The 261895-nt window shown below is 40.6% G+C and overlaps 2 protein-coding genes across 4 annotated transcripts; both read right to left on the bottom strand.

Moving 5' to 3' along the window:
- Window positions 1-20382: 20382 nt before the first annotated feature.
- ARL5A (ARF like GTPase 5A) lies at window positions 20383-46064 on the bottom strand. 2 transcript variants are annotated; one of them, XM_027131449.1, is made up of 6 exons: window positions 45731-46062; window positions 35658-35718; window positions 35053-35200; window positions 32863-32946; window positions 27794-27945; window positions 20383-24835 (listed from the first exon to the last, which is right to left on the bottom strand). In XM_027131449.1, the coding sequence occupies exons 1-6, from the start codon at window positions 45774-45776 to the stop codon at window positions 24787-24789; spliced, it is 540 nt and encodes a 179-aa protein (XP_026987250.1). In that variant the 5' UTR covers window positions 45777-46062; the 3' UTR covers window positions 20383-24786. The 2 variants fall into 2 exon arrangements, with proteins under 2 accessions (XP_026987250.1, XP_026987261.1); XM_027131460.1 differs by lacking the exon at window positions 32863-32946 and having other exon boundaries at window positions 45731-46064.
- Window positions 46065-50805: 4741 nt separating this feature from the next.
- CACNB4 (calcium voltage-gated channel auxiliary subunit beta 4) lies at window positions 50806-207479 on the bottom strand. Of its 2 annotated transcripts, XM_027131371.1 has the most exons (15): window positions 203309-207479; window positions 201957-202064; window positions 199863-200022; window positions 109411-109530; window positions 107190-107312; window positions 100253-100383; window positions 92105-92181; window positions 90575-90594; window positions 90271-90351; window positions 88866-88924; window positions 80609-80718; window positions 75157-75308; window positions 72799-72894; window positions 59178-59363; window positions 50806-56745 (listed from the first exon to the last, which is right to left on the bottom strand). In XM_027131371.1, exons 3-15 carry the CDS (start codon window positions 199866-199868, stop codon window positions 56485-56487), a joined length of 1422 nt encoding a protein of 473 aa, XP_026987172.1. In that variant the 5' UTR covers window positions 199869-200022; window positions 201957-202064; window positions 203309-207479; the 3' UTR covers window positions 50806-56484. The 2 variants fall into 2 exon arrangements, with proteins under 2 accessions (XP_026987172.1, XP_026987166.1); XM_027131365.1 differs by lacking the exons at window positions 90575-90594; window positions 100253-100383; window positions 107190-107312; ... (2 more) ...; window positions 201957-202064; window positions 203309-207479 and having other exon boundaries at window positions 92105-92175.
- Between the last annotated feature and the right edge of the window lie 54416 nt (window positions 207480-261895).

Raw genomic sequence — 261895 nt, 5'->3', positions numbered from 1 at the left:
CCACAACAGTGAGAGGCCGGCGTACCGCAAAAAAAAAAAAAAAAAACAAAAAAAACTAGGGAAATATTGTCCATTTCCATTGTGAACCTGCCGTGTGACCTTGGGAAAGTTACTAGCTTCTCCAAGACTCGGTTTCCTCATGTGAAATATAGAGATTACAACAGTACCTAGCATACAGAGTTACTGTTAGCACTAAATTAAATAATACATGTAATATACTTTTTGCAATACAGGACACATGGTAAAAAAAAAAAAGGTTAGCTACTATTATTATTCTTAACTTCATTGAACTTTATTAGAAATTACTATAAAGAAAGTGTGTATATATATATACACACACACACACACACACACATATATATATACATACACAATGAAACTACAACTCAGTCATAAAAAAGAATGAAATTTTGCCATTTGCAACAACACGGATTGACTTGGAGGTTATTACACTAAGTGAAATAAGTTAAATAGAGAAAGACAAATACTGTATGATATCACTTATGTGTGGAATCTAAAAAATAAAACAAACTAGTGAGTATAATAAAAAAGGAAATAGACTCACACATATAAAGAACAAACCAGTGGTTACCAGTGGGGAGAGGGAAAGGGGGAGGGACAAGATAGGGGTAGGGGATTAAGAGGTACAAACTACTATGCATAAAGTAAATAAGCTACAAGGGGGACTTCCCTGGTGGTCCAGTGGTTAAGTCTCTGAGCTTCCACTGCAGGGGGCCCGGGTTTGATCCCTGGTCCGGGAAATAAGATCCCACATGCTGCATGGTGCGGCCAAAAAAAAAAAATGCTACAAAGATATATTGTACAATACAGGTAATATAGCCAATATTTTATAATAACTAAAAATGGAGCATAACCTTTAAAAATTGTGAATCACTATAGTGTACACCTGTAACATGTAATATTATACATCAACTACACTTTAATAAAAAGTATTTTTTTAAAGAAAAATACTAAAGAATTATGCCCTAAAAATCTCTTTCATGTAAAACAAGTCTGAAGATAAGCAGTCTTGGTCTAGTATGCAGCTTCCAAGCATTATTAATGACCCAGTCTCCTCCTTTTTTCTCTAGAAATTTTAGCATGTGATACCCATTCTCAAATCACCTCCTGGTCCAAGATGGTTGCTAGAGCTCAAGCCACTTCATCTGCATTCCAAGTAGCAGGAAAAAAGGGGAAAGATAAACATGCATTTTCCTAGAGTCCCCCAGAACATTTCTGCTTGTATCAATATTTTATAGGCCGGAACTCATCCACATGTTCACACTTAACTGCAAACGAACTTGGAAAAAGTAATCTTTAATTCTGAGCAGTAAGAAGCTCAGCTAAAAATCAGGGTTAGATTACTAAGGAGGAGAGGAAAAGATATCAGAGTAAGTAACTAGCAGTTTCTGCCAAAACCTCCAAGCTCACTTCCAGCCGAATCTGCTGGCCACTCGCTTTGACTGGTCCTGTCTTTCAGAGGCTCACCTGCTCAGTGTCTCCCAAATATTGCTCTTGTGTGTCCTTGTGCATCATTCCTCCTGGCTTGCAGCACCTCCCAGCTTCACTTCGCTACTCTGAGGCCTCCTTTTTCAAGGCTTCTGTCAGGGCTCTCCCCATCCACAGAGCATCCTGATGCCATTTTCCACTGTAAGCCAGAAAATGCCACCCCTGTGTTTTACCTTGTTATCTGAAATTTACCTCTACAATGACCATGTGAGTCTGTCTGTCAGGCATAGGGCCGATTTTGTTTTCAATCAAGTTCCTGGCAAAGTAAGTTTCTTACTTACTGTAAATATTCAATATATATTTGTTTTCTGTTATCAATGAGAGTCATAGACAAGATCTGGACTCAGAGTTTAAAAGTTTGAGGAATTATTCCAGCTGGTCAAATTCCCTTTGCTCCTGTGAGTAGATTCATGAAACTAACCCTCCTTGGAGTTAGTTTCCAAAGAAAGATAGAGAAGATTTAGGGAGTGGCAAAATTTATATAAAATTCACAGGGGACAAGTTTAAAAGTCTTTATAAGCCCTTTTTATGGATAAAGTCAAGGCTTCCTGGATAGTTTCTGGTCTCTGTTTAACTTTGCAAAGGTTACTGAAGCTCTTAGAGTTTCATTAGACAATCTAATGAAGTCTGACCCTCCCATTACACAGATGGGCAAAGTGAGATAAACTAAGCCTAGAGATAAAATGTCTTGGCCCAGGTAGTGCCAGAACTAGGGGATTGTTTCCAGATACACTCCAGATCCCTTACCACTAAGCCATAGCACAATGACGGAAGATCTTCGTTTCCATTTCTAAAGAAATGAGATGATTAATCATTCTGCTCTACCCATCGCTCTCCCCTAGACTCTCTGTCAGCAGCCCAGATTCAGACTCTCCAATCAATTGAGGAATGCCAGTTCTAAGGAATTTACATGCTAAACAAATCCAGACTTCTGAAGGCCTTAATTTAGAAATGGGGATTCCAAATCTTATCCTAGCCTCCCTTTCCAGCCTTTTGGTCTCTATGGAGCATTCCCAATATCTAAGCAGACAAGTCATTTTATTGCCATGTCATATTTACAGTTTAGAACTTGCTGTTGTGCTGTGTTTTCTTTTCTCAGATCTAGTACGAAGACTAAATAGGAAGGTGACATCAAACAGTTGGGCAAACACAGCTGTCGGAAGCTGCCCCGAGCACTCTGGGAAAGCAGTTGGTCCCCCTCCAGTAACACGCAGGGGCAGGCTGGCACTGAAAGGTCATTGGCTACCGAATAGCAAGCTCACTCTGAGGCGCCTGAGATGTGATGGTTGTTTGGAATCCACTAATGCTGATTTTACTCAAGAGTTTGTTGTTTTTCAGGGCAACCATGGATTATTATGACTACTAACATTTGCTGTTTATTGAGTGTCTATGGTGTAAACAGAAAAGGGAATGTGTCCATCTTCAAGAAGAAGCTGGCAAACATGCTACATGTGGGCTGGGAAGGGGGTACATTTCGTTCTGGCTGATCAACAGATGGTCCCACAACAGCCCTTGGAGGCCTCACAGGTCACACAAACCCACTCCTCATTCCCCACCTGGGCCACGGAGGTGCTGGGACCTTCGAGGGCAGAGGAGGTGTGGAGTCGGGGAGGGGAGTGTTGGCCATAAGCCAGAGTCACACATTTCCAACCTCTTTTATTACCAGAGAGCCACATGGGCATAAATTGCAGCCAAGACAGTGAAGTCTCCTACAGTAAATTCAAGTAGCTACAGACAATAAGGAGAACTCAAAAATGCTCATTCTGAAAGACTCCAAGAAATGACTCCAAGCAGATTCTTCATAGCACCATGGGTTTTATTGAAAAGTGGAAGGAACTCTAATGTTTTCAAATCCAGTCTCCCTGTCCTCCACACAACAGTCCTGTCAGATAAATTTTAGTGCCTTTTTGAACCATTCCAAGGTCTGGGATTCCTCAATTTTGTGAGGCAGGTTTATTAGTAATGCCCCGCTTTGGTTCTGTAATTGTTCAATGGGAAATCTTTGAGTGGCAAGGACCCAGACTAGAGTAAGAAAGTAAGAAAGAATCAAATTCTGCAGAGTTCTGTAACTTAAACAATACCATAAACAAAGTCAAAAGAAAACTGGTAAAAAAAATTGCGATACATACGAGAATGGGTTGAATTTCCCTAATATAAAAAAGCGCTTGTATAGCAACTTGAAAAAGGAAATCAAATTTTAAAAGAGAAAAGGCTATGAATAGGCAATTCACAGGATAAAAAAGGACCAATAAGCAGATGAAAAGAGCTTTTATTGCACACATTAGAAAATTGCAAATTCAAGCAATAAAATGCCATTTTTCACCAGTGCTTGACTAATGTCAAATCATCTGACAATACCCAGAATAGGGGGAGACAAACACTCTCATACTTCTTGAAGAGCAATTTGGTTATGACTATTGAAATTTAAAATGAACACAGCCTTTGAAATTTAGTTCATAAGTATACTTTTGTAAGTACACAGAAACATTTTCTGCAATATTTGTAATAGAGGGATTTTTGCAATAGGAGAAAGTAAACAATTTAAATGCCCATTGATAAGAAATTGGGGTAATAAACTGAGGTACATCTAACATGGAATACTCAGAGCTGTTAAGTCAAATGAGGTAGCTCTGCATGGGTAAATATAAAAAGATATCTAAGACATATTAAGTGAAAAGCACAAGGTGTGGAAATGTGTATATGAGCTTATGTATGTAAAAAATTATATATGCTTGTATGGTCACAGAAATTTCTGCAAGAAGACACGAAGTATTAGCAGTAGTTACCATTTATTTGAAAATTAAAATATGCAAAGGCAATACTGTATTTTATCTCTGGATACATGCATATATAGCAAGTAGAAAATACACTGGAGCTCAGACATAATAATATAGTTTAAGAGGGAAAGAGAAATGAAACTGGCAAGGGCCCCTTAAGAACTTAAAAATATATTTTAATGTTTTGTTTCATTATAAGTATTTGAAGGGGAGAAAAAGAAATAAAAAAGATTCATTTGACTCAAAACACCCGTTAACCTTTATAAAATCTCTTAAAATAATCAGTGAGACAATGATGACTCATTTTTTATTTTTAATGTGAAAGCCTGTAGCCAGTATGGATTAACATTTCCTTGGAGAAATTGGATCTACTTGGTAGAACATTCTTGTGCTAATCTTCTTTGTTTACCAGATTTTTCTATTAATATAGTCTGAAATGAACAGTTGCGCTTTCATGGCGTGTTTCTGTTTGTTGTCAAACACAGCTGATATTGTATCAAATTAGCAGCTTTCTTTGTGCTGGGGAAAGTGTCTTACCTTCCTCACCCCACTATGGAAAGCTCTCACCAAAATTATTGGACCTTTTGTAAATCATGGATCTCCAACAAAATATTACTGGCAGATATTCTTTGAAACTTGCAAAGAATGGGTCTTCATTTTCGGAAGTCAACGTTAGAACTGTTCACTCTGGACTGTGGGCTGGGTTCTCAGATCTGGGCTGCGGAATTCTCAAATATCCATAAACGTGCTCCTGCTTCCAGATCTCCACTGACGCCTTTGGGAACTCTCTGTGCAAAACGATTCAGAATCCACTACCCAGATTGCTCTGTAAGAGCAAAGAGGTGGGCTCAGTGACTTGGCACTAATTGCCCTATTGTCCCTCTGATTCAGGAACTCACAGTGACAAGAGATGATAATGGCATTGAGCCATGAAATGTAATGTGGGTGGGAGACATTTCTTGCTTTGGATACCAGTAAGTGGCTTACCTCTTTACACTACACACATTTTACTCTCAGAGTATTACAACTGAGTTTTAAATATACATAATGGATTTTTCTCCCAAGCACTGTGCCATGGATGCAGTGGTGAATATTATCTAGTGAGACACTCTCATCTAAAAGTCACTTTTTTAGGAGACAATTTCCTACCCAGAAAACTGGTTAAAACTCTTCAGTAGACAGCCTAATTGGCTGGTTCTAACTTCCTAACTGGAAGCATGCTGGTCACAAATTAGCCAAAGGAAGTTTTAATCATAAGAAAAAAAATCACCAAAAAAAAATCAGCGTTACATACTCTGTTACCAACAAACCCCAGAAACAGTATGTTTCTGCAAGATCTCTGATGGTGTCTGGATGGATTCCATTCTGAGATACTCCGCTGGCAGAGAACTTTCCGGCAAAGCCTGCTGTCCACTGTCCTCCCACCCATACAGCAAGCCTGTTGTTCTTCTGCTGTCCTCTCTGCACTCGCTCTGCGGCATCTGGAAGGCAAGGGCTTTTGCACAGATGTCCATCTTGCTCCTCTTCCAGTGGCCTTACTCATCCATTAGGGCACGCTAGGTCTCCCTGTTGTTCCAGATGCTAGCGGGTGAATGAAGTCTCAGGTATACTGTTGACTTGGCCAGTAGGTACAGCTCCTCTCTGCAGCTCTCAAAATGAGCCTTTCTTCATCTGAAGCTTTGCATTACTTTTATCATGTAACAGCTACCACATATTAAGCCCTAGTATGCTCTAGACCTCACTGTCCAGTACAGACCTCACTGTCCAGTATGCTCTAGACCTCACTGTCCAAGAGTCACATGTGGCTACTGAGCACCTGAAATGTGGCTAGGTCAAAATGAGATGTGATGACAGTGTAAAATACACAATGGATCTTTAAGACTTAGTATAAAAAAATGTAAAATTTCTCATTAATAATTTTTATGTTGATTACGTGCTGGAATGATAAGATTTTAGATACACTGGGTAAATAAAATACACTATTAAAATTAATTTTACTGTTTCTTTTACATGTAGCCACTGAACAATTTAAAATTACATGTGGCCCACATTATATTTCTATTGAATGGTGTTACTCTGGACGCATGTTCATTCATCCAACCATCCTTCAAATATTTATTGAGTGCCTGTACTAGGGTTCAGGCACTAAGGCAGGTGCTAGAGGCATGGTGGGGTTTGTGAAGTACTCAAAGCCTTTGCCCTCATGGAGACAGATTGTAAATAAGCAAGCAAAAAGATGAATAATCACAAAACTGGGTAAGTAAGATGAAGAAACAGCCAGAGTATCACAATAGATAATAGCAAGGGTCAGAGGGCGAGACCTATTTACCTAGAGTGGCCAGGGAAGATCGCACCAAGAAGGTGACACTGGTGTTGAGACAGGAGTGGGATGAGCCAGACACGTGAAGAGGATGAGGAGGACTTCAGAAGACAGAAGGGTGTGTACGGACCCTGAGGGTCCTGGAGCACTGTCGGTAAAGGGCGCCATTGGACACCACACGAGGCGGCTCATGGAAACATGCAGGCCTATAGGTCAAGATAAGGAGTTTGGATTTTATCCAGTGGGAAGCCAAAGAAAAGATTTAAGTAGGGTGGTGGCTTGATCCATTTTATGCTTAAAATACCTTCTTTTGGCAATTGTGTGAAGAATGGATTGGAAGTGACAATGGAAGATGCTGTATGTGTAAGAGGCACTTGCAGTAGTCCAGGTTAGAGGGGGTGGTAGCTTATTCTAAGGTGGTGGCAGTACAAAGTACTCAGTGTATTTCACTTGTCCCCAAGTCCTGTTTTTGGGCTCAAAGGGATACAAAGCCTCCAAAATGCAAATAAATGGATAACTAGGAGAGTCCAGCTCCCTTCCTAATATTTCTGAGGAGCGCCAGAGAGGAAGTTACATTTTCCTGGTGGTTCTTCTCACCACTCGCTCCCAGTCCCTAGATGCAACTCTTGATTCCCTATCAACATCCTGTGGCCTGCCCCAGCCTGCTCTGAACATGACCTTCCACTGATTCCTTAAGGCAGTGTTAATACAAATCTAAGGAAGCTGCAAAGCTTCACTGAAGACACAGGAAAGGGTAACAAGAAACTGGAGCACCAAGGAAAAAGCAGCCATCACTTTATTATCTACTATGCCCGTTAGGAAGAGCACTCTGGGCTTATTTCCCCATTGCTTTTTCCTCTAGTTCCAGGGTCCAAACTGCTTTCCTTCGGTTTCAGGGAGAAAATTTGAAAGTCTCACTGCTTCTTTACTCAGAGCAAGCTACATTTATACCCAATATATCCCAACCTCTCTGATCCAGTTGGGTCTGTACTTTGCCTCTCAGAAGTAGGTGGCCCATCAGTATGCTTTCCTAATCAAAAGGATAAGTTTTCCTCTGTTGAGGATGCTTCATGTGGAAGCATCTGAAATTAGGTTTTTAAATTACATTTTCTTTCCTCCACACTTGTATGATCTCATTTAATTCTCATTACAAAGTAGTGATTTATTCCGATTTTCTGGAATATTATTCCGATTTTCCGAAGAAAAGTGAAGCTAAAAGAGGTGGCTCAGAGATTAATTTGCTCCAAATTATACAATCAGTAAGGGATGGAGAGACGATTCAAAACTGAATCCAGCTAAAACCCTGGCTGGCCACCACCAGCCTACACCGCCTCCCCTGCAGAGATAGGGCCCAAGGTCAAGGTCAGTTTTCTCCTCACAGCACCACCACCTGCTTCCCTCCCTTTTGGAAATCGTTTTTGCATAGATGTCTAGAAATTCAAGGACACATTTTGTAGAATCTGTGTCTTTCCTCAGTGAGTGGAGGAAACAAATTCCCAGAAATGGGCAGAGGGAGGTAAATATGTAGATAAGAGGGCAGGAAAACCAAGAAATTAACACCTCATAGCCTTGACTTTTTTTTTTTAATTATGAAGCAAGGTTGTCTGCTGAGCTTGGGGAAAGGAAAGTAAGGAAAATGGTAGAGGAGAGCTGAGCTGTCCACTGAAGTGTTGCAATACCTCATGTGGGCAAGAAGGGGCACCTGCTGTGGGTGGGGTTAGGTGCTTCAGGAGACACTCTACAAAATGGGATTCCTGTCTGTTACTCGGCTATTAATGCATCTGCCATATCAGGGTAAAGGCAATTCCACTGTACTCTAAGAGACAAAAATCTCACCCTGACCAATGGAATGACATTTTAATACCAAGTACTTTGGAAAGTTCCTGGGGTTAGCAAGGGGTCCGGGGATTAGCTATTCAAAATTATCTACATTGCTGTTTTGAATAGGAAATGCTCTCAGAAATGCCTCTCATATCATATCCTACAGGCAACTGTGTCAAAGTCTGCTCTTCAACTCTGAGACCTTCCCCTTTCCTAAAATTTTTCCTTGAGTCTCAAGAGGGCTCTTTTGAAAAGTGCATCTTCATATTATCAGGTCCCAGATTCTTATTTAGAAGTAGGAGTTTTCTAATATAAATTCTCTTGAACCTCTCTTGAACTCTTCCCCAAATCCTCTGCATGGAGTTGTTGGGCCGGTGCCTGTCACAGACACCACGAGAATCGGACCACAGCCTTTCGGGGAAATGGTACCATTATCTTAAATGAGAAGAAAACTTTCCTTTTGGAGACTACCCCCAACACTGAATCTTGGCTTGGCTTTTGTAAAACCATACCCCAAACGTTTCATTTTAGAAAAAAATTCACATTAGCATTGTTTGGCATTATTTTCATTCTCTCTCCTCTCTCTATACCTGTTGTCTTCATTTCTGTTGCACGTGAACTTGTTCTCACCATGAGACAGCTCAGCTGAGAACATTAATTCAAATAAACATGTCAATGTCACTCTAAAATAATGAGTCCCATGCTAGTACACTATGTTGACATGTACCACTTAGGAAATGTTGTATTCTGGGGAGTAGGGGCAGAATATGGTTGTTGTGATTGAATAAATACACGGTGTCCTTAGTTTAGCCTTATTTACAATAAAATCCAAAATTTCCCCCGTGGTTACAAGGCCATAGGTAGTATGACCTCTCACTATCTCAGACCTCATCTCCCATCCAAACCTTGTGGATTCTACATCCTACAAAATATTTTGAATACCCAAGTTTTCCTTTGAATCTAAAGCCTCTTTAGCCACGTCTTTTGGCTCACCTTATCACAGCTCTGCAATGCAACCCACTTATACTGCACTACTTTTGTTCTCCTAATCATACTTTTATACCTCCTTATCTTTCACATGTTTTCTCTGCCTAAAATCATTTCCTCTTCTTCACCTGGTTAACTTTCACTCTTCTTTTAAGACACAGCTCAAATGCCACTCTCTCCCCAAAGCCTTCCTTGACTTGTCCCCCAGTCCGAGTTAAACGTATTCTTTACTGCCATACTGTAATTATTTGTCAACTTGTCCAAATGCCCTACATGACAGAGAGAGTTGTCGTCTACCAAATCCCACTCATTGATTGTGATACAGTGGTGACCAGGAAGTGGCTCTCCAGGCAGGGACTGTATTTCCCAGCCTCCCTTGGATCTTGTGGTGGCCATGTGACCAGCTCTTGCCCATGGAATATGATCAGAAGTCAGGCATGCCACTTTTAGGGCTGAGGCCTTTAAGAAGCAGACAGATCTCCTCCATGCTCTGTCCCCTTCTTCAGCCTTGATGCAGTTAACAGCAAGGCCTTGGGGATGGTAGAGTCACAAGATGGAAGGACCTGGCCATCAAATTGGAACACCTGCCTTGGACAATTATGGGAGAAATAAACAACTTCAAGGAATCTCTGACTTATTTTGGTTTACAGGTAAATAGGTAAATCTGTAGAAAACCAGCCAGTTGAATTCAGCAGCATCTGATCATTTTATGGGATTTTTGGTTCAACAGACTTATTTAGGTGGTTCCAGTATTTGAAGGAGGAAAGGATAAACATCTGGACAACTAGAAAAATCTCTGAATACATGTTAAAGTTCAACTCAGAGCTGTTTCTATCCACTTACTTTTCAAACAATACCTTAGAATTAATTTTAATACCATTTTTGTTGAGTGGACTGAGAATTCAAGAAGTATATGCATACAAAACATTATTAATTTAAATGTATAATCACTAGCAAACATCTCTGAAATGTTGTCATTGTTCTGCTAAATCTATCTTTTAAAAATACTTGGTATACCAGTACTTTTGTGATAATGTAACTGATTAGTATTAAATAACTTGAGCAGTAATTTTGAAAGAACAGACTTGAGGAAGGAATAAAGTTTTGAGTTTAAACCAGGAGAACTTTTCAAGTGTTTGTTTGAAGTTGGAAATAAGGAAAGAAACACAGATACTGGCAACAAAGGTTGAAGGGAGAGAGGGAGGGGAAAAGGAGAGGCCATTCTATGTAAGGAGGTTGTTACTTGAAGGACCAAGAGAAGATCAATGGTAATGAAATTTGAGAAAATGGAAAAAGGAAGCAAGAGGTGGGTAGTAGGGAAGATGAATTTTTCTGACATACACATCACATTTCAGACATCTGAACAATCACACAGGCAACATATGTCTGTAGGCAACATGAGTCTCAATAAAAAGCAAATGGTCAGGGATGGAGAGGGAGGTTTGGTAATACCCTGAATGACTTGGAATAGCAGAGTGGTGGTGTGTCTTGAGGAATTCCCACAATATAGGGTGAAAGAGGAGTCAGTAGGCACAAATATGAAAAAAATACATCCCAAAGAGGAACCAAGCTATGTGACTGATACCTAATAAAAGAGAGAGATGCTCTGGCACAGATTTATTTCTCATGAGTCTTGGGCCAGAAATCTTACAACCAGAAGCAGAAATACTTACATGTCTAATGTTATGTTTCTAACACTGCCCAAGCTAACTGTTCATAAATCTTCCCCACGAGATTAAGCAACCTGGGAACATACGTGGTTTCATTCTCTACATCCCTGACCCCTAGCACCATCTCTAAGACATGGTAGGTATTCAGGTTATCTGTTGAATTTTATTTTGCTATTGTATATAGAAGCTGAAAGATACATTTTTGGACACTAGAGAAGAGGAGTGAGGAGATACACATGGTGTCAAAAAATCACCTGTAGCTAAAATATTGTCCTAGGAAAACTAGCTATGCACTTAATGGATTTTTGGTCAGGTTATTGGTCTACTGAATGCTACTCACTTGTGTTTCCTTTGAGCCAAGGAGGGTGGGAACTCTGACTCCTTGCTTTCATGCTGTTGGGACTCGTGCACTTATATGCTTGTCAGCCTTGCACTGCAAGGGAACAGATAACTAATAAATATCCCTGAAACACATTTCTTAAATGTCTTAGATGAAATTACCAATGTAGGTTTAAATTCCAGACATGTATATAATTTTTTCTTCCAAGGTCTCCCGCCAAAGAACTTTTCCAAAAAGCAAAATTCTTAACGCTGTCCACCCTTTCCTGAATTCCTAACGTGGGCTATGCAAGCTGGTATGGTTACACTTTGAAGACACAAAAACATTAAAAAGAAAAAACAGCACAAGGTTTAGTGAGTAGACTTCCAGCTCATTTCTTTTAAAACACTGCCCCTGAACTGCAAATTACTTCATGGTCTTTTTTTAAGTGCACTCTCCTCCTAGACTGACAGAGCCAGCTGCAGCATTGTACTGTCTATGGAAATGATATCATCAGCACTCTGTCCTTGAATAAGACCACAATCATTACATGTGGCTCCTTTTCACACAGCAGGAACGGAATATATGCTTGTTTACAGCAACGGTACCCAGAAAGTCATCACGTTGGCACTCTTGTCGGCAGCTTAAAGTCAAAAGAAAGTTTAGCCTGAATTACCTGAATCCTCTTTTAAAGTAAGAGTCATTTTACTTTTAATACATTACTAATGTTTAAAGTGTTAGCTTGTTTTCTAATATTCAAATTCAGCACATTAATTATAATTAATTTTGATAAGTCAGCTGAAAATTATAATTTATTTGCTTATAGTCATTATTCACTAGATATATTTATATTTCTTATATTTCTCTGTTCCAACTTTATATCAAAAGTATAACATATTAAAAAAAAAAGTATAACATATTGTTTAATTGTAATTATTTGATACTAATTACAAAAATTTAATCTAATAATTAAATTATTAAATAAAAATAAAAGAATAGTTACAACTAAGTCATTTTTATACCTTCCCACAATCCCATTCCTTACAGAGAGCCACTGTTACCCATTTGGTATAATTCCCTTATATATCAACTTTGCTTTTTCATGGATGGACTCTTAAATGCATTCATTTTAAGGGGTAGCAAATAATTTTGTCTGAATCAAATGAATTTGTTCTTTAATCAAATGATAATATAAGAATAAAACATTTGAGAGCCATACTCACCATGAAAAATGTTGTATAGACATCTTTTATTAAAGTAATGTTCTCACCTGGCAAATATTAGTGAAGCAATCCATTAAACTACAAATAATTTTAATTTGGCTCTCATTTATCAAGTACAAAAAACAAGCAGGCAACTTAATGTGAAAAAAATTTATATTTTCTTAAAAACTGACTACCATTCTCTCTCTCAAATACATCCTATTTTTATTAAAATGAAGCCAAAATGCTAACACTATTTATAGGTACACAAAGACCATTAAACATTTAAAATTTATTTCTATCTTTAGTAAATCCATCTTTCCCATTTTTTGTCAATTATTATTTTCCTATTTTCAAAAAGTGAACACATTTTAAAAAATTCTAAATAAATTAAAATTTTAATTAAATTGGATACTAATTAAATTTTAATTATACTGCTCCCCCTTTTTTTCACCCAGTAAATGTGGGAACTTACAGAAAATGGACAGAAATAAAACAACAATTTTATCTGTTTTTGGTTTACATGGGGTTTCACAGAGTATCACTTAAGAAAAAAGGGTTTTGCAAATGAGGAAGTTGAGGTCTTAAAGCACTGGAAGTGCGTACACGGCAGATCTAAGTTTATCACTCAGGTTGTCTCCCAGCCTAGTGTTTGGTATACTATACCAGCCTGCTTATATGGAGTTATTGAACCCCGCACAGGAAATAATACCTCTTTTTTCTAACTCTCACTGCATTTTGCTTGTATCTTTTGAAAAATAACCATTTGAATGGATCTTATCCATGGTCAACAATCCTTCAAAAGCAGTAAAATATCAACAACAAGCTAAAAGAGAAGTTCATATCTTTATATCCACAATGATTGATGGGAATTCTATCAAAATTAATCAACCTTGCAACTGGAGTTTGCAAATGGTATTGTATCAGTGAATTAATATTTACTAATCACCTTGATCTCTCTTCATAATGCCCCAAATGCAGTTAGACGAAGATAAAACAAACAAAAAAACAGAGCTGCATCTCATTTACTTATAAATTAGAAACATTTTTGTATTTTTCCTACCCCATTAAGATGATTCTTTAAAAACAAACAAAAATGATCCAACACTGGTTTCTAAGTATGAACGTAACGTGCTCAATACAGAATATCTGGCATGTACAAAAGCATAAAGAATCAGAAAAATATCAACCATAATGCTGTCATCTTACAACAACCTGTAATATATACTGTTAGGATACATTTTCTTCCTTTTTTCTATGCTTTTTTCCTAAACATAGTTGAGATCATACTAGATGTAAAAGTTTGTATCCTTTTTCCCCCACTTACCTGTCACATCAGTTATTTCCCCACACTGTTAAAATCTCCTTGTAAAGAAAATTTAATGGCAGCATGTTTCACCTTATAATTTAACAAATCCCTTAATATGTTGGACATTAATGGATGGACACTGAATATATATTTTGAATGAATTAACACAGGACTTTCAACACTTTTTACCTTTGAATTGTATTCAATGTATGGCTTAAGTAGGGTTCTACAAAAAAGGCAAAATCTTAAAAACAAAGAAAATGTAGGAAATATATTCCAGTAGATAAAAAGCCAATCATGTCCTCTTTATTGATCCTATCACATTAACTAGAAACAGTTTACTGGGGGAAAAAAGGAATAAATATAAAGTCATTATCATCTACTCAGCGTACAAAAAAAATATCCTACAACCATTAGGTATAGTTATTTTCCATCTTCGCCATCACAAAAGTTTTGAACAACAAACCATAAAGAAAGCTTAATATATCCAATTAAAATTTTTAATTCTTCTGAGACCAACTTAAGATACCATACACACACACACACACACACACACACACACACACACACACACACAAGGTAAAAAGATTAATGACACATGGCAAAAGATCATTGTACTTTAAAACAACTTTCACAAAGCAGGAGCAAAATGTACAAAGGAGGTAGAAAATTTATATAATACAAATGACCAAAAATCTATGAAGATGTTCAATCTCATACCTCAAACACACCCAGAGAGTAGCTAAGAATTTAAAAGGACGAAACAGTAAGTGTTTGAAATATACGAAGATGTGTTCCTGCAACTTAAAAACTTGTTCATCAAAAGCAATTTTCTTGCAAGAGATAACGGTAAGATGGGAGTTTCAGTCACACTGGGAAAGAGTACAATCTCTATTATTAAAATGAATGTAAACTTCCTCTAAGACAAAGAACCCTTAAAAGAAAAGTAAAAGGACTAGCATTAAAGGCTGCCAGTTGTACACTGACACACTTGCAGGAAAGCATCACCAAGGCAGAAGACCAGTCATCTCTATTAGATGATAAAGTGTTAGAGATTACTCTTCCCCCACATTAAAAAAACATGAGCTGAGAGTACCTTTTTAAGGTTTTTCCCTTCTGTTCTTCCAAAAAAAGTCTATGATTAGCACAGGATGGATACATTACAAGTGGATTAACAAATAAACTTTGTGCAATAATTAAAGGCTAAAGATCACAGAAAAGTCGAGGGTAGAGAGAAGCTCTGTGCTGCCCTTTGCTAAGTGAGGGAGAACTAGTCAATGTACAGCACAACCTGAAAATGCCTGGAGAGCAGTGATGGCCTGTGAGGAGCAATGAACAGGTCAACAAATCTTACTATAATATAAAATGTCTTGGGACTTCCCTGGTGGCACAGTGGTTAAGAATTCGCCTGCCATAGCAGGCGACACGGGTTCAAACCCTGGTCCGGGAAGATCCTACTTGCCGTGGAGCAACTAAGCCCATGCGCCACAACTACTGAGCCTGCACTCTAGAGGCTGCAAACCACAACTACTGAGCCCGCATGCCACAACTACTGAAGCCCACGTGCCTAGAGCCCGTGCTCCACAACAACAGAAGCCACCGCAACGAGAAGCCTGTGCACCGCAACAAAGAGTAGCAGCCAAAAATAAATAAATTAATTAATTTTTTTAAAAAAAATGTCTTAATATAGGGATGGTCATGTGCTTGAGTGAAGAATTGACCAGGATGTGGGTACTCTTTGGGTAAGACAATTATGCAACATGTCAATAACGCCTTTTAAAAATTCAAACACGTTTACACAGCAATTCAATTTGTAATTTGAATAAAAAATAAATTCAAGTATTAATTGTATTATTTTTAAAGGTGAGAACTAAGGAACAATTTAACAACAGAAGACTGGTTAGATAAATTATGATAATCCAAACAGGCAAACATAATACATCCAGTAAAATAATGTTTCATGTGTAAAAGATGTTTATAGTATATTGTGGAAAAATTACAGGGTTTTTTAGAATTCTGTATTCAAAATATTGACTCAAATATATACCCATTCCAAAGTGTTGATACCGGTTTTATTAGAATGATGAGACAGTGAATGATTTTTTTTTTTTTTTGCGGTACGTGGGCCTCTCACCGTTGTGGCCTCTCCTGTTGCGGAGCACAGGCTCCGGATGCGCAGGCTCAGCGGCCATGGCTCGTGGGCCTAGCTGCTCCGTGGCATGTGGGATCTTCCCAGACCAGGGCACGAACCCGTGTCCCCTGCATCAGCAGGCGGACTCTCAACCACTGCGCCACCAGGGAAGCCCTGAATGATTTTAATTTTCTTTTTGCTTATTATGTCTCTTTTCTGGTTTTCACACAAAGAAATCATGCATTTCTTATGTAATTTTTTTATATTCATAAACACTTTTATATGCTAAAAAGATAATTATAGGGACTTCCCTGGTGGCGCTGTGGATAAGAATCTGCCTGCCAATGCAGGGGACACAGGTTCGAGCCCTGGTCCGGGAAGATCCCACATGCCTCGGAGCAACTAAGCCCGTGTGCCACAACTACTGTGCCTGCACTCTAGAGCCCACAAGCCACAACTAATGAGCCAGCACACCTAGAGCCCATGCTCCGCAATAAGAGAAGCCACCACAATGAGAAGCGCACGCACCACAATGAAGAGTAGGCCCCGCTAGCCGCAACTAGAGAAAGCCCGCGTGCAGCAAGGAAGACCCAATGCAGCCAAAAATAAATAAAATTAAATCTTTAAAAAGAAAGAAAAGATAATTATTAAAATTAAAGGGACAAATGGGGAAGTTTAATGATCAAGGACTAATATATTTAGTATTTAAAGAACTTATTCCATTTACAAGAAAAACACTGATTCTAACAATAAATGAACAAAAGAATAATTAAGAGGACATTGAAGCATATAAGAAAAATAGTCTCAATAATCAAATATGTGCAAAGTAAGACAACATGCTTATTCTTTTATTAGAGTGGAAATTCCCCCACCCAAAATACACACTATTAATAAAATATGGAATAATAGGCATTCTCAAATCCCATCAAACCATTTTCTCTTCTGGGATTCTAGTCAAAAGAAATACTCCTAACTATGAAAACAACTTTCACTGGAAGATGTCAATCACGATGTTCCTTGTAAAATAAAATAATGGAAATACAGTAGAAGATTACTTGGGGATTTGAATACTAGAAGAATTCAAACACTGGATCTGTTTCAAAAAGATTTTATCCATTTTGATACAGAATGATTTGCTAGAATGTAAGCCATGTAGTGATGCGAATAACTGGTCACTTAGGCAGCCCAACTCATGGGATCCCCCAAAAGTTGGTTCCAGTCATTAGGAACACATTTAAAAGGACTGCCGGAGGCTATTTTGCATTGTGAAAATATTCTTTTCATGGGATAAAGTTTATTTAGCACCCAAAAGAGGATATTCCAGATGTGAAAACTAAAAAAAGAAGGGCATAAAAGATCAAGAAGATGATGACACAGATCTTTTCCCAAAAGAGCTGTTGTACCATTTACTATTTCAATGTCTACAGATGGTAAACCACAAACTCTGCTGCATTCCTGACATTCCTAGATGCCGATTCACACAGATCTCAAAGAAATAAAATTTGTATATATTTATTTGCACTGCATGATGCTTTTAGGCCATTTTTAAGGAAATATGTCTTATTTCTACTAGAAGAACTAGTCAGAAAAATAGTCACCCTGAATTCCTTTTGAAATAAGGCAGAATTAAATAAAAGTTGAGATAAAAATTGAAATAAGAATTAAATGAGGTAGTATGCTACAATCACAGGCATAAGAAAAACTCATTCATGGTGGGGGGCAGGACACAAAAATATTAATAGTTCATTAATTCGTCTGTCAACACGTATAAACTGAACACCTGTCACATACTAGGCACCGTATTTGGCGCTGAGAGATGTAAACTGGTAAACACAGCAATCGTGGTCACTGTGGTCCTGCAGCTTACATTGCAGAGGGGAGAAAGACCGCTACTCAACAAGCATGCGTGTGGAGGTGCCGTCCCCAGGCATCCGCAGTGTTTTTCCTCCGTTTTCTCCTGTTTACTGTCAACTATTCTCATGACGTTCACTTTAAAAAATATTCACTTTAAACGACTGGACCTTCCTCATATTTTAAGACAAATTAATCACACAAACTGGTCACACTGTTTATTAGGTTCATGTCCAATTCAAGTACCCAGAAGTAAAAGATAGAATGCTATTAGTTGACGGAGTTCCATAAAAAGGTTCCTAGAGAAGATGAGGACAATCGTTTTTTCATTTGCACAATGCAACCGTCATACCTTTTCAATTGCCCTGGCGATCCCAGCCCTGGATAGTTAATAGAGCTACCATCACCAAGTCTGCACACATTAAGACAATAAACCAGAATGAAAACACTGACAACATGGATGTGTGAATAGTAATTATAATTAACCTTTTCTAAAAGAAAAGGTATATGTAATAGTACATAATAGGGTAACAATTTAACTTGTCTTTTTTTTGCTGTTCTTTTTACTCAAAGCATAAAGCAGAGACAATACTTTTTACCAGGTTAACATGCAACTTAAAAAAAAGTTAATATACATATTAAAAAAGGAAATTCAGCAGTAAAATCATATTTGTTATTTCCCCTCAAACATACCTTAACATTATTCCTTTATTGCATTATAAACTAGGTCCTACTACTGGTCACCTGACCCAATGCCTTACATTTCTGGAACTTGACATTTCAGTCAGTTATGGACACAGGAATGATGTTACAAGTATAATGAAGTAACACACCTGCAAAGAAGCTGATTGCACTGCTTTACCAATGGAGAGGTCCCTATACCATCTGCCACTCCATCCCAACATGAGCACAAACATAAATATCCCCCAGCCACCCACGAAGTTGTCTTGTCAAGAAGGCCCTGAAGCATTATTTCCCTAGGTACCTAACATATCAGCACTGATGAAACAGAAAAGCACCCAAGTGCTCTAAGATTATCACTTTTTGGAATATTCCTTGAATGTACAATTTTCCTAGGATACAGAGAAATACAAGTTAATAAAATGATAAAGAGATAAGAAAAATTTTCCACCTCTTCTTGCATACAAAGCTTGAGTCAAAACCTTGTATCATATTAGAAATTCCAATACAACAAACCTAAAAATTTTCAAAATGTTTCTAATTAGTTGTATTAAATGCAGCTTCAATTATGTCAATATACATAGAGCACATATGTCAATATATAGAGACTAGTTGGAACACATTTTCATCTAGTTTCTCTAGGAAAATATAAGCAAGGAAGATTAATATCTACAAGATACATTTGTCATATTTAAAAATCAATATAGTTAGTAAAATATATTTTAAGCACAAATTAAAATTAGTATTCATTTTTCTCATCTCTAGCAGCCAAAAGAGCCCTCATTAGACATAATTATAGCTTCCTTTTCAATGTGTTATCTTGAACATTAACCCAGAAAATATCTTTAAAAGTGCTCTGCAGGTATCACTTCCTCTTAAGGAACCATAGAGGGACATAATGTAACAAAAGACTACTCTAATCTAAAGGACTATTTCAAGCAAAAATAATTAGAGGACTTCTTTACATCACCAATGTAAGAAGTTTTGGAAGAGAATAGTATATATTATAATAATTAAAATCATATATACATTTCACTTTTCATGCAAGATTGTTTAAAATATAAACAAAATGTAATTGTGAATCACTGAAAATACAGTCTTTGCCCCCAGAGTTTACAGTCAAAAAAGAAAGAAAGAAAGAAAGAGAAAGGAAGGAAGGAGGGGAGGAAGGGAGGGGAAAGGAAGAAAGAAGGAATGAAGGGAGGGAGGGAGGGAGGGAAGGAGGCAGGGGAAAGGAAGAAAGAAGGAAGGAATGAAGGGAGGGAGGGAGCGGAAAGGAAGAAGGAATGAAGGGAGGGAGGGAGGGAGGGAGGGAGGAAGGAAGGAAGGAAGGAAGGAAGAATGAACATGAGAAACATAGTAGAGTTCTATCAAATATTTCATTTTATAAGGAGAATCTAAAGAGGAAGGATTCTGGTGTGCACACACATGAAATGGCTCAAGATCTAAATGATACGACTTAAAATTACTAACCACTAAGTATGAGAATTAAGAGGCTACTCTTACACAAGCAACAAACTTTTACTAAGATTTTAAAACACAATATAATTTTCTGTGTGTTAAAACTATTTAAAAAGAACAGAAATAGAGTCTAGTTTTCTAGTCTCTGCATTAACTAACACCAGGGTCATGGAATATTTGTATTAGGAAAGAGAAAAAATGGTTTTGCTCGTGCTTCCTTAACCTATGGTTTATTCAGGGTTAGGATGGGTATTTTCAGTTTTGAGGCTTTTTAGTCAAACCAAGCAAAAATTATGACTTAAAAACCCTCAAGGCTGTATCATCAGTAAGCCAAGCACATATAATACCATAGAAAACATGTATAATTTATTAGATGGACTTAAAAATCAACACAAATCAGTTTTAGGCACTTGCTGAGTACAGACTATGGGAATTTTCTACCAAAGAACACAATATCTAGCAGGCAAGACCATAAAGATTCAAACTGTAGTTTTCAGAACAATACACAAGGGCTAGACATTCGGTAAGAAATATTGCATAATTAATCCAACTGTATCCTGTTACAATTTCTTCACAATCCCACACATGATTTTAGGATTTAATAGATTCACTTTTTAGCATCCAAGGTTTTTAAATTCTCTCTTTCTTTCCTTTACTCCACCATCCTGGTCTTAAAATTATCGTACATTCTTTGAGAGAGCATGATATAGAAGTTTTATTTTTTGTGTAAGTGGAACTTTAAAAAAGTATTGTCTATATTATGTCTGCATCTATAGTGTCAATACATGGTGATTGATAATTTTGATGTTTTTAAAGTCCATTTCAACAGGTTTATTTTGTAAAGATAGGCTTCTCATTACTAATTCCTTTAGACAGCTAATGTTTATCTTTGTTCTTTAAGTAAACATGAGGGGAAAAAATGGAATGTGGTCTATGGTTTTAAGGATGTGGGGATGTCTTCAGGTTAAAAACTACATATGAATTTGGTCTGGTGTCTTTTATTCCTCAAAACGTAACTCATTTTTGGTAATGGGAAGATAATACACATATAACTTAATCCCTTTCACGTCTACCCAGTAGCTCAAGGAGCTGGCAGTCTAGGTAGTTCTCTTATCTTTCTGAATCTACCTTTCAGTGTGAGAAGCTAAAATTAAGTAGTCTTATAATGTTAAATAGAGTATAATTTAAAGGACTCTACTGCTGGTATGTATTTATGTGCTGTACACACAGCAAGCCAGTCTTGTGATGTACTCAACAACTCTAATGATACTCTCTAATGAGCAAAGTGCAAATCAATGAATCAAGCCAGTGGAGGATAGCAAAGAACCAGAGAACCAACTTAGAAACTAGTAGTTTGGAGAACAGTGGATATGGGTAAAGTTTAGAATATCTCCAGGACCAAGATAATATATCTTCGTTGATGGGCAATGAAGATACCGGAGAGCAGGGGATGGCTGAGCTATGGGAAAGCCAATCCTAAAGCAAGAAGTTCCAGATTATATTTGGACAGTGGGAGTATTCAAAGTTAAGTCATGCGAAGAAACCTTGTCTCTACCCAGCCTTGAAAGATGGATTGATTCTAGGATATGACTGGGTAACTGAGAGAAGATGATTCCAAAGTCCACAGATAATCTGGGATGTGCTATTACACCCTATATACAAAGTAGAACACACTACAGATATATTCCCAAAAATGCCTGCAGAGAAAACTAGAAATCTGTCTACAGTTTTTCTATGTGCATTAATATAAACAAATGTTGAGGTTGTCTGTACTGTATGTGGTTGCTGCAGTCACAGCAAGAGATGTAAAGTGCCTGTGAGGGGGGACAACAGAATCCCATTTCTAGATATCTTAATACTATACACTCAGACAGAAAAGAAAAGAACATCTCAGGGACTTCCGGCCCTTCCTCAAGTGCCCTGCACTTCTCTGTGATCTCACTGTCACTACCTACTAGGCACTTCTTGAAGGCCAGAAAACAGAAACTCTTTTCTATTCCATGCCACGCTTCTAAAATCACTTTACCTGCATTAAAAATGCCAGACAGCAGTGCTGAAGCACTTTTTTATTCTTAAGGCAAAATGTCATATTCCCTACCCACTTTCCCCTGCCTCGCAAACTACCTGCCTTCAATGTATTCTTTGCCCATCCATGAGGGCCAAAGAAGATAGAACTGAAAAATTTCAAACAAGAATCCTTATTAGACTGTGTAAGATATACTTCCTAAATGCAGTATGACAAAATTAAACATATTTAAATGCGTATAGCAATATGGTTACTTTTACGAAGATATCAAGAGAAGTTACACAACTTTCAAAATTAGTATCAAACACAGGATATTTAAATCCAGCCACATGTACAGAGGTATGAAGCTTTGTTCTTTTCAAAGCTGAGCATAATAACCCTAAATAAAATGTTTGTTTATACCCAAAAGTAGCATATTAAAAAACCAAAAGCATTGCCCTTTGCTTAATTCCACTTAAAAACTACATATAAATCACCAATATGACTATTCATGAGGCTCTCCATGTTATTTGGAAGTAATACTGTTACAATGATTTCGATGTATTTTCGTACACAAATTTAAAAAGTTTTTTCCCATTGTAATTTTGGTTTTATGCACAAGTATAAAGGTACCACCTTTTTTCTAATGCTTGGCCTGGAGGGTAGAATATAACAAAAAAAGCATGTTTCATAAATGTGGTAAAAGATTTCATGCATGCTCATGATGCCATGTCAATTGCTAAACCAACTGTAACAATGTAGTACATGCTTTAAACATCCAATTAAGAATAAATTTTGAAAAAAAAAAAGAATAAATTTTGGCTAACACCTTGATGACAAGGGAATGTGCTGGTATATTGTTGAACTGATGTGGCAGCAATTCAAGGGACTAAACCATGGTTATTCAAATTAAAAGACAAAAAGGACAAAAGGTGTGGATTTGCTGGGCTACTTTACAGAATATTTGTCTGTGATGACACTGCAACATCAACAAAATAGATTTGGGGTTTTAATATACAAGCAATTTCTTACAGTGATTTGAAAAAGTATGAGGACATATGAACAAATAAAGCTTAGTAATTTAGGAGTTACTTTTGTAAAAGCAAGTTCACAAATATTAAAATGTTATACTTGCATTTTGAACATTGTAATATAAATATAAAACACAAAACATCTAATTTTAAATGCTGATTTCACATGCCTGACTTGGATTTATATAACGAGCATTTTATATTTTATAGAAAGGAACTTTCAAAGTTTTGTCAATACTTAGAGTATGTACTATTATTTCTCATCAAAATCTTTGAAATCTAAAAGGCTGGTATTAAAAGTAGTTTTTTTTTTTCTTGAATATTCTAAAACGTGCCAATTTGGGATTAGTCACCAGATTTTCAGGGCATGAAAGATATACCAACAGGGTGCCCAAGAATGTTTTAACACATTTAGGATAAGTTTGTTTACATTTATAACAGAAATACCTTAGACTTTCAGATGCTGGAAAAAAAAAAAAAAAAACACCTAGCAAACATAAAAGGTTTTGGGGCCAAGTTACTTCTTAGTAAAAATCATACATTATGTTGATCAATATTTAAACCAAATTCTTAAAAGCATTAAAAAGGATTCATATTTTGTAATTGTCAAACAATGCATTCATGTGGTTTAAGATGATAGAGGAAAACTTACAGACACACAAAAAAACCCTCAAACTATTCCAACTCCTAAGTTAAGAAATAAGAAACTTTCAAATTAAGAAATTATCTTTGTTGCTTAGAAAATATGCTTCACTTTTCATCTCAAATTGACTTTTAAATGCTTGACATACAATTTAATATCTAAGAAGACTGTAGCTAAATTATTTGATAATATTTATAGTGTGATACTTCTTCTTTGGGTAGACATATTTCATGCAACAGTTTCCAATTAATGCTGGAAAAAAATCACTTGATAATTTTAATCACAATTAATGATTAACTGAAAATAGATTAACAATTTACTCAGTAAATTTAGATGGCATAAGGTCCAGTAAAGGGAGCAATCTGGTGATTGCTCAATGTGCAATTCTGCCCGTAAGTAATACTAAGTCAAGAATATGACAGATATTTCACTCAGCTGGACTACATGTTTCCTTGTACATGATTTGGTCAACAAAATATTAGGTACACAATGTCAAGCTTTTTCCTTTCTTTTTTAAGAGCAGCTCAATGATTTGGGGATTGCTTAGTATGATACAGAGAACATAGGGGAAGTACAAAATGGCACTTACCACCAATGCCAGTACTCATCTCATTATGGTTATAACTAAGGATGTTATTAATTTTTGTGTTATTTCCTTTTTTTAAGAACATAAATCAAAGCCATTAACTTGAATTTGAGGTATATACATAATACCTACACAACCCTATGCAAAATACTTTTGATAATAAAGCTCTTAAAGTTAAAAATATCCTCCTCTCCCTTTGTACTTACCACAGGCTACACAATGTCCTGAGAGGATTCTTTATGAGAAAAATGTCCATCACAGCTTTAAGACCTTGCTTTGGAAGGAACTAATGAGAAAGCAGATGGAAAGGTGAGACTTCATCTTTGTTTTCAAACAAGTGGTCTTAACTGTTCTTCTTATAGAAAAAGTTTAACTGTTTAAATCAGTTTATTATAAATATATCTAAACCATTAATTTTTGCAGCTTTCAGGTAAAGTCCAGCACTTCATTTATACAAAGTCTATGAGAACAGGTCAGTAGAGATCATCTAATCTTAAGTCGTGACATCATCCATTCAAGTCCTTGGCATAATCTATAAAGAAAATAAAATATCTTGATTAACTAAGATATTTTAGCTATGAACTAAAAAGCTATGAACAGCAAACTAAAAGAAGATATCATTTTTCATCTACCTAAACAACAAAGATTAAAAAATCAGTAATATTCAATGTTGGTGCTATTGTGGTGAAGCCATACTTTCACAGAGTGCATCCGTATATTTTTGGTTCTGTTATGTCTCTAGTGCCTAGAATACTGCCTGACACATACAAGGAGCTCAATAATTACACAGTGAATGCCCACAGAAAGTAATTTAGCAAGAAGTATCAAAAATGTTTAAAATATCAATACTCTACCCCCTTTTTCTACTTTCAGAAATGTATCCTAAAAAATAATCAGAGATAAAGACAGGTTTATGTATTTTGACTGTTCATGAAAGCATTCTTAATAGGAAAAAGTAAAATTTATATGTCTGGCAACAGAGGAAAAATTTAACAAATTATGGAACATTCATATGATGAAATATTAAAAACTTCCTTTCAAAGACTATTTTACAATATGATAAAATGCTCATGATATAAATGAAGTAGAAATGACAGGATATGAAATATATAGTAGAGTTGTTAAAACAAAGTATGCACACAATATTCGTTACATCTATATATTTTAAAAATCTGAAAGAAATAAAATCTCACATCACTAACACCAGTTACCACTGAACAATGGGTAATTGAGCATAATCCAAAATACAGAAAGAGATATTCATTGTAGTAAAAGAATCTAAATGTTTAGTAAGAGAGAAATGGCTGTACACATAATTTTATAAGAAAATGAAGGACTGTTATGAAGCATTAACCGTTATCTACAAGGAGCTTTTATAGATATGAGAAACTATGCTACTATATTAATACTTAAAAAGCCAGAACTCAGATTTTTGTATAGCAGTCTAACAATGTAAAAGATGATAGAAATAGAAGGGAAAAAAGGGCAATGAGGTAAATAAGTGGTTGTTTTGGTGTTGGCCCATACTTTTCTGCCATTACTCGATTCCTTACTTTTAAACTACTCATAGAAAATGATACAAAATAATAAGAATAATAGGTGAGTAAATTATTCAATTCCAAACTGTTAAAGGTATAGTAGTTACTTAACAGCCAAGTAGAAATGCGCTAAGTGCTTAATATCCATTATCTTCATTAATCTTCACAACACTAAGACCAGAACCCTTCCCATATTACAGAGGGAGCCCAGGCTTAGAGAGGTTAGCAAATGGCAGAGATGGGAGTCAAAATGTCACCAATACTAAAACCAAGCATTTAGACCAAGGTGGTCAGACTGCACAGGGAAACAACAGTACCCCGCAAACCAAACATTTCCACTTGCCAACTGCTGCAAATGGAAGTCTACATAGACCCCAAACTGAAAAGATACCATCATCTGTTGTTGTCCCCTTTTAAAAATAAAACTGCCAGAGTTCATATGTATCCTAACTAATGATATATTTTCCACACAATTACTCAAAGTATATAAGTTGAATCTTTTATCAATCCTAGATGATTTGTCTTTGCTGTCAAATTTAGTATTATAATCAGTGCTTTTGCCTAAAGACCTTTGATAGACAAAGATAATATATAAAGATATACCTATATCTATATATGCATCTTGACATGTATTAAACTATTCGACAAAGAAATATGTAAAAGATATTTTTACTTAAATAAGTATGTGGACAATTGGTATTGTCTGATTTTTTTCTTTTACTGAACAGATTTGCTTCTTTGAGGATCTAATTATGCTCTTCCAAATATCTGTAATCAGGTAACAGTGGCTTCTATTACACTAAGATTCAGCTTCATCTCCAATTTAATTCTTTTTTTTTTTTTTTTTTTTTTGTGGTACGCAGGCCTCTCACTGTTGTGGCCTCTCCCGTTGTGGAGCACAGGTTCTGGACGCACAGGCTCAGGGGCCATGGCTCACGAGCCCAGCCGCTCCACGGCACGTGGGATCTTCCTGGACCAGGGCACGAACCTGCGTCCCCTGCATCAGCAGGCGGACTGTCAACCACTGTGCCATCAGGGAAGCCCCCCAATTTAATTCTTTTTTTTCTCTGCTTTTAAATATATACATGAAGGCTTCTAAATAAAGGTCTTAAATTTGGGGTTGAGGTTCTTCAGGTGTCAGGAAAGGGCAGAAGCTTGTGGCATAGATACATGAGTTTACCTGAAGTGGCAGAAATTCCCTTCCTTTTAAGACCACAGTGAAGAGTAAACCAAACATTGAATTACTGACACTATCTATCTATGCCACGTATAGATTATTTTATGTTATATATCTTACATATAACAATGCTAACAACCACTGTCTTCTTGAAATCCTTTCATCTCTAGGCACTAGACATGGGCAAAATTCTACTGCAGGCACCCCCTCATGCCACACTCTCTCCAATTCTAACTCTTTTATTTTTTTTAAGTGCAGCAACTCCCTCTTGACAGCACTGATGGCATATCCACACACTAGTCCCACATGCAAATCTTCTTCTATTTCAGCTTCTTTATGCATAAAATGTGAATTAAAAACAACTGGTCTACATGATTGTTAGGAATAAATGAAACATTCTATAGAAAGCACTCAAGGCAAGGACACGCTCAGCAAGTGTTAGTTCCTTTCTTAGACTATAAGTCAGCACCGCCAGTGCAGGAACTATTTCCTGACTTCTCCAGACTCATGACAAGCCCATTTCTCAGAACTCCTACAGCAACTCTATCATCCATATGCTCACATGCTTTAGTTCAGTATGTTTATGTGTATTCTATGTATGTTGTGTTTAATTCTTTACAGAACCAAGCTAAAAACTCTTTCACTGTAGACATGGACTATGTCTTACATCTCTCCCTTACAAAGTTCTGTACATGGTAACCTTAAATATTTGATTTTAAAAAGAAATACATGTTTCAAAGTTAAATACATGCTATTCATGAAGAAGACATCTTACCCCTCGCCAGTAAGAGCACAGCATGCCTGGACATGCCACTGGTGATCTTTAATAGAAGTTAGTTTCAAAAACTGGGAGATTTCTGCTACAGTCATGCATTCTTTAACATCTTGTTTATTAGCAAAGATTAGCAATCCAGCTTTCCTTAGGTCCTATAAAAGCAAACAAAACTGTAAGGGCCAGTTCATTTTTTTCATACATTTTCCAATTTAATTAACAGATTATATATGATAACCTTTGTAACCTAGAATTTCTCAACTACTTGACATAAAAGTATCTCATAGCTCTTATGATGGAAAGTAAATATCAAACTGAACACATTTAAATAAATCAATCTATACTTGTATGGATTTATATATTTCTTACATTCCTAGATTACATTTTTATGGTCCAAAGTGCTATATTTAACAAACAGTCACATCTTCCAATTTAATACATATCTAACCCTTTCCCCAACCCAAAACTTCTATGGCTACTAAGAACTACTCTTTAGCATGGGACTCAAGAGCTTTTCAAAATTCTACCCCAGTCTATACTTTAGGTATAGGTATCTATACCTAAAGTTACAACCTTCTTCCCAGTTTATTTAGGAAATAAACTAACTCATTATATACAATATACACCTTAGGCCTTAGGACTTTTCTCAGTTGGAAGGTGCTAACCTAAACCAATCTTATTCATCTTCTGAGATCTAGCTCTTCTATCTTTGTCCATGAAGATGTGTTAGATTTGAATATTTGATAGGGCATTCTTAGACTACCATTAAACTTATCAAATTTCCCAATTAGATAGTAAGTTCTACCACTTCTATGCTTCAACTCTGAGGTAAGTTCTTTTAACTTTTCTGAATCTGTTCCTCATAACTAACATTTATTGAGTATCTAATCTGAGCAAGTCACCCACGATACTAACCATTTCCCGAATAAAATCTCTTTAATCCTCACAAGACTGTTACAAGATACGCTTTACTATTCCCATTTTACAGATGAGGAAACTAAGACTCAGATGTAAGTAACTCATACAGAGTCACCTAACTACTCAATAATAGAGCCAGGTTTGAGCTGAGATCTGCCTACTATAGCTGTTGCCCCTCATCTGTAAAATGCTGAGACCACCACCTACCTCCTGGGGATGTAGTTTGAATGAACGAATTACTATATTTAAAGCACTCAGTTCAGTACCTGGGTTTGGCGACAGTTCAACAAATGTTAGTTCACTTATTGCTCTGCAAATGAGGATTAGCTTTACCCTTGTGCATGCCCCCAAATGACTGATGTAACACTCTACTCACAAAGCAGACCAAAGGTTCTACGTCTCCTTTTGCTGTACTCTACCTTCCCCTCTCTCAACCATTTTTACAGCCGGGAGCTTCCTTGATAACCTATAGAAAGTTATGAACCTTTCCCTCATAAAAATGTATATATGTTTATGTCAAAAAAAGTTTATGTATGATTTTAGGGTGTTAATAGATATCCTAAAGTCCATTCGTGGATCCTGGGCTAAGAAACTATGATGGATGCACTCAACAAGTGGATTAAACTCTCATAAAATTCTGCCTATATATTTTAAGAGATATTGAGGAAACTAAGGTTTTGGGCTATGTCTGCAAGTTTTCACAGCTGTGTTGAATGCCACCTTCTTCTTAGGGATCTTAGTGGAATATTTTGGTTTCAATCATGTGTATGTGTATTTGAAGCAAGAAAGTGTTCAGTAGGTTTAAACTGACATTGCTCCACATTATTTTACTCTTGTTAGAACAGAGTTTCCATGACTTCTTTGATTCTTTCTGATGAAAATAAAAAATATAAGTAGTAAATTTCTTATTTGGTTAAAAGGAGTTCTGCAATATGCTTTATATAACAAAGGAGGCTGGCTTAGTTACAGTGCCCTCTGCAGGATGGCAACTACACTACTACAGATAAGGACAGAGTTACTTGAATAGCTTGGTCAGAAAGGGATACTTTAGAACATTAAGTTTTAAGACCTCCTATTCAATTTGTTTCAGCTATAGTTCAGTTCATCTGTCTATTTATATAAGGCAAAAATTTGAAGGGATGAACTATAACTAGTACACATATACATTATCAAGTATATGGATATTTTTTCTCTTATCCTAATCAGAACATGGAACAGTTATCAATAGTTGATATATGGCTGAATCATTGAGTAGATGGACTTTCCATGGGATTTAATTCCTATCTTCCTATCGTCTAGGTTTCACTATCTCTTGCCAGTGTGTGTTGAAATCTTTTATATAGGTCAGGATTGCTAATGCTGGCATGTTCAGAGAACAAACACACTTTAGAAATATCTGACAACAGAAATACCTGGCACAAGTTAGGACACAAAGTTTATGCTATTTTATTTACAAGTAACCTATCTTCATCACTTTTAGTAACAAAATTATTTGGAGAAGCCCCTGGACTGAAAATTGGATAACATAAGAAATAAAAAGTCATTTACTGAAAGGTCTAAAAAAGAGAAAAGAAAAAAAATCCATATTGAATGTACTTTTTCTAGATTTCACAGGCTCAAACTTTTTTATTTAGGGTTCTTGATTTTTTTTAAGCTATATTACCCACTTTTAAATATTTAGGAAGAGAGGAAAGAAAATATTCGTTTACTTTTTATTAAATAACCTCACAACCAATTATGCATTATGATAATAGTAGAAAAGAGATACATTGGGTTAAGGCTGTTCAACTTGACTTAACACGAGGTCAAAGTACAAGGTAAACAGCGTCTTTTGTACAACACCCATTTTAAACACTTTGAAAAACTTCTGCTACATATCTCTGCTACATATCAACTTCTGTTCTTCAGAGTCTAAAAATATTTTTTAGTTTAGTCAAGAAAATGAATAACAGCACATGAAACATACTTATTTAGCATCTTCTATATGCCATATGTAGTTGTCAGTTTGTTTCGCAAAGCTTCCTTTGTGAAGATAATTCCTAGAAGTTGAGTCATTCTGAATAAAATTCATCTATCCTTTTGTCTTTGGAACTTTTTAAAAATTCATGAGCGTCTAAGTTTTATGCTTCATTTAAGATGAAGCTTTCAGAAATGAATTTACATGTTTTATAGCTTTGTATTTAGTAATACATAGAATCATTACTGGTGATGATAATACGACTCTGTTGGTTTTTGTGGTATGCAAGAAACATCTGACCAACCCATGTCAAAGTTTGTTTTTCACACATTCTCATCCTTGATCCGGATGTCCCTCCCTCTCCAGAACTCTGCCTATTTGGCTCTTCCTGACCCTATTAAGTGGCTTACTCTAGCTCCCAAGTTCATCTGTAATTCCCTTCTTCTCTGGTAATCTCATCCCTTCTCCTATCACTTTCCAGCTAGGCCCTATTTCTGGCTTTTACTTTTTTTCCCCAGCAAAGAGCCTGAATGACATGAATACCTAAATTCAAGTCCCATAAACTACTGGGCCTCAGCGTACTAATCCATAACAGATGAGGTTAATTGATCTATCCAAGTTAATGACCCAACTTATAAAATTCAATGACTTTGAGCCCTACTATTGGGCTTTTTATAATACTGATCCTCCTACATCCTGGCCAATTAGAGTAAGAATCAAATAGGGAGGCTACCTGTTTACAGAGTAAAAAATATAGTCAAGAGACAAATACATTTTGTGTCTTATTTTTCTTTTTCTAAAGTCTTCATAAAACAACAATAAAACAACCCTTTGGTATAAAATGAAAAATGATGTATTCTTGTAAAATGCAAAGGGGAAATTTTAAAAAATCCTTAGCCCCCTGCCTCTTTTATTGCTTACTGTTTCTCAAACTAGAACTGAAAGCTGTTAAATACATGTACAAAGGCAAGATGTGTTTTTTTGTAAAAACCCCAAAGGGTTTAGCACAACTGCTAGAATCAGTCCAAAACAGGGGAAGGTGCATCTTGGTGGGTATGATCACCACAAGCAAAACATAAACTTCAGTTTACATAACCACTTTACCAAGTTTCCTTACATCTGAAACATACCAAAATTCTTAATGAAAATCTCAGAAGCAAATCATTGAATCAATATTAAAATTAATATAAAACTTCATTACAAAGATATCCCAGTTTTCTTAAGCTTTATTAAAATTCCACTGAATATTAACTTTTCTATTTCCACCTTTGAGTTGAGAAAGTAACATCTGCAATAAAAGGCATGCAAAAATGATCAATTGCCATTACAGTCAGCCCTCCTTATCTGTGGGGTTCTGCATTCAGAGTCAACCAACCTCGGACTGAAAATATTCAGGAAAAAAAAGTTCCATAAAGTTCAAAAAAGCAAAACTTGAATTTGCTGCATGTTTTCATAGCATTTACATTGTATTAGGTATTATAAGTAATCTAGAGATGATTTAAAGTATACCGGAGGATGTGCATACCGGTTATATGCAAATACTACGCCATTTTATACAAGGGACTTGGACATCCTCAGATTTTGGTATCCGTGGGCATCCTAGAACCAAAACTCTGCTGATAGAGAGATATGACTGTATTATAAATATTATATGATTTTACAGTTATTATTATCATTACTGACTATATTATTCAGTTTATGTAATTTTCAAATTATGCTACCAGTAATATTTCTCAAGGACTAAGAAAATGTGGCTAGTTATAACAGTTTTGTTCAGGTAAAGAAACAATATCAGAGACCTATGAGCAACAAATTTAAATATTAGTCAGATAACTGAGTTACAATCAAGACTCGCTGTGTGTCCCTGACACTGTAAAATCTCATTTCTAATGATAATCATCTGTATAATTAATCTATTTAAAATGCAAAATGAAAGTCAACTTAGGTCTTTTTGGTCAGGAAAACTTCTAGACCAAATTTATCTAAGATGAATGGAATTAAAATACTACAATTGACTCCTCAATCTTTCTGCTGCTTCCAGATATGCTTCCAAGTTGGGAAGTGTCAAAATTATAAAGCAGGCATGGCCAGCAGATAAAGAATTTTTTTAAAAATTTGAAATAGTATGCTCATGAGAAAGTAGAAAGTACAAAGAAATATCCCACCCCCGTACATCTAATGCCAGAATCCTACTTACCTCATGGGCTAACATTTTATAGAGTTCTTCTCTAGTTACAGAAATCCTTTCTCTGTCTGTACTGTCCACAACAACTATTACAAACTAAAATTACAAAACAAAAAAATCATTAGTGATTACATAATTTGATATTTGTAAAATTTATCAAGTGTTTATTTGATTTACAGGCTAACAGCTGTCAAGAAATTAGAACCTTATGGTATGGTATTACTGGAAAACCAGATACCCGCTATACTTTGTGAAACCTAAAGGTCTGATACTGAATTCAGACATACTTACTAATTTTTAAGAGAAAGTAAAAGACAATATGATGTTATCATTCTTTTAGAATATTCTGCTAATATTCTAACCAATATGTAACATGTTTGTTTTCTAAATTAATATCTTGAATGCTAATGGGCCTATTTGCACCATAAGTCAGTAAGACAAAAATATGATCCTAAATTTAAGTTACTTCCAGACAGACATTATTTATTAATGTCAATTTAAAAATCTAAAAGAGGGCTTCCCCGGTGGCACAGTGGTTGGGAATCTGCCTGCCAATGCAGGGGACACGGGTTCCAGCCCTGGTCCGGTAAGATCCCACATGCCCTGGAGCAACTAAGCCCGGGCGCCACAACTACCGAGCCTGTGCTCTAGAGCCCACCAGCCACAACTACTGAGCCTATGTGCCACAACTACTGAAGCCCGCGCGCCTAGAGCCCGTGTTCCGCAACAAGAGAAGCCACGACAGTGAAAAGCCCACGCACCGCAACGAAGAGTAGCCCCCGCTCACCACAACTAGCAAAAGCCCATGCACAGCAACGACTAGAGAAAGCCCGTGCACAGCAACGAAGACACAACACAGCCAAATATAAAAACAAATAAATAAATTAATAAAAAAAATCTAAAAGGGTATGCGTATGAGAATAAAGTAATGTGACAGTTAAAGAAATCAATTTTTAAAAAAATCAACAAATTTAAAGAATAAATCTATATCGAAAACCATGCTCTCTTCCTTATATAAGTGGCATAACTCTTTCCTGAACTGATGATAAGACCAGATGCAATCAAAGACTCGAAAGGAGCTGTGCAGGACTGAGCTACAGTGTGCCTCTTCTTCAATTCCATGAACACCAAAAGGCACCAGGGAAACAGAAGCAGATATAGTTGCTTTATGATGGCATTTGTTATGCCCAAGTTAATTCTGACTGCCTATTATTAGTATGTGCTATTTATTGTTTAGAACTAGCTTTTCATTTCCAAATAAACCACAGTAATTTTCAGGATCTTTTCTATTCTTCAGATTTCATCAACCATAATGCAGAAGGATAATAGAACCGCTACTTTCCCTCTTCTCTCACTTGAGACCTTACTGATACGTGGTTTTATCACTATAACACCTGTTCTACTCCAAGCCTTCTTAACAAAGCTATTAATTTTCAAGGTGTTGCCATGAACTTGATACCTGCAGCGTTTTATATAGGAATACTAATTATATATACTCCTCCTTCTCCAAAAGACATAATCAAATGCTTAATGGAGTGTTGGGGATCAAGTCATTAGAGACACTTAATAGTGTCTTACTGACATAATATTCATCTGTATATACATTTGGAGATTTATTAACTTATAATCAGCACTACAAAAACAACTGTCACAGCCTTTCATCTTATAAGGTCTATATAGTGAAGCTCTCAAACGTCAGAAATTTTCTCTTGGCAAATAATATGTAAATAAAACACATGATTATGTCTAAATTGCTTTATAATCAAAAGAAAAAATTCTTTAATGTGCAATTGTATTGCATAAAAGAAAACACATAGTAAAATTCTGGCCAAGAATTCAAACCATCAGAGCCCTCGCATCTAACTAGGATTTCCTCTACGCAGACATAAATAAATAGTAAGAGAGAAATGGAATTACAAACTGTGAAATGGAATTCTTTATTAAAACAAGTACTTAAGGCAAGCTCTAGGATCAATATAAAATCAGATTAATCAATCACCAATTCTCCCTACAGAGGTTCAATGAGAATGGATATATATAACAATGACCCTGAAAGAGGGAATCAAAGATTCCACTACGTTTAAACTCTACTTATATTAACATACTGTGATATTTCAAAAAGATGAGCTATAAGAGTTCATATCTGGAAGGTGTTTCCCAGGCATTATATTCATAGAAGACTTAGTATATTAAGAAACATACCTCTGTGTTAGTATAGTAAGTGTTCCATGAAGAACGAAGAGATTCTTGGCCACCAATATCCCACATTAGAAAACGTGTATTATTAATCACTATCTCTTCTACATTACTTCCTATTGTTGGGGACGTATGTACAACTTCATTCATAGAACTGGGGAAAAAAGTTCAAATATATTACAGTTAGCAAGGAAGCTAGATTGTTTGAAAATTTTTCAATTAAGGGATAAGTCAGCATGACCTACTTTTATATTTTGTACCCAAATGTCCCCTTTCCACTAGCTCATAAGAGTGAATGAAGGGTTTAAACAGAGGTGGAGCTAGGTAGTGGACTATCTGGAATACTCTAGATTCATTCCAGGAAACTATAGAAACAAATATTTCTCTACTCTCCACAAGCAAAACAACTGAACAACATGCTCAATGTCATATAAATTTCTAGCTCTCTAGAAACAGTTGCTTAAATTTGGCTCCTGGTTCATGGCCAACCTGCCTTTTTACAGAGTAACTTGGATTCCATATAATTTTTTATTGCTTTCATTAATCAAATATCTCTCAGGCTGAAAAACTATAAACAATAAAATAAAAAATCTTAAGTAGTTAGTACTTACAATTGGTAAAGGATGGTAGTTTTTCCCGCATTATCCAGCCCAACAATGATAACTTTGTGCTCTGAAAAAAAGAAAAACACCAGTGATTTACTAATCAAAAACAAAAATTTTCCTATTTCACCCATTCTTTCCAGCTATGGTATAATTCAGTACATGGCACTTTATACCTTCTTGTAACTCAAAAGAACATCACAGCAAGACCAGAAGTACGCCATTGGTCTAACCTCCTATCCCCCTCACCTCATTCTACATAGAGAACTCTCATCTCATCTCTCTGAAGGAAGCCAGAAGCACTACATTCTTTCCACTCTATGGAAGCCTACTCTCAGTAAAGTATCCCAAATGTAATCACAACAATTTATGGATGACTTGAGGTATAAATGTTTCACATTGGAAACTTAAGTTCTTAAGTTTACCTAACTAAACTTAACTAAGTCACTTAAGTTCTAAATGTGAATTTTAGGCCTTAACTGGGTATGTATAGGTGAGATGGGATGAATGGGAAGGGAAAAAAAGGGCAGCCTTTTAAAGCTGCTGGCAAAAGGTAACTGTAAGCTATCTGAGTACATTTGAACCATAGGGTCTTTCTAACCAAATTTAAGGACCTATAGCTATGGTGGCAGCAGCTTCCTCTCCCCTTGGCTTCCAAAGCATCACTTTTTCCAAGTTTTCTTCCTCTGTCTCTTGATGTTTATTTTTTTCCACTGACTCCTCTTCCTTGGGTCTTCCTTCAAACATTCATGTTTCCCAGAGTTCTCTTCTTACACTCCTTTCACATTTTAACAAGGCATCTTGGGGCCTATCTATTGCCGTGCTGTCTAAAAACTATTCTGAAAGACAGCAGTGTGTGGAGAAAGCTAATCTCCAAAGATGGCCTCTGGATATTCATGCCCCTATATAGTTCCCCCCTTAAATCCTGGCTGGTCCTATGACTTGCTTTTAACCACAAGAATGCAGCAGAAGTGATGCTGTATGACTTCCACACCTAGATTATCACACACCTTGCAGCTGCTGCCTGGTTCTAGGACAACTCCCCCTGGGGTAAGCCAGACACCACGTAACAAGTCCGACTACCCCAAGACTGCTATGCATGAGTGAGGAAGCTCAGGCTAATCACGTGGCCTGATCTTGTGGAGAGAGACACACAGATGCCCCCAGCTGTTCTAGCCATTCCAGCTGAGACGCCAGATACACAAATAGAGAAACCACCTTGGATATGCAGCCAGGTGGAGCTGGAGATGACTCCAGTGCTAGCTGCCATCCAAATGTAATCAAATGAGCCCCAAGCCAGAACTTCCTAACTGAGCTCAGTGAACTCACAGAACCATGAGAGACAGTAATAAATTATCCCTTTAAGTCATAAAATTTATGATTGGCTTGTTACACAGTAATAGATAACAGAAGCAAGATGGAAAAATACATGTGGTTATGTGACCCTGAGCAAATGACTTATTTCTCTAACTCTTAGCTTCGTCACTGTAAAACAGGGGCAACACTACCTCTCTTTCTGGGTTTATGTCATGATTAAGACAGCACATGGGGTGTGCCTACCACCAAGAAAGACAATTCCTAATCCATGTTCCCAAATGTTTCCTAAGCTCCAATCTACCTAGTGGATAGACACAGTGCCACTCAACATAACCAAAAACCCAATATTCAAACCTGTTCCTAATTCTATCTTACTTAACTTGCTTAATGGTATTACCATTAATTCAGATGCCTTTGGAGTCCCTCAACCCGAACATCTAATTTGTCACCAAGTTCTATTCTACCTCAAAAATATATCCCAAACCTGCCTCCTCCCACTGTCCTAGTTGTAGTCCTCCTCATCTCTTACTGTACCTAAGCAGACTATCTCCAGTCCATCTTCCTAATGTTTCTAGAGTAATCTTTCTAGAAACAATAAAGCTCATAATGCCATTGTTATTTAAATGATGGCTCTCCAGTTTGACAGGAAAACAAGGTACAAGTTCTCAGCCTTGTAAATAAAGCCACTCCCAAATGAACAGGCTTCAGCTTTATTATCCCTCACCACTACCGCCAGGTATCTAAGCTGGAGTTCAAGCTGTTCTCCCTACACAAGCTGCCACGTATGTTCACGGCAAACATTTCTCTACCTCTATACTCATGGTTTTTACCTGTGCTGGAATTATCCTCTCCAATTCTCCATTTAAAGAATTCCTACTAATCTTTAAAGTTTAGCTTCCCAAGAAAAATCACTTTCTCCTGCTCTTCTGCCACACCTCGAAGACAGCACTTATAATAATTTACATGTACACTCACTAATCTTCTCAGCTTAATGAGGCACCCTTCAAGTATATAGATCACATGCTAATCATCTTCATATTCCTAGTAACTACAACTTTTTCTGGTGCAAGGCAGGTACTCAGTAAATGCTGAATTAATATTCATTCTATAAATAATAAATGCTAAGGATTATAACACCTAAGAGTAAGGAGATCTTTAAGAAAAAGCTTTTGCAGTCAGGTAGTAGATGTTTTCCAAATAGTTGACATTTACCATAGAGGGGAATTCCTAATGCTACATAGGCACCTCCTCTTATACAAAAATACGAAGATCAATAGAAAATTTTAATACAATCCATTTTATCCAATCACTTATTTCTTTGAAGAAAGAGCAGGCAGCTTAGAACCACCAGGGTCCTAAACTGACATCACCATGCTCCCCCCACACAGGTTCTTAAAAGTCATTTAAAAAATGCAGGCCCAGTCTATCATCTTTAGAGATGACTACAGGGAAGGAACTGAGAAAATGAAACTACCTGACAAGTGCAGTTTCTGCCTAAGAAAAAGTATGTAGGGTGACTGAATTAAAATCAGATTACTTGGGGAGCATGGAATCCCATCAAAGGGAGTGTTAAACGCTGTGGTGACTGACAAATCCATCTTCACAGGAGGGCCATACCTGCATCAGGGCCAGATTACTGAGTCCCTGGAGCAGGGTGCCTTTTTACCCGGGAAGTTTTTAAACGGCATGGCAATTTTGCCTGACTCTATATTTTTCTATGTCCCCAAATTAGGCATTCCCCTTTTGATGACAGATATCTTCTTCAGTTCTAGTAATACAAACAATGTAAACATTCTAATATAAGCAGAATTCATATTGGGCTATACTCTGACCGCTGACTTGGATGAAAGTTTTTTTAGTTTCTCACTTGAATACCAATTTTTAATAATATAATTCTTAAAACGTTAACTTATTTTTAAGTTTCAGGAACATCATTTTGTAAACCCCTGTGTATTAGCTGCAGGACTAAATTTAGATAGACTTGCCAGTACTCAGGAAGAAAATACAATTACTCTGACCAATGAGAGAAATGATACTCTAAAAACAGTACAAAATAGGGGCAAAAGCAAACAATACAAATTTAGGCAAGGATCTATGATAAATAACTACAGACTGACTAAAAAATGCATCTGTGTGTATGAATTATACACACAGAGATCACAAATACAAGAGCATTGTCTCTTACAAGGCCCTTAATCACTTAAGGAGGTTAAACACTTATTCTAACCATGCTACCATTTTTCAAAATATTTTGCTACTTTTCTCTTGCCATTGCTTTCAGAGCCTGAGATACACTGTTTTGAACACTCCCAATGGTGTTCTGAAGATGAATTTGATTTTAAGGGGGAGGGGAGCCACGTGGTATCATCTCAGTCGTAAGGTAAAAGGCAGCTAAGACGATTGTTATTTTGTTGTTAAATGAGGTGTGATTCCTAAATGATATTATTTTTAAATGTGTCTCTAAAGAAATTCTAAAAGGAGTTTCAAAAGGTATTTTGAGTAATAGTAAGATGTATCAGCAGAAAAACTATCTGGCCTCCTTTGCTTTTAAGGTGAAAACCCCATCTGGTTTTGTTTTTTAAAGTGGTCTCCTTAATTTAGCCATGCCCCATTGGACTTATTTCTTGATTTCAAACACAGTACTCTTCTACCACTTCTGTGAGGAAGGACTAACTAGGCAAAAAAAACAACAACAACTAAAGAAAGATTCTGTATCATACTTGACCACAAGATGAACATGATAAGGTGAAACTACCGTGAACAAACCACTGTGCAATAAACACACATACACTGAGATAAAGCAGATGGCAGAAGAGGCTCACAACGGGATTCAGGCTCCTCCTTACACAAGTTAGTTGCCAGCTAAGGACAGGATGGAGGGAACAGTTTCAAGACACACCTTTTACAGCCACTGAATGAATGAATGAACTAGAGAATAAGCTGAAATTAGACAACATAACCTGTGGTAGATAAAGATGTAAAGTCTTGTTAAGTCTTTCTTCACTAGTACCTAGAAATAAAGGAAGCACACTGGGGAGAGAAGGTTTGGTGGACAATACAGGGCGAGAATTCATGTCTGGCATGGTAGAGAGTAAACAGGAGAAAAGAGTGTCAGAGATGTTGACAGGGGTAGTAAAGCTACTCAAACCACTGTCCATACTGGAAACAACCTCCCGCTTCTGTCTATTTAATTTTACAAACACAATGAATTCCTGTCACCTACAAATGCCATAAATACGCAAACATTCCTCCAAACTCTTAAGACAGAAAGCAGATTTCTAAAGTCATTCAAGTGAATGCAAGCTAACATATTTGAACTCATGAGGGGTTTTTTTAGTGGTTAAAATATTTTAAAAAGAAAAAGAGGAAGAAAGAGTCTCACATCAAGCATGTGCAGAACGTAGAAAATCTCCAAGGAGCCACATGTTCTGTGGAGCAGTCTGAGATTTCTTTGGAGGGCATTCCAATGAGGCCATGATCCAGAGGTCCTTCACCTCTTCACCCCACCTAAACTCCTACAAGCCACATTCAATACCAACTTATATCTACTCCCTCCTAGACCTTGTCTCTATTTGAATATTTGTGTGTTTTTACAATAAAGCACCAATGACTATGTAACAGCTTCCTAAGTCTAAGGTATAGCACATGGGTCACAGTGAGAACTATAAAATTAAGACATAATTGTGCAATGGGCTCAAACATAAAGGTGCTGACTCAATGGTGAAGAGCCAGTTTATCCCCAACAATAGTGTTAGATTATTCACACTTTCTAATACTAAATCAACTTCCTTTGACTATCCTTAGGTTCTTTCACCACCCCAACTTGTGTCTCTCATTACCAGAACAATGTTCTATGAAAAACACAAATTTGTAGCTAAAAACTGTTATAATGCACTTCAAAACAAACATTCCATAGAATATATAATATGTATACAAAGAGATGTTATTACGGGAAAATGTAATAAAACTTTTGGTTATACCAACTCTTTGATGCATGTGATTCATGACAAGTTTACTGCTTAGTATGGTTCTTCTTCTAGAATATCTATGCCATAGCATTCTTGCAGTTTCTCAGATAAGCCAAAACAACTATACACTGTCACAGTGCCTGGATGGAATTTTGAGTTATCACTTAGGCTTTAGTTTCCCAATCAATACTTTACTGTTTTGTCATGAAAATGCTTGTTTCCCTTCTTCACTTCCTTTTGATATACGCAGGCAGCCTACCAGTTCTGTTTACTGCCAGGTTCTAAGAGTCTATATATATATATATATATATCCTACCAGCTACCAGTCAGTAAATTAAGCAAAAAGAAATGTCACTGTCATCCTGGAGGACTTCTATCTCTGTGAATCATACCAAAGCCAGAAAACACAAATACTACAAATACTAAGGCAGATAAACTGAGAGTCCTCCTGATTCTTCATTCTCACCTCATATCCAAACTATCACTAAGCCCCGTGGATTCTGTCTCACATGGAGCAAAAAATCCATTTCTGTCAGGTTTACTACAGTTCTCTCAGGCCTTAACACAGAGCCTAGAATAAAGCTTGTGCTTAATAAACTATGAGTGAATAAATAAATCAGATTTGGAAGACATAAAGGTTAGAAGGGAGATAACTAATCAAGTCTCTACATACTAAAAATTCAATTTGCAAAATCTAAAAGTATCATCAATAAAAACCAAAGTTGGAAAATAAACTTGCGATTTATAGCAATGGTAGTTAAGTTTCAGGCGGAAAAAACTTCGCTGAATGAAAGTAACAATTATACAGGGCAAAAGTAGAGATCCAATTAGGAAACATAAACCACATAGCAATTTGAACTTTCAAAGTTTAATTTAAAGAAAATAACTACTACAGAGGATTGGAGTAATGAGGGATTGGCTAACAAGAAGTAACTCTAAAGATTAAAGGAACGACAAATACACGGAGCATTCCCTATCTCTAGGGCTGAGAGCTTCCCCCAATTCCCCAGGACTGAGATGCAGACCTTGCTGAGGGCCGGGCCAGGGCTCACTGAATGTCAGAGAAGTAGCTAAGCAAACTTGCCAGTGGATCTTTCTGGAAATCCTCCCTCTAGGATGCTGGGGAAAACTGTTCATTGGGAGGTATTTCACTGGAGGGCCTCCATTCTGAGACCAACCTAAGTGGTTGCTAGAAGAAGCTGCTGCTGACCACTACACAGTGCAAGAGCCAGCCACTCGAGATGTCCACACTGCATGAGCAGGACAGACCCTGCTGAGCAGCACGCCATATCCAGGAAGAAAAATCCTCTCCTCCTTCAGGGTCCCTCCAATGCCGTCTACCGACAGCCTAACACCGTGCCAAAGGGCAAAAGAAAAATACTTAAAGGACCCAGTTCTGTATCCACAGAGCATGCAAAAAGGGTGAATTTGGAGCTAAAATTTTTAATAGCAGGCACAGTTCACCCCTTTGGCTACTCAGCTTCTATATGTACTCTTCTGCACTTCTGAATTCCCACACAATGAAAAAAAACAACACAAGCAGAGGTGGCTTTCCCAGCACCAGGTCTTGCAGCACAGGGAGCTTGTCCAGAACTCATTCACAACGTATCATTCCTTTCCTAAGAACCAATCGGAAGAATGAAACAAGGCTATCCATGAGGAAACTTCACAACTTCTTTCATAGTTCATAGTAGTGTCTGAAAGTTCTTCCTTTTATCTAACACGAATCCTTCTTATACAAAGGAAGTTTTGTTTTGTTTTGTTTCAAGAGCACTAACTCAGGCACTAGACTATCTTGGTTAAAATCTCTATCTAAAAGGTCTATCACTTTTAATTGTAGTGCCTGAAGCAAGGTACCTAATGTTTCTTTGCCCCTTTAAAATGGGGGAGAATATCTGCCTCACAGGGTTGTGGTTAAGAGTAAATCAATTAAGACTAAACTGCATGAAACATGTAGAACCTAACGTTGCATGCCAGTATTAACTGCTATTATTTTATCTATAAAGATGAAGTTAGCTTATTTTCTGTCTCCCCACATAAAGGCAGGGGGTCTTGTTTGTTTTGTTCCTTGTCTATCCCCACCATCTAGAACAGTCCTCCAGCACAAAATAGGTGTTCAAAATACGTGTTTAATAAACAAACCGAGTACTGATCGTAAGTCCTTCTATACTAAAAGATACTAATGGCAACTCTTCAAAGTCCTAAAGTTGTAAACACTTATAGTTTAGTAACTGAGAAACACCTTTAGGGGGGCAGGGGATTTCATACAAAAAAATGATGCCAGTCACTTCTTTAAGACCAGTGTCAGCAGCATATTTCTGCAGTATTTTAACTCTGGCATTTACCAGTTGCATCGTCTAGGAAAATCATTCCACTGGTACCTCAGTTTCCTCTTTTCAGGAGAAAAGAATAACTACTTCCAAGGACTGTAGAAACTTTTAAAAATGATATATACAACAGCATCTAGGACAAAGTTTGTACCCTACTGATTTAAATATCACCTAAATGGAACCTCTGGTTTTTCAAGTTTGAGCAATATGCAATTAGGTTTCACTGTGTACTCACATTTTAAGCTTAAACTGAAAGAGTTGTTTTAAAGGGAGCTCAAAAAAAATAAAGAGAGAGAGAGAGAGAGAGAGAGAGAGATGTTACAGTTTGTTTCATCAGCATAGCAAATTCTGTAATCCCCCAAAACTTCCTTCCAACAGTTTATGTGAAAAGAACATAGGACTGTGTTCTGTATCTTCTGAAGGTAAAATAAAGCATCCAAGATATATCTAACACACATATATATACCCAGTTTAATACAGAACTAAAAAGACCAACAAGTACCTGACATTAGATTTAATGCTGAATATTTTTTAAAGTGACCCTGCTGATAAGACAACCACATCATTTAACAGGAGAGAAATAGTTTATTCACATTTTCACAATATTGACATCTAAATTTTTAGAACTTAACTTCATTAATTTCTCTTACTATTAATTCCCAACACTGAAATAAATGTCCAGTCAAAAATTACCACAAAATACAGGTAATAAGAACACTACTCAGCGATTGCTAGTGGTAACAAAGCACACATCATTATTTACTTCTGGCAAGTAGCTGTTGGCAAAGTTCTAATTCATTCTTAAGTTACAGAGACAAATAGTTTTATCATTGACTCAAAATAGAAAGTGGAAATACCTAATTTTTCTTGCAGGACTAGAGCTCAATTAACAAGCAAAGCCTTTCTAAATTTCACAGCAGAGTTGAAATACTAGCTTTGCTAAAAATAATACAAAATTATGGATTTAAAAACTAGAATAGATCTTATCTACTATAAGCACCACCAGTATTACAGCAATGTTAAGCTTCAATTCTTAAGACCTACATATTAAGTTTTTAGGATTTGTGGGCTCCACAGTCACACAGTCAAGATCCCTGCTGTTCTAGGTGAGACGACTGGCTCCCACTCACCCTTCTCTCAACAGAAACAGCTAGCCAGAGACAGTGTAGATTAGAACTGGCTTTCTCCAGTTTATGAAAATTCTCCATATCATTTGAAAATCATTTGAAATACTGCTCTTCCATTCACTATCATGTGATCGACACTATCATCTTTATATTTTTAAAAGATACACTAGAGATCGATCACAAGTTCCAGTTCTGCTCCCTCCCAAGAGCCTTCTTACAGCAGCAGCTGGATAACGAAGGAGGAGGCGGAGATGCTTGTACATAATAGATGCCACCATTCATTTAAGTCTTTACTGGAAAACTTTGGGCTGTGACACCACCACCAGCTTACACAAGAGAAAAACACAAACTAAGTTACTGACAGCCAGGATGATGAATCACCCTACTTGAATTAAAAAGAACAAAAGTACACCAGTAACTATAGTGTATCTTACTGACTATGGACTCTTTTTGTTAAAATTGTATCTTCTTTCCCCAGTTTTACACTTATTTTGTAACAAATTTCAATAAATCTGATATGCATTTCAAGGCAATGTTTGAGTTTAGATGAACTTAAGCATCTCTTTATAATACACTCCATACCTGGTAACTTAGTCGTTATCTACAGTTAACAAACGTTTCATATGATATGATTTTTAAGTGCTTTCGGTGAAACACATTACCATTTTTTAATCCAGCCCCCCAAAACCTCTAAATAAGCAACACGAGTAGGAAACTGACCTTAAGCTTAACCTTAAACACAGATATCAATATGGCAAGAGGAGAGAGGACCATCACTCCTGAGGATGCAGAAGAATCTCCCCAAAACGGGGAAGGGCGGGGTGGAGGTGGAGGGCAGGCTCATAAACCTGAATGTACTGGTCAAGCCAAGAGCGATTCCTCAGGTTTTACCGCATTCTGCAATCCTCGGGGGCTCAGTGGTGCGGCTGGGGCCACAACCTGTAACCTTCATCCCAGAGAACCCCAGCATTTCTCAGTGCTGTGCAAACCCAACTGCTGAAGGAAAAAGGACTGAAACGTGGACCAAGCGGGCCACTCAGGCGCGTCGGACGTGAGGCAAGAAACCCTCTCCACTCCCAATCGAAATCGGAGCAATGGGTGTATTTGAGGCATGATTTCTTAGGAAGCTCTCCTAAGACAAAGGGCTGCGAGTCGGGAGTTTCCCGAGCTGGGAGTGGAAGCGAACAGCCCCAAGGCCCGCAGCCGCAGCAGCCCGCACCCAGCGCAGAGAGCGCGCGCCACCGCGCCGCCCACACTCCGGAAGTATTCGGAGACCCCCACCCACCCGGCCAGGGCTGACGCTCTCCCTAACCCGTACGCGCTCGGCCCGAGCCCCTCACCCTGGTGATTGAACAGTCTCCATATCCTGGTGAAGAGAATTCCCATTCTCGGGCAGCGGACCCCCCTCCAGCCACCCCGGCCGCCTGGCCTCCCCCGGCTCAGGCTCAAGGGGAGGAGAGAGACGCGCCGGAGCCTCCGTCTCTGCCGCTGCTGCTCCCGCGCTGGCCGTCGGCCCGCTTCCTAGGAACCGGAGGGAGGCCGAAGCCCAGGACGCCCTGTCGTGCGCGAGGACCCGCCGCTGCCGCCGCGGCTCCCGCCTGACTCGCGGACATCGCCGCCGCGTTGTCTGCGGCGAGCCTCGCAGGCCACCGTCCTCCCCCAGCTCCTCTCGGGCAGCTGAGGCGGCGACTACCGGGCGAGCGGGGGAGGCGAGGGGCGGGGCGGAGGCCACGGGAAGGCGCAGGCGCGCGGCCGGAGGGGCGGGGTCTGGGAACGGGCACTCGCCTGGCCCTAGCTGCTGTGCCAAGCCGGACGACCTTCAGGCGGCGGGACTGAGCCACGGGATCCAGGCAATGCGGGCTGCAGGTTGGGGCAGGTGGCTCTGGGCTGCTTGCTTTGGCGTCCCCGCCGAGTTTTGTTTTTTTTCTGCATTTCTTACACAGAGCCAAAATGTGAACATGTCACTGAGTGCCCAGTGCCCATCCCCAACCCTGCACGCACAGAACACCAAAAGTCCCACGTCTTGGCCTTCAAAGACATGGCATTCCATCAGGGGCTCTGAGGGAAGCTGAATACCTCTATCTCTCAAATCTCTCGACCTGGACGCCCTGAAGGGTGGCCTTACCTAAGCGGTCGCCTTATGGCCGTCCTGCACCTCAAGGCTGTTCCCGTTCCACTCCCTTCACTTTCAAATCAATCTTGCCCGAAACAACTATCTTGATCAGTTCACTCCCGTGTTTAAAAATTTTTAGTGGCCACTAAAGCTGTTTTGAGCAGCAGAGGCGTTTGTCTCTAAGGTCTTTCTTCGATTCCAGATCATCTGAGAACAATGATAATTAGTCTCTATTCTTGTTAGAGGCAAGAGTGGGAAAACAAACTGAGGTTGTTTACTTCGTCCCTTCCACAAAGAAACCAGAAACAGCTCCAACCCCTTCTATTCTCTTTAACTTTGGTAAAAAGAGAAAGAAAAAGGTGCGGGAGCTGTAAAAGACATTTTGAACTGCTCTGCCCCCCATGTGCAAGAGCTAAATGAAATGAAACAAAATCAGCAATAAACTCCACCTTTCCACACCACTTCTCCTAGTCATACACTATCTCATCTCAATACATAGAAAAATAACCCATTTAAGTAAGACCTCAAGACAGTCTACAGTTTTTCGTAGTTGTCTGTAAGCAAACTTGTACCTGTGAAACAAAGGGCAGCATTGAGGGCTGAAACATGTCTCTTTTTAAACAACTGTTAAAGAAAAAGTCCTTTGGTTTCTTTTGGGACTTATCATTATGAAACAAAGTTTAGAGGAAACATATGAAGGGAAAGAAAATTACTATATTAATCCATTTAAATTTATGGGTTGTTATGTTTATATTTACATAATAAAGTACTCTCGGACTTCCCTGGTGGCGCAGAGGTTAAGAATCTACCTGCCAATGTAGGGGACACGGGATCGAGCATTGGTCCGGGAAGATCCCACATGCTGCGGAGCAACTAAGCCCGTGCGCCACAACTACTGAGCATGGGCTCTAGAGGCCATGAGCCACAACTACTGAGCCCATGTGCCACAAGTGCTGAAGCCCACGCGCCTAGAGCCCATGCTCTGCATTGAGAAGCCACTGTGATAAGAAGTCCACACACCACAGCGAAGAGTAGCCCCCGCTCGCCGCAACTAGAGAAAGCCCACGCGCAGCAACGAAGACCCAACACAGCCAAAAATAAAAATAAATAAGTTCCTAAAGAAATAAGAAAATACTCTCTAGGCTATTTAGAAAAACAACTATTTCCATTCTTGCCCACTGTAGGTAATGCTTTTGGCAGCTCTAAAACTTTTTGCAAACTCCCCACACATCTCTGTCAACTTATTAAATGGGTGTCATATCCATATTAACTTGGGAAGTTAGGGCTTCATATTTTATAACCTGGGAGATGGTCTCCCAGCTTATCTTCTAAGTGTCTCAAAAAAGAAAAAAATAGGCGGGGGTGGGGGTGCGCGGGCAGGGGGAGAAGAAATTTTCCTAATACAATCTTGTCCAACTGTAGGATCCATGGGTGAAATACAAATTTGGAACTACTAAAGAAGTAATTGGGAATGTTTGTTGGGTGGTATGAAGCTATTTGTAAAAACAGACTCCTTATGAGACTTTTTAAAGACTCATTTATTCATGATTATAGTGATATGCAAAATGTCATTGGAGAGAATTTTGCTTCCATGTAAAGGAGAGTGGGATGGTCTGGAATTACCATCCTACCACTAATAAATAGAAAACTGTACAAAATATAGAAAACAGCTGTTTTCGGCCCACACCCAACAAAGGACTGTGATCCCTCATAAGAGACACAAATGGGACAAGTTTTATTATTATGTGGATTTTCTGCCTGGCGGCAATTCCAGCCAGCTACAGAGGGAGTGGAAACTCAAATAGAGTCTGGCAATTCCCTGGAGATGAAGACATAGATCAGCATTCCAAGAGATCAAGGCTACTAGAATTTGTAAAGCAGAGTGATTGAAAGAAGGAAGCTATCCAGAGAAAAGCTCCTGAAACCTACATAGGTTGAGGCATTGAGTCTTTGACTGCATATCAATCTGTACGTGTGTAGTATAAAACCAGTATGAAACCCCCTGAGGCTAGCCAGTAATGACTAAAGGAAATAAACAAGTACAGGGGAGCTGTAAAACAAGTAATTACCAGAGTTTACAAAGGGCCAGGAATCATTTGAGTTCCCTTCAGCCAGTGTGAAAAGAACACACAGAATATACAGGACATTCAGTAGACAACCCAGAGATCTTAAAAGAGGAGCTAAACTAGCCTAAGGATAACCCTTACTCTAGACCAGTCCTAAAGGAGCTTAAAAACAAACCTTGAAAGGATCAAACTAATTCACAGTTGTTTATCAAAACAAGGCCAAAGTTCTTTACAGATCAAGAAGACAAGATCAAGTCATTCACAGTGGAAAATTTGCAATATCTTGAATCCAATAAAAAAATCAGTGGACATTCGAAGAAATATGAAAACATGACCCATAACCAAAAGAAAAATCACTCTACCAAAATAGATACAGGCACAGGGAAGTTAAGTGATTGCCCCAAACTCCTAGCTAGTTACTGCTGGATCTAGGCTTTGAACCCAGGCAAGGGTTAGAGGCCACAGTCTAACCACTATGCATGTTGTATGACAGGACAAACAAGATGCTTCTCTCTATAACCTGTCTCATTAGCAGAGATACACTGATGATGCAAAAGGTGGCTTCAGGGCCAGGTTGATGGAGTGATTGCAGTGAGCTGCAGTTCTTCCAGTTGGGACTTGCAGATTGTGGGTTGAAATGCCTTGATAGTTGGGGTAGCCTTATATAGTACAGCTCCAATAACCCAGGTACCATTCATTCAGTCACTATTTACTGTATTCCAGGCCTTGTTTTGTATGCTTCAGATGACTATCAGCCTAAAAGCATTTAATATATGTATTTTTAGATAACAGTACTTTAGAGAGAAAGACTACAATGAGCTTTGGCATCTTCATTTTAGTTGTCTAATAACCTATGCCCTGCCTATTTCCCATCAGGGGGGTCAGATTGATCAAATGTGATAATGCTTGTGAAGTAATTTGGCTATAATAAATCACTGTATAATCCTAATACAGTGGTAATAGTCAACATAGTACACATTTCTTTTGAACTTCTTGTGCACTGCAATGAGAGAAAAGTCAAATACGGATCAAGTCATAGCACGGACACTTGACATTGAGCACATGAAATGTCAAGTCATAAGCTGTATGCCATCCATGGAATTCTTACAGGTACAAAATACCTTTGGAAACTTCTGATAATTGTTAAAATAATCATATAGGGATTTCTTGTGAACAATACGGTTTATCTAGTTTATTTTTCTATATTGTATTCAATCCTATTTCACACATACATTGTAATATATTCTATTTCATGCACACATGCGTGTATGTGTATGTATTTAACTACAAGCTCTTTCCTAATATTTGCAATCACTTGTAACACCTAGCAGAGTATTCAGGAAGTAGTCATTTAATTGAACCTGTGTTTTGAGGGTAAATGTTTAGACTTTTTTTTTGGATAAAAGGTACGGGAATATACCTACTGATTTCCGGTATATCTTCAGTATATCTCTAGAATAATATAAAGGAGAGGTATAACGCTGGTTTCAGTGTTTTTTTCATTTATTATATAAAAGAAAAAAAATTAATGCAGTTGGTTTGTACACATTTAAATTCCATAAAACAAATCCATAGAAATTAGGATACTATATGCATGCACTCTGCATTTTCTTTGTTAAATGTTTTGGTTCACAAAAATAACAACACTTTTTTTTTTCTTTAAAGCCACTAAAGCAGAGGGAGCACAAAACATGCAGCACTGTACACATTTGCATAGTATATTTTACCCAGCATGCCTTGTAGAATGCTACACATTTACCTATGTAAGAAAAATAAAAAGGGGGTAAATTATCAAAATAAATAACTAAAATTTAAAGAAAGGAAAAATACTGGATAAAAGCATTTTTTTCCCACTTTGTAGCTGGAGATATAGCAATAGTTTGGGATATCAACAGCTCTCAGAATAGTAGGGAAATCTTTTTACATCAATTTGCCATTTTTATTTTTAGTATTAATAAGTTTATGCTTTTCCCTCCCACCACCCTTTCAAAAAAAAACAGCTAATGGCTTTTACTTATGTTTCAAAATGGTATTCAGTACAAAACAAATTGAAGAATCCCTAAATATTTTGTTGTTGTTGGGACATCTTTATTTCTCATTCTGACTGTAGGCTGTGAAAAATATAAAACATTTCAAACATGTCCAAAATTCAGAGGAGCCCTATAAGCTCACTTGCTGTTACTTTTTGTAGTTGTTACTGAAGGAGAAGAAATAAGAACAGTAAATATAGTAGGAGTCTTATCACAAAATAAAATTTAATAAGTTTTATGGAAGGGGATAAAGTAAAATAAATTACATCCACAGATTGCAAGGCTATGAAGTAAATTGCTGGAAAAGTATCAAGCAGCAAGTTAAAAAGATGGTAGATGAAATAAATCTGATAAAACTTAGAACTAAATCTATATACTTTTAAAAAATACAACTGCCAAATTTAACAGTGGATTTTGTTGTAAGTTTGTGCTATAGCAAATGTGCTTCTTTCTCCTCAATCTATTTTTATATTATTGGCAAAATATATATCTTTTATAATTTTGTACTATACAATATATGTTTTTGCTACATTATTTTTCTACTGCTAATGCAGATTAGAAATAACAACATAGGTTTATTTTGGCAATAAAATGCTTTCATTTTAATAACATCCCAGAAAATATTGTAAGGCATATGAAAAATAAAAAATAGTATGCAACAATATAGCATTAATGATCCTGCATCTTAAAATACATCCCATATGCATACAGAATTCACACTGATCTCAGTTAAAGATGTGTGAAAGTGGCATGCAAGTAGAGCAAGAGTGGCCCCTACATAAATATAGACATAGCCATTTGTTGAGAAATTCAAATGTTCAAAACATAACCAAGAACACTTACAAAGTATTGTAAAGCTGGAGGCCTGCCAATTTTGGTTCCTAGATAGTCCTCATTTTAACTCTATAATTTTCAAAGAAGCAGCATCAGTGTATTCCCCAAACACTCTAAATTCATTAATAACATTTTCTACCATCTTTCTACAAACATTTTACATACATCAAAAGAAACAAAGGAAAATCTCATATGTAACTATGACTCCCCCAAACTCATGACTATTCACTCTTATTTATGTTTTCACGGTAAGTGGGAGTTACAGCCCTTAGTCAAGATTATCTGATGAAATATCTTCTAGTCCTCTCATAATGTCCCTTAATTACATGAAGCATTTGGTATGAAACCATCCACAAGTAGAGAGAGATACTTGCTACATGAGGATGAGTTTCATTTGAGAAAGTTCATTTTAACAAAAAAAGAAACCTTTAACAAGTAATTTTTGAATGCTGTAGCTCTGTCTGCTCATATAAACCAATTTTACTATTTTGGTAACTTGACTGCTTAAGTCAACAACAAAAAAGTTATCCTTGTTGTCTATCTGACAACTATTGTATTGAGTGGTTTGATCATGATTATCATCTAAAAGAAGAGGACTGTTCTCTGCCCTATAGACACAGCTTGAGTAAGTAACTTCATAACAGTTACAGCATTAACAATATTTAAAGTGTTGAGGAACTAATGTTTAAAGGTATGAGGAACTAATGAAACAAATTTTATTACATAAGTCCCTAAAATGTTTTCATTCATAAAGTTATTAAAAAATGAATTTTATATAATTAATAAAGAAAAGAACATGCAACAGTGTCATGAAAGACAGAAATACAGGCAGAAATATAAAAGAAATAAGGGGTACATTCTCATTTATTTGAAACATTGATATGAAGTTTGTTCCAATGACATGAGTGTCCAAGATGATCCTACTCAGTAAATGGCTAAGTGTCCATAGGAAAAGTCAAGGATCAACAAAATTGGAATTTGCAAGCCAACTTCACTTAAACATCAAATCTCTGAATCTACTCTCAGACTTGGAGCTAGATGTTATAACAAATTGCACACAAAAGCAATTTCCTTGCAGTTTGTCTTGTTCCCTATGATTACTGACATACTAAATGTTTACCTTGTCTCCTGATAAACTGTGAACTGATTCAAAGAAAAGTTCACTAACATGGAAGAAATGAAAGGGTGACAAGAGCATTTTGTCAACAGTTGAAAATCTAAGGGGAAAGTATATTTTAACAATTTATGCATTTAGCTTTGCAGCAAGGTTAGCAGTAAGAGTAATAAATTCCCTACTTATTGAAAAGTGTTTTCTCTTTAAAGACAGATTGTCTTCTCTAGAGAAGAGGTAGTACAAATATCAATATATAGGGCAATTTCTGTAGTGGTATTATTTTGTTTTTATTTTTTAGCAAATACCAAAATAAAATTGTATAATAAGAAAATACACTAGCATGCAAATTAAGGTTGCCTAGAAACATTCTTAACTGACATCCTGGGTCTCAACAACATTTTATGATATGTTCATTCAAGGAGTTTAAATTTGCAAACCGTCTTTTGGCATCATTTTCTTCTCTCCCTCCCTTTCACTGCTTTAGCTTCCTATTATGAATTTTAAGGCCCTCACACAAAAGACAAGTTCAAGTATGCAGGTATGTTAAAGAGGTTAACATTCCAAAAATACATTTTGCAAACAACAACAATAATAATTAAAGTAATTAACAAATTATTCAAAGGGAACACATAATTTTCTCAGAATTTGTTTTATATTTAAAAAAATCATTTCATTAAGAACTAAGCAATGTCACATTGTCACATAATTAAGACTCTTACTAGGAAAGACTATCAGTCTGAATTGTTAATTTCAATTTTCTTTCCAACAGAACTGTATAAAGATAAGCGAGAATCATCAGTCATTTATAAACATTTCTAAGTGTTGCTTTAAATGTTGGAGGAAACAAGATAACATGGTTGATTACAATACTGGAGTCACATTACAGCCTTGAGGAATTAACATCAGGATTGACAAATTGCATTCCTTTTTTTTCCAAGACTACACTTCCACATTGTCACATGTGTCAACATTGTTACATGTTCGCTGACTGAAATTACAGAATATGTAATTTACATATTCTGAAATTATATATGCTGAAATTACAGAATATGTGGTTTATACTACAAGTTAAAACAGCCTCAAAACATTATAAGACTTGCTTCTCCTGCTTATCATTTGCTAATCTTTAAATGAAATCAGTTAAAAACAAAGTATTTATGGAGTATGTATTTTCCAAAGGTGCTTGATGTGCTTGGTAAAAATAAAACTTTTCATTTAGTATATATCTGTATTTTAGTATCATTTACACATTAAACTCTAAGGCTTAAGAAAAAGAGAAAGGAAAATGCATATCCCTTATTCATTTGGAGAAGATAACGTATTATAAAAGGAAGGGGAAAGAATATGCCAAATCAAAGTAAAAATTTAAGTACATCCATCAAGAAAATATACATTATACCCTTTCCAAGATTGTTAGCTTTTGAATAAGAATGCAAAGCAAAACAGGTATGGACACTTGATGGTAAAGGAAAGATTGGTTTTGTGCACAGATATTGAATGGACCTCTCTATCAGCATGACATAGAGGACATAGAAACTAGGCTTTGAGAGGCCGTTAAAAACAAGAGATTTTTAAAAGTTGAAAGAATATGGTAATCTTGCTGACTAGGAAATATATGTAAATGCTGTTACAGCTACCTGCCATAAAATGTAAATATCTTAAAGTAGTTAAATGGCCAGATTGCTAATGCTACTACAGAAAAAGCTGAACAGCTGTCTAGTCTAAGTTTAACACCTTGGTGCACTCTTTGCAATTAAATACTTTAATGCGCACAAACAAGAAACCAGTAAAGCATATAGAAAAATGTTTTGGCTAGTGTTTTCTTTTTCATGCAAATATGTGCTGTACATGTAATAAATATATTTGTTTGCTGGAAAATGCTCTTCTGTGCTCTAACAAAGTATTCAGTAATGGCAGGTTGTATGTTTAGTAAAGTGCCTAATGGATATAGCTCTTTTAAATGTCTTAACTGAAAATTCTGTAAGCTTCACTAGATGACAAAAGAACCTCACAAGCCAGTATCACATGTTAACTTTTAGAATTCACTGAGCCCACATTTCTTAATTGTATCAAATATTTGCGATAACTTACATGATTATAGGCATCCTCATTATCAGCTAAACAGGTTCATAATGGGGTATGCACAGTGAATAACAGGAGGAGAGGGAATGCGGGGGGTTACAATGAGGCTCAAGATATATACATCACTAATTAACAATATGGAACCTATTTTCATGGTCAAGAAAATTATTTAACTGGTGCATGCTTTGAAGAGCCTAAACACTGAAAGGCTTGGATGGGGGGAAATAAGATAACAGAATATGAACTATTATTGTTTTCCAAAAAAAATAGGCTTCATGACATGTACTAGTAGAAAAGGACTTTTATGCCTGATCCTATGCGAGTTTTAGAAAAACGGACTCTTAGAAACAAGAGTCTTTTCCTAAAGACATTTGGGTATTGTATAAAAGGGTCAATTTCAATAGTTTCTTGGATCATAGTGAATCTAAGGCTTCCTTGATTATAGTAGACATAAGGTCACTGATTCTGTAATTATAGTCACTGGAAAAACTGTGAAGACTTAATAGGTAAAGAGGAGTGTTCATTAGAAATAAAGCAGTTCAATCTTCAAATGCTTTATAATTCTCTGCAATAAAAATGATACAATTTTAGTAAACAAATCTATTCTGAATCTACAAGTTTATTTTTTTACTGCAAGCTCTTAAATTCGTTTTCACAGTTTTTCAATTAATCATTTTGTATAAACGCAGCTTTCAATATCAAAATTCAATGTGTCCATGTAAAACAAAAAATCCTTAGCATGATTATAAAGAATTTGGTGAAGGGCTAGAACATTCAGATATTCAAAGACAGAGACTGAGTGAAGCAATGGAAAGATACTCAATTGTGCTGGCGGTAAACACGGAACCCGTAGTTGTGGTAAGTGGGATAGGTGAAATTCCATCTGGAGATGTTTAGCCTTGCACTCAGGAGGATCTGTGCCCCATTCTTACTGTCTGACTTCAGATTCCTGGATGTATGTAGTTGTGCTCAGATTGATTAAAGGGGAAACGACACCCCATTTTCCATCTCACATAACCAGCTATGATTGGGCTTCTCTTTACTATTCTCTCTCACTGCTAAAGAAATTTTGAGTTTTTTTTTTTTTGCCAACTTCAAACAAGCTAACAGTTGTGACTAAACAAAAAGCAAAACACTTTGAATACAACAGGTGTGCCAGAAAAGAAATAAAAATATTAAAATCTGAGGAGACTGTAGAATTTCTGCATTAATTTGAGATTTTTTTTTTTGGCACTATCAGTACATTTGGTAAGTTTGAAAAGCCATTCTGGCAACGTTAACATATATTAAAATGTTTATACATTCCAACTTTAAGTGTAAATTTAGTCTCCAGCAAATAAATACCATAGCTGGTTTTGGCTTCTATTGGTATTTTGATTTTATTAATTAGTTTCTTTTTTTTTTTTTTCAGATTTTTAAATTGATTACAACATGCTCAAGTAGACTTTCTAGTCGATTCACCCAAATTCCAACAGGAATTGGTTTATAAATTGGTTCCAACTGGAACTGGTCATTTGGAATTTCCAGCATGGGAAATTATTTTATATGTGCCTTGATAAGTACCTTAAATTACAAATTGATGTGTCTAAACCTAATGAAGAAAACAAAAGGTACTGTTATGTAAATGTTGCACTTAAAAATATCTCTATGATTGGGCATCTAATATCCATCTAGACTTAAGGGCATAATGTACACTTTTTTTTTTTTTTCTTGTTGCCCCTTCTTAGCATCAATGACAGCAGCCCATAAGCACAGTCAATACTGTGCTGTAGTTGCCGAGTTAAGATGATTGTTGTATCCTAGCAGTGCAATGGCAAATTGTCAACAGATGAATATTTTGCTTGTTTCTGCAGACTCAAAGCCTATGTCGAGAGTCATGGCTATATCCCCCAGGCGATCCTCGGTTCCTATGAGGTTTGTAAGTGTCCTGGTATGAGTCAGGGTAATCTTCTTCCACGAGAGGGTAATGATCTCGGCTATGCTGGGAACTGGAAGACAAGCGGTTCCTACTCTTCCGAGCCCTTTCATTGTGATAATTTTCATCAGAGGTCATTAGACTTCGCCTTTCAATTGGAGAGTTCTCTGTGGAGTGGTTGCTGTACCTCATACGCTGACTCTAAAAATATCAGATGGTTCACTGGTTAAATTACATCAGCTTCATTCTTCTAGAACATGCAAATGTATGTACAACGGTAGGATCTGGACAATAAGATGCTAAGTATCTGACTCAATAAAACATTCTGACATACAAATGGTCTGCTCGAAATACCTGGTCTTACGTATTTGGGACACAACATGCAACGATGCCAAAGTGCTGGTAGTTTATGAATTTAATTACATAATACTGCATAATTATGCTTCCTATTAAAAACACAGAATTTAAAGTTAGCTGCTGAATGGAATTTAATATATTTACGAAGGCCTAATAATTCCACTTCTATTGCAAAATGAGGATTATTTTACTGTTGGGAAATAAGTTAAAGTTCAGAATAGCATCTGTTATTTTATTCCTCTCTTGAACTGATAAAACCTTTCTCCTCCTAAAGTCACACAGTTCATCTTTATTAGCTGAATGTTCCTGATACCTTTAAAAAATATTTTAATAAAATTATGATTTGTGCTACCCATAAAATATTTGTTTCTACATCCTACATAGACTCAACAATATTCTCTCCAAAGAAGTACACAATAATTATGGAGCCAGTGAATTGATATATTTACAATTCTTGCTTCCTCAACTGAAATGTCCTGCAAAAATAATCTTCAGAATATAAACTAAATTCCTCTAATACCATTACTTGAAATTAATATCTTTAGACACTTATTTGCGCGCTCAGAAAAGGCTATTAACGTTTTGCTTCAAATCATGGGAAAACATGTATCATAGCTGTGTCTGCTGCTTAGGTAGGTCGCCTCAGTTAAGAAACAGGATGCTGATGAAACCAAAGACCCAGATGCATTTCCTCTAAAGGACACTCACCTGCACACAGCAGGAAGCTCATTCAACAGTCACAGCCTGTGCTGGGAGCCCCAACCAGGGGTCTCACGATTAAGTGCCCATGGTTACTAGGAGAAATAGGCCCCAGGATAAAGGGCACCACGGTAACTCAAGTGAAACTGGGAGAAGCACTCCACGTGGATATCTTGGAGGTGATAAGTCAGGAGTGTTATATTCATAAACAAAGTGCAACATTTCATTTCCACCTACTAGTGTAGGTGGAAGCATATCGCTTCATGAATCCGTTTCTCACCCTACAGTGTACAATTTGAAGCCAACCCAAACTAGTCAGTGGAACGCCACACTCGGATCAGCAGGCAGGCAGTGAAACAAGGAAAGAAAGAGTCCCCCCGCAAAAAAAAAAAAAGAAAGAGCCCCAGTGCGCACATATACACTGCATATTACAATAGCCCGTTTCCCAAGTTCATTTCCAGCCTCGAAAGCTATTCATTTACATGGCAGTTTTTTGCTTACAAAGATGCAATTCTGTAAAAGAGTAATACAGTTATAATAACATTTGAGAGAGTGCCATTTATCTCAGAGTTAACTCTGTAGGATCTACAATTATGACTATCATTATAACCCATTAATACAAAACTAGTCATGATGCAAGAGAGCTCAATTGACTACCTGTTCCTCAGTCAGCTGGGGGTTTGGCCACATTCCAGCAGTGCCTTGGTAGATGGTACATAATCATTGATGGAGGAAGGCAAGATCCACTTTGTATCATAATGCCTCTGGCTCCCCACCTCTAGCCCTGAGTGCAGCACCACAACAGCAGGAGAGCAAGCCTCCTGCTCCTACACTCGTCCCAGCTTCCCTAAAGGACACTGGCCATAGCCGATGACCGAGGTGGGCCCTGCCCACCCCTAAGAAAACTCAGGGATTCACGACTGTTTCCAAACAAGGCGACTCTACTTATGTGCATGTTTTGTTTGGGCAAGCTAGGGGACAGGCCCCGCAGCCTCGGGGGGAAGGGTTAGGTAAGGGTGGCCATAAGGTCCATCTGTCTCATATACCTTACTTAGCTAGCCCTGTGCCTGACAGTGCCACCACTGTATAATCCTTAAGAAGTGACACGGAGAGGTAATGGACAGTTGCATAGTAGGTAGAAAGTTTCTTAGCAGGGTTTAGACACAGGAGGGATGAATTTACCTAGGTAAAAGCCATTATAAATTAACAGAGGAGAACGTTCTAAGGAAAACGTCACTCTCAGGGTAATTTTGTCTAGGGCAGATCATAATTAGGTAACACGTTTTGAGTTTGTAAAATAGTCTGTATTTGTAAAAATGTAAAATAGTCTGTATCTGTTAGAATCAATATAGCCAAGAATGTGAATCTGAAGAATTTTGTTGCCAAGACTTCAGAGCAAGTATATGAACCAAAGTGATTTGAGTTTGTAAAAATGTAAAATAGTCTATATGATTAGGCAATACTTTAGATTTTTAATATAGTAACGCATGGCTCTCTAGGCCACTCCCAGCCTCCATCTCAGTCAAGTTTCCTATAGAACCTTAAATGTAAGGTTGTAAGAGCACAAGTGACACTACCTGTAACCCAGAAATTGCTGTGGGATATGGTGAGAGTGCTGTTGAGCCCAAATTCCTTCCAAGCAGTGGGGTCATGGGGGTGCTACTGGTCGTGTGAGTGGCACGCCAGTAGGCCTCAAGGTATTCTCCCAGATGTTCACACGCATCCTCCAGCTGGTTTTCATCCAGTATAACATCAAACATTTCCTATAGATGACAAGGAAAATCCATTTTATTTCTACTTCAGGTTTTAGGCAATGAAACCTAAAATTTCACTGCATGCGGATAATATTGTTTCTAATGTCCAGTAGCAAATATCAAACTTGAGGGGCTGTACTGGAAGCTGCTAAAGTTAAAGTCAAGTGAAGAACTGCACAGTTAACCATGTACAAATTTGGACATTCACATAAAAATGGGAAAGCTCATCAAATATTTGGATCTTTCATTTAGAAAAAAAAAAGATGAGGTACATGTAAAAGTGTTCTAAGGAGAATAGAGTGAAAACACATATGTATTCACATCTTTATCCATATATTCCTATAGATACTTACTAAATACATTCTTTTATATACTATATAAAAGTTTTGAATTATACTTCAGAATAAGAGAGAAGCAAGTTAATGGTACTGAAAGAGGAGTTCTAAAAATGTTTCGGTAACAAATGTATCACTGGAATAAACATTTCATCTCCCAAAGTAACTATGTTGGAGGAAATAACATTTACTTAGGTAATTTTTAGAATGTTGGTGAAAATGTTATCTGCTATCTGTCTCGTGGTAAAGCAATACGAAAGGTTTAGGATCAATAGTAGAAAACCACAGTATAGTGACTTCTGCTACCAGAGGATCACTGTGTGAAATGGTTAAAAAAGAACAAGAACGAATACTTGATTGCAGTGGTGGTAGGCAGGGAGTTGGGGGGTAGTTCGCCCAAGAAGTATCTGGGGTCCATGTTTCTGACAGTAAGGACTTTGTCCAACACCTGTTCTATAATCAGGAAGTTGTTCTTCAGCCCCAAAGGAGCAGAGTGGCCCCTCTGTCACTGCAGTGTGGTCAGGAACACAGAATATAACCGGGACACAGATTCCCTGGAGGGACAGTCAGATAACCGTGGCACCTCATAAAGAGAAAAGCCATTCCATGGGTAAGGGAAAGCACACCCCCGACTTTCAGCCTCTGAATCCACTTCTTCCCTCTTGCACCACTTCCACCTGCTTTTACAAGCTCATTTTACCCAAAGAAGGAGCTCCCAGTAATGAATCAAATACAGGGTTACTGCCATCAACGCTTGATGCGGCAGATGGACCATAGGTTTGTAACAACTGGATGACTCTGAGTTGGTGGTGGGTCAGCTGACTCACTCTCATCAGCACGAGGGCTCCCTGGAGCAGAACTCACCATGGAAACAATCTCTCTCCCAACATTAACTCTTTGAATGTTTTTTTCATCACATTGATCTTTACTGAATATTTTGACCCTAATTTGCAAAGCAGTTTCAAAGTCCTTGGAGCAGTGAGATACATTTAGCAACTAGGAAAGAAATAAGGTGGCTTCAGCCTAAACCGACTGGTGTTTGAGAAGACTCAGCCAGTTGAAGTCACGTAGAAACCATTCCCCCACAAGAACACTTATTAGTGGATTTCAGATGGGTTTTTGCATATTTTATTCATTCATAAAGTGTTTACTCAGTACCTATTCTGTGCTAAGCATTGTGGGTATACTGTGGCAAAGAAAACAGACTTCATCCCTATGCTCAAGAAGCATCCAGTCTCGGGGGAGAGACAAGTATTAAAATCCATAATATCCTACATCAGACCAGGACTTTAATTCAGAACAACAGAGACTGAGCCAGTGAATGTTCAGAGCTGCAGCTTAAAGTTCTGGATTTAGAAGGAGGCCCAGAGAGATATGTGAAAGTTAAATTTATGAGGGAGAGAAAATTATAAGTCAAAGAATTGTATCTGTAGAGGGAAGAGAAAAAACAAAGAGGAGCAAAGACACAATGGAAGAGACGATAGAGCCCATGAGAGAACAGGAAAACAGCTAGTTCCTACAGTGTCAGTCAACATACATCCTTACAATAAATTCTCTTTCCACTAAAGCAAATCAAGGGAGTGTCTGTCTCCTGCAATCAAAAGCTCCCTCCCCCCATTAATCTAAGCCATCAACAGTTACAAACAGAGACTCTGAGAAATGTCCCTAATGCTCTGATACACACATTGCATCCTCTGATAGCACTGCAGTGCTAACTTGAGTGGAACGAGAACAGCCCCATCCCAAAGGGCGTGCACAGACTCAGACAGATGACACAGGAAGAAGAAAGAGGAAACCGCGCAGCAATGGAACAAGGGACCACTCTGTCGGCCAATCCAGGCTAAAATCGTCCACAAATTCTATTTGATCTGGAGTCTGCTGTTTACATAGTGTTATTTATGTTAACTGTATAATTCAGTTAGGTAGATCTCATTCTTTAATGTGGGATCTCAACAATGTGTAATCTCAACATGTCATTTCCTTGCTTTCATAAGGTCCCAAGTTAATGAACCCTCCAGGGACACTTGGACTGAGGGTTCTATTACAGCCAGGATTGCAAAGTCCAGAGAGGGTAAAACAAGGTAAGCAGCCCTCATTGCAGAGTGTTATTTGAAAGAGTTTTTTTTATCTCCCTGGCTGTTCCACATGTTACATGGTCAGGGCTTCAGACACAATTAAACATACGCTTAATTACAAGTAGTTTTAATAAAGTACTTCTCTTTGCCAATGGATCGAATTTGTATATATCAGCACATGGCTGTTTGCAGAAGCCTCAGTCATTTCTAGGAAACTAAGCTTTTGCACTGCTAAAAAGACAGCTATATGATAGAAGATGATCTGAAATTGCTTTTAGGCTTTCAAAAGCACAGAGCAAAGCAAATTTCAGCCTCTGAATGAATACTGACATATGCGGCTTATTTCCAACTAAGAGGAATCTCACAGCCTGGATATCTGTGACAATTTTTCTTTTCAACTCTTTAGGAAATAACACAGCTGATTAGACCAGAGTGTTAGGAAATGAGGATAAGGGAGAAAAAAAAATTTTTTTAATTATACAAAGAGAAATTCAACGAAAAGCAGCCAAATGAATTATGCAAACCAGCTGTGCCAATTTTTCATAAATTTAAAAGTTTGGGCTTCCCTGGTGGCACAGTGGTTAAGAATCTGACTGTCAATGCAGGGAACATGGGTTTGTGCCCTGGTCCGGGAAGATCCCACATGCCGCGGAGCAATTGAGCCCCTGCACCACAGCTACTGAGCCCACGCGCCACAACTACTGAGCCCGTGCGCCACAACTACTGAAGCCCATGCCCACAACTACTGAAGCCTGCGCGCCTAGAGCCCGTGCTCTGCAACAGAGAAGCCACCACAATGAGAAGCCCGAGTGCTCCAACGACGAGTAGACCCTGCTCGCCACAACTAGAGAAAGCCCCGGTGCAGCAACGAAGACCCAACGCAGCCAAAAATAAATAAATAAAATAAATAAATTTATTTTAAAAAAAAATGTTCAAGCCTAGCTAGCTCCTTACTGTGTAATACATGAAGCCTCCAGCATGGGATATGGATGCAGAGAGCTATCTAATCAGGAGAAGAGGGTGTGGGTAATGGGACAGTCACAGGCAGTGAACAATTACCCACTCAGTGATACCATGCTCTTGGGACTGCCGGAGATAAGGGTAACGCTGAGCTGTTTTCAAAGCACCGTACAGACACAGCACGCGCCTCTGACATTTTGTGATGGGGTATTTTCTTCAGCTGAGGTGGGCAGAAATAATGTGGCTTCCAAAGTAAATAAGGAGTGAACAGAGGAGTCAAAACAAATCACCAGAAAACCAGGCAGAGTAGGTCCCTTTTCTGGACAACCTCTTTCAGAAAAATGAAAAACTAAAGCATTAGAAATAACAAGAGTGAAAAAACATACCTCTAGCTTATCCAGTGGTCCAGAGAACAAATATGACAGGGAAGAAAGGGAAAGATTGAAGCTGAATAAAATGGGAATGAAGAAAATCTGCAATAGCTTTTAAAAATTTTTTTAAGTATTTAAAGATCTGTCTAGTTCTTCATTCATAGAGTATCACAAACGTTCCTAAGGAAGGCACCTGAATTAGAGCAACCAACCATCCTGGTTTGCCGGGGACTGAGTGTTTCTGGGTACTTGGGACTATCAGTGCCAAAATCTGGAAAACTGGGGAGAAATGGAATGGTCAGTCACCCTAGTTTTTAGAAAAAATGGAGCACATTTCAGTTCCTACATTGACAACTGGAACAGGTTCCATTTATTTCTTTTACATTCTCTTGGGAGGGAAGATATAGAGAGAGTGGGCACGTCTTTCTTTATGACTGTGAAATATATACTTTCTAGCAAAGAGGGAGAATTTCATTAAAACAAACATAATTTCTTATATGTTTTATCTAGGAGTTGTTATTAAACATTTTTAAATAAAAAGTTTATAAAACTTAGAAATTAATTTTGCAGTTTAATCTTAACTTTTTAAAAAAGTTCGTGCATTACTGAATATTAGCTAGCCAGGGGATTAAATATATACAAACTCTCCCATGGTATATGCATTGCTTTACATTTATTTGTTGTGCAGAGATAAAACCTCATATGGGGCATCTTTCCTATTTCTAAGTGGAAAAAAGAAATAATAGGGGTGCGCACACTTTTACTTCTTTGTTATTGGAATACAGAGCTCCTAAATTTGCCACCATTAAAAAAAAAAAAAAAGACCGGCAAGTACTATTCAGTGAAATAATATGGCTGAATGGCAAATATGCAATGCTAATTATAAAATAACCAACCGGGCTTCCCTGGTGGCGCAGTGGTTGAGAGTCCGCCTGCCAATGCAGGGGACACGGGTTCGTGTCCCGGTCTGGGAAGATCCCACGTGCCGCGGAGCGGCTGGGCCCGTGAGCCATGGCCGCTGAGCCTGCGCGTCCGGAGCCTGTACTCCGCAATGGGAGAGGCCACAACAGTGAGAGGCCCGCGTACCGCAAAAAAAAAAAGAAATAATAAAATAAAATAAAATAACCAACCAATGTTTCTTTCATATTAAAATTGTATTCTTTATATTATTAAAGCTTTGAATTCCTGAGTACTCAACTCACTGGTCAACTAGTGATAGGAAACTAAGTTAAAGGGATTTTGAAAGATTTAGGAGATCTCATGGGGATAAAGGAAAGCCTACCAATATCATGGGGCTCTAGCAGTTAGTTTCAGGCACAGTTTCCACTTTAATGAGCCAAAAGGGAAAGACAATCAGAATTCCTGACACTGATGGGTGGGGAAAACATGAAGGCAAAGAATACAGTGACTTTGACCCCTTCTAGTTCCTCTCTTTTAATGATCCGTGACATTCATTCTGAAACCAACCACATTTTTTTTTTTTTTTTTGCGGTACGCGGGCCTCTCACTGCTGTGGCCTCTTCGTTGCGGAGCACAGGCTCCGGACGCGCAGGCTCAGTGGCCATGGCTCATGGGCCCAGCCGCTCCGTGGCATGTGGTATCTTCCCGGACCGGGGCACGAACCCGTGTCCCCTGCATCGGCAGGCGGACTCTCAGCCACTGTGCCACCAGGGAAGCCCCGTTCTTTTTTTTTTAAAGATGGTCCTGCTTTTTATTTATTTATTTATTTGACCATGCTGTGTGGCTTATGGGATCTTAGTTCCCTGACCAGGGATTAAATCTGGGGCCATGGCAGTGAAAGCTCTGAGTCCTAACCACTGGACCGCCAGGGAACTCCCATCCTGTCCACTCTTATTCTTCAAAGATTATAACAACATTTGCCCATGCTACTGTCTGCAGAAAAGGCACCCAGTGTTTTTGTTAGGTCCATATTAATCCAATGCTTTACATCACAGTACTGAAGTATCCCTAATTTGGTATATCTAAGTTGGGTGGCTGAAATTCCTGCAAGAGTAGTCGCCTTAGGACTGAGAGAAACTAGATCCCATGTGGCCTTGTTTCATGAATCTGAAATCAATTATTCTCTTTTTTCAAAAGTAATGTTGTGAATTAAACTATGCCATCCAGAGGCTCTGTAATAATGAATGCACCAATGGGGATGGCGTTTCAGGTAGGTGAATTCACACAATTCTAAATAAGTTAAATAAAATTACTGGAAAAGGGCGGTGGAAAATTACTACCATGATAGCAATACTATTGTGATAGGATACTGAGCACCGCCACTCACTTCGGAGTTCCGGTGTTTAATAAATCTGAGTCCATTCACCAATGGAAAATGAAGAGTGACAGAAGAGAATGACCATGGTTACTGTAACGTTAGAGGTTTGCAAGACTGTGGAGGAGACACACTCCCCTCTAGCAGACAGAGTGGTCAATGTCATTTTATACGCACAGAAAAATTACAGAGCTCAAAGAACCAGGGTCAGCTTTTGGTAACACAAACCAGCTTGTAGCTAAGTAGGATGAAAGGATTACATTTCATTTATATATTCAATTGTCTGCCTATCTGCTTTTCTCACCATGCATTACGTAGCTCTTGTGACCACAGTACTGGGGTAATTTGAACTTTGCCCTTCTTAAAATGTACTATTTTCAACTTCTCTGAAAAGGAAAAGGGCACCAATACCTGGTAGAAGCAAAATGAAATCCAACACTATAGTGTACAGAAGGCTATTCCAAATGCAAATTCAGGCTGGTCATATAAAACTACATATATGAAAAGGGCTTATGGGTTCTAGTCTCACAAACCCCTCTTCTTTCTGCATCCCAACTTTTTTTTTTTTTTAATATAAATTTCTTTATTTATTTTTGGCGGCGTTGGGTCTCTGCTGCTGCGTGTGGGCTTTCTCTAGTTGCAGCGAGCGGGGGCTACTCTTCATTGTGGTGTGCGGGCTTCTCACTTAGGTGGCTTCTCTTGTTGCGGAGCACGGGCTCTAGGCACACGGGCTCAGTAGCTGTGGCTCGTGGGCTCTAGAGCACAGGCTCAGTTGTTGTGGCGCACAGGCTTAGTTGCTCCGCGGCATGTGGGATCTTCCCAGACCAAGGATCGAACCCGTGTCCCCTGCATTGGCAGGCGGATTCTTAACCACTGCGACACCAGGGAAGCCCCATCCCAACTTTTCTTTTGTGAATCCAGAGCAGGCAATGAAGGAAAGTTCCTCCCTCTTCCAGAGTAGAACTATTCAGTAGCCCATTCTCCCAGCTCATCTTTCTGTCTGTGGCAGATTAAAAATGGCCACAAGTTCTTTGACATTCCCTGCATAGAGACGGAGGGTTTATGTCCCCTCTCCTTGAATCTGAGCAGCCTCTACGTTCCCTTGACTAGCAGAAGGCTGTGGAAGTGATACTGAGCCAATATCCAAGCCCAGTATCTAAGTTAAAGGGAGTGGAATACTTGCTCTCAGAGCCCAGGGAGCTGCCATGTAAGAAGCTCATATTCCTGTTGGAAAGATCTCATGGAAGAGCCCTGAGACCACGCGGAGAGGGAGAGGAGCTGGCTGAGCCCAGCCTTCCAACCATTCCTGCTAAGGGACAAGGTCAGCCACCAGCTGAGTACCACCAAGTGGTTGTCATTTGAAGTCACTAAGTTTTGGCGTAGTTCGGTGCACAGAAATAGGTAACCAGAACCTTGTCCTAGAACGAGGATGGCAACTTTGGTGGGCTACATTGGGCCTGCCTCCTGCTTCTATAAACAAAATTTGACTGGAACACTTGTATTTGTTTACATACTGTGTGTGGCTGCTTTCCTGCTACCAAGGCAGAGTTGTGTAGTTTTGTGAAGAAGACCACATGGTCCACAAAGCCTAAAATATTTACTATATGGCTCTTTACTGAAAAAGTTTGCTGACCCCACTCTTAGAAGAAGCCTCACCCATGAAACCCATGATTCTCTCTACAGGAGAATATATAATAGCCCGTCTGTTGCCATTCACTCTCTAAAGTCTTGCTAGATGAGGAGACAGAGATCTTACCCTGGCTTTGCCCAAGGTGCATGACCTTTGGAAAGCCAGTTCACCTCTCTTGGTTTCAGTCCCCTCATTTGTAACATGAGACTTTCCTTAGAACTGTGCCATGAAACACTAAAATGGTTCTATAGTCAAAATTCAGGGGAAGCACTGTACACGACCTATCTTAATGGAGATATAAAATGCTCATTAGCACATTAAGGCTCTTGTTGTAAAGAAACCAGTCTACGTTTGTTTACTTAGGTGTTTTCTCAAACATTTTTGGTACCAAAGTGCTTTCCACCTGTTGACATTGCATATGGAACCTGTAGTGGGAAGAACGCACTCCAGGAAATACTACACAGGGTGCTTTCCAAGTTCCCTTTTTGCTTCAATAGTCCCTGAGTTCTTTTTTCTGGCTATAGAGTCAACTTTTTTCAGTACTCTTTTAGACTTCCCTTTCTAAAGACTGTCGTCTTTAATTTCTTAGCAATGTGAGATTCCACCAGTGTAATTTGCTGACTTTTCAGATTGGAGACGCAGTGGCCAATTTAGCAAGTTGCAAATTCTCCTAGAGGAACTAAAATGACACAGTGATCACCCGTCTTTGGATGAAAATGATAATTATGGTCTTGAAGTAGGGTAGGGACAAATGCAGATACATTTTGAGACTACTACTGGTTTTCATAATCCAAAGATTTTTTTCGTGAATGCCAAAATAGAGTGTACAATTCCTTCTTAGCATTACAAATGCTATTCAAGCAATATTAAATGAACATGTTTAATAATGTAAAGTGTTTAGAAAATATTAAATACAAGGTAACCTTGCTTATCCAGACTGCTTGTTTAGAATTCCAGGTTATCGAACCAATTATATAAAACAAGGAAGTGTTTACCCTGCTGAAATAATGACAGGGTAAAGCTGCCTTCGCAGTGCATGAGGCTGTTGGAGATTCCTGACACGAGGACACATCCTAAGGCAGCTCACAGTATTATGTGCATTTAAGTGCACGTATCTTTTCTTGGTTCCAGCTATTTCAGATATAACAGGTACTGTATACATACTCAACTATCAACTGTCTCAGCAGCTATAATACATCAATTTTAATAAGACACAAGTTATTTTCTCTACTAATTATTAGGAATAAATGTTAATAAACTCATTCTCATAAAAAGATCAAATTAAAAAGGAACAAGTTCAATTCACCTGAAATGCATCTCAAGGAATCACTTACTGAGACTTCTTATAACATTAGTAACCAAAACTTGTGCAGATATTCATCTAAACCAGTGGTTCTCAACCAGGAGTGACGTTTTTCACTAAGGGGCATTTGACAACGTCTAAAGATATTTTTCGTTGCCACAACTTGGGGTTTGTTACTGGCCAGAGATGCTGCTAAAATCCTACAATGTACATACAGGACAGGTCCCTATAATAAAAAATTATTCAACCTACAGTGTCAATTGTGGAGAAACCCTGATCTAAATTTCTCTTTTAATCTAAAAAAGATTTATAAAGTAGTATCTGCAAGGATATTTATTTATTTATTTTTTTGCGGTACGCGGGCCTCTCACTGTTGTGGCCTCTCCCATTGCGGAGCACAGGCTCCAGACGCGCAGGCCCAGAGGCCATGGCTCACGGGCCCAGCCGCTCCGCGGCATGTGGGATCCTCCCGGACCGGGGCACGAACCCGTGTCCCCTGCATCGGCAGGCGGACTCCCAACCACTGCGCCAGCAGGGAAGCCCTGCAAGGATATTTATGACCTAACAAATTGTTTGCCAAGAGTTGACTCAACCAGTGGAACCTTTTTAGACTATCTGCTCCTTGAAGGCAGGAACGTGCCTTTGTCTCTCTAGCACCTAGCAAGGTAACAGGCCTAAAGCTTAAATAATGTTTGCTGAGTGTATTTTAGTTCTCGCCAAGAAGGTTGATTGTAGGTGAGCTACACAGAATTGAAATGACTAAATATTTGAGTTTGTCTGGTTTAACCATATGGAGACATGGATACCACGTCTTCAGACGTGCCCACATGTCATTCTGTGAAACATCTTAATCATGTTTTGAAACAATAAGCATACTACTTGACTTGATATATCTTCTGCTTATGCTTATACTCTCCTTTTCCCTGGGCTCTAAACGCTCATGATTTCAATAACATGTCTGTGCTGATCACTTCCAAAATCTAGATAGAATCAGAGTGTCAGAGTTGGGAAGGGATGTTAGCTACCATAGCTTTCAGCCTTCACCAGAGGAGATTCCTTCCATGACACCTGACATCAGGTCCTAGAGCCCACTCCACCCGCATCCCTGCCACCAACTGAAGGCAATTAGAGACAAGCTCTCTACTTAGAAAGCCGTCCCATTCTTCTCAGCATTTGCATTTGAGCAGATGTGTGAAATGCCTTCTTCCTGTTGGGTGAGTCTGATTGCTGTGTCAAATGAAATTACACAGGCCTAACTGCCCTCAAGTCCCCCCAGATCTGCTTCCCCATACTCCCACAGATCTTAGCGCCACGTCTGGGACCTCACAGAACCAGCGCTGCCCTCACAGTGTGGATCTCTACATAAGTGAACTCAGACACGGCCAATGAGATCTGAGCTATGAATCCGTGTTTTTCCTTTTGTACCTTCCCTCTTCATTTTCCGCCATTTAAGCAGGTGGCAGGGTCTGTGCTTCCTTGTCTGGTGGGGGAGGGAGGTGTCTGTGGCAGGAAATTGCCAGCTCTCCATTTCTCCTTCAGGATTTTGTGTCCCCAAAGCCTAAATTGGTTGGAAACATTTTGTGCTAACTGCCTCTGGAAACAAAAGAAGGTGAGGATACTTTTAGATACAACAAAAGCAGAGAGTTCCTTTAATAGTGACAAGAGGGGGGAAAAAGGAAGATACCTCCACTCTCTCAGACAGAGAAGAGAAGGGAGCTCTCTTGCCAATGTCCCAGAGAGGAGGGGCTATGAGTCTCCCAGCCTTGCCAAAGACCCCCTGTTCCCGATAAGGTCTGATGCAGCACAGCCTCCATCCTTAAGGACCACGTGGATTTGGTCAATGAATAGGTTGTCTGCATTGGAACTCTCCCCCTCACTCCCTCAACTTCCCGCCAGCCCCACCCTTTGTCTTTGTTCAGCCCGCCCTGGATTAGGGTAAAGGCAGCTGCAAGCCTGGTTAAACATCCTGCCTGCCCAGTGGGCTAAGGGGTCAAAGTAGAAAATGAGCCATTTCTTGCACATCGAAGTTGGGGGCCAGAGATCCATCTACACTACACAGCTATGTGTACCAGTGGAGCAGTACGGTGGACAGAGCTTTGCTGGAGTCAGACAAAGCAGTTGAATCTTGGGGCCCACTTATTTTTTTTTAATTTTTATATTGCAGCACAATTGATTAACAATTAATTGTGACCTCCAACAAATTTCTTAGTGGGGACTTAGCTTTCTCCTGTAGGAAGTAAGGATAGTATTATCTACTGTGGCGGTCATAGAGGTGCATGCCGAGACTTCCCCTGGAGTGAGAACCTGCTGTGCTGAGTGCAGTCAGCAGACAGCCTTGGGCTGCTGCGCCTTCGGGATCCACCAGGGCATTCAAGCAAGGACCTGCTCTCCCCAGGCTGCTCCCAGCCACCACCTGAGCACAGCACGTGGACTAGAGCCTAAATGTTTCTGCCCAACATGAGGCTCCTCTAGTGCTCTGGGAAGTCCCCAGCTCCAAGTGGGAGATTTTCTCAAGGCTACATCACAGTCTGAGGCTCCTCCTACCCACTTTTTCCTTCCCCTTTTCCTTTCACAGAGTCAGAACTACATCAGGTCTGAAGGCTGTCCCTGCCAGTTCTGTCCCTGTTCCCTTTTTCCTCTCATAGGCATTTTCCCTAATAAATCTGTACTTTGAATTCCACTTAAGTGTCTGCTTCCCAGAAGACCCAAACTGATATAACTATCCTTAGAAAACTGTTCTAAAAATTGGAAACAATAGCATAGTTCCTGTCTTTTGGTAGCTGCTAAAAAAAGGTTAGCTTCCTTCAACTGGGAGGCATTAGAGTCAGGGACTGGGTAATACATTCTCCTATATTCGCTCAGTGCTTTAATCATACATTCCATTGTGTAAGTGGACTTCAATAGTCAGCAATGCGTCTGTCTAACTACAATTAGACTTAAAATAGGACTCCAGACTCCGGGCTATCCAAATTATCTGCAAGCAGATAACCAGGGGTGTGTGTGTGTGTGTGTGTGTGTGTGTGTGTGTGCGTGTGTGTGTGTGTGTGTGTGTGTGTGTGTGTGTGTGAATAGGTGGGTTCGATTGGGGAGAAAATTGGCTTCGGAGCCAGACAGATCTAAATCTAATCCTAATTTGCTGTGTGACCTTAAGGAAATCCCTTAACCTCTCTGTCTTCAGTCACCTCAACTATATAATGGGGATAATACTGCCCTACCTTACTAAGTAACTGTGAGGGTTAGAGATAGTAACTGTGAGGGTTAGAGATAATCTATATAAAGCACCTAGCACAGTGTCTGGCCCATTGTAAGCATCTAATAAAAGAACGCATTGCCTGTACATCCTTATTCTTACCCTGTACTCTTATTGCCTGTACATCCTTTCATTCATTTGATATTTATCGTGGGCCTAGTATGATAGGAACTTGAGACACAACAGTGAACCAGACAGGCACAGATCCTTGCAGAGCCTGACAGGTAGGCATGGCACAGCACAAAGTACATCCAGTAATTATAACAGAAACACTTAGATGGTGCTTATTATGTGCTAGGTACTGTTCTAAGAGCTCTACTACACATTCACTCATTGACACTTTACACCAAACCAACGAGGTCGGTATTTGCTCAAGATTACATAACTAGGGATGTAATCCTTAGTGTAGATTAGTATGGATTTGAACCCAGGCAGTCTGGATCCAGAGTCTGTACTTTTAACAGCTATGCTGTGTTGCTTCTCTAAACACTTGAATTGAATTTTATGATTCCACAGAGCATGAATGATCCTTACATAAGCATGTAACAAAATCTAGTGAATTAAATCAGTAGGAAAAACAGTTATTTCCTTCAGAGAAACACAGGCACAGAAATAGTAAGTCAGCCGAGCAGGTGTAGACATTGGTGACCCACACGGTAGCAGTTACCACCCCTACCCCCCCACCTCCTCGCCATTTGCTCAGCTTTGAACTCAGCAGCTGTTTTCTGGTAATGGCATTAGAAGAAAAGTTGCTCTAATATGGTTTTTCATCTTAACCCTGATCTTTTCATCTGCTATAACCACAGGGCTCTTCTAGTTCTAATAAATTCTCAATTTTCAATGTCATAATCTATTATGCCTCTAGGAACTTTCTGTCAGAAAAGTTAAAGGAGTCAAATCAGTATGTTTTATTTGTTGTTTTCTTTTCATAAAAGTGTCCACATGACTGCATTAAATAGTTTGCTGACTGTTTGCAAGGCAATCAAGGTGGCAGTAAGGACATCAGACCCTGGACACCAACTTCATTTCTTATTACGTGGCAGACACCACACAGCTCTGGATGCCTGGGTAAGCCAACATGACAGCAGCAGTCTGTTCCAAGAAATCCTTTAGATATATGACAACATACCATCATTGTGACCATTCTAGAATAAAAATGACAATGCTAATATGATAAAAACAAAACCTACCAACCTCTCCTAACTAGTCAAGAATGATTAAGACAAAAAAAATGATTGTACTTACAGGGGGACATTGTGCAAGTTTATCAGCTGCCACCAGTTGAACATTTAAGTGTTTACTTTGGGACTTTCCTCTAGATTTAATCAACCGCTGTAAAACCTGATAGAAGAAGACATGAATCTGAGATACTGTCAATGAGCTGAAAGAAAACCAAATAAATCCAGACCTTTTTTCATAGTCTATTTAGCCTGAGTATTAATAGGGAGGAAATACAATATAACAAGTCATATATATATATATAAACTCTGTAATGACATCAGCCACTTACACTAGCTTTCAGTTATAGTGGATTTGACATGTTCATCCTATTCTCGCTCCATGTGAGGTCTTGGTGGGATCTGGAGTTCCCACCCTAGATTTTACCCAGAGATTTCAAAGAGAGCCCTGCAAAAGTGCAGGCACTGATCTGTACCAGGTCATTTATGTCCAAATTTAGTTCAGTAATATTTTGGTTCACTATCTCAATGTCAGATAAATATAAGAGTTACATATATTTGACCCTTTGTGTCACTGATAATTAAGGCATTCCAGTCTAATCTTACATTAAAGGACAATTTCATGATCGACATCTAGGCAGAACATCTGTACTGGTGTATTGCTACGTATAAACCAGGGATATACCTATGTCTTTTGGGCACTGCTGTAACTGCATTTTTCCATATACTCATCTTTCCCTTAATATTTTTTTTAGCAGAAGTAAGACCCTTCCCCCCAACTACTACTAATCTATGAGGCTCAATGATATCTCAGCACATATATCCACAGGAGTCCCCGTTCCTGCACTTATGGAGCCCACGGTGACTGGGGCGAGAGGGGTTGAAATCTATTCCACTGCAGTAAGGGTGCTTGAATCCCCTTCAGTTCTGGGTCAAAGAGACTCCAAGTGCTCAAGGCATTTTCAATCGATTTTAATGATTCCCCAAAGGTCCTGGTTTGGTCAGGATTCCCAAGCTCATCCTGCACAGAACCAGTGCCTGTAGAGATGGAAGGCTGAGAAGCTCAGAAGCATTGGGAAGGGCACATTCTCTACCTGTGAGAGGAGACCCCTGTTCTGGCTGGAAGTTGAATTGGCATTTAAGCAAGAAAATGCACTCCTAGGGCCACTGAAAAGAAGCTGATTGTTAAGGTAGTACCTCCCAAGGGTATCCATTTCATATTAACTTTTTAGAACATCATCACTTTTTAAAATCTAATTATTTATTGGCCACGCCACGTGGCATGAGGGATTTTAGTTCCCCGACCAGTGATTGAACCCATGCCCCCTGCAGTGGAAGCATGGAGTCCTAACCTCTGGACCACCAGGGAATTCCCCATCATCACTTTTTTTTTTTTTCAAATTTCGATATTTATTTTTAAAAGCAATCTCATTGTACTCTTAGTTTTTATAAATGCATAATCTATTTTTTAAAATTTATTTATTTTTAATTTTTATTGGAGTATAGTTGATTTACCATGTTCTGTTAGTTTCAGGTGTACAGCAAAGTGAATCTGTTATACATATACATATATCCACTCTTTTTTGGATTCTTTTCCCATATAGGCCATTACAGAGTATTGAGTAGAGTTCCCTATGCTATATAGTAGGTCCTTACTAGTTACCTATTTTATATATATAGTAGTGCGTATCTGTCAATCCCAATCTTCCAATTTATCTCTCCCCCCACTACCGCCCTGGCCCATCATCACTTTTTAAAATTAAAGAACACCCAAGTCAAAAGGGACCACTTTGAGGCTGTGTCACTTTTTTTTTTATCTCCCCCATTGGCATAAAGATACATGGCAGACATGACATTGTGCTCAACCACAGAACAACTATACTCCTTGAAGAACCCAACCTAAGCACAAATTAAGGGTCTATAAAGTTTCCATGAGAGATTTTATACAGTGATGTTTGACTTATATGATAAATATATATGTACTTTTTTTTAAACATCTTTATTGGAGTATAATTGCTTTACATATATATGTACTTCTTGAACTATGTACTTTCTCAACTGGGGCGAGAACATAGGTGATACAAGAATCAATATTACCTAAGAGATTTACCAAGAGAGAACCTAAAGTCTCTGAAAAGCCAGACTTTACTTTTCCTCACCTTAGTTCTTTTTGTTTTTATTATACTCTTGCATAACTGCCCAGTTTGGGAACCACAATAGACACTGAGCTTCTTGAAGGAATAAACAATTCTTTATGTGCTATCTCAAAATTTCTAGAACGTGTACAGAACAGGTGAATTAAAAACTGCTCATTAAAAGGGTCTCAACAAGACATTCTCCTTGCCCACTAACAAAAATGCACAGAGCAAAAAATATTTCAGAAGAAACAAGCTTCTAACCCTTAAGACAGAAATGAGCTGATTACCTTTGGAGATGAGACTTTTACATGAACAATAATTGGTGCTAAGGAAGTCTTTATAAGTTGTGCTGGGTGATTGATGGTGTCTGCATCAAGAACAACCAGTTGCAAAGATCTTGCCAACTCAAAGATTCTTTCAATTTCACTTTGTACTTCCGCTAAAAGGAGAAATATCAAATAACAGGTCATGGTATTTTTATTAATTAGTTCCTATATTTAAAAAATAGTACCTCTTTCAGATGCTAGCCTACATTGCAAAACAGAACATTTTGAATCTTCATAGTCCTATCTAACTTAAGATCTTTTCTAAAGAGAGATGGGTTGAGTTTTACATAAAACCAAAGAGTTGGTGGAAAAAATTGAGAAGGCTTTCTTGATTTGCTTCTTATGCTCACCCTAATATTTAGCTATTTACATAGCTATGTTGGTTTTGATTGTGCTTTTGTTCTAAAGAACTTTTATTTTAGCTATAGAAGCTGCAACTACATTTTAGGAAGCAATCGAAATACATGTGCAGAGCAACATCACATGGAAAGCAAATTATGCTGAAATACGCCTACCAATCAACAACTTCCATATTAATATTTTATGGATATGTTTTTTAACATCTCACAACTCATCTATTTTGACTGATATGCACATTTTTGTATCCCTGTTAAATGTTCTGGATCTACTCTTAACAACTAGCATATTGCTAAGTCTTCATTCAAGTGTTAGGGCCAGTGGACTTGTTCTAAGGCATAATTATCTTCAGTATTAAAATAAAAAAAACAAAAAACAACCTAAGATCAATTATATTAAAGTGCCACAATGCATTTAGATGCAAATCTACTTGGCTTGCTGTAATAGCCAACTGACCTGAATCTGTGCACGAATCTGGTCAAATGAAAAATCTAGTTATTTTCAATGTCAAAAGCAATCCAGCTATTTTTTAAGCAAAAATTAAGCAGATTATCTATAAAAATATAATATGGCTTTCTGAAATATAAAAAGCTTTTTAATATATATTTTTATAAATCACCTGATTTATTGATCATGTCCACAGTCTGAATTAGTCTATTTAATTTTAAGAGAGACGATCTTGTTTGCTTTTTGCTTATTTTCATTTTTGGCTATAGCATGACTTACCAATGTTGTAATCTTATCCAAATTACATAGAGTAGACAAAGCTACCTAATTTAAATTATTTCCAAGATGGCCTAGGAAAAAGTTGATGTTGCTCTAAATATCCTCATTGAAAAGAGTTTGTACCAGAATCCCGTGATTTGTTTTGCTTATTCAGTATAAATTCATGTTACCCACCAAAAATTCTCCCTTCCATAACCAGACAGATTGACAGGGTGTGTGGGATCATGAATGCTCAAAACTATCATGTAACTCTATTTTCTAGGGCTTTGCTAATAGCATAAAATTCTTATTTCCCACAAAACCACTGGTGTTTAATGCATGATCTGTATAAGAAGTATGAATTTAAAGAGTCATTAGAACCCAGTAGAGGCTGTTCAGTTCAACTTCTGACTCTCAACATGTTCTCTGATTTCCCTCCTATAATGGGTTGAATTGTATCGTCCCTAAATTCATATATTGAAGTCTTAACCCCTCAGTACCTCAGAATGTAACCTTATTTTTGAGACATTGTCTTTACAGAGATCATCAAGTTAAAATGAGGTCATTAGGGTGGGAATTACTCCTATATGACTGGTGTCTTTATAAAAAGGGGAAATTTGTAGACAGGCACACACACAGGAGAACACCACGTGAAGATGGAGGCAGAGACTGGGGTGATGCTTCTACAAGACAGGAATGCCAAAGATTGCCAGCAAACCAACTGAAACTAGCAGAGAGGCATGGAACACCTTCTTCCTCACAGCCCTCAGAAGAAAACAACCCTGTGGATACCTCGATCTTAGACTTCTAGCCTCCAGACTCTGAGAAAACAAATTTCTATGTTCAAGTAAAAAAAAAAGCAACATATCTATCATTTTTCATATTATCCAATACCAATATCCTGAAAGATTTCATGTTGCTCTGAAAGGTAACTAGTTTTCAATATATTAATGTAAAGAATCTGGACAATTTGGCTTATTTGCAAAATTCTGAAATACTTTCTACATTTATTAGTAAAAACAACCTACTTGTCCCTTTTTATTCATGTCAGAAACAGAAAGATTTTTTTAATGAGAGAAGTTTGGAAAGTTTATTTTTATTGTAGTAAGTTTCATTTTTTTTTTCTTTTTTCATTAAACTGCCACTGGTTTAAGGTAACTCCTGGCCAGGACTGTACTAGAACAAGGCTATCTTGCTTTAAACTTAAAATCTGAATACAATATTTTCTGAAGTAGCAAAAAGGCAGTGACGCAAAGTAGACTGCCCCGGTACAAAGAACCCATGAGGCACTCTGAGTCTCTGTGTAAATAATTCAGAGACACCTGGGACTTATTTACTTTGCACCAGCCATGAGGCAAGTGTGGTGTTTTTGGGGAGTTTTTTGGCCATGCCACACAGCCTGAGGGGTCTTAGTTCCTGGACCAGGGGTTGAACCTGGGCCTGGCAGTGAAAGCGCAGTGAAAGCACCAAGGGCAGGCACACCTACAGTTTAACCAAAACAAAACTTGGGCAATGGGTATCAACAGAGAGGTACTCGGGCAGAGCAGGCCAGGAGGCTGCAGAGGTCCACCCTATATACTGGAGTGGGTCCAATATTGGGATAATATGTATATGGAATACAATGAATAAATTATACGTGTGAGAAAGACATATTTACCTACACAGCTCAGTTCTTTTAAAGAAAAACTTTAACCAAACACAACAATCTTGACTACCCAGGCTGATTCCAATCAAAGCTTTATCATGATCTTATTCCAGACAAATGAACTCTGAGAAGTCATGGACCATGAACCTGGAGGGATCTCAGTGAACACTTCTATAACTTGACCACAACTGGTCTGGACCCACCTCTCCCCAGCATCTCTGTCACCTGTGCCCTTTCTCTTATATCCAAAGGCTTAAACTACTTCAATGGCTCCCTGTGGCCCAAAGCAACATTTTCCAAAGGCAGTACCCTGGATCACTAATCTCATGAGATAGCCTACGCAAAGAAGGGTTTTTTTTGCAAGGGAGGTATCACATGCTATAATAGTTTCTCTTGCAATTTCAAATGTACATCACCCTCTTTATCTTAATGCCTCTAAGAAGTGTTGCAGTGAAGAAATCTGACAGCTATTTAATCCATAAGTTTCAAATTTATTTGACTGCGGAAAACATACTATTAGTATCCTTTAAAATCAACATTTTTTGGAATCTATTTTGGGGTCTCTTTAGCAAGGCGTACTAAAGCCTTAACATACTGGCCTCGATCTATTTTTTCAGTCTCTTCTGTTGCTCTCAAATCATGCCCCCACTTCCTTTTTCTAAATATGCTCTGCACAAAACAACTTGTTTCTCAACCACACAGTGTTTATATGTCAATGCCTTTGTACATTCTTGACTGCCCTAAGAACCAGCTCAAAAAGAACTTCTGTGAAGTCTTCTCAGACGCCTCTTACTCCCTACCCTTCTTCCTTTATACTTTTAGTACTTTGCTCATAATTCCATTATCACACAGTATTTTAACCATCACTCCCTTTTTTCTGTTTGCCTGTGGCTAAGATACTTTGCCTTATTTATGTCTGTACTTCCTAAGTCTGGTACAATGCATGGCAGTAACAAGTGTTCAATAAACATTTGATGAAACAATCTACACATGTGCATTAACAAGCAGACAAATGGGCATAAGTGGCTCACATAGTGGTTATTATAATATGCTGCCATTAAATTATCTCCAATGGTTGTGGGAGTTATGACTTTACAGAGTAAAAAGGAAAACCAGTGAACTGATATCTACCTTGTTTCTTCCTCAATATTTACACCAACCCCACTGCACCCACTCCACTGACTCTGACAACAGGTGACTACAAAGGTGATATGGAATGACCTCACAGAATGCCCATCACACTCTAGGCTGGTGCAAGATGGCTGAAAAAGTCAGGCAACCTAGCTTATGTTTTTAAGTGTACTTTAGCCTCTCATTATACATCAGAGGAAGGAATGGTTAAGAGTCAAAGGCACTGTGAGGAGTGGAAAGGAGGGTGGAAGACAGGAGAACAGAGAACACATGCTTATTTGAGAAACCTTCAATCTAATTTGGTATCCTTGTCACCCATGATATACTACTTTAGTCAGTTACCTAATCTGATTTATCATCATCAACTCTGCCATCAACACCCCTGAAGGTCAAAATACTGTGCCTTTAAGAGTGTTTCACTCTGTCTGTGGAAGGCTCTAAATACAGAACTAAAGAAGGAACCACCGATGTCTGGGATCCTGCTCTCACAAACGCTGACAACTGTCCCATTTGGTAGGTTCAGCATTCTTTCAAAAAGCAGCCATCCAACAAACATTTATTGAGCAATTACCATGTGCCAATCCCAGGCCAGGAATAGAGATGACACTCGTCTCTTTCCACCTGCACAATTCTTGGCATAGCCTTCAATGGACACTTGATGGGATATTTGGGCATGCAATCTATCTTAGAAACCCTAATTTTAGAAAAAGTTTTCTATCACCTACAGAGCTCATTTAAGTAGTTTTTTTAAAAAATGTAGTGGCATAGAAAAACCCTGTCTTTCCTACTCTGTCCATGAGGAATAGGGCAGTAAACAAGTTGCCCTCAGAATGTGAATGCAAAAGAGAGTTATAAGTGGACTACACCACTCTGGGCCACCATAGAAACCACAAACAGGCTTTTGAGATGAGTGATATGATTCTCCTGCGGCCTGGACCCACTTCTGTGGTTGGTGAATCCATCCTCCACAGCCTCGCTCCTGCATGGCTTGACGGAACTAATCACATATAGTGCTTTTTCTTCTCCATTGTGGTGAATTTCAGGATGCTTTCTGATTGGTTCACCAGGAAAGACATGTTTAAACTCCCTGAACGGTATTAATGGTGGTTGCCATTTCCACTTAAGGATGTGACTACTCTGGGCACCAGCTGGCAGCAGAAACCACACTGAGAACATCATTATCTAGCTTCCTTCTAAGGATCTGGGAAAGGTGGACATCTCATTTCCTTTCATGTCGGCTGTGACTTGGGTATGACAGATATCATTAGCCTCATTGAGAAGCTCAGGCAAAGCAGGGATGAGTGGTTTCGCGTGTTGAGGCAGTAACAGAGGAGGACAACCTGTTGAGGATTCTTCCTACCAGACTACTAATTAGCTAAGTGACTGGAGCTGAGAAAGAGGAGTCTCAGGCTACTGCAGGACTCTGCTCCCTGCTTTTCCATGGCTAGCCTTCTTGTCAGTTAATCAGCGCTTCCCCCTTCAGAATGGGGAAAATGGGCAAATTGGAAAGACATTCACAAATGCAACATGTGTCACCCCGGTCTGAGAGCGCAGTACCACATTTGAACATCTTACCTAAGCTGGACCGAGTGTTTGAGCGTTCAATTATTGCTCTCTTGCTGGGATTATTTAGGACAGACCTCTTAGCAAGAGAAATGTCAGCTGTCACTCTTGTTATTGATATCCTATGAATAGGAACACAGAACAGAACAAGCCAGTAAAAATGTCGTGGGGCTCTCCAAGAGATTTATAACCACAGTACTTAATAACCGCCTCACATACTATACTGCAACCACAGTATAATAAACATTGGCCACAAGTATTTTTAAATAGGATTTCGCTAGCATTAAAATACAGGCAGAGCAGAATGGAGGAAGGTTTTGGCTATTTAACAAAAAAAGACTCCAGGAAAAATGCAGCTCTTCCTCCACTATTGTCTGCCTTGCCGAATTCTCCTTATAATACACACCATACCAGGAGGGAATCAAAACATACGAATAAACCATGCTCTTTCTAGGAAGCAGCAATACAATTTCCCCACAATTCACAGTTGATTTGCTCTTGAACAAGACTTTCAGGAACGGCAAATGCTCTGCCCAGGTGCATCAATGCTGCTGGTCAAAGGGGGAAATCCTCTTCATTCCAATCATCAAAGACAATCAGCTGTGTTGCATTCCTGATGCTCAACAGTTAACTCATGGTACATGAAGCATTTCGCCACAGGCCCAAAGGAATGTTTCATTTCTAAGAATATGAAAAATATGATTTCTCTTCGGCAGGCACAAGGATTCTTCAGCATATTTGCATATTGCTTTGAATGCATATTGTGGGCAGTAATAAGACACTATTGCTGAAGGCAATATAAGGATTGTTCCAGGATTTCCATAAGTTAGGAAGTATCTTGCAGTCATGCAAGACAAGAATAAAACCGAGACACTGCAAATGAATGGAGACAGGGGTCTATCTGTATATGATGAGAAGCTCTGGAATTTATAATTTTAAAATTCTTTATTTTAAGCTGGGATTGCACAACTTCAGATTATGATCTCCCTGCAGAATGCAAAGAATGCCTCTCTAAGCCAGCTACTGCCATCATGGGCCCTTCTTCATTCTTATCTCCAAAACTTGGCAGAGTTCCAGGAAGGAGACAAGAAGAGTCCCGCCCCTTCCCTTTTGTACTCACTGCACTTATTCTTCCCCACTTTCAAACGCCTCTAGCTGGTGGAGCAGGGAAGAGGGTAGAGTTAGCAACAATTATTGAGCCATATGTCATCTCCCATCTATTTGGGGACAACACTGTCAGCACTCTCAGGAGACTCTTCACCTGACTTCAGGGACCTGAATCCTTGGGGAGAGTTTAAAATAGTCCTTTTCATAAATGGTTGGAAATGATTTCTTTAAAGCAACAGGCTGTGCAAAAGTTCTGGTGCTCTTTTAAAGCAAAGTACTCCTTGTTTGCATTGTTGTATATATAAGCTATAGATGGTCAGGAAGTTTAAAATTTTTTAACTTCTTAGAATTTTTTAGGCTCTAATAAATTATTCGAGGCATCTTCAAATTGTCTTCTGAAGAAATCAAGAATTTTGTGAAATACATCTTGGGCTACTGAGAATGTTAAATGGGGGTTGAGTAGGCCAGGAGGGCCCCAGCTTTCTGACCCTCAAGGCCAGGCAAACACCCCTGCATTTACGTTTTCTACACAGAGGGCTAATCTATGATTTCGTTGTAAGAACTTGTTCAACTGCTAAAAGATATTGGAAAACACTGGTCTGTACAACTTCTTCATTTTTTAAAATTAATTAATTTATGTTTGGCTGCGTTGGGTCTTTGTTGCTGCACGTGGGCCTTCTCTAGTTGTGGCAAGCAGGGGCTACTCTTTGTTGTGGTGCACAGGCTTCTCATTGCGGTGGCTTCTCTTGTTGTGGAGCACGGGCTCTAGGTGTGCGGGCTTCAGTAGTTGTGTCTCGCGGGCTCTAAAGCACAGGCTCAGTAGTTGTGGCGCACAGGCTTAGTTGCTCCATGACATGTGGGATCTTCCATGACCAGGGTTCGAACCCGTGTCCCCTGAATTGGCAGGCGGATTCTTAACCACTGCACCAGCAGGGAAGTCCCACTTCTTCATTTTATCAAGAAGAAAAGTGAGACACAGAGAGGAAGTTACACATGGTTATTTAGAGTCTAAGAAGGTCTAAAGTACAGGTCCCCAAGCACCAGGCCAGTACTTAGTCACCTGACTCATAATTCTCTTACAGTTTCAGTTTTCTTCTCCAGCAATGCTGAATCTCCTGATACCAGCCACATCATCAAGTGCAGATCTTGGCCACATGCTGAGAGATGGTCAAGATCTAAATCAGGTTAAAGTCAGTGAAGCCCACATCTGAGTCTCCATTACTCAGTTGGCTGCTGCCCTTGAGGCATGAAATCTCATAGGGAGTCTTTGCGGTCATAGCTCCTTGTACCTACAGAAGAGGATTTGCTTATTTTTGAGTTTCTGGTTTTTTTGTTTATAGTTTTAAGAATGGGGTTGCTGGTTAGAAACATACAGTTAATTTCCAGAGCAATTCAAATATATGACTGGAGAGAAGTGGGTTGGTTTAGGGACAGAATTCAACCTTCTAGAATAATGATTTTTAGAGGGCCCAAAGAGTCTACTCTGCTTCAGTGAAAATCAAATTTGCTAGCTCTGTACTAGCCAAATAGTGACCTTTGGTTCTTAAAACTTGAAAGGATCATCAACAGATGTGCACTCTTATTTTTTTCTGGGTTTTAACACACTTTTACCAAGCCATTTTCAGACACATCCAAAGTTTTACCAAAACAACAAAACAATAACACACATACACAAAAATAGAAAAAAAAAAAAAACTGCTTCATGTATTCCCAAACCAGGAAAAGGTGTGGACAATAAAAGTTTCTTTTTCTTCTTTTCTTGGTCAATAAAATAGCAGCTAATTTGTTAATATAGGTTATTTCTTAATAAAAATACACATTATGAAACAGCTCAGGAGAAGACAGACACAGCTCCAGAAACTCTCTAATAAGACAAAGCAGGAGTTTTTATTTTCCATGCAAAGATGCTTACTATTATCAAACTCAGACACCAAATCCAAACTTTTTTTGTTTTTTAAAAGGCTCCCCAGCAATGTAATTACATTCATCATTAAATGCTAGTCTATTTACTTTTTTTTTTTACTTAAAGTTATACCCTTTCTATTTCTTTTCTTGCTATACTCATATCCTCTAGTTTCTTTCAGTACTTCTATGTATCTTATTTGATATACATCTCTAAAAAGTTCCCTTGGAAACTTTTTTGTGATGTAGTGTCAGTAATTACTAGCCCGGAGATAAAAGACTAACAGAAGTGCAGTTCCCCAGCAGACTATATATATCTCTAAATCTAGTAAATCTGAACCCTAATTGTTGCTTATTTCTGGTTTGGAATTCATTATTTCTGCAGTCCATCATGTGCTATGAGTATTAGTTTTCTGAGATTTTTCTATGGAAAGACATTACTCTTAGGTGAGACGCACATTCAACAATAATTAGTATTTCCATGTTGATAATGGAACAGCTAAAGATCCTTTTAAACTCTATCCTTGCCACATCTAATATGCAACCCTGTTAGTATATTAGTTTTTATTAAAACGCTTAGACTTCCTTCAGAAAGGGAAAACATTCCAAAGATCAGACAGCAAACTGTCAGGAGAACAGGAATGGAAGGCATATGTAGACCTTGGTACTCTTCCTGGGTCTTCCTCTTGGCTGGTTGTGTGACCATGGTCAAGTCATGCCATCTTTTGAGCATCAATATCATAATCAATAAAGTGGTGATAGTGGCTTTGTTGAATTATCTCACAGGATTGTCATTAGGAGCAAACCAGGTAATATATAAAAGTGCTTTCTTAAATAATTATTCATAGTGTCCTATGTTGATAGGCACATATATAATGTATACAAGGTAGCTGTTGGAGATTTGAGACTTGAAGGAGACAGTTTCTTTATATTCTATCCTCAAAAGTTAGCAGTCGGGCTTCCCTGGTGGCGCAGTGGTTGAGAGTCCGCCTGCTGATGCAGGGGACACGGGTTCGTGCCCCGGTCCGGGAAGATCCCACATGCCGCGGAGCGGCTGGGCCCGTGAGCCATGGCCGCTGAGCCTGCGCGTCCGGAGCCTGTGCTCCGCAACCTGTGCTCCGCAACGGGAGAGGCCACAACAGTGAGAGGCCCGCGTACCGCCGAAAAAAAAAAAAAAAAAAAAAAAGTTAGCAGTCTACCATGAACTCTCCCATTCTCGGAGTCTGTGAAATTTATATATACTTTGAGGATGGGAGAATAAGGTCAGACATGTTGCAATCAAAATCTGCTAATTTGAAAAATCATATTTGGCATTAAAGTTTTCAATTAATTATCTCTAGTGCTTGAGTGTCCACTGATGAGTCTGCATTTGAATAGAGAGTAGGAGGAGGAGATAATAAGAGGATGATATTGGTTATGAAACAGAAGGCACTCTATTGTTCTTTCCCATTTGTTGACTGCAAATCTTCCATGTCTTGGCTGCTTTGTGATAGCATCAGCTGTTGCCATTTCCTTTTATAAATAAATACTACTTCTTTGAGTCTCCCTAAATTATATTCTTAGCCTCCTTTCTTCAAATTATTTCTCAAACCTTTTTTTTTTTTTAAGCATTCCTTGGCTAATAGCTTCAGATCCTATTTGTATGTTCATTTATGATTTGGGGCCATAATCATGTCAGTTACAAAGTGTCCTATAACTGCCATAGAGCTGATCTGATCCAGTTGTCAAAAAGCCTAAAGTTACAACTTCGTTGGGATTTGAAATGATTAGCATAGGTCAACAAATTGCAATTGGTTTGACTGCTTGCTGTTCAGCCTATGAATGGTAGATTCAACAAGCTGAACAAACCTCATCTGAAAGGATGATCCCCGTTGAATGTTTGTGGAGAAAACATTGTTTGAGAGAAAAGCTCCATGCCACTGTGCATCCACTGTGTCCCTGCCAGGCTGGTGCCACTGTAGCAGCTCGTTAGGCTCACTTAGTTTATGATCTGTGCATAGGAACTGTCACTATGTGTGGAGATCCACATGTACAGGGGTTCCCTCAGGAAGTATTTAGTATTGTGCTTTCCATTTTTCTTACATAGATTGTAGTTAGGCCCTACAATAACAATAAAATTGTAAAATAAGTAAGTAGCTTTAAACTGATTCAAATAATTTCTAAGGTATCATAAAAAAAATAAGTATATGATTCTGTAATAGTCAATGTTGGATTTTAATCCAATTTGTTGAATTATTTTTTCGCCAAGATCTGAAAAACGGTATTGAAGAAGCAAGCCTTTTAGCCGTGTTTTTTTTTTTTGTTTTTTTTTTTTTGCTTTTTAGGCTCTTTCTGAAAAAGAAAAGACTTTATCCTATTTTGTCTGACCTACTGCATTCATAGCCAACAAAACACTGTGTAGGTTTCCACTAGAACATATTGTTTATGTTGTATTGCTGTGCAAAAGCCCACTGTGTAATTGTTCTCTTGGCTGGTTTCAATTAAAGACTATTTGTTGTTTTCTCTCCTTTTATTAATTGGTAAAACATAACACAGCAGATTGTCATGGCTCAGAATGTAAGGATATTCCCCACACAGCAGACATGTCAGAGTCATTGTGTATCCACATTGCACATTTCTTCTTCCTTACCAAAGTCTCTCTCTATATACTCAACCAACGAATTCATTATCATTTTTCTGCTACACTGGCCTCTTCTAATTTGAAAGCAAATCCACTCTCCTACTCCCACTTTTAATATCTAGCTTTCTCCAACTCTGCCATACATCAGATCTCTCTAGGGCTGAGTCTCTTTCTCCAGCTATTACTTTTGCTGCTGCTGTATTCTTCCTCATATCTCCAGACCCTCTGCTGTGCCATCAGACCCCATGGAACACTTGGCATTGAAATTTTAATTCTATTTCTACTAAAACCAACTTCAGTAGTGTGTACAAGTGCTTGGTGAATCAGGTAACTCTAGCTGGTAAATCTCTGCTCTTACAATTAAATGCTTTTCCTCTTTTTGGGTCTGAAGATTGAGGAAGAACCTCAGATTCTTCATTCTTGAAGGCAGTAATTAAGTCACTCACTTTCTCTTTGCTAAATTATAATAATTCCTTTCTTCTTTTCCATAGGTCCTACCTTTCAAACCTTTAATTATACTGCTGCTTACAGGGATGTTAAGTGGGGACCAAAACAATCTAACAGAAGCTGATTGCGTATAGGATGGCATTTGTTCAGCTCAAGGGCTATTATGGGGCCACAGGATGAGGCACTTCTCAGAACTTCCTTAAATAAAGGCACTGCAGGTTGGAACCATGTGACTCTAAGCACAGCTGAAGGAAGTGTGATTGACTGAGCCAGCCATGTCAGCTGCGGCCAACCCAAGGAGAGCTGCATGAGGGTAAGGGTGATGGCGTCTGTCATAGGAGGCAAGGACCAACACCGATATTATTAACTTAACGAGTCAGAGTTCAGCTGTTTCTTTGTAATGCTTTTTTAAGAAGTAATTTCCCAGTAGTCAAAAGTTTTCCAACAGAAGAAGGTTATCCACCTACTTATGGTTTGGGGACATAAGAGATTAGCCTAAAAGGACTTTTACATTTCCTTCCAATTCCAAGAGTCTAGTACTCAGTGCTTTTCACTTGTTTTCTCTGAAATTACTTCATTCTCTGCCTATTTGTTTAAAAAAAAAACAGAAACAAAAAAACAGAGAATAGGATACATCCATGACTTTCTTATTAAGCCGTTTGTGTCCACTAGATAAATGTGGCAGAATATTATTTGTTCAGCAAAATCCATTTACTCTTCCTCTTGGGCACACAGCTAGACTGTAATTCCCAGCCTCCTTTGCAATTAGATGTGGCCACATGACTAAGTTCTAGCCAATGAAATGTGAGAATGATGTGAAGTCACTTCCAGGCCAGCTTGCTCCTCTCTCTACAGCTAATTGGAGAGACCAACCCCAGGTCAAGGGTCCCAAATGACAGGCAGGACAAACATTTTGCCCAGTCCTTCCCTCCTCCACACTACCCACCTTCCCAGCTGAGGAATACCTGCCTCAGACTATTACATGAGCAACACTAAGCTTCCACTGTGTTTGATTCATTACACATTTTGGGCTCTACTTATTAAGGCAGCCTGGCCTGTACTAAGATACTTAGCAATTCATATAATGGCACTGAAGCATTCTGCTTTCTTGAACTAAAATCTCAATTATTGAAACTAAAATCTCAGTTTATTTTCTTTGTATATAGTCCCAGAAACTAACAAATATTTCAAACACAATTATCCAGAAGGTTTTTCTTTTGACAAATGCATACAATTTGTACTTAAAGCATTATCATGTTTGCTTTTTTCTTAAAATACCATATTTAAAAAAATCTATTTGTGGATATTTTAAAAATGTCTTCAAATACTTAAATATTTGGTAAGCTGGATGCATTTAACCATACTTAGCACACACTAAGTTTTCTTCATTTCTAATAAGTCTTCAGGTATTTGCACGTGGTTATTTTTACATGGAGTGCATTCTGAATTGTGAAAGAGCTTGGTACTTAGTATTGAGTCAGTATAGACTTTTTACCCTTTCTCTGCAAAATACAGAAACTCTTTCCAGATATTTTCCACAAAACTTAAACGATAAAATTTTCTGATGGTTAAAGACTGAGCCCTGTTGATAATGGGTCATAGGGGCATAGGATACATACAAAAGAAACCCATAAAATAGCAATGAAATTTCTAGTAAAACAAACCCAAAACTGAACATCCAAAGAAGTACTATTCCCTACAAAATAGTCATTTTTGGAAACTTATGATGAAAACATTTCTTGCGCTCTTCTTTTAAGGAAATTCAGTACTTTATACCTTCATATGATACACACGCATACAGGCATGCACACGTACAATTCCCAAATGATACTACCCATCTTGACCAGTGAGGCACCATATTTGTCAGAAATAGTCTATATTTTCATTATTTTTTATAAACATAAGCTTGGTATGAGTTCACTAACAAGTGAGAAAATAAAGACTAACACATACATATAAATAAAACAAATGGATAATTTTCCTTCTCAAGGTCCTTTTTCTTTAAGGGATCCAATGCTACACGTCATAACTTCATATTTTCAGAACACTTTCATTGTATTCTCCCCTGAACATTGAGTTAACTTTTAATTAGAGAACATCTGCAATCACCAGAAACATAGATCCACAAATCAATTTATTATTCATGTTTGGTTAAAGGAAAATAAAGAATACAAAAGCATCTGTATGCCTCACCTCCCATCAAACCTGTGCTTCAGGAAATCAAAGAGGGCTTTCTGCATCATGTCTGTGACCTTTGCAGAGGTGAAAAAAAAAAAGAATGAGGCAAACACACGCAGAGAGAGAGAGAAGTCAAAAGTGAGAGAGCTGAAAGGGAAGGCATTCTGATGGAGCCAAGATCTGATCACAGCCACTTGTTTGGTGGAGGTGGGACAGGGCAGGTGACCGTGGACAGAGTCTGTCATACTTAACCAGTTGCACTTACTCAACTTCCCCCCTTGGTTCTCCTCCAGGGTGTTGAGGCATGAACCAGCAGTGTTCACTAGATCCAAGGCAAACCCTCATCTCCTTTTAGGGGGTGGAACTGCCACCGAGAGTCCATGATAGGCTAGCTCTGTGCGCAGGTGCAGCCTATCCTTGGCGCACCTGAGTGGTGCCTGCCTTCAGTGAGGAGCAGCTAGAGCTCCTCAGGCCAGCCTGGGGCTCTGCCTCCTGCTAGTCTGTGCAAGTCGGTGGAAATTCTCCACGCCTAGGGCTGGATTTCTGTACCCCGCTCTCCTGCTCTTTCTCTGATGTTCCCCATTGAGAAGGGGAGAGAGGAGGAGAGGAAGGGGAAAAGGGAGGGTGGGGGAGAAGGAGATGGGATGCTTAAATCTGCCTCAAAGAGACTCATTAATTCACTCAACAAATGTGTACTGAATGCCTACTATGTGCCAGCCACTATGCTAACTCAGTGGGAAGGGTGCCTTGGAGGTTGCCCACCTTCAGATTTTAATGTCCTACCCACTTATTCTTATCCACGCTGGCATAAAGCCAAAATGGCAACATCTGAAATGTAGTGCTCTAAGTCTTTACTCTTTTCCTTTTTGCATGGTTTTGTTTAATTAATCTCTGAAGGAGTTCACTAATACTTTTAGTGGAGTGTTTTTTTTTTTTCTTTAATATGGTCTTTAAAGTAAAGAAGCAGAGAAATGTTTGGTGGAATATGCCATTGTCTTGAGCACGCAGCAAGGTGAGATCTGTTGGTGCTCTGAGGTGAGGTTTGCTGGCATATTGCCTATATGTTCCCTTGTGCTGTTCATACTCTATTATTTCTAATAGCAACGGGAACAGTTGAGACAGAAAAAATACTTTTCTTTGAATTGAATGCAGAGCAAATTTTTGACAAGAACTTCCCATTATAAATATTTTGAGGGAGCTATTTCTGAACACTGTAATACATGAAAGGCAAGAAGTGGGCCAGGGAGGGAAGAAAGAGTGAAGGGCCACGTAAGCCCCACGCTGCACCTCCTGCCTTCACAAGCTGAGGGCTGGCTTCTGTTAGGACCCGTGTGAAAGCAGACCCTGAGAAGCAAGCTCCAAATGGCTGTCACCTAGGTTCTTGATCAAGAACTGAAGCGTAACAGACTGATATTTGTACCTCATAACCCTTCAGTGACGGCCCCACTAACACCACCGGACGCATGGATGGCACAACATCGTAGGGAGGGATGTGCTCCGTCTGAAAAAGATGATTGGACACACGTGACAAGGGGAGGGTCAGCACACCTCCTCCACAGCCACAACATTCACAATCCTCAGGTCAAATGAGAAATGATGACCACAGGTCCCACCAAGGAGACTCCTCCCTTATTTTATAGCCATTTGGGTCACTGAAATGGAGCATTGCAGGCATGTATGGATAGAAACCTTCACAGCAGATTTAAAAAGGAAACACAACTTACCACTTTTTGCTTCTGTTTTGCTAAAAGACAACAATGAGAGCCATATCAAAATATGCAATCTCTGTCATTGTTAGCACATGCTTTTAAAAGAAGGAAGAATGTACCAATTTGTCCCTGTCATTTTCGTCATTTTCCAATTCACCCACTCTGCAAAGCACCACTCTACTGTTTCATATTGGTCGGGCCAATTTTGAAGACAAATGCAAAAACAGACAACTTCCTCTCCGTTAGAATGAACTTATATCCTGATTTCACGTGGGGTGGGGAGGGTGGATTTCATAATAACATTGGCTGGCCACTCACAGACCATGGGTTGTTCCTGTGCTGGACACACCATGCAGTGTGGCTGACAGCAACTTGGACAAATCAAATTTGATAAAAAGAAACTTAGAATAACAATTTGGATAGTAATGATCATTACCCCACTCACTAGTTATTTTTGGATTTGTAATTTTGGTGAATTATCAAAAAATTTTGTGGTTCTTTTTGTGTTCTTAAGTCTTTCTGCTCACTTTCCAGAATATAGACACATTTTTCCTACTATGTTGCTCTTAATTTCAAGTAAGTTTATAATCAGTTATTCCTGTTCTTTCTTGTTTGTAATAGTGAAAAGCTGCAATGACCTAAATGTCCAACAAATGGAGATGAGGCAAAATATACTCAATATCTGATTAAAGTGGCTTTGTGGCCACCCAGTCAGGTCCAGTCCATTTGCGGACAACCCAGAGACCCAGAGTTTGGCTCAGAGCCATGGAAATCAGGATTCACATGAACAAGGACCCAGATACTCAGATCTGTTCCAGAATCAATCCAGTTTCTTGCAGTTAGGATAGACCAGGATAGACCTTGGATCTGTCATTCTGAATTGGTAATCCTGGATGACTTAATGCAGCATCAATTCTGGGCAGAATGAAATGAGCTTATAGGAGTCAGGGAACGTGGTGAAAGAAAAATTCCTACTTGAATACCTCCACAGTTTCTAAATACACAACTCCTGATTGGGCCACCACTGTCTCTTCATTACCATTAATTCCAGGGCTCAGTTATCTGCTGTCCAAACAGAAGTGAGGTCATCTGGGCTCAACCTCATTCTCTGCTTCAACCCTCTCCACCTCCACAGCCCAGGCTGTACCAACACACCCTAAAGTTTTACATGGAGACTTAAATAGAGCATTTTCTTCAGACTTTACAACTTTGTAAAAACTTTTTAATTGGTTAGCCCTCACCATCTTAAAGTCTGCTGGGTTTCTGGGTGGAATAATGAACTTGCTTCTGAATGATTTATAAAATAGAGGGCAAATAAGATTTTACAAAATTATATTACCATGATCTGAATTTCTAGTACCACAAGTACCCTTTAAATCAAATCAAATGACCATAGAAAGCAAATGAGCAATGAAAAGTTAAGTAGAAAAATCCTTAAGTCAAGTCTTTAAATTGCTTCCAAATTAGTAAAAATACTTGCATGTACTTTCAAATTTTAAGAAAGGAATACATTCCATTAAAAAATGGTCTAACTGAAACCCTCACCTGTTGATGTGGGGGTTGCTCGAAATGTCCCTGATACCATTTCTCCAAGACTTGAAGAAGAATTTCCACTGGATTTCCTAAGATACAGAAAAGGAACTTAAGACTCATTCCCCAAAGATGGCAGAGTAGAAGGATGTGCGTTCACTCCCTCTTGCAAGAGCACTGGAATCACAACTAACTGCTGAACAATCATCAACAGGGAGACACTGGAACTCACCAAAAAAGATACCCCACATCCAAAGAGAAAGGAGAAGCCACAATGAGACGGTAGGAGGGGCGCAATCACAATAAAATCAAATCCCATAACTGCTGGATGGGTGACTCACAAACTGGAGAACACTTATACCACAAAGTCCACCCACTGGAGTGAAGCTTCTGAGCCCCACATCAGGCTTCCCAATCTGGGGGTCCGGCAACAGGAGGACGAATTCCTAGAGAATCAGACTTTGAAGGTTAGTAGGATTTGACTGCAGGACTTCGACAGGACTGGGGGAAACAGAGACTCCACTCTTCGAGGACACACACAAAGTAGTGTGCACATTGGGACCCAGGGGAAGGAGCAGTGACCCCATAGGAGACTGAACCAGACCTACCTGCTAGTGTTGGAGGGTCTACTGCAGAGGGGGGTGGCTGTGGCTCACCGTGGGGACAAGCCCACTGGCAGCAGAAGTTCTGGGAAGTACTCCTTGGTGTGAGCCCTCCCAGAGTCTGCCATTAGCCTCACCAAAGAGCCCAGTAGGCTCCAGTGTTGGGTCGCCTCAGGCCAAACAACCAACAGGGAGGGAACCCAGCCCCACCCATCATCAGTCAAGCAGATTAAAGTTTAACTGAGATCTGCCCACCCGAGCAACAGCCAGCTCTACCCACCACCAGTCCCTCCCATCAGGAAGCTTGCACAAGCCTCTTAGATAGCCTCATCCACCAAAGGGCAGACAGTAGAAGCAAGAAGAACAATTCTGCAGCCTGTGGAACGAAAACCACATTCACAGAAAGATAGACAAGATGAAAAGGCAGAGGACTATGTACCAGATGAAGGAACAAGATAAAACCCCAGAAAAACAACTAAATGGAGTGGAGATAGGCAACCTTCCAGAAAAATAATTCAGAATGATAGTGAAGATGATCCAGGACCTCGGAAAAAGAATGGAGGTAAAGATTGAGAAGATGCAAGAAATGTTTAACAAAGACCTAGAAGAATTAAAGAACAGCCACCTAGAAGAATTAAAGAACAAACAAACAGAAATGAACAATACAATAACTGAAGTGAAAAATACACTAGAAGGAATCAATAGCAGAATAACTGAGGCAGAAGAACAGATAACTGACCTGGAAGACAGAATGCTGGAATTCACTGCCGTGGAACAGAATAAAGAAAAAAGAATGAAAAAAAATGAAGACAGCCAAAGAAACCTCTGGGACAACATTAAACGCAACAAAATTCGCATCATAGGGGTCCCAGAAGCAGAAGAGAGAGAGAAAAGACCCAAGAAAATATTTGAAGAGATTATAGTCGAAAACTTCCCTAACATGGGAAAGGAAATAGCCACCCAAGTCCAGGAAGCACACAGTTCCAGGCAGGATAAACCCAAGGAGAAGCACACCAAGACACATAGTAATCAAACTGACAAAAATTAAAGACAAAGAAAAATTATTGAAAGGAACAAGGGGAAAACGACAAATAACATACAAGGGAACTCCAACAAGGTTAACAGCTGATTGCTCAGCAGAAACTCTACAAGCCAGAAGGGAGTGGTACGATATATTTAAAGTTATGAAAGGGAAGAACCTACAACTAAGATCACTCCGCCCGGCAAGGATCTCATTCAGATTCGATGGAGAAATCAAAAACTTTACAGACAAGCAAAAGCTAAGAGAATTCAGCATCACCAAACCAGCTCTACAACAAATGCTAAAGGAACTTCTCTAAGTGGGAAACAGAAGAGAAGAAAAGGACCGACAAAACCATACCCATAATAATTAAGAAAATGGTAATAGCAACATACATATCAGTAATTGCCTTAAACGTGAACGGATTAAATGCTCCAACCAAAAGACACAGGCTCACTGAATGGATGCAAAAACAAGACCCATCTATATGCTGTCTACAAGAGACCCACTTCAGACCTAGGGACACATACAGACTGAAAGTGAGGGGATGGAAAAAGATATTCCATGCAAATGGAAATCAAAAGAAAGCTGGAGTAGCAATACTCATATCAGATAAAATAGACTTTAAAATAAAGAATGTTACAAGAGACAAGGAAGGACACTACATAATGATCAAGGGATCAATTCAAGAAGAAGATATAACAATTATAAATATATATGCACCCAAGATAGGAACACCTCAACACATAAGGCAACTGCTAACAGCTATAAAAGAGGAAATTGACAGTAACACAGTAATAGTGGGGGACTTTAACACCTCACTTACTGGACAGATCATCCAAACAGATTATTACTAAGGAAACACAAGCTTTAAATGACACAATAGACCAGATAGATTTACTTGATATTTATAGGACATTCCATCCAAAAACAGCAGATTACACTTTCTTCTCAAGTGCACACAGAACATTCTCCAGTATAGATCACCTCTTGGGTCACAAATCAAGCCTCGGTAAATTAAAAAAAATTGAAATCATATCAACCATCTTTTCCAACCACAACGCTATGAGATTAGAAATAAATTACAGGGAAAAAAACGTAAAAAACACAAAACACATGGAGGCTAAACAAAATGTTACTAAATAACCAAGAGATCACTGAAGAAATCAAAGAGGAAATCAAAAAATACCTAGAGACAAATTACAACTAAAACATGATGTTCCAAAACCTATCGGATGCAGCAAAAGCAATTCTAAGAGGGAAGTTTATAGCAATACATGCCTACCTCTAGAAACAAGAAAAGTCTCAAAAAAACCAATCTAACCTTACACCTAAAGGAACTAGAGAAAGAAGAACAAACAAAACCCAAAGTTAGTAGAAGGAAAGAAATCATAAAAATCAGAGCAGAAATAAATGAAATAGATACAAAGAAAACAATAGCAAAGATCAATAAAACTAAAAGCTGGTTCTTTGAGAAGATAAACAAAATTGATAACCCTTTAGCCTAAGTCATCAAGAAAAAGAGGGAGAGGACTCAAATCAATAAAATTAGAAATGAAAAAGGAGAAGTTACAATGGACACCACAGAAACACAAAGCATCCTAAGGGACTACTGCAAGCAACTCTATGCCAATAAAATGGACAACCTGGAAGAAATGGACAAATTCTTGGAAAGGTATAACCTTCCAAGACTGAACTGGGAAGAAATAGAAAATATGAACAGACCAATCACAAGTAATGAAATTGAAACTGTGATTAAAAATCTTCCAACAAATAAAAGTCCAGGACCAGATGGCTTCACAGGTGAATTCTATCAAACATTTAGAGAAGAGCTAACACCCACCCTTCTCAAACTCTTTCAAAAAACTGCAGGCGAATGAACACTCCCAAACTCATTCTATGAGGCCACCATCACCCTGATACCAAAACCAGACAAAGGTGTCTCAAAAAAAGTAAATTACAGACCAATATCACTGATGAACATAGATGCAAAAATCCTCAACAAAATACTAGCAAACAGAATCCATCAACACATTAAAAGGATCATACACCATGATCAAGTGGGATATATCCCAGGAATGCAAGGATTCTTCAATATATGCAAATCAATGTAATACACCATATTAACAAATTGAAGAAGAAAAACTATATGATCATCTCAATAGATGCAGAAAAAGCTTTTGACAAAATTCAACACCATTTATGATATAAACTCTCCAGAAAGTAGGCATAGAAGGAACCTACCTCAACATAATAAAGGCCATATATGACAAACCCACAGCAAACGTCATTCTCAATGGTGAAAAACTGAAAGCATTTCCTCTAAGATCAGGAACAAGACAAGGATGTCCACTCTCACCACTACTATTCAACATAGTTTTGGAAGTCCTAGCCACGGCAATCAGAGAAGAAAAAGAAATAAAAGGAATACAAATTGGAAAAGAAGAAGTAAAAGTTTCACTGTTTGCAGATGACATGTTACTATACATAGAGAATCCTAAAGATGCCACCAGAAAACTACTAGAGCTAATCAATACATCTGGTAAAGTTGCAGGATACAAAATTAATGCACAGAAATCTCTTGCATTCCTATACACAAATGAAAGATCAGAAAGAGAAATTAAGGAAACAATCCCATTCACCATTGCAACAAAAAGAATAAAATACCTAGGAATAAACCTACCTAAGGAGGTAAAAGACCTGTACTCAGAAAACGGTAAGACACTGATGAAAGAAATCAAAGATGACACAAACAGATAGAGAGATATACCATGCTCTTGAATTGGAAGAATCAATATTGTGAAAATGACTTTACTACCCAAAGCAATCTATGGATTCAATGCAATCCCTATCAAATTACTAATGGCATTTTTTACAGAACTAGAACAAACAATCTAAAAATTTGTATGGAAACACAAAAGACCCCAAATAGCCAAAGCAATCTTGAGGGAAAAAAAACAGAGCTGGAGGAATCAGACTCCCTGACTTCAGATTATACCACAAAGCTACAGTAATCAAGACAGTATGGTACTGGTACAAAAACAGAAATATAGATCAATGGAACAGGATAGAAAGCCCAGAGATAAACCCATGCACCTATGGTCAACTAATCTATGACAAAGGAGGCAAGGGTATACAATGGAGAAAGACAGCCTCTTCAATAAGTGGTGCTGGGAAAACTGGACAGCTACATGTAAAAGAATGAAATTAGAACACTCCCTAACACCATACACAAAAATAAACTCAAAATGGATTAGAGACCTAAATGTAAGACCAGACACTATAAAACTCCTAGGGGAAAACGTAGGAAGAACACTCTTTGACATAAATCACAGCAAGATCTTTTTTGACCCACCTCCTAGAGTAATGGAAATAAAAACAAAAATAAACAAATGGGACCTAATGAAACTTAAAAGCTTTTGCAAAGCAAAGGAAACTACAACCATGATGAAAAGACAACCCTCAGAATGAGAGAAAATATTTGCAAACGAATCAACGGACAAAGGATTAATCTCCAAAATATATAAACAGCTCATGCAGATCAATATTAAAAATACAAACAACCCAATCCAAAAATGGGCAGAAGACCTAAATAGACATTTCTCCCAAGAAGACACACAGATGGCCAAGAAGCACATGAAAAGATGCTCAATATCACTAATTATTAGACTAATGCAAATTAAAACTACAATGAGTTATCACCCCACACCAGTTAGAATGGGGATCATCAGAAAATCTACAAACAACAAATGCTGGAGAGGGTGTGGAGGAAAGGGAACCCTCTTGCACTGTTGCTGAGAATGTAAATTGATACAGCCACTATGGAGAACAGTATGGAGGTTACTTAAAAACTAAAAATAGAATTACCACATGACTCAGCAATCCCACTACTGGGCATATACCCAGAGAAAACCATAGTTCAAAAAGATACATGCACCCCAATGTTCATTGCAGCACTATTTACAATAGCCAGGTCATGGAAGCAAACTAAATGCCTATTGACAGACAAATGGATATAGAAGATGTGGTACATATATACAATGGAATATTACTCAGCCATAAAAAGGAACGAAATTGGCTCATTTGTAGAGACATGGATGGATCTAGAGACTGTCATACAGAGTGAAGTAAGTCAGAAAGAGAAAAACAAATATTGTATATTAATGCATATATGTGGAACCTAGAAAAATGGTACAGATGAACCGGTTTGCAGGGCAGAAATAGAGACACAGATGTAGAGAACAAATGCATGGACACCAAGGGGGGGAAGTTGGTGGGGGGTGGTGGGATGAACTGGGAGATTGGGATTGACATATATACAGTAATATGTATAAAATAGATAACTAATAAGAACCTGCTGTATAAAAAAATAAATAAAATAAAATTCAAAGAAAAAAAAGACTCATTCCCCAGATTCCTTCAAAATAGAACTTGAGAGTACAAAGCTTTCTTTGGCCTTAATCCACTAAGTAATTCAAAACACACCAAGTCCTGCTACAGAGTACTTCAAGGATCTGCCCAAATGTTTTCTTTGACCTCCTTTCTCAGAGAAAGTGGGAAACTATCTCGGACCTGGAAATATTTTGCTAAAGTATGTCTCCTAATTATTCAATGCAGAAATGAGGCAAAAGAATCACTACTAGGAATGTTCTTGTGAACTGTCTTTTTAACCAACACTGGTCACCAGTACACTAGCTGGATGTCAAACACAGCTCAAAACAAGCAGTAAGATGTGGAAGAAGCACTTCTTATGTGGGGATCAGAATTAAGAACTGGCAGTAAGGATTTGGTCATGAATAATATTATGGAATGGAATGGAAGCTCATTCGTATTGGTTCCTGCATGTGGTTTGGGAAGCTTCCCTGGAGCCCACCAGGGCCCTCAGGAGCCCACCTTCCCACTTCTCCAGTGTCCCTTCCTTCAGTGCTTAAGTATGGTCCCTAGAGTTAGGACAATCTGATTTCTCCTCCCGGCTTTGCCCATTACTAGTCGTGGGACCTTGGCACACCATATCATATCTTTGTGCCTGAGTTTCCCCATCTCTAGAAGGAGAAACTATACTTCACAGTTGGTATAAAGATAAAAGAAGATCATGTCTTTGAGCTCTTGGTTTTACTCTTGTGCCTGTGGGCAAAGTAAGCCTTTAGTTCAGAAGTGTAAAGTAATTTTATGGAATAATAATAATAATAGTAGAATAACTTTGGAAATGGTGATAATAATTCATTTATTATTTCATTCAAATATCTATTGAGTATTCACTGTCCTAGAAACTAGGAATACAACAGTGGGGGGAAAAACAAAATTCCTTCCCTTATACAGACAAATTCTAACGGGAAATATCAGTATCAAACAGATGAATAGGTAAATACATAGTATTTCTGACAGTAATAAGTGCAACAGAGAAAACTGAGTCGGGAGAGAGATAGGAAGCAAGGGAAGAGAAGTGGATTCAACTTTAAATGTGGTGGCAGGAAAGGGGTCATTGAAAAGGTGATATTTAACTAAGATCTGAAGCAGATGGAGTGATCCAGTGGAAGAGTGAAGAAAAGCGTCCAGTAAAAGGAAACAGCAATTACAAAGGTCCTGAGACAGGAAAATGTGTTCCCACATGGAGCAGCATGAGAGACAAAAAGTCTAGAGAAGAAGTAATAAGAGGGATTAATCATTAATAATGTTATAGGCATGATAATTAAAAGTGGGCTAACACTCTACTTTTGTGATCTCCTATCACTGTTTAAGAGGTTCCCATTATGACAAAGGCAAAAGGGCCCCTGAAGAACAGAGGAGTTTTTGAAACAGAAAAGGATCTAATAGAAAAAGGAGGTTGAGAGTTAAGAGAAAGAACTGATTCTATTTTAGGACTTTCAAACAATGGTAACACATACCAAATCAGTACTTCAATGTAGGCTCACAATATATGCAGGCTCAGTATGATTCTGATTTCTCCTCTCAGGCTTTGCTTGTATCCCTGGGACCTTTAAATACCTGCACTCTGAGATCTTTGTGGCTACTTCATGAGTTCACTAGAGGTTAATTCATCTGAAGCTGGACAGAGTCTTACCCCAAGTACCAAGCGATGGCAGCAGCCACAGAAAACCCTGGACAAAGTGCTACTAGTCCCGGGATGGTATTGCATGTGCCATGGCATTCTGTGCCCACTTGAAAGAGAGTCTCTGAAAGTTAACCAAGAAGAGCCATGATGCCAGGTCAGGCCAGGCCCCCACTTACTGTACTGAGAAAGGATACCCTACACGACTCTCACAGAGGAAAGCTTAGGTTCCCAGGAGGGTTTGCTGAAGCCACAGAAAACAGTCTCCACTGTGGAATTCGTGTTGATTCCTGGGGTGTCCAGGCTTCAGCACACAATGGGGAGAGTGAACTATATGAAACCCTTTTCTGTCAATTTCAGAAACACCTTGCACATAGAGAAGTAGCTTTTACTTTGAAAGCATATATGTTTAACCTAATAAGCAAACTTGAAAATATCACCTAATTTTCCTACTTCCTCCAAAAAACTTTAGAGAAAGGAAGGAGCCTTACCCTCCGTGAAAACGTCCTCTTTTTTGTTCTTGCTGAATCCGTATGTTCTCCAATCTAAGTGGACTTGGGATGAAGCCAATCTCACAGCCTTCTTTCACCAGCCTTCCTATCCACCAATCATTGTTATATTTCTGGAATGCAGGAATAAAACTGCTATCAACAGTAATTCACTGATCTTCACATTTATAAATCTCAGGGGACCAAAAGAATGAAACACTATATTATATAACATTATACTATACTCTATTACATACACAAACACTATTTATAGTATATTATACTATATTATATATATCTGGGATGGAGCAGTCCATAGAAGAAACCAAACTTTTAATCTAAAGGCCCAGAGAGTAAACACTTGAGGGTTTGCAGGCCATATGGTCTCTGCTGCAACTACTGTAATCTGCTCTTATGGTGTGGAAGCAGCCACAGTCAATACGTAAACAAGTAAGCACGGCTGTGCTTCAACAAATGTTTTCTTTCCAAGAAAGGCAGCAGGCTGGTTTCAGCCTGTGAGCCACAGTTTGCCAATCCCTGGGCAAAAGTCAGGTCTTAACATCTGGATTCCTTTGGTCCTTGTCAAGAAGCTCTAGCCAATTCCTAAGGAATAGATTTTACATGGATAAATAGGCACCCATGTAACTGGAACTCTGGAAGACAGGATCGACAAGTCTAAGACAAAATACACTGAAGAGTCTGGTTTTTTGTCAAAAGCTCTGAGGTAAAAATTCCACCCTACTATCTGTATTCTACTCTCTCTGGGGAAAAATTATAATCTTCCAAATACAGGTTTGCAAATCAAGGTCCATCTTACTACCTGAAGAAAAACAAGCCTACTCTTACAAAGGCTAAGCGTGTTATACATACGTGGAATTTTTGAAATAATCTCCAAATGGCCTGAAGCCCAACAGGAATGAAGGAATTTCCATTTAAGTAAAGTTCCATGACACACTAACTTGGGAAACAAACCCACACAAAGGCTTCAGCCAATATGGGGTGAACATGGTCCTATGTGATGGGCCAGCAAAACTGCATTTGTAATGATAGATTTGCTGAATCCTAGGGCAGGAGGCATAGTTAATCCAAGCTACCTGCCTCAAGGGAAGGTTTCTGCTAGGTGATTTCTAGAAAGCAGATATTAGTCCTACTGTTTACATCCACCAGAGACAATTCCAAAAACTTCCTTTTGTGTCTTTAACAGTGTTGGGCAAGGTAACTCTCTCTCTTTGATCCAGAAACCATTTAGTTTTTTCGAAATGTAACTCTCTATGGTATATTGTGCTTAGCTCAGAGAACAGTAGAATTTATATGTATATGACATTGACACGCTGTGAAGGAGGAATGGATGATTCTGTTGAATCATCGCAGCATGAAATTCCAGGTAACTGAGTAATTCTGAGTAACAGCTTCACACTCAAAAGCAAAAAGATATGATTTAGAGATTTGGCCTTTGTTATGCACACAGCTCCTACACAAGGCCCGCATGGCATGCAGTCTGAGCCTGCACTGAAGAAAAGAGTTGACCTAATATAAAATCTTGAACAATCTAGGTCTCAGTTTCTTCCATCTTTCCATCGTTTATTTCAGGATAACAGGCCTGAAATACCAGGCCCGTTTATTTTGGAATTAACAAAAGGCAACGGGACCCTTTCAGAATGCTTGGTGCACAGACCTGGAATTTAAATTTTACTGTGGTAGGGACAAAACACACAATGAGTCATAGTTTCCTAGGGCTTAAGTTACTTCCGGAAATCAAGTTAGCCCACCGGAACACTAACTTACTAAGTCGTATCCAAATAACCTTAAGGGGTTTCCGAAGTAGTTAACACAACTTCCCAAGATGTTTTACCTTAGTTCTAAGAAACAGTGAGAATCTGACTTAACGTTAATGAAAGTTCTTTGAGCCAATTTGGGGAAAGCTGCGTTGTATGTTCAAAAGCTTATTAAATCGCCTGTCCTTTGGTATATGTGATAAGGAGAGCTGTAGCGTTTCTCTGCATTGAAGCTTTTCGTTACTGAGGCAGTACTTATAACAGAGCATATACCAAATGGCCTTCTAGGTGATGGATGAGAGGAAAGGCTACAACTCGATTACAGAAATATGTTCCTTTGTGTTGATATTCTGGGAGCACACGCCAGTTTTCTGGCAAGGTCACCTTAGTGTTCCAATTCTTCTCATTTCCCTAAAACGATGAGCACTTTCTCTTTCTGAGATGTTTCCTTATCTGCGACCTCGTGAAAACACGTGGCTCAAATCCACATAGGATTACCAACTCAATACTATACATCAAACTGCCAGACAAGAGAAAGTCACTGATGAAGGAGCACATACTTCAAAAAAGCAACCCACTGGACAAATGGAGAAGATTGATGGAATGGAGGAAAGCAATAAAACATAGCAAGGTGGGGATAAGGGTGTGAGTAGTGTGCATGGAATATGTGAAAACTTCTCTTACCATTTAAAGTGCTGCTTCTCCTTGGAAACGATGGGTATGAGCAGCTAATGAATACGGTTTGGTCATTTTTGATGGGAATGGTGAGACAAAGTCAATGTAACCATTCAGATGTCAGGGTACGTGTTTCAGGTAAAGAGTCCTTGTCTTCGAGGCAAATATGGATATCCCCACCACATACATGATTGAGAAAGCAGAAGCCATCAACTCAGTGCTTCCTCAGCTTCTTATAACCAAGGCTCTGAGCTGTGTGTGCCTGCACTCATCTTTTTCCTGCATGTTATAATGAATCAGTGTTCCCCTTCGTATCAGAGGTCTGTCTCTCCTCTCGGGGTCTGGATCCCACGCTTCCAGACTACCAAAAACTTGACTCCTTTGCCTATCTCTCCTTTCCCATCAATCTCTCCCTCTCTCTCTGGTGGTGAATAGCAGCATGTACTGGTCCTCTGATAGCTCCCATCTTGAAAGGAAAGCTCTTTGGACTTCATACACTCTTCAGTCTACTGCCCGGTCAGTGTCAACTCCCTTGAAAGCACTGTCTGTGCTTGCTAAATATACTTCCTAACTCCCCTTCTCTCCTCATTACACTCCATCCAGCTTCTGTCTCTCTGTCTCCACAACTCCAGACAATGGTCCCAGTGACTTCGTTGCTACTGACCACTTTGCCAACCCGACATCCATTCCTTTCTCCTCGTCTTAGGTGACATGTCGCAACACTGGCCACAGCTGGTTGCTGCCTCCTTTTGGATACGCTCTTCTCTCTTGATGTCCATGCCTTGCTCTGTCCTGATTTTCCTCCCAAATCTCATGTTTCTCCTTTTCCTTAATTGTTGAATCTTTTCATGCACCCCACTTTTGCAGGATGGAATTCCTTTGAGTTTGATCCAGGGCTGTTTTCTCTCCTCCCTCTCCTCTCTCTTTAGGTGACTTCTGTCATTACCTCAGCTTTAAATGCCACCGGGATAAACTAATGATCCAAACTTATTTCTTTGGCCCAACCCCGTCCTCTGAGCTCCAAATTCTTACATCTAACTTCCTCCTTCATATCTCCTTTGAGATGTCTACTCCCTAACCTCCCTTCCCATCTGTCCTCACTCCACCCTGGTCAACTCCATCCTAGTTGCTCAATTCATAAAGCTTGATTTCCTTGATCATCTTGGATTTCTCCCTCAATCTTAGTTCCTACATGTGCATCAGCAGCACAGATCACTGAACTTCCACAATATATGTCAAAGGTGTCTACTTCTTTCCATCTCACTGACACCAGGCCAGCTCAGTCCCATTATCTCTAATCTAAAATGGTTCTAACAGTCTCCCTGATTCCGTACTTACCCCACTCCAATCCACTGTCTCTACAACAATCAGAATAGCCTTCAAATAATAAATTCATCCCACTCCTCTGCTTTTAAAGTCTTCAGTGCCATCTTATTATACTTAGAATAAAATATGAAGTCTTGCCGTCACCTTAAGGTCCTACTTGACCTGTGCCCTGCTTACTTCTACAACTCTGTTTCCTGCTACGGGCTCACTGCGTTCCAGGCATATGACCTTCTTCCAGTTGATTGATTGTGCCAGCTTATTTTGTCCTACCACAGGGCCTTTACACATGCTGTTCCCTCTCCCTAGAAGGTTTCTTCTTTTTTTTTTAAGGCTGGCTACCCTGCGTAATGGTCACATACTCAGAAAGGCTTCTCTGATCACCCCTATATTTAAAAGTATATAACCTCCTCATCCCTATATTTTAAGATTCCCAGCATCCAGTTCATTTTTTCCACAAAGCATTCACAATTTGTAATGATTTATTTTTTCATTATCTGTCTCCCCACTAGAATTTAAGTCCATGAGGGAAGGTACTCTGTCTTTGTTTACAGCTGTCAGACAACATCTGTCAGACAACATCTGTCAGACAATATCTGCCAACATTAGCACACACTACATGCTCAAGAACTATATCTTGAATGGAACAAAGGAACAAATGTAGAATTTCACCCAGTTCACGTGGGCACAATGCAAAGACAGTGAGACATCTGTAGACATCCCAGTGTTTGACCTACTTGCTATCACATAGTTAAAAAATTTTAAATGTATATGTCTTGGTGTCATTAATGCTATTGTAGAATACAGAGTTTTGAAAGACAGTGATTTTCAAATTGTTACATATTAACTGTGCACATCTTGTTTTGGGCCAGAGGGTAAATGCTGGTGTCTCAGTGACATTAAGTGACAGGTTTATGTTGATCACATTCCTCAGGCTCCTCAGGGTCAGGTTTCACTTTATTGTTCCACCCTTACACTCTCCTTTTTCTTTTTTTAAAATGTTTTTTAATTAGTAAACTTTATTTTTAAGAGTAGTTCTAGGTTCATAGCAGAATTGTGGGAAAAGTACAGAGAGTTCCCATATACCCCTGCCTCCACACATGCATAACCTCCTCCACTATCAACATCCCACACTAGAGTGGTACATTTGTTACAATGATGAATCTACAATGACGCATCATTCTCACCCAGAGTCATGTTGTACCTTCTATGGGTTTTGACAAATGTGTAATGACATGTATCCACCATTATATCCACTCTCTGTTTTCTAAGATCCAATTTCTAACGGCTCCTTTCCAGCAGAGCCAATGGAGACTATCAAGTAGGAATGTCCTCCAATGTATGCCTCCAGCCCCACTGGAAAATCCTGTGCAGAACAGGGAAGTTCAAGGAAGGCAAGACTTTCCTCCTGACTCGGCCTACTTCTTGTGCCAATATTCCGGATCTCTCTCCTTCCCTCTACTCCAGCCCCTCATTCTATCAGTTAGGTCTTTTCCTTCCCATATATATCACTGGGTTCAACATCTCAGCATGGAAAACATATTAAAATCTTTCCCATCCTAAAAAAACAAAAAAAATCCAATAAACTTGTAAAAACACTCCCTCAACTCTATGCTGCCTTCTCCTGGCTAAAACCTGTCCTCCTTTTCAACTCAAAGCACTTAGGAAGAGCAAACTGCAATTCCTCTCCTCTGGCCTCCACATTATGTGGGGAAAGGCCCATTGAGTAACTCCATGGGAGGTTCCCAGTGCCCCAGACACAGTGCACCTAATAGCAAATTCATAATCACGTCACCCCTGTCACTAATCTTCTCCCCTCTCGGCCTTCTTTATTTTGATAGCTGACACCACCCTCTGCCCTTTCAGGTGAGCTAGAGAAACTGCCCTCCATCCTTCATTTCTCTTCATCTCACTTTCTCCACTAGCCCCCCGCCCCCACCATGTGAAATCTTCCAATCTGGTCTATTTGCCTCTTAACTCTCTCTCCAAGCTGCTCCCTCTTTCTATCATCTCTGCTTCAGCCACTGTCTAGACTTACCATGTCTCCCCAGCCTCTGCAATACTCCCTCGACCATCAGAGTCACCATGCTAAGATACGAGGCTGGTCACATCCATCCTTTATTTAAAATTCCTCTCCAGCCCACTGCCTGGTGATCGAGTCCAGCCTCCTTGCCATGGCCTACAAGGTCCTTTCTCATCTGGCCCCTGCCTCTCTGACGTGGCCCATCCCCTGTACCACTCCCCGCTTACCGCCCTCCAGCGGTGCTGTGCTCATTGCCCCTGGCTGTCCCTTCCACCTGAAACCGCCACTCCTCAACCCAGCCTGAATTCAGGCTTCACCACTTCTGTAGAGCTTTCCAGCCCCCCACCCTCCTCTTCCTGAGCCGGATGGTCCCTCCTGCTCTTTCTTTGGGCTCCCACAACACCCATTCAATTTTACTGTAACAGAACTTCTCAGCCCATGCAGAAACTATGCACTAGTTTGTCTCCCCCACCAGACTCTGAGCTCCCTGGCCGAGGGGACAGTGGACCTTCAGTTCTGATCCCCAAATGCCCAGCACGATGTCTGACATAAAGGAGGATTTCAATATACCCAGGTTGAGTAAATGAAAGTTTTTGATGTCACTATTCCATCTTTCAAGATGCGAGGCCTCAAGTACTCAATCCCTCAAGGTTTCTATTTCCCAAAGTCCTCTGCCCTTCTCTTAACTTTAACAATTTAATTATTATACTCTGTAGTGTTGGTTTGGCGGTCAAGGTCCACGGGATAATAATCCAGATGTTTATAATTACAACATCCCTTGTAAATGGTGCCTTCTGGGTAGGAGCCATGCCACCAAACTCACGTTTCCCTAAATTGGATCCATTGATCTATGTCAATGGATCTATCATGGTAGGTGATTAAAAGGTGACCAGAGGACCACAGGTTTATCCTACATCGATCCTCTGATGATTGTGATTCAATGTTTTAAATGTGTGATAATGTAAGCAATGATCTCAGGCTTCCAAATCTTGCTGAGAAGGAATGGATTTGGAAGGCTTAGCCAATTAAATGAGGTAACACATTGGCAGCTCCTCAGCGCTTCTCTCCATTTAGTTTGGCTCAGAGCTGATTCCTGGCCTTGGCCTTGTAGCAGGTTAGGGGATACAGAGTGCCCTACATTTACCTCTTTAATGTGTAGAAAGTCCTTGGCGTCAAAGGAGATGGCCGTGCTTGGAACAGGCACATCCTCATCCAAGGCACCACAGTAGCTCACATTCGTCTTCACAGCAAATGCTACAGGTTTCGACTGGGAACAGAACCATGGAATAAGGATGGAGGGAGGAAGACAGAAGAGGATTTTTCACACTGAAATGTAGAACCAGATAATGGATAGTACCAGGCAGTAAGGGAAATCACTTTCCAAAGAGGGATCTCAACTGGGTTCCACATTTCCAGGCAGCAGTGAGAAATCTGCAGAAAGGGCTCTGAAGAGGATTCAGTCCTATCAGCCCGACCATGTTCCCCCTCCTGTCGTACTTTCCAACATCCCAAAGAATCGTGCCCTAAAATTTGGGGGGAAGGGATGGAAAGGCGGGAGGGGCAGTCTGTTTTGGCCTCTAGTCATAAAACTCATGTTTATTATTTTAAATGGTAACACACGCCTCCACCTTGGCATACAGGAAATGTGTGCTGGGTCTTAAATAAAAAGGTGGTGGAGGGTTAAAATAAATATTTTTGAAATAGCCTTAGGCCTGAAAACCTGCAGGATCCCACTCAATAGAATACCTTGTCCTGCCAGGGAAAAGAAAGCCCCGTCCCAGTAGACAGGAAGGGCGGAGCTGCTCACTCATCACCTTCTCCCTAGCTAACAAAAGCTGCTTCTGAAACTTTTCTTAGACAGATTCCTCCGCAGCAAAGTGCTCTCGGGCTGGTGCAGCTTGGCAGAGGTTAAGTAAGCCACCAGCCTAAGCTAACAGCACTGTTGCTGACATTTGGGTGACCACAATAGCCACAAAATAAACTCTGAGAGAAACCTAAAACAAAATTTAGCCACAAATAAGAACATCAGTTTCCAGCAATCCCGGGCTGCTCTGTTATGGGCTCATTTATTCGTGCTGGGACCATGCCTGGGAGCAACAGCACTGAGGCAGGATCCGAGTTAGAGTCTCACTGATGTCCTTTCCCAGGTGCTGCTCCAACCCCCTTCCGCCAACCAGCACAGGTAGCACGGGTGTGGAAGCAAAGGAAGACACCTGGTGAACCTGCCTCATCCTCCTCTTCCCGCTCTTTTAAACATTTTACTGTAAAAACAGAAAAGGGGGGCTTCCCTGGTGGCGCAGTGGTTGAGAGTCCGCCTGCCGATGCAGGGGACACGGGTTCATGCCCCTGTCCGGGAAGATTCCACATGCCGCGGAGCGGTTGGGCCCGTGAGCCATGGCCGCTGGGCCTGCGCGTCCGGAGCCTGTGCTCCGCAACGGGAGAGGCCACAACAGTGAGAGGTCCACATACCGCAAAAAAATAAAAATAAAAATTTAAAAAAAGTAAGTTAATTAATTAAATAAAAATAGAAAACGGAAGGAGTTCACTTTATCTGAGCTTTTTTTTTTTTTCTCCTAAAAATTAGAAAGACTAGATCAATATGCTTTAGGAGTCTATCGTGAAGGGCAAAGGAGGAGAGGCTGACCAGGAACATGTTATATCTGTTACTGTGCATAAAATTTCATTTGACAAAAGGGGTCTGTGCTTAAAAAAAAAAAAAAAAGTCTGAAAGACATAGCATGGGAGATCTCTAGTGACTCAGTTCTAACATTCAAAAATGCAATTTGTTCTTTGTTGCCTCCTATGGGGCAGGGATTCCTATGGGGGCCCCTCCCTGTGGAATATCTGAAGGTCTCTTGCGGCAAAGCCTTTCATTGCTCATCTTTGCTGAAATGCTAATCGTTGTTCAAAGCTCTGAACGGTGAACTTGAGGTGGGAGATTGACACCAAGAGGGAAGAACAGAGACACCAACAGGGAGACCCACTGACCAGTTATGCACGTGTGGCCTGCAATGAAGGCTGCTGTCTTGGAGAACGGGGCAAGCACGCTGGTTCCTTGGGAGGCCCTCTAACGACAGTGGGAGGGGCAAGCTGGATATGGGGCACAATCGCTAAGTTAGAAGATGACCAAGAATTTTCACCAGCAAACCAAACACAAAAGGTAGGTGAAGGGGTCCGTGTCTCGGGATATGGCTCCCTGAGAATGTTACTATCAGGGGTGAACAGATCATGGAGCCTTGCAATCTGGTGCCTTATCAGAATGATCATAAAATGATTACTCCAGAGAAATCTGAGGCAGGGGAAGAGCAGCTGATACCTGCTGAGCAACATGCCACTTTGGAACCCAAGAGGGGCAAGAACGTCACCTTTGCTCTCTCAAGCTGGATGGCCGCCTGCTGCTCTCTCTCTTGCCGAATTGCTTCCCGATCCTCTTCCAGAGAGACATCGGAGTCAGACGGCCTGCTCGTGTAGGAATCCGCTGAACCCTGGAAAGGAAAACCCAGAGTAGCTTGAATGAGGTGATGTGGAGCTTCTTAAATCATCACATCTAACAGCATCCTGGAGTGGGTTCTTCTCATTTGCATAGAATTTGATAAATACGCTCTATGCCTTATTGCAGACATAAATTTAGATGGCAGAATATAGTTAAGCATCTGAGTAATTCGGAAGGTAGCAATGTTAGGAAGGGAAATATTTTGACTAGATTAAGTGCTAGAAAGTAAACTGCAATGAAAATTATGTGATGTTCAGCCCCAATTCTTCTTGTTTTGTGCTATCTTTATATTAAGCCCATATCAACTTGCGGAACTGAAATTTCTTTCCATTCTCTGTTTTATATACAGATTTTTAAAGGAGTAAGAGATTTAGCCTATTACAAGAGTAACTCCTACCCATATCTTGGATTACAGATGATCAAGTTAAGATTTCAACACAGCAAATCAGAAACCTGAATTAGTAAAATGATTTTCAGTTCCATTGTCAATGCCATTGAACAAGGATGTCCTCAACTGAAGCCCATTCCTAGAAGGACTATTTGAACAACAATGAAATCCAGCCTGACTCATGTGGCCAAGGAATTTCGGGCAGTGGACATCACTTGGTGCTCATGCCATAAGAAGAGATGAAAACCACAGCAGCTGAAAAGTTAAAAACAAAAACAAACACCCCAGAAACTTGCTTTCTGCTTGCTAAAAGAACATCACCCTTACAATTTCCTTAAGCTGGCATTAGAAGTTGATATTTGTGTAGATGATATTTCCACAGCAGACGTATTGATAAGACTGGTGTATTTGGCATGTTTCATAAACCAGGTACAGATTCTAAAAGGCATATGCTTATCCATATAGCTGAGAATTTGCTACCCACTGCAAAAAAATAACTCTAAGAATGGCTGACTGCTGAAACGGGCACTTTGAAAGTTTCTTCTAAACTTAGAAATATTAGGGTTTGTTTGTTTATACATTATTTGTGAATTTGCTGCCTGTATGGGTAGCTTTGTCTCAGTAGAGGGTATCATTTTAGCTGGGGTAGTCTTTCCCACCATAAAAAAAATCCCAGCACAGATTTTCCTGGCAGCCTAGAACAATAATTCCTGGTTAGAGTTTTATCAGAATGCCCAGTAGAACCCTGGTTCTAAATTCTAACTCTGCAACACACTTTTGAAGACTTTATACAAGTTCCTAGACCACTCTAAGACTCAGTCTCCTCTTCTGTAAAATGGGGATGTGGTTTACTTCACAGAATTAAATGGAATAGGATATAATGAATCCCTGATTATTGAGCCCTGGCTGTCACACCAGCGTGGGGCTAGATGCTTTGCACACCTTATCTCACTGAATCCTTAGAGCAGTGGGTAAGCTGGGATTCAAACACGGGTAATCCAACCGTAGAGCCAGCAGTTTCAAACCCTACATTGAGCTGGACTTGAAAAAATATTTACTCTAGGACCTGGCACATAGTAGGCACACAATAAATAGCCATTCGCATTTCTATTTCCTAGTGCTGGTATTTCTACCTTGATTTAAAAAAAAAAAAGAGTTAAGAGATTCTAATCATTTTTCAGCTTACTTACATATGCAAGTAAGTTGCCCATCTTGAACTGTACAGTATCCTTTTTTATTGTATTTGCTGCATAGAAAACACGATAAGTTTTTTTCCCCAGCTTTATTGAGATATAATTGACATATAACACTGTGCAAGTTTAAGGTGTACAATGTGTTGATTTGATACATTTATATATTGCAAAATGATTATACTGTAAGTTTCATAACTGCAGTGTGTCCAAATCCATGCACTTTATGCAGTGCTTTTGAAAGTGCCCTTTACAGAGGAAATGTATTTGCTAACCAAATTATAACCAAACTCATCTGTGCAAATCTACTGGGGAAAAATCTGGACCTACAAAATAAATAAGTACAGGGTGACTATTTTATAGATGCATTCATTGCTTAAAAAAGAGCTACCCTGGGCTTCCCTGGTGGTGCAGTGGTTGAGAGTCCGCCTGCCGATGCAGGGGACACGGGTTCATGCCCCGGTCTGGGAAGATCCCACATGCCGCGGAGCAGCTGGGCCCGTGAGCCATGGCTGCTGAGCCTGCACGTCCAGAGCCTGTGCTCCGCAACGGGAGAGGCCACGACAGTGAGAGGCCCGCGTACCGCAAAAAAAAAAAAAAGAGCTACCTTGAAGTCCTTTAAAACAAGAGAGTTCTATCAGCATAAATCTTTTGTCCAAATTTAGGTATATCTGCATAAAATCCAGAGGAAGAGAGAAAGGAAACAATGTTTCTAAAAAATATATGAAAACGGTTTTGTGTTAGTTCTAGGCAATGCTTTGCTGAAGTGTGATGTGTGTGTGGTAGACCATTTTAAGGTGTTAGATGTCTGCAAAAGTGTCTGGACTATAAAGTGATTACGATGCAGGAAGTCAGGAAGGAGGCACTTGTTTTGAAAACACGTGCTGGGGAAGGCTAACAACTGCAGTTCAAAAGAAAGCAGGCTGCCCAGTGGAGCAGTGAGTCAAACAGCTAAAATACACAATCCACTGTTGACACTAGGAGATGGCTAATTTCCTGAAAACTCCGTTAACGATTTTTCAAATCCTGGCATTCAATCCTCTGCGCACACAAGGAGTGACTCAAGGGCTCCTGCAAATAAACTTTATTTTTAAATGTGAACAAGACTGTTAAGAATTTCAAAATTACTTAATAAGTTCTACTATTGCCAAGTATGTAAAAGCACACAATATTCTAAGAATATTGGTAGAGGGAAAAATAAAGCACTGTGATATTTATTTTTATAATTACAGTGTGAGATTCACAGTATTTACTCTGTTTTTTTTTTTTCTTTCAATGACATCTACATTTCTCTGAATATGGAAATCATTGCTGCTGTCTCTCAAGGTCCTAGGGATAGCAGAGATCCAACATCAAGAGCCCAAATTTGGCCCATGGACATGTTCTGCTGGCTTGGCACAGAACTGGTTTCTTGTTTCTATTGATTTTTATTTGATTTGTTTCAACTGGTTGATAGAGAGTACAGACAGGAGAAAGAAAGGAAAAGAAAAAGAACCTAGGTTGTTTACAAAGACACAGAGAGCAGAAGAAGAGAGCCACAGAGAGGCAAGAGGAGACTGCCTGGGCCGGACTAGAGGGAGGATGGGGAAGGGAAGTGGGGCTGCAGCAGGCTTAGTAGGACTGGAGGGTCGGGGGGGACTGCCCAGAGGTCTGGTTAAACCTTTATGATCAGGAAGAGGGAAACTGCAAGAAGGGAATAATGCTAGATGCTAAGAGGACAGAACTAAAGATATAAAGGTTACTACCTCTGGCCAAAGGTAAAAACTGCAGCCCCATCAGCTTTTTGTTTTCCAAAATTCCACTTCATAAAATGGGCAAAGAGCAAGGCACCCAACTCATCAAGTGAGCCAAACCTGGGCTGTTAATCTACGTGTAAGATGCACGACAGAGGCTAGTCCCTCAAAAGTTCCTAAGCAGAAACCATTGCAAGTCACATCTTTGAGTCTCCAAAGAAACAACTAAATTGGGGGGAAAAAATGGAAACAATTGCTGCAAGTCTTTTTTTTTTTTTTGCGGTACACGGGCCTCTCACTGTTGTGGCCTCTCCCGTTGCGGTGCACAGGCTCCGGACGCGCAGGCTCAGCGGCCATGGCTCACGGGCCCAGCCGCTCCGCGGCATGTGGGATCTTCCCGGACCGGGGCACGAACCCGCATCCACTGCATCGGCAGGTGGACTCTCAACTACTGCGCCACCAGGGGAGCCCGCTGCAAGTCTTTATAAATATATATATATATAACATTACATATGTATGTATAAAATAATGCATCCTAGTGAATATCAAAAGAAACACATACATGTCTTTCTATTAACATGAGGCCCAGATTTTTTTCCCCCTTTTACTCAATATTGAAAACAGATTCCAGCCTCACACCTTTCATAAATCTTCTTGAGTATAAAATACAAACGTTATAGAAACATTGAAAAATCAGTTAGTTTACTGTTGTCCTAGAAGAAGGAAAGTGATCTCAAGTCAAACAATGGAAAAGTTTCTTTTCCTGCCCGGAGAGAGAAGCCATGACATGAATGGGAGAGTGGCCGTGGACTTTGGGGTCAGGAAGTATTGGGTTTGACACTGCTGCTAGTTCTTACTGGCTGTGTGTCTTGGGCAACTTATTTTAACTTTCTGAGTCTCAATTTCCTCCCCCTTTGAAATAGAGATAATAACACATACCTCACAGAGTTTCCCAGTGTTTGATTTGAGATGGAACATCATTTCGTTTACCATCATGAGGAAAATTGAGGAACTGCCAGCAAATAATATTTGACTCACTCATTACAGTTTTGGGCAGCTTTTCAGCATTCAATTTTTGGCTGCCCTAGAGTCTTAGGATTTACATCTTGTTCTTTTTTTTAAAACAGCTTTACTGAGGTATAATTTACATACCATAAAATTCACATAATTTAAATTATGATTCAATAAATTTTTAATAAATTTACAGGATACAATTCACACAACAATCTAATATTAGAATACTTCTACCATTTCAGGAAAAAAAAACCAAAAAACCCTTTTGCCTATTTGCAGCCACTCTCCAAACATACCACGAGATCCAGGGATCCACTTACTTATCTTGTCCTTCTAAAACTAAAATATACTTCCTCTTCTTATGAGTAGTTTTAGTATTTAGATATGTCATTAAATTACAGCAAGGAGAAGGGAGAGTTTATGAATGTTTGATTTTTAAATGCATTAATACTGGAACAGAACGTGGTTATTGTTGGAACTTTTGGGCTTTGTGGTCAGTCCTGTGCCTCTCACTTCCTACCTAGCTTAGCTGTCCATTCACTGGACACTGACCATCTGTCAGTGGCAACAATGTGAGAGGAGAGCTGCTTAACTTTTCTGAGATTCTATCCTCATCGGCAAAATAGGAATGAACCCTTCAGGGTTATTTTGGAGAATTACTAAGATGCCATAGTATAGCATAGCATACAAGCATAGTAATGGCACAAATAAAACCAGTGTTGTGCAAGAGAACTTTCTGCAATGATGGATATTCTGTATGGCTGCTGTCCAGTATGGTAGCCACTAGCCACATGTGGTTATGGAGCACTTGAAATGTGCCTGGCCAGACGGAAGAACTGAACTTATCATTTAATTTTTAAATGTTTAAAGTTTTATTTCACTTTAATTAATTTAAAGGCAGATACCCACATGTTAACTAGTGGCTACCACATGGGGCTGTGCAGTGGTTCGTACTCCAAATGTCAGCCCTTCCAGATCAGACAAGTGAATGTTAAACTTGATGTAAATCTGGTATTTTAATAGTTGCATTAAGTGGGCTAAGTGAAAGTGGAATGTCCAGAGACACATATCACTCCCAATGGATGTGAGCTTGTTTCTTTCCACTGAGTTTGCAATGACGTGACGATGCACTTTTCCACAATGTAGAAGGAACAAAGCTCTTTCTTGATTACTTTCCCAGAGTTCCCAGGGTGGATAGGTAAAGAGCCCCCTCGTGAGGCTGCCCTAGACAAAAAGGTCTTGTAGGCAACATGTATCTTTACAGGATAGCCCCTCACTTTCTTGCAGATGCTTTCTTCTCCTCCACCCCCTTCACCAAACATGTCCAGAGCTCTTAGCAAGGGCCCCCACCCAGCCTAGCAGGGTCCAGGCTATGTCTCCAAGTAGATACACCTGGGCAGTGCCTAGAACATAGCAGAACCTCAACTTCATTGAAAGAAAGACACTCTCGCTCCCATCAAAATCTATTCTTTGTTCCATGATTTCAAGTTCTTCTAGGGTGGTTGGTTAATTGATCAAGGTTTATGCTAACTGGGTGTGATGTTGTTAGCAGACCGCCCCCCCATAACATGAGATTTTTCTTTTTTTTAAGGATTATGGTTTTCAGTGCCCTAATCCAGAGCACTGGATAATGTGTACATTATCAGCACTTTGGCAGAACAAGGAACTTTTGAAATTATTCCTCGGAGATGACAGCTTAACTTTGCTCTAAGGTGCCTTGTACCGTGTCTTGTAAACAGAAGGTCTTCAAATATGTTGGTTGAAAGAATAAGGCAAGCTCTGCAGCCCACTTTTATTGGACAGAAGACCAGCAATTAATCCGACTAAGCTCCTATTTTAGGCTTCAAAGAGCAGTCAATGGCAGCAAAGGAATATGTTCAGAAAAGGCCATAAACGGAAAGGAAAGAGAATGAATGCTTACTCATCCCTTACTTTATGTGAGTCACTAACTTATGAACTCTAGATTATCACATCAACACTACAAAGTAGGTTACGATTATCCCCATTTTATAGATGAGGCATCTGAGGCTCAAACAGGCAATAAGAACTTCCCTCCATGTCACTATCATAGGGCACATTGCAGGGTGCAGGAGTATGGGCAGAATCTTTTTTTAAATTTCCTCTACAACATGTGGTGTAAACTTACATTAAAAAGTCAAACATTTTAGTCGCCTTCACTAAAAGAAAACAACATTCTGCAATATTTTGTTAGCACAGATCGTACACCAAAATCTCACTCGCTAGGAACGATGGATGCAAGTAAAGAAATGACATTCTTAGATCATGGAAAATAAACTGGAGACTTTTTCAAAAGACATGTTTGCTTTTCTAACTTCACATGGTAACTCTAGATTATCAAGGTTTTGGTTTGTGAATTTCATTGAGTTTCTGCTTTAATGACAGGATTTCTGCTCAGCATTTTAGTTATTGGTAGGAGATTTTAAGGCCCCCTTGAGTTTTCTTTTTCTCTTAAGTGATAACTCCTCCAGTTGTGTTAAACTACTTATTTACAGGTTACTTCTTATCTTATAACTAAATTATAATTATATATCAATATGTAGTTAAAAACAAAATGCAGGCTTTGTCTAAATTATCTGACTAGTGGAATCCAAATTAATGGGTTCTATTATAACTGTTTTACATAATTTATTTAAAAGGAAGTAATACTATTTAGAAAACTTAGCCAACCTATCCTTCTTGTTACGTTGACTAGTTTGGCAACTGCTGCAATTGCCTGGTTTCGGATAGGTATTTCTTTTCTTTTTTCCTTTGTTTTGCATTTTTTTCTTTGACTTTTACTGAGATATAATTGACATACAGCACTGTATAAATTTAAGGTGTACAGCATAATGATGTCACTTACATATACCACAGAATGATAGATAGGTATTTCTTTTCATTGGTAGTCCAAGGAGACCCATCAGTGGCGATACAACAACAGCAGAAAAGTTTCAATTGGCCTCATCAGTATAAAGAGGGAGGTGACAAAAAGGCCCAGATGGAGATGAAAAGGAAATCTGTGTCAGTCATGGCCATTTAGGAGCTTGTGGGAAAGGAGAAGTTGCAACGTGGGGCTAACAGCAGACCTGCAAGTTAAATCAGTGGTGATGTTGGTAACGGGGGCAGATTCCTCTTAGCTTGGGCTACTGTGAGGATTGCAGTTTCATATGGTTCAGTCTAATACACTGGGGGAAGAACAAAAGATAAAGATGACTTTATATGGATCCTATTTCACCAAACTGCTCTGATAATCAGTGCATGGGATCATACATGTATGTAAGAAGTGCTACATCAATGAACACAATTAGTAATCAATCAAAACCCCCTGTGAGACTAAAGGGCAACAGAAGTTGAAAAAAGTCATGATCACGTTTTGCATACAATAAGAATGTTATTTTCATGGTACAGATGATGAGATTATGGAGCTCACTCTCCTTCTGGGAAAGGGAAAGTGACTGCCTGCTGGGAGAAGGTGGCTTCAAGCAGTCAAGCTTTACTTTGTACGGGTCACAGAACAACATCATGGGACACTGAGCAGCCACCCCTGGAACCAGCGCTGCCTGCTCAGAACCGAGAGCTTCTGACCAACCCATGGGACACAGGTGAGTGTCTGGGCAGCTACACCTGGCCGATCCCAGCACCGGCACCTGCAAGCAGCAGCCACAGCACGCGGTCTTCATGCCAGGGCGGTGGCTCAAGCTGCACTAATCTAGTTTCAGCAGAGACGTTAAAAAGGAAATGAATATATTTGCTCAGAAAATCCTGAATGTGCTGCTGGTAGCTGCAGAACTGCATAGTGATAAGGCAACTAATGGTTTCTTGTAAATGTGGGCGTCTGTGATCCTTCTGGAAAAGGGATTGACTGACACTTCACATACCCCCAGAGTAGTTTACAAAGTAGCCCACAAAACACTACTTTTATGTTGTGGTCTATTTTCTTGACAGTCATATTAGAGACCTGATAACAGTAAATATGTTTCTCCCAAAAGTAGCTCCAAGCAATTACTTGTATTTAAAAAAAAATTTTTTTAAGACTTTTCCTTCTGTCATATAAAGGAAGGAATAATATAGGTTGCTTTAGAAGAAAGTAAGGGAAGGACTTGAACCTCTCCTGTATCATTTCTGTAGCCTCAGAAATGGTTTGATGAAAAATTATCCTTCACTCTTTGAAAATATTTTGTATTCATAACGTTTCTCATTAAAGCGATGCATACTGACTGCATCAAGAACAGACACCCTTCCCCAGAGATGGCTGCAGATGTGACGGAAGCCAAAATGAAGCATCTACTTCATTTCAGGCAGAGATCATGTCTTCCCCACTTTTGTTGTCCTCAGAGGCCCCAGCACAGAGCTTTGCACCTCAGAGGAGTTCAAAACTATTTACTGAATGAAAAAGTGAATAAGGAGGCTTCAAGGGGAGGAAGAGAAACACAAATGGACTGCCTGGTAATGCCCAGACTTCACCCAAAGGGAGTATACACTTTGGGCTTCCAGATGTTGCTGGAAACCATGTTGGAAGGAAGAGTGAACACCAATGTTAACTTGACAAAATGATATGAAAGTGATTTGGAAAACTTAATATTCAAAAATCTCAGAAAAAATGTTAAAAAAAAGAATAAAGAAGGAGAATTAACCTTTTTAAAATAGATATTAAAACATTATAAAACTGCAGAAATTAAAAATGTTTGGTTCTAGCACAGATCAAAGAAATAAGAGTCCACAAATCAACCTCTATATATTGATAATTAATATTTAACAGGGGGACTTCCCTGGTGGCACAGTGGTTAAGAATCCACCTGCCAATGCAGGGGACACGAGTTCAAGCCCTGGTCCGGGAAGATCCCACATGCCACGGAGCAACTAAGCCCATACGTCACAACTACTGAGCCTGTGCTCTAGAGCCCGTGAGCCACAACTACTGAGCCCATGTGCCACAACTACTGAGCCCACGTGCCACAACTACTGAAGCCCATGTGCCTAGAGCCTGTGCTCCACAACAAGAGAAGCCACCGCAATGAGAAGCCCGTGCACGGCAACAAAGAGTAGCCCCCGCTCGCCACAACTAGAGAAAGCCCACATGTATCAACAAAGACCCAATGCAGCCAAAAATAAATAAATAAATATAAATTTAAAAATATATATATCTATATATAACTGGAAACATTTCAAATCAATGGAAAAAGAGTGATTATTCAGTAAACCATGTTGGGAAACTTAGCTGGCCGATTGGGGGAAAAAGGTAGATCTCTATTTGATTTCTTATACAAAAAATAAATTGCAGATGAAGATATTTAAAGGCAAAATTATATAGATATATCCTTATGTATTTCTTACATATATACATATATTTATACTAGCACTAGCAGAAACTATGGCTATAGATTTTTTTTTTTTTTTAATGCAATACGCGGGCCTCTCACTGTTGTAGCCTCTCCCGTTGCGGAGCACAGGCTCCGGACGCGCAGGCTCAGCGGCCATGGCTCACGGGCCCAGCCACTCCGCGGCATGTGGGATCTTCCCGGACCAGGGGACGAACCCATGTCCCCTACATCGGCAGGCGGGCTCTCAACCACTGCGCCACCAGGGAAGCCCTGTACTTCTTTTTACAGAGTTATGTAGCTTGAAATTACCTGCCTTAATCTCAAATGATGATTTTGATAGGTGTGGTTAGTGTTAACCACTTTTATTAACTGTGGTCTTTGGAAAAGAATATTCCCTCTGAAAGGGCTAGGGGCCCCAACAAAGGCTAGGTTAGCGTGAGTTTTTCTCTTTGACCACTAATCTCCTAAATTTGTGAAGCTTGTAGGTCTTAAGTTAAAAACAAGATGATGCAACTTAATGTAGTAGTTTAAATTTAGGTATAAATGCTATTTTTGAATTGTAAGACAGTGACTGATTTGAGGGTATATGAGAGGTCTGGTGGGTCCCTTATGCACACGTAGTTACCTCCAGAAAAGGAATCCTCCAGCATCTCATTGTCACGAGACCTGTACTCCAGGCTGCTATATTCCTTACAAACTTGCTATCCCTCCTTTGCTCTTTGGGGCCTTGACAGCGACTACACAGTGCCCAGCCCTCCCCATCAGCGTCGATCAACTTTATATGGAATCTGGAGTGGTGAAAGCAATAACCTTCCCTGGGTAGTGTCCTTCCTCTGCAGTGGGTTCAGAAGTGGGGAATGAAAACAAGGCTTGCTTTTTGACTCCCATCTGATAATTGTATTGCAGCTTGTTAGATTAGAGGAAATTCTTAGTTCAACCTTTGGAACTAGGAAATGAGGCTTTAATCAGAATAAAACAGCACTTTACAGACGTTATCTAAATGTCACCATAAAAACATTAGACGTGGAGCTCATTATCCTCACTGAAGTAACCAAGATTCAGGAGAAACCAATAATCTGCCCAAGGTCATACAGCTGGCCAAGTATGGTGAACTCTGATCTCACTAACTCAAAAGCCCTTGCTAATAGCTAATAACTAAGCCCAGTTGAGGTGTTGGTAGATACTGCTGGATGAGCAGATCACTAAGGCTTCAGGCTTAAAAACACTAGAATCTCTCTCTCTCTCTGCTTTTAGAATGAACTAACAATTACTAACCATGCTATGTTTTTCCCAGTAAACGATCTTGCTTTCTCTCCAAAGCTCTTTTGAGCCCTCACAGACGGGTCAGGCTGCATGCCCTAAGTCACCCAACCATCAGCTAATGAAGCCAAGAATTGCATTTCAGGTCAGAGCATCTCTTGAATGATCTCTAAGATTCTTCTGAGATCTGTTCTTAAAGATGTCTTCATAGTGAGAGGAATTAGGTCTTCAAGTACATGGTGATAGAGTATTCATTTGATTTCACATCTAAATACATGCAATCAACTATTCCTAAGGATGGGACTATCAAACTTTCAGGTTTTCTCTTCCCTTCCTTCAGGCCTATCCATTAGCTCATTATTATATCCAAAGTGGTCAGAGAGGAAATCCACACCTGCTTTTTTGTTGTTGTTGGAAACTTTTGGACCAAACAAAAAAGAAAAAAGTTGAGATAAAATTATTGATTAGAACGAGTCTGGGAGAACTCATCAAGAAAAAGAGGGAAAGGACTCAAATCAATAAAATTAGAAATGAAAGAGAAGAAGTTACAACGGACACCACAGAAATACAAAGCATCATTAGACACTACTACAAGCAACTCCATGCCAATAAAATGGACAACCTGGAAGAAATGGATGAATTCTTAGAAAGGTATAACCTTCCAAGATTGAACCAGGAAGAAATAGAAAACATGAACAGACCAATCACAAGTAATGAAATTGAAACTGTGATAAAAAATCTTCCAATAAACAAAAGTCCAGGACCAGATGGCTTCACAGGTGAATTCTTTCAAACATTTAGAGAAGAGCTAACACCCATCCTTCTCAAACTCTTCCAAAAAATTTCAGAGGAAGGAACACTCCCAAACTCATTCTATGAGGCCACCATCACCCTGATACCAAAACCAGACAAACATACTACAAAAAAAGAAAATTCCAGACCAATATCACTGATGAATATAGATGCAAAATCCTCACCAAAATACTAGCAAACAGAATCCAACAACACATGAAAAGGATCATACACCATGATCAAGTGGGATTTATCCCAGGGATGCAAGGATTCTTCAATATACGCAAATCAATCAATGTGATACACCATGTTAACAAACTGAAGAATAAAAACCATATGATCATCTCAATAGGGGCAGAAAAAGCTTCTGACAAAATTCAACACCCATTTATGATAAACACTCTCCAGAAAGTGGGCATAGAAGGAACCTACCACAACATAATGAAGGCCATATATGACAAACCCACAGTAAACATCATTCTCAATGGTGAAAAACTGAAAGCATTTCCTCTAAGATCAGGAACAAGACAAGGATGTCCACTCTCACCACTACTATTCAACATAGTTTTGGAAGTCCTAGCCAAGGCAATCAGAGAAGAAAAAGAAATAAAAGGAATACAAATTGGAAAGAAGAAGTAAAAGTTTCACTGTTTGCAGATGACATGATACTATACATAGAGAATCCTAAAGATGCCACCAGAAAACTACTAGAGCTAATCAATGAATCTGGTAAAGTTAAGGATATAAAATAAATGCACAGAAATTTGTTGTATTCCTATACACTAATAACGAGAGATCAGAAAGAGAAATTAAGGAAACAATCCCATTCACCATTGCAGCAAAAAGAATAAAATACCTAGGAATAAACCTACCTAAGGAGGTAAAAGACCTGTACTCAGAAAACGGTAAGACACTGATGAAAGAAATCAAAGATGACACAAACAGATAGAGAGATATACCATGCTCTTGGATTGGAAGAATCAATATTGTGAAAATGACTATACTACACAAAGCAATTTACAGATTCAATGCAATCCCTATCAAATTACCAGTGGCATTTTTTACAGAACTAGAACAAAAAATCTTAAAATTTGTATGGAGACACAAAAGACCATGAATAGCCAAAGCAATCTTGAAGGAAAAAAACAGAGCTGGAGGAATCAGACTCCCTGACTTCAGACTATACAACAAAGCTACAGTAATCAAGTCAGTATGCTACTGGCACAAAAACAGAAATATAGATCAATGGAACAGGATAGAAAGCCCAGAGATAAACCCATGCACCTATGGTCACCTAATCTATGACAAAGGAGGCCAGAATATACAATGGAGCAAAGATAGCCTCTTCAATAAGTGGTGCTGGGAAAACAGGAAAGCTACACATAAAAGAATGGAATTAAAACACTCCCTAACACCATACACAAAAATAAACTCAAAATGGATTAAAGACCTAAATGTAAGGCCGGACACTATAAAATTCTTAGAGGAAAACATAGGAAGAACACTCTTTGACGTAAATCACAGCAAGATCTTTTTTGTGTGTGTGTGTGGTACGCGGGCCTCTCACTGTTGTGGCCTCTCCCATTGCGGAGCACAGGTTCCGGACGCGCAGGCTCAGCGGCCATGGCTCACGGGCCCAGCCGCTCTGCGGCAAGTGGGATCTTCCCAGACTGGGGCACGAACCCATGTCCCCTGCATTGGCAGGTGGACTCTCAACCACTGCGCCACCAGGGAAGCCCATCAAGATCTTTTTTGACCCACCTCCTAGAGTAATGGAAATAAAAACAAAAGTAAACAAATGGGACCTAATGAAACTTAAAAGCTTTTGCAAAGCAAAGGAAACTATAAACAAGACGAAAAGACAACCCTCAGAATGGGAGAAAATATTTGCAAATGAATCACCCGACAAAGGATTAATCTCCAAAATATATAAACAGCTCTTGCAGATCAATATTACAAAAGCAAACAACCCAATCCAAAAATGGGCAGAAGACCTAAATAGACATTTCTCCAAAGAAGACATATAGTTGGCCAAGAGGCATGAAAAGCTGCTCAACATCACTAATTATTAGAGAAATGCAAGTCAAAACTACAATGAGGTATCAACTTACACCAGTTAGAATGGGCATTATCAGAAAATCTATGAACAACAAATGCTGGAGATGGTGTGAAGAAAAGGGAACCCTCTTGCACTGTTGGTGGGGATGTAAATTGATAGAGCCACTATAGAGAACAGTATGGAGGTTACTTAAAAACTAAAAATAGAATTACCATATAACCCAGTAATCCCACTACCGGGCATATACACAGAGAAAACCAGAATTCAAAAAGACACATCCGGGCTTCTGTGGTGGTGCAGTGGTTGAGAGTTTGCCTGCCGACGCAGGGGACACGGGTTTGTGCCCTGGTCCGGGAAGATCCCACATGCCGCGGAGCCGCTGGGCCCATGAGCCATGGCTGCTGAGCCTGCGCGTCCGGAGCCTGTGCTCCACAACGGGAGAGGCTACAACAGTGAGAGGCCTGTGTACCGCAAAAAAAAAAAAAAAAAAAAGACACATGCACCCCAATGCTCATTGCAGCACTATGGAGGCAACCTAAATGCCCATTGACAGACAAATGGATAAAGAAGATGTGGTACATATATACAGTGGAATATTACTCAGCCTTAAAAAGGAACGAAATTAGGTCATTTGTAGAGACGTGGATGGACCTAGAGACCGTCATACAAAGTGAAGTAAGTCAGAAAGAGAAAAACAAGTATCGTATATTAATGCATATATGTGGAATCTAGAAAAGTGGTACAGATGAACTTGTTTGCAAGGCAGAAATAGAGACACAGACGTAGAGAACAACGATATGGACAGCAAGGGAGGAAAGGGGGATGGGGGTGGGATGAACTGGTAGGTTCAGATTGACATATACACTAATATGTATAAAATAGATAACTAATAAGAGCCTGCTGTATAAAAAATAAAATAAAACTCAAAAAAAAAGAATGAGTCTGGGAGAGATACTATGATTTAATTTACTTGAATCATCTTTATTTTTCATTAGGAAACATAAGAGGCAGTGATTATTTGTATGAGAGCTGGAAAAAATAAAGAGTTCAGAGATGGGCTTTGAAACTAGACTTATGTTGGAGTCCTAAGACTGCCATTTACTAGGTATTTGCTTTTGGACAAGAGATCTAATCTTTCTCTGCTCAGTCCCCTTTCTGAAGAGAAGCATATTAACCTAACCCATAGAAGTGCTGTGAAGATTGTGCACTCAGACGGTGTAAGCACTCAGCAGAGGTATCACTCCATACTGGTTAGCAAGCACACTTCCGTTAATGGATTTATCCTGGCCCTTTGCTTCTTGGGTGAGCCCATATTTGCTATTTTTAACCCCTCTCTTAAAAAAAAATGCATAGAGATGCAAAGCTTAAATTAATCAAAATGAGGAAGAATTAAAGGCTCTAGTAAGAACTTTGATTGGGACAATTAAAGGTATTGGCTAAAAGGAAATTGAGAAATCAGGTTGGCTTTAGCTCTCCATATTTTTTCTGCGTGCAAAAGCTGTGTTCACTTGGGAGGCATTCCCTCTTCGGGAATAATGTGAAGACAGTCAGTTTTGGGTTTTGGTCAGACAGCTGCATGAAGAAGACTGCTGTCCTTCTCATGTGGGGATGACGCCCTTGACCCACTCTCTACCCTGAATTGCATGGCAGCTCTAAGGGACTTGCCCGCCAACCAAGGCTGATGTGGTAGTCCTCCTCTCTAAGACTCCAGTGCCTTCATCAAGACAGCCGGGGCTAGGGGCAGTCACCAGTCACAGAGCGCAGGCATGTCCTTTACTAACCCACCCACGCCCTGGGTTTCACGGCCAGCCCCGTCAACAAAACGAGCCAATCCATCAGAGACTTTTAGAACCCTAAACAGGTTCAAAGAGACATGACACTCTTTTCCCTTCCAAAAGCAGAATATGGGCTCTCTGGTCACAGAGTGTGCCCTCCTGTCTTTTCAATGAGGAAAATAAGGCAGCAGTTGCTTTACTTAGCTATATTTTTTGGGTTTTTTTTTTAGTTTCTCGCTCTTTTTGCCTCCCTGAAATACATGCTTAAAAAACGAAAACACTCCCATTTTAAACCTCTAGTGAATTTAAAAATAGGTCTTTTGTTATCGCTCTTACTCTGCATCTGGATAGATCAAGAAAAAATTCATGAAACATACACATAGATAATTCAAATGGCGGGGGTTTGAAATAAACAAATATTTGAGTACCATAGTCTTATCATCTCTATTGTTAGGTGCTGAAACTGAGCAGGACCCTATGGGGCCCTCCTGGGTACAAAAGCCTTTCCCATGTGTCCCCTATGTCTTATTTGTAGGAAAAAGGTTTCAGCCTCCTAGACCTTCCCTGAGTTCCAAAGGGCTGATTCAAACAATTACTAATCAAGGAATGCATTACTAGTGAGGGAATGCAGAAGCAAAGGAAAGGCAGTCAAGAAACAGCAATGGGGCAAGGTCCTGGTTTCTGGTCAAGGGATACACATAACAATCTGATACGTATCTCTGAGTTCTTCTACAGCCTAAGGCTCCCACCCAGGTAGAGGACTGTAACTTCAGGCTGAGCATAAGCAGTGGACCCCAAACTGGCTGGAACCAAAAGGCTGATGATTGAGATTCCTGGCACACCACCCTGTTACTTCACCACCAACCAATCAGAGGAAGATCACATGCCTTTCAGTCCTCTCCGCAAATTTTGCCTATTAAAACTCTTCCTCGAAAACCATCAAGGAGTTTGGGCTTTTGGAGCATGAGCTGCTTGTTCTTCTTGCGTGGTCCTTGCAATAAGCCTTTCTCTGCTCCAAATTCTGACATTTGGGTTTGTTTGGCCTCACTGTATGTCAGGCACATGAACTTGGGTTCGACAACAGTGTGATGGTTATAGAGCGAAACCCAAGTCGGGGTGAAAAGCCTGAGAAGAGAAGTAGGCAATTCATACCAAAACACAAGACACACAACGTTCATTCAGGGGGAAAGCTTTTCTCTCATTGGGTGCATCCTAAAAGCTCTCCTCCTGCCCCCAGTATTTCAGAGTATATAAAACTCCTTCCACGTTGCCACAACGAAGCTCAGAGAGACCCACAGTGCAGAAGAGGATGACCCTGAGAACCACAGGCAGCACCGGGCAGGCTGAGGAGAAGGAGCTTCCATCTTCCCAGCACTGCGTGTACAGTGTACCTATGCACTAGGCAATTGGAACAGGGGAGACACTTGAGAAATTCAGTTCAGGGAGACTGAGTACCACAATGCAGAATCCAGGGCAAATGCACACACAACACTAAGAGTTGTCTGCCTAAAAAACAGGCAGAGGGCTTTCCTGGTGGCGCGGTGGTTGAGAGTCCGCCTGCTAATGCAGGGGACGCGGGTTCGTGCCCCGGTCCAGGAAGATCCCACATGCCGCGTATCGGCTGGGCCTGTGAGCCATGGCTGCTGAACCTGCACGTCCGGAGCCTGTGCTCCGCAACGGGAGAGGCCACAACAGTGAGAGGCCCACGTACAGCAAAAAAAAAAAACAGGCAGAGAAGAAAAAGGCTTTGGATAAGGAAGGTGGAGGTGGAGGTGGCCTAAGAAACAACAATACTGGGCCAGTGAACAGTGCTGCAGGAGGGCCCTGGAAAGAAAGGGCCAGAGACATTTTCCTTCTGTTCTCCAGGGGGAGGGCACTCCCAACACCCAGCGACAAAGGATTCAACAGCCTTGGCAGAGTCTGTACGGATTACTGCATGCACAGTAGTGAAATCATGCCTAACTGCTTGGTTAAATATATATGTGTCGGGCTTCCCTGGTGGCGCAGTGGTTGAGAATCTGCCTGCCAATGCAGGGGACACGGGTTCGAGCCCTGGTCTGGGAAGATCCCACATGCCGCGGAGCAACTGGGCCCGTGAGCCACAATTACTGAGCCTGCGCGTCTGGAGCCTGTGCTCCACAACAAGAGAGGCCACGATAGTGAGAGGCCCGCACACCGTGATGAAGAGTGGCCCCCACTTGCCGCAATTAGAGAAAGCCCTCACACAGAAACAAAAACCCAACACAGCCAAAAATAAATAAATAAATAAATTTAAATCATATGGGCTTCTAAGAAGACCTCTGCTTAAAAATATATATATAGATAGATAGATAGATATAGATATATATAGATATATATACTTTTATATTTGAACCAGGTGAATCTAACTGATAACTGTTCCCAGGGTCCAGGTATCCCAAGAGGACAGAGCAGGTAAGTGGTCCTCTGCACACCAACCACACTTGGAGGTGCCTAACAACGAATGACAGTTCATGTCTGGTTGTCTCCCATCAAGTATGGGATTCAAACTGACAAATACTTGTTGAAAAATTAGTATGGATGAGACCTGTGCTAAGTGCTGTGGTAGCATGAAGGTGAATAAGACGCGGTCCTTGCATAACAGGGGCTCATGATCTGCTAGGGCAGACAGGTCTGCAAACAACCACATTATGAAGGAGAGCGTGAGAAGTGCTCTAACAGAAATACAAATGCAACTATGAATAGGAGAGGATAGATTAATTCTGTCTGGGGGAATAGAAAATCTTTGGGAGAAGGTGAAGGGTGTTAAACAAGCAGGGCTGTCAGGAATAGGTTGTACAGCATGTCATCAAGACAGGGCATTCCAGGCAGGGAGGAAAGCAAAGAGCAGGAAAATAAAGGATATGTTTGGAGAAGGATGAATTTTGACAAGTCTGTTGTCAGTATTGGGGTGGGAGCTGTGGTGAATACCAAAGTATAAAAGGCATGTTTCATGCCTTTAAAGGGCTTACAATCAAATTGAGGAGATGAGATATGTGTTCATGAAACAAAGCAATTCAGTGCTAGAACTATGTTATTTAATAAAAGCAATGAGGAGTTTGGGATTAATCTATATAGCAGTGGGATTAATATATACACAGTACTATATACAAAATAGATAAACAACAAGGACCTACTGTATAGCACAGGGAACTCTACTCAATATTTTGTAATAATCTATTAGGGAAAAGAATCTGAAAAAGAATATACATATATATATATATAACTGAATCACTTTGCTGTACACCTGAAACTAATACAGCATTGTAAATCAACTATACTTGAATTAAAAAAATAAAAATAAAAGGGAGAAGTGAGAAGAAAAAAAGAAAAGCAATGAGGGCTACTAGCTTTAGAGTTGAAAGAAGGCAGAGTTCAGAAAACTGTAGCTGAGACATTTCAAAAAAAGGCAACGGCACCGGTTTGCAGGGCAGAAATAGAGACACAGGTGTAGAGAACAAACGTATGGACACCAAGGGGGGAAAGTGGCGGGGCTGGGGGTGATGGTGGTGTGACGAATTGGGAGATCGGAATTGGCATATATACACCAATATGTATAAAATAGATAACTAATAAGAACCTGCTGTATAAAAAATAAATAAAATAAAATTTAAAAATTAAAAAAAAAAAAGGCTACGGCAATGTGAACAAAGGCAGGAAGCAGTACCCTGAGAGGCTCATGCTGAGGAGAGGCTGGAAATAAAATTGTAGAGGGGAGTAAATGCAGAGAACGGCAAAGCGGGAAGCCGGGAGGAGGCGATCGCAGCCCTCTGCAGGGGAGTCGATGGCTGACGCTGCACGTGAGCAGGAGAGTATCAGACGGAAAGGGGACACTAGGAGACTCAGTCTGGAAGTGGGAAAGAGTGCAGTCAGAGAGACCGACGGGGAGATTGATAGGAAAATGGAGCACGAAGAGGGAGGAGGCAAAGGCAAACCCAAACACGTGTCAAAGGGCAGATTCTAAAAATGGTTGACAGGATATAGGGGATACCTACACTTTACTTACTGCTTAGTGTCTGCTGGGCACTGAATGGAATGGGATGCTGGCTAGGGGTGATCGGAGGTGGGAAAAAACCCACCTCCAATCACCGTAATTTAGTCATTTCAGAAAAAACCCCACCTTAATTTAGTCATTTCAACTTGAAGACCGATAGTTTTCACGGTTTGTTTGGTTTTTTAAAAGCTGTGCTAAATCCGTCAACAAACTATGAGCATTTTATCTATCTTCCGTTCAGCAGAGATGAGGAGAAACAAAAATCAGAGCTCATAAGAGAGAAAATGTAGTAAAGGTGGGAACGTTTTAAAATATGTCCTTTAACAAATCCAATAAATCCTCATTATTAACTTCATATTTTGGAAGAACATTCTTCACCCACTTGAGCTGTGTAGGTTCAAGGGAATACTATTTATAATGTTACAAAATTAAAATTAGTAGATAATTTTTCCTCCAAGAAAAGATCACAGAGGATTTAAAAAGGAATGCAGATTGAGTTTTGAAAGTTGCTGTTGAAACGTGGTCTGGTACTTGTTGCAGAAGTTATTTATAACCAAAGAGAGCGTAAAAACTGGCCATGAGTAACAAGCGAAATACGTGGAGGCTGAGGCTTACACTAATTCTGAGAATAAGAATTTGAGAAACAAGCCTCCCCTTTTAAGTAATCACTGCTTGACTGAACAAATTCCAGGGAAGCTTGGTTTGACTGCAAAATGTATTACTCCCTTACAAAACTGGAACTACCATAGAACCTATCACCGCCTAGTATGAAATGCTGTATACATGCTGCATATGGAGAAAAAATGAAGCTCACACTGGCAGAACATCCAAACTTTACCACAAAAGAAATCACTACACATATTGTCAAAAAGCAGTCCTCATGAGAACAAAGTGGCTGCAGCTGAAGTTGGCAATGTTCTTCTTGGTGGATAACACTATCACTTGTCTTTCAGTGAAACGCCAATTTAAATTCACATGAAAACTCTGCAGCAAAAATGCCCCCTGAATGCCCGGGCAAAGTCCCCAGTGAAAGCACTCCTCAAAACATGGAAGGCTGTTTACAATCACCTTCTACCTCAGATGACTACATGAAGAAGGGCTTTTCACAAATATTAGAACCTTGTGCTCTAGACAATAAAAACAAAGTCATCATCTGCCCTGAGATATGTTCTCCTATGGACAATGAGAAGACTATAATTGATTATATTTTGTTTTTTGCTTCAGCCACCAGGATACTCAGAGCTAAGTTCTAATTCTCCTCTTGGTGTACATCTTCTACCTGAATTTACATTTTCCATGACCCTAATCTGCTTGTTACTAATTTGGGAGGGGGACTTTATATGGTCTTTTAAGTCACCTCAAAATCTCTGCTAGATGAGGTGCAACCAGAAATTAAAAAAAACAAAAACCCTACAATAATTTTCACTGAATTTTAAACTACCATTTGTGATGGGTGAAATTTTCTTCCATTTTCTTTACAGAAGTATTCAGATAGTTTTTTTTTGAGCCCTTGGTTGCTGCTCTCCACTAACAATTGTCAAAATAACTGTTAATAGGGCTTCCCTGGTGGCGCAGTGGTTGGGAGTCCGCCTGCCGATGCAGGGTACGCGGGTTCGTGCCCCGGTCCGGGAGGATCCCACGTGCCGTGGAGCGGCTGGGCCCGTGAGCTATGGCCGCTGGGCCTGCACGTCTGGAGCCTGTGCTCCGCAGCGGGAGAGGCCACAACAGTCAGAGGCCCGCATACAGAAAAAAAAAAAAAAAAAAATACTGTTAATAGACTCTCTTTCCAGACAGGAGGTTTTTCAATCCCTCTCTTGCTGTCTGTCCAGGGTCCTGCTAGCCATTTGGAAGTTTCCAGATAAGGAATTCAGTAGTTTACTGTGCCACGAGTTGGCCTAGTTCTGCTCTTGAATGCTGAGTCTGTGATTCATTCAGTATGTTTCTTTGTATATCTACTAAGATTAGGTATAAACATGCATTGAATCAACTCAAAATCTTTGTCCCACTACTCTTTAATTCATCAACATCAAGCTAGAACAAAAATAAGACAGGCTCATCTTTCATCTTTCTCCTCCAACATGCTCCGGCCATAATATGCTTTCAAACCTGCTTCATTCACAGTGTGTGTCCCACAGTAGGCACGCAAAAAACACTTGTTGAATAAGGAGGGGGAATGCCCTAATGCCTCCCTGCCCTTGTACAGGCTGTTGACTCTTATTTGAAAAGTTCCTTTTCTCCTTGTTCATCTGGCAAACTCCATTTCATCCATCCACTGAGCTGTAACTGTATGTGGAGCTGTTTTCCTTTCTGACAATAACTTCTCAGGGCAGGTACTGCACTTTTTTCATCTTTGTGCCTCCAGCATGGGCTTGGCACACGGCAGATGTCTTATATCTGTAGGAAGGAAGGAAGGGAGGGAGGAACATTTCTTTGTACTGCTCTTCAAAAAGAACGTATGGCATTTTACTAGCTACTCAGAGTTGCATTCAATGGAGAAAAATGCTTGCCTCCAATTTTTCAAAACCACCCCTGCAGAAGCAGATTGAATTTTGTGTTTCACTGAATCCAACCATTCATGATTAATTGGGTAGTTAAGCACATCTAGTTAGATGTGCGCTGGGAATTCCTCCAGCTGTCATTAATTTTAATAAAGATTCAAATCCTCAGTATTTGTCTGCTGAAATGGAGCCACTGTTACCCTTAGCCAATCAAAATAGAGACAAACTGTCCATTATTGACAAACAACAGAATAATTTACAAAAACTATAAGTATGTGAACTCCATTTGCCCCTTTGGTTACTGCCATAATAAATGTGATACCATTCAATCTCCCGTTTTCTTCTACTAACTGGTAAAAAAAAAAAAAATCCAGCTATATTCCATAAATCAGGGAACCCTGAGACATTCAACATAAAGACAGTAACAATTAGCAACATGCTAACGACTGAAATTGAAATAAATACATCTCTTTGGCTTCCACGCTTATTAGCCGGGTGGGAAGAGAGGAACTACACCTAATTCCTATGTGGCATCTGGCAAGGAAACATTCTGAAAGGTAATGCGATCTTTTCCAAAAAGAACCAGAATGCTCTCATTTCCCCTCACAGTCTGCAATCAAATAATGAAGTGCGAACACGATCCAGCTCCTTTTGGCTGTCAGCCTCTCAGCCTGGTTCAAGTGTGTGCCAGGATCGTGTGCTATTAAATGTAACCGAGGTCTGCAGATGAACCTAAAATATCCAATCCATTCTCCAAAGGAGAACACGAAAAGCTCAGCCTCCATGCCTAGCCATTTCTTTCTCCCAAACCAGAGTTCTCACCAGCCAGTTGCCTGTCACCCACTGTCACTCCATTTGCTAATATACTGTATTATCAATTTACAGTTTCACACATGCTGCAGATAATGCAAAATGCATCTTACTTCCACCTAACACATCTTCCCTATGTACACTTGACTTTCAAGCTAAAAATCCAACTCTGCAGCAGAGAGGAACAATTCATAGGCTTAAGAAATGGATAATTTGATTGTCAAGGCCAAGTGTTCGCAGGTCTTGGGTAGATGACTTGTTCTCTTTAATTCAGAGTCCTAAAGAAAATAATACTATGACAGAATGGCCACAAATATGTATATTATACCTGACAATATAGAATGGGGATCAGGTTCCGCTTCCTCCTTCAAGTATCAGTTGCTTTATGTCAGGGCAGGGTCTTTAGATAATAAATGATTACTCTTCACATCCCAGGGAAACATCACTGACAGAAGCCTCAGCAAGGGAAAGAGAACCAAGTGGGATAGGGATCTGAAGAAACTAACCAGAAAGGCCACCCCTGCACTCAAGGAGGGCTAGACGTCAAGAAGCATTCACTGACTGGAAATGGGAATATATCATTTACTGTCTGAACTAATTTCCGAATGTAATCGTTTACAAACAAAGAATACTCAACTTCTTACATCAAGTTCATATTCAACTCAATGGGAGCAAACCCTGATATAGCCAGATCCCCTTAAGTAAAAAGGGTGTTTAGCCAAAACCCTACCTTGGTTTCCTTCTAGCTCTGAATAAACAGCACCTCACTACCTCATTCTATCTTTACACACACACACACACACACACACACACACACACACACACACACTCTCTAATCAACCTACTCAGTAGCCACCAGGAGTTGCAGCAGATCCAGAATATAAAAACTGGCTTTTTTCCCCAAATAGTTTAGGGACCCTGTATCAAAAAAGAACGATTCAGATGCATTTTTATCTTAGAAATCCTCAACTCAAGTGTGATCGACAGTGCAAGAACATTTTAAAAGAAGCAATTTATCAGCTTCTTTAAATCAGAACTTTTCATGTTTCATCACATGAGTTTTTAAAATGAGAAGTAATTGAAGACATTGGGTGAAATATTAATAAAGCCAAGAATAAAAGCAGATTTATTTTCACTCTTTTGCAGGGGTAAAAATAACTGTCTGATATTTTACTGTTTGTTTAAGTATTAATAGTAATCATAATTGGGCATCAGCACTTACATAAACATTACAAATAAACCACTGTTTCTAGCTACTAGGGCAGAGGGTAAGAGCCTAAGAGTAATCATTGCATCTATAAAGCCACCAATTCATTCACGGCAAGAACAGTTCCTTCAGTTTAGCCTTACTTTTAGGAAATACCTGAGCCATTGTCATGGATGGGGAATAAAGGGAAGAAGAAATTCTCTAGTCCCTAACTTTTGCTGTCTTACTATTTTCATCTGATTACGATTTAAAGGGTGAAAACTACAGTCTTGTTCAGCAACAGAAGGACCACTCCATGTCGATGGCCCTAAGACAGGCTCCGGTGTATTTCCCCAGCTTCATCTCTCACCCCTCCCTGTGGCCTCCTTCATGCTACGCTGAAAGCTTGTAGCTCCCCAGTTTCCTGAATGCGTCATGTAGACTCCTACCCTGATGTGTCTCTTCAATACTTCCATCCTAATTCCTACTCATCCTGAAAGAAGAGGTGTGTCTCGTTCAGGATGCTTTCTGGGATAACACCCTGTAGCCCTGCTTAGTGAAAACTACATTTGTTATCATTGCACTTAGATTATTTAATCATTATCCCCTTGTGTGTTCCTTCCTCACTGGCTTGTGCCCTCCATACAGGCAGGGACCATGCTTTATTCATCTCTTTTTTTTTCCCCCGTCAGGGTTAAACTCAGTGCCTGGTTTTATAAATGTTTATTGAATGAGGGAACATGTAAATAAGTAAATAATTATTATAGAGAAGCAGAGAACAGAAGGTAGGAAAAAGAGCACAAGCAAGGGCACTAACATATGACCAGATATATTCATTACAGATATAGATGAGCTATAGCCCTAACAATCCTCTCTTGTGTCCTAAAGCTGTACTTTGTTAATATTTTTTCCTTGAATTGGGTCCTTAATATACTGACCATCAAGGAAACAGAAGACACCCAAATTATTCTAGAGAAAAATATCCTATCTTTTAAAAGAAGCCTTTTTATACTCATCTTCCATTTCTTTATTTTTAATTTAAAATAGAAGTGGAGGGCTTCCCTGGTGGAGCAGTGGTTAAGAATCTGCCTGCCAATGCAGGAGACAAGGGTTCGAGCCCTGGTCTGGGAAGATCACACATGCCGTGGAGCAACGAAGCCCACGCACCACAACTACTGAGCCTGCGCTCTAGAGCCCACAAGCCACAACTACTAAGCCTGTGTGCCACAACTACTGAAGCCCACGCGCCTAGAGCCTGTGCTCCGCAACAAGAGAAGCCACCGCAATGAGAAGCCCGTGCACCGCAACAAAGAGTAGCCCCCGCTCTCTGCAACTAGAGAAAGCCTGCGCACAGCAACGAAGACCAACGCAGCCAAAAATTAATTAACTAATTAATTAAAAAATAAAATAAAATAGAAGTTGCCTTGGCAAGGAAGGAATGTCCAGAGGCCAAGGGAAACTGTTGCGATTCCAAGCACAGTGTGGCTATTCTCCTGCCTGTTTACCCAGCTCCATCCAGCATGTATGCAAATATCTATGTGGGTGTGAGTGGGGTCTGGGATTAAGCTGGGGCCCTCTAAAATAAACGTTTTATTTTGGAATAATTTTAGATTTATGGAAAAGTTGCAAAGATAGTACAGAGAGTTCTCACATACCCTTCATTCAGTTTCCTCTGATGTTAACATCTTACCCGGCCATGGTCATGTGTCAAAACTAAGAAACTAACATTGGTACATTACCATTAGTGAAACTCCAGATAGATCAGATTTTACCAGTCTTCTACTCCTACCCTTTTTTCTGTTCCAGTATTCAGTTCAGGATATCATATTACGTTTAGTATAAGTTTTTCTAAATCAAATATTGATTTGATTTCGAATAAGAAAAACTGCTTCAAAGACTGACTAAACCTCTCAACCATTCTTCCTGTTTCCTCCCTCTCAGGTGTGATGGACAGGACAGCAGCTTCCTTTCCTGGTCTCAGCCAGGAAGAGCACAGCAGGTGCCTTCCTGCTTCAATTGCCAGGCACATCTATCTGTTCGCTCATTTGGGCTAAGAATGTTTCAATCAGGTCAGCACACAGTTTCTAAATCAAAGACACTGAGATAGAGTAGAGATGATAGCAATGAAAACAACTGGTAATAAAGAGCCTCCTGAGTTGGTTTTTTCAAAGGGATCACACGTGGATCAAAAGTTCTCAAATATTCTTCAAGAGGCTTTTGTCCGGAAGCTTAGCTTGGTGCAACGGGTTAGAAAAAACAGCTGCAGGAGGAGAATACACGGATGGGATGGGCCTTTGCTGCTGTCAAAACCCAGGCAGGGAGGCTGGAGAGGAAGGGCACAGTGGGAGAAGGAACAAAGGCACCAGGGAGAGCCTGTCTTCAGTAAAGGGGCCTTTCAAGGTCTATAGGGCATTAACAGCAGAAAATAAGGAGCTCATTTGCTGCTAATTTCCATGTTCCCAGGCCTTAAAAGATATAGAGCAGTATATTTAGGTTGAGGTGGTGAACTTGAGCACTTTGGAAAGTTTGAAAGCAGAGACTATGCAGGGACTATTTTTAAGGTAAAAGGAAGCTGAACTTTTGCCTGATGATAAAGAGAGGATCCTATTCTAGTTAGAACAGTAGCTTAAGGTCAATCAGGATACCTTAACAGGCTCTCCGTGGTGCAATCCTGGCATCCTTAGCCCTCCCTGGTTTCAGGAATCTGCACACGAGGGAAAGTGAAGATCCTGAAGGAAGCATGTGGAGGGTTGCAGGTGATGATGACAAATCATGACAAAGAAATTTGGATCTACTACTCTGGAGTCAGAAAGCCAAAGGAAGATTTTAAATAACATGCTTTAAGAATCTGAATGGCTCAAACTCAAGGGCTGCTGGGAGAAAGTGACTTTGCAGGGAGGGCAGAGTGAAAGAAACATGCCTCACTGCAGCATGAGAGATTTAAGTCAGGAATAAGAATACATTTTTTTGACCAAGATGGTAAGAGGACTAGGTTTATGATTCATATTATGAAATCTCCTACCCTACTTTCTCAAGTTCCCTCATAACTCTGAGATTACTTAAAAGAGTATAAGCTGGCATTTTACTTAAGAGTAAAAATTGGTTATTAAACAAGTTTACTAAGTTGGTTATCGTTAAGTTCGTGTTAGATATTTTCTCATCTTCTTTAAGTAAAAAGCAAAAAAGCCAACATAAAGGATTTATGAATTTTGTTATGTATATTTTTAAAAAAAGCAAACAGGTATCATACTTGAAAAATGATAATTGGATAAATTTAGGAAGAAAGAAGACTTTAGGTAAGTTTCCACCCTTGACTTACTTATTCCTGGGTCGTTTTTTAAGGTTTTCAGGTCTCTTACTATGATTACATTTTCTTATCTACTTTCTAAAGCATAGAAGACCCCTTCTACGTGATTTCCTGATATAACCCCTGTCTTGTGCTATAGAAAAAAACAAATAGTTAGAAATACATAAGAGATCAAGACAGATATAAATTGAACCATTTTACTCTATATTTACATGAATACTTGGAAGAATAAAAGTGCTTAAAGCATAAAATTATTCACGCCTATTTTAAAAGCTTTCCATTAAAAAAGACCTATTGTGGAAAAAAACATTCAACATGAGAATCTATCACTAGTTTTAAAACAGTCAACTAAAAAAACTTAAATCTTATCTTGATTATAAATTGTCACAGGGAAGGAATTATCTAAGGACTATAAAGTACTTAATGATTGTTCATACCTAACAAAGAAAGTCAAAATATTGAAATTGCATACAACTTTCCTGGAGAGCCACAAGAGGAAATAGTAATTTCTGTTCTGGTGCAAGGTCAAGCTTTTTAAACTATGGGCTTAGACTAGCGATTCCCAACTGGCATAATTTTGCCTCCTAAGAGGGCTTTTAGCAATATCCACAGATAATTTTGATTGTCACACTGAGTGGGGGAAGGGAATGCTACTGACCTCTAGTGGGTAAAGGCCAGGGATGCTGCAAAACATCTTAAGATGCAAAGGACAAGCTCCCATGACAAAGAATTATCTGGTCCAAGGTGTCAATAGTGCTGAGGTTCAGAAACTCTGGCTTACACTATGGAAAACAGTATGGCTATTCTTCAAAAAATTAAAACTAGAACTATAATACCATATTATCCAGCAACCCCACTTCTGAGTATATATCCAAAAGAACTGAAATTGGGATCTCAAAGAGATATCTGCACTCCCATGTTCATTATAGCACTATTTCTTAACAGTCAAAATAAGGAAGCAACTCCAAAAGCAGCAGAATACATATTCTTTTCAAGTGCACATGGCACATTCTCCAGGAAAGATCACACATGAGGCCAAAAACAAGCCTTGGTAAATTTAAGAAAAGTGAAATCATATCAAGCATCTTTTCCAACCACAATGCTGTGAGACTAGAAATCAGCTATACAAAAAAAAAACTGTAAAAAACACAAACGTGGAGGCTAAACAATATGCTACTAAACAACCAATGGATTATTGAAATCAAAAAATACCTGGAGACAAACAAAAATGAAAACACAATGATCCAAAATCTATGGAATGTAGCAAAAGCAGTTAAGTTTATAGCAATACAAACTTACCTCAGGTAACAAGAAAAATCTCAAACAAACAACCTAATCTTACACATAAAAGAGCTAGAAAAAGAAGAATAAACAAAACCCAAAGTTAGTAGAAGGAAAGAAATAATAAAGATCAGAGCAGAAATAAATGAAATAGAAAAAAAAAAAGGAAAAGATGAGTGACACTAAGAGCTGGTTCTTTGAAAAGATAAACAGAATTGATAAACCTTTAGCCAGACTCATCAAGAAAAAAAGCAAGAGGCCCCGAATCAATGAAATTAGACAGGAAAAAAGAGAAGTCACAACTGACACCACAGAAATACAAAGGATCATAAGAGACTACTACAAACAACTATATGACAATAAAATGGACAACCTAGAAGAAATGGACAAATTCCTAGACATGTACAATCTCCCAAGACTGAACCAGGAAGAAATAGAAAATATGAACAGACGAATTACCAGTAATGAAATTGAATCAGTAATTTGAAAAACTCCCAACAAACAAAAGTCCAGATGGCTTCACATGTGAATTATACCAAATATTTAGAAAAGAGTTTACACCTATCTTACTCAAACTATTCCAAAAAATTGGAGAGAAAGGAATGCTTCTGAATTCATTCTACAAGGCCAGCATCATCCTGATACCAAAACCAAAGATATCACACAAAAAAGAAAATAACTGGCCAATATCATTGATGAACATAGATGCAAAAATCCTCAGCAAAATATTAGCAAACCAAATCCAACAAAACATCAAAAGGATCATATACCATGATTAAGTGGGATTTATATCAGGGATGCAAGGATTCTTCAATATACGCAAATCAATGTGATACACCACATTAACAAATTGAAGAATAAAAACTATACGATCATCTCAATAGATACTGAAAAAGCTTTTGACAAAATTCAACACCCATTTATGATAAAAACTCTCTAGAAAGTGGGCATAGAAGGAACATACCTCAACATAATAAAGGTCATGTATGACAAGCCCACAGCTAATATCATAGTCAATGATGAAAAGTTGAAAGCATTTCCTCTAAGATTGGGAACAAGACAAGGATGCCCACTCTGGACACTTTTATTCAACATAGTATTGGAAGTCCTAGCCACAGCAATCAGAGAAGAAAAAGAAATCAAAGGAATCCAAGTTGGAAAAGAAGGAGTAAAACTGTCACTATTTGCCAATGACATGATACCATACATAGAAAATCCTAAAGATGCCACCAAAAAACTTGTAGAGCTCATTGATTAACTCAGTAAAGTTGCAGGATACAAAATTAATATACAGAAATCTGTTGCATTTATTTTTTTAATTTATTTATTTATTTATTCATTTTTGGGTGCATTGGGTCTTCATTGCTGTGCATGGGCTTTCTCTAGTTGCAGAGAGAAGGGGCTACTCTTCACTGCGGTGCGTGGGCTTCTCCTTGTGGTGGCTTCTCTTGTTGCAGAGCACAGGCTCTAAGCACGCAAGCTTCAGTAGTTGCATTATGCGGGCTCAGTAGTTGTGGCACATGGGCTTAGTTGCTCCACGGCATGTGGGATCTTCCTGGACCAGGGCTCAAACCCATGTCCCCTGCATTGGCAAGCGATTCTTTTTTTTTTTTTTTTTGCAGTACGAGGGCCTCTCACTGTTGTGGCCTCTCCCGCTGTGGAGCACAGGCTCCAGACACACAGGTTCAGCAGCCATGGCTCACGGGCCCAGCTGCTCCGCGGCATGTGGGATCTTCCCAGACCAGGGCAAGAACTCGTGTCTCCTGAATCAGCAGGCGGACTCTCAACCATTGCACCACCAGGGAAGTCTCCTGTTGCATTTCCATACACTTACAACAAACTATCAGAAAGAGAAATTAAGAAAACAATCCCATTTACAACTGTATCAAAAAGAATAAAATACCTAGGAATAAACCTACCTAAGGAGCAAAAAGACTTTTATTCAGAAAACTATAAGACACTGATGAAAGAAATTGAAGACAACACACACAGATGGAAAGGTACACTGTGTTCATGGACTGGAAGAATACTGTTAAAATGACCATACTATCCAAAGTAAGCTACAGATTCAATGCAATCTCTGTCAAAATACCAATGACATTTTTCACAGAACTAGAACAAATAATTTTAAAATTGGTATGGAAACACAAAAGACCCTGAATACCCTTGAGGTATAATTGATGTACCATATTATGTAAGCTTCAGATGTACAATATAGTGACTCACAATGTTTAAAGGTTATATTAAACCTTTAAAGGTTATATTAAAAACCTTTAAAGGTTATATTAAACCGTGAGCTTGAGAAAGAAGAACAGAGCTGGAGGAATCACGCTCCCTGACTTCATACTATACTACAAAGCTACAGTAATCAAAATAGTATGGTACTGGCACAAAAACAGACACACAAATCAGTGAACAGGATAGAGAGCCCAGAAATAAACCCACACACTTACATCAATTAATCTATGATAAAGGAGGCAAGAATATACACTGGAGAAAAGACAGTCTCTTCAATAAGTGGTGCTGGGAAAACTGGACAGCTATATATAAAAGAATGAAATTAGAACATTTTCTCACATCACATACAAAAATAAATTCAAAATGGATTAAAGACCTAAATGTAAGACCGGAAACCATAAAACTCCTAGATGAAAACATAGGCAGAACACTCTTTGACATAAATCAAAGCAATATTCTTTTGTATCTGTCTCCTAAGGGAAAAAAAAAGTAAACAAACGGGACCTAATTAAACTTAAAAGCTTTTGCACAGAGAAGGAAACCACTGACAAAACAAAAAGACAACCTACTGAATGGGAGAAAATGTTTACAAATGGTATGACCAATAATTCAAAGTATATAAACAGCTCATACAACTCAACATAAAAAAAAACCACAAAAAACTCAATTTAAAAATGGGCAGAAGACCCAAATAAACATTTTTCCAAAAAAGACAGAGAGATGACCAACAGACACATGAAAAGATGCTCAGAATCATTAGTCACCAGAGAAATGCAAATTAAAACCACACTGAGATATCACCTCACACCTGTCAGAATGGCTATCATCAAAAAGACCACAAATAACAAATGTTAGCGAGAATGTAGAGGAAAAGGAACCCTTGTACACTGTTGACAGGAATATAATTGATGCAGCCACTGTGGAAAACAGTAGAGAGTTTCTCAAAAAACTAAAAACAGAACTACCCTATGACCCAGCAATTTAACTCCTGGGTATATATCTGAAAAACAAAACAAAACAAAACACTAATTTGAAAAAATGCATGCACGTCAATGTTCACAGCAGCATTGTTTACAATTGCCAAGATATGGAAGCAACCTAAGTGTCCATCAACAGATGAATATATAAAGAAGATGTGATACATATATATATATATATATATATATATATATATATATATAGAGAGAGAGAGAGAGAGAGAGAGAGAGAGAGAGAGAGAGGGAGAGAGAGAGAGAGAGAGAGAGAGAGAGAATGGAAAACTACTCAGCCATAAAAAAGAATGAAAGTTTACTTTTGCAACAACATGGATGGAATTGTAGGGTATTATGCTAAGTGAAATAAGTCAGACAGAGAAAGACAAATATTGTATGATACAACTTATATGTGGAATCTAAAAAATAAAATAGTGAAAATAACAAAAAAGAAGCAGGCTCCCAGATATAGAAAACAAACTAGTGGTCACCGGTAGGGAGAGGGGAGGGGGGAGAAGCAAGATAGGGGTAAGGGATTAATGTGTACAAACTACTATGTATAAAATAAATAAGCTACAGGATATATTATATAACACACAGAATATAGCCAGTAATTTATAATAACTGTAAGTGGAATATAACCTTTAAACATTGTGAGTCACTATATTGTACATCTGAAGCTTACATAATATGGTACATCAATTATACCTCAATTAAAAGAAAAAGATATGGAAATAACCCAAGTGTCCATCAACAGATTAATGGATAAAGAAAATGTGGTGTATGCATACAGTGGAATATCATTCATCCTTAAAAAAGAAGGAAATCCTACTTGCGACAACATGGATAAACCTGGAAGACATTTGTTAAGTGAAATAAGGAGGGCAAAAGCTGCATGATCCCACCGTTACGAGGTATCTAAAATAGTCAAACTCACAGAAGCAGAGACTTCCATGGTGGGTGTGGGGCTGGAGTGGAGGGGGACATGGGAGTTGTTGTTCAATGGGTGTAAAGTTTCACTTATGTGAGATGAGTAAGTTGTAGAGATCTGCTGAATTATGTAGTGCTTATAATTAAAAACAATACTGTAGTGTGCACTTAAAAATTTGTTAAGAGGGTAGATCTTGTGTTGTGTTTTTACCATGGGGGTGGGAGAGGGGCAACAAAGGGACATGGGAAACTTTTGGAGGTGATGGATATGTCTGTTGCTTTGATTTTGGTCATTGTTTCATGGGTACATGTTTATGTCCAAACTCAACAAACTGCATACATTAGGAAAAAAAAAAAAAAAAAGGCTTAGAATCATCAGCTCTCTTTAATGACCAGTATATCTTTTCTAATTAAGTGGATATATTTAGAAATATGTTTGTGTTTTTTCTGATTAACAGGAAAACAATTTATCAGTCAACCATAGCTTCACTTTAAATATTTCAATAAGAAGATATCTAGGATGTAGGGACCCTAATACGATGTTAGCCAATATTTATAAAGCTGGTGTTCTGATCACACAGCCCTTGAATAAGCAGAAGAGAATATATCTCCCTGCTAGGAAACCATCATGGATGAAAAGACAACTGCCAACTTGGAAGCCTTTGGGAAGACTCGGCAAAACTTGCTTGCCTGGATCCCTATACACGACAGCTGCTGGTGTATAAGGAATATAGCTATAAAACAAATACCTGGAAGGACTCCAAGGTGAACTCAGGTCTGGGAATGTGGTTAATAAACAGTGACTGCCCCAAGGGATTGAGGACTAAATGACATGAAGAGTTCAGTACACTGCAGAACAGAGTAAATGTCACTAGAATAAGGATGATGGTGATGACTGTCATTCTTATTATGAAAACCAAGTCTACACAAGAAGAATATTTCCAAAATGAGCACTATTTACCCAAACTTCTTCTCCCCTCCGTGTGCTTTGTCTGTGCACACCTAGAAAGGCATTAAAGAGAAACTGGCTGGAAACCTCCATGTACTGACAACTAAAGGGGGTCTTTTGTCTCAATTCCTCATCTCAATATGGCAGAGACAAATGTTTTGAAACAAAATTGAAAAGGACAAGGGGAGAAAGGGTGCTACCAATTTGCACATTAAGAACATACAACAGAAAAAAAAATAGCATTTTTCTTCTTTGTTGAAACAAAAACCCAAAACCATACAGCAGTCACCCTCAGCCATATGTACTGGTTTGTTCCCCACCAAAATATGTGGTTTGCCATTATGGAGGCATAGCCCATATTTCAAGTTGCCATGAAAGTATGTACTTACGTTTTTTAATACAGCACTCATTCAGCACTGATTGAGGTCTATTGCATTTCATTCATTCCCTCACCAAGTATGTACTAAGCACTCAACCACAGGCAGGGTACCACGGGAGTTGCAAAGACTCATATGACTTTGTCTTTCTTCTCCAATTGCTCCCAATCAGGCAAAGAGAACAGTAAACCTGTGGTTAGCAAGACACAAATATGGACGGCTCCGGAGACTCGGTTTCCTTCCCTCTTTTGCCAGTTGAGAAGAAAGCTGGCTCAGCTCAACGGAAAATAAGCTGATACCAACCGCTAGGCTCCAGAGGCTTTCCCTTTCTGATAAGGCCACTCCCTGACCAGGGAGCTTCCATTGTTGAACAATCACATAGATGTGCCCTGGCTACTGACCCTATAAATGCATCGAGCATTCTCTCCCCAAGCTGTGGCTACAGTGCAAGCAGACCTTCACGCCTGGTCTAAGCTGTGGGAGGAGAGTTCGAAGGATTGTGTACATGCTGCTCTGTGCCTGCTTATTAATTGTTCCCTGGCAAAACTCATGTTATAACTGCACTGTATAGCATTAGCATTCCATACAAGTGATCCCTTGCATAAAAGGCAGAATCAGCAACGAAAGCATGCCCAGAGATGGAAATACCATGTTAACTACATCTATAGTTTACCATTCTGACTTCGTACAAAATAGATTTGTTTCTATTTGTACAAAATAGATTCAAATAATCATTGACTAGAAAGAGTTTCCTGAAATCAAAATGCATATAGGAGAGTTGAAAGGATCTGTTCCCTGAAGTTCTGTAGCACATGGAAGGTGTGTTTTAAACCAGAGCCAACGGTAGGGTCAAGCTCTCTTCAGTGGTGAGCGTAGAGCCTTGACAAGCGTAGCCTCAGAGGTATGGTTTGAAGGAGGGATCATGCTCAATTCTGGATTGATCCGGGGCCATACTAAGGGAGGCCTTCTAGTTTTTTTTTTTTTTTTTGCCAAAGGGGGTGGTCTGTGATGCATGAGGAGTCCCACAGCAACACCTGACTTCCCGAGCTAGAGACAGGCTTACAGCCATCATCACAGCCATCGGTGACCACACCCTCATCTCTAGGGCAAGACCACTGAGGCAAGTGAGGTGCCTTGGGTGTAAAATGTTAAAAAGGCACTCACTGTCACGGTGGTACAAGTGCCAACTCGGCACGTGCGTGACCCTGAAAGTGAGTGCCCGGTTGCCTCTCTCCTGACGAGGCACCACCACCAGGGTCATGCAAGTGTAGACTGGCATGTGCATAGTCCAGAGAGTGAGCACCTCGGTAAATTCTGTACCCGAGGCTTCTCACTTGCTCACTTCCCCCCCTTCTCCTTCACTCCCATTTGGTGCCCCCTTAATCGGTACGTCAGTCCTCAACGCACACTTTGTTTTATCTATCTATCTATCTATCTATCTATCTATCTATCTATCTATTGCCACCAGGGAAGCCCCTCAATGCACCCTTTGAAGACTCAGGATCTCGCAATGCCAAAGGAAACATGAAGGCGAGATCCACCATCAAAGAGGCACATCTTAAGTGAAAGTCTGAAAAAAACTACCCAGACTGAATTTTTTCCTCATGCGACTAAAAACCAGGATAGGGGCTTCCCTGGTGGCGCAGTGGTTAGGGATCTGTCTGCCAGTGCAGGGACACGGGTTTGAGCCCTGGTCTGGGAAGATCCCATGTGCCGCAGAGCAGCTAGGCCCGTGCGCCACAACTACTGAGCCTGCGCTCTAAAACCTGCTCACCACAACTACTGAAGCCCGCACGCCTAGAGCCCATGTTCCGCAGCGGGAGGGGCCCCCGCAATGAGAAGCCCACGCACCGCAACAGAGTGGCCCCTGCTCGCCACAACTAGAGAAAGCCCGTGCGCAGCAACAAAGACCCAACGCAGCCAAAAATACAAAATAAATAAAATAAATAAATTTAAAAACCAGGATATACCTTGGAAAGTTCAGACAAGACAGGACTGAATTCCGGACTCATTTTTATTCCTGCCATGACAAACACCCAAAAAAATCAAGCTATAGAGCTATTTTGCAGTGGTTGTGATTTCCAAATTAAATGCCTTGTAATTAGCTCCTGGTCTATGCTTGGTAATCTTATTATGGCATCCCACTAAGTGTCACACCAATTTAGAAATTATTAGGTGTCAGAATGTGTCTTTCCTTTGTGAATATTAATAGAAATAGGGCAATTGTAAAGAGCCTTCGTTCTATATTCCTTTTTCACTTTACTAGTCTAGAGTTTTTGTAGTAACCTCACATATTTATCAGTCCAATGTAATTTGTAATTTGGGTCTCCACTTACCAAAAAAGAATTTCTATCTAAACATGCAACTATGTTTTACGATCACAACTGACAAGTGAAACAGTGCTAAGTGGCTAGTTATAATGGGGCTTCAAGATTTTGAGAGCTGGCCTTAGAATCCTTAGCTTGTGCTATTTAAAACTCAATTGATTGGCTTAGGAAGTTCAAAGAGCTTCACAAACCTCCTTTGGGAACAAGTCCCAGTTTCATCCTGTTGCTGCAAATGCCAAATTACAAACATCAGATGGTGAATCTTGGTTTAAAACAACATGAATGACGTAGATAAGCCACACTGATCCAGGCATGCCTCATTTCACACTTTCCTCATCTAGTAGCGTATTAGTTTCATAATCCTGTTGTAACAAACGGCCACAAACTCCGTGGCTTAAGTCAACACAAATTTATTATCTTACAGTTGTAGAGGTCAGAATTACAAAATGGGTCTTACTGGCCTATAAAGTCATGGTGTTGGCAGGGCTAAATTCCTTCTGGAGGCTCTAGGGGAGAATTCATTTCCTTGCCTTTTCCAGCTTGTAGAGGCCACCTGTAATCCTTATGCCTGGCTGAGTCCTTCTCACGGGGCCAACTCTCTGGTTTTCTCTCTTCTGCCTTCCTCTTCCACTTTTAAGGACCTTTGTGATTACACTGAGCCTGCAGGGATAATCCAGGATAATCTCCTCATCTCCAGGTTAGTTGATAAGCAACCTTAATTCTCCTTTGCTATGTACCTTAACATATTCACAGCTTCTGGGGATTAGTAGTGGATATCTTTGGGAGACCATTATTCTGCCTACTATAAGGAGTTTATATAAAATTTGCCCTGTGTAAGGGGTTTATAAGATTCATGACCTTTCAAGTGTCAGATCTTTGGCATGTATACTCCGGAGTTTCCTGGCAACCAAAACGTTCAAAAAAGATATTTTACAAGGCAGTTGTAAATCACAAATGCTATCTTCATACCATTATTTTGAAACCTTTTGTACTTCATAAGTCAGTTTCATAAAGTACTGAGTTGATTCCAAAGGACCATATCTAGACAATACCCAAGATTTGTTGGGTTTGCCTACTATGAAATAACTTCAGTTTGGAATTTATCCACATTCGTATTTGTGAGCCTCTGAGGACTGGAGACAGTGTTAAGGAACGTTGCTTGCTTCCTAATCAGCTGTGCAATACCTGGACCCCTGAAGGAACAGCAGCCTGGGCTCACTAAGTACCTGTCTGAGTAGGTATGAGACAACAGGTAAGGCTGGAAAAATGGAGAGTGTGTGACCTACCTAAAGTATTTAAAGTAGTTTTAAAAACAATAACTATTCTCAACCAAACACAACTGCAGGTCAGATTTGGTCCTCAGACTATAAGTTTGCCACCCCTGCTAGAGGCTGCTTCCATTCTGAATCTGGCTCCAACTCCTACAGTTCCAGGAGACCCATGATTACTACTTGGCCATTAGAGCTTCACCTCACTTTGCCTCTCAATTCCTCTCTGTCCTTAAAGACTCTGACATCCTACCCTACTCTTCTGCTTAAATACTAGATCTCTCACATGCTAGCTTGGTATTCAACGAGTTGCTGTCCAGACCCTGACCCTCTCCCGTGCTGGCATCAGGTCTGTGATCCAGTGTGGCCCCTTGCTTGTGGACTGCTGGAGCTATTCACATGGCCTTTCTGTTGTAGCCACTAGTGAGAGGGAGCCTGGTCAGAGGCGAACGGTGGGCATCTAGCTGATATCCCATTCTTCAAGTACAACATATTTATTCTTGCCTAAATAAACTCACATTAGCCGATAGAATCCTGATTGGAAAAGTTTCTGTGTGCCAGCCAGTGAAATCACATAAAGAAAGTAGAAGCAGCAGCACAGGACTGAGGCAGGAAACTTGGGTTCTATTCCCGCAGCATAACTCTAGGAAAGTTCCTCACTGCCAAATCAGTCTCAGTTTTCTCATAAGTACTATGGAAGAGGATTGAGAGATTACTTCCTGGCTCCTTGCACCCTATAATTAGTAAAGTAAGACAGGAACAGTGATACTTGAACCTACTCAAGCAGTCTCTTATAATTCTAAAATTTCTAATAATTTTCCATGAGTTTCTATCTCATCTCCACTCAGGAGGGCTGGTTTTTTTTTTTTTTTTTTTTTGCGGTACACGGGCCTCTCACTGCTGTGGCCTCCCGCGTTGCGGAGCACAGGCTCCGGACGCGCAGGCCCAGCGGCCATGGCTCACGGGCCCAGCCGCTTCGCGGCATGTGGGATCTTCCCGGTCCGGGGCACGAACCCGCGTCCCCTGCATCGGCAGGCGGACTCCCAACCACTGTGCCACCAGGGAAGCCCAGGAGGGCTGGTTTTTAAATATGATTCCCTGATATATTTATAAATTAATATATACTTATATTAATTTTATATAAATATATTTATTATATATTATATATCTTTACGTGTGTGTGTGTATACATACACACACACACAATCTGTTCTAAAACCTCCTAAAGTATGTGTATGTATGTGTAAGTATATGTATGTGTATGCTCCTTTATGTAAAACATCACCATGGAGAAAAGTCACAACATGATGGAGATAAATCATATATAAGGTAAGAATGCCTAAGAAGCTTCCCCAATCTCTGAATGAATAAGAAAGGTTCTGGAATATATCTGCTTTAGGAGGTTTTAGAACAGATCTCACTTTCTCGAACATTTCAGACTGGCCCTTCTCCAACTTAGGGTGGTTACAATACCTATGATATTTGTTTTTTATCCTTTAGAATTTCAAGCCCTGGTACAGAGTTGAGGTGTGGTAGGGACAGGTACCCTTTATACATGGTGACCAAGAGCATATCATTTTTCAAGGAATCCCAAACAGTGTCACAGGACTGAAACTTCTTGATAATTTAAACAGAGCTGAGCATCCCAATCCTTGTGCTAGTGTTATATATCTACCATGTCTATTATGGCACATGTCAGACTGCACTGTACCTAACTGTTTACTCTTCGGCTTCCCCCACTTGTCTGTGAGCTCTTAGAGGATATTCACTGGATTTTATTCATCTTCGTGCCCCTAGCACCTAGTGGAGTACATAAAAGCCATTCAAAGTGTTTACTGAATGAATGACTTAATTAATTGCTAAGAAAGGTTACCAGCACTCTAAGCTACTTGAGGCATTTCTATTCTTTTCTGATGCAATAGCAGAGAATGAACAGTAGAAGAATGTGGCTATTAGCTAACACATTTTGTGTATTCGGCAGTCACATGACAGTAATAACATAATATTTGGGGGACCTAGGTAATAATTTCATTTGAACATTTGAAACCACTTCCGAGCATCCTTTCAAAATAAGCTCCTAAAGTTGAGGTACCAAGCTTTTTGAACTTTGTTAATATGGGTATCACACCTGTAGTGCTACATGTAAAATCCTATCAGGTTAATGATGTGGCTGCTGAATGAATTCCATGAGTCACTCATGGGAAAATATCCACCATCTGGAATTGTGTGCATTAGCAGAAAACATCTGGCACTTAGAAGAGCTTGAATATAGTTAGGCATCTGTGCATATTTCTTCTGAATTCTGAGGAGCAGAGTGAATGGGTTGCTTGTAAGATTTGTGGACTTCCAGCTTTGAGGACAGAAAAAAGGAGTGGGGAGAGTGGTAAGGAGGCTATGGTATACCAGGGGAAAGGCCTTGGAGGCTTGTGTCAGGTGGCAACAGTGAGGTGGTGGAAAATAGTAACACCGGGATATACTTTGAAGCTAGAACTGCCAAGATTTGCTGATGGGTTGGATGTGGGATGTGAGAGAAGGAAGAGTGAAACCTGACTCCAAGGTGTTTGACCAAAGCAACTAGAAGAATAGAGCTGCCACTTGCTGAGATGAGAAAGACGGCAAGAAAAGCAGGTTTGGGGAGAACATCGGGAACCCAGATTTGGACATGATGAATCTTCCTCATTACGCAACCAGGTGGAGATACTGAGTAGGCAGTTGGGTATAGTAGTGTGGAATTCAGCCGATAGGACAGGACTGGAGTTAAAATTATTGGGTGGGAACATCAGAATACAATGAGTATTTAAAACCTCAAGGCTGGATGAAAAGAACAAGAGAATGCATAGATACAAATAAAAGATGCCTAAGGATGAGTCCTGGGTCACTCCAAGATTCAGCATGCAGGAGATGAGGAACCAGTAAAGAGACCTGAGAACTAGTGGCCAGAAAGGCCAGAGGAAAACCAAGAGAGTATATATCCTTGCAGCTAAGTGAAAGAAAGTATATCAAAAAGAAAGAATGATCAATTGTCTCAAATACTGCTGATAAGGCAAGCAAGATCATTGGCTATAACGATATGGAAGTCATTGGTGACCTTGATAAAAACAGTTTCAATGGATTATGGGGGCAAATGCCTGATTGGGGTGGACTCCAATAGAGAAAGGAGAAAGAGAAGTAGAAAGCAGAGGATATAACAGCTCTTAAAGGGAATACTGCTATCAAAAGCAAGGCCTTTTAAATTAGGGTCCCCAAAGAATCTGTGGATAGAATTCAGAAAGCTCATGAATTTAGACGGGAAAAGAATTAGATCTTTATTTTCACTACTCTCTAACTAATCTAGCATTTTCTCCAATTATTAATGTAAAATCAGCAGTGTCTGTTTCTTTGTTGCCAAATCTAGAAATCGTGGATATTTTTTCACATCACATTTTAGTTGTTACAGATCTCTCAAAACATCATGATTATCACTCTTTTAAATGTACAGTAACTGCTGGCTCCATCACTAGATCTCATGTGACTGGGATCTGCTGTACAAGTACTGGGACAAACATGGCCGGCCAATGCGCAGCAAATGTGCCCAGAAGTCATTCAGCCACCTGGTAGTACACATTCTCCCTGTGCGACCCAGACACCTTTGTTGTTCATCAGTATTCCCGTTCTATCCATAATTGGTTGTTGGTCAATACATGGAAGGAGATGAGTGATTTTCATGGTTTAAATTTTACAAAACTTGACAGATCAAATGAGAATTCTTAATTCTTGTAAGATAGCTCAACCTTTTGTAACACAAAGGTTACAGGATGCAAGAACTATGATTGGCGAGAACCTTTGCAGCACTATGCTTTTGAAAAATAAAGTCTACCTTTAGCTTGCCTATATTTTAAATGTATTATCTAGTGCGTTAATGAAGAATAACACGTTACCACATCACAGCAGTGGAAGGTCATTTTGATAACTATATTCCAATATAATTTGTTTCTTTTGCAATCCTATATTTAATTTTAAGCATTTAAAAACATTATTCTGAGGAGTCCATAAACTTCACCAGACCATTCAAGGTATTCATGACATAAAGAAGTTAAGAGTGCCCTCTGAAAATGGAAGGGAGAAATGGATAACAGGAGGAGGAGAAAGCATCAGCAGACAATGTTCTAACATGGGAGAAATAAAAAGATATTTGTACTGCAGATAAGAATGATTCACTACAGAGGGAGGCAATGATGACGCAGGAATTGGGAGAATTGCTAAAGCAATGCTCTTGAGTAGGCAAGAGGAGATAGAGAATTAGATTCATCTAATGGATGGACAAATGGAGGAGTTGGCCTAAGATAAGAACCTGGGTCATTTGTGCACCTACAGAAGAGAAGGCATAGAATGTGGACAGAGTAGCAGGTAGTGGGGAGGAGATGCTGATGAGACCCTATGGTAGGGGGGAGGAGATGCTGATGAGACCCTATGGGGGAGGAGATGCTGATGAGACCCTTCTTCTGATTGCTCCTATCTTCTCATTAAAATAAGAAGCTAAGTCATCAGTTGACAGTGAGGATGGGAGGAGGTGCTAGAGGTCTGAGGAGGGGGTAGAAGGTATGAAGGAAATGGTTGTGCAGAAGAGTAGGAGAGTGAATGGACTAGTGAAATGCAGAGTGACTGGAGACTAAAACCGGGGGACTCTCTTGAGGTTCATGACCATGAATTTCAAGTGAGTCACCATGACTGTGTGCTCCACTCTAGTCTCATCCAGCTTCAGTGGTGCAGGTGCTGAGTAGGTGGAGACTTGGATGCAACCAGGGTTGTGCAAATGAAGACAAAGCCAGAGAATGGCAAGATTGCTGAGGGTGGCCAATGGCTTGAAAAGAAAGAGCATGCATACAGAAGAGTTGAGTGTGACCAATCAGATTCATTTTCCCTTTCTGTTTTTTCCTGTCTCCTGCTTTCCTGGGAGTCAAACACTAGAAAAAGGAAAATCATCAGGCAGGTGGCAGCAGAAGCAGAAGCAAAAGGCTGTACGGTGGAGAGGCATGGGTGGGCTGTGAGTAAGCAAAAGTCTTAAGTAAGCAGAAACCTGTGTTGAGTACGAGGTAGGAAAAGGAGAAGACTTGGTCAGGAGAATGGTTGACCATCTCCTGAGAGACGGTTGCTCCATCAGCTTCCACTGCTCAGGGCATGAGCTGCTCAGAACTGGTCCCTGGAGCTGCTTTGGACTTTGAGCACATACAACTATCTGCATAGAAGGGTGTAAAAGCAAATGGGAGCCATTTATTGCCTAATTAAAAAAAATATATATCTTTTTATTATTGAATGACTTTCAAATTACAAATGGGAGTGTTTGGCCAGTTTAACGCCCCCTTTTACAGCACTTTCTACGTTTTGTGTTAAATTGCAGATGTTCAAATATAAGTATTTGAATAACTACAATGTAACAGAGCCACAAGCAGCCCTGTGAAGACCAGGACCTCACCTGGTCTATTCCCATGCCTTAGGACATCCCTTTGTGCTTGGGGGGCAGTCCACAAATGTGTAGGCGTGATGACTCTTAAGGGATTACACCCTGATCATCTCTCTCCTATTTCTGCCTCCTTGAGAAACTGAGTTGCCTAAGTGGTCAGAAAGGTAGCTGAAAAATCAACTGTGGATTTGCAATCCTTGTACTTTATTTGGCAAATAATTCAAAATTAACCAAGAAAGTTAATACAGATGGATTCAACTATTCTGCCTAAATTCAACAAACAGTGCCTTCACCTTTTGCCTTTTTTTTTTTTTAAAGCAAACTGGTTCTAGTCTCCACCTCCTGGACATTCCGCTGAAGGTAACACCTTCCACGCCAGAGCTTCTGCCCCCACTGTCATTCCACCAAGAGGCTGTCAAACCATCACAGTGCTTACAAAATTCCACTCAGTGTTCCTGATGGGGAGGCAAGGGGAGATGGAGCCACGAGAAGGGTTATCCTCTAACTGCCAGAGGAAAAGGAAAAGTATTTGTAAGTTCCAGAAATGAGATCACTTATATGAGTATATTTCAAAGATTTTTTTTACCACAACCGACAGTGAGACAAAATTTTATCTTGTGACCCAGTAAACACGTACATACACACACAACTGAAATCTCAGATTCATAACTCTTACTATATGTAATGCTCTCTGATAGTTTTCTATTCTATTTTTATTCTATTTTATTTCAGGTTTAAAAAATGCTGGTCATAATTTACTAAATGGATTTAATGACTCACAAATGGGTTGTGACCTACGGTTTGAAAATATTAACCTGTGTGAATTAGAAAACAAAAGATACTAATTTTGATACAACTGAGAGAAATGGGGTGGAACATGGAAATATGTTGAAGGTATATTATTCAGTGAAAGGGAAATTTCCAGAATATTCTATACATACATACACACACACATATAATAACATAAACACACATATATATTTGTGTGTATCTTTACGTATAGTATATATATATGTGTAAGGCTTACATTAGTTTATTGTGTAATATATGTGGAAAACTACTATATATAAAGTTCTGTAATTTGCTTTTTTTCACTTAATACATCTTGAAAATATACATATTATGCAAGAAAATGTTAGCAGCTACTCATTTCCTGCAGTTAAAACATATAAACCTATAAAACTCACTTCCTGCAGTGAACTCTCAGATTATCCTAGGTCACTGCAGTGTAACAGCTGACTATTGACCAGAAATTGCTAAGGAACCTGTATCCTGTGCTTGCTTTGAAAACAGAACCAGTTTATGAGTGATGCTAACTAGTGACTACAACACAATGCTTGGGAGACCTGTTGCTGATATTTCTATGAACAAACTAGGCCCTGAAATGGCCCCAGAGTGGAGGGTGACATCAGCTTAAGCTTATCTATAAAATCCAGGTTACGTTTAGTGTGTTCTAATTATTTTTCCTGAAGAGCCTGCTTATCCAGTCTAGCTGGCAATGATATATGTAGTGCATAACACACGACGGTTTATTTTCAGGCTCACAAAAGGAACACGGCAACACCAAATTAGGGATATTCAGACATCGTTAAATTACGAAACTCAAAGATGCTCCCAAACCACATTTCACACTGCCGTTTGGTCCCAGGCACACCCTTTGTCATTTTCCCAAATGAAGACACAGGGCAACAAAGTGGCAAAGGGTTTTATCCCACTGTGAGACCCTTCCAGACATTCCTACGTTGATAAGAACTGAGATTTGGAGGGTTTTCTTTAAAAATAATAAATTTACAAGTAGCACAGTAGGAAGACAAACAAATGATTTCCACCCCTCCTTAACATTTCCTACAATTCAAACTGGAAAATAGAAATCTAAACTTCCATCAGTAAGTTTTAAAAATGAATAGAAAAAAGTTGTAGTATACCCATATATAATGCAACTATTCAAAAGCAAAAGCTCTCTAACTATGATGTGGATGAAAGCAAAATAATGAATATGGCACAATCCCATTTTCTGTAAAAATTAGTTACCAAAAAAATGACAAAGTATATTTGCACCTGATTGAACATGAATAACTAATGGAAAGATAGATGCTGGGTTACCAATATCGACATTACTATTGGAGAAGGTGAAAATGAAAGAAAGCTAGAGAGAGATGGCTAACTTTTGCTTTTACATTTCACTGAGTTGTTACAATAATCACGTATTACTTTTATAATTTTTTTTGAAAATTGTGTGATTGATTTTTTAAAAAAAATATTTATTTATTTTGGCTGCACTGGGTCTTAGCTGCGGTACACGGGATCTTTAGCTGCAACATGCGGACTTCTTAGTTGTGGTATGCAGACTTCTTAGTTGTGGCGTGTGAACTCTTAGTTGCGGCATACATGCAGGATCTAGTTCCCCGACCAGGGATCGGGCCCAGGCCCCCTGCGTTGGGAGCACGGAGTCTTACCCACTGGACCACCAGGGAAGTTCCCTACTTTTATAATTTTAAAATTATAAAATAAAGGGGAAAAACATTTTAAAACAAAGTACAATAGGCCACCAAACAAGTATACCTCCTGAAAGAATCTGTGCAAAAATGACAGATTTCTACCACACCTAAAGCTATAGATGAGACATAAGCCCCAAATCCTGAAACAGCCAATGCATAGCAGTCAATAAACACCACATGTGAGGGCCCCTCACTGGTGGAGCTTGGGGTTATAGACAACACTAGAGAATATGTATCCGATATGGGTTGCATTGTGTCCTCCCCAAAAGATATGTTGAGTTCCTAACCCCTTATAGATCAGAATGTGACCTGTTTTGATTACAGAGGTAATCAAGTTTAAATGAGGTCATTCTGTAAGAGAATAATATGTATACTTTGTCTTTTTCCTGTTGCTGTTAGGACCTAGATATTACAAACCTCACAAATGTCAGCACAAAAGCTCCACAAACTTCTAGCCCCCAGAACTATAAATACAATAAATTTCTGTTGGTCTAAGCCACCCAGTTTGTAGTGCTTGGCTACGGCAGACCCAGGAAATTAATATCGTATCCAACAGGGTAAACTAGAAATGTCAGTGTCTCATGCTAGCCTTTTATATATGTCACACAATTCAGTAATCTAAGAACAGATTTATATTTTCTGGTTGCTCTGTGGACACATGTCCTGTGTCTTTAACAAGACAGGAAAGCACCTTGACCATATCTTATTCTATAATGATAGTAATGATACTTGAGGTTACTTTCTAAATATTAAACATTGTGCTCTGCATGCATTATTTTATATAAACCCTACCACAACCCTTGAGGTGGTTAGTTTTTTTGTTATTACCATTCGCCTTTTTACAAATAAGGAAACCGCAACTCAAAAAGACTAAGCAACATACTCAAAATCACATAGTTAGAAGCTGGGCCTCAAATCTGGGTCTGAGCAACTCCAAGTCCACTCTTTGAACTGCTAAACCCCACTGCCTCCACTCAGACCCCCCAGCCCCCGCCCACAGTGTGTGGTACTGTGATGAGTAAAGGACAGGCTTGTAACATTGGGATCCTTAATTCAGTTGCAGTGACACTTGAAATCCAATTCTACATATTTTGATTAAACTATAGGATCACCATTAAAATAACTATATTGAGGATTTTTTTTAACTTATGTAGGAGATTGCCTAAGATAGTTATCCCTAATAGGACTAGGTACCAAATACATGAAACTTGTTATTAGACTTGATAAAGTAGGAATTGACTTGGAATATGAAACCTGCAGTCTCACGACTACAGAATGTGAAGCTGGGCCTTTCACCCTGAGGAGAGCAATGATCCGAGGGGTATAGATTTTCCCACTCCTACCTTTGAAGGTTTCCCTTCAAAGAATTTGAAATGCTTAGAAAAGGGAGATCTGGATTGCTTTCTGAAAGACTATTATTATCCTTTGTTACTTTTTTTTTTTTGGCAGTACGCGGGCCTCTCACTGTTGTGGCCTCTCCCGTCGCGGAGCACGGGCTCCGGACGCGCAGGCTCAGCGGCCATGGCTCACGGGCCTAGCCGCTCCGCGGCATGTGGGATCTTCCCGGACTGGGGCACGAACCTGTGTCCCCTGTGTCCTCAACCCCTGTGCCATCAGGGAAGCCCATGTTACATTTTTTTATGTAAGTGAATTTACCCATTTTTCCCAAACGATTACTGGATCAAGTTTACAGGTGCTAATACATGAAGGAACTCTTAAGCCAGCTCTGAAAAACAAAACGAACAAACAAAACGACATCACCTTTATCTTAAGATTCCCAAGATTTGGTCAATGAAATAATCTGATCCACAATAAATTGAAGCTCTGGAGTAAAGTACAATTCATGAATTTTTCAGTACTATTTGAAACAGAAATGTAAACAGCTTTTGCAGAGTGCCAGAAAGCCTATGTTAATTTTCCAAGGAGTGGAAGTTCAGACATTATACAGTTAGTAATCCTTGTTTAAAGCATTCTGGGGAGCAGCCAACTCTGTTAATTACACAGAGGACTGTGGCTTTCTTGCAATGAAAAGCCATATTTTGGTTCTAATGGACATTCAAGGATCATAATGTGTTCTGGTCCATGCCTACTTCTTCAGGGAATCTTAGCCAAAGACCTCAGCCAAAGAAGCAGAAAACGGTAGTCAGAACTCCAAAGAAATGTTGTGCAAAAAGCTTTGCCTAAGTGGTTCCCATTCCACAAAGAAGAGTAAAAGCCTCTGGATGCTGTTGTGAAAACAACTGCTGAAAATGAATCGTGTTGTTTAATTTCAGATCTGTGAATTCAAGTGCTCTTTGCTTGGGAGGTCCTGTGGTATTTGATTCCTTGGTCATTTGTGTGTCAACTGCCTCCTTCAGAGATGAAAAGTAGCCTTCTTGGGAGCAGGTCTGACACTTGAAAGTGAAAGCCCCCTCCCCCTTTCATCTTTCTCTCCCAGTAAGAAGTGGCTGTGAAGACCCTGGGGCCTGGACCACCTCTCATTAGGGAAACAAGATGCCTATTGCATCATCAGGTATAAAGCCAATTCTCTTCCGGAGGACTAGTATGCTTTAGTCTAGTGTGCACCAGAAGAACTGCCACTAAAACCCTCTAAAACCCCTCCTGTGTTTCAAGACTGTAAGTGTTCTCCAACCTCTCAAAGCATAAATCACTGAAGATGCTTCAGTTGATTGATGGAGGTCATTTCATAAGAGTGCATTTGGTATCTTTATACGTCTCACTGAATAAGGTTTTCTTCGTAGGGATTAGAGAAGGTTTTGTCAGAGGAGATGTGTGGCAGTCGTGGAAAAGGCACAAATTACCTTTCAACCCAGTTTCAGCAATGAATAAATTCCAGTCCACATTCGCAGAGTTTCCTATTTGGAAACCACTAAAATTAACACATTTCAGTGAATTCCTAGCAGAGCAGGCCTTGTAAATGGATACGTTGGATAATGATCTACATGCCAGAAAGGCCCTTCTCCCTTCCAGTCCCCTCACCAAAAATCTTTCCGCCAGTCCCAGGATCAATTTCTACCATTAGTGTGTTATTCTTTTAAGTGTTAGAGGTTTGTTTCGTTTTGCCTTGATCATCCAGAACTCGCTATGAAAATTCAAAGACCTCTTGAGGGGCATTACATTAAGCCTTTTTAAGCTATCAATTCACTTCCCAGCTACCCAAGAGTTAGTTAAGAGCCTTGAGGTGGAAGAGGAGGGTAAAGAGAGGGATCTGAGTTGCCAGGGCCTCCCAAAAGGAAGGAAACCTTTCTCAATTGATTTCTATTTGCAGTGTGCTTTTGCATACTATGGAGAAGATAAACAGGATATTCTGGAATGGTACCAGCTCAGAAATTAGAGAAAAACTTGAAGGTTTTCTAAGGAATCAATACATCATCTCTGCATCTATAGTCTGGGGAGCTCTATGCCCAGGGTTGTTCATGTTCCCCTTTCCTGTAGACAATGGATATATGGTGACTTGCAGAATCTGCAATGGAATCTTATGTCATGGTGCCCTATTTGATGGCTGTTAAATGGTCACTGATGTAATGGTCAAATTTCAAAGTCTAACTTCCAACTGACACAGAGGATCACCTCATTTCAAAGTTGGAGGATGTCTTAGAGAGTATGTAGTTCATTTTCCAATTTAAGAATCGAGATCCATCTAAATAACAAATGCCAAGTGGTCTTCCAGTCTCTGCTTGAACACCTGCCAGGCTGGGGAACTCAAGCATTCAATTTTCAGAAAGTCCTGAAATTTTATTCTTATGTACTATAAAAATCTGCCTGCCTGAGATTTCTATCCATGAATTCTAATCCAATACCCTGAGTTCCCACAGAATAAGCTAGACACACATGACAGTCATTCAAACATCTGAAGACAGCTGTCACATACCCTGAGTATTTTATGTTCCAGAAGTGCTGAATAACATACACACTACCTTTGATTTAAAGAAATTCTAGCATATTTTCAGTAAATATTAGTTAATAAGGAGAGTAAAAGTCTCACCCAAGGGCCTCTGTTTAAGTATCCTAATGTGCTAATATGGCCTCCTGGACAACCATGTCGGCAGACATGTCAACAGACATGCATATACAGAATGTACCTGCCCATCTGAAAGTTTGGGGAGGCTATTCAAACCATTCTGAACTGTTTATTTCTTCTTTTATAGCTATATATTTTCATCTTCTTTTTAGGAGGACTACAAGATACAGCATTTTGAAATTTTGGACTCAACTTAATTAACTAGCCTCTCACTGGTTATATAAAACCCTTTGCAACCAAAGCTTCCATTTCTCACCTGTGTCTTTACAGAGTGGCACTGTGTCTGAGTGCAGAAGTGGGGCTAGCAAGGAACGGGACCCACTCCCTTGGGTATAGATGGGTATCATAGGTGCTTAGACACATTTTTACTTTCCCCTTAGGTTGCATTCCATAAGTAAGACGATTCCTATAATTTCAGAGTTTTACTTGGATGTCAGTGAGGTTAAAAGAATTTTTGTTTTTGTGTTGTTGTTGTTTTTTGGTTTTTTTGTTAATGTCTGAAACATTTATATTAACATATTTCCATACAAATAACCCAAAGAAAATTTAGTATTAGTTGTTCTTTTGGTTTGTTTGTTTCTTTATACTGCAAGTTCTTATTAGTCATCCATTTTATACACATCAGTGTATACATGTCAATCCCAATCGCCCAATTCAGCACACCGACACCCCCACCTCACCGTGGTTTCCCCACCTTGGTGTCCATACGTTTGTTCCCTACATCTCTGTCTCAACTTCTGCCCTGCAAACAGGTTCATCTGTACCATTTTTCTAGGTTCCACATACATGCGTTAATATACGATATTTGTCCTTTTTTTTCATAGACTTTTTTTATTAACATCTTTATTGGAGTATAATTGCTTTACAATGGTGTGTTAGTTTCTGCTTTATAACACAGTGAGTCAGTTATACATATACATATGTTCCCATATCTCTTCCCTCTTGCGTCTCCCTCCCTCCCACCCTTCCAGGTGGTCACAAAGCACCAAGCTGATCTCCCTGTGCTATGTGGCTGCTTCCCACTAGCTATCTATTTTACGTTTGGTAGTGTATATATGTCCATGCCACTCTCTTGCTTTCTCACAGCTTACGTCCCAATATTCTCAAGTCCGTTCTCTAGTAGGTCTGCGTCTTTATTCCCATCTTACCGCTAGGCTCTTCAGGACCTGTTTTTTTTTTTTTTTCCTTAGATTCCATATATATATGTTAGCATACAGTAGTTGTTTTTCTCTTTCTGAATTACTTCACTATGTATGACAGACTCTAGGTCCATCCACCTCACTACAAATATCTCAATTTCGTTTCTTTTTATGGCTCAGTAATATTCCATTGTATACATGTGCCACATCTTCTTTATCCATTCATCCGATGATGGACACTTAGGTTGCTTCCATCTCTGGGCTATTGTAAATAGAGCTGCAATGAACATTTTGGTACATGACTCTTTTTGAATTATGGTTTTCACAGTGTATATACCCAGTAGTGCGATTGCAGGGCCGTATGGTAGTTCTATTTTTAGTTTTCTAAGGAACCTCCATGCTGTTCTCCATAGTGGCTGCATCAATTTACATTCCCACCAACAGTGCAAGAGTGTTCCCTTTTCTCCACACCCTCGCCAGCATTTATTGTTTCTAGATTTTTTGATGATGACCATTCTGACCAGTGTGAGATGATATTTCACTGTAGTTTTGATTTGCATTTCTCTAATGATTAATGAAGTTGAGCATTCTTTCATGTGTTTGTTGGCAATCTGTATATCTTCTTTGGAGAAATGTCTATTTAGGTCTTCTGCCCATTTTTGGATTGGGTTGTTTTTTTGTTATTGAGCTGCATGAGCTGCTTGTAAATCTTGGAGATTAATCCTTTGTCAGTTGCTTCATTTGCATATATTTTCTCCCATTCTGAGGGCTGTCTTTTGGTCTTGTTTATGGTTTCCTTTGCTGTGCAAAAGCTTTGAAGTTTCATTAGGTCCCATTTGATTATTTTTGTTTTTAATTTCCATTTCTCTAGGAGGTGGGTCAAAAAGGATCTTGTTGTGATTTATGTCAAAGACTGTTCTGCCTATGTTTTCCCCTAAGAGTTTGATAGTGTCTGGCCTTACATTTAGGTCTTTAATCTATTTTGAGTTTATTTTTGTGTGTGGTGTTAGGGAGTGTTCTAATTTCATGCTTTTACATGTACCTGTCCACTTTTCCCAGCACCACGTATTGAAGAGGTTGTCTTTTCCCTACTGTATATTCTTGTCTCCTTTATCAAAGAAAAGGTGACCATATGTGCGTGGGTTTATCTCTGGGCTTCCTATCCTGTTCCATTGATCTATATTTCTGTTTTTGTGCCAGTACCATACTATCTTGATTACTGTAGCTTTGTAGTATAGTCTGAAGTCAGGGAGCCTGATCCTCCAGCTCCGTTTTTTGTTCTCAAGATTGCTTTAGCTATTCGGGGTCTTTTGTGTTTCCATACAAATTGTGAAATTTTTTGTTCTAGTTCTGTGAAATATGCCAGTGGTAATTTGATAGCGATTGCACTGAATCTGTAGATTGCTTTGGGTAGTAGAGTCATTTTCACAATGTTGATTTTTCCAATCCAAGAACATGGTAATTCTCTCCATCTATTTGTATCATCTTTAATTTCTTTCATCAGTGTCTTATAATTTTCTGCATACAGGTCTTTTGTCTCCTTAGGTAGGTTTATTCCTAGATATTTTATTCTTTTCATTGCAGTGGTAAATGGGAGTGTTTTCTTAATTTCACTTTCAGATTTTTCATCATCAGTGTATAGGAATGCCAGAGATTTCTGTGCATTAATTTTATATTCTGCTACTTTACCAACTTCACTGATTAGCTCTAGTAGTTTTCTGGTAGCATCTTTAGGATTCTCTATGTATAGTATCATGTCATCTGCAAATAGTGACAGCTTTACTTCTTCTTTCCCGATTTGGATTCCTTTTATTTCCTTTTCTTGTCTGATTGCTGTGGCTAAAACTTCCAAAACTATGTTGAATAAGAGTGGTGACAGTGGGCAACCTTGTCTTGTTCCTGATCTTAGTGGAAATGGTTTCAGTTTTTCACCATTGAGGACGATGTTGGCTGTGGGTTTGTCACATATGGCCTTTATTATGTTGAAGAAAGTTCCCTCTATGGCTACTTTCTGCAGGGTTTTTATCATAAATGGGTGTTGAATTTTGTCGAAAGCTTTCTCTGCATCTATTGAGATAATCATAAGGTTTTTCTCCTTCAATTTGTTAATATGGTGTATCACATTGATTGATTTGTGTATATTGAAGAATCCTTGCATTCCTGGAATAAACCCCACTTGATCATGGTGTATGATCCTTTTAATGTGCTGTTGGATTCTGTTTGCTAGTATTTTGATGAGGATTTTTGCATCTATGTTCATCAGTGATATTGGCCTGTAGTTTTCTTTCTTTGTGACATCTTTGTCTGGTTTTGGTATCAGGGTGATGGTGGCCTCGTAGAATGAGTTTGGGAGTGTTCCTCCCTCTGCTATATTCTGGAAGAGTTTGAGAAGGGTAGGTGTTAGCTTCTCTAAATGTTTGATACAATTCGCCTGTGAAGACATCTGGTCCTGGGCTTTTGTTTATTGGAAGATTTTTAATCACAGTTTCAATTTCAGTGCTTGTGATCGGTCTGTTCATATTTTCTACTTCTTCCTGGTTCAGTCTCAGCAGGTTGTGCATTTCTAAGAATATGTCCATTTTTTCCAGGTTGTGCATTTTATTGGCATAGAGTTGCTTGTAGTAATCTCTCATGATCCTTTGTATTTCTGCAGTGTCAGTTGTTACTTCTCCTTTTTCATTTCTAATTCTACTGATTTGAGTCTTCTCCCTTTTTTCTTGATGAGTCTGGCTAATGGTTTATCAATTTTGTTTATCTTCTCAAAGACCCAGCTTTTAGTTTTATTGATCTTTGTTATTGGTTCCTTCATTTCTTTTTCATTTATTTCTGATCTGATCTTTATGATTTCTTTCCTTCTGCTAACTTGGGGTTATTTTGTTCTTCTTTCTCTAATTGCTTTAGGTGCAAGATTAGGTTGTTTATTTGAGATGTTTCCTGTTTATTAAGGTAGGATTGTATTGCTATAAACTTCCCTCTTAGAACTGCTTTTGCTGCATCCCATAGGTTTTGGGTCGTTGTGTTTTCATTGTCATTTGTTTCTAGGTATTTTTTGATTTCCTCTTTGATTTCTTCAGTGATCACTGTTATTAAGTAGTGTATTGTTTAGCCTCCATGTGTTTGTATTTTTTACAGATCTTTTCCTGTAATTGATATCTAGTCTCATAGCCTTGTAGTCGGAAAAGATACTTGATATGATTTCAATTTTCTTAAATTTACCAAGGCTTGATTTGTGACCCAAGATATGATCTATCCTGGAGAATGCTGCATAAGCACTTGAGAAAAATGTGTATTCTGCTAGTTTTGGATGGAATGTCCTGTAAATATCAATTAAGTCCATCTTGTTTAATGTATCATTTAAAGCTTGTGTTTCCTTATTTATTTTCATTTTGGATGATCTGTCCATTGGTGAAAGTGGGGTGATAAAGTCCGCTACTATGATTGTGTTACTGTTGATTTCCCCTTTTATGGCTGTTAATATTTGCCTTATGTATTGAGGTGCTCCTATGTTGGGTGCATAAACATTTATAATTGGTATATCTTCTTCTTGGATCGATCCCTTGATCATTATGCAGTGTCCTTCTTTGTCTCTTCTAATAGTCTTTATTTTAAAGTCTATTTTGTCTGATATGAGAATTGCTACTCCAGCTTTTTTTTTTTTTTTAACATCTTTATTGGAGTATAATTGCTTTACAACGGTATGTTAGTTTCAGCTTCACAACAAAATGAATCAGTTATATATATACATATATTCCCATATCTCTTCCCGCTTGCATCTCCCTCCCTCCCACCCTCCCTATCCCACCCCTCCAGGCAGTCACAAAGCACCGAGCTGATCTCCCTGTGCTATGCGGCTGCTTCCCACTAGCTAACTACCTTACTTTTGGTAGTGTATATATGTCCATGCCTCTTTATCGCTTTGTCCAGCTTTCTTTTGGTTTCCATTTGCATGGAATATCTTATTCCATCCCCTCACTTTCAGTCTGTATGTGTCCCTAGGTCTGAAGTGGGTCTCTTGTAGACAGCATATATATGGATCTTGTTTTTGTATCTATTCAGCCAGTCTGTGTCTTTTGGTGGGAGCATTTAGTCCATTTTCATTTAAGGTAATTATCGATATGTATGTTCCTATTCCCATTTTCTTAATTGTTTTGGGTTCGTTATTGTAGGTCTTTTCCTTCTCTTGTGTTTCTTGCCTAGAGAAGTTCCTTTAGCATTTGTTGTAAAGCTGGTTGGGTGGTGCTGAGCTCTCTCAGGTTTTGCTTGTCTGTAAAGGTTTTAATTTCTCCATCAAATCTGAATGAGATCCTTGCTGGGCAGAGTAATCTTGGCTGTAGGTTTTCCTCCTTCATCACTTTAAATATGTCTTGCCAGTCCCTTCTGGCTTGCAGAGTTTCTGCTGAAAGATCAGCTGTTAACCTTATGGGGATCCCCTTGTGTGATATTTGTTGTTTTTCCCTTGCTGCTTTTAATACGTTTTCTTTGTATTTAATTTTTGATAGTTTGATTAATATGTGTCTTGGCATGTTCCTCCTTGGATTTATCCTGTATGGGACTCTCTGTGCTTCCTGGACTTGATTAACTATTTCCTTTCCCATATTAGGGAAGTTTTCAACTATAATCTCTTCAAATATTTTCTCAGTCCCTTTCTTTTTCTCTTCTTCTTCTGGGACCCCTATAATTCGAATGTTGGTGCATTTAATGTTGTCCCAGAGGTCTCTGAGACTGTCCTCAGTTCTTTTCATTCTTTTTTCTTTATTCTGCTCTGCAGTAGTTATTTCCACTACATATTTTTTTAATTTGTTTATTTTATTTTATTTATTTTTGGCTGCGTTGGGTCTTTTTTGCTGCACGCGGGCTTTCTCTAGTTGCGGCGAGCAGGGGCTACTTTTCGTTGCGGTGTGGGACTTCTCATTGCGGTGGTTTCTCTTGTTGCAGAGCACGGGCTGTAGGCACACGGACTTCAGTAGTTGTGGCACGCGGGCTTCAGTAGTTGTGGCATGCCGGCTCTAGAGCACAGGCTCAGCAGTTGTGGTGCACGGGCTCAGTTGCTCCACGGCATGTGGGATCCTCCCGGACCAAGGCTCGAACCCACGTCCCCTGCAATGGCAGGCGGACTCTCAAGCACTGGGCCACCGGGGAAGCCCTATTTCCACTATTTTATCTTCCAGGTCACTTATCCGTTCTTCTGCCTCAGTTATTCTGCTATTGATCCCTTCTAGAGTATTTTTAATTGCATTTATTGTGTTGTTCATTGTTGCTTGTTTCCTCTTTAGTTCTTCTAGGTCCTTGTTAAATGTTTCTTGCATTTTCCCTATTCTATTTCCAAGATTTTGGATCATCTTCACTATCGTTATTCTGAATTCTTTTTCAGGTAGACTGCCTATTTCCTCTTCACTTGTTAGGTCTGGTGGGTTTTTACCTTACTCCTTCAACTGCTGTGTGTTTTTCTGTCTTCTCATTGTGCTTATCTTACTGTGTTTGGGGTCTCCTTTTTGCAGGCTGCAGGTTTGTAGTTCCCGTTGTTTTTGATGTCTGTCCCCAGTGGCTAAGGTTGGTTCAGTGGGTTGTGTAGGCTTCCTGGTGAAGGGGACTAGTGCCTGTGTTCTGGTGGATGAGGCTGGATCTTGTCTTTCTGGTGGGCAGTGGTGTGTTTTGGGGTGTCTGTGGACTTATTATAATTTTATGTAGCCTTCCTGCTAATGGGTGGGGTTGTGTTCCTGTCTTGCTAGTTGTTTGGCATAGGGTGTCCAGCACTGTAGCTTGCTAGTCATTGAGTGAAGTAGGGTGTTGGTGTTGAGATGGAGATCTCTGGGAGATTTTTGCCATTTGATATTACATGGAGCTGGGAAGTGTCTTGTGGACCAGTGTCCTGAAGTTGGCTCTCCTACCTCAGAGGCACAGCACTGACTCCTGGCTGGAGCAGCAAGAGCCTTTCATCCACACGGCTCAGAATAAAAGGGAGAAAAGAAAAGAAAGAAAAGAAAAGAAAAGAGGATATAATAAAATAAAATAAAGTAAGATAAAATAAAAAAAAGTTATTAAAAAAATAAAAAATTATTAAGAAAAAAAATTTTTTTAAGTAAAAAAAAAAAAAAACGGACAGAAACCTAGGACAAATGGTGGAAGCAAAGCTATACAGACAAAATCTGACAGAGAAGCATACACATACACACTCACAAAAAGAGGAAAAGGGGAAAAAATAATATATCTTCCTCCCAAAGTCCAAATTGCTCCTCAGTTTGGGATGATTCGTTGTCTATTCAGGTATTCCACAGATGCAGGGTACATGAAGTTGATTGTGGAGATTTAATCCGCTGCTCCCGAGGCTGCTGGGAGAGATTTCCCTTTCTCTTCTTTGTTTGCACAGCTCCTGGGGTTCAGCTTTGGATTTGGACCCACCTCTGCATGTAGGTCACCGGAGGGCGTCTGTTCTTCGCTCAGACTGGACGGGGTTAAAGGAGCAGCTGATTCGGGGCTCTGGCTCACTCAGGCCGGGAGGAGGGAGGGGCACGGAGTGTGGGGCGAGGCTGCAGCGGTAGAGGCCGGTGGGACGTTGCACCAGCCTGAGGCGCGCCGTGCGTTCTCCCGGGGAGGTTGTCCCTGGATCATGGGACCCTGGCAGTGGCAGGCTGCACAGGCTCCCGGGAGGGGAGGTGTGGATAGTGACCTGTGCTTGCACATAGGCTTCTTGGTGGCGGCAGCAGCAGCCTTAGCGTCTCATGCCCGTCTCTGGGGTCCGCGCTGATTGCTGCGGCTCACGCCCGTCTCTGGAGCTCCTTTAAGCAGCGCTCTTAATACCCTCTCCTCGCACACCAGGAAACAAAGAGGGAAGAAAAAGTCTCATGCCTCTTCGGCAGGTCCAGACATTTTCCTGGACTCCCTCCCGGCTAGCTGTGGCACACTAGCCCCCTTCAGGCTGTGTCCACACAGCCGACCCCAGTCCTCTCCCTCCGCTCCGACCGAAACCCGAGCCTCAGCTCCCAGCCCCACCCGCCCCAGCGGGTGAACAGACAAGCCTCTGGGCTGGTGAGTGCCGGTCGGCCCTGGTCCTCTGTGTGGGAATCTCTCCGCTTTGTCCTCCGCACCCCTGTGGCTGCGCTCTCCTCCGCGGCTCCGAAGCTTTCCCCCTGCGCCACCCGCAGTCTCCGTCCACGAAGGGGCTACTACTGTGTGGAAACCTTTCCTCCTTCACAGCTCCCTCCCACTGGTGCAGGTCCCATCCCTATTCTTTTGTCTCTGTTTTTTCTTTTTTCTTTTGTCCTACTCAGGTACGTGGGGAGTTTCTTGCCTTTTGGGAGGTCTGAGGTCTTCTGCCAGTGTTCAGTAGGTGTTCTGTAGGAGCTGTTCCACGTGTAGATGTATTTCTGATGTATCTGTGGGGAGGAAGGTGATCTCTGCGTCTTATTCTTCCGCCATTTTCCTCAACTCCTGTTCTTTTTTTAAAAAGGACATCTGAAGTATGAGAAGGGTTGAACTACCCCTCTTCCTCTACCACCCTCAAAAATGAGAATAATCTGAAATTTCTTGCATTTGGAGAATCTGGGTGGAGGGACAGCAACATAGTTGCAAACACAGCCTCAGATGTCCCAAACTGTGGTAAATACAATGGAAGGCGGCAGGGACCACAACTGGCAATGTTTGCTGGTGAGAGAAAAGCTGGATTGGGAGCCAGGAAATTTCGATTCTTTCTCAGCTCTGCGTGCTAACTTTGAGACCTTCATTAGATCTTCTCATGTCTCATTTCTTCGTCTTTAGAAGAGACATAATACTTTCCCTACATATGTCCCAAGGTTGCTCCTAAGGGAATTTTAAAAAGCTAGTATATATTGTTGCAAGATATTAATCCTTTTGCTTTTTTTCTTTTGCCCTTCCTTGTTGGAGCCCTTTTCTTTCCTCTCAGTCAGCAGCAGCCACATTGCCTCAGGGGACTGGCATCCCTTAGCGGTACAGGCACCCAAAGAGCAGGAATGCAGCGAGAAAAATGAATCTACACTCAGTTCTGACTTCCAAAAGAAAAACAATTTTTTGATACTTACATGAGAAACATGCAAAACAATAAAATAAGCCCAAATACTTATTTTGAAGCAGTAGGTTTTGTTGGGAAAAGAAAGTTACTGTGACAATCAAAGGAAAAATCTTCAAAGAGTAGGCCAGAGGAAACCAGATGACAGTCACCTGGATTTTGAGGGTCGAGGGGAGGGAGAGATAGCACAGGGCCCTGACCTTAAAGGAGGTTTTGCAGAGGGCCTCAGACATGGGGATAAGGTCTAAGAATCCACTGGAAATAAGTGGAAATGGCCCAGGACTTCCTTGAACAAACGACAAAGTCTGGAAGACTCCAGACAAGGCTTTATGAGTTATCATTTATGTCATCACTGTGGGTCCCTTAGGCTGAACTTCTCTGGCAGATGAAAACTTTCCATTCACAGCTATGGGCACCTCACCCAGGAGTCAGCCAACCAAAGTGACTCTCCGTGACCCAGCAATTTGCTAGCCCCTTCCAAACTGCTCTATGTGAGCACTCTTCTCAACGACCTAGGGCACCTGCCAGCACCCTCCATGACCAAAGAAAAACTGATGGGCCTGGACAATGATGAAACCCACCCTGTTATGATATAAAAGTTTTTTGGAAAGGAAAAATATAGCACACAAATGTAAGGACTTACGAAACAAATTTAAAAAATTGTTTCATTCATCTCATTCCTTTCAATTCATTTCTTAAAGTAAAAGAGCCTAGCCTCTCAGATAAGACTGGCTATGAATTATATCATATTTTATATCAAATAACCTGTCCTACTCCTAAATTATACTCCTGTTAGTTATGAAATCGAGCCAGAAAAAAATTGTCCAGCCTAATAACATTTGCCCAAATAACGATTCCTAGTTTATCTGCATGATGGGCAGTGTTGACATGTATATGTGTGCCCAAGTGAAAAGCAAATTAAAAGCAGTAGAATCCAGGTTTTTTCCTAAGAAGAATGGCTCTTTCTAGCTAATGTGACACATATAAACAAAGCGTGTTCTCAGTCCTTACTGTACACACGGGAGATGTGAAGCACATGGTGCTGACCTCAAACCACACAGCATGACACAGGGCCTTCTGGAAAGAACCTCAAGAATGTTCCCAAAGAGAAGCCTCTGAATTTGTGTAGGATTTAGACAGAAAATGTGTAAGTGGTACCAGAAGAGAGAAAAGGCATGAACAAAGGTAAAAAAGCAGGAAAGGGATTAAGGGTTGAGGGAGTGGAAATTTTCAGCTAAAATGCTTCTCCAAAACAAGGTTCTAGACTCACCAAGGTCATGTGACGTTTCTGTCCTGTTAAACTTCATTGTAATAAAATGAGAGAAAAACGTATGCCCTTTTATTCATAACCTAGCTGCGGACCACTGCCTGAAAGGTTTGTACAGATGCATGTCACAAGAGACGTTCACATAATAAAATCTGTAGTTACCAATGCAGTTTTGATTAAGAAAAAAAAAAAAAAACCAGGACTGTAGAGTAGGAAGCCAGAGGTTTCACCACGGACTGCTTGTGACCTGGGGCAAACCTGAGTGTTGCAAGTGTCTCTGGGGCATCCAAAGACTTGGGAGATAAGGCTGGAATTTAAGTCTCAGGTTCAGCATTTACTAACTGTTGGGCTTTAGGCGAGATATTTGTCGTATCTGAGCTCCGTCTTCTTCATCTGTAAGTGGGCACAACGCTACTACCTACCACCTGACTCACTGATCCTGGAGGTTGAAACCGCTTGCCAACTAGAAAGCATTAAAGAAGACAAGGGAGAGTTATGTGGCATGAACTGTTTAAAGTGGGATAAAATGCCTTTGCCAAATGCTTGTGTTTCCAACAGTGGCATGACTGTAAAGGGTCTTGGAAGAGAGATGTGTGAAGGTATTTCATTATGGTGCACATAGCTGTGCCACTCTTCTTTTGGCACAGAACTATACAGAAATCCTCAAATAGGCATTTGCTAACAATAACCTGATGCAATAATCTATCGGTTTCCTCCATAAGCATGCTGTGACTAATGACTAATTACCCAGATCCTTTGAAATGAATTTATCAACACAGCCAGTGTTTTATTTTTGGAAACTCTAAGTTGTGAACTAAAGGAAGCCTTATTCTGAAAGTATTAGACTCTCTCATGCTATTATTTCAGAGACAAAGAATTCTTCTGGATGAGCAAGTAGCGCTTAGAAAGTAAATTTCCATTTAGTACCTCCACAGAAATATATCAAATGAACCAAGCCAGACCAGGAGTGACTTGGAAAGAGAGACTCTGCTTCAGCTGCCTTCCTACTCCATTTTGACTGCCCCCAAAGAAGCACTGAATTGTTCACTTTAAAATGATTAATTTCATGTTATGTGAATTTCTCCAGAATTAAAAAAAAAAAAAAATGTAAGGCTAGCACCCCCCAACAAGAAGTTTATGGTTATGGTCTGATAAAGATGACAAGCCTACCCTGCACTCATCCAACAAATATTTCCTGAGTGTGTGTTTCATTCTGGGCATAAATGTAATACTAAGCAATGTATATAAACAATGCAAAGTGCCTTAAGGTTAGGGGCTTTGTAGCAAAACTGAATGCTTGGAATTAATGGGGAGGAGATGAGTGCTGGCTTCTTGGCTGTGCTAGAGAGCATTATGAATATAAGTAAAAGGTGAAAAAAAAAGGAAGCTTTTAGCCAGAAAGAATGGAAAAAAGGCCCCAAAGTGACCACGAATATGGCATGCATGCTGGATAACAAGGAAGCCACCCTGATTTCCATGTTCTTCTTGTCTGATATGGCTACAAGAAATGCTATTTGGAATGCATCAAGCCATGGAACAGAGTTATTCACAAGATGGGTTAATCACAGATTGTGTGCTCGATGGCTGTGCAGGTGCCTGGACACAGGATGCCTATCAAGGTATCAACCTTTGCTGCTGGTTCCAAATGTGTCCTGCCCAAAACGTCATTATCAGAAACTTGGATGAAGATATAAATAGCACTGATGATCAAATTTACAGTTGACCATAACATTGGGAGAGAACATTTATACATAGGGTGACAGGCAGAAAATCCATAAAGAATTCTTCTGGCTGAAATCATGGCCAGATTGAACAAGATGAAATTTAATCTAGATAAAGATATTTATTTCTGGGGGAAAAAAAATCTACCCAAGTACAGTTATGAGACACTTGACTTAATAATAATTAGAAGGGGGCTTCCCTGGTGGCACAGTGGTTGAGAGTCCGCCTGCCGATGCAGGGGACACGGGTTTGTGCCCCGGTCCGGGAGGATCCCACATGCCACGGAGCGGCTGGGCCCGTGAGCCATGGCCGCTGAGCCTGCGCGTCCGGAGCCTGTGCTCCACAACAGGAGAGGCCAGAGCAGTGAGAGGCCCGCATACCACAAAAAAAAAAATAATTAAATGGGCTTGTGGTTTTAGTTGACTCTAAAGTTAATATTAACCATGACAGCCCCACCTCCCCCAAACTAATATAGGGGTCAGTGCAAGGTGCCTCATGTTAGAATGAATAGTGTCAACCAGGAGAGCCTCCAGACAAGAACCAGGAGGGAAGGGATTTTTGAGGATCATTTGAAGAAACTGGTTGTGTATTATTTGGGGAAGACAACACATGGTAACCATTTACAAATACCTAAAAGCTAGTAGGTGGAAAAAGGGCAGAACTAAGGTCAATGGACAATTTTATACAGACTTCAAATTTACCTGTATTCAAGAAAGACATTTCTGACAACTAAAGTGTATGAAAGGGAATGTGCTTCCCTACGTCGCCTGTGACTAAAGGTGTTAATATTGCTCCTGAGTGATAGTTTGTGTGGGTCACTGATCATCAGATGGATACAGGATTAGACTATCTAAGGTCCCTTTCAGTGCTGAGCTCTGATGGTTCAAAAGAGATGAAGAACGTATTCCATAACATCTTTGTTTTTTTATAGTTTTTTTTGTTTGTTTTTAATTTTATTTATTTATTTCTTTATGGCTGTGTTGGGTCTTCGTTTCTGTGTGAAGGCTTTCTCTGGTTGCGGTAAGTGGGGGCCACTCTTCATCGCGGTGCGCGGGCCTCTCACTGTTGCGGCCTCTCTTGTTGCGGAGCACAGACTCCAGACACGCAGGCTCAGTAACTGTGGCTCACGGACCTAGTTGCTCTGCAGCATGTGGGATCTTCCCAAACCAGGGCTTGAACCCATGTCCCCTGCATTGGCTGGCGGATTCTCAACCACTGCGCCACCAGGGAAGCCCCTATTCCATAACATCTTACAGAAAAACCTAAACAAACTTTTCGGCCTACCCAATAGTAAGGGTCAAAAGTTAGTCAGAGTTCTTTGGGTCTGATCTGGAGGATAGAAGAGAGTAAAGTATTAAGCAGATGAGAGACATGATAAAAGTTTTATCTGAAGACAGTTCTAGCAGGAGCATATGGAATGGAGAGGAGAAAGATGGGAAGCCAGAAATTAAGCTGTGGCAGTGATCCGGTTATGAGGCAACAGGGTCTGGATTGGGCCAATGGTAATAGAATTAAGAAGGAAATGGCATAATACATAGTATGAGAAAAGCTGTCAGGATTTAGTCATTAGCAACTTTATGGGAGATGGAGTAAAGGCATAAGCTTATTTGAGTTACTGGAAATGAAGTGATAACAGGAGACTCAAGTGGAAAGGGCTGGTAGGCAATCAGGCCTGTGGTACCGGAGACTTGGATGATACATCACAGATAGAGATAAAGATTCGAGATTTATTGGAATAAAGCTGATGGCTGAAGTGGAGAAACAGAGGGGCTCTTAAAGAAAAAGAAATGAGAAAAGAGAAAAAAGATCAAGGTCTAAAGTAAATCTTAGGAAAGAGCAAGTGGTAAGGGATTCCAAGGTGGAAGAGAAGACAGCAAAGGTGATACAGGAGAGATCAGAGGAGCAGAAGACCCTGGACAATGTGTATCCTGAAAACCAACAGAAGAAAGAGATCCAGGAGGGGGCGCAACTGCGCCAAACACAGCTGTCCTCAGGGTCCAAGATCTGATGTTCCAAGATCACCAAGAGTGGAAGAAATAGTTTACGGTGGAGTAGACACCTGTTTTGTCACTCTGCAACAGCTCTGCTCCCCACAGAATTTTCCTCTGCTATAATCACTTTATGTTATATGGCTGTAAGTTCTAGTTAGACACACAGATATACGCTCAAGAACAACAACCCACAGTCTTGAGTTATGGATTCGGGAAACCTAAGCATAAGCGAGCTGAGCCCAAGTTAGACTACACCACATTGTCCACTGACTGGAACAACTGCATCAGGTTGCTGTACAGATTACCCATTTAACAAGGTTTAGAATTATCTTTTACTCATGAGGCAAACCAGTGACAGAACCAAGCCCTGAAGTAGGAAGTTCTGCCTTTCAGATTGTTATGGACTGAACCGTATCCCCCAGAATTCATACATGGAAGCCCTAATCCCTAATGTATTTGGTTAACAGTAAGGTAATTAAGGTTAACCAGGGTCATTAGGAGTCCTAATCCAATAGGACTGGTGTCCTTAGAAGAAGAGGAAGAGACACCAGGGATGCAGCCACACAGAGGAAATGCCATGTGAGGACACAGTGAGATGATGCCATCTACAATCCAAGAAGAGAGACCTCACCAGGGACCAGCTCTGCGGGGACCTTGATCTTGCACTTCCGGCCTCTGGAACCGTGAGAGAATAAATTTCTCTTGTTTAAGTGGTATTTTGCTATGGCAGGCCAGGCAGACTAATACACAGATCATGGGCCTCCTTTAGTTCTGGGGTCAATAACCTGGGCATTGTTTAATACCTTTGCTCAGTATCTCAGTCACTCACTGGGACTAAGTTCACTATTTATTGGAAGTTCTACTAACGGAGAACCCCACACTGCGAGCACCAGGTAATTTTCTGCAGGCGCCTCAATGAATTTGTTGGTGAAAACAATTTCTCAACTTTTCCACTAAACTGAAAGTTCATCAAAAGGAAAGCCACGTGGGATTAAAAAAAAAGTACTCAGGTTTTGAAGACTATTTTATCCCAGGACTACCTCTTGCAGGGTGGCCGTACACAGAGAACAGGCAGAATGAGACTTCAGAGACCAACCTTCCCCGTTTGCCATGTGTTGCCCTAAGGGGCCTCAAATTCCTACATCATTCACTTCAATGAGGTTGTTACTGAGATGCAGATGTTACCCGAGAGTTGCTGGGTTGGTTTAAATCACTAGCATTACAATTAGATCCTTAGCTTAGCAAACTTCTGAGAACGCGGGCCACATGACAGATTAGTTCTGATGGGCAATCAGCGGGTCAGAAGAAGATCAGAGCTTCCAGGTGTGTCCGGACCAGCCAGGGGCTCCTGATGAGCATTTGGCATCAGGCAGGATGAGGTAGAAAGGGGGTGAGCATGCCCAACAGGGAGGAGAGAAAAAGGAAGGAAACAACGGTGCCAGAGAGATGGTGTTTCTCCCTCTCCATTTTATCAAAAGCATCCTTAGGTGGAGGGTACTTTACCACCGTTGTGAGGATCTCTTCTATAGATCCTTAAAGAAGTGAGATTAGGACTCTGAAGGACTGTGGCAATTCTGAGTCCTTCAGAACAGCGGACCCCAACCTTTTTGGCACCAGGGATCAGTTCTCGGGAAGACAATTTTTTCATGGACAGGGGTGGGGGATGGTTCAGGGGGTAATGAGGACGAAGGGGAGCGATGGGGAGCCATGGGGAGTGGCAGATGAAGCTTCACTCGCCGCTGCTCACCTCCTGCTGTGCGGCCCGGTTCCTAACAGGCCACGGACCGGTACCGGTCTGAAAACAAAGTCCAAGTAAATCCTGGTGCCCTGTGCCACAAATCCTGGTGGCAACATGTACTCACAGCCTGAGATTTGGTTTCAGTCCAATCCCCCAAGGAGAGACATGGATGAAAAACATTCCGCATGCGGCCAATATGAAGAAAAGAGCAGTCATCAAAAAAAAGCAACCTAAGGGGACTGCCCTGGTGGTCCAGTGGTTTAGACTCCAAGCTCGCAATGCAGGGGGCCCAGGTTTGATCTCTGGTCAGGGAAATAGATCCCGTATGCCACAACTAAGACCCGGCGCAGCCAAGTAAATAAATAAACACTAAAAACAAAACAACACAAGCAACCCAGCTGACAAGAATGGCTGAAATCAGAGCTCCAGAAGTGCCCTTACAGCCAGCAGCAGGTGCTGTGTGTTTGGTCGCGTCATCCTGGACCAGGGGGTCACCCAGGTGAGACACAGAGAAGGAACTCTGCAGGTGCGTACACAGGAGATGTCTGGGGCTTGCCTTTCAAGATGTGCTGCTCTGTAAACCTGTAAGACTGTGGCTCTGGCGTTCAGCATGCAAAGCATCATCGGCGGTGCTTATAAAGATGGTGCTTCCTGCCTCCCCTAGTGGATGCTGAATCCAGAAACTGCATTTCTAACCAGCTCCCCAGAGGACTCTACCGCAGAGTGGTCTGCGGACCACACTTTGAGAATCCCTGCTGCAGGGGTTCTGGATCACACAGAGAATAAACAACTTTAGAAAGAGTTCATGAGTGGCCTGAAAATGTCTGTGCACTTCCAAAGGTGCTTCTGGAAGCATTTACCTCAGGGCTCCCTTTGCAAGGAGAAGTTTCTTTGATTTGTGAAAAGCCATGAGGTCTTCTGGCTCTGACAGGAGACACTTCTAACTGGGAGTGAGTACCGCCAACTCCACTCGCCTTCTCTGAGCCCACCCAACACGGTCTGCAGGCACCTGCCCCGACACAGAGCCCAGTAGTGAGACACATGAGATCAGATTTTAATCACTGTTTTGAGAACATCAATTTGTTGGCTGACTAGTTGCTGGTTTACAGAAACAAGCAGCAGTAGCCTTAAAATGGGAGAAAAGGCCAATGAAAGAGTGCAGAAGGGGTACCTTGAGGAGCCTTTTCCTGGCCAGGGCTGCCGGAGGTACGTGAGGGCATTCTGATGCTCCATTTAGGAACTCAGGCCCTTAGGAGACCAGTGACTCACCCGGAGGCCTTCTTGCTCCTCCACCTTTTGGCATGCATGAAGCAATGTGGGTAGGCAGGAGCCTGTCACCAGGGCATTTATCGCATTTAGATTAGCTGCTTAAAAATCCCTTATGAGAAACTAGGAAGGAACCTGGTGTCATTTTCTCCATAGAGACCTGAATTTAAAAAGCCTTCCTAGTCCCATGCCAGCATTTCCTAAGTGAGCCTTTCTTCTGTCACTGCAGAGCCAGAAGGTAGCGGCATCACCTAGCAGCTGCTTGCAAAGTGCAAATTACATAACGTGTGCTATGTAAGCAAAGGAAGGCAGCTTAGGCTGAGCAGAAGACAGCCACTCCCGCTTTGATCTCAAATGCCCCTTTATGTGCTCTGACCCAGAGGTCCCCCAAACAGACTAAAGATGATGGGACTGATGGAAGCAGCTATTCCTGCCAGGTGTCTGATACCCTCCCCTGACCCTATGCAGAATGGACATGGAATGCGATGAGATCGGGGTAAGGGGCATTCATCCCAAGACTTGAAGCCCTCCATCCTTCTAATACGCAAGCACATGTTTGAATGTAATAAGTTTGAAATTTGTAGCATAAATGGCTACACTTTTTTGAAGCTAGGCATCCTCTCTGCCTTCCCCAGTTTCATTCATTCTCCCACACTTTTTTTTTTTTTTTGCGGTACGCGGGCCTCTCACTGCTGTGGGCTCTCCTGTTGCGGAGCACAGGCTCTGGACGCGCAGGCTCAGCGGCCATGGCTCACGGGCCCAGCCGCTCCGCAGCATGTGGGATCTTCCCGGACCGGGGCATGAACTCGTGTCCCCTGCATCGGCAGGCGGACTCTCAACCACTGCGCCACCAGGGAAGCCCTCTCCCACTCTTTTATCCACTCTCTTTTTCATCTTTTTTGTCATTTCTTTGCCTCTCCTGCTTTCTTCTTTCCTCTTCTCCATCTCTCTTTCTCCTATGTCTTCTTCCCACCCTCCCTCGCTCACCCCTTCCTCTTCTCTTCCACCTTACCTTTCATTCAAATGACATTTATTTGATACCTACTACCTGTCAGATAGTAAGACAACAAAATGAAAAATGCCATCCTGACCTCATTCAGTCAGGACCTATTTCGAGAGCTCCTTTGTGCCAAGCACTGTTGTGGGTGTTTGAGATGCACAATGAACCAAACAGAGTAATGGTCCCTATCCTTGTGAAGCCTAGTAAAAGCTGTAAAGAAGCCATGAAAATACAGTGGGGAGTACCAAAGTTCAGGCCGGGGAGTCATGAGAGACCTCTGGTAGGATTCAGTGTTTGAGCGGAGTCTGGAAGGAGATGTAACAGTTAGCCCTGTGGGCAGAGGAGGCAACATGTGCAAAGGCAAGAAGGGGTAAGAGCATGAGCCATTGGGGACCTACAGGTAGGTAATGTCGTCTAAGGATGACAATGCCTGTGGGTGTAGCAGAAGCTGAAGCTGAAGACCCCAGCAAGGACCAAGGAGTAAAGCTCCTGATGCACCAAAGAGAGGGCTCTGCAATGTGTTCTGAAGGTCATGGGGTACCACTTAAGGATTTTAAACAGGTGAGTGACAAGACGAGATCTGCACTTTAAAAAGATAATTCCTAGAGCAAACCACTCCAAGGGAAAGACTGGTGAGGGACAATGGCAGAGGGAAAGTGACCAGCAAAGAGGTTATCTCAGTAATCCCAGTGGGAGATGGACTGGGGGAGACATAAGAAAATCTCTGCCCCCGTACATACACATACAGCTATATTTTTTATTGCTCAGTATTGGTCCCTAGAAGACATCTTACTGTACATTTTCAGTCTTGTCCCAAGATGTACAGACTTTCTATAGAGACAGAGTCATATGTGCTTTCCTGTCTTCATGATGTCTGCCCTGAAGTTCTCTACCAAAACCAACAACCCATGTTTCAGCCCCTGCGGAAAACAGTTTGGCAGTTCCTCAAAAAGTTAAACATGGAATTACCATATGACCCAGCAATTCCACTCCTAGGTACCTACCCCAAAGAACTGAAAACAAGTACTCAAATGAACACTTATCCAAAAATGTTTCTAGGGACTTCCCTGGTGGTCCAGTGGTCAAGAATCCGCCTGTCAATGCAGGGAACACGGGTTCAAGCCCTGGTCCGAGAAGATCCCACATGCTACGGAGCAACTTAGGCCGTGTGCCACAACTACTGAGCCTACATGCCACGACTACTGAAGCCCGCGCTCCACAACAGGAGAAGCCATCGCAGTGAGAAGCCAGCGCGCCACAACGAAAAGTAGCGCCCGCTCGCTGCAACTAGAAAGCCCATGTGCAGCAAAGACCCAAGGCAGCCAAAAATAAATAAATAAATTAAAAAAAAAAGTTTCTAGCAGCAAAAGTTGAAAACAGCGCAAATGTCCATTCATGGATGAATGTGATATATCCATGGAATGGAATATTATTCAGCCATAAAAACAAATGAAGTACTGATACATACTACAATGTGGATGAATCTCCATTCTGCTAAGTGAAGGAAGCCAGACACAAAAGGCCATGTTGTATAACTCTATTTGTATGAAATATTAGAAAAAGTAAATTCACAGAAATAGAAAGCAGACTGGTGGATACCCAGGGTAGGAGGAGGGGGAGGGGGGAGTGCTGAGTAACTGCTTAATGAGTACTGGGTTTTATTTTGGAGTGATGAAATGTTTTAGAACTAGATAGTGGTGGTAGTTGCACAACATTATGAATGTACTATGGTTAATTTTATGTTATATAAATTTCACCTCAATTAAAATATTTTTTTTGAAAAACTAATGATCCAATTTCACTCTCCTCTTTCTCCAACCCTGTTCCCCCTATAATCAATGTCCTGATAAGTGAAGTGTTATAAGGATGGAGCTGACCAGAGCAAGTCCTCCAGAGTTGGCACACAGCCACGGATGATCACATTTTTCAATTTCCCTTAAGGGTGCTGAGAGTTTAGAGGAGCCAGCAGAATCAGGCAGGTCAGCGAGAACAGGTTTCAGTTTGCTCCTTTGAGTGGTGGAATCTGATAGTTTAAGAGAACGCAATATACCATAGATCAGGGCAGTCCGTGCATGGGAAGAAAACTCAGGTCCCACTGCAGAAACATGCACAGCAGGCTTTGGGGGAAGTGGCTCAAGAGATGCTTGTAGACTGCACTGTCTGGCTTCTGCCACGGCTGCGCCTCTGTTTCTTCCTACAGGAAAGACTAATGAAGAGGCTGGAGTGCTGTGCACAAGGAAGCTGATTAAACCTCCCTTCTCTGGTCTCCGAGAAGGAGGCATTCTGAGAGCCTGCATCTAGTAAACAAAGCAGCAAGACATGACTTAGTTGTACCAAGCACTGAAAAGGGGCTTTCTAGGGCTGGGAAAGTAGCATTGCATGCTAGAAAGGCCTGGAGGTTCCGGGTATGAACATGGATACTGTAACTGTGTGACCATGAGAAGTTATTTATCCTCTCTATGCCTCAGTTTTCTCATCTGTAAAATAGGGATAATTACACCTACCTCATAGCTCATGTGCTCTTGTGAGAAATAAATGATATATGTCATGTAGAGTATTCAGAAAATGCCGGGAAATATTCAAATTGTTTGATAAGTGGTGTGATATGAATACCAACTAATCAGCATAAACAACGAAATAAGCAATCCAATCAGGACAGACACCAGCCACGTCCCACCTGTTTGCTGCACAGGTAATGTACAAATCTTCCCTGAAATAGCTCGTGGTTCATAGTAAGCCTTCAATGAAGAGTAACTATTATTTGGAAGAGGCACTAGAAACAGAATTTGGAGGGGGAGGGCATTGTTTCTATAAAATACAGCCCACTCCTAGATAGCTCTATGTATGACAGACAAGGGCAAGTACCGGCTGGAAAAGATCTCTGAAAGTCCCGCCTTGCCCGGGAGCCTCCTCCTTCTCCTGTCCCCTTACCACACCCCACTTCTGTAGACAGCTGATCTCCAGGGAAGGTGTCAAAATGGATCCTGTTTCCCAGACACTTAAAAAGAAAGCACAAAGGAAGTGTAAATAGGCACAAGGTACATTTAAAACTGGCTAATAATTCGCCATAGAAGTCTAAAGGCCCCGAATAAAAGGACCGCAGAAGCAGCTAGTCCAGGACTTAAAGGGCTGCCCTACCCCCTCTCAGAAGAGAGGAGCATGAACCAGAATGCAGATCAATGGCTTGATTCCTTCATCAAAAAAGTACTGCTGGGTTTCCCTGGTGGCGCAGTGGTTGAGAGTCCGCCTGCCGATGCAGGGGACACGGGTTCATGCCCCGGTCCGGGAAGACCCCACGTGCCGCGGAGCGGCTGGGCCCGTGAGCCATGGCTACTGAGCCTGCGCGTCCGGAGCCTGTTGCTCCGCAACGGGAGAGGCCACAACAGTGAGAGGCCCACGTACCGCAAAAAAAAAAAAAAAAAAAAAAAAACGACTGCTATGGGGAGAGGTGGAGGTGGGGTGCGGATGTTGACTAAACTGGCATTGTTCTCAAAAATATTTGAAATATTTATAGTCCCAGGAATAGGGGGTACATTTTAGGGAATTGTGTGAGAAGGATGAAAAACTGTTTCTGACTTTGTTCATCCCTTTGCCAGCACAGGCTTCAAGTGTTCAGGCCTGGTTGAATGAATAGACGGATGAGTGCATGGATGGCTCGTGGAAAAGAGAGGACAGGGTATGTTTAGAGAAGAAAAGTGCATATCAGGTGGGTTCCTGGAATGCAATTCTGCCCTAAACTTAAGGAAATTAAGGAACGACTCAGATGAGATGAAAGATTCTGCCCTGACACAGGAAAGGTATGTGAAGTGGCTCGGTCACTGTCAGTAGAACACAAAGATGCAGCAGATGCAGTCAGGTGAGACCACCACGTTGCCAGGACTCCTCCAGATGCAATAAAGTTCCACCTTGAGAGGAAGTGGCTCCCTTCTGCCTGCAGATCTGTCCCAGCCCTCACTGCCATGCCTGATCACCATTAGGTCCCCATCTTTATTAGTCTGTCAATATCTTGCCTAGTGTTTCTCCTGTGGTTCTGTTTCTTCACTTGATCTGCCATCTCTGCCTTTCTAGCCATCCTAACCCCTCGCTTCCCTGTTTTAGGAAGTGGCTCTGAGTCAGACACTTGGATTCAAATCCTGATTCCATCATTTACTAGCTGAACGACGTTGGACAAATCATTTAACATTTTCTACGCCTAGGAAATGGATGATAAAAGTATCTACATCATAAGGGTATTGTGAAAATTAAGGGGAAAAAATTCACATCGAGCAATTACAACAATTTTGGCCTATAACACATGGGAACTATTACTATGGTTACCGTAGTCTGGCTTAGATATTACATTTATGAAATTACACAGGCTAATTCCATGCCTCCAAAGTCTTTTTATGATTCCCAATTCCTTTTGTGCCTATGTTTAGACTCTATACCAAATCTCCTGGACCTGGTTTCAGTCACCCTAAGCTGTCTTCCAATTAATAATAGTATCTAAATTTTATTAAACTACTATGTGTCAGAACTTTATCTTTTTATGTATGTTATCTAATTGATTTCATCACCACAATAATCTTGTAAGGATATTATTACCCCACTTTACTGATAAGAAAATAGACTCAGAGAGGTACATAATTTGTCCAAATCCAAATAGTTAGTAAGTGGCAAGCACTGTGGTGAATCCAATTCTTTCTGCAAAAATAAAGCCCATCCCATTATTCTATGGTCCCTGCATGGATCTGGTCCTCTTGACTTAACCCTAAGCATTTCCATACTGGGACACCTTCTATCTCTATAACTCTAAGGGGTTACCACTCCTAGTATAGTGTTAGGCATGCCATAGGTACTCACTAACTGTTCATTTGGATGCTCAGAAAAAAAAACCATACCTGTAAACAATTCTTTGGTAACATTCTGACTTAATAACTTGCTCTGTACAAAGGCCACCAATAAATAGTTCTAGGATTAATTTACAAAGCTCATGCCTTCACAACAAATTCTGTTTGTTGAACAAACATGTCAATATATTTGCACGGTAGGAATTGAAGGAAGTCACCCAGATGACCCCTGTCTTTACATGAATGATGGCGGGGATCCAAAGACACATTCTTGTTGAAGGGATCTACCACCGTTCTACCAACTACAGCTGTGACCAAGCAAACCAGTGTGGCCCTGACATAGTAAGTAACAGCCACAGCTTCACCATAATGTACAGTCTGTCTCTACAACCCTCAGCCAGCCCCTCATTCTAAACCAGGGTAGCAGTGACCAACAGCTACTGTCTTAGGCTGTAGCTCTTTGCAACATCACAGAAAAATTAAGGCTATGAATTAGCAATTTTATTTAGGCAGAATTATTCCCATGGACCTTTTCATAACTAGCTCATAAAGAAAGAACTGGGATGTCATCCACAGAGAAATATCTAGAGAGAAGGTTTTATAGGAAAATGGCTTGAAATTTTCACTGCCAAATGCCAGAAAAACAAATATCTTTGTTCTGTTTCAAATTATTATACTTTTCTATCTGATTTTTCATAATTTTTTCTTTTTGGTTTCCATTTGGCTTTAGAGATTAACATGAGAAGGTCCGTTTATGTGGGGCTCATTCAAAGAACTGACCTTGTTAGTGAAGTGGTCTATGGCCATCACAGACATAATGGCTCTGATAATGATAGAGCCGCTAAATTATGATCTGAACTTGTAAATAAAAGAGAGGAAGTTGCAAGGATCCTATTTTCAAGACAATGTCCCTGAACATGTCCTTGCAAATGAGAACAAGTAAGAAGAAATGAAGAGAACATACGATGTTCAGACAAGGTTATTTCTAAACAGAGCGCCTTTCCGCATTTTCTGTGACAAGTCCGCAACTCTTTAAATGAGCCCCTCGCAATTTCAGAGCTGCACCTGGTTCAATCGATGACTCCCATCATTTCCTCACTTGCAAACCAGTCCCATTTTACTCTGCATGGAGAACACTGATGTCACAGAGGCTTTGAGCTATAGCATCCATTTATTCAGTATTCATTTCTCTCTAACCCTTGTGTAGTTGTGGCTGGGGTAAGGGAGGCGCAAAAGAATGGTAGGATTTGATCCTTGCCCGCCAGCATCTCACACCTGCAGAGAGAAGACACAGACCCATGAAACAGTGACAAAGCTATACGGGGCTGGAGGTGGTCAGCGCCCAGGTGAGTGGGACAGACGCTGCCACGTGAATTCCGAAGAGTCTGGAAACGCTGGGAAGAGCCCCACAGGAGGAATGGAATAAGAGCTGGACCTTGTGCAGTGTGAAAGCTCTAAAGGGGGGTGGAGCTTCCCCAAAAAAAGGAAACAGTGTCCACAATCTCACACTTGGGATTGAATACTGCCTATTCATGCAACTGGGAGGGGACCACACTGCCTAGAGCAGAGTTACATGGAAATAGCTGAGATATGACCATATAGGTCTGTGGAGTAGGATTCAAAAATACCTTGAATCTTCAACATATCTTTAGTATATCTCAAATTATTAAAAATGGGTGGAAGACCTAAATAGACATTTCACCAAAGAAGACATACAGATGGCCAAGAGGCACATGAAAAGATGCTCAACATCACTAATTATTAGAGAAATGCAAGTCAAAACTACAAAGAAGTATCACGTCACACCGGTCAGAATGGCCATTATCAAAAATCTACAAACAATAAATGCTGGAGAGGGTGTGGAGAAAAGGGAACCCTCATACACTGTTGGTGGGAATGTAAATTGATACAGCCGCTATGGAGAGAACAGTATGGAGGTTCCTTAAGAAACTAAAAATAGAACTACCAAATGACCCAGCAGTCCCACTACTGGGCATATACCCAGAGAAAACCATAATTCAAAAGGACACATGTTCCCCAATGTTCACTGCAGCACTATTTACAATAGCCAGGACAAGGAAGCAACCTAAATGTCCACCAATAGATGAATGCATGAAGAAGATGTGGTACATATACACAATGGAATATTACTCAGCCATAAAAAGGAATGAAATTGGGTCATTTGTAGAGATGTGGATGGACCTAGAGTCTGTCATACAGAGTGAAGTAAGTCAGAAAGAGAAACACAAATACTGTATATTAATGCATGTATGTGGAATCTAGAAAAATGGTACAGATGAACCTATATGTAGGGCAGGAATAGACACACAGACATAGAGAATGCACATGTGGACACGGGGGGGAAGGGGAAGGTGGGATGAATTGTGAGATCAGATTTGACATAAATACACTACCATGTGTAAAATAGTTAGCTAGTGGGAACCTGCCGTATAGCACAGGGAGCTCAGCTCGGTGCTTTGTGACGACCTAAATGGGCGGAATGGGGGTGGGGTGGGAGGGAGGTCCAAGAGGGAGGGGACATAGGTATACATACATAGAGCTGATTCACTTCACTGTACAGCAGAAACTAACACAACATTGTAAAGCAATTTTACTCCAATTTAAAAAAAAATGGCTTACATTTTAAAGTGACTGGTCAAGAAACTATTAAGTTTCATATACACACACAAACTTGTACAACATTATTCATAACAGCCAAACAGTGAAACAACCCAAATGTCCATCAGCGATTGAACAGATAAATAGTTTATATCCACACAATGGAATATTATTTGGCGACAAGAAGAAATAAATGCTGATATATGCTACAACATGGATGAAGCCTGAAGACATCATGTTCAGTGAAAGAAGGCAGTCACAAAAGGCCACATATCGTATGACTGATTCCATATATATGAAATGTCCAGAACAGGTAAATCCACAGAGACAGCCTAGGGCTGGGAAAGTTGGGGGGTAGTGGGAAGTGACTGCTAATAGGTATGAGATTTCCTTCTGGGGGGATGTGATGATTGCACACCTCTGAATATACTAAAGCCATGGCACTATATACTTTAAATGAGTGAATTGTATGCTATATGAATTATATCTCAGTAAAGCTTCTAGGAAAAAAAAAAAAACTGTTGAAAGAGGTGGGCTCCACGGAGTAGGGTCTAGGAGTCTGGTGTGGAGGGAAACTTACCTTGTCACCACTCTGTTTACAATCAATATATAGCCCAGCTGGAAATATAAGGGGAGAAGACTGACTTTCCCTTATCACACTCTGGCTCTTTTACAAATACAGGCCTTCTGATTTCCTAAAGCTGCTAACCTCTATTTTTAAATTTACTTTGTTCTTTTTTGTTTTTCCGGTATGCGGGCCTCTCACTGTTGTGGCCTCTCCCGTTGCGGAGCACAGGCTCCGGACGCGCAGGCTCAGCGGCCATGGCTCACAGGCCCAGCCGCTCCGCGGCATGTGGGATCTTCTCAGACCGGGGCACGAACCCGCGTCCCCTGCATCGGCAGGCGGACTCTCAACCACTGCGCCAGCAGGGAAGCCCAAATTGACTGTGGTTTTTTAAAGAAAAAATAATTGTGTGGCTGTTCATAGATATACGTCCCTAGGGAATCCCTGACATATACACCATGTTCAATCATTTCTGACCATTCCCGAGGTCCCTCTTGATTTCTGGAGGAATTAGGGTTATTGAATTTCAATACATTCCAGCAAACATTTACTGAGTGTCTGTCTTGGGGCAAGTACCCAGGCAAGCAAGGCTAGGCAAGGGTAGGGAGAGGAATAAGATAGACACTCCTACTTCAAAGGGCTTGCCACCCAGAGGGAGAGAGACCTGAAAAAAAAGGGAAACTCCAAGTACTGTGCCCTGTAACAAACACTGGCTGATCAGGGCGATAATTTTACACAGTACTTCTCAAAGTAGCTACATAAAAATCACCTTAGAAGTGTACGTCAACAATGAAAACCCTAAGGCCCATCCCAAACTAGTGAACCAAAGTCTCTGAGAGGAAGGCCTGGGAACATATATATCAATCTAATGTTAACTGCATCCTGCCTGCCAAATGCACCCAATTTGAGATGCTGAGATTGTTCCCAGAAAACATGTGACTTGGTGTAAATAACTAGATGAGCCTTTCCCCAGCTGCATTCTGCAGAATACCAGTTCTTCAAGTAGTTAACAGGCATTCACTGGGGGGGAAAAAAATGGGCTCTGAGATCAGATGACTTTGGGATATCTTTGGGTTAAATAAAATTTAATCGGTTTATTTATCACAGAATGCTAAGAGAATTTAGTGGCCTACTGTGTGCCTTGAAAGGGCACTGAATGTGGTCATTATCAAACTTACTTGACTAGGGACCCATTTTTCTCTCACATATGTCAGTGAACATACTAAACGAATGGCTAGAAACGCCTAACAAAATTAAGAGAGCGGAGATACTCTGGAAAAATATTATGATCTTCTACTTCTTAACAGAAAAAGAAGCATATATAAGAGAATAAATTTTTTTTAAATAGCTTTTCCTTCTGGTTACTAGCTGAGCAATATTGCAAATGCCCTTCTGTGTAGCCTGATTGTCACTTGGAATAATACTCATTTACTGAGGAAGGGGTTGTTTAAAAATCAGTTTGAAGATTTCTTTGCTGAGAAGTTCCTCAAGGCCAAGGCTAGGGGAACACAGCATGTTTCCTTTCTGGTTTCCAAAGAAAACATAATAGGGTCTATCAGGATGGGTACAGGGCCCAGAATGGAGACAGCTGGATCATAATTATTCTGCAGCCAGCTCCTGGCCCCTGGGGGTCCTAGATCTCTGAAACAAAACTATTTCACAGCCTTTGGGATGAAGCCAAGTAATTTTCTTAGCCACGAATCACGATCAACAGCTGGAAGACTGAAGCCTTCAAAACCTGGACACTGCTTCTAACCTGAGCTCCTTGGGTTAATTCAAAAGGCATCAGAAGAAATGGCCTAGCTTCCCAATCTCAGCAGCATACAACTAACCAGTCAGTCACCCAAACCAGAGTGGAGGGGTTCATCCTAGACTCCTCTCCCTTCCTAAGTTAGTTAGTTATTAAACCTGCTGCCTTTATGATTTGAATATTTCTCAGTTCACCTCCTCCTCTATTCCCACTGCTACTGCCCTACTTGAGGTCTCCATCATCTCACACCAATACTATTTCAAGAGCTTCCTAACTGGACTCCTTGCCTCAACTCTCCCTCTCCGCAAATCTATCTTCCACTCTGACCAATGCACATCTGATCATACCACTTTCCGTTTTAAAAATCCTTCAGTAGCTCCCAATTACCTACTGCAAATAATTTTCCCCAAAGTGTATTCTGCAGAACACAAATGTAATACATGATCTACAATAAAGGGCTCCTTTGAAATTGGAGGCCAGTGTCATTATGTGGAGGTACAATAAAGAAGACTATCCATCAGTGTCTGATCTGTCCCTCAGTATTGCAGAAAGGTCCAATAATTTTTTTGAGAATCAGGATGCAGAAGAAGCCCCAATCAGTAAATTGGGAAATGCTTCCAGAGTCTATCCATGTCTTTGGCTGGGGGAATCTCAGAAATTACTGTAACATAAATGCTTAGGGGATAGTGGGCACTTTTTACACTTTTAAAGAAAGGGTATATAACTGCATCACTTTGCTGTACACCTGAAATCAAATAGTTGATTGTAAATCAACTATACTTCAATTTAAACAAAAAAAAAAATTGTTTTTTGGCCACACTGCAGGACAAAATTTTTTGTCCCAAAATTTAAGATCCCAAAATTGTGGGATCTTAGTTCCCTGACCAGGGTTCGAAACGGTGACCCCTGCAGTGCAAGCGCAGAGTCCCAACCACTAGACTGCCAGGGAATCCCCGCCTCCTCCCAATTTTTTTTTAATTAAAAAAAAAGAAATGGTATAGTTTACATTCAGAGCCTGATGGGTATAGCCAAGTTTTCTCCAGGAAGGCAATCTTGAACTTCAAAATTATCCTCTTCAATTAAGTATGTGGAGGTGAGGTTTTATGCTCACAGAACCTTTGCAAGTCCTAAATTAGGAGATGAAAATCAAATACCCTAAGAATCAGATCACTGCTGACAAAATTCTGGCTGAGTTTCCAGAACTAGGTATCTAATATGTGCCTCCCCTGCAACGTCCTCAAGATATCTTCCTACTAAACTAGTCACTAAGTTAGACAAATCTTCAGTATTTGAGTTGGCTGCTGGCTGGCATTTTGAAAGCCAGCTACTCTATGTAAATGCAACACTCAAGCAAAAAATCTAACTAGTTGCACATCTTACAGTCAGAACATATTTTACTTAAAAGGGATATGAATCAAAACATTCATAGAAACTAAGCTATGCATTTCCTTATTATTTTTCTGTCTTTTTTGTATTCTTCTCTCTTTTCCTTTCTCTTAAAAAATATTTTGGGAAGTTCACCCCCACTAAGTTTGGAATGTGGCATGAAGAACTTTTTTCAAAGCTACCTTTATACAGTGTATATTTCAAAACCAGGGCAAAACAATATCACACTTATCAACATATTACTCAGTCTTAAGAAAACCCTGATAGTTATAGTATCTTGCATAGTTTGCATAGTTCTTTATATTGTAACTTTGATCCAAGGGGTTTAAAACACACACACACACACACACACACACACACACACACACACATATGCACGCACACGCACACCATTCAAGATACCACAGCTGATGAAAGCATCTATAATGAGATCTACCTCACCCTGCTTACAACACTACAACACTCTGTAGTAGCAATAATTAAAGAATCAGAGCTATAAAAAAAATGAGAAACTAATGTCTAAAAATAATGTATATTATTTTATAAGTAGATAAGTTTTCAAAATGAAAACACTCAGTGTTCACGTAATATGTTTGCCAGCTTAGCTTTAGTATTTAAAGACTTAATCAGCACCTCTCTGTTGAGTACACCCATGTACCAAGCACACACTCTTCCAAGAGTAAACATCTGAATCTTAGAACGTTATTCAAATAAACCTCAACTGAGACTCATGGCAATCATCATTTTATTCTTTGTTGTCTGAACTGGCTCTCTGCTGATGCCCTGGCACTGTTCTGTAAGCATAAGGACCAGCTCTCACCACTGAAAACAGCCTGGTTCTGACCCTGCAGACACTGCTAGAGGCAGAGAGAAAATCTACTCTGAGTCCTCTTTACCTTAGGAATCATCATTTTTAGAGGGGTGAGGCAGCTACCGTACATGGCAGGTAACCACCAGTATAGTGAGTAATCTGTCCCAGGGAGGGTGGTGACGCAAAAGGCCAAGAGGAGCACCAAGCAACAAGAGAACGTTCTGCTCCAGACACTGGAAGGGCATGGTCTTCCCATCTCCCAGTGATGCATCATGTGTCCCATCCTTGGCCAACTGGTCCACCAGTCATGGATTAGAGCTCTTCTGAACTCAGGACCTCCGGCACATAGTCAGTGTAAGAATCTCCTCCCTCTACATTTCTCAGGCTCTAACAATGGGAAGCAAGGGCCTTCATTATGCCCATCCTAACCTTAATCCCTATCCCAGCTTCCAGAATCCCACTAGTTTCACTTGCTTCCCCAAAAGAGACTTACAAAACTTCTAACTGAAGTATAAGGCACATACAGAAACATGCCATATACATGTGCAACTCAATGGATTTTCACAAATTTTACACTGCATAACTGGCAAGCAGTCAAGTGGACTTTTTTTTTTTGCGGTACGTGGGCCTCTCACTGTTGCAGCCTCTCTCGTTGCGGAGCACAGGCTCCGGACGCGCAGGCTCAGCGGCCATGGCTCACGGGCCCAGCCGCTCCGCGGCAAGTGGGATCTTCCCGGACCGGGGCACGAACCCGTGTCCCCTGCATCGGCAGGCGGACTCTCAACCACTGTGCCACCAGGGAAGCCCTCAAGTGGACTTTTTAATACAGACACGCGAGGTCTGTTTAGCTTTACCCAAAATGGCAAAGTCTGGTCTCCAAGCTAGTATTTTCCATGGGCTTCGTATAACCTTGCAAAACAATTTCCGCTTTAACACTGTAAAGGGAATACTCTTCTTAGCCTTCCCACCCCCGCTCCACTAAGTCAATACGTCTTTTAATAAGGAGGCTGTCATCAGAACGGTAAAATCTCCCAGCGCTAATCCTTACTCCCACCAAACCTCCCACTGTTTTATGTGCTGGGAATCACAATGTGATGACGTTAGGAGGGATCCTAAGAATTAATTCTGGTTCAGCCATGACAGTGGAGCGGAGCTGAGCCACAAGTTGGTCTCATCCACACTTTTCTATATCTGCTCATTATCTGTAGAGATCTTAGTGTATTGTGGTGGGAGCCCGCACAGCTTAACTTCTCAAGCTTTCTCCACAAAACTAGTATTTAAATCTCTTTTATTTTCTCCCATTGCTAGACCTTGTTGAAGTAATCCAAATCTTAATTTAGACAAAACACTATTAAAATCCAGGTCACCGGCTTCCCTGGTGGCGCAGTGGTTGAGAATCTTCCTGCCAATGCAGGGGACACGGGTTCAAGCCCTGGTCTGGGAAGATCCCACATGCCGCGGAGCAACTGGGCCCGTGAGCCACAATTACTGAGCCTGCGCTTCTGGAGCCTGTGCTCCGCAACAACAGAGGCCGCAATAGTGAGAGGCCTGCGCACCCCGATGAAGACTGGTCCCCGCTTGCCACAACTAGAGAAAGCCCATGCACAGAAATGAAGACCCAACACAGCCATAAATAAATAAATAAATACATTAAAAAAAAAAAATCCAGGTCACCATTTTCAGTAGAACTATTTTCACATATGAAGGGCAACACACATCTCCAATAGAAAATGACCAAAAGGGACTTCCCTGGTGGCACAATGGTTAAGAATCCGCCTGCCAATGTCCCACATGCCCTGGAGCAACTATGCCCGTGCGCCACAGCTACTGAAGCCCGCACACCTAGAGTCCAAGCTCCGCAACAAGAGAAGCCACCGCAATGAGAAGCCCGTGCACCACAATCAAGAGTAGCCCCCGCTTGCTGTAACTAGAGAAAGCCCACGCACATCAACAAAGACTCAACACAGCCATAAATAAATAAATAAATAGATAGATAGATAAGTAAATAAATTTATTTTCAAAAGAAAAGAAAAAAATAAGAAAATGACCAACAGCAGCACCTCGAGCTTCACTGGCATCTTCAGAGGTATGTTTTAGGAATGTCTTCAGAGTACATGCTTTCATCTGTTGACAAGAATATACTCAGAGAAGGCCCAATAACAATGTGCACGAAAGCAGCATCCTCTCCAGATCAGCCTCCACTCTTCCCCACTCTACTCTTACACTGCATGGCTGACCTATAAGCCCTACTCTTTGGCTTCTGGCAGGGTTTAGTCAGTGGGAGCCCCAACAGAGTCCAAGGTGAGGGGAGAGAATGAGTTTAGGGTATTAATCCCCTAGCTTCCTCCCCGTGGGATGCCCTCAGGCTGGCTGCAACCCTCCACAGGCAAAGCTGCATCCTTCTCGAGGTAGCCTTCTTGACAGGACTCAGTCCTCCTAGGTTTCCATAACCACGCCTTTTTCTGGTCCTATTAAGCCTAAGGGTGCTTAGACCTCGTGCTTCCCTTACACCCTACCAACACCTTTTCAATTTATTAAACCCTCTCAAATCGTCCTAATTTGAGGATGCTATCTGTTTTTTGTAGAGATTCTGATTGATACAAGGACCTCTCGCCCCCCTCCTACTCAGAACGTGTCGTTTCCTTTTACCTTTGACAAATATTGCTATCCATTTTTACCTTTTAAAAATATCACTACTGAATCATGCAAATGTTTTCCTGGATTGGAAGCTCATGGAGATGAACTGAAAATACTAAAGAATAAAAATGGAACTTTGGTCACTCTTAGCTAGGGCCAAATGTAGCATCGACATGCAAATGTCATCAAGACCTGCATACAAATAATGAAGACGCCAACATTTTCCTAAAACACAAAACCTCTTTCTGACATTCTTAACACTGAGTTTTTAATGTTCGTTTAAGTTTTATGGATGCACTATCATTTTAATCCGTCAAGGACTGGGGATTTCAAATCGTATCAGAAAGCAATAGCAAACAAAAAAGCTTGAAAGAAATTGCAACTTTAATCTGGATTCCAAGTTAGATAAAGGTCTCACCATTTGCGTCAGAGAGCAATCTAGTCTCTATCTTGGATATTCTCCCAACTCCCAACTGCTTTGTTAGCTGTCAAGCAAGCACCATACAAAATAATTTGCTTCTATCACCCTTCAGTGGTTTATTCCAATTTTTTATATTATTAACCCTGGTATTCAGCACTGTAAAAAGAACACTGCTCTAGAAAGAGATGTGAGGAGGTTCTAGGGCCAGTTCCACCACAAATTGTCTGGGTCATTCTGCACAAGTTGCCTCACCGCTTTTGAACCTCAGTTTTTTCATTTATGAAATGAAGTGTGGGGGCGGGGGGCGTGGATGCAACTTCTCAAATCTTTGTTTTTTAAAATAACATTACAACAGAGAGTAAATAAATTCTTCTTATGGAACCTGGAAGCCTCAGCCTAACGCTGCTTCCCTTGATCGAGAAAGTTCTTTGAAGTCTTATATTTCACAATAAAAATTTGAGCTAATTTGGTTTATTCTCAATGAAAAAAGAATGTTTATATTTATTTTAATATAAAAATGTTTTACAATACTCACCAATATCTATAAATCTTAAAATGTACTAACCCAGCAATTTCACTTCTAGGAAACTATTTTGGGGAAATGCTCTATGTATATGCAAAGATTCATATGTAAGAATATTAACCATAACATTTATCTGCAGGATTGAAAATGGGGAATATTCTAAATCTATCAATGGGCTAAATTCATTATGATAAATCCACCCTACACAGTCATTATGTCATTCAGTTATTAAAAAGAATAAATTGTTAGGGAAAAACACCCATGGTACATTTTTAGGTAAAGAAAGCCAAGTCACAGAATAATATTTATGATGATCTCATTTATATTTTTTAAAATTACAAATAGCATATATGTGCTTGTAAGTATGTTTTTCTAAATATCCATGTCTATCAATGTATAGAAAAAAGGTCTGCATGGATACCCACTGAATTGCTAAGAACAGCTACCTTTGAGGAAGGGACTAGGTTGGGAGATAGTCAAGGAAGACAAATTTTTCACACTATATGGTTTTTTACTGCTTAAATGTTTTTTGCTAAATACCTCATTTCACTGAATTTAAGATAACAATGATTTTAAGACTCAACCTCAGATTACATATCACTAGGGGGAAAAGCTACCAATAAGACTATGAGATACCATTAATTTTTAGATGTAGCCCAATTTTAGATGTATCAAAATGTGTGTGTGAGGGGGTAGATGCCTCAGGGTCAATAAAATACACTATATGACCTCAGAAATTGTTACAATATAGAAGAAAACTAACATTGGGACTCTAGAAAGACACATCCTATCTTATGTACCAAATATTTGGTTTTTAGTTAGCTAATAATTAAATGTGACTATCAAGGATCTTTTCTTTGTAAAATCAAGTATCAACATAGCATTTTCGGACCTGTGTGGTTTGAATTCTTACTCTATTCCGCAGCATCTTCGCACTTCACAGCAGGCTCTGTGCATCATGATAACTAGGAAATGTTCTGCGCTTCCCTACCTTACCAATTTCACCTACATAACAGAAATATATAACTCCATCCCTATATTCTAAGCAACAACAACATGATCAAATGTGAGATTATCTGAAAGTCTAATAATAAATTCTTAATTCTACCTCTTGGATCAGTAGAGCCATTGAATCAAATAAACCCCAAGACATTAATCTCTGGAACGTCATTCGAAATTAAATATTAAGCTATCAATAATGACTCTTTGGAAATAAACTGGGGAACTAATTTGTTTACTCACTAACTATTTTAGCATGATGGTCATCACATTTTTCTAGCTTGTTGATAAATATTTGCCTCCAACTCTTACTTCATTCAAACACTAAGAGAATATCTGATTTGTGGCTGAAGTAAACATTCTTTACTTTTTCATCCTGATGGCCTTTCACTTTATCATAGAGGAAAATCAAACAGATCAGGCACATCACTCCTTTTAAAAGTAATGAATGACTTTATAAAAAATAATGAATATCTCCGAGAATTTATTCTATTCCTGGGGTTTTCCTATTGATTGATTATTGTTTTCAGTACACCCCGAAGGATAATAATGCTGAGCTGAAGAAAAGTTTGTAAAGAAAACACCAAACAATAAACATTTTTGATGATTAAACATCACAGCCGTCACGAAACAATTATTAAATTTTTTTTGTCAATACTTTCCTAGTGTACAACTAAGAAGGAAAGACAGGGATCATCTAAAGAAGAAATACCTCTCCTCAATCGTCAATAGGAATTAGGAGAAGCTTACTTCTCAGAAAGCTTTTGCCTTTGATTTTTTTTTTCTTAGAGATGAGACTCAAATGTTTCCACCTCAAATCGCTGTGGTCTAGAAGTGCACTGTGGGTATTGGTAAGCAAAGGAACAATAGGAAAAGCATCCTTTTTTGGCTTCTAGAGTTAAAAATCTAAGATAAAAAAAAAATCTTCCTTTTCAAACATCTAGTCCTTTCAAAGATGTGTGTCACACACACCTTCTTCCTTCAAAGATTCTGAAAAAGACTCAAGGTCCAAATCCTGACCCCTTTGTCAGCATACATAAAACACCATGGTAATTGATCATTTCAAAAATCAAATGGCGGGCTTCCCTGGTGGCGCAGTGGTTGAGAGTCTGCCTGTCGATACAGGGGACATGGGTTCGTGCCCCGGTCTGGAAAGATCCCACATGCTGCGGAGCGGCTGGCCCCGTGAGCCATGGCCGCTGAGCCCAGGCGTCCAGAGCCTGTGCTCCGCAACGGGAGAGGCCACAACAGTGAGAGGCCCGCGTACTGCCAAAAAAAAAAAAAAAAAAAATCAAATGGCATATAGTGGCATTTGTACCCCAACTGAAGAAATTGCTTATCAGCAAACAGAACAAAATTTTGGATTTGAAGAAACCTTAGAAATTACCTAGTCAAACCTCTTTGTGGCCGTGCAGGCCCAGCGGCCACGGCTCACAGGCCCAGCCACTCCGCGGCATGTGGGATCCTCCCGGACCGGGGCACAAACCCACGTCCCCTGTATCGGCAGGCGGACTCTCAACCACTGCGCCACCAGGGAAGCCCTACAGTATATGTTTTAAGAGCTTTACAAATATTAACTAATTTAATTTTCAAAACCACCCCAGATGCAGGTTCCATTATCATTGACACTTCAGGGATATGGAAACTGAGGCCCAGAAAATTTAAGACATGTACCCAGGGCCACAAGCTAGGAAGTGGAGAGCCAGGACTTAATCCCTGACAATCTTGACTGAGTCTCTGGTTTTTTGGGGGGTTTTTTTTGTTTTATTTGCGGTATGCAGGCCTCTCACTGTTGTGGCCTCTCCCGTTGCGGAGCACAGGCTCCGGACACGCAGGCTCAGCGGCCATGGCTCACGGGCCCAGCCGCTCCGCGGCATGTGGGATCTTCCCGGACCGGGGCACGAACCCACGTCCCCTGCATCAGCAGGCGGACTCTCAACCACTGCGCCACCAGGGAAGCCCTGAGTTTCTGTTTTTAATCACAACACTAGTACACCACATACACATGTTTCATAATACAAAACACAAAAAGTAAATGACATTTTCCCAGCTCATAGCCATGTTCAGTAGAAGATAATTTTTTTAAGTTTTATGGAGGTTAAAAATGATTGAGAGATACTTTTAATTAAAATCTTATCACTCACTGAACTTTTCAACAAATCTGCTAATAGAATAATAACACTGGAGGTCAGATTCTTTTTCCTATATGGTGCTAGAGCTAAGAAGAAGAGAGGGATTACAGAATAATAGGAACAAAAAAGGCAAAATAAGAGGACTAAGTTATTCACAAACTACACAATCAAGCTCTTGAATAACTGGCAGCTGCCAATATTCATGTTAAGATATACTATCTTAGATCAATTCCCTTGAATGAAAAAGGAATGAAAGCAAATTCAAACATCCTGTTTTAAATGTGAGACTTTTCAATATTTCTGAGAACAGATGCAAAAGGAAAAAATAGGATATAGGAAGTACTGATACTGTGGCACCATTTAAGAGCGAGAAAAGTATTTATTGCTCAAACCACATATTTATGCTATAAAAGAATACATAAATGTATAGTGAGAACAAGGATTGTTCTATTTAGATCTTTAAAACTGCCATGTGAGCTATCTGGGTCACCTTCCTTTTGTCTGGGCTGCACAGTTTTATCATAGACTCTTCCAAGTCCTAAAAAGTTCAAAGTCCAAGGTATAAAAATCTACAGCTCCCAATCGGCTTCCCATTATTTTATGTGAACTCTCCTGAGTTTACACACTACTAGTGCTCCATCCTCCATAAGTAAGATCCCAGGCACCTGCTCCACGGGGCCTCACCTTGGTTAGCAGTGTAACAGTTGTTGCTGCGTTTACTGTCTGCGCGGCTCGATGCGAACACATTACAGGCACCTAAGTCAGCCTGATTTAGATCAGCATACAGAGTCTCTATCTATGCAGCTTTCTTGGTGCAATTTTTAACTTAGCTTCATGGAAATCTGAGCTCATGACTTGATGATTATTGTAAAGGACCAGTGGGAGAGGGAAGAAAAAGAATACAACTTAACGCATTCAGTTATGTCTCCTGTCCTCCTTGGGTGGCTTAGTTTACCTAGGTAAGGGATGTTTAAGGCAGATGGTGAACTGAATGATGAGAACTGTCCACACAGAAAGAAGATCCAAGCTGAACTCTGATGGAAAGGGAAGGGCTAAGGCAACGGGATGCCTCCTCACCTTCACCCTAAAAGCATGTTTTTTTCATCATTATTGCAGACCTTCCTACAGAACATCTTACACCACAGAATAATGTAATGTTCACTGTGTACACATAGAGTCAGAAGACCACATTCTAAAGTCCTGATGGACTCATCATAATCGAATAGGAAGCAGAACACCAGCAGGAAAGGAGATACCGAAGCCCCTGAGGAAAGTTGGGGGTCGATCCTAATGCTTCCCTCTGTCGCTCGAAAATGCAAAGTACCAAGAAAGAGGCAAGACTGATGACCTTGGAGAGGCAAATTCATGGGTTCTGACCAGATTTAAGGAATTTCTCTCTTTAGCTCCACGACAATTATATCTAGAAATCATTTCAATATATATTGCTAAGAACTGATTGATTGAAGAGAAGGTTCTGTTCACCACTTACTTAACAGACTCGGGACAAACACCAAAATTGCTCAACTGAGTAAAACAAGTTGATTTTCTTAGTCAAATTTATTACACATAAGCAGCATTTGGTTTTCCTCTCTGGTCAGTGATGGATTCTTTCATAGAACAGGCCTGACTCTCTAGAAATAGGCCAGAAAGACTTTTTAACCCCAGGAGGGATCTTCTGATATACCAAACCATAAAGACCTCTGGTCTAAACATTTCCAAAAGAAATCTAAGCCTTAATTTCCCTAGAGTGTTTTTCCAAAGGTCTCTAAACACACAAAGCCTTCTGTTTGAAATTTATCCTCCTTCCTAACAAGCACAAGGACATATCTTCATATTTAATAACTCTATTATAATCTTTGAAAGTAGCAATCATTTATTCTCTTGGGGATGTGTTGCTTTTCAACCCTCTTGAGTATCCTTATGTCAAAAGCAGTTAGTTTTCCTTCTCCAAAAGTTCTATGGCAGAAATCTCCCACTTAGCATTAACCATCAATTAGCAAAGCATGGATCATATCTATACGTGAATGTCCATGAATGTACGAGGGTGTACAGTGTGTGTACACCTATGGGTACACAGACATTTAGGCAAACACACATAGTTACACAGCTTATAGAAAATGAATAGTTTAAATAATTAACATATAGTTATCCTTATAATATGTAAGTAGATGTAAATTTACATACGTGCTTTAATATATACGTACACATTAGATTTTGTAAAATTTACCTTCACTTTAAGAGTTCTAATAGTGTTAATAAATATACTATGACTCCTTTCTGTGTTTGAAAACACTTAAAAGAATATATTTCCCTCCCTAGTAAATGCCTTGGATTATGATCTGATCATCTTTTTTATTGAAAAAGCTCGGGTCCCTACCTCTACATTCAGATTTAAGCATTTGGAAAAGGAACAAATTGTGTCAGAAAAATCAGCTATTAATTTAATGTGCAGTTAAGCCTGGCTTCCCTTTACAAAATACTCTTAAGAATCTGTATTTCACTTAAAATGCTCAAAATTCCAGAAGGTCCACGTAGGAACTTTAAATTTTGCAAAGTGTCTCCTGCACAGGCCAGTCTAGTCCTCACGTGCTCAATATCTTATCAAGTGAGAACAGGACTTCACAGAATACAATACACAGTAGCAGGTTTAGAATGACATACATACATGTACAACAACAGTCTGAAAGGATACACAGTAATATGTTAACAGCAATCATCTCTGGGTGGATTTTAGGTAACTTTTTCTACTTATGTGCTTCTTCCATTTATCCCTATAAGAACATCCCTCATACTGTTTGTGTAACACCCCTGCCGAGTGAAAAAAAATCTGTTCTTATAGTGATTTCACAAACGTCAAAATATGCAATGAATCCATTTATAAGATGTGTATACCAAGGAGCAGATCTATCAAAATCAATTGTGCATCAGATAAAAAACAGATAGTGTACATTGGGGGCTCAGCCAGTGAAAAGTATCTTGGCCATCAAGAGCTGCCTGAAGACCCAGTGGGAGCCGGGAAGGTGGAATGGGGCAACCCTCCCACAGAAGACAACATAGTCAGTCTGTGCATGATGGAAGTAACTGACCTGGGCTGGGTGTGGACCCACTTAGGAGCACACACTCCATTATCCACGTCAAGGCAACAAAAGGAGTGATGTGACATTCTGTGTGAAACCTCCCACTCCTGTGCGGGGCCTTGCTATGGGACACCAAAAGGTCTTTTGTACTTCCTTGCAAATCTAAATGATGCTGACACTTAACTACCCTCCTAGAAACCAGAGCAGAAGTTAATGGACTTGCCCAAAAAGGCTCCAAAGGACTCGAGTCTAAAATGCCCGGACTTGAGTGTATCGCAGCATGGCTCCTGTTCCCCTCTCCCTGTATATACACAGCACGTGAAACACAGAGGTTACGAGCAAAAATCTAGGGTACCCGGAGTAGACTGTCTACCTCTGGACCAGATTCTTATAAAAAGGCCTCGCATCACAGTACCAAAACCTCTCTCATACTACGGGGAGGTGCAGTGCTAACAGTGTACAATAACACTTTGTTCTTATTCAGAATAAAATATCTGTCCCCAGGCGAGATGATCTTATTACAGGCTGACTGTCTGAACACACTGAATAGAATCACTTATGACAGGTAAAACCCCGCACACCCCACGAAGACATTTTCAACAGCACAGAGAGGTGGGACACATGTGGGTGGCTTCCCCAGCCCCCCAAAGGAAGCGCTGTACTCAGCTTTTAGTGACTGTGTATTCTCGGACTGCAGCTGGGTGTCTGAGAAAAGCCTCTCCACACCTATCCACCAGACCTGTTCCGAGAGCTTAGCTTCGATCTGGGCAAACCCCACACTTACAGCCATATATGCATTGGCATTGAGAAAGACTGCGGAGGATGTGGCTCTCCAGGTGTGGCTTTATTTTTCACTTCACCGGGTCAGCTATTTAGGCCTAGTCTTCTCCATTGGCTTGAAGCTTTGTTCACACCATCTTGGGTAACACATCACATTATTCTTCCTTATAAAAACAAATAAACTCAAATGAGCATTCAGAGACAGTTCACCCCTCCGAACACCTCTGCCTTCCCCTCTGATTTATGGGACACCCTTCCGATCCCACCCATGAGAAAGCCTCCCCTACTCTCTTTCAACTAAGGATGGGCCAGGTGCCTTTCTTCCTTCCTCAAGTTTCCCACCTGCCTTGCCTCTGCAGACGTGCACAGCCTTGAGGATCTCAGCCTGCTGGCCGCCACTGAGTCACTGGGAGCAGAGCACTGCAGTACCTAGCACTACCCGCCATCAACTACTGCCACGGACTCAAATCACTGCACTTGGTACTTGCCACCCCACCCAAAAGCTTGGCCATCCTGGGAGGCTGGACCAGGAAGGGAAAAAACATGTTTTTATACTTTTATGGCTCCCCTCTGAACCACTGCATCTGAAATGTACACAGTTCTGGAGAACAAGGTGCTGGATACATTCATTCCTAGCCAACTCTGGTCAGAGCAGCCGGTGTCACACATCACCGGGTTATTCTGCAATAAGTCCAATCCACTTAAGTTTAAAACCAAGGGTCGAAAAGTTGCAATTCAATGAGGCATCACATGTTTCATAACTGAGTGTGGAGAGAAGGGGTAGGAGAAATAATCAGACCTCCCGAAGAACCAAGCCGGGGAAGCAGTTGACTCAACTCCTGTACTTGCCGTTTGCATCCTCCCATCCCACTTGCCAACGTGGACCTTCTCTATCTCAGCCACCGCCGTTTCCGACTACAGTCCCTTGCAGTAAACTGACAGGTTGGTAATTTACGAGCACGCTGGGCAGCACCAGAGAGACTTTGCAGAAACAGAGTTGGAGTGAGAGCTCACACGCAGACAGGCAGGAAAATGGGATACCTCATCAGAACAGAGGGTTTCTATCTTTCAGGGCTAGCACATCATTTGATACATACGTCTGCACTGACGTATAGCATAGGGGTTTTTTTTTCTGTTATAATCTGTTTGTTTGGTGGTTTAGCCAGAGAATCTTATATAACACATTCCTGTTTCAAATGTAGCAACATGTATGGCATTGCACTCATTGAAAATTCAGGCTCCGCACAGCAGGTCCCATTCCCATCCCGAATCATTTTACCTTGCAAGGTTTCTATATAATTGATGAAAAACATCAAGAACCACCACTAGCAATAGTAAAAGAAAGATTCAGTCATCAGCTTTACCCTGGATTCAAAAGCTAGCATTCAGATGGTATGATTTTAGGGATTTCTCAAAACCACCTTCATCCTGATTTTAATACATTATATGAGCCTGACCTGTGGAGGGAAGGGAGTCCAGTTTTCTAAGCCAAAACACAAGTGAGCCTACTCCAGGCTTCCAGGGTAGAGTACAGGGACATACTTCCTGCCTCTGCGCTGGGGTGTTATATGACCACAACCTTTGCATCTGATTTCCTTAACAAAGAAGCAGGAGATCTGCACTGCTTGTTTGGCCAGAAAGCACATAATACAGCTACAGCTGAGGAACTTCCTTCACCCTAGCTCAATACAATGTGTATTATATAATGAATGAGCCTTTTCTGTGAACCCTGCTATTGGAAAACATAGGCACTTTCTGCATAGTTTAAGCCGGTCTGCAAGGAGCAGTTATCCCTTGTCAGATCAAACGCGGACCAAGTATTGTATAAATCCAGGCAGACTACACCCTTAGATCCCTCAGCTATCACCCTAATTAATTTGATTTTGCTTGACAAGACATTATATAATAAATAATTATTTCAGTTAACTCTAAACTATACAGAGAACATTTACACAGCAGCCAGCAAGCACCCGAATGATGTTGGCTTTCAGCTCCATGTTCCCTGCGTTGCCTAAGAAATAAGGTGGGGGGGGGGGGGTTGTTAATGGGAGGAAGAAGAGAAGGGGAGAGGAAATCAGCTATCTGTGAAAATACTTACAGCCTCCGAGTCTTCAATTCCATGCAGGTACAAATTGTCATACATGGAGGTCTGATAATCCAGAGCACCTCTATCAAGGCGAAAACAAAACTGCTACAGAAGCCACAGCTAGAGGTAAAGACAGAAAAGGCCTGTTTGGAAGAATTGCGCCTGCCTTATCAATTGCTGTGAATTTACCAGGCAAGATGCTATTCATTCACATCGCACAGGGTGAGGTTATCCCCAGAGGCGGTCCAGAGCTGGCATTTTATCTGCCTTCCCAAACAGAGCATAAAAAAGCAGAACCCTTCCTCAACCACAGACTGGTGACTGAGCTAGGAAAGCAGTCTCTGATTGGCTCAGCTCCCCTGCTTCAGTCAGCTGAAGAGTGTTCCCTCGGTGAGTGGAGGGCCGCTCGGAGCACCCTACCAAGCAGACAGCTGCTTCCTGTTTCGTCTGGATCATATAGTTCTGCAGCAAACACTTATCAACATCTAAAAGGCTGCTTGGTATGTTGGGAAAGGCGGGCGATTGAATACTCTAAACACAACTGCTCATCTTCTTAATGAAACGCACAATTGGAGGGGGATGGGGAGCAAGAGAAATTTTTTTTCAGAGAATATTGTGTAAAGACAGGTGAACAGATACTCATCTCTATCCAACACCTGTACTTAACAGATGCAACTGAAGTCAAACAGGCAATAAGTCATTTAAATTTTTTTTAAAAACCAAGATAAAAGAAAAACAATAAACAGATGGTAAGATTTCTTGTGGGAATTTCTACTGTAAAAGAATTTCTACTGTGGGGCTTCCCTGGTGGCGCAGTGGTTGGGAGTCCGCCTGCCGATACAGGGACACGGGTTCGTGCCCCGGTCCAGGAGGATCCCACATGCCGCGGAGCGGCTGGGCCCGTGAGCCATGGCCGCTGAGCCTGCGCGTCCGGAGCCTGTGCTCCGCAACGGGAGAGGCCGCAACAGTGAGAGGGCCGCGTACCGCAAAAAAAAAAAAAAAAAGGAATTTCTACTGTGAAAGTTTTCGATATTCTCACAGAAATCTCTCTGCCTCACTGACAAGAAGGTACCTCTGTGACCCAACTAGTGAAGTTTGAAAACGAAGCCAAAAACTCTCAAAAGCCTTTATGTAGATGCAAAATTGTCCATTATCTTTTTAGCTTGATTTTTTTTTAATCGCCTTTAAGCGACAGCCAACGTTTTAGCTTAAATCCCCTTTTCCCCAGCGCTTAGACCTTTAATATTCCTAAAGCAGCATTGATCTTTTTCCAAAAACCCAATCAGAAAAGTCCCACTGCCTTCCCAGTTCCCATGACACCACAGCTTGGTTTCACCTAGGACAGGTCCCACACTGGAGCATACCTAGACACTTGCAGCTTCCTGGTCAACCAATAAGGTACTGCAGCTTTGAAACAGAAGAGATTTATAGCTCACTGTAAAAGAAGCCAGCTAAATTTGGAAAAAAAAGAAGTTGGTGAGGAGCAACGAACATAATCTAGAGAAGCTGCATGACTCACAGGGGTAAAACAATGACCCAGAAACTCAGAGGCTGAGCCCAGCTTCCTCACTAATTGGTCGGATGACTCTGGACCAGTCACCACTTCTGTGGGCTTCAGTTTCCTCACCTGCCAAATTGAGGCAAGAAATAACCCAGAGAAAGGACTTTGCAAATCTAAAGCGCAACATAAACGCTTATCAATGACAACCCTGCTTCGTCAGCTGGAAGGCACTGGCTGCAGTTCATGGGAACTCAGCACAGGAGTAACTGTCTGGCCCTGGACCCAGGAAATGAGGCCCGTATCTCTGAAAAGCCAGTATCTCTGAAAAGCGTAACTCTTAAAGGAACAAATCTGAGTCACAAAGAACAACACAAGAGCTACAACTGCTGAGCCGAGCACAGTTCGCCCAGGTCTGCACTGACCCACTAAGGTCTTCCAATCACAGCTGCACACTTTGGGAACAGCATCAATCCTTTCAAATATAAAAGATGCCAAAGGGACTCACCTGTCCTTCAGAGCCTGAAAATGGTAGGGTTCATACAGGAGGTCACCTGTGCCACCAGGAGGATGGCAGAAGAGGATGGGTACAGTTGGCAGGATTTCATAGAAAGGGACCCAGTGCCAGCCCGACCTGTTGACGACTGTGTGTCCTGGAGCAAGTCATTTCCCAGGCTAACCTCAGCTCTCTCCTCCATCAAGCAAGAGGACTGGGCCAAAAGATTTCTAAGCTCAAATTCCTGTATCAGATTCTGTTATTTTAATTAACTCTCTAACTACAGCCATGTGATATTTTAGGCAGAATCAACAGAAAATCAAGGCAAGAGGGTCTTTTTTCTCCTTAGATTTTCCAGATCATTTCCTTATTTTACTGTTTCAACCGAGAGTATAGATATTTCCTGAATATCTTTAAATGGGAATCTAAATTTGGGGGGGGGGGGGGGAAAAAGCCGTTCACTTCCATAATTCACCAAGAAGATGAGAGAAACTGCCCCCTACTGGGAAAACTGTACATGGCTCAACTCCTCTCCTGCATTTCCCAACAGCCAATGTAAGGGTCTAAGGAAAGTCTTTAAAAAGCAGGGGCTCGTTTTGTGATATACAAATGTAGGCAGTAAGGAAGATAACTCAGGATCGGTGGTCAGGAGGGAGCACTGGATCAAGCAAAGTAGCTTGTGGTTACTCCCAGCAACCCTACACCCAAACCCCTCAAGGACTAAGAACAGACGAGACGTAAAGCAGGGGCAGCCTGGCTCTGCCTGCTTCCCAGGTTAGAAAAATGCTGAGCAAATTGTTAGAGGTGGGAGAACCCCAGAGGTCCCCTAATCCAGCCCTCATTTTAATACCCAGAAAGGTTAAACTGATGTATTCAAAGCCATAATTTTCTATACTTAAGTGTTCCTTCCCTGCTCCTTCTTGAGGGGGTTTTCAAGATAAGGAATGAGGAGCAGTGGGTGTATTCCCAGGAGGAATTTGGTAAAATGAAAGGGGGGGGGGTCACTTTGATGGGAAAACCCCTATTTTTCCCACTCTTTTCATTCTAAAAACTGTCTAAACACAAGCTATTTGGTCACCCACCCGCAAGTTGACAACTGAAAATCAATTAATAGATTGGGGAGTCTGCCCCTAGTGTTTGGATCTCCACAGAATAAGCATTGCACGTACAGGTCACCTAAAGGTCTCAATCCAATGCTCAGGCTGATCCCAGAGTTCCAGAGGCAGCCAGTGAGAGACTCAGTCTGGACTTCCCCAAAGGAACTCTGAGAAGTTCCCACAAAAGTGTACTCGAACTCCAAGAGGCTCTTGGAACTGACCATTCCTGTCCCAAGATTCTCTGAACTGAGAGCTGGCTGAGAAGTAGCGAGAGGTCCCTGGGAGCTTCCTGGGCCTGTTTCAGATCATCTCAAGTCCCTAGCTTTTGGTGAAAGGGCCTTGATATCCTATCAGGTCTACGTTCTGAGGACCAAATTTCAAGGGTGTCATATTTCACTGCAGCAAGAGGCGAACATCAAGTGAGGGATTGGCACCGTCTTGGTTTTGGTTTGAAGAGTTCTCCAGTTAAGTGATTGATTGAGAGGATGAAAGAGAAACCAACCCTCCCCTGGGTCTACTTCTATTTCCAGCTACAATGAGGATCAGTCTGAAAAGCTCCTGGGTCACCTTGCATCAGTGTTTCCCCATAACCTGTCCACCTCTCACCCCTGAGTAGCCTCCAAAACTACACAGCCCCCAAAGGCATCTTCCCATTTTGAGGGTGCCCTGCTGACTGTGTTTCCTTTCAAGTCATCTCTCACCATGATCAACAGTTCAAAGTCAAAAGACCTTATGAAAAGGCATTGTTTGTGTGATTCTGTTCTCTAAATTCCACGTGATTCTCCGTATAGAGGTTATTCTTGCAATTTGACAAATGTCTCAACTGAGCTCAGTTCAGTGGAGGGAATGGTGTGGTCCTCAACAAATCAGGGAAGCTCTCTTCTGCAGCTCAAGGCAACATTCAGCTAGTTTTTGTTGGCTTCAAACTTAGGGACATGGAGTTGCTTTTCCTTACCTGGGCTGGGCTTTGTGGTACAGCACACCCATGCATTTGACGGTGGAATACAAAGGACAAGCATTTCTCTTTTCCATTTGTTTGGAAAGGGAGGGGAAGAGGGAGAGAAAAGCCAAGAATCAGCTGATTAGCTCTGAGTTTTACATAGCTGTCATCAAGACAATTGGTACAGATTTGGAAACAAAAGGAAATTTTGCTAATTTCCCCCCCCCCCCCAGATTTCTCCAGAATTTAACTTTCTAAGCCAGTGAGGTCATGTGTTCTGCAGCAGGACTCTGAGAGGTCAGGGAAGAGACAAAAGAACAGTGTTTGGACTCTCATTGGCTCTATGGACTAGAACACGAGCCCAAGGTCTCTGCCTGACAATTTAACCTTGGGGATTATTTTGCTCTTTGTTTTTAAGTTTTTCTAAGTGGCTAAGTGTACTAGATGATTTTCTCCCTCTTCTGCAAGCACAGATACACTTATTTCCCTCCAGAAACATATATGGCATTTTGCACGTTAATATTCTAACCCCTGTTTCCCCCCTGACGTGCTTCAGACAGGTGGTACCGGCAGGGCAGACAAAAGAGTGAAAACAAAACAAAACAAAACTCTACAAACTGACTGCCCTTTTAGTAGTCCTCCGAGTTTGAATTTAGACCGTTGTAACCACCTAGGCAGGTGTATCCTTACGTCTCTCCGTGCCTCATCTGTAACGGAGGTAAAAAGAGTTCTGGACTTCATGAGTGAATGTATAAAAGGTACACAGAAAGTGCCTGGCACATCATAAGGCAGAGTGAAGAATCAGTCTTTTTTTAAAGGGAGTAGTGTGGAATCAGGGCCGCCTACATCGCCCAGCTCCGAGGGCCCCCATGCACTGCAATTCGTGTGAATGGTACTCCCAGGAGCGGCGTCACAGGGATTCTTCAGAGCAGGCTAGGGAAGAGCAGGGACTCTGGAGCCAGGCTGCCTGCATATCCCTGTGGTGCCTCTTCCCAGCTGGATGACACTCAGTGAGCTACTTTGCCTTTCTGTACCTCCATCTCCTCCTTTGTAAAATGAGGATTACCCCAAGATTATCGTGTAAGATGAAAAGCCTCGATATAAGAAAGTGCTCAGAACGATGTGTGGTACAAACTCGAGGCTGCACAAGCATCAGTTGCTTCTTCTCATCTCTGGGCTCTGGCCTGAAGACTTGGTGCCCTTTGCCTCTGCGGTGGGATTCCTCGTCCCTGCTGCCCCTGTTGCCAGCCTGGTCCTCTCAATCTCCACCTGGGTGCCTGGTCTCAGCCAGCAGAGCCGAGACCAGCATCCTGCCTCCCCCTGCCCTACTTACCTTCATGCCAACCTCCTCCCGGCTGCCTACCTGCTTCATCTGGCTAGGCTGACTGCTCCTTATGCTGAAGCTGGCAGGGACTCCCAGGCCTCCTTGGCCTGACGACACCTCAACCCTTCAGCCACCCCTCCGAGCTCCACATCCTTCCCGTGTGCCCCGGGATAGGCGCGCCACGCGCACCTGACCTTCCCGACGGCCTGGCCTCTCCCCAAACTAGAATTCTGACTTCCCTTGCCTCCACCAGCCACTCCCTGGCTGCCCCAGCCTGTCACAGCCCACTGCCAAGCAAGCACCCCTGCGAAAAACCTGTAACACATGCTACGACTGGTTCTCACCAAGGAGGCAAGAGGCCAGTGAGAAAGAGAAATAGAGACAGGGATAAAAAGGCAGAGACAAAAAACCCTACAGACACTCAAAGGAAGAATGAATCTGTGGACTCGTTTTTCCTCCTCTCTGCCACTCTTGATGGCTCCGGGAAAAAAATAATACTTCATAATTCATAAAAGAGTGAGTGTAGGTAAGGTAAAAACATTCCCATGGCCTATTCACTTGCCAGAAAATGACAGATCCCTCCCCGTGATTGACGTATTACTCAGAAATCTCTTGCTTTCTGAAATTTCTGTTAAAAAAAAATGCCAATCTCTCGGCAAAAACACTCCACGCAGCCACAATGTTCATTAACTTTACACAACTTTATTTTCCATGCTTCTTCCAAAAGGGGCTGAGGAGACTAGTCCAGCTGGTCTCCTCCCCGTCGCCTATACGTCATTTAGCTCATATGATCAATGCTAATTTAATCATTAGACTTTCAATTGCTGACCACTCTGCACTACTTTAGAGGCTGGGAACTCGAAGATGGGCAACTGCATCCTCCAGAGAGCCGCATGGAGATCCTTCAGACAGAAACCGAACCAAGGAGATGGCTACAATCAGAGCTCTCACATTTGGAGAAGCTCTGAAGAGAGCTGGAGAGGAATTTGATTCCTTTATCTTCAAAGCTTCAGCAGGAGAAGCAGGAAGGAGGAAGGAAGGGATCGATTTCACTCAGGGAACAGGGCAGAAATGAATCAGCCACCAACTTACTACATGGCCATGGGCAAACCATTTTCCAGTGATTCCTAATTTGCTATAAAGAGTAAACAGTTTCCTTTTTTTCAATGTAAAATTTATGAAAGGTTATTTTCTATTTTGTTACCACCTTGAGGTAGAAATTCAGGTTTTTCTCTCCCTGGGGGAGTTTTTTTCTTTGATTTGATAACATGTTTTTTGTTGTTGTTGTTTTTGTTTCTTTTTTACAGATCCATTCGGTCATCCAGTAAACATCCATGAATTCTTACTAAGTACCTAGTATCTCCTCCAAACAGAAATCAGATCATGTCAGCTCCTATCTGAAACCTTCTGAGGTTTCCCGTTGCTCTTACAGCGAAGACTCAAACCTTTAACACGGTCTAGCATGGTCTCAGCATTTCTCTCCTCACAGCCCTCACTTTGCACCTCTGACTCCTTCCCTCTCTCCTCTAGAGCCAGCCTCCCCTTCTCGGACACCCCCATCACACCCGCTCCCACCACTGGGCTCCATCTAGTTGAGCCCTTTGCCTAAAACCCCACCCCTCCCACCACCACGCCCCCATGAACACGCAGTAGTGAAGCTGATGAATTAACATTTGTCTCCAGAATGTGAGTTCCATGGAAAAAGGAATCCGGTAGCTTCTCGCCACATATGCCCGCTGCCGAGCACAGTGCCTTGCACACACACAGCTTTAAATAAATATGCGAATAACTCACAATGGCCTTGAACTCTTGGCCACTTCTGCACTAGGGCTGCCAAAACAGTGCAGTGACTAACAACAACAACAAAAAGCTCACAAAACGAAATGTGGATTTTTTAGAGCCAAGAAAACCCATAATACGAACATCCCTAGAGGGTCCTCAACAAATTGTCTTCATGCCCTGACTGGGTGAGAGTTGTTCAGATTCAGATTCTTACAAATTAAATAATCTAGGTGTGACATAGAGGTGTTGTTTTAACAATGCCTTTATTTAAAAAAAAAACAATTTATATAATGTATTGATGGAATTTTTTTGGGTGGGGTGATGGAGAGAAGACCCCATGGTCTTTCATACCTTCATACCTCTGCACACAATGTTCCCTCTGTCTGGGAACATCTCACCCTCAACTTTTTCTAAGTAGTGAATTCATTTTCTTGAAGGCCCAAGGTAAATGTCACTGAGCCTTTCCCCAGTTCCCTCAGACAATCACACACTCATTCTATACTCCCATAGCCCTCTATGCTCCTAGACTTCTACTAATGGGCCTACCACATAATAGTGTATAATTCATCCAGCAGACCTGTTTTTTCTACTACAAGATGAACAACTCAAGCAAGAACCATGTCTTACTCAGCTTTGTACCCTAAATGCTTCATTCCACAGAAGAGCCTCAATAAATACTGGATGCAGAAAGTGAATGACAAACATGAAAAGAAAACCCACATTTTGAGCCCTGATGACACTGCCTCCATCATAATCCATGCAGTCTAGTCTATAGATGTTTGAGATCTTAGAGGGAATCCACAGAGAAGGGAATGAGCCAGGAATCTGTGAGGTCAATTTTAGGGCTGCTATAGATTTAGAAAACAAACCACAAGATGGAAAGGAGTGTAGGAACTCAGGTGTGAGCTGGACTTGTGTCAACGGCAGAGGCTTTTCTTGAGTGGAATCTATGGGCAGAAGGGATACTGGTGAATGATGAGTGGATGGTAGCATTGGGGTCCCAGGGTGTTTCCCAAAACATTGTTGCCGTAGAAAATATTTCTGGATATTTATTTCTGGATAAATATTCCATATTTCCCTATGGAAAAGAGTGCCAGACTCTGTACCCCTCAAAGGCAGGAACTATGTCTTATTCATCTTAACATACCCCTCTCTAACCCAGTGCCTATCACAATAACTGGAAAGTAGAAGTTCAATAACTACATTGGGAAAAGGCGAATAAGCTAGTATGATATAGGTGACCGCCACAACAGAACATAGTCCTGAGAGGACCTTGTGTTTCAAGTTCTATCATATCTCATGCTGCCTTAGGCACCAGGCATCCTAGACTCTCAACAGGGAAATAGGGAAACGTGACTAACTGCAAAATACGGAGTTTAGAGCAGCAATCCTCATTCTAGGTCCCACCTGCAGGTAGACCTAAAGCTTTACAAAAGGCTGCTAGACTTGAGAAGGATTGTCTCAGGCAATGGACTGGTCTTGAGCTTCAGGTTGATAGTTTTCAGGTTCTGCAACCCAGTAAGCAGGAAGGAAGGAAGGGCGGGCGGTTTTGGTGCACACTGCCAAGCTTTGACTTCTTTATTATTCTATGTGGCCGAGATGACTAACAGCCCTAGATTCCATTCTCCATCTCTTCCTTTTAGCAATAAACCCTATTCCACCCCCAATTTTAGCAAGGCATATGACTCTCCAACTACAAACTACATTTCACAGCCTCCCTTGCAGTGAGATGTGACCCAGGTCTTGCCCACAGAGTGTGAGTGAAAGTAATGCATCCAATTTACACCTTACATCCTTGAAAGGATACTGATTGCCCACACACTCTCTTCCCCATTCCTTTGGATGTGCACTGATGAGCCAATTTCCACCAGAAAGATGGACAATGAAGAGTTATTAGGGGTAAAGAAAGTTGAGTCAGTAAATGACCTGTGAAGAGGGCTACTCTGCTGTCCTGGACCGCTCTCCTACACTGCTGGGTGAAAGAGAAAGAAACATCTTTACCTGGGGATCTCTTTGTTAAAGCAGCTTCTATTAACTAATGCCTGCTGCAAAAGTAACTAAGATGGAGGTCATTAGAACAAGAAGAAGGCAATCAGAAAAAAACGTCCATAAGGTAGGCACTGGACTCAGGAAAGGGCCTCTCACTAGTCTGTGGCATATCTTCCAATTCTTTTTTCACAAAATGCTAATAAAACCAAGATGGTGGTCGGTTACAGCAAATCCTCACCCCCACCCCCTCCATCCCCATTAAAAACAGACACTGTTACGTAATGTTTAGCCACAGTAAGTCTGTTTATTTTCTAAAACCAAAATTAGGAAAAACCCAAAATGTTGGTAAGCTAAAAACACATATAAATTGCCAATCTTATACTGCTTTTTCAAAGCTCAAATGAGTTCAGAGAAAATCTTCAACTCAATCGGGTTTTTAAATTGAAGTAGACCACTACAAAGAGAAAAATATTCACCACTTTTTAGCAAAGTCCATAAGGATTTCCTCATGAAGATTTTCAATATAATTTCTCCTAGTTCCTAACCTGGTCATTTCCTTTGCAGTACTGGATGGAAAATAAGTTAGAGCACTAAGTCCAAATCCTTTCCCCGAGAGACACAAATGGAAACAAGCTGAGTTACTTGATCTAAATTCCAATTCTCAGAAGTGATTCCTGCATTAAATATTCAAGGAAAATAACAATCATCTCCGTAGAAAATAGTATGAATTTGGGGACAAATAATAAAAAAATAGTATACATTTGTATTGATAGAAAATAGACGAAAATGTGGAAAAATTATCGATAATCCATTATATCTGTAGGCATGTTTCATAAATCCAAAAGCATAAACAAACTAAGCATATAGACTGGTCACACACACACACACACACACAGACACACACACACACGGTTTTTCAAAGTTGTTTGGCAATGCGTTTTTCTTAATTACAGGAAGTGATTTCTCAAATGTTTAAGATAGATTGAAAATTAAAAATAACAATATCCAAATAAATATTTAGGTGTCATGTACCTTACGGCACCCCAACTCACTGTATTTTTGAACCTTGTGTGAGAGGGTTCAGAAATGACCCTCTTGTCTCGTATACCTTATAAATCTATTTTCTTTTAAATGGGAAAGGCAATAATATCACAATTTTCAAAAACAGTAGTTTAAAACAAATTATTTCTCATAGCCCCTCTAAGTTACTCTTTCAACCTTCAAATTAAATAAATACAAAACACTACAAGATAATAAATGAGTAACTTGTTAATCTTCAAATAATGTCAAATCTTCATGTTCCAGAGGTTTCTTGGGCTCTTTAACCATTTAAACCTATGGATCACATGAACATGGAACAGCCTTTGTAACATAATTTGGATATGTTTACATGCCATGAAAGAGATACTAACAGACAGTAATAGTTCATTCCAGAAAATAAGGGGGGCAGTTCACAAACACATTCTTACGGATCTCAAAGTACTACCTGCCAGCATTAGGAAAAGAATGTTATGAGTAAACATTCAGATTTATCCAACTTAATGAAGAAATTAAGAGATTTTTCCCTGCCAGGTACCTTTAAAGCTTTCCATGAAAGAACTGAACTAAAAGACAATGTCAGGAAGATGGCCTGTGGGCCTCAACTAATAAAGGCTCACTTTTGAAAAAGATACCTACTAGAACAGTAAGATGTGAACCAAAATAACAGCTTCGGATATCATCATCCTATCTTCAGTCAAGCAAATCAATCACTAAAACTTGGGGGAGAAGAATAAAAGGTCCAGTAAGAGAGGGGATGAGCAAGCTAACTTCATAGCCAGTAGAGTCATTCATTTCCTCTCACTTTTAGCTCTTGTTGGTTGTGTTTACTTCTTTTAACCATAAACTTAATGAATATAAAATAATCAGAGAGAGCTGAAGGGTTAGAAACCATGGGAAAGTGTCCTAACAACACACAACTCTAAAACCATAAAGGAAGAGAATAAAATATATTTTTCATTGTATTTGTTCTCCATCTACTTGTCTACTGCCGTCTCTACTTTACAACATCTTTCTCACTTTATCCTTATTTCATCCACTCATTACACTTTCCCCAAAATATGTGCTTATGATCCAGATTCCTGCTGTTTCTTATGCTTGAAACCAACTTAAGCATTTTTGTAGTCTACTGAAATTTTCCACAAATCATCCCTTTGCAAATCAACTCTCTGTCTTATGAGACCTTCCACTGCCAATTCTTCCCCAAATTTTTGTTTTTAATGGGACTTAATTAAACTTAAAAGCTTTTGCACAGCAAAGGAAACCATAAACGAGACAAAAAGACAACCCTCAGAATTGGAGAAAATATTTGCAAATGAAACAACAGACAAAGGATTAATCTCCAAAATATGCAAACTGCTCATGGAGCTCAATATCAAAAAAACCAAACAATCCAGTTAAAAAATGGGCAGAAGACTTAAATACACATTTCACCAAGGAAGACATACAGATGGCCAAGAGGCACATGAAAAGATGCTCAACATGACTAATTATTAAACAAATGCAGATCAAAACTACAATGAGGTATCAACTTATGCCAGGCAGAATGGCCGTTATCAAAAAATCTAGAAACAATAAATGCTGGAAAGGGTGTGGTGAAAAGGGAACCCTCCTGCACTGTTGGTGGGAATGTAAGTTGATACAGCCACTATGGAGAACAGTATGGAGGTTCCTTAAAAAACTAAAAATAGAACTACCATATGACCCAGCAATCCCACTACTGGGTATATACCCTGAGAAAACCATAATTCAAAAAGACACATGCACCCCAATGTTCATTGCAGCACTATTTACAATAGCCAGGACATGGAACCAACTTAAATACCCATTGACAGATAAATGGATAAAGAAGATGTGGGACATATATACAACGGAATATTACTCAGTCATAAAAAGAAAGGAAATTGAGTTATTTGTAGTGAGGTGGATGGACCTAGACACTGTCATACAGAGTGAAGTAAGTCAGAAAGAGAAAAACAAATACTGTATGCTAACACATATATATGGAATCTTAAAAAAAAAAAATGGTACTGATGAACCTAGTTGCAGGGCAGGAATAAAGAGGTAGACATAGAAAATGGACTTGAGGACATGGGGTGGGAAGACGAAGCCTGGGCGAAGTGAGAGTAGCATCGACATATATACACTACCGAATGTAAAATAGTTGGCTGGTGGGAAGCAGCAGCATAGCACAGGGAGATTGGCTCGGTGCTTTGCGATGACCTAGAGGGGTGGGATAGGGAGGATGGGAGGGAAGCTCAAGAGGGAGGGGATATGCGGACATGTGTATGCATACGGCTGATTCGCTTTGTTGTGCAACATCAGCTAACACAGTATTGTGAAGCAATTATACTCCAGTAAAGATCTATTAAAATTTTTTTTAAAAAAGTGGTATTGTAGAAAACTTGCAAAATTCAGAAAAATACAAAGACAAGAATAAAAATATGGAGTCTTACTATTGAAACATGATTACTATTAACACTTTGATATCATTCTCTACGTGCCTTTTATTTTACATTTAGAACACGCTATATGTAAACTTTTGTGTTCTCTTAACTATAACAGCACAAGCATTTTCTCACATTACTAAAAACTTCTCATAAACATAACCTATTACAATTATATAATATTGCATCATATGAATATACTAGGCAGTTCCCACTGTTTTGCTCTTATATCATATTAGTCTGTAATTCTGATTATTTTCTTTGGCTAGATTCCAGATATTCTTGGGTCAAAGTGCATGAACATTTTAAGCCTCACATTGCCAAATGCTGTAGAGAAACAGTCTACCAATTTACATACTTACTAGTTTGATACGAAGTCCTAGGTCTTAGCCCTCATCAGCAGTGGGGCAATGGGAGACCTAACATTCTAAATTTTTTTTTTTTTTTTGCGGTACGCAGGCCTCTCACTGTTGTGGCCTCTCCCGTTGCAGAGTACAGGCTCCAGACACGCAAGCCCAGCGGCCACGACTCACAGGCCCAGCCGCTCCGCGGCATGTGGGATCTTCCTGGACTGGGGCACGAACCCACGTCCCCTGGATCGGCAGGTGGACTCTCAACCGCTGCGCCACCAGGGAAGCCCCTAATTTTTTTTATCTGTTAATTTGATACAGAAAAAGTGGCATTTCACTGTTGCTTTAAATTGCATTTTTTGCTAATAAACATATACATGTGAAATATATATAATACTGCACTTTTTCATAAGCATGGCAAATTTACTGTCTCTGAATAAGGAATTTCCACATTCAAGTAAAAGAGACTGTGATGTTCTTGTCTCCAGTCTCTTTTTGGAAAGTCTTACAAAAATAGTATCTGCGGCAATGGCTCTCAGCAACAGCAGAGGACCAGAATCACCTGTGGAGCTTTTTTACAATCCATTTACACCCTGGAGACTCAAACTCAGTAGAGGTTCTATCATCTATATTTTCTAAACATTTCACTGCCATTTTAGTAGGCAACTGAATGAGAAGATCACTGAGTTAAGACTGAAACAGTTAAATGTCTCACCTGTCAGGTGAATAAGCTACTGCATGCGTTCTTTAGGCATAAGATGAAGAGCATCATGCTCTAAACTATCATTTTATTCTATGGTGCTTTTACCTTACATCCATAAGGCAACTTAGGACCCTGTGAGATCTACTTCTACCGAGTGACATAACATTGCCCATACCTCTTAGTCTCATTTCTAAGAATGACCTTGTTTCATGTGAAAAGAAAGTAATCTAAATACTGATGTACCATTTATTCATATACCCAGTACTTGGCAGAAGTATTTACAACAGCAGATAGGATAAACATCTGGTGTGAATTTCCAAAATGGCACCTTCTTCAACTCAAGGACAGCCTCTGCCTGTATTCTATGGGCCAGGGATAAGTGTTGATATTATTTACTGATTTATGTCGATGTTGACCAAAATATGAAATCCAGCTGACCCTTGGACACACCCACAATCCCACTCCAATCCCTAAACAACCAATTACTCCCCTTCACACAATTAAGCATTACACTTGAACAGTCTATGCCTGTTGATACTGGTGTCACATGGCCTAGCGAACTCGTCACCTTGATATAACCTGGGCTTAGGAATTGCCCTCATCTCACAGAGCTAGGCTAGTTAACACAATAATGGGGGGAAATATGGGGGGAAAAAAGAAGTTCTGATGTTAGAAGGGAACGTTTCCTCCGTATCAACTCTGGTAAACCCCATTTGGCTGGAAAATACTAGTATTAGAACAGCCTAGGCTCAATCAGACTCTTCTAGCATTGTTTGGAGCCTGAACCCCTACTGGGGGTTCACAAATTGAACAGCACAAGAATCTCTGCAAGAATTGTTTCAGAGATTGTTTCCTTCCCTCTCAGATGCTAAAAGTGGTCATCCCCTACCACCAGAGAGAAACCATTCTGGAAGGAAGAGATGGCAGGAGAGGACCAAGTTAAGCGCTGAGAACCAGCACTTACACTGTTGGGTCAGATTGGGGAGTAAACTCATGTCCTTGACAAATCCATAAGTGGAAAAGTCACTACAATTTTCCAATAAGAAAAGTAAGGGACAGATTTTCAAAATTAGGAAAAATGTGAGTCCAAATGAATTATTTTATCTGTTCTGCAGATAAAGTCCCCAAAGTATCAGTATTACCATGCCAACCACCTTGGGCTCTTGGTACAAATTAACTGACAATGATGAATAGGCTATTTCAACTTCAAAAATTAAATCTTTATATGGCCATGAATATTCTTTATGGTTTACTACTACAGCTCAGGGGGGTGCTTTCATCTCTGGGCACAGTTGAGTTCAGAGAAGCAAAGCGAACACTCTGTTTCATTCTGTTCATGTCTCTCCAGGGGCCACTTTGGCAGCCTTTGGATTGTTTCTGCCATGGACAGCATCCTCAAAAAAGCCTCAGGACAGAAAAGCTTAGAGGCCACGGGGCATAAAAAGCTGTGATGATGCATCCAAAAGAAAGGGACTTTGTTGATGTTTTGAACTAAGTAAAAGAAAAAAAGCATTAACAAGTGCACCACACTTGGTGACTGTAATTAGCAAACCAGGACACATATATATAAGAATAATCACAAGGTCACACCTTCACACCTAGGCATTTAGCTGTGTGTCACTGTAAATCACCACACCAGCACTTTCCCTCCCCTTCATTTTTTTTTTTACTTTTCTAAATTTAGTACCATTACAAGTTCTGTTAACTCAGATAACTTATAGTACCTATGCACAAGAAGATTATATCACAGTTTCAATGAGATCCACCAATTTAAATGTCTTTTTTGTACATTTCCATTTCCAATGACAATATTTCAGTCAGTATGCATCATTTTCTGGTGTCCATTCTTGAGGATTTATACATCTGCATAGAGCTGGGTGAAAAACGTCTTTACATTAAAGATTGTACCCTTCCTTTTGAAAATTTTATTCCATGAAATAACTTTTATATTCCCTTTTAATTATCAAATGAAATACAATTTTTAAAAAATCTTAAATTTGAGGTTAAGACACCCTGTTAAAATAATCTAGAAATCAAACTAAAGTAAAATCTTAATGAGAAGTTGTTACAGTGATTGGCTGTAAATTATTTTTTTCCAAGAAGTCAAAGTGGATAACAATAGCAAAGGGATAGACAAACCAGGCTCCCCACCCGAGGACATGATTTCCTCTATTCATTCCTCTAAATGTGTCTCTCAATTACTCACATTTCGGCTGAGCTCCCCCGATCCTAAACACCTCCAATTTTATCTAATACATCAATCTTTCCTATGTTCACTTAGGAACATCCTAGTGGAATCTAAAAACCTCTACCCTACACCAACGTGGGTAAAGAGTCTCATTTCTTAAAAAAATCAGAATTATGCAGATGCAGCCTGATGACCTCCACTGGTCTCTCAATGCTACTGTTTTAGTCAGCTCAGGCAGCTATAGCAAAAATACCATACACTGGGTAGCTTAAACAACGAATATTTATTTCTCATAGTTCTGGAGGCTGGGAAGTCCAAGATCAGGGTGCCAGCAACTTTGGTGTCTGGTGACAGCCCTCCTCCGGGTCCACATACAGCTGCCTTCTTGCTACATCCTCAAGTGGCGGGCTGCACCCTCACGGTCTCATCTAAACCTAATTACCTCCAAAGGCCTCACCTCCAAATACCATCACACTGGGAATTAGGGCTTCAACATATGAACTTGGAGGGGGAACACAGACATTCAGCCCGTAACAACTGCCTAGCACTCCTGTATGTATCATCAGTTTTCTCCTTACTCCACAGAAATCTTCATCAATCTGAAATTCCTACCTCATTCTTCTTCTTTTACCATGAAGAGATGATCTCACTCCCCTACTCCCCAGGAGGCAAACAAATCAACATTCCCTGAATTTACTGTTCCATCCCACAAATTAGACCTCCTTCCATTCCATTCCATTTCAATGGAAGGGGTATCCCTCCTCCTTCTAAGGTTGATCACGTCACCTGTCCTCAAAATCCAAATTTCTGTGACCTCAATATGAACCTGATTCCACCTGCTCTCTTGACTATAACTTCGACCCATTCCTCTCTGTTGTTACCCTTTAAACATACACATGCTGAAGTCCCCTTCGCTTTCAAGAACAACAGCTTTTCCCTGGCCTTGTCGTTCCCCGTTATCAACCTATTTCTATCTATGTCTCATAGCCAACCTCCAGAGAGTATATCCACACCCTCAGCCTTCACTTCTTCTACACTGTTCAGTCTTCATAATCTGACCTTTATCCTCATCCTGGACTCAAACTGTTCTCGTCAAAATTGCCAAAGACCTTTTTGTTGCTATATGTAATAGAACCTCATCTTCCATGACCTCTGACACTGTTGACCTCTCTTCTGTTGGAAACTCTCCTGTTCCTTGGTTCCTGCCACAGAAGCCAAAGAAACTCTCTAGCCACCTCTCCAATTTTCCAGAATTCCATTTCTAGCTGTCCCTTGGCTTCAACCACCTCCTGTCTTCTGATAATTTATGAATAAATCTGTTCAGTTCAAATTTAGGTCTGGAGTTCCAGAACTACCCATGCAACTGCCTACCAGATATCTCAACCCCAATGTCCCACAGGCCACACATGTTACACTCAACATATCCAATAACAAACTCATCTCCATCTTCTATGAAACCAAGTACCTGTACCATAACACAGAATGGCACTTGCACCCCGTTGTCTGATTTGGAAATTTGGGGACCATCCTTGATGCTTCCTTCCCATCTCTCCACTGAACCCCATGCTGTTATTGTTTACCCCAACACTTTTTTTAAAAAATGTTATTTTATTAAAGTATAGTTGATTTACAATGTTGTATTAATCTCCTAATACCTTTTGAACTTTTCCTCTTCTCTCAATCCCTAAGAGTCTAGGCTCTCCTCATTTTTCCCTGAATTATTGTGATAGCCTCCTTATTGGTATTTTTGCCTCTACCTGTGCCCATCTCACAAGTCCCACATATCATTCCATTGTAATACCAAAATATCCTGCAAATCGTAAGACTCTCTGCTTAAACGACATCAATGGCACCTTCCTTTCTTTGGGATAAAATTCAAATTCTTTTTTAGATAAAGTACAGCCACTTCCTGATGTGACCAGCCTCGTCTCTCACAAGACTTCCTCATCTATGTTCCAGCCATACCACAGTGTAGGTCCTGAAGGACTTGCACTCACTGTCCTGTGTTTCTGAACACATTGAACTCTCTTCCTCAAAAAAGGTTTCGCTATCACATTCTTTACCTTACTTTCTCTATTAGTCATTCAAAAGTCAGCCTAGGAAGCCTTGGAAGCCTTGCCAAAGGCACACCCATCTCTGGTCAGAGATTACCTGTCCCTGTTGCAGCGTCTCCCAGGTCCAGGTGCCACCACGTCACAGCACTGACCACAGTGTGCCCTCTGCACTCAGGTGAGAATGGAAGCTCCGGGAGGAACAGGGTCTGGACCTTGTTACAGGGTTTGAGACAGGCTGGGACCTGGGACGTGGGGTCCTTTGCTACAGAGTTTGCATCTGGACAAACATCTCATATTTTGTGAGCAACAAAATACAAAGAAACTATAAGGGACTAAAAACTATAAGGGACTAAAACTATAAGGGATTAAAAACGATAAGGGACTAAAAACTATAAGGGACTATTTTGTGAGCAACAAAATACGAAGAAACTATAAGGGACTAAAAATAACTGCGTGCATGCACAGTTGGGGCAAATTATGGACAACAAGATACCAAAAAGACCAATAAAAAAACCAACTGCCACTTTGCTGGGAGCAAAAACAGGGTGTCAGAAGCAAAAGCAGGGTACTGCGCATGCCTCCTGCACTGAACACCACCAAAGGGGTGGGCAAAGCACCTAAGCCACCCCTCCAGCCTGACCCTTGGACCCGCCCCTACCCTCACCCCACATAAGGAAACAGCTCACCACCCCCTCAGTGAGCAAGCAAGCGAACCTGTTACTTGCTTTTGTTCCCCCCTGCTGCAGCAGGGTCCCCAATAAAGTCTTGCCTGAATTTCTTGTCTGGCCTCTTATCAATTTCTATTGATTAAGGAAGGCCAAGAACCCTGATCGGTATCAGGTTGATTTCTTAACAGCCACTGCAGTGACTGTTACACAGAAAATGTGCTCCTCAATTTTTTTAATACATGAAGGAGTTTTAGAATTCTGGGATTAACCCCATCATTGGTAAAGAAGTTTCCATGAAACACATTCCATTCCCTTTCACTCTCTGATTATACCTAACACACCAGGGTCACGACACTGATCCCGATTAAGCCACAATTTCAACTGAGTAAGCAAGGGGAACAAGGAATTAGTCAGTCAACTGTATCAGAAAGAGATTACCATGTGCAGATAAATAAGAAGAAATGTGAGGAGAATTTTCAAAAATTAGTTTAATAAAATAAGTCCATTTACAATCTCACTAATAGTTGTTCAAAATGTCATTTTGGAATATGGTTTTCCAATTGGGAGTGGTAAATTGTGTGGCAGTAGAAAATGACAGAATCTGGGGGAATTAATTTTCAATGAATCATATATGGAATACAAATTATACTAAAGTTCTTCCAAAAACTGCATGTCTAAGTCCTACTTATCTTTAGACCTTTGGGTACATCAGAAAATCTCTGACAGAAGTCTGCTATGATGAAACTCAGATTATCTCTAACATGCTCCCATCAAAACAGCATTTACTGAATCTCTTTAGAAAGATGGGTTGTGTGTTGCCCTAAACAATGGAGTTGAGCAGCTTCATCACCTTCTAGCTAACTCAGAGTTCAGCTCTAGATTAGCCTTAGGTCTCTGAGCATAGAAGTTCCATTTTGGAGACCCATGTTAGCTCTTAATCAGTAATACTTAAGACCAAAATTCCATACTGGATGGAACCCAGCCTGGGGAACTGTCTTCCCAGAAGTTGGTCTTCATAGCTGTTAAGTTCACTTAACACTTAAAAGATATTCCATATCTTTTCATGTTGCTCCCTAACAAGACAAATGGGTTTAATTCTTGTCCTGTCTGAAGGCTGCGAGGTTGACCAGATGACTTTTCCTCATTTCACCCTTACAATTCTACCTATGTGGTTCTGAATTGAAAGTAGCCATTTGGTGCCAAACTCTGAAAATGTGCCAAACGACATGCCAATAATTGAAAATAGTGTGTGAAGAATATGCTTCTAACTTTCTGAAGCCATAACCATCTGAATGCACAGCTTCTGAGAGTCTTTTTGACATGACCATAAGAAACAAATAACCCTTTTCTTCATCTTTCCATTTTTCTGGCTTCCAAAAAAATTTTTTTTTATCTGGAAGTATTATCTTTAACTACAGAGAGTTAAGAGGAAATGCTGAAAAAGCTGCTTCTAATGATTTTTTCATCCGTGATGGCAGACGTCTTTTTTTTTTTTTTAGGAAATGGAATTTTATTTTATTTTATTTTATTTATTTTTTAATCCTTTTTTAAAAAACTTTTTATTTTATATTGGAGTATAGCTGATTAACAATGTTGTGATAGTTTCAGGTGCACAGCAAAGCAACTCAGCCATCATATACATGTATCCATTCTCCTCTTTGGAGTCCCCCAAAGCAGAACCTAAGATAAAGGACTTTAGGAAGTGGTCTCAGGGAGCAGGAATGAGGGAGACAGGAGAGTGTATTACGGAAAAAGGAAAAGCCAATGAAGGATGCATTACTGATTTGACTTTTCAGGTAACAGGCTCAATCCCACTGAGGACTTCTGAGCAACTAAGTAAAATTTCCTTAAAATTGTCCCTCTGAAGGATGACAGGTTAGGGCATGTGATCATCAACTCTCCTGACCCAGTGGCTGAGAAGGCATTAACTCCCCTGCATTTGGGAAAAGGCTTTAGCAAGGATTGAGTAACCTCCACAGGTTCCAGAGGGAAACCCTGAGGCAAAAAAAGAGAAGGTAAGCCAGTTTCAAGCACAGGAACTGTCCACCACAGCTGCAGCTGAAATCTGAGGTGGGCCAGCGAGATGTGGCATGAGGCCCCAGAAGTGCCAGCCATAGCTCTATGTGGGTATAAGACTCTATACGCAGTGTGGCAAGCTTCACTTAACTATTTTTAAGAAGCACTTTTCTCTTCCGTTTGTCCCATTTCCTGGGGATCTTAATTAATAACAGTGTGCATTCATTCCCTGCATTATTAGTTTATCTTTCAAGTAATTAAGAACGAAATGTAAAGGCAACTATGGCTTTGGGAGGTTGTCAAGTACATAACTATGGAAAGACATATAATAACCACTGGCAGGAACCACTAAGTAAATCCTTACTCTGGAGGGTTTTACTTACCAACACAAAGTTCTAGCTCTTTCTGTAAACAGCATGACTGTTTCACGTGTCATTATGACAGTTTCTGATAGGTGTAAATGCAAACGGGCACCTTGGGGAGTATATTTAAGTTTCCAGGAAAGCTGCAACCAACCCTAGTTACTGTGTCAATCGAAGATGCAACTCAGGCCCATTTCTTCCCTTATTACAACTGGGATTCATTCTGTCACCCTAGAAAAAGGTGATGCTATGAGCACCTAGTTGATGCAAGCTGAGCATATCCTTTGACTGACTTTTACTCCTCCAAAATCAAGGTCAAGCCACGTCACCAAAGAGGCTTTCACTTCCTAAATTGCAAACAGTTTTGCAAGCAATGCAAACAGAAAACTTCAGTTCTCGGTACTGTCAAAATGACACCTGCCTAGGCTTCCAAATTCAGTAACTATTGTTTTCCTCACACCCACTGACAGGCCTGAAATTGAGGCCTGCTCTCACAAGGTTCTCCACTCTGGTACCTTTCTGTGGTAGATGTGGGAAGAAAGGACAAGAAAACATCTTTGGTAAGGTCAGGGTCAGAGTTGTTTTTTTTTTCTTTAATAGTAATCTTTATTTCCATTTAAGCTTTAGCAAATCTCTCTCTCTCTCTCCTTTTTCTTTTCTTTCTTTTTTTTTTTTTGCCATGCTGCGCGGCATGTAGGATCTTGGTTCCCCGGCCAGGGATCAAACCCATGTCCCCTGCAGTGGAAGGGTGGAGTCTTAACCACTGGACCACGGGGGACGTCCCAAAGGTCAGAGATGTTGAACCATATTTTCTTAACATCTTTTTTAACTATCAAGGTTTTACCCATAAACTTTCCTTTTGTTAGGAAACACATTTTTGATCACTCACTATATCTAGAAACACTCTTTGAGACAAAGTAATTTGTAGATACAATTTTTGTTTGACCCAGGAAGCCTAGACCTACTTTCAGAGACAGGAAGTAGGAACCTGGGGCCCAGGAGAGATGATATTCACAGGAGCCAGTGAAAGTTGAGGCAGACCAGAAGGAACATAGGGCAAAAGTGGCAAAACAAGGGTGAAACAACAAAGCAGTGAGAAATCTGTAGGCCAGGGGAGGCAAACAAATTGCATGAGGTGCCAGGTAAGTAATTAGAAAACAGGCTAGTTCCAGAAGCCAATTCTCTGAACAAAGGAGCAGAGACCAGCGACCACTTTTAAAGCTGAAATGGATAAACGCAAAGAAATGCATTTAGACAAAATCAGTCTCATGTGCCAAACATCCTCATACTGAGGTTGAAATTTTCCTATCTACAATCAGGGAAAGAGTCTCTTTCCTACAGGATGCCTCTTGGTCTCCTTAAGCAAGTGTTATTGCCTGCCCAGCCTACATCTAGCACATACATCACTGAGGCCAGGTCCCTTTTAGCCCACTGATTTCTACTAGCCTTGAAAATTCTTGCAATGATTTTTGTGCCCAAGCAAAGATAGAGAAACAAACTTAGCCTTGAGACTCACGTGCTGATCAGAACAGGAATTTGATAAATTTGCAGAAACTTTGGTTTTTAAGTTTTTCAGAAGTTTATACTCAACAAGACATATTCCAAATTATTACTGGCCCACTGAGTAACTCCAAAAGGTTGGCAAGCATGACTGCCAACGTAACTACCAACACGACTATTCCCTTAGATACACACCGGGAGTGTTCTTGTCCTTTAGATGACACGAATCAACATGTACCCTGAAAACTCCCCCAGGCGTGACAATAAACCACAAGATCAATGCAGCTATTAGGTCAAATGAAGAAACCTCATATGTGAACTTTTTGAGTGTCAGATTCGTGGCTTATAGTAGTTCAGTCATGTGCTTACCATAAAAAAAAAAAAAAAGCTTAGTACATTAGATTCAATAAGCATTAGCAAAAAAAGAATTAGGCACCAAATTCATAGATTAAATGATTCAAAGCATAGTATCCCTAACAGAGATGCTCCATTAAAGCCTGATTGTCACTTGGAGGACTGTGGAGCCTGGCAATATTGCCTGGCATGCTGGCCTCACGTTGGAACATGGCCCACCAGTACCTGTTAGAGCTCTCAGTTGTTCTCGAGATGAAGCAAGGTTTTCCTTGGCCCGGTTTATTTAAACATTTACTCCAGTTCCCCAAATAGCTTTCATTCCACCAGATCATTTGAACATGCAAACAAGTTCAAAGCAGTTCAAAGTCTGCAAAGGGAAAATCTGCTTTTAGGTGAACGGTTGGAACAAGGTCATATGAAGAGGAAAGGCGGTCTTCTGTTTTGTTGCTGTTTTTCTCATACAACCAGGCACACAATGACTCTAGCCATGGCTATCCTACAGACAATTTACTTGGATTCAAGGAAGGCATTGCCAGTGGTAGATATTAGGAAGGGAGTTTTGAAAATCCATTTGCTTGCAGACACCATACCACCAGCCAGCTTAGAGAAAGCCTGAACATACAATCAGACCATTCGGTTTTCTACTCATTCACTGAATGAGGCTCCAACTCGACAAATTCAAGGCTTGACTTCGCCTGTGTGTCAGTTTGACTGTGAGTGTCAAGACCCCCATCTATTGCCCAGACAACCCAAGATTAATGGAGCAAGAACCCCCTGAGATGTAATACGATCCAATGATGGGAATAGAGAGCTCCAAAGCTCCTTACGTTGATGCTGGGTCAGCCTTCAACTTGCCAAGTGACCTTATATAATCCTTCTGACTTTCAGTTTTTCCCATCTGCAAACTGAAGAATGTGAGTGACTGAAAAATAAATAGCCCAGTATCCACTCCCTTCCCAAGGATTTTATGTTTCTTTCCAATTGGGACCTGAAGAAACCTGCCATTCCTTTCCACTACTAAAGAATACAGAAACCAGAGAACAGTTTCTTATTTTCTTTTGCTTGATTGCCTCTCTTCTGAATAGCAGTTTCCAAGACTGAAAATCCAAATGTCTTGCCTAGGAAGCTAAAGAAAAGAAGGGAGAGACAAAGTCATAAGAAATGTCATCACACGCAAACATAGGAAAGGCTCAAGAAAAGCTCTGATTTTCAAACTCGCGGCTGCTACCTGTTGGCATTTAAGAGAAAATGACATGTTGGTACAACCACTATGGAGAACGGTATGGAGATTCCTTAGAAAACTTAAAATAGAGCTACTATATGACCCAGCAATCCCATGCTTGGGCATGTATCTGGAGAAAACCATAATCCAAAAGGACACATGCACCCCAATGTTCATTGCACCACTGTTTACAACAGCCAGGACATGGAAGCAATCTAAATGTCAATCGACAGAGGAATGGATAAAGACGTACATATTGCATTGGCCAAAAAGTTCGTTCAGGTTTTTCCATAACATCTTACAGAAAAACCCAAAAGAACTTTTTGGCCAACGCAATATATATGATGGAATATTACTAGCCATAAAAAAGAACAAAATAATGCCATTTGCAGCAACATGGATGGACCTAGAGATTATCATACTAAGTGAAGTAAATCAGATAGAGAAAGACAAATATCATATGATATCACTCACCGTGGAATCTAATTTTTAAAAAAAAATACAAATGAACTTATTTACAATACAGAAACAGACTTACAGATATCAAAACAAACTTATGGTTACCAAAGGGGAAACTTGGTGGGGAGGGATAAATCAGGAGCTTGGGATGAACACACCCACACTACTATATATAAGATATAAAACCAACAAGGACCTAGTGTATAGCACAGGAAACTCTACTCAATATTCTGTGATAAGCAATATGAGAAAAGGATCTAAAAAAAAAAGAATGAATATATATCTGTATAACTGAATCACTTTGCTGTACATCTGAAACTAACACAACATTGTAAATCAACTATTCTTCATAAAATTAAAATACTAAAAAAAAAAAAGAAAAAATGACATAGATCTAGTCCCTAGAGACGAGGTATGCTGATGGTTGTATAAATATACACCATAGAGAATAAGACGAAGGGATTTTTTAATTTCACCACGAAAAATAAAATGTTTACACTCTGTAGTGGGTTGAATGGTAGCCCCCCAAAAGATATGTCCACATCCAAATTCCTGGATCCCCCAGTGGATACCTCACTTGGAAAAAGGGTCTTGGCAAATGTAATAAAGTTAAGGATGTTGATATGAGATCACCCTGGATTATCCAGGGAGGCCCTAAATCCAATAACAAGTGTCCTTAAAAGAGACAGACGAGGAGAAGACAGGGAGACACAGAGGAGAAGGTGATGTGAAGATGGAGGCAGATATTGGAGTGATGTAGTCACAAGCCAAGAAGTCAAGGAATACCAACAGCCACCAGAAGCTGGAAGAAGCAAAGAACGGAATCTCCCCTAGAGATTCAGAGAAAGGTGACCGTGGCTGACGTCTTGACTTTGGACTTCTACCCTCCAGAACTATGAGCAAATAAGTCTGCTGGTTGATGCCACCAAGTTTGTGGTGATTTGTTACAACAGCTACAGGAAACTAATACACACTCCATCCATCTATAATCAAACCCCTAAAATAACCCCTTATTAATACATTAAACTGTCCTTTTCACTACCATCACCTTACATAGGAGCCATCATTTGCGAATACTCCTCAATACTTTGCAGCTATTACACCGGCACAGGTAACAATTGCTACCTAACAATCCCCAAGTCCATTCTGTCTTCGAGAAACGAATGTTTTTCAAGTCATTGAAATTAAGTCAGAACCTATGTGGTAAGCGGAAAGAGAACGTAATATGATGTCCCCAAACCTAGTTTTGTATCCTGACTCTGCCATGTATTATCCGTATGAACTTTAATAAGTCTCTTAACTTCTCTGACCTTCAGCTGTCTTATTTGTAAAATGGAAATAAAAGTACCAATACAGGGCTTCCCTGGTGGCGCAGTGGTTGGGGGTCCGCCTGTCGATGCAGGGGACGCGGGTTCGTGCCCCGGTCCGGGAGGGCCCCACATGCCGCGGAGCGGCTGGGACCGTGAGCCGTGGCCGCTGAGCCTGCGCGTCCGGAGCCTGTGCTCCGAAGTACCAATACCTTACAGAGTTATTACAAGGCTCTGACGTGAAAGTGATGGGGCTGCACAGAAACCACCAGTGCTGTTACCCTTCCTCTCACTGCTTCATCTCCCCTCTGCAAACAGGCAAGTAGAGGCACTGAGGAATCCATCTAGGAGAATCAACGATGGATATGACCAATAACTGGCTGCCCATGCCAAATCTGGATCAGAATGTTGTTTTATTCAGCACACACCTGAGAAGGTCAATTTGTACCACTGGCCTCTCCCCTGAATTCCAGTGCTGTCTAGCCGAGTTGTGAGAATCTGCTTATTAAGTGAGCTGACAGGCTCACAGCCAGGCTTCCTGTTGGGTGTGTGAGCGGGGCAATAAGCAAGTCACCAACCCCTCCACCAAAGTGGGACAAGCGTGGCAAGCCTCACTCACCTCAAAGTCCAAAGTTACCTCTGCTTCTCTCTGTCGCCTCAGTGCCAATGTTCCCTCTCATCCCAAGAGAGCCCAAATTTTATTTAGAGAACTGTTCTTGCAGCTCTAGCCTGGAGACAAATGCTGCCACCAGCTGCTGGGCATGAGGAAGCAGGTGTGAACAGGGTGTCTTTTATTGTCAATAATTAATTACCCTGATAATCAATCATTCCAAGGCATCCTCCCAACCTTCCTAGATGGCACTGTGGCATTTCTTCCCAGCTCCAGGGCAAAGAACAGCACTCACGTCAAGCAGCAGGTCACGTCAGATGCTTTTTTTTTTTTTTGGATAGCGTTGGGTCTTCGTTGCTGCACGTGGGCTTTCTCTAGTTGCGGCGAGTGGGGCCTACTCTTCTTTGCGGAGCATAGGCTTCTCATTGTGGTGGCTTCGCCTGTTCTGGAGCATGGGCTCTAGACATGCGGGCTTCAGTAGTTGTGGCTTGTGGGCTCTAGAGCGCAGGCTCAATAGTTGTGGTGCACGGGCTTAGTTGGTCCACAGCACATGGGATCTTCCTGGACCAGGGATCGAACCCATGTCCCCTGCATTAGCAGGCAGATTCTTAACCGCAGAGCCACCAGGGAAGCCCCATGTCAGATCCTTTTGAGTTTTCTACTCTGTTATCTTTTAAAATCCAATCTCACCTGCTGGTATATTCCAGAAAAGCCTCAAATTTTCTTATCAGATGATTGTACCCCTTCCTGTCTGCCACCTGTTATGGATTTTTCTTCTTAAAATTTTGGGGAAAATCATTTCAGTGAGATTGTGGGGTGAAAAGCAAACAAATGCTATGTCATTCCATCATCTTGTCAAAAGTGCACCTATTTTAAAAATGCATTAGCCAAAAACAAAAACAAAAACAAAACCCACTAGTCTGCTCCTCTACCCCCTCCCTAATTTACTGAACCAAAACCCACAGGGATGGGGCCTAATAAGTGTGCATTTTCTTAAAGCTTCCCAGGTGATTATGATTCTGATGCGCAGCCAGAGCTGAGAGCATTAATCTTCTTGGTATAGTTAAGGCAGCATGTACGGTACAAAATAAATCATTAGCAGCCACTTCATCTTGCTTAGGTACCAGGCTATACCACCCTAAAAGTTAATTGAAAACTAAACCAACTCCAGGACATAACTAGTATTTTGCAACCTAAACCCTCCTCCAGTGGGTGCTTTGTTATATAACATGCTTGGCGGGGAGTGTCTAGCTAGGATCCTATCCCATATTCATTTCTCCGTATGTACCCTCAATAACAACACTCACCACCTACTTACCTCTAAAGAACACTAAGTTAAGGAATTTAAAAACAATTTAAACAAACCTTGTTGCCTGAAATGGATGACATAGTGTTTTATCAAATCATTGTATCATGAAGCCTATAACTATTTCCTGGAGATTTACAAAGAGTATGGTCTTAGTCTACCCGGGCTGCTATAACAAAATAACAAACTGGGTGGCTTAAATAGCAAGCATTTACTTCTTACAGTTCTGGAGGCTGGAAGTCCCAGATCAGGGTGCCAGCCTGGCTGGGTTCTGGTGATGCTCTTCCTAGCTTGCACACAGACACCTTCTTGCTGTGTCCTCAAACGGCTGGGAGAGACCTTCTCTCTCACATCCCTTCTCATCAGGGCACTAATCCCACCATGAGGGCTCCACCCTCATGACCTGATTACCTGCCAAAGGCTCCACCTCCAAATGCCTTCACACTGGGGGTTAGGACTTCAATGTGAATTCGGGGAGGACACAAACACAGTCCATAGCAAGCACTATCCTCTTACTTAACCTTTCCTCCCAGTCATACCTTATGTTGAAACTGTATCTTCCACAATGATGTTCCCTTATGCCAGCAAATAGGTTTTTTCCAGCCAACATCCACCCCACTCTGCAGTCTCCCTTTGAGTAGTATCATCACTACCATGGCTTCATCACATCCACATGTCCAGACCCGCCTCCCTCTGAAACCACAGATACAGAGTCTGCATAGAGTGGTGGCTAAATCTGGGAGCTCAAAGTTCCAATATCTGTGTCATCCCATATTACCAGCATGACTTAACCACTCTGCACCTAGTTTTCTCATCTGTAAAATGGGAGTAACAATTAATACCTCCTTCAAAGGGTGGCTGTGAGACTGAGTAGATTAGTACCCGTGAAGGGCTTCGAACAATGACCAGAGCATGATATTCTTTCAATGCATGTTATCTGTTGTTGCCGCTGCTACTGGGTGGCTCCAACTGGAAGCATCCCAGACACTGGAAACTCAACATGTCTATAACTGAACTCATTATTTGTCCCTAACCTGTTCCACTCTTAGATCCCTTTCTCAGTTAACAGCATTACTGAAAAGATACATGCACCCCAATGTTCACTGCAGCACTATTTACAATAGCCAGGACATGGAAACAACCTAAATGTCCATCAACAGATGAATGGCTAAAGAAGATGTGGCACATATATACATTGGAATATTACTCAGCCATAAAAAAGAATGAAATAATGCCATTTGCAGCTACATGGATGGACCCAGAGATTGTCATACTGAGTGAAATAAGTCAGACAGAGAAAGATAAATGTCATATGATATCGCTTATATGTGGAATCTAAAAAAAAGGTACAAATGAACTTATCTACAAAACAGAAATAGAGTTACAGATATAGAAAACAAACTTACAGTTACCAGGGGGTAAGGGAGGGGTGAGGGATAAACTGGGAGATTGGGATTGACATATACACAATACTATATATAAAATAGATAAATAATAAGGACTTATAGCACAGGGAACTCTATTCAATACTCTGTAATGGCCTATATGGGAAAAGAATACAAAAAACAGTGGATATATGTATAACTGATTGACTTTGCTATACACCTGAAACACAACATTGTAAATCAACTATACTCCAATAAAATTTTTTTTGAAAAAGAAGAAGAAAAAAACAGCATCACTGTCGACCTAGCCATCTAAGCTGGATGGCATCCTTAACTCCCCACGTGCTTCCCCACATCCACTCTCATGGGCACCACATCCTGTCCACTCTACCTCAGCATCCTCTCTCAGCAACAGCACTCGACTCGACTCTCCTCTTGCAGCTAGAACGTGCCTGCAGCTGGTGAAGGGGCCTGTGCTGAGGTGGCGACTGGCGCCTGTGGCCCAGCAGGGAGTGTGGGCCCTCAGCCGGCTCTTCCACTCTCCCTGCCCCAGCAGCCTCTTCCCAGGCCTCCTGTCTCTTGCCTGCAGATACTTACTGAAGAATAACAACAGCTAAGGCTTCTCTCATATTTACTGCACACCAGGTACTGTTCTAAGCACTCTGCACACCATATCTCACCGAATCTTCTTAACAACCCTATGAAGTAGGTACGTTCTGATTTCCATTTTACAGATTAAGAGGCTGAGTTGCCGAAGGTCACAATCAGTAAACTGCAGTTAGGATTCAAACCCAGGAAATCAGGTCCAGAGTACATGGCCTTGATCACCACAGCCTCTGCCTCTCAGCACACTGGGTCGGGCCCAGGGCTGGGAGCCGAAGGGAGGTGGAAGGATGGGGAGCAAGAATAGGGCCTAAGAGGGACTTCCCTGCTGGTCCAGTGGTAAAGAATCCACCTTCCAATGCAGGCGACACGGGTTCAATCCCTGGTCGAACTAAGGGCACATAGTCAGGGAACTAAGATCCCACATGCTGCAGGGCAGCTAAGCCCGCATGCCACAACTACTGGGCTTGCGCGCCTCAACAAGAGAGCCCGCGTGCCACAAACTACAGAGCCCACACACCACAACTAGAGACAGAAAACCCCCACGCCACAGCTAGAGAGAAGCCCGCACACTGCAACTAGAGAGAAGCCCGACTGCAGCAATGAAGAGACTGCCCGCCGTAATGAAAGATCATACATGCCTCAACAAGGATCCTGTATGCAACTAAGATCTGACACAGCCAAATAAATAAACAAATAAATATAAATAAATATTTTTTTAAAAAAAGATTAGGGCCTGGGCTTCCCTGGTGGCGCAGTGGTTGAGAGTCCGCCTGCCGATGCAGGGGACACGGGTTCATGCCCCGGTCCGGGAAGATCCCACATGCCGCGGAATGGCTAGGCCCGTGAGCCGTGGCCGCTGAGCCTGCGCGTCCGGACCCTGTGCTCCGCAACGGGAGAGGCCATAACAGTGAGAGGCCCGCGTACCGCAAAAAAAAAAAAAAAAAATATTTAAAAGATTAGGGCCTAAGACCCACTTCCTGCCCTCCTGAAGTTTTTTTGATTTTTTATAAAAATGTTTTACTTTTATACAATTTTTAAAGGTTATTTTCCATTTACAGTTATTACAAAATACTGGCTCTGTTCTCCGTGTTGTACAATACATCCTTGAGCCTGTCATACACCCAATAGTCTGTATCTCCCACTCCCCAACCCCTATATTGTCCCTCCCCTTCTCCCCACTGGTAACCACTAGTTCTCTACATCTGGGAGTCAGCTTCTTTTATGTTATATTCACTAGTTTGTGGTATTTTTTAGATTCCACGTATAAGTGATATCGTACAGTATTTCTCTTTCTCTGTCTGACTCATTTTACTTAGCATAATGCCCTCCAAGTCCATCCAGGTTGCTGCAAATCCTGCCCTCCTGAAGTTTACACTCAAGTTGGGGAGATGAAATATGTATGTTCCTGAACGAAACCACCATCAGGTAAGGCAGTGTCCACTCAGTTAAAAAAATGAGTCATAATGGTATAAATACTTTTGGAGGACAAAGTTTACATCAGGCCAAGATCTGAGGGAAGGAGTGCGGGGAACGCGGCTCTGCTGGGCTGCTGAATACAGGGTAAGTCAACATGAAGGGTCAGCGGGAACTTTTCAAATCAGGTCGAAGACAATGCAAAAGCTCGGTGCTTTGTGACCACCTGGAGGGGTGGGATGGGGAGGGGGGGAGGGAGGGAGAGGCAGGAGGGAGGAGATATGGGAACATAAGTGTATGTGTAGCTGATTCACTTTGTTGTAGAGCAGAAACTGGCACACCATTGTGAAGCAATTATACTCCAATAAAGATGTAAAAAAAAAAAAAAAAAGATACCAGGGAGATCTGTGGAGGTAGTTTTAGAAAATTGGCTTCTGCCATCCTGCCAGGCAAAGACTTAAAGATGCTGACAATGACCAGCCCTCCAAGGAGTAGTCCGTGGCACACCAAAGCCTTCACACGCCACACCCCGCTGCAAGAGGGCTGCCACCATCGTCCCTTACTTGCTTCAGATGCGCTCACAGATGTGCCTGCATCTTCACTATAGGTACCAAGAATCTTTCTAAACACAACTGTTTCAAAGTCTCATAAGTGGCTGACTTGCAATGCAGCAATATGTTTAAAGTGAAGATTTTTTTTTTTGGTTCCTTCCTCCTCCCCTTGCTTAAAAAACAAACAAACAAACAAACAAAACATGATGGAGACTTCCCTGGCGGCCCAGTGGTGAAGAATCCGACCTTCCACCGCAGGGGGCGCGGGTTTGATTCCTGGTAACTGAGATCCCACATGCCACACAGTGCAGCCAAAAAAACAAAAACAAAAAGCCATGATGGAACTTCCTGATTCAACAAATTAGAAATATGATTTTTTTAAGGAAGATAATTTTTAAAATATTAAATAATATGGAGCTAATAGAAATCAAAGATGTATTTTCTTGGCTTTTTCTCTGCACATTCATACAAGAAATACTGCCAAGGTTACACAGTGACTATGGTCTAAATATACATCTGCAGTAGAAGATTTTGCAATTTCCCCAAAGCAAAATGTTTATTAATGGGATCTATTCATTTTAATAAGGATTCTTCACGATCAACATATACAATAATTAGCTGTGGCCTTGGGCAGGTTAATTAACCTCTCTGAGCCTTGATTTGATCATCCATCACCTATCAAATATAATTAACAATGTCTACCTTACACCACACAGGGCTGATATAAGATTTAAATGTAATCACATGATAAAATGGGATTCAAATGTGTGGTATGGCTATTATTTTTTTTTGAATTTTTGTATTTTATTTTTTAATTTTTTTATACAGCAGGTTCTTATTAGTCATCCATTTTACACACATCAGTGTATACATGTCAATCCCAATCTCCCAATTCATCACACCACCACCACCGCCACCCGCAGCTTTTCCTGCTTGGTGTCCATACGTTTGTCCTCTACATCTGTGTCTCAGTTTCTGCCCTGCAAACCGGTTCATCTGTACCATTTTTCTAGGTTCCACACATATGCGTTAATATACGATATTTGTTTTTCTCTTTCTGACTTACTTCCCTCTGTATGACAGTCTCTAGATCCACCCACGTCATGTCTCTACAAATGACCCAGTTTTGTTCCTTTTTATGGCTGGGTAATATTCCATTGTATATATGTACCACATCTTCTTTATCCATTTGTCTGTCGATGGGCATTTAGGTTGCTTCCATGACCTGGCTATTGTAAATAGTGCTCAAATGAACATTGGGGTGCATGTGTCTTTTTGAATTATGGTTTTCTCTGAGTATATGCCCAGTAGTGGGATTGCTGGGTCGTATGGTAGTTCTATTTTTACTTTATTTGTGTATTTTTTTTGCGGTACGCCGGCCTCTCACTGTTGTGGCCTCTCCCGTTGCAGAGCACAGGCTCCGGACGCGCAGGCTCAGCGGCCTTGACTCACGGGCCCAGACGCTCCGTGGCATGTGGGATCTTCCCAGACTGGGGCACGAACCCATGTCCCCTGCATCAGCAGGCGGACTCTCAACCACTGCGCCACCAGGGAAGCCCTATTTTTACTTTTTTAAGGAACCACCATACTGTTCTCCATAGTGGCTGTATCAATTTACATTCCCACCAACAGTGCAAGAGGGTTCCCGTTTCTCCACATCCTCTCCAGCATTTGTTGTTTGTAGATTTTCTGATGATGCCCATTCTAACTGGTGTGAAGTGATACCTGATTGTAGTTTTGATTTGCGTTTCCCTAATAATTAGTGACGTTGAGCAGCTTTTCATGTGCTTCTTGGCCATCTGTATGTCTTCTTTGGAGAAATGTCTATTTAGGTCTTCTGCCCATTTTTGAATTGGGTTGTTTGTTTCTTTAATATTGAGCTGCATGAGCTGTTTATATATTTTGGAGATTAATCCTTTGTCCATTGATTCGTTTGCAAATATTTTCTCCTATGCTGAGGGTTGTCTTTTCATCTTGTTTCCTTTGCTGTGCAAAAGATTTGAAGTTTCATTAGGTCCCATTTGTTTATTTTTGTTTCCATTACTCTAGGAGGTGGATCAAAAAAGATCTTGCTGTGATTTATGTCAAAGAGTGCTCTTCCTATGTTTTCCTCTACAAGTTTTATAGTGTCTTGTCTTACATTTAGGTCTCTAATCCATTTTGAGTTTATTTTTGTGTATGGTGTTAGGAAGTGTTCTAATTTCATTCTTTTGCATGTAGCTGTCCAGTTTTCCCAGTACCACTTATTGAAGAGACTATCTTTTCTCTATTGTATATCCTTGCCTCCTTTTTCATAGATCAGTTGACCATAGTTGCGTGGGTTTATCTCTGGGCTTTCTATCCTGTTCCATTGATCTATATTTCTGTTTTTGTGCCAGTACCATATTGTCTTGATGACTGTAGCTTATAAATTAGCATTTGTATTTTATGTGTGTAGCAGAAAGTCTCGATTTGAATTAATAAAAGTGGAAAGTTTCTGGAGAGCACCAATTATTATGTTCCACATTTTTAAAACACATCCTATCAATGAACATAACATAAAGCATGCTTTCCATTTCTGTGCAAATGAATTTCTATCTCCGGGGCCCACATGAAACACAAAGTTCTGCCCAATACTGACATTTTTTCCTATTATTTAAAGACATTCAGCTATACTATTTTGCTTTATTATCCATATTTTTTAAAAAGAGCTCTGCAGCTGTTCTCATAACTTAGCCCCATTTTTCAAAACAGTTCCTGAATGTGTCTATTATATTCTGACCCCAAAGAAAGGAGACACATTTCAGTAAAAACGTTACACTTTTTTTTTCCCTGCAGTTTTTTCCCCCTTCTCTGCGCTACTTTTGTATGTGCGTCATGTTTTAGAGAACCCTCTCCTCATTTCCCTGCCTCAAGTGATGGAAATGTAATTCATCAATCTATTGACTGTATTTAGATATAAATGCAGAAGTCTCGAGAAGTTTACAGTAGAGAAGGAAGATTTCAAAATCAGTTGGAGGATGCTGGGGTCGAGGAGGAAGGATGTTTGTAAACCTCTGATTTGCTCATTCTTGGCACATCTCTGAACGCACTTGTAGTAGAACGTGGACATTCTATAACTATGTCCTAAATCAGTGGCAGTCAGGTACCCTGTAAGGAAGCACAGTGCCCCTTGCTGCACCCCTTTATTTCCCTCTGAATGAGCACATTCCTCTCACACCCTCCACCACCCACTGCCCTGGGAGGCCCTGGACCCTTTCCAGATCCTCCTCTCATTCACTGGCGCCCTGTGCACAAGCCCCACTCCTGCCCTCTGTGTAACAGCAGATGTTGGTCGCACTTCTACCCTGGGCAAGCACAGGGCTAGAAAGGGTCTTAGTTGGAAGCACCAGTCCGATTTGCAAGAACGTGTCCCAGGGTATTCAAAACTGGAAAAAACACAACTCAGACTCTCACTGTCTGTCTGTCTGTCTCTCTCTCTCTCGCGCACACACACACACACACACACACACACACACACACACACACACACCAGCAACAACCACCAAAAGCCCCCTCAGCCAGTCCTGCCCCCCTGCCTTCAGTGGAGCTGTCAACAGATGCAGGAGGGAACTGACTCCAGAAATGACAGAGGCCCTTCTGTTTTTATACAATTATAAAGCAGAGTTGGGGGTCTGACAGCACCAGCTAGCTGGGCTGGACCAAGCGGGGGAAGGAGGGAGACAGATGCTGTGGCGACCAGGTCATGTCGGCATCTCCAACAGGAAGACCAGAAATACCAGTGCTCGTGCGGGTTTTTTTCTGTTCCCTTCAAGGTGGAGTCACAGGGTTGCCCAGCTCTTTTTTAGGGAGCTCTGGGTAATGACACCTAGTGGCCCCTATTTAAATTACTCTTGGATTCCAGTGCCATGAAAAAAGAAAGGAAACGTGGCTTTCAGGAAACTCAGAGTTAATTCTAAGCACAGCGGCGGCAGCTGTCACGTCCTAGATTTCTGCCACAATCACCTGGGCCAGGTGATTTCCCTGTTCCACACCTCCATCGCCTCGCCTGTAAACAGGGGTAATATCGGTACTGAGCACGTGGGCTGTGACGAGGGTTGAAGGAGATAATATATGCAAAGTACTCAGAAAACGCCTGACACGTAGTGAGTGTACAATTAGTATTAGCTCTGCATTATTTTAATTGATAGAATGTATTTTGGGGACTTCCCAGGTGGTCCAGTGGTTAAGAATCCACCTTCCAATGCAGGGGACGTGGGTTCGATCCCTGGCTGGGGAACTAAGATTCCCACATGCCATGGGGCAACTAAGCCCACACATCACAACTACTGAGCCCACACACTGCAACTACTGAGCCCACGTGCCGCAACTACTGAGCCCGTACACTCTGGAGCCTGTGTGCCACAACTAGAAAGCCCTCTCACCACAACTACAGAGTCCACATGCTCTACAGCCCAAGTGCCACACTAGAGGGAAGCCCGCATGCTGCAACGAAGATCCCATGTGCCACAACTAAGACCTGACTCAGCCAAATAAATAAATACTTCTTTTAAAAAAAGAATGTATTTTTAAAATTTGTTACATAATAATTGGTGCCAATAATTGGTTAGCTACATTAGCATTCTACTCCATTTGTCTTTGTCATGCAATAAAAATACTTTAAGTACTTAGTGAAACTGCATTAATTTTTACCCACAATCTTCTAGTACTGTTGACACAGCCAGGAAGATGTGCATCATATATCATGGAGTCTTACATGCCCTCAACATCACTCTGCATACATTCAGGGATGTGGGGACCTCACCTTGAGAAGTTCAGTAGTATCTAATGCCTAGCTGAAAACCCAACAGCAGCCCACACTGTTCTGGGTTTATGTATGAGACTTCAGTGTCTTAGGTGGGATGTGCTCTATTCAGTTTGCCACAGTCCACACCACTCCCTGTCACCTTGTACTAAGCCACTTCTCCCATTTTTTAAAATTTATTTTACGGAAATATAGTTGATTTACAAAGTTGTGTTAATTTCTACTGTACAGCAAAGTGATTGTTATACATAGATATACATTCTTTTTCATATTCTTTTCCATTATGTTTTATCACAGGATATTGAATATATCAATAGTGCTATACAGTAGGACCTTATTGTTTACCCACTCTCTATATAATAGTTTGATCTGTTAAGCCCAAACTCCCAATCTATCCTTCCCTCACCCCACTTCCCCCTTGGCCACCACAAGTCTATCCTCTATGTCTGTGAGTCTGTTTCTGTTTCATATGTAAGTTCATTTGTGTCATATTTTAGATTCCACATATAAGTAAGTCTGTCTGACTTACTTCACTTAGTGTGATAATCTCTAGGTCCATCCGCTACAAATGCAAATTATTGCAAATTAATGCAAATTATTGCAAATCTCTAGGTCCATCCGCTGCAAATTATTTCCTTCTTTTTTATGGCTGAGTAGTATTCCACTGTCTGTATCTATGACATCTTATTTATCCATTCCTCTGTTGATGGACATTTAGGTTGTTTCCATGTCTTGGCTATTGTAAATAGTGCTGCTGTGAATATTGGGGAAAACATATCTTTTTGAATTAGAGTTTTCTCTGGATATATGCCCTGGTCCACTTCTCTCATTTATGTTGCCTGCTGGCTCTGAAAACACTTGAGTTTGATACTCCTTGTTTAGACACTAAGAGACAAAGTCCCTATCTCTTATGCTGGAATTGAAGGCTTTTCACAGTCTGCCCTTATAGTCATGCTTTATTCATATGAACCCTCCATGCCAGGCACAATCATGCCAGCTGAACAGCTGTTCCCATCCAGTCTCTGTATCTTTCCTCAGCCAGTTCTCACTGTCTGATTAGAATCACTCCCCCCTGCTCCCTCCCTGCCAACCTCTTGCCACTGATATCCTGTCTGTCCTCCAAGGCCCACCTTAAATTCCACTGACACCTCGGACACGTCTCCCTGACTGTTAGAGCCTGTGTAATCTTTTCCCTTTCTTGGTTTTGACATCAATTGTTGGGGCTAATAAGCTTCATAGGGTGGTTGGTGGAGGCTAAAGGAGTTAATGAGCACTTTGTGCCTGGCATGTCACACGTGGTCCATAAAAGAGGACTTACTAGTACCATTTTATCCCTCTTTCCTGACAGCTCTATTGCATGTTGTACTTTTTGTGCATGTGTCTTTTTTCAACCATTTTAAAATTATGGTAAAATAGGTATAACGTAAAATTTAGCATTTTAACCTTTTTTTTTTTTTTTTTTTTTTTTTTTTTTGCGGTACGCGGGCCTCTCACTGTTGTGGCCTCTCCCGTTGTGGAGCACAGGCTCTGGACGCGCAGGCTCAGCGGCCACGGCTCACGGGCCCAGCCACTCCGCGGCATGCGGGATCTTCCCGGGCCGGGGCACGAACCCCTGCATCGGCAGGCGGCCTCTCAACCACTGCGCCACCAGGGAAGCCCCTTTAACCATTTTTAAGTGTATGATTTAGTGGCATTAATTACATTCACACTGTTGTGCAACCATTACCACCATCCATCTCCAGAACTCCATCTTCTGAAACTGAATCTCTGTACCCATTAAACACTAACTCCCCATTGCCTCCTTCCCCCAGGCCCTGGCCACCACCATTCTACTTTGTCTCTGAATTTGACGACTCTAGGTATCTCATGTAAATGGAATCATACAACATTTGTCCATTAGTGACTGGGCTTATTTCACTTAGCCTAATGTTCTCTAGGTTGTAGCATGTGTCAGAATTTATAAGGCTGAACAGTATTCCATTGTATGTATATAGCACATTTTGTTTATCCATTCATCTATCAATGGACACGAGTTGCTTCCAACTTTTGCGAATAATGTGAATGTGAATTGTGAATAATGCTGCAATGAATATAGGTGTGTAAATATCTGTTCAAGTCCTTGCTTTCTTTTTCTTTAAAATTTATTTTATTGAAGTAGAGTTGACTTACAAATGTTGTGTTAATTTCTGCTGTACAGCAAAGTGATTCAGTTTTACATATATATACATTCTTTTTCATATTCTTTTCCATTATGGTTTATCACAGGATATTGAATATAGTTCCCTGTGGTATATAATAGGGCCTTGTTGTTTATCCATTCTATACATAATAGTTTGCATCTGTGAATCCCAAACTCAAGTCCTTGTTTTCAATTCTTTTGGGTATATACCTAAAGTGGAGTTGCTGGATCATATGATAATTCTATGTTTAATTTTTTAAGGACCTAGCATATCATTTTCCACAGAAGATGCACCATTTTACATTCCCATTAGCAATGCACAGAGCTTCCAATTTCTCCGCATCCTTTCCAACACTTGTTATTTTCTGCTTTTTAAAAATAATAGCCATCTTAATGGTGTGTAGTGTCCACCATCTATCATCTTAATCTCCATTTTGCACTTTACTTTTCACTCCTTTGTTTCATTCAGTCTTTTTTTTTTTTTCCTAACAGAATCACAAACTTCTTGATGGCCAAAATGGTCATAGACAATTTATGTATCCTTCCCTCACCCTCCATCCTAGTCCCCTAACTCCCACTGGCACCTAATATTGAGCTCTACACAAGTTTGGGTGTTTTTGTTTTTTTTTTTAAATAAATTTATTAATTAATTAATTTATTTTTGGCTGCGTTGGGTCTTCGTTGCTGCACACGGGGTTTCTCTAGTTGCCACGAGCAGAGGATACTCTTCGTTGCGGTGCGCGGGCTTCTCATTGCAGTGGCTTCTCTTGTTGTGGAGCATGGGCTCTAGGCGCATGGGCTTCAGTAGTTGTGGCTCGCAGATCCTAGAGCGCAGGCTCATTAGTTGTGGCACACAGGCTTAGCTGCTCCGCGGCATGTGGAATCTTCCCAGACCAGGGTTCAAACCCGTGTCCCCTGCATTGGCAGGCGGATTCTTAACCACTGCGCCACCAGGGAAGTCCCCAAGTTTGGGGTCTTGATCCTCAAGTGTGGGCTCACCTGGGAGTTTGTTAAAAATGCAGACTCTCAGGCCCTGCCCTGGAACTAGTGAACCAGAATCTGCATTTTAACAAGATCTCCAGGGGGTCTGCAAGCACATTAATTGTTGAGTGATACTAGGATAGGGACAGGCAGTTTACCTTCATTCTGTTGATAGGTTCTATTACCTCATCTCAGGGGTGCTCCATAAATGTTTGCTGATTGAAGGATTAATAAGGAAAATTAACAGCCCTGTTAATACTCACCATCAGGCATTTATCAAAAATATGAAAAAGCATATCTTGAAAAGTAGCTCAAAGCAGGTTGAAAAAATAGGGCAGCGAAAACTGTCACAGCCAAGAGGAGCCTAGAGACACATGACTAAATGGCACGTGGCATCCTGGATGGGATCCTGGGAAAAGGGCATTAGGCAAAAACTAAGAAACCTGAATAGAATATGGACTTGAGTCCGTAATAATGTATCATTAATTGTGACAAAGGTACCACACTGATGGAAGATGTTAATAACAGGGGAGTGTGTGAACTCTCTGTACTACTTTCACAATTTTTCTGTAAACCTAAAACTCCTCTAACATAAAAAGTTTATTTTAAAAGGGGAGGCAGAGAACAGGCAGAACATCAAGATGAAAATCAGCTGCAGATGTGTAGGAAGTAACATTTGTGTCTTTAATTTCCCGCTGTGGAATAGGCTGGTACCTCCAGGACCTTTTATAATCAAAGGGACACCTCTGCAGCACTGAAAAAAGATGGTCAGCAGCTGGCTGTCCCTGAATCTGACACCAGGCCAGCCTCCCTCTGCTGGGCCTGGGACAGGCCTCTGCTGCCTAATGGGCTACTCATCTTTCTCCTTGAGAGGAGCCATCTGCTAAAAGGGCATCAAAAACCTGGGGTTAAGGACACAGGAAACTCTAAGCAATATGCTAGCACTATCTTATCTGCCTTTCCTGGGTTGAAATGTACTTTCTTGAGATTAAAATTTAAGTTATATCAATTCTTAGAAGAAAGTACTGATGTCAAGTCAAGCGCCACGGGGAACTAAGATTTACCAACAGGTGACCAAGTTCAGGTGCCACTGCAAACTCTTTACATAAGCTCCTTCTCTTTAAGTGGGATGATTTCTTTCTCTCTCAGCTCCTCAAATAACCTTTTTCATTAGCTCTGTCACATTTTGTTTATATCAATATATTGACCTTAGGGAAGTAAGCACCATTGAAATCAATCTGTACTAAACAATTAGTATAATTAGTAATAATAAAGATTACCGCTAGCATTTCTTCTTTGCACTGTATTTGAGATACAGCGCCATGTGCTTTATGTGTATGATCTTGTTTCATTCACTCTATAGACCAACTCTATAAGGCAGGTGCTGTTACTACCTCCATGGGATACTTATTACACATTTTCAACAGGACAGGAGAGACTGATTTAGCAAAGCACACGAGGAAGACGTTGGGACTTGAGACTATTTCTGGCTCAGGGTGGCATAGGAGTCATACGGCTACCAAAAAGCAGGTATAATATAATCATCAATTAATAAAAGTATAATACCCAGAAAATGGAAAATCAAACATTTCCTGACAATAGCTTATATGCCCCACACTGATATGAGATACTTCAAGCATGTCACCCCTTTATTGCTCACAATACTACTTGGATGAAGGAACTCCTGTCCCCATGTTACAAGATGAATAAACTTGAGGCTCAAAGATTAGAAAATGACACATTTTCACACAGCTCGCAAGTGGCAGAGCTGGATTCTGCGCCCAGCTGCGTCTGATGGCCAAGCTTGTGCCCCTTCCATTGGGACCACTCTGCCCGGATCAGGACAGTGCTGGCCCAGCCACAGCTAGAGTCCCGCATCTAGTCCAGGCCTAGCACCAAACAGGTGGAACCAAGGACCCAAGGGAACACAGCCCAAGGACAGCAACCAGAGGGAGGGGAAACGAAATCCAGTTCCTGTGAGAAACGGTGAGAGAATAAACTTGGCCCCGTGACAAGACGTCGCGGGAAGACGTGATTGTTCTCCCATGTATCTGCAGGGCTCCCACGTAGGAAAAGGGACAGATATGCTGGGTAATCGCAGGAAGCAGAACTAAAGTTCAAGAAGGCCAGAACTAGATTTAGCTTTGATACAATGGAGAACACAAAGGAATTATTCCAGTAGGGTCACCGCCTCATGGGACAGTGAGGTCTGCGTCCCCACAGGCGAGAGACCACAAATGATATGTAGGAACAGTGATCCAGAATTCTAGATAAACCCTAAGATCCTTTCTAACCCGGAAACTCAAGACTCAGCTATCCTAATACAGAGTTTTACCACATACATAGAATATACACAGACCACATAAGGATCACAAATTTTCAAGAGATCAAACTACAGAATATGTCTAATTCACACCAAACATATTGAAGTCTTTGCTAGCACTCGAAGGAAGGACACTATTATGAATATTAAATGTTCTCGGGCAGTAGGTACACAGAAATATCAGTGAGAGAAAATATTAGGTTGCAAAGAATGAGCATCCGAGAGAGGTCTTCAGGTTTTCGGGGGGCCCTTTAGCACATGCCCCAGCGAGCCACTGTGCTGGAATTCCAGGGGGTTCACACAGCAGAGAGGCCCTGACGAGGGTACCTGGAGGAAGCCGAATCAGGCACCAGGCCCCTCACAAAAGCAGTCCCCGTGCACCAGACCCTTCCCCCAGCATAGGAGGAAGTCCTCTTTCAACCTCTTCATGCAACCGTTACCAAGGAATCAGGAAGACTGTGGGAGATGTCAGGTTATAATCACAAGGCCCCGGTAACTCTGCAGTAAGAAGGCTCACCCTCTTCTGACTCATTAGGAGACAGGCTGGTTCTTTCCTTCAGAAGAATAGAATCTTCACAGTATATCATTCGCAGACTTCCAGACTTCACTCCATATGATGGAAGCTTCTAGTCTCCTGGACCAATATGTTTCTTCTGCTTGTCTCCCCATCTATTCTGCAGGTAACGTCACTAGCTAAGCAAGTCAGACCTTCCCCAACTGGTTAGAAAAACGCTGATGCTACCCTGTGGGACACTGGGATGTGGTGAACACCACCGACTCCTTCGTGTGGATAGTGACCCTGAAGTATCAGTCGCAGTTGATCTACCCAGAGAAACAGGCAGGCTGATGGCAGACCACTTAAGCCTTCTCCTGGAGCAATATCACACGAAGGAAATGGTTCAGACATAAATTTGCGTACAGTCCGTCGTACATCTCCACCTCCACCCACACGACTCAGATGGTGCCCCTCGGTTGTTCAATGGCTCAGGCATCCCAACGAGCAACACCCTAGGGTTCAAAAAAGTCCTTCTTGGCCCAGTACAGGTCTCCTTCTAGAGCTTTCTTCTTTCTGATGGTTTGGGTGCAATTTAAAGAAACAATTCCAAATCAATATAGAAAAACTACCAGTGTAAAAATGTCTTGTTGGCCATTTTCATTACTTAGAGGTCATGCCTCAGAGAACCAATTATAAAAACATTTGTGCAGTCACTGGGTGCCACTATCAGAAATTAAAATGTTTAATTTAATTTAATTATCCAAAGTAACATTAAACAAAAAACAAATGGAAGAGAAAGCACTTTAACCCAAGGCTGAACACTCTGCTATCTTGTACAAAGAGCTCATTTGTTAAAACCATGAGACCAAGTCTCCTAATTCTAGAAAGAATTGGTGCTAAGAGACCTGTTTTAGTGCCGATGGCTGCAAGGATTTTAGTTAGTCACAAAACCCTTGTGGACCAATTCACCAAGCTCAAAAATTCTGTCATTTAACCATTACTCCCCACCACCAACACCCCTAAAAAAAATATCATCTCCAAACTCTGATGTCCCTGCTGCGATAGACCTTATTACCACAGGGAGTATCCTATTAACTGCTTTGCAGGGGGATTATACATCCTCAGCCTGTGGATTCAGGCCCAGACATGAGATTTGCTATGGACAATGAATTGTGAGCAGAAACGTGTGTCACTTCTGCATTGAAGATTTAAGAGTCAGTAAATCGCTTCACCATGATCTCTGTTCACTCTACCACGGGACCAGCAATGCTCCAGATAAGACCTGTTCTGTCAAGCCAGGTCCCAGAGTGCAGATGGCACGAGAGGACCTACAGCAAACCTGCAGTGGGTAGGAAGCACAAGTGAGAAATGAACTTCTGTTGTCATAAGCCTCTGAGACTTTTGGGTGTGCTTGTTACCTCGGAAAACCTAGCCTATGCTCACCACTAAACTTGCCATTACTAAATCAGTTAGTAAGTATCTGCAAAAGACTTGCTCTTTGTGAGCACAAGCTCCAATTTTGGAATTGTCTCAGACAGATACATGCTAAAATATGTCTTTTACAAAAATTAGGCATTTACTCAAATGCTATTTCTTTAAGCTGTCACTAAAAATAGGTTGACTTGCTAACCTGGAAATCCTCTAGCAGTTGCTCGCCCTCGTACTAATTACTACTGTATCAGAAAAGTCAAAAATACATAGTGCGGACTTCCCTAGTGGCACAGTGGTTAGGAATCCACCTGCCAATGCAGGGGACACGGGTTCGAGCCCTGGTCTGGGAAGATCCCACATGCCGCGGAGCAACTAAGCCTGCGAGCCACAACTACTGAGCCCATGTGCTGCAACTACTGAAGCCCGCGCGCCTAGAGCCCGTGCTCCGCAACAAGGGAAGCCACCGCAACGAGAAGCCCGCGCACCGCAACTAGAGAAAGCCCGTGTGCAGAAGCGAAGGCGCAATGCGCCAAAAATAAATAAATTCAAAAAAATACATAGTGCATCTGTTATGAGCAACAAAGTGAAACATTAGCTATTCATAGCAAAATGAGCAGTTTAAGGAGGCTTGAGATTCTCATTCAGAGATACAGAAAAAACATTTAGGAATGCAGTACTACAACAACATTAAAATTATTAATGGCAAGATAAGTAAAAAGACAAAAGTTCCATTTAGAAAATTCTTTGCATAAGCTATATATTCCATAACTACAGGAGGAATGAAACTTGCTTTTTCTACTCTGAAGAGGCTTCTAAGAGCCTATTTTGAATTCAGGTTGCCATAGAAACCAGTAGAATTCTGGATGGGATTCCATCATAATTGCTGCATAATTTAGTGCACACGGAAGAGCCCTATCTCACTGTCTCAACTTAAAACAAAGCCATGACTCTGGTTTAAAACACTGATGAGTCTCTGAATTTGAGGCTAAAACATCTCGAAAAAGATTAAGGCTTGTGACAGTGATACTCCTTTAACTTAGATATTTTGCTTTCAAAGAGGTAGGAGCAACTGTCAACATGACCTTGACCTACAGTTGTGCTACTTGAAGCCAGATCATGATCTGTTATTCATGGTACCAGGCATGCATGTCTGTGTATGCGTGCTTAGGCATGAGGGTGTCTGGGGAAAATGTTTTTATTGTATAGCAGCAATCACTGTGCTTTGGACAAACCACAAAAGCCACTATACAAAAACACGCTTGCAGTCATAGCCAACATTTATTGCACGCTTATTGTTTTTGTTTCTATATTCATGCAACAACCTTACGAGGTAGGTACTATTATCATCTCCATTTTATAGATGGGGAAACTGAGGCCCAATGAGTTTACACAAGTTGTCCAACATATATAGTCGTTAGAAGTAGAACCAGGATTTGAAGCCAGGCAGTCTGGCTCCAGAGTCCACACTGTTAAACCACCAGGGTTTTCTGCTCACTGAGCAGAAATCTGTAATTACAAATATAAGACAAGCTTAGCTCAGATTAAGAACACAGGCATAGCACCCACTCCCATGGTTCTCAAGCTCTAGGGCATACAAATAGCTAGGGCTGTTTAGTGAAAATGCATATTCTTAGGCCCTCCACCCAGAAATTCTGATTGAACAGAATTTCAATTTCAGTTGATGGGCTGTGTTGTGCCATTGCAGCTAGATATAGAGAACTCAAAACCTGAGAATAATAATTTCCCTCCACCTAGAAATAAGGGTGGGAAAGTAAGAATATCAGTTAAACTTCAAAGAAAAACCATTTGGACATGACATGAAAAGAGAAGCAAGGTAAAAAGATGAATCTGGTGAACGAAGTATCTTAGCCACACCCAGTGACACAAGTCTTAGCCACTATGATGTCCAACATACAGTGACAGTATTTCAACATCATACATTGCTGCATGTTGAACAAGAGCCTTTTCAAAGAGGGGAATGGTCTTGTTTCGAAGGACATTTCAAAGTGACCAATGAGCTATGTTTACTTGGGTCGTGGAATCAACAGACCATTTTGTCTTTGGCCTCCCAAAGACAGTTTTAGGAAAGTAAAATTATTTGGGAGTATTCAGTATGTAAGTGGGTAAGTTTGTCCAAAGAAATGAAGGATGGGAATGGGACCAGGTGAGAACTCTGGAGAGCTCTAGCAATTAAAAGCCAAGTAGTTAAAGAAGAGCCAGCTAAGGAAACAGAACAAGCAGTTGCAGTCCAGTCAAGTCGGAGGAATGCCTCCAAAGTCAAGGGTTAGGAGCATCTTCAGAAGGATGAAATGCTCCGAACAGACTAAGTAGCATTCTATGAAGGCTTAGAAATTGGCAATGAGCTCATGATGACTTTTCAGAGAGCATTTCAGGATAGGGTAATGAGGCAAGAAACCAAATGCTCCTGTCTGAGAAGTAAATTGGACATGAGGAAATAAAGGTAATGAATACAAGGCTGCTCTTCTAAGACGTCCGACATTAAAGGTAGGAGAGAGAGATCCAGCAGTAGCAGTAGTAGTAGAGTGATGGTGTTTCTTTGTTATTATTCTTGCTTTGATTTCAGAATAGGGTACACTTTTTAAAATTGAAGTATAGTTGAATTACAATGTTGTGTTAGTCTTTGGTGTACAGCAAAGTGACTCAGTTTTATATATATATATAAAATTATATATATATTTACATATAAAATTATATATATATTTCCCTGTGCTATACAGTAGGATCTTGCTGTTTATCTATTTTATATATAGTACTTTGTATCTGTTAATCCCAAACTCTTAATTTATCCCTCCCTCCCTTTCTCCTTTGGTAACCGTAAGTTTGTTTTCTATGTCTGTGAGTCTGTTTCTGTTTTGTAAATAAGTTAATTTGTACCATTTTTTAATTTTTATTTTTTTAATATCTTTATTGGAGTATAATTACTTTACAATGTTGTGTTAGTTCTTGCTGTACAACAAACTGAATCAGCTATATGTATACATATATCCCCATATCCCCTCCCTCTTGAGCCTCCCTCCCACCCTCCCTATCCCATCCCTCTAGGTGGTCACAAAGCATTGAGCTGATCTCCCTGGGCTATGCAGCAGCTTCCCACTAGCCATCCATTTTACATTTGGTAGCGTATATATGTCAATGCTACTCTCTCACTTCGTCCCAGCTTACCCTTCCCCCTCCCCGTGTCCTCAAGTCCTTGCTCTACGTCTGCATCTTTATTCCTGTCCTGTCACTAGGTTCTTCAGAACCTATTTTTTTTAGATTCCATATATATGTGTTAGCATACGGTATTTGTTTTTCTTTTTCTGACTTACTTAACTCTGTATGACAGACTCTAGGTCCATCCACCTCATTACAAATAACTCAGTTTCATTCCTTTTTATAGCTGAGTAATATTCCACTGCATATATGTGCTACATCTTCTTTATCCATTCATCTGTCGATGGATACTTAGGTTGCTTCCGTGCCCTGGCTATTGTAAACAGTGCTGCAATGAACACTGTGGTACATGTCTCTTTTTGCACTATGGTTTTCTCAGGGTATATGCCCAGTAGTGGGATTGCTGGCATATGGTAGTTCTATTTTTAGTTTTTTAAGGAACCTCCATACTGTTCTCCATAGTGGCTGTATCAACTTACATTCTCACTAACAGTGCAGAAGGGTTCCCTTTTCTCCATACCCTCTCCAGCATTTATTGTTTGTAGATTTTTTGATGAAGGCCATTCTGACTGGTGTGAGGTGATACCTCATTGTGGTTTTGATTTGCATTTCTCTAATGATTAGTGATGTTGAGTATCTTTTCATGTTTTTGTTGGTAATCTGTACATCTACTTTGGAGAAATGTCTGTTTAGCTCTTCTGCCCATTTTTGGATTGGGTTGTTTGTTTTTTTGATATTGAGCTGCATGAGCTGCTTGTATATTTTGGAGATAATCCTTTGTCAGTTGCTTCATTTGAAAATATTTTCTCCCATTCTGAGGGGGTTGTTTTTTCATCTTGTTATGGTTTACTTTGCTGTGCAAAAGCTTTTAAGTTTCATTAGGTCCCATTTGTTTATTTTTGTTTTTATTTCCATTTCTCTAGGAGGTGGGTCAAAAAGGATCTTGCTGTGATTTACGTCATAGAGTGTTCTGCCTATGTTTTCCTCTAAGAGTTTTATACTGTCTGGCCTTACATGTAGGTCTTTGATCCATTTTGAGTTTATTTTTGTGTATGGTGTTAGGGAGTGTTCCTATTTCATTCTTTTACATGTAGCTGTCCAGTTTTCCCAGCACCACTTATTGAAGAGGCTATCTTTGCTCCATTGTATATTCTGGTCTCCTTTGTCATAGATTAGGTGACCACAGGTGCATGGGTTTATCTCTGGGCTTTCTATCCGGTTCCATTGATCTATATTTCCATTTTTGTGCCAGTGCCATACTGTCTTGATTACTGCAGGTTTGTAGTTTAGTCGAAGTTGGGGAGCCTGATTCCTCCAGCTCCGTTTCTCTTTCTCAAGATTGCTTTGGTTATTCGGGGTATTTTGTGTTTCTATACAAATTGTAAAATTTTTTGTTTAGTTCTGTGAAAGATGCCATTGGTAATTTGATAGGGATTGATGTATCATTTTTTTTTAGATTCCACATATCATATGATATGTATCTTTCTCTGTCTGGCTTACTTCACTTAGTATGATAATCTCTAGGTCCATCCATGTTGCTGCAAATGTCATTATCTCATTCTTTTTAATGGCTGAGTAATATTCCATTGTATATAGTATACATATTACCACATCTTCTTTATCCATTCATCTGTCAAAGGACATTTAGGTTGCTTCCATGTCTTGGCTATTGTAGACAGTGCTGCTATGAACACTGGGATGCATGTATCTTTTTGAATTAGAATTTTTGTCTTTTCCAGATATATGCCCAGGAATGGAATTGCTGGATCATATGGTAGCTCTATTTTTAATTTTTTAAGGAACCTCCATACCATTCTCCATAGTAGCTGTACCAATTTACTTTCCAGAATGGGGTATGCTTAAGTACGACTGCAGCCAAAGGAGAAGTTCTCAGGGGATGGGGGAGACTAAAGTCCTAGAGGATAACAGTGATAATTAAGTGACAACCCGGGTGACAGGGTTAGAGGATCAAGAACGCACCTGGAGGAGGAAGCCCTAGAAAGCCAGGCACAGGGCATTTCCTCAGCTGAAACAATACGGCAAGGAGGCAAAAGTCTAAACTGGGCACCCAAAATGTGTTTTATATAAATGCGTATATTTAATCTGTCACCTGCATCTGTGGCTTGCCCTCAAAATGCACAAAATAACTCTGAGGCAGTAAAACAATTTTTTCCAAAGTCTGTTCTGTATCTTCTAGTTAAGTATGCAGAAAAATACATAATCCATTTTAGAATGATTTCACATAAAATAAAATGATAGATTGGCACTTAGAGGGTTAAAACTTCAAGTAAAGAAAAATGTTACCCTGCAGACAACCAAAGTTTGACTTCATGAAAACAGGGGTATTAACTGCATCAACCCATCCTCCCTTAACATTTGACTCACCTAGAAATGTCAGTTGACTATCAGTAAAAGCGAGGTGAAAGTCTCTTAATTTGAAAATGTCTCCTTTTTGAAAATATTGTTAAAATCTAGGAGAATATCTGACACCCTTTCTAAGGATTAAAACAGTGCCTATGTTCCCTTCTTGTACTTTTATTTGTGAATCCGTGATGCTTTATCCAGTGTAAAAAGTGTATGTTTTATCAAGTGTAAAAATATCATTGATTTAAAGACTTCACAGAATTTGAGGCAATGTACACGGAACATGAGCCTTGAAAGGAAGAAAACTAAAAAACTGAAAGTAACCTGAGGTTTCTTTTTTTACTTTCTGTCTTCAGTTTTCACCTCTTACTCTTAAGAAGGGATACAGCTTATTCTTTTACCTTACTGAACACTAGCTTTTTACATTTTGTCTAACTCCTGAAAGATCATCTCTAGTAGAATGTGAATTTAAACTTAAGGCTGATACTATTCAAAAAGTATCAGCCCCTAATTTTTAAATATGTCATCTCGATCCAAAGTTACAGACAAGTTCCTTCACAACCGTAGTGACTGCAATGAGCCCATCACTTAAACTCAAGGGAGACAAAGGGCCTCTCAGCTCCTCTCTTCGGCAATGTGCTTTTACTCACATCTCTCCCCCCACCACCACCACCTCTGCATCACCTCCATCCAAAGAGACACCACTCAAACCACTCCTCTTACTTTAACTCCTACAAATAAACCCAGTTTGTTTCGTTTTCACCATTCATTACACTGAGCAAAGGGCAGAGATGAATCACAGTCTGCAGCTGTCAAAGAAAAGGAGAGGAAATGTGAAACTAGTAACTATTTTACAAAGAACACAATCAATGGCTCAAATCATAGAAGAGCAGAGCACTTCAGAGTGCTTTGCAACAAGTAACTGATTCAGTCCAAGTACAATTTAAAAACATGAAGAGTGGGCTTCCCTGGTGGCGCAGTGGTTGAGAGTCCGCCTGCCGATGCAGGGGACACGGGTTCGTGCCCCGGTCCAGGAAGATCCCACATGCCGCGGAGCGGCTAGGCCCGTGAGCCATGGCCACTGAGCCTGCGCATCCAGAGCCCGTGCTCCACAACGGGAGAGGCCACAACAGTGAGAGGCTCGCGTAAAAAACAAGTGTGAAAAACATGAAGAGTAATCAAGAATTATATCTATTGCTACAATTTTTCTAAAACCTCCTGGTCATATTAAGTTGGACAAAAAGTACAATATTTCCTTCTAAAGAAAGGCCAGCATGTCACAGATCTCCATTTCTTTAATACGATTGATTTGTGTGTATGAAAGCATGGACTTTATTTTAATGATGTGCAATCACTACATTTATTTCAGCCCTCCTTGCAGGGTCACATAATTAGACATTTGGTATGATTTTTCCTTAATGAAATAACATGAGGCCAAAGAATTATAGAAAGTTTAATGTTCTTCTGGGATCCACAGACCCCGGGACCTATGATGTTGTTGACACAACTAACTGATTAGATCATGTACAGGCCTCACAACTGTAATCATTAGGACCCAGGTGATGAGGGCAAAGGAGTTTAGGGCTGTTTCGAGGTTGCCTGAATTCCTATTTCTTGACAATGTTTGCCCTTGGAAAAGTTGAGGATGTCCAAGAAAAGCAAAACTGAAATAAGTTTGGACAAAAAATGAAAAAAGAGAAGGAACTCTGGCTAAAGGCCACTATGTGGATAGGATGGGTATTGTACTGACATTTAATATTAACTTTTAAATAGCTTTCCCCCTCCAAAGTAACTGGCTATCTGTTTTGAAAAACAACTTAAGTGTAAAACTCAGAGAAGTAAAAGCATTTCTGTTATCACAAAGCCAAAAAGACAATCTCTAAAGGCACAGGTAAGTTAGAACTGTGCCCTAGAGACACATACACCTGTTCACCATGGTGACAACTGATATTTAAGATGAAGCACAATGAATGGGTCATGATAGGGGGACATAAAACGTCAGGAACACCCTAACTTGTCTAGGGACCAACTGTTTACCTGTTCAAGTGGAACTGAGAAAAACACAAAGTGGCTAAAAATAAATATTTGTAGACACTGGTTTTGTAATTATTTAGCTATGATGGCTATTTTTCACCTTTTCTGCTTGTCTGTTTTTCTGTATTTAAGTAGCTTCCATAAAGCCTTTACGTAACGAACACTGTAATTTTCTTATTGGATAGCCTAAAAATGGCATTAAAATATTATATGGTATTTTAGCTTTGAACTGTGAAATAAAGAGTTGATAAATACCTGCCTCAATAGTTGCTTATTAATTTAGCACATCAACTATGACAGGCATCATCGCGTTTTTCCCCACAAGCATATCATTATACAATTGAAAGGGGCTGCACCCTTAGTGACCTGTCATTGTATCAATACGGTAGGCAGCACTCATTTAAAACCTGCAAAACCAGATATCTAAAATCCAGTATTAACTTTAAACCAATTTGCCATCTTGGCTAAATTATCTTCTACCACTAGCTTCTACATTGCCAGACTGGTAAGCCAATTCTGAACTTCACTGTTCTTCTCCCCATCCTACCTTACCTCTCAAAACTTTACTTTCATTTGTGTAAATTACGTATAACTGAAAACAGGAAGTGGTTTAAAAGAATTTTCTCTTTCACATCATAAAAAGTGCAAAAGTGCAAGCTTCAGAGCTGAGAGCCTGGGAAAGGTGGGGTGGCAACCGAGAAAGACAAGGACATTTTCTCTAAATTCTCCCAAATTGTCAACTTCAATCTATCTTATTCCAGATACGAGCACAAACTAGATTCATTGCTAGTCCATAGCCTGTATTGTAAGCATATAAAAAAGTAGAAATGAGAAAAATATTCATTGTGCCTTAAGTGCAAAGGAAGTGGTTGTAAAAGTAGAAGAATAATTGCTCAAGGGCCAGATTAAATTAAAATCCAGGTCTCCAGAGCATTTCAAATGCCCTATGAGGTGCAGAAAATATTTTGTTATTATGACACAAGAGCTGCTCATTTCATAGGAAAATAAACTTCAGGAAATTGAACTTCAAAGAAGCCACTGGGGGCTTCCCTGGTGGCGCAGTGGTTGAGAGTCCGCCTGCCGATGCAGGGGACACGGGTTCGTGCCCCGGTCCGGGAAGATCCCACATGCCGCGGAGCGGCTAGGCCCGTGAGCCATGGCCGCTGAGCCTGCGTGTCCGGAGCCTGTGCTCCGCAACAGGAGAGGCCACAACAGTGAGAAGCGTACCGCAAAAAAAAAAAAAAAAAAAAAGAAGCCATTGGTTCCATCATCACAAAGGGATATTCTGTAGTTTTAAAGGAATGGTGCCCCCATGTGGTTTTTAACAAGATTTCAGAAAATGTTCTATATTATCCCACAAGTCAACATCTGTTATACTGTGAAACCATGCATTTTTCTTGTGTGCATTTTTTTGTTTACATTTGTTTTTAAATGTGATTATAGCTGTGCCTAGAGCATTGTAGAAATATGTAAGTATATTCGAAGAACTGTGTTTACAGCCGGAAGTGTTGCCCCACCCATCTCTGTGTTAAGTAAAGAGCATGTAACCAAAGCACTGGGGGGCGGGGGGGGGGGGGGCGCAAAGGGCACAGGTGCTGATGCAGATGCTGAGGTGCTGATGCAGCGAGCGCCTCTGGAAGGTGCAGGGCCAGGGCCATCACTGCCTCTACATGGGTGTCCAGGAGAGACTCTTGGGAGCTCTCAGAAGAGAACTTCCACACTTACCCTCCTCCCTGAAATGGGTCCAGGAGCCCTGCCTTTTCTCCTGTGGTTGTGAGCAAACTGCCCGAGCTCCCTGCAAGACCATCCCCTCAGTCATGCACTGGGTTCAGCAATTCTCTTTCTTCTCTCCTGCATCCTTCTTTTTCCCCTTCCACTTTTTCCTTTCCTTTTTTCCAGCATCAACATATGAGTACATTATCATAAAAAAAAAACCAAGAGGCCCCACTTCTCCCTCCAATTAGCTCTCCATTCCTCCACTCCTTTTTACTGCTGCACTCCTTGAAAGGGTTGCCAGCAATCACTGGCTTCAATCTCATCTTCCTATTCTCTCCTGAATCCATTCCAGTAAAACTTTCTCTGCCCACTGCTCCAACCAGAAATGGTCTTACTGAGGTCACCAATGGCCTCCATGTGGTTAAATCCTTCAGTGAACCTCAGATGCATCTAGCTGGAGCAATGACAGCATTTGACACAATTAACATACCTCCTTCCTTGGAACCCTTTCTTTCATTGGCTTTCAGGCATCTTCTCCTACTTTTCTGGCCACTCCTTAGTCTCCTTGGTTCATCCTCATCTCCCCAGCCTCTAAACCCGTGGTCCTCAACCCTAGCTTCACCCAGGAAGTTTTTAAAAGGTAGAGTGCCAGAGATTACTCCAATGATTGACTTAATTCAGCAGGGGAGGGTCCCAGGCACAAGTGGGCTGTTAGATTGCCCCAGGTGAGTCTGAAGTTCATCCACGATTGAGGATCACTGCTCTAAATGCTGGAACGCCCCGTGGCTCAGTTCCCAGCCTTCTTCTCTTTCTGTCTACACTCACTCTCTCTGAGATCTCATCATCCAGTCTCGTGGCTTTAAATACCTTTTTTTAATTCCCTAGATATTTATTTATTTATTCATTTATTTTTGGCTGCGTTGGGCATTCATTGCTGTGCGCGGGCTTTCTCTAGTTGTGGCGAGCGGGGGCTACTCTTCGTTGCGGTGCATGGGCTTCTCATTGTGGTGGCTTCTCTTGTTGCAGAGCACGGGCTCTAGGCACACGGGCTTCAGTAGTTGCAGCGTGTGGGCTCAGTAGTTGCAGCACGCAGGCCCTAGAGCGTGCGGGCTTCAGTAGCTGCGGTGTGTGGGCTCAGCAGTTGTGGCACGTGGGCTCTAGGGCGCGCAGGCTTCAGTAGTTGCGGCTTGTGGGCTCTAGAGCGCAGGCTCAGTAGTTGTGGCGCACGGGCTTAGTTGCTCTGCGGTAGGTGGGATCTTCCTGGACCAGGGATCGAACCCGTGTCCCCAGCACTGGCAAGCGGATTCTTAACTACTGCGCCACCAGGGAAGTCCTAAATACCTTTTACAAGCTGATGTCTTAGTTTGGGTTCATCTGAAACCAGGGCCTGAGTCAAGGACTTGTGTGCAGGAAGTTTATTTGGAAAATGATTCCATTAATCAGGAGGGAGAGAGTGGAGAGAATAAGAGAGAATGATGAAAAAACAATGAAGGGTGTTTTCAGGGTCACTGTTATGGGCAACAGGGACTGGATTCTGCTGGCCCTCCTGAAAAGTGTAGCGAACCTCCCTCCACAGGATGCTAAAGCATTTACCCACTTGCTTCATTTCGCATTGGTGGAGGGTTTGCCCAGAGGTATTAACTCCCTTGCACTTCTAAGCTGCAGTGAGCTTCAGAGAAAGCCAGGCACAGAAAGTGAAAGATACAGTTTGCACCTGAGGTGAGTCTGAGCTCACAGTGACCTGCCTAGCGCACCTGTGGTAGATATCAAAAGTAGGCCACCTGGTAACCAATGTGGGTGTTACATCTGATGCCTCCAAACTGTATATATCTAGCCCTAACCTTCCCCCTGAACTCCAGACTCACGTACTGACTTGGATTTCTAACAAGTATCTCAAACATAGCACGTCCAAAACCAAGTTCCTGATCTACGCCTTACCCCACCATTCTCCCAGTTGCTCAGGCCCAAAATCTTCAAAGTCATCTCAGCTCCTTTTTTTTCACTCCCCACACTCAATCCATCAGCAAATTCTATTGACATTACCTTCAAAATATATCCAGATTATGACCACTTCTCACCACCTCCACTTTTCCAGGTCCAAGCCGTCATCTATTGCCTGAATTAATGCTACAGCTTTCTGTCTCTGCTTCCACCCTCCCTTTTCCCTTTAAATCTACTCTCAACTCAGCAGCCAGAGAGATCCTGTTAAAACGTAAGAAAGAACATGTAACTTCCCTGCTCCAAACCACCCAAAGGCTTCCCTTCTCACTTGGAGTAAAAGTCAGGATGACATGACTTGACCCCCTGTGACCTCTTAGATCACATCTGCTACTGACCCTTTTTGTTCCTCAAACATACCAGGCATGATTCTGCCTCAGGGCCTTTGCACTTACTGTAACCTCTACTTGGAACACTCTTTTCCCATTTAACCACTTGCCTCCCTCTCTCTTCTCCTTCAGGTCTCTACTTAAATGTCATCTTCTTACTGAGGTCTTTTCCTGTCAGCCCTATTTAAAATTGCAAGTCTTTTCTGACCTTACTTCATTTTTCTTCTTGACACTTATCACACTCTAACATAGTATGTATTTTTGTTTTTTATCTTGTTTATTTTCAGTCTCTCCTAGTGGAATGTAAACTCCATGAGGACAGGGATTTCGGTCCATTTTGCTCACTCATTGCTGGTCCCCAGCACCTAGAATTAGTGCTGGCTTATAGTAGGCACTCAATAAATAAAAGTTCAATGCATGAATGAGGAGACCAATAATTATTAATATTTCTTAAGAAATATTAATATTAATATTTCTTAATATTTCTCGCTCTTAGAGACTCTGATTTAATTAGTCTGGTTGAGGCCTGGGCATCAATGTATTTTAAAAACTTACCAGGTGATTCTTATGTGCAGCGGGTGCACATAACATAAGTAGCCCTGCTACTTCTACAGGCACTATAATGTGCACTTTCATATATTAACTCGTTTAAGCCTCACACCCAGCTGAAGAGCTAAGTTCTATTATTAGCTCCCTGTATGCAGAGAACTGTTGATTAAATTGTCAACATTATACAATTATTTAACAGCCCAGATATAAACCCAAGTATATCTCATCCCAAAGTGTAGACTCTTAACCACTAGAAAATACTGAGGCTAATTGCTAACCTCCAAGATTAATCACATCTCCAGATCTTTAGGGAAACCAATGCTACTCTGACAACGATGCCAGTGTAGATGAACTCAAAGTGAGAAAGAAGAATCTAATCAGTGACTTGGGAGCCAAAGACGAGAAGGAATAGAGAAGAATATCACAAGCAGGAGGGTCAGAGATGCAGCCAGTCATAAGGAGGATGCTGGGGCGTCCAGCATCCACGCCCAGCATCCTTTCAGCAAATATCTACTGACAGCCTACCACTGCTCGGCACAGTTCTCAGCCCTGGAAATCGGATGGTAAACAAATCAGACCTCATAACCTAGTGGGGGGAACAACAATCAGATGAATAAACTTTTAATATAAAACCTAGTAGTGCCAAGTGGTGGTCAGAGAAAAGGGCTGAAATAAAGGGCTGCCCCCATTTTTGATGTTGGACTCCTGACAGCTTTCAAGCCCCATCCCTCCTTCCTCCCCTGCTGACGCACGTCAGGGGAGGCGGGGAGGAAAGCCGTGTGCTGCCTCCTTTGGCTCTGGTGGGAAGCTCAAACTTCACAAGGCCCACCCCAGCCCAAAGCCCACCCACCATAGGAGCCACAGCCAATAGCCCCTCCCTGCTCTTCAAGCCATTTCAGACCTGCTTGGATCCTGCCCTGGTCTCTCAGAAAGCCTCACATCGTGAGTAATAAATCTCCTCATACCCTCTCCCTGCACATGTGGCATCATCAGTCCCCACATCAGAACCAAATTTTGGATCTTCTCCACCCGACAAGACCTGAGTCATCTGAGCCAAGACCTCAGTGAAGTAAGGGAAGGAGGGAAGAGCGGAGGAGGAGGGTGTACCTGTAAGCCCCTTCAAATGGAAAGAAATCATTTAGGGCTGGGAATGCCAGCAATTCCAATGATGCATGCTAAACCAAAGGGTTACTGATTTGTTGGCTGTTATTGGCACCTCCAGACCAACAACTGGGAAAAATGGAGAAAAGTTGTGTTATAAAATTAAAGCTACCTGAAACACATCACTGCGACATGAACAAGCACTTCCCTGTGGCCCAGACTTGCATGTGCCCCGCATGAGTCAATGCACGTTCTCCTGACACCCAGTGGCATCTCCTGTTTTACAGCACAGACCAGCCCAAGCCCCATCCCTGCCCTCATTCATTTCAGTTCTGAGTTCTACTGCAGCCTACAGACAAACCACTCTTTAACTGCACCTTTGAATATTTAATTATGTGATTTCCAGATAATGATGCCATCATTTCATCATCATCATGCAATATGTATAACCATATCATTTGTATCTGTCTTTCTGTGAAGGAAGCAGAAGAGATTGTATTATTCTAATGTGTTCTCCTTGGCATCCAACCAAGCCTGAGACCAAATGAGCAATCTGTTGGTCAAAAATATTTCATGTGTAGCCACGTGGTGAACAGCTTGCAGTGAGCTTCAGGGGAGTCACGGGAAAGGAGCAGTAGATCCGTGCGTTTAGTGCTTAAAATCTAATAAGCAACAGGGAACTCAACAAGTGGGCATCAGCAATAAAAGGATACAGACATCAACAAGCACCGATAAGTGCTAGGGATGGAAAATGAAGGAGAGGTTTGTTCCAGAAGGCTTCAGAGAGGAAGGCAATACTCCACTTGGAGGAGAAAAATCTAGGTTGTTAGGGAGGGGACATTCCATCCAGGAGAAATAGGCCAGGGCTGAGGAGATGGACCATACTGATCACATGGAAGCAAAGGCAAGTATCCTGACGATAAGTAAAGAGGAAATCACAGAAAAGGCTGCACTGAGTAGAGAACCTTGAAGACCAAGTTCAAGATGCCTTTTTTCAGAGGCAAACTCCAAGCACTCTCACCTTCTGAGACTGAGACTGATGTCAAATGATCTGGGAGAGGGATAAATTGGGAGGTTGGGATTGACATATACACACTACTATATATAAAATAGATAACTAATAAGGACCTACTGTATAGCACAGGGAACTCTACTCAATATTCTGTAATGGCCTGTAAGGGAAAAGAATCTAAAAAAAAAAAGAATAGATGTATGCATATGCATAACTGATTCATTTTGCTGTATACCTGAAACTAACACTGTAAATCAACTATACTCCAATGAAAATTTAAAAACGAGGCCGGGAAGGAAGGTTCACTTACTGCACAGTCTCGGGTCTGGGAGGAAGACAGGGGAGTGACGGGCAGATGGGGTGTTGCCGTGCCAGGGAAAGGGCATTGGGGTGGACGAAAGGTATGGCCATGAGCTAACAAGATATTTAAAGACGAAGAAGGAACAATGTATTGACAAACGCCTTACCAGACAGAAAAAGAGGACCTCAAGCAAGGGTGACCAGCCATCCTGGGTTGCCTGGCACGGCTTGGTTTTAGCACCTAACGATCCGCCCTCGTCCCGCGAAACCCCTCAGCCTCCAGGACATGTGTGACCCCACAAAGGACACTTCACAAATATTAAATCCGAGCAAGTATAAGGTATTACGATAATGACGTAAAGATGGGATAAAAGTCTGAGGGTGAATCATGACTTAAATTGCAGTCACATGTTACATGGGACATGCAGTTCGGCTCAGTGGGAGTACACTCCAGAAACTGGAAACACAGGGCACTAAGGAATTTCAAGAGCAGGAGAGTGATTTCTTTTCCTCCTGAGCTTCCACTGTTGACAGGTGCCCTCATCTGTACTGCAGACCCCACGGCGGCCTCCTGCCCAAAGCCGTGGGACTGGGCGGGGGATGTTCCAGACACCCAGCTCTCCTCACCCGCTTTCTCACCTCCCCATCTTACCCATGCTGGCAGTGCCTCATCCTCAGTTTGAGGCCCGAGAGCCTCCAGGGAGCTGGAGGAGAGTCAGTGGAAACTCTGGGAAACCCTGAAGGGACACCTGGGGTTAATGATAGAGAACTAGGTCACAGGCATCGAAGAGAGGAGAATGCTTTAATAACCATCCACTTTTGAAAATGGATGTTTCCCTCGGTTGCTGAAAGTCTGCCCTTTTCTGTCAGCATCCAGCTCCCTAAAATGTAAAACACTGTAAGAATGGTCTTGCAAAGCCAAGGGCTTAAAACTTTCCTTTAACTAAGGTTCAATTAGGGGAGGGCGAACTTTCTTGTTTCATATTCAGGCAAGAACAGAGTGCAGCCTAGCCTTGAAGATTCAAGTCTCTGGATATTCAAGATGGGGGGAAATGTGGCAAAGAAAGGAGAAGGAGAGGAACGGAGGCACGTGACCAAGTCTGATTTTCCAGACCTTCTGTTAAAACTGCCCAGCAGATGGTTTCAAAATATAGATCCAAGATTGTCAGAGCCAGAAGGAATCCTCTTCTCACTGGTCCAGTATCTTTGTTCCACAGAGAAGGAACGGGCCAGGAGAGGAAAAGGACGGACCCAGGCCACACAGCCAGCAGGGACAGAAGCCAGGTGTCACATCTTCGTTTAACCTTTCCCTTAAAGAAAGAAGGACTGACATATTGAATCAAACATATTCTGCAGCCCACAGGAGTCAACAACTGACTTGCTAACTTGCAACTGATCCAATCCATCAACTATTGAAGCTGGCACATCTGACTCAGTGGATATGATTTTAAGGATGCTGTAATGAACTATAAATTCCTTAACCACAGCAAATGAACACTGTGGTTTAACCATATAT

The sequence above is a fragment of the Aethalodelphis obliquidens genome, unplaced genomic scaffold, assembly GCF_003676395.1.
Source record: "Aethalodelphis obliquidens isolate GAN/ISIS:26980383/991018 unplaced genomic scaffold, ASM367639v1 scaffold2, whole genome shotgun sequence".
Taxonomy (NCBI): domain Eukaryota; kingdom Metazoa; phylum Chordata; class Mammalia; order Artiodactyla; family Delphinidae; genus Aethalodelphis; species Aethalodelphis obliquidens.
This window is presented reverse-complemented; position numbering and strand designations above follow the sequence as displayed.

Bases quoted from the DNA above. Each gene is read 5' to 3' on its own strand.
- ARL5A (XM_027131449.1), bottom strand. From the start codon at position 45,776: ATGGGAATTCTCTTCACCAGGATATGGAGACTGTTCAATCACCAGG. The intron at 35,719-45,730 runs GTGAGGGGCTCG...TCTTTTTTTCAG, and splicing joins GAGACTGTTCAATCACCAGG to AGCACAAAGTTATCATTGTT. The intron at 35,201-35,657 runs GTAAGTACTAAC...TTTTTTCCCCAG, and splicing joins ACTACCATCCTTTACCAATT to TTCTATGAATGAAGTTGTAC.
- CACNB4 (XM_027131371.1), bottom strand. The intron at 92,182-100,252 runs GTAAGGCTCCTT...TCTGTATCTTAG, and splicing joins AGAGGACGTTTTCACGGAGG to GAAATCCAGTGGAAATTCTT. The intron at 90,352-90,574 runs GTAAGTTGTGTT...CATCTTTTTCAG, and splicing joins CAAAACAGAAGCAAAAAGTG to ACGGAGCACATCCCTCCCTA.